Here is a 251,209-nt window from a genome sequence, read left to right as displayed (position 1 = left end):
TGGGTGGAGTGGAGGTGAGCTATAATGAACACAGTCGGGGCAGGAAGGAGCCCCACAAGCACAGAGCAAGCAAAGTCGGAGCAGATGAGATGAGGGAAGTGCCTGGGAGTGGGGAATCAGAGCTGGGATTTCATCCTGAGTGGTCAGGTTGCAGGGAGATGGACCATGATCTGATCTACTGTTTAAAGAGTCGCTCTGGAGATGATAAGAGCATAGAGAAAGTGCTGTGAAGTGTCAATGACATCTGGACTCATGACATATCTGGGATGTGTTTTGAAAATAGGGCCGGCAAGATATTGTAGGCTTAAGAAAAGGGTCTGGAATATAGTCAACATTAGCTGGAAGGACCCAGGGGAGGTACAGGTTTGAATTGAAAAACTGGGAGTTTAGTTTTGTACAGATAAGTCCAAGATGCTGGGGCATCTGTGGGAGTGATAGGTGGATATAAGACACCTGGGGGACAGCAACAGAGAGACAGTGGAGGTTGCCAGGGCCAAGTGAGGCCCCATAGGCACATAAATGGTTCTCAGTCTTTGAGTAGCACCTGCCAGTAAAGGGCTTTAATTGGGGGTACAGGAGCAGAGTCCTGTTTTAAGACACTCCTCATGAAACAGTATGAAGGATAAGACCATGATGAGAGGCCAGCTGAGAAGCTGTCCCAATAGTTCCAGAAAAAAAAGAGAAACAAGAAGAGTGATGAGGAAGTGGTGAAGGAGAAGATGGCAGAGTGGGGTCAGGTGGCAAATGCAGCACCTGCTGGGCCTGGAGGGAACTTAAGGGAGCTGCCAGAAAGCCAGCTTTGCCATATCTTCCAGTTTTTCCATAGAAACTGGATATTAATATTTGTTAGGACATTTCAATAAAAGCAACTAATTCGTCAAACATTGTGTGGACCAATCGAAACACATCAGATCTACAAATTCCTGATCTTGATCCCTAAAGGGAAGTTCTCCAATCTTTGTCTGGAAAGGCTGTTTTCCTTAATGCTGTTACCTGGGCTCATCCAGAGATTCAGTTGCTCTGGAGTGAGACCCAGAGCTTACACCCAGGTAGTCCATTTTCCATCTCCAGTGTCCCCTAGCCCAGTCAGGAAGGCCCAGCCTTGACAGTACTTGTGCTTGGACACCTTCTCCAATACAGTCAGCAACGGCTTCATTATAGCTCACCCCCGCCCCACCCAAAGATCTTGCATTTATCCTGCAAACATGTATTTAGGGCCTACTATTCGCCTGGCACTGATCTAGGAGCCGTGGATTTAGCTATGAACAAAACCAAGTTCCTGCCAAAGGCACTTAACGTTCCCTTATGTCCTGTGTTCCCTGGAACCAAAAGAAGCTAATTTTTTACTAAACGTAAGCAACATATGGCTCCAAAAAAGTCCAGTGCCCAGGTGCTTGGTGCCCTGCCAGAGAAGAAGTGATGTGTTCTACTTTGTTCTACCCCTAAGTGAAGGCACTTGAAGTGCCTCAGCACACTCTCCCTCCTTACTAACCCCTCTGCTGTGGACCTGGAGAGTTATGAAGCTTGCTGAGATCTTGCGGTGGATGGGGCTCTTCTCTCTCTTGCAGAACAGCCAGAGGTCACTGCTGAAAGGGAGGTAGCCCAGCTACTTTGCTTTCTTTCTACTTCCTCTTCTACACAAGCGGCAAAAGTGGACACAGCAGGCCTATGTTCTGGCCCTCTCCCTTCTCCCGTGGCTGTGCGGAGAGAAATGACATCTAGGTTTGGGCTCACCAGCATTTTAAGCACTAGAATTTGGAACCTAAGTTCATTTCACAATAAATTATTACATGCTTTGCTTTCTGGTTACCATAGAGGGGGGCATATCACCCTCTCAAACCTCAAAGGAAGAAGAAACTGTAGCACGAAGCAATATTCAGATATTCCTGGGGCTCCTGACCTTAGAACCACCAAAACCACCTTCTAATGTTTAAAACTCTATACTCAGTACCTTTACTATAGCCCTACCAGTCTTTATGCTATTTTAAAGTCTAAATTTATGATGTATTCTTTAATTAGATCACCATAAATCCAACTAGAAAGATTGGGAGTAAAAATAAGTCTTCCTAAGTCTTCCTAAGATTTTTTTGTAGTAAGGTTGTCATCATATTGTATAATATGTTTTATGTAATGAATTTCAGTCCGCAGAAAGCAGAGGTCTTACTCAGCTGGAGGATGAATAATGTACTCATTCAACAAATGTTTGAGTGCCTACTGTGTGCTGGATACCATTACGACAGAGATAAAACACAAAAATCTCTTAAACACTCTCTCAGTCCTGACAGTCGAGACTTGAAACACCATCATGTGATTATATAACTGATGTATAACATGCCAGAAGCTATGGCGGGTGGCCATATTCAGTAAGTAACATGTCACCCACCTGCAGCCCCTCTCCTTGGGTTTGCAAAGAAACCACAAATTTACCACCATGGAGGCTTCACCCTTCTCCATCCCTGGAACCTAGTCTTGGGAATAGAGCTGAGCTCTGCTAGTCACAGTCATTGGGACAGCAGCCCTCTGGTTAGTGCCAGTACTGTAACTACAATGCTTATTTTCCAAGATGGTGAATTCAAAAACTTACTAATGCTGAATCGAGGAAAGATAAAAAACATGTTCTCCAAATTGTCCCTGAGTACTTCAAGAAGTCTTAACTGCAGAAGAGCTCACAAGGGTAATCTCGAATCTAATATAACAAGTTCCCTTTTTAAATGTATAAAACTCACAGATATCTTTCAATTAAAAGAATTCTAATTACATTATATTGCCATGATTGACTTAGACCACTGATTCCCAAAGTGTGGTCCAGGAACCTCTGGGGATCCCCTGAGGCCTTTTGTGGGGTCAGCAAAGTCAAACTGTCTTCCTAATGTTACTAAGAGTTTTTTTGGCTGTTTCACTCACTTTCCTCATGAGTGTGCATGGAGTTTTCAGCAGCTAAATGACGTAGGATGATGTCATCACTCTGACAGCTGAGGAATGTGTGTTCTTTTTTTTTTTAATCACCGCCCCCTACAGATGTTGCCATCTCCCCTTAAGAACTGGATCTCTGAAGGCAGGGCATCTCCTCTCACATGCTTTCGGAGCACACTCTGGGCCTGGCACACCGAGTAAATATCAGTAGACACAAACCACTTACACAAAAGCTCTTAGGGCTCCTGGAGCCCTAAAGAGGTCCTAAGACCAAAAGACTTGTGAGCTGCTGGCTCAGGCTTATTGCTGCCAAGGGCTGTACAGCTGTGAAAGTAGCAGCATGGCACTGACCGAGTGCCAATTATGCCAAACTCCAGCCCCAATGAACATAAATACATTTTTTAGTTATGTATAATCTGTATTTAATACTTAAATAATAAGATTATAGCTGTAGAATCTGAATTCAGTCTTTCGTAGACAAACTCCATGGAAAATTCTCCCAAGATAACACAGTCATCAAGAGCATACACTCAGGGATCAACTCTGCCTTCACTAACTGTGACCTTGGGCAAGGTATTCACCACTCAGGGCCTCAGTTTCACCATCTGCAACGGGGCTAATGAGAGTACCTACCTGGTAGGACTTTTATGAAGATCAGCATCTCCAACGTGGTTAGAACTGTCTGTAGCATGTAGTAGACATGAGTGGTAACTATTATTGTACAACTAAGGAGATGCCTACACAGCGCTGTGGAGGGTTGTGAGGGTCGTAACATGGATAAGCGAGGAATCAGGGTGGACACGGTGCACCAGCAGTTCAGAGAGTATGGCTGCTGGCTGCCAGCAAGGGTTGGTGTCCTCAGGAAGGAGGTACAGAGTGCTGGGGTCTGGAATATTGAGTTGGGTGTCACCAGATGGAAAGATGGGGCACACAACAACTCAAGGAGGAAGAGAGTAGTTCGATTTAGTAGGATGGTAGGGAGTTTGGGGGAAATGGTAAAAGGCAGTGTGAGGAAATAGAGCACAACCAGGCCAGGCCTTAATGGCTTATGAGCTGGCAGATGGCCACTGGAGCTGTCACTATGTGTTACTTATGTTATTTATGCTGGTGAGAAACAGAGACCTTTGGTGATGCGTTTGCTGTGGGGGACAATGTGCCCTGGCCCAGGACCAGGCTGCAAGAACCTGGACATTGGAGGTCACTCAGCACTTTCTGGAGCAGGCAGCCTGAGAACCACTCACTCCTTTCTGCTTCACCTGGTTCCTGGTCTAGAGTGAGTGTTTTATGAGTGCACATACCTTTCATAACACAATAATATAATACTGATGACAGCAGAGGAGGTGCTCAGTATTATAGGAATTAATATATTTTGTCACTGAAACCCAGCTTTACTTTGCAACTTTAAAGTATCTAGAAAATAAAAGGATAGATTTAGCACAAGTTAAATATAAATGCTACTGGGCTGCTCCCACATTTTAGTGTTGAATACTGTAAATTGTCTTTCAGTATGACCTTCAGCACAGCACCCACGCTAGCCAGTGAACCCAGCTTCTCCGGGCCCGAGCAGAACTACCGCCATCCTCTAACCCCAGACCTCCAGGACGTGTGCTTAGACTTTTCCCTTCTGCAAGATGATTGTAAAGTCTATAGGATTTGCTTCATTTACTCTGTTTAAGAAACTGTAATCTCAGATAAGATTGCCCTAGGACTCAAGTAACAAATAAACTGTCAAGTGGAATAAATCCAAATTGTACACTTTGATTTGAGGCATATATAAAGCCCAAGTATCCTCCTGTCCCAAGTCATCTCCAGTTGAACCCAATTGGTTCTCCGGCCTCCCTCAACAAGGGCCGGCCATGAGTTCCAGAAACACAGGATACTCTGGGGAGAACTGTTGAGTGCACCACAGGTAGAGCCTGGTGCCTCGTTGCAATCCGCTGGTATGTATCTGTTTTTCCAACTATGTATAGGAGGAGCAGGGTTTAAGTGTGCCATGATTCAAATTCTGCATAGAAATGGCCACCTCTTTCTCTGTCAAATTAACCTTGTAAACACAGTGAAAAGGAGGTGATGCCTGAAACTGTTCCTCTGAGACCTGAGCCTAGCCAACTTGTCAAGGAGAGAGGCTTGTCTGTGTACTCATGCCCAGCTGCTCTTGCCTCCTTGGGGCAGTGGGTCCAGCAAACCAGCCAGCCACTGGGATAAACATGAAGTCACCCAGGTAAACACAAAGCCACCCAGGCTTTCTGTGCCTCCCGGAGACCAGCTCCTCTAACCCCTACCTTCTATCCTTCTAGGCCACATCTTTTCCTCAGGCTTTATTGCCACCTCCTCCTGGTCTCCCCCTCCCCACCTCTGGCCTCTCTATTCTCCACGAAGCAGCCAAAATGATGCTTTTAAAACAGACCAATGGTTCTTGCTCAAAATTCTCCACACCCTGCACCTCAAGCATAAAGGCAGGGTCCTGACAAAGGCAGCACAGCCCAGCACCACTGGGTGATCCAGCCCAGACCTGACCCCAGCCTTGCATACTCCTTCCTTCCCTCCCTCTGCCACACCTGACCCTTAGCCCAGCACACTCCCAACTGTCCTGGGCCTACCTCTTCCCTGCTCTCCTACTCTAAAGTCTCCTTTCCAAAATAGCAAATCGTATGTTATTTTACCACAACTTTCAAAAAGTCCCCTTCCCTGTGAAGCCTGCCCCTACTACCCCATCTTAAGCTTTGTCTCTGTGTCCACTTACAATCTTTTCACGTACGATGTGTTCTGTTGACTCGATTTACTTTTGTTTCTCTCCTGTCACTAGAAGAGAAACTCCTTGAGGACAGGCATAATTTTGTTCATTGCTCTGTCCCCAGCACCTAGGGCACAGCTACAAAGTAAATACCTGTTAAAGGCAATTGCATTTTATCCCACAAAAGTCTCATTTTTCTCAGGTTCCTTCATTCTCTGCAACTGCTTTGGAGGCCTCTTACCAGTCCCTCCAAAAAACTCGCCCCCTAAAATTCCACCCAACTGCCCCTTTCACTTCATCTCTTTCCATCATCTTTTCTTTGGGGCCATAACAGCTCTGGTGTGTCTTTTCTCTGTCCTTCTAAATCTCTTACCCTTTCTTTTGACGTATTTTTGTCCTTTCTCTTTTTGTTCTGCATTACAAAACATCCGAGAATGGACTAGCAATCTCTGAGGACAGGAAGTTAGAAATTCTGAGTGGACAAAAGCAAGGTTTTCTTTAGCAGACTGGCAGAAAAGGTAGGGATGTCTGTGAACACTCGCATGTCACTGCACCTTTTCCCTGTTATGTTGTGGCTGTCCAAATTCAACATGGTTCACGAGAACTTCTACAGAGACAGGTCCACTGCTGATTTGCTGAAAAACAATATTGACCATAGACCTCTAGGATCCAGGATCAGCCAGCTAGTGAAAAGGCACAAAGGCCTAGGACTGTTCTCCTTCAGGGAGATGGCACACTCTGTCCAACCTGTCAAAATAGAGGAGCTCTGCTAACATTTGCTGATTGTGAATTATACTATGGAGATACAGTCAATCAATCTGATCACTGGCTACATTCCAGAGACAAGCAAACAGAGGATCCTGTTGGCTACATGACACATTCAACTGAAAACTGTCAGGCAGACCATGTACAGACAAGCGAACTCTTCCTTGCTACAAATCTCTTATCAAGTAACAAGTAACCCCTAGGACAAGAGAAATATCTAGCTAATAACTTTTAGGAATAGGCTGTAAACTGGACATCCAGACATGATCCCTCTTTTCTGGTAGCGGAACCCAGATGAAGCTCCCAAATCCACACTGGGGAGTTGAGGAGAAACCCTAGGCCTCTGCCCAGTGATGACTCCCCAGTGGCTAATGGACCTGAATAGGCAAATTCCAACCTGAACAGAGGAAAACCCAATTTAAACTTGCATCATTAGAAAGGGTTGGGTCATAACATGGAAATAAAAGGGGGATCCCACCTTCAATGACTAGATCTAGGGATGCAAACAGGCTGTCCCGCGTCTTGCCTGTAGCCTTGGCTCCTTCACTCTGTGTGGGCCTCGTTCTCTCCAACCACAGCTGGTTTTTTCTGTAAGGTAGGAAAGGTGTCAGCAGCACTTTCGATTTATTTTTCTACTCCATGATCCCAAAAGTAAGGTTCCCTTCTCCATCTTCAAATAGAATTCCTAAAGAAGGACTTCTTGTGGTTGACTTTCCCATTCCTGAACCAATCATTGTGGTGATTAATGCTGCACACTGAAGGGCTGGAGTCACATGATCAGGGGAGTAAGAAACGAAGGGGTCGTCTTTTGCTGAGCAGCTCTGAACAACAACTATCTTCTATAGTCATCACTATGGTCAGCAGCCTCCAAGCTGGCCCTCAATGACTCCTGCCCCCTTGAGTTGTCCCTGCCACATGGTACCAGTCATGTGAGCAGCCCCATTGAGAGCCAATCTGGTGAGGAGCTGAGACCTCCCGCCAACAGCCAGGCAAGGGCATCACCTTGGAAGTCCATCCTCCAGTGCCAGGCAAGCATCAAATCACTGCAGCCCTGGCTGACAACTCAACTGCACCCTTGCCAGAACTAGCCAGTCAACCACTCCAAGATTCCTGACCATCAGAAACTGTATAAGATAAACATTAGTTGTTTTAATTTGCTAAGATTTTTGGTAATTTGTCGCATAGTAATATGCAACAATTACCAAATGTTGACACAATTAACAGAACAAGTGATTAATGAATTTGGTATGTGCTGTCCAGAGCTATGGAAGTTAATGTTATGAGGGGAGAGTACAGACCCTGCTCTTTAAAAGACCCTCCTAAATACCTGTCCAAAATGCCATACCTAACAGTCTGGAGAAATATTGAGGAACACATCACTATTTTGTCATGTGCAAATTCCGGTACAGGTTTTTTGCTGGTAAAATGGACTTTTCATCATTTCAAGAAGAACAAAATTTGTGATTATGAAATCTTGTTGCACATGTGATGAGTGAAACCTAGTTAACAAGTGATATAACAAGAAATTGTTTCTTAAGACAGATCTTTATTTTAACAACAAAATCTACCGAAATTCAAAGAGATAAATGAGTTTGAACATTCCACAAAGGAGTATATTTTATAGAAGACATAATATCAGCCAAATACCCTATTATAGACTAGGTCATTCAAAGCTGCATGACTTAGCCTTAGCAGGATGAGCTCGCTTTCATGATTACGCTGCAGCAATTATATTGTGCACAGTCAAACGGCTTCAAAGGCCAGGGTAAGTGTGGAAGCAACTGTGCTTTTAAAAAAAGTTTAGAAGTTTAGTTGCTGCCAAGTGCTTAATTTGGGAAGAAGCAAGTAATTATTTGCTCTGGTATTAATAAGGAAGCCTAGATTTTAAAACTAAGAATGACTCAATATATCAACTTCTGTCTCCAGACTGCTAAAGTATTATTCTTATTTTAGAGGCAAGGCAATTGACATTTGTTCCAAGAGCAGCTTGCCTAAAGTCCTTCAGCAGACAGTGAGCAGGGAGGGGCTCCCCTATGCTGAGGAAGAGGGTGGAGTTCTGCAGATGGGAGAGGGACAGGCACGCTCTCTGCTCCTCTGCCCTTCCTGCAGCCCAAGCTGAAAGGGCAGCCTTTCCACACCTCCTGTGGCTCACTTTGCTTACGGATCTAGAATGGATGGCATCTGGCATCGGGGTGGCAGTGCAGAGACTCAGGATGTGCCCTGATTCAAACTAGTTCAGCATGAGTTTGTCTCTTAGATGTTAAGGGAAGTCATGCTGAAATGTCCTGATGAACACAGAGTTCAGAGAGCTGAGGAAGTACAAATGAGTAAACATAAGTTGCGAAGTACCAAAAGAATCAAGATAACGGCGGAGGAAATGGCTGAGAGGAAAGTGAAGCTGATGTCCTGGTGGGTGATGAGGTGGGGGCTGAGAGCCAAGGAAGATTTGGTGAACCAGCTCTCCTACAGAGCCCTCTAGGTCCAGGGCATGGGGCACCTGAAGCCTTAAAACTATTGCCTGAAGCCACGGGAGCCCCTGTTCTGGGCCACTACTGGGACTGAAGCAGGTAGGGTCAGTCTTTATTCACCTTTCACCTGAGGTCTGGGACATAGTCAGCCTTCATTCATTTGTTAAAAAGAATGTTTGAATAAATGAACAATAGCCTTTCCCCAGAATCTCATTTCCCACGACATCCTAGGAATAACTCCTTCCTAGTTCACAGGTTGTTTTCACATACTTTAACTGCATTTTATCTTTACAACAACCCCGTGGGAAACTGAAAACTGATATTAGCTTCACTTTGCAGATAATTATTATCCCCATTTTACTGATGAGAAAATTGGTGCTTGGAAAAGTTAATAATAACTTGCTCAAGGTCATAAGCTGAGGACAGAAGCCAGCGTTTTTTCCCGAGGCTGGCCCCCTGCCATCATCTTGCACTGCTTACAAATGAATCACCAGGCAAAGAGGTTGGACCACAGTAAAAATTTTATTTCAAACAGCATTGATGGGTTTACATCTTATACTCTCTCCAAACACATTCACATTTGTTATTGGCTTTGAATCACAAATCCTCTGAACCAGGTGATGAGGAAACAGGCGTGTGGGTGGGGAGCTTGGTCACTTCCTGTCAGGGTGGCTTTGCACAAGCTTTGATAGGGCTCAAGAAACCACTCTGGGAAGTTTGGTTACAGTCACAGAACTGGTCTGGGGAGAGAGGAGGGCAGGACACAGAGCTGGAAGGCAGAAAGGGGTGGGATAATTTAATCAGAGAAAATAAAAGCAGTGGAGGAGGAAACTGAGGAGGATGGATTGACTGTGAAGGAAGATTGTAAGGACAGGAGAAAGAAAAGGAAAGGCAGTTCACTTGTGTAAATCAGTGGCAGCCATTGGCAGCCCTAGGCTTAGTGGCTGCTCGCTCCAACAACCAATCACAAATAAGAATCTCCAAAAGCAGTGCTGCAAGAGCTGAGAATCAATAATCAGGACATTTAATTTAAAAACTGTCCCCAAACTTTTCTAGTTTCGGGGGAAGGGAGAGGAGGGATAAGCTAATCATACATGTTACTTTGTAGTATTTATGGCATTATGGCAGAATGGCCCAGAAACCAGTCAGACCAGCTCTGAAACTGCCATCACTTCTTAGCTGTGACCTTGGACAGATTACTTTAAAATTTTCTGAGTCTTTCTCATCTGTAAAATAGATATTAAAAGTATTTCTCAGAGTTGTATTAAATGAGTGTTTGATATGGAGCCAGGCACTAGTTACCACTTAGGAAGACAGTTATTGCTATGTTTCGTCCTTAGAAATTCGGTAAGTACAGAAAAGCACAGAAACAAGTATGCCACCCTAACCCTACCTCTGTAATACATCCACCTTTAGCCTTTGCTTTTTCTTCTTAACAAGCTTTTTAGCTCTCAGCAATTTCAGAACCGAGCATTCACAGAGCTAAGGTGGGCTGGAAGAGGTGAGAAAGGTCAGGAAGAAGGCGGCCAGGGGCAAGACCCCCATGGTGCACTGCCTGGGCCTGGGATTAAACAAGACTCCAGGCTGCTCATTCCCCAGGAGCAGCGAGTGTTTTCTGGTGTCCAGGCCGCAATCCTGACCAATAGGGCAGGGAATAACTTTCAGAAACATGTCAGCGTGCCTCCAGAAGCTATCTAGTTGACATTGTCTACTCGAGATCTGTAGGACAAGATTACAGACTCGTGCCCGCGAGGATGCTCCGCGACCCTCCTCAAAGTCTTTCCTCTCAACTTAGGCATGTTCACGTGCAGAACCCTCTGCGTGCTCACGAAACCCCTTTGAGCCCAGACACGGTTGGGCCGGGATCCGACCTCCCTTGTCCGTACACGTTCTCCTGGGCTCTCCCGTTCCACTCGGTGATCCACGACCTGCTTCGTCCAAGCCCGTCCCACCAGCAGCCCAGCGCGGAGTATCGATACCCTCCTTCCCAGGCCCGCCAGGGTGCAGCTATACTCGCGGCCCTCAGCACCAGGCAGCACTTCAATCAACTGCTAGGAAATCCCAGTCGGATTGGCGGTGCCAATAGGCGGTTCAACCCCGTCAGCCAAGCGCAGGGAATCGTGCCTTGGATGTGCCGACAGCGCAGGCTACCCGAGGAAGCCCCGACCGCACAGGCGCCCCAAGGAGGCTTCGACCGCGCAGGCGCCCCGAGGAAGCTCCGACTGCGCCGGCGCCGCTCCTGGGCCAACATGGCGGCCGTATGGCTGCTGTTGCGCCTTCTCCGCCAAGGCCAGGGCCCGGGTCCCGACCGGCTGCGGGGCCCCTGCTGGAGCTGGGGCCCAGGCCTCTCCGCCGGGGCCGGGAGGACGTGGCCGTACTTAGTCCACAGGCCTCCGATTGGTGTCGCCAGGTCTGGAGGCCGAGCCCTGCAGGTAACCCTGGGCGCGCAGAGGCCGCTCTGGCCGGGCCCGGGAGGAGGCAGCGCGTCCGCACAGGTCCCGAATTGGGTGTTTCCAGCTTGTTCTTCGTCTGTCTGTATTTTCTGCCTGTCTTCCTGGCGTTTTAAAATCGAATCTAGTAAGACTTTCTAGCAGAGATTTTCTAGCAGAGAAGTATTTTACAATTGGCTCGCATAGATCGGAGCCCATCAGGACAAACAGCTGTCGGTAGTCCTCAGTGGCCGCCTGAGGGTTTTGTATACCATGTAGCTGTATTTTACTTTTGTTGTGTAGCTTCATACTTATCGACACAAATTTGTGGTGCACCCTCTATGTAAAGGCTGTTCTAGGCCCCGCTAAGATTGACACTTCATCCTGAAAACAAAGATGTAAGTTCTGGTGCGTTTTTGTCTGATTATTTTCCCCCAGTCCTCTTTTAGGAGTCCGACCCTCACAATTAAGATCGAAATGTATTGTTATTGTATTTTTCCATAATTTGAGGGCCATTTTGAATTATATTTCTCCTCTAGATTACTGGCCACCTTTCCTGAACCTGAGGGCAACTATAGATATATTATGCTCTCTTTTATTTACTTTTTTTGGCTTTTCTATTGAGAAGGAACATCATAATTTATTATCTTTAGGCTGACCCTATGCTTGTTCTATGAAAATAAGGGCTGAAGTAGAGAATTCACACATACTTGTGAAATTTAACAGATTATCTCACCAATGGCTATAATAGTAATAAGCTAAACTAACCTGTTTTAAATAGTCTTCAAGGCTGCCTTTGAAGAATGATGATTTTTTGGTGTGCTATATTTAAAACACTGATGTTACTCATTTATTGGGCCCAGTCCACGCTCTGTGGCCCTCCCTTATATGACTTCTGGTCGTCATTGAGCCAAGAATAGTAGTATTGATTAAATGGGACAGTAATTGTATAGACTGGGAATTTAAATTTTGTTACTAAAGGAAATTGCCTGTAATGTTTTACCAAAGAGCACTGAGTAAGGTGTTACTTTTCTCCATAGCAGCAGAGCAGGGTTGAGCTGAGGAAAAAATTAAAAATAAACATACAAATAAAACAAATGAAGAAATTGCCAACACAGACACAGAAAAAGTTAAATTGGACCATTGACCTTAAGAACATGAAATCCATTCAAGTGTGAGAATGCTTATCTTGAAAACAGAACTTTGGAGATATAGACTGGTAAACTGTAGTACCTGGGAGTGTTCTACAAGGAGTGGTCTGGAGACGTCAGAACCAAAAGGATCTGGGCAGTCATTGCGGCCTTTGGGAGCCCTTTGCTCTTTGCATTCTGCAGGAGAATTTTGAGCCTCGAGGCACCAAATGGTAGCCAGTGCTCTGTGCCTTTAGTTCAGCATCCGTTTGACTTGTTCATTCGCTTTTGATGTTTACTTTTTTTCCTTTCGCTGTTATGTCAAAACTTTGAAGTAATGCTAAGACTATTATTTCATATTTCAGGGCAATATAAACATTAGAAATAAATATTTGAGCTTTTTAGAAAAGATTTTTCATTAGGGAATTAGTCCACGTTGCTTTGGTGTGCTGTGATGTTGGTGTGACTGATCGTATCTTTTTTTTTTTTCAGAGTTCGCAGTTGCGACTGTTAACCCCTACCTTTGAAGGGATCCACGGATTGTTGTTGAAACAGCATCTAGTCCAGAACCCAGTCAGACTCTGGAAGCTTTTAGGTGTGTATCTGTTGAAAGACAAATGACTGGCAGAACCTGCACCATTTTTGAATAAATTAGAATAACGTTGCTGGTTTGACATTAACAGAAAAACAAAATCGCTAACAGGAGGTTTGACTTCTATTTATCATGAGCCCTTTGATGCTCTGAAATGAAGTTTACGAAAAGAAAGATTGTCTAAGGTCTGAACAGGCCAGTTTTGCTTATTTTGAGTTGTGTTTTTTTGAAGATCCTGGTGTATAGGAATAATCAGACTGCTTGAAAAAGCTTTGTCATATTCTCTAGCCAGCTCTGAGAACATCTGTAAGGATATACAGAGTGGCTTATGTATTTTATATCCAGAAGGTAACTAAAAGCCTGGATATAATTTGCTCTCACAATAGAGTCACACTGTTTAGTGAGACACTGTGACATCATTCTGTCATTTTTGACCTTAGGTCAGAGGACTTTAAAATCCTTTTACATTTGTATAATTATACATTTGTATAATTTTGCTCCCCCCTTTATCCACTTGGAACAGGGAAAAAGTAAAGTCTTCTAATTCTACTGTACATTAAACAGCCTGGTACCCACACATGGTCAGGGAGAGCTGTGACTTGGCGCCAATTTGTACATCTGCTGTCTGTGTTTTCTCATTTAAATCTACACATGCACCCAGTGGCACACATTTCACTCTCCAGATAGCCTGAACCATGTCAAGTGGTCATCAAGATAGTTTCACTCATGATTCTGTTAACATCTGTGAAGCTTTGTTATAGTTACGAGACTCTTCTCCACTCCCTACCCCCTTTTTAAACACTTGATTTGTTCAGACTTTGGACAAGACAGAGCCTTTTGTGTGAGGACTGTTACGTGGTCCTGTCTTGGTGATGATGGCAGCTGGGTTGCTGTCTTTCTGCATGTATCAAAGCCACTTGTGTTCATTTGTTTAAGTTCATTTAAAGTGACTGCGAGTATTGAAGGGATTGTTCTCCAACAAATTCATGACACTTTCTCAAATTTACGTTCATAACTAATTTTCATTCCCTCACATTGACTAAATTACAAAGATATTTCATAAGTTGAAGTAGTTTATTATTCTATAATTTGTAAATTCTGTACTAAGAATGATAGAAGAAAACACTTTATCTCAGACTTTTAAATCTCATGTTGGTTTCAGAGTTTCTGGTTTGATTTGATTATTTGAGAATATACTCTTCTGCTGTGTCCCCCTGTAGCTGCACATCTTGATTGTTAAACATTTTTCCTATTCCTTGTAGGTGGCACTTACTATTTTAACACCTCAAGGAGGAAGCAGAAGACTAAGGACCATGATAAATCCAAAGGGAGGACGCCTGGAGATGATGAAGGTAGATCTGTCTATTGGATGTTCTGGAATAACGGCTAGCTTGGTTGTATGCATGTTCTAGTCTAAGCAGCAGGAATCCTTTCTTAAAAGTTAAGGCAAGCCCAGGCACCTGTGCTTGCTTCACCCTGAGCACACCTGCCCCCAAACTCTATGTGATTATTGGATCCTTCCTGTCCTTTTAGAGATGCTTCTGTCAGCACCTATGTCCCTTGCCTTAAAGCAGGTGCCATTTCTGTGCATGGAAAGAGTGAATCTCGAATCTACCCTGAACTCGGCATTCTGGGTGGGCAGGAAGGCACCAGGACTCCTTGGCTGAACCCATCCCCATGCCTACCTAGTTAGTGTTGCCACTGTCTCCACGCTTGAGAAGCAGCCCCCAGAGGAGAGGAGGGGACAGCGTGTGGCCTTAAAGAAGGAGAATGAGAGATTACTGTCCTATAAGAGGACTACCGTGTGCCAATTAATTCCTGTCCCAGCCCCCATCCCTGGTTCACAGTGACCTCACTTGCAATCTTAAGTCTCATCTCTACTCTGGAATTGGGACTGGATGATCATGTAAAGGGTGAGGGAAATAAAAGGGTAAGTTTGAACTGAGTTGTCCTCTAAGGTGAAAGGTGGCTACCAGGAGCTGATGATAATGGGAACTGCTAACTCTTATGAATGTGCTAGGAGCACTGCTCCGTGTGAGAACACCAGGCTGGGTTTTATTTGAAAAGATTTTTTTTTTTTTTTTACGGTGATGTTGGTTAATAAGATCCAGTAAGTTTCAGGTGTGCAATTCAACAGTAAGGAATTGTACTTTTGTGAAGAAAACGGAAGTGGTGTTTATTGGAGTTCAAATCCAAGCTTTTTTTTTTTTTAGAAATTCTTGCTAAAGTACAAAGCTGTTTTATTTAACACCAAGCTGTATCTTTTAAAAATTGTAGACCTGCTTCACATTTTATGAACAAATGCTTGTGAGTCACAGAATTGCTTCAGACCCTTTACAAATGGGTTGTGGTGGGGCGTTATGTGCAGAACAGTAAGGAATGACACTTGATTTGTGCACTGCAGCCACCCAGCCAGGAACACAGGACTCACTCACAAGTTTGGTGTCTTAAATGTGTCAAAAATAGACATCATGATCATTGAAAGGCTCTGAAAGGCAGATGTTGGCTTAAGACTCATTCAGGTCAGTGCACTGTAGCTAGTGTGATGACTTTCAACATTGTTAATTAGAAAACAAGATTGAAAATTAAATATTGGACATAGATTGGTTCTAAAGAATTATTACTCACCTGAGAAAAAGGGAAGTGACTCTTGCATGCGCTCCTCGTCCCTCCCCAAAGGTTTCTCTCTCACTACCCGCTTCTGGGAGCATTCTTTTGTCCACTGCCTGCTGAGGTCAACTCACCTTGCCTGAGTCCTCATGTCTCAAGATCAGGGGCTGAGTCTTCTTTCCATTCCCAAGGACTGAGCCTGAAGCTGTCTATCTCCTAAGTAGGGTATAAATAACTGAATAATGTGATTTAGGGGGATTTATCTAATGGATCAGAGAAAGAATTGGTCTTTGAGAATATTCTAGAATATTCTAGAATTAAGTTGGTCCCCAATATATGTCTAAACTAAACTCACACTCTTTAAACGTACTGTTTTCAAATGTTATTGTGATGAATGGCATACAACTTATTTGAATGTTATTCTGATATATTAGTTCAGAATAGCGGTTGTGCAGTTGGGGGGCGGGCACACGGGATCTTCAAAGGGGTCGGGCTGTGTTATTTCATAAGGCAGGTGCTGGTAAAAGGTATTTTTTTTTTATTGTTGTTAATAACTTAAAAACATGTGCCATAAATACTCTGTTGATGATGTTTGGTATCTAATGAAACCTGGAGTGCCTGAATTCACTATAGCTTAGGTCAGATGTGCTTTCAGTGAAGGAGTTTACTGTATAGTTGCACTGCATGGTGGTTCTAGGAAAGTTTTTGACTTTAAAAATGGTTTCCTGTTATCTGAGCAGGTGAGACCTCTTTTGGTGACTTTGAATGGCTTGTGATTAGTGTTTATCTCGAATCACTTTATTGAAAAGTAGGCCAATATACAGGATCTTATGGAAGATGAGAGACTGCCATCTCAGTGCTGAGTCTTCCCGACAGGATGTAGGGCACAGAGGGCGGGCTTGGCCTGCTGCCTGCGTCTAACACTCCTTTGGTCCCTGCTCACAGAAGAGAGGAGGCGCAAGGAGAGGGAGGACCAGATGTACCGCGAGCGGCTACGCACCTTGTTTGTCATCGCCATTGTCATGAGCCTGCTGAATGCGCTCAGCACCAGTGGGGGCAACATCTCCTGGAACGACTTTGTCAACGAGATGCTGGCCAAGGGCGAGGTGCAGCGGGTCCAGGTGGTGCCCGAGAGCGACGTGGTGGAAGTGTACCTATACCCTGGAGCCGTGGTGTTCGGGCGGCCTGTGAGTGAGGGCGAGGGCACATGCTTGGAGAGACCTAGAGACACCCCTTTTCATTCAGTTCCTGCCTGCCCCTATTTGTTTGGTTGTCATGTCTTAGGTTTTCTTAAAACAAGATGTGAGTATCTTGATTTAAAGGAGAATTTGTTGAAGGTTTTTGAGCAGTGGCCACTAAGATAGAGCTTGAAATGGGGAGAGGCAGTATGGTCTGCAGACAGAAGCTAGTGGGATCCACAACTGCTGTGGTAGCTGAGTACAGAGAGGAGGAGATGGGAGTAGTGACAAAGTGGCCACAGTGGTGACTCCCTGGCACTAGGGACTAAGGAAAGAGGGGTTACCTGCAGCTTCGAGGTTTTGCTCCGTCGGTTTGGGCGAGTAGTGCGGTGCTGGCTGGAGGTCAGCAGACAGGGTAGCTTTGGCAGATGCAGGTGAGTCGAGGTGACTGGGATCGGCCAAGCAGAAATATCTCGGGGAAGTGGGGACAAGAAACTAAGAGCACTAGGAGAGGGTGGCTAAGAGACAAGAGTCAGGCAAGGACTGGCCTTGAGGAGCAGGAAAGAAAGGGAATGAGAGGGACCATGCTCATTTCCCAGGTCAGGTGCCACCACTACTCCCCCGGAGCGCATGTCAGCATGTTCAGAACTGGAGAGCTGTGAGCAGTGAGAGGAGGGATGGCAGACCCTGCAGAGCGGGCAGAGGGGTGAAGTGGGCTTTCGTACCACGTAGGTTGGGCATGAAAGATGGGGAGAAACGGACACACCCTAGTGACAGTGGCCTAGTCTTCTGGCACTGCTGGAAAGTGAGGTGGGGCGCATGGAAACTAGGCCCCAAAAGCTCAGCTATGTGAAAACCCTGGTGTGAAAATGAATCACTCTCCAATCTCTGATTCCCTCCTCCTTATTCTCCGGTAACCGCAGCACCATCGTTAGGCCCAAGAAAGGTAACACTGATACCAGAACATTTTCTAAAGCACTTTCCCTGTTCATGTTTCTCAGTTTCTTCTGTATTAGCCTTAAGAGCTGTTTTTTTTTTTTTTAGTATTTTGATCCAGGATCCAGTCAAGGATCATGACTTATATTTAATTTTCATGTTTCTTTAGTTTCTTTCCATTTTTTAAAATTTTTATTAGTTTTTTTAATTGAAGAAATTATTTAAATTATTTTCCCCCTGTCTACCTCCCCTGTACCTCCTCTTTCCATTTTTTTTGTTAAAAGTTTGGACGGTGGAAAAACTAGACCAGGTAAAATCATGCCCCTTTCTCCATGCTGGGAGACAGACATTCTGGCTTTGATTCACTCTGCTCACCCGGAACATGGGTTGACTCCTTTCCATGGAGTATAGAATCGCGTGGTATCCCAGAGCACACCCTGTGCACACTGCAGTCTCCGCTGTTTTTTTGAATAGGGTTGGGTTGGCAGTGGAGTGCTTGTCCTGCCTGAGCATGCTTGGCTGTGGGTGCAGCACAGTGTTTACAGCTGACTGTCAGTGTACAAGGGCTTGTAATTTAGATAGGGTGATAAGATCAACACATAGTCTGCTAAACAGTAAAAGTTAAATTCTAGCGCACTTCAGAAATGAGCAGTGCAGGGCCTTGTGTAAGTGAATGGATGATTCAGGCCCAGGTGCCCAGAGAAAACTTTACAGAGAATGTGGGAGTTGAGTTGGCTTCTGGAGATGTACATTGTGCTCTTGGATCTTGATTTAGAAAGAGAGTCATTTCTACGTTTTCTCCTTCTGTGCAAATTGGTGATTCTAGTTATACCACCAGGCCAGGTGTAAGTGATCGAAGCATTGAAGAAGTCTAGATCAAACATATGGAGTCCATTAGGTTAACCTGGCAACCAAGGCCACCGGATACTGTGGCACAGATCATGGTCACTGTTTTGTAACTGGTGGGTCCTCTTGTCCGTGTCTCCACCTGGCCTGTTACCCCACAAGGTGGATTCTGGCTGGCTGCTCTCTCCTAGTGACAGTCATTCTGCAAGAAGTCTGAGACTCTTAAGAGCCAGGTGGAAATCTGGTTGCTCAGTTTAAATTCTAAGTGTGTTTAGAATCTGAGCTTGGAACAGTTTAACTATGGACATTGTGTGGACCAGGCTCTTAGGAAAATGAGGTTGGCTTGGTGCGACGCAGTGCATGCCGGCGGGAAGGAGAAGGACTGCCCGCCCCACTTGTGCTTCTGCCTTTTGTAGGTTGCGTAGATGTTTGTTCTTTGGAGGCTTCACAGTAGCCCAGGAACAACCGATCCCTGTGACCAGATCAACTCATTGAGAAGGGACTTGGGGGATCCAGTGTGGACTCCTGGCCTGGTGTTGGGTCTCCTTCTCTGAAGCCTCTGTACCTGGGGGAGGTGGTTATTTCACTTCAGGAAACTTGTCCTGTCACTCTTCTTACTCTCTTCTCTATTCAGGAAAGGTTTACTGAGCAAAAAGACATCCCTTTAGTTGAATTTCAGATTCAGCCAGTGGTTAAACACAGCACTTGAATTTTTAGTTAAATGGACTGTGCATACCCAGTCCAGTACTGTGGGCTTGTCACTGTGTCTCTGTGCTCTGCACACATGGCTGAGTGAGGCAGGGTGCTGAGTTTAAAATGTACACACCTTCCGTTTTCTTAAAATGTTCCTATTAGTGAAAATAGAGAAAACATATCTATTGAAATTTTGTTGTAATTGTGTTTGAGAAAACTAAAGCTCTTTAGACTTGGAAGTGGTTTCTGAATGACATCTGTATATTTGAGGGATCTGCAGTCTGTCCTGTTCGTCACTCTCAGTTTCTTCTGCCTTCTGCCCCCAGAGGCTTGCCTTGATGTACCGAATGCAGGTGGCAAATATCGACAAATTTGAAGAGAAGCTTCGAGCTGCTGAAGATGAGCTGAATATCGAAGGCAAGGATAGGATCCCGGTTTCTTATAAACGTACAGGATTCTTTGGAAAGTATGTTGATCATTTTTGTTGGCTCCTGAACTAAACAAAGCTTGGTTTTGTAATGTGAGAAACAAACCACAAACGAAAACCTCAGTTAATTACAGTTACCTAGACCCCCTGTGGGAGTGTAAATAAACCTGAGGGTAGATGACATAAAGCTGGGAAAGGGAAGTGTGTGAGGCTGTTGGAATTCGTTTTAGTCACTTTCTTTAGTTGCTCTTCCATTTCTTAATTTAGCATATTGTGGGGTTGCTTTCTTCTACAAATAGGAAAATGGAATAGAAAAGGGAGAAACACAGATGTCCAGCAGAAATTCTCGGTTTCATGTTGCAGAGAGAAACAGAGACCACGTGGGGCCCACGGGCTCTGTGCCTGCAGACTCCTTAGTGGGAGCAGATCAGTCAGCACAGTTGGGGTTCTGACTTCACACTGGGACCAACAGTGGCTGAAAGCTGTGTGCAAAGAGGTTTACTGTTGACTCGTGGACATGCTTTGTAATTCTGATAAGACGCAGAATGCCAGTGACTGGCAAGCACACCTATGAAATGATGGGTTTATAAATTCTACAGCCCATTGGCTCCCGAAGGCTCAGGGCTCTGAAGCTGCACCTCTGGTTTGTTGTAGGAATGACAGGGGTACAGGGCAGGGGGCAACTTTTCTTCTTCATGTGGAGGGCTGACACCCTAGGGTGTATTCTTTATTCTAGGCTTATTCTGTTCTGCCTTACTAACCGAAATTAACAGTCTACTTTTGGAAACAAAATATATCAAATGTGAAAACCTACTCTTGTCGGCTTGTTAATTATCACAAGGCTCTAGATCAGGGGTCCTTAACCCCTGGGCCATGGACAGGTACCAGCCCATGGCTTGTTAGGAACCAAGCCACACAACAGGAGGTGAGCGGCTGGCAAGTGAGGAAATCTTCATCTGTACTTGCAGCTGCTCCCCAGTGCTGGCATCACTGCCTCAGCTCCACCTCAGATCATCAAGCATTAGATTCTCATAGGAGCACTGGTCCCTGGTGCCAAAAAAGTTGAGGACCACTGGTCTAGATAACGGGGTGAGTGTGCGATGTCAGCTATTCTGGCTTTATGCTGTCGTTAGATACTGTATCTCCAGTGTTTCCCCGCTCCAGACAGCTTGGGAAAACTTTGTGAAAGAGAATGATTGGTGAGAACTGGACATGACCATTTGTTCTACACATTACTCTTAAGGGAAGGGTTGCTTTTCTTATCTATGAAATGTCCCTGACTTTGTTAGACATGACTGCCAGCTTTCTGGTGGCCACTTTTGAGCCTGTAACTGCCTCTCTTTCTCCCACTAGTGCCCTATACGCCTTGGGGATGACAGCGGTGGGCCTGGCCATTCTGTGGTATGTTTTCCGTCTGGCTGGAATGACAGGACGGGAAGGAGGATTCAGTGCTTTTGTAAGTTGTACAAATTACATCTCACTGAACTTGTAGATTTAGAATTTTTCTCTATTTGTTCTGGCTGAATACTTTTCCTGTAAACAACAGAATAAGTATACCGTGAAAATTAACCTGTTGCAGAGGCCAGCTGGGAGTCATATTTTGGCAGCTCATCTTTCCTTCTGTTTGGTTGACTGGAGGGTATATAGTAACCAACTTTAACTGAGGGCCCCTCCCCCTGAATGGTGGGGTGGCTGAGCCAAGGGAGTTTATAGGGCAGCTTATTCTGCAGTTTTCAGCATCAGCTGGGCATTAGTAGCTAAGACACTGAGAAATTTTAAAAGTTATTTTTAAAAGGACATCCATAATACACTTTAAAACTATTATTCTATTGTTGTGTCATTCATCAGAACATGCAATTCCCCTTCCTTCAGGTTGTTTGTGGCCAGTTGGCCACATCAGCAGAAGGGTGGGGGAGGTGGGAGCAAGTCTGCAGAGAGTACCTCCTGCTCCCTCCTTGGGAACCGTAATAGGGCAGGAACACAGAGTGTCACCTCCTTGTTTCCACTTAGCCTGAGACTGTATTCCTCTGTAGCTCGAAACTTACATCCTTACTTTTAATAGCAGCATGGTGTCTCGTGGGGTTCTACCATATTTTACTCAATTTGATAACTCTTGCATATTTTGCATATTTTTGGCTGTTTATTTTATCATGTTTAAGTAATACTCTGATGAATTCCATGCACATGCACCTATCTTATTTGCCTATAGTGCCTTCCTAAAAGTAGACTGGCTGAAGTTTAACACATCTCACTAAGACCTTTATCTGTCTTGCTTGATTGTTCTCTGGAAATTTACCAATTAACATTCCTACCAAGACTCCCCAGAACTGAGTGTTATTCCGTTACTTTTATAATCAGACAAATAAATTACACAGTAATGGGGAAAATGATATAGAAATATATGATAGTTTATACAAAAGACATTGTTAAATTACCTAGTATATGTGGAGGAGTTTTAGGTTTTTTTTATTTTTAAGCAAATTGCTAGATGCTAGACAGTCTTTTTACTGTTAATGATATAAAACAAACATTTCTTTTTGTATGTCTGAAATGTGACCTTAGCTGTTTCCTGTCTTCATGAGTGGAGAGGGTGTGGGCTGCTTGCGGAGGGAAGGTGTGCATGCAGGGGCAGGATGGGGAGCCAGTACCGGGGTGCTCATCTTCTAGCTCTAAGAGTTCACAATGCTCTGCCCTTTGTTCTTTCTGCCCAGAATCAGCTTAAAATGGCTCGTTTCACAATTGTGGATGGCAAGATGGGGAAGGGAATCAGCTTCAAAGACGTGGCAGGAATGCACGAAGCCAAACTGGAAGTCAAAGAGTTTGTAGATTATCTGAAGGTGAGCTTACGCGCCCAGCAGAATATGGGCATGAATGCTCCCCCAGAGGGGAGAGCTACACTGATCAGATGTGTGCATTGCATGGGAACTCCCTCTGCTGAGGAGCGGACATGCATGTGGTCCACGTGCTGGTGCCTGTTAAACGGGCACCACAGGTCAAATGCACAGTTGTTGACCAGCAGAAGGGCTGGGAGTCCATCACTGATCACACTGGAGCCATCTGGGATACCAGCTTTTCCCAGAGTCGTGTATACCGTAGCTGATTCATGTCAGTACATGAGCTGACCTTCGTAGGTGTTATTTCTTGAAAATTCTCTCTGGAACACCTTTGGTCAGTGTCACGTTATCTGCTGCTTTTCTAGAGCCCAGAGCGCTTCCTTCAGCTTGGTGCAAAAGTTCCGAAGGGCGCACTGTTGCTCGGGCCCCCTGGCTGTGGGAAGACACTGCTGGCCAAGGCAGTGGCGACGGAGGCCCAGGTGCCTTTCTTGGCAATGGCTGGCCCAGAATTCGTGGAGGTCATTGGAGGTAGGCATTGCTTAGGAGGCTGCAGACAGGCTCACCTGATCATATGTTCAGGATAGGCCTTTCTCACGTCCTCCCTCGGGTGGCTGAATTGATGAGGAAATGGGGAGAATAGAGGAGGAAAAAAGTGAAACCCATATTACAGAAAATGCGTTTATGTAGAGAATTGGATGCTGATGTTCTTTGAAGCTGTGTCTACTTGTGGCCTTGGGAGTCCAGGAGGGTGAGCGTCCTCCAGGGTGACCTCTGCTGGGACAGGGCCTGGCTCTGTTTGCATGAGAGGACACTTGGCTGAGATTTCATCACCCATAGTCGACAGCTCTGGTCACTGGCCCAAGAGTAGTTCATCTTCCATCATCTATCTGCTCCCTGGTCCTCTCAGGCCTTGGTGCTGCCCGTGTGCGGAGCCTCTTCAAAGAAGCCCGCGCCCGGGCCCCCTGCATCGTCTACATTGACGAGATTGACGCTGTGGGCAAGAAGCGCTCCACCACCATGTCCGGCTTCTCCAACACAGAGGAGGAGCAGACCCTCAACCAGCTTCTGGTGGAAATGGATGGTGAGTGCTGGCCACTGGCCACCCCTGTATAAGGAGTAGGGCTTCCGACTCTTTCAGAACAGTCATTTTCTAGATGGATTGCACTGCTTATGTTTGTTATTCAGGAACCTTCCACTAATACTCATAGGCATTTTATTTTTCTCCAATCACTGGTCTGTACTGTTTCTCTGCCTTACCACCTGCCACAGGTGAGGGTGATAACAGCACATAAAGAACCATCGTCTAGCGGATAATAACTAGAAACAAGGTCAGTTTAAGAACTACTTATCATCTTACTGCACTCAAGAAGCGTTTTTTTAATTTTTAAAAAAGATAATAGTGAAAAAATAAAAAACAAAAAAGAAAAAGAAAAACAAGTAGGAATACAAGTGGCAGGTCAGGCTGTGATGATGTTCTTCAGTCTTGAATGAGTCTAGTTGATTGTGCTGTTGTGTGTGTGTCTCTATATGCTGCCTGGTTGAAAAGTGACCCAGCTGGAGGATGGAGCAGGACATTCATGGACACTGATGCATCTGTCACATTGAGGGAGGTTCTGGGTTTGCTACTTTAGAAAATGACCTCTGGACTGGCTTCCACACAATTCCTTTTTCTTTTTAATGGAAATGACCCAGTAAAGGTCATTGTTTTCTTTTGAACTACTTTTGTAAGATCCTCTTTTTATGTGTGTAGATCTATGTTTATTTTTATTGTGGTAAAATATATATAACAAAATTTACCATTTTTCAGTGTACAGTTCAGTGGCAGAGTACATTTTTATTGTTGTGCAACCATAACCACCATCCATATCCAGAACTTTCTCATTATCTCAAACTGAAACTCTGTCCCTATTACACACTAACTTCCCATTCCACTCCCCCAGCCCCTGGCTCCCATCCTTCTCCTTTGTCTCTGAATTTGACCACTTCAGGGACCTCATATAAGTGGAATTATACAGTATTCTGTTTTGAGTGGCTGATTTCCCTGAGCACGATGTCCTCAATATTCATCCATGTCGTTGCATGTGTCCGAATGTCCTTCCTTTTTAAGGCTGAATTATTCCATTGTATAAATAGACCACATTTTGTTTATTCATTCATGTGTCGGTGGATACTTTTGGCTATTGTGAATAATCCTGCTGTGAACATGGGCATACAAATATCTCTTTATGACCCAGCTGTGTAAGATCCATTTTTAGCTTTTCTTTAATCAGAATTCTAGATGTATTTTAGGTATTATAGATAAGGGAAGCACTTTTCTTTCAATGTATTTTTGGTTCTAAGAGAACCATTAATTTGTATACTATTTTCCCTTTTAAAATATTCTTACCGTATGAGATGTGTAACTGTTGGCTAGCATAGAGACAGTTGAGTTTGAGTGTATGTAACTAAGGGAGAATTTTTTAACCTCATTTTTAAATAATTCCAGAATAACAAAAACATTGCTGAAGCAGTCAAAGCGTTCCTTTATACCAAGGGTCCCCGATCCCCAGGCCGTGTACCAGTACTGGTCTGTGGCCTATTAGGAACCGGGCTGCACAGCAGGAAGGGAGCGATGAGCAAGCAGGCAAAGCTTCATCTGTATTTGTAGCTGCTTTCTAGTGCTAGCATCACTGCCTCAGCTCCACTTCAGATCATCAGGCATTAGATTCTCATAGAAACACCGGTTCCTGGTGCCAAAAAGTTTGGACACCGCTGCTTTATACCTACCCCCAAGGTTTCGAGGGCTGACCGGGATGTGGGCGTCTACAAGAGTTGCCTCTCAGCCCATAGGTGTACCTTTTCTGGTCCCATTCAGTCAACATGTTGCATTTAGTTGTCCTGTCTCCTTGATCTTCTTCAGCCTAGGACTGTTTCTGTGTCTTTGTGACCATGACAGTTTTACAGTCCACTCTTGTTAAAGGACATCCCCACTGTGATGTTGTGCTGTGTTCTCAGAGTTAGATGGAGTTGGGCATTTGGGGCAGGAATAACACAGCAGTCTCTTTGCCTGTCACTGCTTGCGGCATTACCACGCCTTGTCCCTGGTGCTGAGATTTAGACTGAGATGGCTGCAGGTGGGCAATGCAAGGCCTTTCCTTATATATTGTTGAGCGGTTCAGACGGACTGATTCATGTGGAAGCATTTTGTAAGCTCTGAAAGCTCTCTGGGTTTAAAATCAAAGTGTAATTTGTAACAAAGCTGAGGAGAAGGGGCTGCGTTGTTAAGCCACAAGAACGGTTCCCTCTAGAGCTGCCTTGCAGACCTCCTGTGTCCTGTCTCTGTCTTTCATCCAGCTGTCTATCAGCATTTGCTCACAAACTATTTATGGCCCAAACAATCAAGATCTGAAGAGCCACCTTCCACATGAAGAGCAGATTTTCCTGGGAAGAAATTTTCCAAAGACCTTGGTGTCTTAGAGATGTCGAGAGAGACACCCTCAGAGATGGGGGCCCTGCAAGAGCACTTTCCAGGCCAGGTTCCAGAGACCCCTCCCCTGGGGCTGGGTGTGCCAGACCCCTCCCCTGGGGGCGGGTATGCCAGACCCGTTCTGAATGTTTTTCCAGTGAGTGCCCCTCTGTGGAGAGTGAGACCTGCTTTTCAAACGAGGCACTCTTTTATAGTTGAAAAAGTTATCCTCTGGGTCTCCAACTTTTAAGAAACCATATTGAATTTCTTCTCTTTTGAACCACTTTCCATAATCTCTTAGTGGTGTGTCACCTTCAATGTGGCTTTGGTGATTGCTTCTATTGGTGATTTTGTAATCCTGAACGATTCTGAATGACCCCTGAGGTTTTGGCCATTGGTGGGTCAGGTGGGCAGATGGGCTGGGCCTGAAGGTACCGGAGCCTGAGGTCTGCTGTCAGCTGTGACCAGCCATGCTGGGACCCAGCATTGTGTACGTGATGACTCTGCTATCAGAAGTGCCACATCTCGATGGCTTCTCGTTGTCTCTTTTAAAGAATGAGTAACCTTTGTGATACTCAGTGGACAAAGGGGAGAGCAGTCTTTTAAAAGTCATCAGACAATTAGTTAGCCATCCAAACCTGATGCGTCGTAAGTTCCCACTGCCCTGCTGTGTGCAATGATGTCCACGTTTGTCCTTCGGCTCCTATAGACGCCCACCCAAGCCTTGGACCACAGGCGTGCTTGTGGACTGTGGAAGGACTCTGCAAGCATTCACGCTGGTCCCGTCTTCTCTAAGCCATGGTTTTCTGATGTCAAAATCAGGTTAAAGTGCATGCCCTCACCTGTGGTACTATGCCCTTCTGTGTGTGACAGAATGTCATTCCTGGTGTTTATGAAGAGGCTCAAATGCACAGCCTCTCACTGGCTGTTGCTGTGACTGAGCGCTCAGGACCATGGGAAGTACTGTACGTCTCTTTCTGCTTATATATTTTTTTGCACTGAAGACAGAGGCCACCTTTTCGGGCAGACTTGAGCCCACCAGGAAGCACTTACCAGATGGCATCTTCCTCTGAGCTGAACCTCTCTATGCTGCCATGAAAGGAGCTGCTTCCGCCTCAGGATTTGCTTGTGCCCAGAATCTCCGACTGAAGACCTCTTGTTGGTCTAGGCCAGTGGCAAACAAGTTCCTTTGTGCATAGACACAGCCGAGCATTCTCAGTCCTTCAGCTGTGTCTGAGGAGTCTTTGTTTCTTCTTGGGGAAGAGCAGTTTCTATTCATTGAAGTACAGAGCACGGAGCAGATGCTGTGCCGGCCGTGGGAAAAGCTCACCGAGGAAGAGAAGTCCCCACCTCATAGGTCAGGCAGGGCAGGCCCTGCAGGACTGCCAGACCACATGGGAAGGGCACCTGCATCTGAGAGAGCACTGGGCACAGTCAAAAAACCTATAGGCAGTCACCTCTTTACAGTTCGATTGGCAGGAACAGGGCTTTGCACTGAGTGCCACCCTGCAATCCGTCTAATGCCCTGTGCTGGAAAGCGTGAGAGGATGTGAACTCCGGTTCTGCATAGAGTCCTTAGAAAATAGGAAACCCCAGTTTCCATTCACATGGTCTTTTCCATTTTAATCTAGGATCTATTTTACGTTAATCCATGTATAAGGCGTGAGTTTTGGTCATGGTTGATTTTTCTGCCTATGGGCGTCCAGTTGTTCCAGCAACACTGCTCTTCCTCTACGGAATTGCTTTCGCACCTTTGTCGGAGCTCAGCTGGTGTATGTGAGCTCTGGTCTGCCTGTTGGTGTTCGAGTCCGTGCTGTACCACCCCACACAGCTGCCCAGAGAGTCTCAACAGAGGTGGAGCGAGTCTTCCCATTTCATTCTTCTCAACCAACAATGTTGAAACACTCTCCTTCCTTTGCCTTTTCATGTAATTTTCAGAATAAGCTTGTTCATATCTACCAAATAATTCTGCTGAAATATGGATACAAACACTCTTCTGGTAGGATAGCTAGAGTAAAAATTGAGGCAACACCACATGCCGGTGAGGATGTGAAGGAATTGGATCTCCTACACTGCCAGTGGGAATGTGAAATGTGTAGTCTCTCTAGGGAACAGTCTGGCAGTTTCTGAAAAAATTAAACATACACTTACCATATGACACGCTCCTGGGTGCTCATCCTGGAGAAATGTTTACACAAAACACCTGCGCAGCAACGTTCATTTATTTGTAATAGCTGACAACTTGAAACAACTTAGATGTCCTTCAGCGGGTACGTAGTTAAGCTCTGATATGTTCTTATCATGGTTCCCATGCAGCAATAAAAAGGAACTAGTGGTTCTTACACAAGTGCCTGGATAGATTTCAAAGGAATTATGCTGAGTGAAAAAAAGCCAACCTCATAAGGCTGTATATTGTGTGATTCGATTTATATAAGACTGTCAAAATGACAAAATTCTAGAGATGGAGAACAGATTAGTGGTTACCAGAGGCTAAAAAAGTGGGAGGGGAGGGGCGTGACTGTAGAGGGAGGTCTTCGTAGTGGTGGAATCTGCCTGGATCATGGTGGAGGTTACCGGAATCTCTTGCAGAGAATGAGGTACACACAGAGAAACAAGTGTGTGTTAAGACTGCTTACGTCAAATATGGCCAGCGGACTGGGCAGTGTGGGTTTCCTGGTTTTGACATTGCACTGTAGTTACTTAACGTGCCACCTGGGGAACAGGGCAGGGGACTTTTCTGCATTGTTTTTGCAACTTGCTGTGTATCTGTGACTATGTCAAAATACAAAGTTTCAAAACCAAAACCCCATGAGGTCTGCACCCTGTGGTCCGTAAGACCAGGTCCGGGAGTGAGGGGTGGGTTCTACAGGGATGTCTAGGTGACTTGTGGTAGCAGAGCTTTGAGTGTCACTGTTCTCCTTTCTGATTGGCGCTCACTAACATGGCGTCCACCCTTGCCCTGCTGTTGTTTTTCTTCTGCAACCACTGTTCCTACTATTTTTCAACGTTTTTTCACTGTATATATAACTTTAGGTTTCTGTGTTAACAGCTTTGACCTGTGGAAGGAAGGCATTTCAGAAATGTGAGCGTTGAGGCTTGACGGGCCTTCTCAACTAGCAGTCTGCAATGCCTGGTGTAGGGTCTCTCTCCGCCACCACCCCACACCGAGGAGCTCCTGGGGAGTGAAGCTGCCTCTGCCCAGGGCGCCTCCCTCCAGCCACCTCGTTTCCTATGTCAGAGTTTCACTTTTCCTGAAATGGAGTGCGAGCAAATAGAGCAGAGGGGCTGACATGTTGCAAGTGCCAGGTGGTACTTGCTCTTGTTTATGATTTTGTTTCAAAAGTCAGGGTGATTTTAAGACACTCTCCACTCTTGACACGCGAACAGGACGGGACTTGGCTGATCCCATTCCACAGTGCAGACCTGGAGGAGAGCGAGGCTGCCTCTTCCAGAGATGTTTCTTTGAAGTTCTGGAGTGATTTCCTTGGAAATGGGGTGTGGTTTGGTCTGTCCTGGTAGCTGCTTGTCAGTGACACATGTCAGTCCCTCAGTGAGGTGGGCATCCTCCCTGAGCTGGTGCATTTGACCAGGTCCCTTGTCACTGTCGTGGGATCCTAGAGTGGAATGAATGACAAGCTGCTATGAGGTAGCAGTGCCTAACACACTCTCAGGGTTTAATTTTGTAATATTTCTTTAAAATTTCACTTCTGTTAAGTCTTTGTACATGATTTAAAATTGTATTTGTCTATGTCAATTTATTAGGGATTTTTTAAGTTAGGAAAAGATAAATCATGGTATCTTTATTTTTAAAACTTCGTGTTATGGAACTTTTCAAACATACTCCCCAGCAGAAACGTACAGTGAGCCCCTGTGTCTCAGGTCAGCTTCAGGCTTGTCAGTACTTGGCCAGCCCTAGTCCATGCACACCTCTCTGTCTGTTCCTCCTCCCTAGTGGGTTATTTTAAAGCAAACCCAAAGTTCTGGATCTTACATGCTCTGAATCTTATATGCTTTGAATTTTTCTATATTCAGAGAAATATCACAATATATAACTTAAATTAAAAATAAGTTCTTCGTATCATCTAATAGCTAGTCAGGCTCAGATTTTGCTGGTTGCTTCACAAACGTGTTTTTGCAGTTGTAGGTCTGGGCCATTGGTATGGTTCCTGGACTTGCTTTTGAATTCTCGTGTGAGAAACCTGGGGCAGAAAACCCAGGCCCTCAGACCAAGTTGTAGAGGTAGAATGTCCTAGCTGTTCCGTGGCCGTCACTTTGGCCCAAGGAAGTGCAGCCCTTGCTCCCGGGTCGGCCCTGTTAGCGGTTCCCTCCAGGGATGCTGTGTGGGCTTAGAGGATGGCCTTGGGCAGCAGAGCCAGGTTCCCATCTGCAATTTTGCTTCTGAGGAAGTAAAACCAGCGAGTTCTTGCTCTTGTGATGATCTCAGTGGAAAGCTCCCAGGGAAGGACTGATTGTGGATTTTTCTCGTGTACCCTGGCGAGAAATCTCTCCTGTCCTATGTTCTGAAAGAGGACCCCGTGGAGAAGGCCACTGTGTTAGGGGCCCCCACCCTAAAGGCTGCTGTCTTTCCCTCAGGAATGGGCACCACTGACCATGTCATCGTCCTGGCATCCACCAACCGAGCTGACATTTTGGACAATGCTCTGCTAAGGCCAGGCCGACTGGACCGACACGTCTTCATTGACCTCCCCACTCTCCAGGTCAGCATGGCCAGTACGCTGTGTGTTCTCTGTGGTGCTTGTCTGTCCAGACTTTCTTCAGCTTACCACTTTTCCCATGGTTTTGCAACTTGTTTTTTGTTCGCCCACGTTTTTTTTCCCCTCTATCCTTGAGCATCTGGGGTTGAATAGACTGGTCTTGATTAAGTCTTATCCCATGTTTGGAGAGCCTCACAATTCTCATCCTGACCAGCTCAAGTCCTTGGTGCCACATGGTTTTGGAGCACGAGCTGTGCTGCTGCCCTGAAAGCAGGTGGAAGCCCTGGTGATCTCCCGGCTCCACTGGCCTCCTCTGTCTAAGGCCTCTTTTTGGGTATCCTCTGGGTGGCCGGGCCTTTGTGGTGGCCCCTGAGGGAGCAGGAACCCAGGGTGCATGTTGTGGACTAGCATGGGTAGGGACAGGGTTTGGAAGATGAACCCAACTGTTGGTTAGAGGCTGCCCTTGGACACTGCTTCTGGAAAGGTAGTTACGCATCTTCCTAACTGTAGGAAATGTTTACATTGGGGTCTAGAGATACAGGATGTGCACAAATCAGAAGTTCTACAGAACAACTTTGCTATGTGCGATATGCCTTTTTTTCTGTTGTTTCCTTCTTTTCCTTCTCATTTTGGAATGCTGCTTGCAGCTCTAAATTGGTTTCACAAACTATGGTCATGAGTGACAATGACTTATCTCTGGAGAATGCTTCCCGAGTGGGACAGGCACACCAGCCCCATGTGTGTGTCCTCCCTTATCTTTGGCAGGAAAGGCGGGAGATTTTCGAGCAGCACCTGAAGAGCCTGAAGCTGACCCAGGCCAGCAGTTTTTACTCGCAGCGCCTGGCGGAGCTCACGCCGGGTTTCAGCGGTACGGGGGCTGGTTCTTGTCAGTTCTGAGGGTGGAGGGCAGGAGGCCTTTCTGCATGCACAGGTGCAGGCCTCTCCCAGGTACTCTTCACCCCCTGCTCTAGGCCCTGAGGGCAGCATAGCCTAGGTGGGAGCGAGGTTGTGCACACAGCGGGCAGAAGAGAGAAGCGCTGTCTGACACTTTACTTTTCCACTTTGAGTGCTGGAAAACCCAGCAGTGGTTCTGGGAAGCATGCTGATTACAGTTGTACAGTAAAGCAGTGGAGAAGGCAGAAGGACGGAAAGAGGTGGGAGTGGATGTGAAGAGGTGGTTCTTTGAGTCTGATGTGTGAAATGGCTTCAGTCTAGGAGAACCTGAGCACCAGCACCTGGTCCTCACCACGCCTTCTCTGTCTGCACCGCGCCCCTTGACCACCCTTCACCTGCTGGTGTGCCTCTCCTTCCTTCCTTCCTCTCAAGCCCTGAGGAAGCAGAGCTGACACCTTGTCCTCCCCTGTTGTTCTGACAGGTGCTGACATCGCCAACATCTGTAACGAGGCTGCACTGCACGCAGCACGGGAAGGCCACACTTCCGTTCACACATTTAACTTTGAGTATGCTGTGGAGCGTGTCATTGCAGGTATGAGGCATGGTCCCTAGAAGTGCCCTTCGGGACGGTGGGGTGGAAGGAGCGGGTCAGACTTAAACGCGTGGACCTGATCCGCAAAGAATTACTGGATGAAAGGGAAATAGGTAAAGTATTTCTCTTTTTAGAAGTCAGAGCTTTACAATGTGACTGACTTTTCCATAGTTTAAAATACTGCAGATTTCTGTTTGAAGAATAGACACACTCTTCAAATAGATAAATAAAAGAATCTTGCAAACCAAAATGTGAGTAGTGCTCGGCCCATCAGCCATCTTACAGTGCCTGAGAACCAACTGCAGATGGATAGGCCACTGTGCATGTTGTCAGGGGTCCGTGCTGCCACTGCCCAAGAACAAAGAGTGTCTGCTGAGGGCTGTGTTCTGCTGGTCAGCTCCGTCTCTGCTGAAATTCATGCTGTGCTCGGGATAGGAATGGGAGAGGTGTTTGGGCAGTGGAGGGTTGGGAGTGCTTCTGGCAGTGCTTAACCATTGCTGCTCAAAATGGGGTCTGTGGACTTCTATGAGGAGAGCAGGACTGAAACTGAGAGAAGGCATCTAGAAGCTTCCATAGCTCCATGTGACAACATTCAGACATGGGCAGGGCATCTTGTCCTTTACAGGGTTCAGACCAGAAAGTATTAGTCCAAGACACTGGACTAATTTTTTTTTAAAGAGAAACTTCTCCTTTCCATAAATTTTTGAGAACCACAGTGCTGTGTATAGGTGGGTCTTGTGTGTAGGTAGTGAGCTTTCTGTCATGAGCCGTCTTTACAAGAAGTGTGTGCCTATCACCTTCAGTTTTGAGTTAAAATCTAGACGAATGCCACCAGGTTCCCAGCCTGCAGCTTGGGAAAGAAGTGAACTTGTGCAGGTAGAAGGGACTAAAGTTGCCATTTCTTACTATAACTTTGGTTTTTTGTAAGCCATTTATTTTTACATTGAAATTGATAAGTGTACAGTAAGAGTATCGAAGCAGGAGATTCTGAAGCGAATATTAACAATACTGCCCCCGGGTATTCAGTGTTTAGAACAAGGCTGAGCTCTCCTATCCTTATTCCAGGGTGGACTGTCTGAGCTGGGACATGTTTGTGTTCAGGTAAAGCCCATCTTGTGAGGCCGTGATCTCACGGTTAGTGTCCATATAATCAGCTCTGCTCAAATGATTCATCTGCCACAAGCAGTGCATCTTAGATTTTATAACTTTACGGTAAATAGCAGTAGATGGTCCTAGTAGTATGATATAGTAAATACCCCGAACCTAGAGCTTATTCAGGTTGCATTAAATGGGAACTTAAGGACAGGGGAAATGTAAGATAAAGTCACCAAAGTAAGAGGTGGTCAACTACAAAGGGTGAAAAAGAACTGTAGAGTCACAGGGGCTGCAGCTACCCCTGCCAACAAGAGACCTACAGTTTGGCGTGGGCCCCGTGCTAATCCTGTCAGCCCTACAGCCCCACCCGCAAAGCCTGCAGGAGCTGTTCGATTGTTGCACCATTTAAGGAAGTGGAAACAAACATGGCCCCCTCCAACACCTACCTAATGAGTTTCCCTTCAAATTGGAGAAATTGTAAGGAATAGTTGTGGGTGTCAGCATGGGCTGATATGCAGGAGGTGAACATCTAGTGACAACTTCACTTTGACAACGACACAAGGTAAAAATCAAGGCTCATCAAGAAGCGTTCTTACATACTTACGCAGGATTGTCAGTGTGCCTGAACTCAGAGTCCTGGGTGTTCTTACAGGGACAGCCAAGAAGAGCAAGATCCTCTCAAAGGAAGAACAGAAGGTGGTTGCATTTCATGAGTCAGGCCATGCTTTGGTTGGCTGGCTGCTGGAGCACACCGAGGCTGTGATGAAGGTAGGGTGTCAGATGAGGGTCTGGGTTTTGGAGGGTGTGCACCCAACTGGCCCTTGAACTAAGGTGACCTTGGAAGCACCATGTGTTTGTGCTTGGTGAAGAATAAGCACGGCCTGAAGTGGACCTGAGAGCAGGTGGGAGGTGACCGTGCAGGATCCCTCACCCGGGAAGCATAGGGTGGGAGGAGGTCTTAAATCTAAACCAGTGGGGTCCAGTTGTGGACATGACCATTGGAAAGCCACACGACCATTTGAGTCTCACTCCTCATCTACAGTCAGTCTTGGAATTAAGAATTTAGTACACATTTTAAAAAACATTACTCTTGTAGACATTTGTGAACTTGGTGAAGATTTATTTGTATCAAATGGTAGTATCATAGAGCTACTGGCAGTTCCCTAAGACCCAAACATGGGAACGGTCTAGCAGTTCTCTGCCTGGTATGTCAGTGTTTAATGTCTGTTAATCAGTGGGTGTTAAGTGTATGCACCTCTGATGGGTGCAGCAGTCACTGAGCTAATCAGGACTGGGTCCAGGGTGACGCAGTGGGAACAGCCACCTAGGGTGTGACACTAAAAAATTCAGTAATCAACATAAATATTTTAATGCAGTATCTCAAAAAAGTAATGGCAGAAAAATCCACGATGAAGTAAATATCATAATTAAAAGTTTCCTGTTCTTAAGGGGGGTTAGAGGAAATGAGTGAAAAAAGGGGAAGCGATTAGAAGTACAAACTGGTTCTTACAAAGTAGTCATGGGGATATAAAGTATAGCATAAGAAATGTAGTCAGTGTTATAATAACTACATGTGTCAAGTAGATAACTAGATTTATCAGGGTGATCACTGTGTAAGTTATATAAATGTCTACTCACTACATTGTACACTTGAAATGAATATAATAAATATTGTATGTCAATTGTAATCGAAAAATAAAATTATTAAGAAAATTAAATTTCCTGGTCTTAGAATTTTTGCTTCATTTGATGGCTGAAAGTCATAAACTAGTCATAATGAGAAAAGCTCCCTCTCAAAGCTTGTACTCTGCTAGTGAAAGATGTTGGAGTTCCCGTTGCTGTTTGGTCTTTATTTCCAGCCTTTTCTTTTTAGAGTTTTTTTTTTTTTTTTTTTTTAGGCAAGGCAACCCTTGGTTGACCTCACAGATTGCAAGAACCTTGTCAGTTTACAATCCTTTATTTTTTTGTTTTTTACCCCTACCGCACCTGGTCTTCCTAGGTGGTCTCCCATCCAAGTACTAACCAGGCCCGACCCTGCTTAGCTTCCAAGATCAGATGGGATCGGCCTTGTTCAGCATAGCGTGGCCGTAGACATATTTCCAGCCTTTTCAGTTGTAGTTTACTTTAGTGTTGGGTTTTAAATTTTCCCTTCTGATCCTTGGGGCACTGTGAGGTGGTCCTGCCGCCATGAACCTCAGAAACAGCGCCTGAGGCCCGAGTCTCCTTGTTGCCCAGGCATCAGGCCTAGTCCCACTGGAGCTGTGCCCACAGGTGGTGTTGGGCTTTGGGGGGAGGTGAAGACAAGGATAGTTTCCATGCCCCCTTTGAAGCCTCTCGGACAGGGTGCGTGAGGCCATGGTGGGGGGCTTGGTGGCGATGGTCCCTGCACCTCCTGGTTGGTTTACCTAAGAGGCCCTGTCTTTGTTCTTTTCGTAATATATTTGTAGTAACATTCAAGGAAGTCACTCTCACAGTGTATGAGCCGCTCTCCTTTAATGATAGGATCCTCTTGTTATAAAAATGGGGTTAGTGCAGATTTGCTCCACTGCTTTGAAACCCTCCAGTTAAAGATCTCCCATTGCCCCACCTTCATCTTTAAAGCCCACATCCTGCCTGCTAACTCGGGCCACCTAACGTTCTGCAGGTCTCCATCGCCCCTCGGACAAATGCTGCACTGGGCTTTGCTCAGATACTCCCAAGAGACCAGCACCTCTTCACCAAAGAGCAGCTGTTCGAGCGGATGTGCATGGCCCTGGGTGGCCGTGTGTCGGAGAGCATCTCCTTCAACAAAGTTACTTCTGGTGAGGCCCTGCAGGACCTGGCGTTCTCACAGTGCTTTTACGTCCATTATCCCTTCTGCATGTGGAGGAGGGCGGTGAATCTGATGGAAGGATCTGAATAATAGTAGGCTGCAAATATACTTTGAATTTCATTAAGTGATTTTTAAAAGATCTGTGGTCAAAGGAGATTTGGAACTAAGTAAGACTTTTTAAAGAAATTAATTACAAAAACATATGTAGACTATAAATGTATTTAATTGGTTAATTATTGGTAATTCAAACAACTTGACTGTTCTCAGCTGTTATTTCACTGGGACGTCCATAGAGCAGGTGGAAGACTGTTTCCTGCACGATCTCTGTGATATTGAGGTTCAGTGTTGACAGGTGTGTCTTGTGCACACCTGGACTTGTGCTGGAGAACTGGTGAAACGAGCGCAAATTATGCACTCTAAGTAGTTGTTTTTTAAACAAAGCATTTAAAAGTTTCCAGACTCTTAAGAAACAGTAACAGGATACAGTTGTCCCCTGAGGACTAAACATTTGCTGTCAGGCCCAGGTGTGTGCCAGTGGGGTCCCCAGGGTGCCCTGAACTCGGCATCGCCATCAGAGAAACCTTTTCTCGACATGCTCCAGGGGCACAGGATGACCTGAGGAAAGTCACTCGCATTGCCTACTCCATGGTGAAGCAGTTTGGGATGGCACCAACCATTGGGCCCATCTCCTTCCCTGAGGCTCAGGAGGGCCTTGCGGGCATTGGACGGCGCCCCTTCAGCCAGGGCCTCCAGCAGATGATGGACCACGTGAGTGCACAGCCCTCGCTGCCACACCTCCTGCTGGCCTCTGCTCCATCCTGCACCACAGTGGGGGTAGAGGACAGGTGTCCTGTGCTGGCGCTGCGCCCTCTGCCACGTGAGGACCAAAGCTCTGTTTAGAGGAGGTTCCCCACTGCACCGAGCTGAGCCCTGTTATGTGCCCCTACATCGTGGCTTTTTCTCCTGGCCTCTGTTGTCACTCTGACCTGTTGAGTGTGTGTTCTTGGATGAGGACCTGTGTGGCTCCTGATGAAACTGTAGATGATGGGAAACTGGGAAGAATATCAAATAAATACAACAAACGACAGAGCTAGTGGCCAGTGATCCCTGTGGCCAAAAGGGATGCACTGCATTGTCCTTGGGAGACTCAATCACGGCAGTGTTTGGCTCATCCTGGCGCAGCTCTAGTTGGCCTGGTACAGTAGCATATGAGGCAGCCGCGGGAATGGAGGACAGAAACAGGGTCCCTAGCCTCCAGGAGCTGGTGGGGTATCTGTGGGTGTGGAGGGCTGGTAGGCAGGCATCTGGAACTAGAGCATTTCCAGGGAAACTTGGCAGTTTACTTAGGTGATAGATGACGCTGTGAATAGTCGTCAGTTGTGCTCATTACAGACCTTTCATTTGCAGGAAGCTCGACTGCTGGTGGCTAAGGCCTACAGGCACACTGAGAAGGTGCTTCAGGACAATCTGGACAAGCTGCAGGCGGTGAGATTTGGTGTCTGACCTCCAGACACCTGCTTAACCATCCAGAAGTTGCGGGGAGGGTGCTGACCATCACTATGCTGTGCTGGCATAGCTGGTCACCCTTTCATGGAATACTTCAAATGTACACAGAACTTTAGAAAACAACGGAACCAATGTGTTCCACCCAACTGAAATCTAATATTTTCCATAAATTTTTTAGCATTTTATTATGAACATGCAAGTCAGTTCCTTCAATGTAGAAGAACATAATAAACCCTCCTGTACCCATTGTTTAGCATCAGCAGTTATTGTTTGGCCAGTTTTGTCTAATCTTTTCCAACTCAAACTTTTCCTGAAATTTAAAAATTAAATTTTAAAGTTTAGAATAGTTTTAAATCTACAAAAAAGTTGCAAATATAGTAGTTCCCTTAAACCCCACACCTGTTTTCTCTATTGTTAACATCTTCCATTAGTATGTTGCATTTTTAAAAACATAGTAAACCAATATTAATGTATTATTAACTAAGTCCACACTTATTCAGATTTCCTTAGCTTTTCTCTGTCCTATTCCTGTCTCCTCTCCCCCAATTACATTTAGTCATCACACCTCCTTAGGCTCTTCTTGGCTGGGACAGTTTCTCACTTTTTTTGTCACTGATGGCCAGCTGTGGCAGTGTTAGGACAGGTCCTATCTTCTTACAGTAAGACTAGGTGTTGGGATTGGGGTCACCTCTTGACCCCAGAGTCCTCTACTGTGTCCCTAGTAGAGGAGGGCAGCTCTTGGTTGATGGGCCATTGTTTCATTAATGTGAGGCTCTGCTAGCTTGGGAGTTGCATGTGTCGGGTCCTCCAAGTGTCGCCGTAGATCAGCAGCACCAGTTTCCCCAGGAGTTGTGGGCAGTGCAGAATCTCAGGCCCACCTGACCCACTGAACCAGAAACTGCCTTTAACAAAGTCCTTGGCATCACAAGTGCATTGTCACTGCTGCGCAACAGGACTCAGGCTCCTGGTGGGGGGCCAAGGATATCCTGCTTCAGTTTGCACTGGGTCGACTTACACTTCAGTAGGGTACAAGGCTTAGCAATATATTAGAGCAGCTACATAGAAGAAGCGGTCGCCCCAGTTTGGAGGTGACAGAAACCTGTCCAAGTGGCTTCAGCAGGGTTTCCTTGTAGTGGAGACTGAATGGTGATGGACTGCTAGTGCAGGACACTCAAGGTTCATTTAGCACATTTTCCACAACCTATCTAGAGAGGCAGAGGTTCTCTTCCGAAACTGTGAGGTCCTGTAGCTCTTAGCACCAGCATCTCTCTCCCTAAATTCCAGAGAGGAGTTTCTGCATTTTAGTCCCCCATCCTCATAGAGACACACATACCTTGTCTGGTGAAGGAAACCGAAGTTGCCCAAAATAAGCAGAGATTTGGAAGGGAAGCAGAAAATTAATGAGGCCGCAGCTGGGAAATCATCCCCCAAGGTTGAGACAGGGAATGATTCTTTGCTTGAGCTGGCTGCATGTGCTGCTTCCCTGGGAAAGTGGCCTGTTCAGGGGTGTCCCGCTCACAGATGCCCCTTCCTGGGAGACAGAGGGCCCCCTCCTTCTTAGTGCTCTGCTCTCAAAAGGCTCTTGTCTATGTCCTTGTCCTTCAGGACTCACACACTGCCCCTTGTTCCTCCTAGCTGGCGAATGCCCTACTGGAAAAGGAAGTGATAAACTATGAGGACATCGAGGCCCTCATCGGCCCACCGCCTCATGGACCCAAGAAGATGATCGCACCCCTGAGGTGGAGTGACGCTGAGAGGGAGAGGCAAGACACTGGAGAGGAGGAGGCGCCTCAGCAGCCACCTGTTCGAGGGGAGGAGCCGTCTTGGCCCAAATAGCTGAACCTTGTTAATGGTGCCCAGGAAGTGAACTCTACTTAGCTGTCCCCCAAGTTCCTTTTCACCTGAGACTTGGACCTCCTCTGGGCCCTTACTGGGCCCTGATGAAGGGCCTCTGAGATGTTGGTTTCTCTATCTGTGATTAGTAAAGTCTTTGCAGAGATGATTAGTTTTGCGTTTATATTGTTTTCCCCCAAGGGGCGGATTATCAGTGTTTCTTAAAGTTGTGAATGGAGGACTTCCCAGGTTTATGACACTGTCATTTTGTGGGTGCTGGGTGAATCAAGGGGCAGCGCAGCAGTCAGGCTCTGCACAACCTGTTCACGTTGGGGCTTGTGCACGGGCTCTTCCCAGCTCCTGTGACTTCATCAGCATGCTAACAGGATCCCGATGAAAGGACCCTCTGAGCCCATGTTCTCACTCATCAGTAGGGTTACAGAGATGGGGACAGGCACCAGTCTCTAGAGGATTAAAACACCGCCACCTACTGCCATTTGGATGGATATGCATGCGAACCTCTACTCAACTGGTCTGGTGGCACTGTGAGGAACACCTGACAACTATGGTGATACCTTAGGATGGAGAATCCATCTTTGTACCATGTGGCCAGTTCTGACCCAGAGGAGCTGTTGGGTTTGTCCTGGATCACAAGATTGTGTGCAGGTTATAATTTCAGCTATGAGATAACCAATCGAAGAGCCCCTTTTGTAGGAATGAATATAGGATAAAGGGCCCAGGACACCCCATCACTGCAAGACAGGCCAAGTGCATGTGGCTCCCTTCCCAGAGGATGTGCTACATGTACTCAGGTGTTCCCACCTGCGGCTTTCATCTCTTCTACCTTCCCTGTGTGGTGGCATTTGGAGCCATGGATTACGGATACTTCCTAACAGAATGGTTGTTTTTTCACTGCTCCCACACTCAAGTGTCCTAAGGAAACTCTTGCTGAGCTGATGGGTGGGTGGGTGCAGAGATGGTTACATACCTGAAGGTGGGCAGCTCTGGCATTTTGTGAAGACACTTTTGCCTTTGCCCCAGTTCCTTAAATTCATTTCCTTAGATAGGCATATAGGTAGGAGGGTTCTGATCTTTGCCCAAGGTCAGTATCCTTCGTAATCTCTAATGGTGGATATCGCCAAGTTCATCCCTTTTGTACTTTACCCATTAAAATGGCCCAGGTCTGTTTATCCTTTGGAAAATCATTTGCTGAGTGCCAGATGCTTAACCAGGAATGTAAATGGCATGAAAGGGGCTGCCTTGCTATAGTGGGGGAAGGTGCAGCTGGCTTCCCAGCACTCACTGGTGTGAGTGGGCTCACGGCCCCTCAGACGGGGGTTTTCTTTGTGTTGATTGACAGTTGTTTGCGGACTGGCTCCCTAATTGGTCATAAATTATGTCACCTCCCTGTCATGAGACACATGGCACTCGAGAAGAGTGCCAGGAGTTATACCTCCTCTGCTATTTCCTGCATGGATGAAGCTCACACCTCCTTTAAGAGGGTCCTAGAGGTGAAGAGGATTCAACAACAGCACGTGGTCCCTGCAGCAGCCACACCAAACCAGGCAACCTATGCACTTAACACTGGAACCAAAACCCTGACCCTCTGCCCTCTGATACAGTATGGCCTGATTGTAGCTTCTGGAACTGTCTTTGTCTGAGTTAGATGTGTGAAATCACCTCACTGATATAAACATGTTTCTTAAGTAAATATGTATATTTAACACAAAGAGCCTCAGAAGATCATTAAAGCATAAGAAAAAAACTTGTAGTTCTTAAATCATAATACAATTGTTCTTAATTCTGATTTATCCTCATAAATAAATTTTTTCATTTTGCTTTTTAAAAGTATTGAAGTGTAATTGACAAACATCAGGTTCATTATATTGTAATGATTCTGTATTACACAGTTAAAGAATTTTTTTTCTTGTGATTTTTAAGATATAATCTCTTAACTACTTTGAAACAAAACATGATTGATATTGTACTTCGTTATAAATTTCACTCATGTGTTTCTCATATTACAGAAATCTTTGAGTTAACCTATTTCTGATTTATGCATGAGCCATGATTTTGGAAAGCTGAGAGGCTGGATGGTTATGAGTTCTGTGATGAAGCACATTATCCTGTCCTTGTTACCAGGCTACTGCTTTTCCTAATTTAACCATCAGCCAATATTGACAAAATTAACATGCTAATTTTTGCAAAGTGCTATAGGGACGTGACTTTTTCCCCCTGAAAAAAAACCTATGAAATCAAGACTATGTGTCTGAAGGGATCCAGAAACTGCTGTTGACTGTCTTAGGCTGGATTTCTTTGAGGCTGACTCTCAAAGGACCAAATGGAGGAAGCCAGTCAGGTGCCGGTACGTAATGAGGCACAGCTATGAGTAACTGGGGCTCAGTCTAGGAAGGAAATTCTGAGAATGTGTGCAGAGCATAATATACACATCCAAAGGCCTCTTAGTTGAGTGTTGCTTCCGGGGGTATTAGCTAGCCCTTTCAGGCCTAAGCCCAGGACAAGAGCCCTTCAGCAGAGCTGTGACTGGAGTTTCTGTGCCAAGGGACAGAGACTATCCCTATACCTAAAGATTTTTAAAACCCTTGAGCCAAGAGCATTTGAGACCTTGCTCTCTGGCATTATGTCATCAGTTTGGCTCAAATAAACTCTTACGAAGAAAAAAGAAAAAAAAAACAAAACCTTGAGCCAGACAAGTCTTTTTATCGGGACTCCCTCACTTCAGTTCATAACAGTTCACTTTAAGCTTTCCCATTAGTCTTTCCCAACGGAAAAGCTAAGCATATTTTCAGCAAAATTTTCATACTGGAACTTTTTTTTTTTGCCTCACTAGTCTGCATAGTTTTCAAAGGAAGTAAGGTATTCAGTATTCAAGCATGAAAAGTTGGCTACGGCTTAGCTGTGTGCTGAAGAGCAAGGTCCTCAAATTACAACTGTACTTCTTACCACTAACTGGATACCGAGCAGTGTCTCTAATTTCAGACCTCCACCCAGTGACCCAGGACAGCATCTTAACCACCAGTAGCTGGAGCTCAAGTGGTGAGAGAGCAAATGAAGCTGCATGAGTCTATCTATGGGTCTATCCAGAAAGAGAAACTGGGAAAGGGGACAGGAATGTGTTTGAGATTAGAGCAAGATGTTGTGGTCCATGGTGGGATCACTGAAAGGGGTCTGAGAAACTTGTCAGAAAAGCAGGGCTGCTATTGCCCTCATTTCATAATTGAACACATATCTATTAAATGATAGAGTTTGAGCTTCCCCTGAAAGCTTAGTGCTTTCGTCCGAAAAGCTGTGTGTGTCTCATCTGTTACATATTTTCCTTCTCCCTGATCATAACCTTATAATTCTTCAGTGAGTCTCAACCTGATTTTTCTAACACCCATGGGTGTCTCAATAGTGCAGAAAACTTGATCAGTAACTTGTTTTCTCAGTGCAGGAAACAGTCCTCCAAATTTCTCGTTTTGTGTCATGAAATTCTTAAAATGTTGTTTTGCAGGGAGGAAGCTTGGTTAGTGTGAGGGTGGTAAAGAATTACTGGGATATAAAGGCTTACAGATAGTATGGTGTTGGCAAGTTCCCAAACTTGTCCTGGAGAACAGGAGACGCGCAGGGCACAAACTATGGATGTATGCCTCGTTACTTTATGTTTATGATGCTCATCTCAATGGAGGCAGTATGCACAGCGGGAAGTGTGACGTCTGCAGTCGGCCACGTGGATTCTCAGGGCCACCACTTACTACCGGCTTTTCCTACCTCGGAGAAGTTACCCGATTCGTCCCACAAGCAGAGGGGTTGTGCGATTCCATGTGAAAGTGCATGCGAAGTACCAGATGCCCGGAACCATTCAGAGTGGTCTAAAGAAAAAAACGTGTGTTCCGAATGGATGGGTGGGAACAAAAATTGGGACATGAAAGACGAGGCTTTAGGTGTTGGAGAAACGTAGGACCCGGCAACGCCAGGAATTCGCCCAAACCACCCTGCCACTGCTGTCCCCAGCCTGGGGCACTCCTCCTCAGTGTTCACGGAGCTCCACTGGCAACACCACGCCCTCCCAGGGGCCGCTAGGGCAACTGGGAGCGTAAGGCACGTCATTTCCGTGCTTCCCGGCTCTGATTGGTCACAACGCCCCGGTGCTTCTGATTGGCCGGGTCCACTGCCATCCCAGTGTGCTTTGCGGCCCCATTTCCTTTACGGTGGCCATTCTCCCACGGAGGAGGTGGGTATGCCGGAGTTCGGCGCGGGCTGAGGCAATCGAGTGCCATCGGGTTCCATCCGCCTCCACTGGCGTAGGGCTCACGCCGCAGTCGACGTTGGGCCGTAGCCGGGCTTGCTGGGCGGGCGTGGGACGCGGCATCCGGGCTGAGACCCGGCCCTGACCCGCTTTCCTCCTTAGGCCCGTAGGGAGCAGCCATGGCGCCCAGCCGAAATGGCATGATCCTGAAGCCCCACTTCCACAAGGACTGGCAGCGGCGTGTAGCCACGTGGTTTAACCAGCCGGCGCGGAAGATCCGCAGGTGAGGGGCGCGTGGAGAGCACGGCCAGGTGGTGACAGTGTCCGGAATGCAAATTCACTTAAACCCTTTTCCATGTGATAACCGTGCAGCACTTTCAGCTCCACGGAGCCGGTATTATAACGTGGTTGGGGGTGGGGGCCGCTGACCGCGGTCTCCGTGCCCTCGCTGTGGCATAAGGCAGTAGACGACGCGCCGGAGTGGTGGGGTCGGCCTTGGGGTGTGGTAACTACCACTTGGCTTCTGTTTGCTCAGACGCAAGGCCCGGCAAGCAAAAGCGCGCCGCATCGCCCCTCGCCCTGCATCTGGACCGATCCGGCCCATCGTGAGATGCCCCACCGTTAGGTACCATACCAAAGTACGAGCCGGCAGGGGCTTCAGTTTGGAGGAGTTAAGAGTGAGTATTCACAAAACCGCGTTATCAGACACGCATAAATTTTGCTTCCTGGGCTCATGGTCAAATGATGACATTCTCCGGAATCGCTGTACTTGCCTTGATGAAAGTACATTTGAACCCTTTTCCATCTGACGACTGAGCGCTTTCGTTAGGATATGGAGATTAGAGGCACCTTGGGGTTTCATTTGTGTCTCTCTTTGGGGCAGGTGGCCGGCATCCACAAGAAGGTAGCCCGGACTATTGGGATCTCGGTAGATCCGAGGAGGCGGAACAAGTCCACGGAGTCCCTGCAGGCTAATGTGCAGCGCCTGAAGGAGTACCGCTCCAAGCTAATCCTCTTCCCCAGGAAGCCCTCAGCCCCCAAGAAGGGAGACAGCTCTGTGAGTACAGTGCTCCCAGCTCCTGGGGGTGGAGGGATGGGAATGGTAAAGGTTGTGGCAGTCTCAGGCTGCCCAACCCCACCAGTGTGGCTTTTCTTGGTTTAGGTGTAAATAGTGTCTGTCTCTGTCCAGCTGGGGTGAGAGGGAAAATATTTACTTGCATTCTTTACCTCTCAAAACTTGGTCTTCATGTATAGGCAATAGAAAATTGATAACAAGAAAGTTCCTAAGAATACACAAATTGTCAAAACTGCCAAGATTTACTGTTATGCTCCTCAAACGTGTTCTTTTTCTTTCATGGTCATGGTAAAAAGCTGTTTGACAAGGAGCTAGCTTTTTTACGTTGAAAAATTTTGTTCCTCCAAATGCTTAATATACAAAACAATCTTTAGAACAACGTTGGCAGTGTCCATCAGTGCAGGGTTCTTGGGAGTTGGGTTGGGGCGTGGGTCTATGTTCTGGTTGACATTTTGCTCTACCTGCATCCCTGGTTCATACATAGGTGCTCTTTTCCATCTGTCTCTGTCTTTGTCAGCTAGAAAGAACAGGAATCTGGTGACATTCACATAGGCCAACCAAATACGTGCTTGCAGTTGCAAGCATCTGTCCCTTCCAAGCACACAGTCACCCAATGAGGGTGTGGGGCAGGCTTAGAGGGTTATAAGCTTGGAGCCCTTAGGGAAATGAGCTGAGCCCAGGTGACTTTTCCTTATTAACAAACAGGCTGAAGAACTCAAATTGGCTACCCAGCTGACAGGACCAGTCATGCCCATACGGAATGTAAGTAGAGGTGTTGGGAGGGTACACAAGTTAATGTATACTGGATTGGGGTTTGCCTCGAAGGGAGTAAAGGGTAGCAAGAACATCCTGCATTCTTAACATATGGACCCCTTCAGGGAAGGTCTTGTCCTCACTTTTGGGTTAGCTTTGGGGATCCTCCCTAGTCACTCCTCTCTGCTGAGTTTTTTCCTTTTCCTTGCTATTTGGGAAAGCCCAGGTCACAGGCATCCCTCAGGGTCTATTTGGTGATTCTGGAACCTGCCCATCAAGTGACTGGGCCCTTGAGGTTCCTCTGGGAGAGGGAAAGTAAGTCCCAAACCCCTCCCCACCTTTGTTCAGATTTTGCATTGTCCTCAAGAACAGGACCCCACCCACATTTCTCATGTCTAAGGCAGTTTTTTCTGTCTCTGCTCTAAGTTTGGAGCTGTTTCTAAATTGAGGGAGGATTTTATCAGCTCTCTTCCTTGGTATCCTCTGTGTAGCCTTTCAGCATTACTTGATCTCCCTGCAACGCTTCTCCGGATTCTGCTGACAGTTGGGTCTTGGGCCTCATCACAGGCCTCACTGCAGGCAAAGGTTTTGACCCCTTTTGCTTCTTCTAGGTCTACAAGAAGGAGAAAGCCAGGGTTATCACAGAGGAGGAGAAGAACTTCAAGGCATTTGCCAGTCTTCGTATGGCCCGTGCCAATGCCCGGCTCTTTGGCATCCGGGCAAAAAGGGCCAAGGAAGCAGCAGAACAGGATGTTGAAAAGAAAAAATAAAGTACTGTTGGCAGTTTGTGATAAAGTGCAGTCTCCGTGACATCCGTTTGTATAAGGAATGTGGTTGCGGGGCTGGGAGGGGATGGGGGTGTTCTGCATAGCAGCCTGAGACTGGATTACATCCTCCTTTCTGCATCTTAGGACTACTCGGTTAGTTGATTAACTTAACAGCATTCTGTGGAGAGGTTATAAATCCTAATTTACGAATAGAGCTGCATTTTTTAACCAGAATTGTTTTCCAGTTATTTTAGCATCTCTCGTCTTAGGACCTCAGCCTTGCTTTATTCACACCTAGATTCTTCCTGGCCTGTCTGTAGCCCTTCACCCAAACTTCTAAGGTGCAAGTGCTCTGGGGCAGAAGACTGGCTTCTGTCCCTTCAAGCCATTCTGCCTTCTTGGCCAGGAAGTTTCAACCAGGGCTCCTCCACTTCTGGCCTCAGCGAGGATGGACCCCAGCTAAATGGTCTCCTCATGTGTGAGCACTGTTTTGTCTGTGTCCCTGATGGAAGCATGGTGCCTGAGTTTCTTTGAATCGAGAGTCAGGTTCAAAGTTAGATGCTCAGATAAGGCAGTGTTGTCGCTTGAGAAGCAGCCTTAAAGATAGTCTTGTGTTGAATGTGTATATTTTGTGTGGACCCTCTCCCTGCAGGTGCAAATTTATGTCATGGCTGATGTGTATTCCTGTACTTAACAGCTGTTAGAATTTGGAGGGCTACTAAACATCTAAAATGAATAGTTTAAGGTACTGATTTTGGTGTAAATTGTGTCCTATATAAAGGTCAACTGAGGTGGAGGTGTGGGAATTTGAACCTAAGCTGTGTTCCTGGCAATCTGAAAGATGTGGAAGGGCTGCCTCTGGATGATGGCCTGATGATACTGGTTCCATTTGTTTTGTGCTTGGGCACCTGGTGAGTTAGAATAACTTACCCGGAGCAGGTGGCTCTGCCCTTCTACCAGAACCCTTGCTGTTGTCTTCACTGGTCAGGAGCACAGGGACCTCCAGATGTGTGTATAGGCAGAGGGCCCCACTGCACTAGCACCGAGTTCCTTCCTTCCCTTAGACATGACATCCACCTTTAGTCACCTCTGCACACACTCTGTCTACCTTCCATTGTTGTGCCACTGAGTTCTCAGGCCGTGGGTGAGGGACCCATGTTTTAGGACCCTGTTAACACTTGGCCCTTTGTCTACACTTCTGTGAAACAGCTCTCTGCCCATGCTTAGCAGTGGTAGTATTACAGTGTCATGCTGAGTAAGCTGCTTCTCCTGGCTCTTCTCCCTTTCCATCCTTCGTTCTGTGCAGCAAGTATTCAGGTAACAGGGACAGGCTCTGGCCCCCCCAACAGGTAAGCTAGATGAGCCATCTGGTGGAGCCATCCAGGATATAGGCCTGATCCTGCGTACTGCGTGGGAATGCTCTTGGTGCGTTTATAGGTTTATTTTAATGTCATCCAGGACTGGCCCAAGTTTGTTGTGTGAGCCTGTACAGGAAATGACAGGGATTGGGCAGGCAGCAGTGAGGTTGAGGAAGGCTGCATGAAGGCAGAGCTAGAGTCCTGGAGGGTAGATATTGCTGATCAGCCTCAGAATCCCCAAATTCATGCTCAGTCCCCTGGTTGAATCCCAAGGGTTGTGACCTTGCATCTGGGGAACAATGAAAAACAGATTAAGACAAAATGTGTGTACTTAGTAGAGATGTGATTCTTTCAAGGGAGTTGGGGGGCCTTCCCTATGGCTACCTGTATGTCTGACTGTCAGCCCGAAGGCAGCACTGCTAGGGCAATGGGGTCCTTTGTCCACTAATCATCCCCCCTGGCGCTGGGGTAGCAGGATTCTAGGATGATCCTGGGATTCTGCCCCTGGAGTATAGGCTGGGATTTCTCCATGAGTGTGGGCAAAACTGACGAGAAGAGCAGCCGTGGTTCCCTGAAGGCAGAGGTGCTGCAGGCTTTGAGGGAGCCACAAAGCAGCAAGGACGCAACTTCAATTCTTTCACTGCAAGGAACTGAATTCTGCCACCAACCAAGACCTCTGATGTGATGACCCCTGAGCAGAGAAGCCTGCATGCTGTGTCACATGCCTGCAGGTTTTAGCCAACTGTAATTAGTTATGTAGCATAGAAAACTAACCCAAGTACATGTAGTGATTCCTTATCCCTTTCTACAGCTGGATAGTATCCATCAGTGAGTGTGCATTCTTTAGCCATCTCCTCTAGATGCACTTGGCAGGGGTCTGATACATAGTAAAAGGATTATCTACCATGAACAGGTGGAATTCCCAGAGTACAAGGAAGTTTGAATGTGTGAAAGTTAAATAACAGATCACAGAAAAAGAAGGGAGAAAAAGCCACATCATTATCTTGATTCAGAAAAAACACTTGACAAAATTCAACACCTTTTCATGATAAAAACACAACAAACTAGGAATAGAAGGTAACTACCTCTAGATACTAAAGGTCATATGTGAAAGACCCACAGCTAACATCATACTCAATAGTGATAGACTGAAAGGTTTCCTCTAAGATTAGGACCAAATCAAGAATGCTTACTTTCACCATATCTCTTCAACATAGTACTGAAAGTCCTAGCCAGAGCCAGTAGGCAAGAAAAAGAAAAAGCATCTAAATTTAAAAGGAAGAAGTAGAGTTCTCTGCAAACAGCATGATCTTACATGTAGAAAGGCCTAAAGATTTCATTTAAAAACTAGCGCTAATAAATTCAGCAAAGTTGCAGGATACAAAGTCAACACACAAAAGTCAGTTTTAGTCGTATACATTAACTGTGAACAGCCCAGAAAGGAAATTCAGAAAATTCCATTCATATTAGCATGAAAAAGAATAAATATGTAGAAATAAACTAAAACTTGAAGGCAAGACTTGTACACCAAAAACTTCAAAATGTTGCTGAAAGAAGACAAATAGAAAGATAACCTGTATTTATGGATTGGAAGACCTAATATTGTTGAGATGACAATACTACCAAAAGCAATCTACAGATTCAACACAATCTCTGTCAAAATCTCAATGATGTTTTTTGAAGCAATGGAAAAATTTATTCTAAAATTATATGGAATCTCAAGGGACCCTGAATAGCCAAAATCTTGAAGAAAAGTTGGAGGTCTCACATTTCCTGATTTCAAAATTTACTACAGTTATAGTATTCGACAGTGTGGTACTGGTATGAAGATAAGACATATAGAACAATAGAATAAAATAGTACAGGAATAAACTCTCACATATATGGGCAGATTATTTTCAACAAGAGTGCCAAGGCCATTCAATGGGGAAAGAGGTAGAAATAAAGATAAAGTAATAAATTATGAAAGAATACTGATAAATTTGATTTCTTTTGGAAAAAAAAAATGGCTAGAAAATATCAAGAAAAACGAAACAATAACCCAAATAAACCAAGTCAACAGTCAATCCCTAAAAAAGCTACAACCCCATATACAGGTGTGATAGCCAAACATTTCTAAAATGTGAAACCCTGAAGGTAATGAATGGTTCTCTAGAAATTAAAATTATCTTGAGAAACAGAAAACTTGAACTGACTGATGACCCTAGAAAAATTTAAAAACTGTCAAAAGGATATATTTAAAAGAGAGGCCCAATCCAGATGGTTTCATGGAGAGTCCTTTAATTTCTGCTCTAAAATAGTCACACCTACGTAAAGAATTTATTGTAGTTTTGTGATTTATTGTTTAAACCTTTAAATGATCCATTGGGAGTATATTTTGATTTAAGGAATGACGTGAGAATACCTGTCTCTGCTGATTCTGTCTTACCATGATTCTTGTTCTTTCTCTTCATGAGTGAACCCAGGCACCAGGCCAGGTATGTCTGCATCCTCCTAACCCAAGGCTGCTGTTTGTGAGTGGAAGTCACGTGAGCCATCACACCACCCATTTCATGAACGGTCTAAACCGTGATACCCTGAATTAGGAGTCAAGACTCAAGAATTGAAAGAGATATTTATACACTAATATTCACAGCAGCATTATTAACAGCCTATAGTAGAAATATCCCAAGTGTCCATTTATAAACAAAATGTGGTATATGCATATGATGGAACATTTTTCAGCCTTAAAAAGGAAGGAAATTCTAACACATGCTGCAACATGAATGGACCTTGAGGACACTATGGTGAGATAGGCCAGTCACAAAAAGACAAATACTATATAATTCCACTTATGAGGAGTTGTTAGAGTAGTCAAATTCATAGAGCCAGAAATAGAATTGTGTTTCCAAGGATTTGGGGGAGTACAGAGTCTAGAGTCTCAGTTTCACTAGATAAAAAGAGTTCTAGAGAATATAACACTATTAAACCGTATATTAAAAATAGTTAAAATGGTAAAATTTATATTTTGCCAGAACTGAGAAAACAGCAGGTGTATAACCTGCATGATTAACAGGATTAGGGAGCTGCATATTCCACCAGCTCCCCCTCCACACACATGATTGCCCCTACTCCAAACACTCGAGCGTCCTGGCAGGGAGTTCAAGCAGCCACAGCTCCCCACCCTAACATCCTCCAACAGGCTCGTGGGGAAAGAGGTGTCCATAAGTTTACACTACACCCCACAGCCTCGGAGGAAAGGCCCGGTCTGTGTCCAAGTTTCACCCTCCAAGTGTGCTTTAATTTGCCTTCTTAATGGCCGGGTGACCATTAAGAAGTCTCTTCTATCTCCGCCTCCAGCACCCCTTTTACCCATTTTAAGTGTACAATTTAATTTTTTTTCAGCAAATGAGTTGTGCAAACCTCACCGCAATCCAGTTTTAGAATTTTCATCGCCCCCCCCTTAGCCTTCCCACGCCCCAGGATCCTCACCTATAAATGGAGATAACATGAGCCTAGCACATAACAGGCCACTAACAAATTCTACTTGTTATTATTACATTTTTTGATGATGGCCTCCTTCAAGATTTCTCTTCTCCCTCCCGCAAACTCGGAGTAGACCAGGTAGTGCCGGCAAGTGCAGAGCAACGATTAGTGGCGGGGAGGTGGGGCAGCGCTGGAGAAGGCTCCGCCCACCCGCTCTGCCCACCGTCCCGCCCCCACCCCCTGCGATCGCGGAATCGGGCCTCTTTCGGCGCCCTGACTGCGTCCGGCGGCGCGGCTCCGGGTTAGATTGGTGACGCCTGGCTGATACGGGCGCCTGCGCAGTGGGGAGGGCCGCGTTCGCGCCGCTGGGCAGCGGGAGGTAACTCGCTGTGTGGACCAGAGTGCGGTCGCGGTTGCTCAACTCGGACCCCGCAGCATGGCGGAGGAGGAGCTGGAGGCGCTGCGGAAGCAGAGGCTGGCAGAGTTGCAGGCGAAGCACGGGGTGAGCACGCCCGCCAGGCCCATCGCCTGCGGGGCGCCGCCCTCGCCCGGGGTGGAGGGCGCGGCTCCAGGAGGAGGCTGTAGGCGTCGCGGCCGGTGCTCAGGCCCCTGGCCGAGGACCCCCGCCGATGCTTCGGCCTCCGAGGCTGTCTTGGGCCTCTCTCCATCGGATGGGGGCTCAGGCAGCAAGCCGAACACGTGCTGCCCCGGCCGGGTCCGGCTCCCGGCCTCTCCGGGGTAGCAGGTCGGCTCTCCTCAGAAGTTGGCCTCGTCCGGTCCGGCATCGTCCAGAGCGGAATGTTCAGCTCCTCGGGTCTCCGTGCCTTTAGCTTTGGGATCTAGCCTGATTCGGCTGCTGTTCCAGCTGAATTATTTTCTAGAATTCAGTTGTTCTGCCTCAAGTAGTTGCCAAACATTTGTTGAGGGATTGTAGAGTGTCGGGTGCTGAGGATACAGCGGGGAATATCCAATCCCCTGTGACAGAGTTGACAGTCTCGGGAGGGGCCAACACTAAACACTAACCCCATAGGTGAAATACTCAAGTAATGACTATATTGTTAAGAATGGGAGAGGACCGTACAAGGATTGGAGCGTGACCGTCTCCAAGGAAGCGCCATTTAAATCATCAGCGTCCCCAATACAGCAGCACATTTTTTCCGCCCAGAAATTATTTTTACCTCGTAAAATACGGTTTCATTGTACAGAGACTCTCCTACCTAATGGTTGTTTGTATTCGAAAACATTCTATTAGATTATGACTTTAGAAGGTTATCAAAACATTGTAGTAAGTGGAAACTCCCATTGACTTCTGGGAGACCCAGCCTTTAATTATTTGATAATAATTTGATCTCTACCACTGCAGTAGCCGATTCGGTATCAGAAACAGAATAGTTCCAATTTTCTCTGTAAAGTTACTCAACTGAAAGATAAAATTTTTTTTCAGGATCCTGGCGATGCAGCACAACAGGAAGCAAAGCACAGGTATGGGCCGGAACTCTGAACTTGTTGAAGGATAATTTCACCAAATTTTTTTGTTTTACACTTTAGTTATTCGTTTGTGAATCGTAAAGTTTTTCTTGACATAGTGATTTTTTAAACTATCAGGGTATCTTTGTTATCAACTTGTTAAATGTGTGGAACCCTACAGCACTTATTACCTTGTTAATACAATTATTGGTTGATGTTTCTCTGATAAACTAGGATTACCTTAAAATGAGCATAACAATAGGTCTACCTCATAGAGATGTTGAGGGTTGCATGGATCCAGTGCCTCATAATTTAGTAAGTGCTAGGTAAATACTAACTTTATATTCTTTTAATTTTATCCCAGCACAAGGCAGAACACATCACACATGGCGTATTTATTGAATGAGTAGTTACCCCATCATGCTACCTTTTTTCCTAATTGTGAAAAAAATACATAACATAAAAGTTACTGTAATAACCGTTTTTAAGTGTATACTTCAGTCATGTTAACTACATACTTATTGTGCAATAGAACTTTTTCATCTTGCAAACAAACTATTTATTGAACAACTCCCCATTTTCTCCTCCCTCCATCATGCTGCCTTTTAATTTACACAGCAAATATTTATTGAGCACTTGATTTAGGTCAGACACCATGCTGGGTGTATAGAAATAGGTAAGGCAGAGAAGGTTTTTGTCCTTATGTGGCTTATTTTAGTGGCAGAAGACAGATGGTAAGCACTTGGGATAGTGCTATGAAGAAAATAAAACCACGAATTTCATTAATTCTGAAGTGTACATTTTTCCACGTATTAACATATCTGAAATTGGTATGGGTCTCATAATTGATCATTGTTGTCCTAGATTCTTTCAGAGAGGATTTATTTTTGCTTCTGCCTTCACTTGGGCACATTCTCAATCTGAGATGTCTTAAATTCTCTCGTCGAGGTTCTCCCCCTCCCTCCACCTTGGTAGTGTGAATTCAGACAGCAAACCTATAAGACTAAAGCTTGAAGTTCAAATTCTCAGAGGAATTTTTTTCTTCCTCCACTTAGGGCAAAGTCTGATGCATGCATCCTTACTTGCTGTCCCTTTCTGCATGGTAAACATTTCTTGTTTATCTTGTACTGTGGATGCTGCTCTTTGATGCCTCAGCTTTGAGTTGGGGATCTCTTATTAGAGTTCTCATGTACGGTGTTTTTTTGTTCTTAGAGGTACATAACACTATGGTTCATCTTACAATTAATAGCATTTTAAATTCAGTGAAATATAGTAACAGTAGTTTATGGCAGGGTTGAAGTACTCGGGCGCGATAAGGTATGGCTTTGCAAGTGTTCATGAACCATATGGGGACAGTTAGTGAGCACAGCCACCCCCAGGTTCCCCTCAGTTCAGCCAAAAATATCTCTGCTTTTGTCTGTGTTGTATATTAAGTTCCTTGAAGGACTTCACTTTAAAAACATTGCTGCTACTTAAAAGTTTGAAACCACTGTCCTTGGAATATGAACTAGTTCCTACTTATATAGGTAGGAAGATTCAAAGATAGTTGCAGAGTTATAATTTCACCCTCTCCCACCCAAAAAATAGAACTGAGAGTCTCAAAACATGGGATCTGGGTCTGGCTTGGCCACAAATACCTATGTTTCCGTAACATAGCTTATTTAGGTCTTGGTTTCTTCATCTCTTAAGATAATTGCATGGATTAATCATTTGGTCTTTCTCATTGCAAGAAATCTCTACAAATTTCTAGCACTCTCCCACACTAGATACCAAATAAATGTTGGTAATGGTGGTTGAACTGAAACTACCCTGAATTGTGAATATGTAAAGTTTTACCTTTCAACCTGGTAGGTTTACACCTATACAATATACAATATAAAGCTGGCTTTTGAAGACAAGAGTAGACTCTTCTATAACAATAGCTGCTACCATCCAGACAGCACCTACTATAGTGCAGTCTATGTATGCAGTGGGCTTCCATCCTGGGAAATGTATTGAGTGAGTTACATTTTTGTATATTCAATAGGAATGCTGACAGCTTAGTTCTAATTTTGCTTGACCTGTTTTTATTGTAGGGAAGCAGAAATGAGAAACAGCATCCTAGCCCAAGTTCTGGATCAGTCAGCCCGGGCCCGGTGTAAGCATCTTCAGTTACCTTTAAGTTATCTCCATAAGATTGGCTTGGGTTAATTGAATAAGGAGATATATATGAAATTAATACTCTCTCTAGAGTAAATATTTGTTTAACCTAAAACCACTTAAGATACAGATATTTGTGAGAAATGTGAAGTTTATAAACCTAAAGAAATATACTTAAATTATTAAAAGCAGCTCAGTCCTCACCTACCAGGGAGATGATCTCCAAGTGCTTATTAGGTAAAATTTTAGGAAACAACTCCTAAGTCAATCCAAAAATGTTGCTGGTAGTTGATGTGGGTGATGGAGGCATGGGGATGTATTGCATTCTGTTTTAGTTCATAATTTTTAATAAGAAAACCATGAAGAAAAAAAATGAGCCCATTGGAATGAACTAGTATCTTTTGTATTGTAACTTGAAGTCCAGCTTAGAAGAGGCAGCCTTGGATTTATCTCTACAATTATATGTGTAGTAATGTATAACTTGTTTTCCAGAGGGCAATTGTTCATTATTTTAAAAAGTCATGGGGCTTAGAACCTGAGGACCCAAGTTTAATCTTGGCTTTGCCACCCCTTCTGTGTGGCCTTGACTGAGATTGACATGGCTGAACTTTAGTTTCCCATTTTTAAGAGAGGTAACAATACCTTCAGCCATACCTTCTTTGCTAGTCTCCAGTCATAAATAAGTCCATGAAGTGCTTTGGAAATGTTGGTTCTTAGTTTTAAGGTATAATATAAGTACATTTAGTTTTTATGCCTTTTTGTATACTTACTTTTTTTTTTTTATTTTTAGTAAGTAACTTAGCACTTGTTAAGCCTGAAAAAACTAAAGCAGTAGAGAATTACCTCATACAGATGGCAAGATATGGACAACTAAGTGGGAAGGTAAGCTTGGACTGCCTTGAGGCAGTTTTACCTATTGCTACCTACTTTATCAAAACATATCTTCAAAAGGTCACTTTCATCTTCTGGTTGCAGAATTCTTGTTGACTATTTCAAAGAAGCAATTTTTAAAGGAGAAAATAGTTATATATCCCATAAATCCTAAAAGATAATTAATTGCCTTCGCTAAAATCCTGCTTCTTTCCTGACATTGCTGTGCAACCTTGGTGTCTGTGTGACTGTTAGGGTCAGCTGGCTTAAATTGCTCCTACACTGAAACAAGGTTTCTCAATAATACTAATTAAAATACTACCAATGTAGGTAGATGTTAAGCTTATTTTGCAAATGAGGCGGTGCTAAAATTCCTGGTCATTACGTGCATTGCTGTAATACCATGGGGTATATTCTGGCAAGCCTGACTTTCCTTCAAGATCCAGACGCGCCCCATCTGTACTGGGAAGCCCTCTGCTGCCACCACAGCCTGCAGGGATCAATTCTGCCCTAAACTCCTTACACTAAGAATGTGTGTGGAAGAGACAATGACTGGTTCATCTCTTTTGAGTGACTTATTTCCTGCATAAGCTTCTCAGGGGCAGAGGTGATATGTCTATCCCTGAACTTAACAGAGTGGTGTAGGTGGTTGTCTTTGCTACCGGTGATAAATGTGTTCTTAAATGCCTGTTAACTTTGGATTTTTCTGAGGAAGCTAATTGATGGATACCCCTCCCCTGCAATGAGGACTAGCAGAGCAAATTTTATTTGAAATTTAAACCACTATAGGCATACCTTGGAGATATTGTGGATTTGGTTCCAGACAGCTACAATAAAGTGAGTTGTAATCTTTTTGCTGGTGGAGGGTCTTCGATTTGCCCTCACTTAAAAAAAAGAAAAATGCAATACCTGTGGAGCATAGTAAAGTGAAGCACAGTGGAAGGAAGTATGCCTGCAGTTAGAACTGGTGGTTTCAACTTACTGCCCCACCTCTCCTTCCTTCTTGGCCTCTACCCCATACCCTAGAAAGATGAAAACGTTTCAATCTGCTGAGGTAAATTCTTTGTTTAAAAAAAGTACTGTTTTTCTTTCTGCTTATCCTAGGTAACAGAACAAGGTTTAATAGAAATCCTTGAAAAAGTAAGCCAACAAACAGAAAAGAAAACCACAGTTAAAGTAAGTTTCCCCAAGTGTACATGGCAAAAGAAAAAAGATTGATATTTTAAATGATGTGTTGAATATACATCTGTTGTATCAAAACCTGTTTTAGCCCATACACGTTTCCATTTTGTAACACACGGAAGTTTGGGGAGAAAGGTTGCATGTATTGAGGGTCTAATTTTTAAGGCTCTTCTGTTTTCGTTCCCCCTCCCCTTAGATGTAAAACACTAAGTTGTTTTGAAGACCGAAAAATGTCTTGCTGTAGTGGGTAGAAATATTTCTTCTCAGAAAATCTAAGTTATGCTTTATTAAACACATAATGACACTTGTTTAATTTCCCCCCTAGTTCAACAGAAGAAAAGTAATGGATTCTGATGAAGACGATGATTATTGAATTTAAGATGCTTAGACACTGGAACTTAATGGAACAGTTCTAGGACAGATAATACTTGGCAGAAGTTAAGATTTGATTGAATGTTTACTTTATTGTCTATATGCCTTTAGAAAAATAAACTTGTTACGTAAAATAAAACAATGTGGGGAAAGTGGTTTTAGTACTGCAGCTGAATGACAGAAGATCTGCATTTTGCATTTTTTCCTTTCCTGCCCAAAGCTTTTAAATGTGTAGCAGCATGAATATATCCTTTGTAATTATGACAGTGTTAGGTAGAAAAATGGCCTTAGCAGAAATAGAAGCTGCTTGAGCAGTCTTCAGTAAGAAGAAAATAGCATCCAGTAACATCATGGGAGTTAAAACCCACTGATTAAGCTGCACCAACTTTAATATCTAACATCTAATCTTTCCAAGGCATAGGTTCTGACAGCAGGTAAGCTCTTTTTCTTCCTGCAGATAGTACTTTCATTTAAGAAAATATGTAGCTTTGGTTTCATATATAATCTGCTTTTCAGTGGCATTGAGATACATTAAATTATCTAACAAATATTACCCCTATCCAAAAAACCTCTATAGAGCGATACTTCCATTGAAAAGAATTCCCAAAATAAGCAGGGCATACTAGTAACAATATTTCAAAAATGATAAACATGTTTGTAAGAGAAATGACTTCTCATGAGTAAAATCCAGTTGAGATGGTTTGACAAAATTAAAACATTTCGGTAGAAAATTCTGGGTTTTTCACTGATAAAGTTGCAGGTAACTTTAAAGCAAATGTCATCTCATATTGTGCTTTACTCCCACTAGGTTCTGAAACCTTTGCTCGTAAATTTAAATCATAAATTTAACTCTCAAGGGAGTTGTTCGGTATAATCTTTTAGATATTTTAGTCCTGTGAGACCCAGTCCAGGAGGAAGTTACAACATTTAATGAGTTGAGTAGGAACAGTAGCAGAAAAGTGATGGGAAATATTGTTTAAGTGCTTTAGCTAATATACTGCTGAGGTATGTTTAAACTATATTTGAGACTTTACTGTATTTGAGAGTTTGAGACTTGAAATTTGTAAATAGTGAATGAAAAAGTGTTGGAATTAAGTGTCTAGCATTCCTGAGTGAACAAATGAATAAGAACCATTAAGAACATCAAAATTTTTTTAAAGGAACAATTACATAGTCAAAATAAGTTTTGAACAAGGATTTTGAAAAAAATCGCAGTTACAGGTAAATTTTGCTTTAGGTCTCATTTACATAAAAATGCTGGAGGGAGACTAGACAATTTTCAGCAAATCTGGTTACTTGCTTTCTTGCCTAATGGCAACTATGGATGTGACTGTGTAAAGATTGTCACTCTCCTGTCCTTCAGAGATACTTCAGAATGGAAAGTGGTTCTGTATACGAGGATAGAAGTTCTTGAAGGCAACAGAGGTGGAGTACTTTCCGTCCAGGGAGTGGCGAGTGGTTATTCCAAACTTTTTAATTTAACCAACAATACTTCGAACCAATTTCTGAGTTGTCAAATTACGTTTAGTTTTAAGTGGGAAAGCATTGGAGAAGAAAACAAGTGTTTTTAAAACTACTTGAGATAAATCACTTCAGATGGCTAACCCTGCTGATTACCAGGGTAGCTTAAGAGAAAACTCCTCCGTTAAGATTGAAAGTCCCATTCAGGGTATTTATATCTCCAGATGAAGGGTACACCAAGCTGGAAACTGCCAGTTCAGATGACACCGCCAGTCACTGCCAATTGGGCCTCGACACCAGCTGTGATAGCATAAGCAAATTGGCCCCCTTCTCTGAACCTGTTTCGTCATGTGATGATTCTGTCAGCCAGGGCAATTGTTAAATTTAAATAGGGGAATACACAGAAGTATATAATTTCAAAATTGTGTTGCGCCGTCCAAAAAATTGGGTGGCATCACTGCATCATGGAAATGGCTGTGCCGATAAACTGCATAAGATATAGATTCTTAATTAGCAACTCAAGTTGTTTTGTTCAAAAGTGAAAAGGCTGATGAATAAATTGTCAAAGCATCAGTGCTCATTTCCTGTTTGGGCTAAGAACCTGTAGTATATTCATTTTGTTCTGATTTTAAAAGAAAACTTTGAGAGCCCTAGGCTAGGTGTCTGGTGTATTGTCAGCCCTGGTCAGGGGAGACTGGTAATAATCTCTGAATGATCTAGTTTGCATGTTTCAGTCACACACACATCGTTTCAGTCACGCACACACCTGCAACTGAAAAATAAAATGTATATCCGTCCAATGGAGGAAGATTATAGTAGAGTGGCTTAGAAACAAAGATCTCCATAGCAAAATGTTAACTAAAAAAGTAAACCATGACACTCTGAAGAATCATAAAGTTTACTGTTTCTTTTCCATCATTTGGCACATACCCAAGGCACATTAGAAAATTAGAAATCATAAATTACTTTGTAGAAAAATAATCAGCCCCTCCCTTCTATACATACACAGTATTTCTAAGAACATGCACAAAACTTTTCCCTATTACAAAGTTATTTCAAAATGTACTCAGGACAAACCCATGGTTGTGGCTTTAGACCAATTAATAACATAAAAAAATAAGGGTATAATCTATAGAAATTCATAAAAAGGAACAAATGGCAATAAATTCTAACTTAAAGTAACTTTGACCTGGTTTGTGCTGTAAGTTTTAAATCTGAATCAAAAGACTAAAAAAAGATGTGCCAAATCCACGCTCTAGTTTAGTTGCCATCCTTCAGGTGGGATATCTAAGGGACGATTTTTAACGGAAAGGGATGTTTCCAAAGACACCGCTACAGATGCCTGTGTGCGGTGACCAAATACCTGTACTTGCTTTGTTGTAAGGAAAGTACATGCAACTTTGCCCACATACATAGTGCAGTGCAGGCCATATGTGTCCTTTTCACTAAAGTGAATAAAACGGCATTTAGCATCTTTGGGTTAAAGTGTTGCTTTGCAAAAGGAACATTTCTCAGGTCCTATTTTCTTCATTCATATGTGACATTTCTGCCCGGGCTCCACAGTACTATGAAACCTAAATTCTCTTCAGCTCATCCCAGATGAAGGAATTCTTTTAGCTCATGGTTTGTAAATTTATACACATCACAGAGGTTTAGCACCTTTTAGGAGGAGGAGGTCAGAATCTGGTGATGAAACCTCTTACTGTAACTAAGGAACCCTAATGCTTAAGAAGAAACATACATCTGGGTCTTCAGGATCTGGACACCACTGGAATTTTCATCCATTCCTTTTCAAGTGTATTCATTAGCTTGAAGAAGAAAGAGATGGCAGTCATTTTCTTTGTTGCATTCTTCCAGCCACAGAAAAGCTTCAGGAACTTTCTGCTTTCCTCTCAAGCCAAATAGCACATTTAGTTCTACTCTGTACTCATGCTTGGCATCTTCTTGTTAAGGTCTCACTTCCTGGCAGCAAATTTAATTCCTTATTACTGTTAAGACTGGGAAATACTAGCCTCTTGGGGAGTGGTTAGGTTGCCAGCAGTCTCTGGGCCCCTAGGTACAACTGCCTCATCGACAGTGTGTCTACGCAGCATTCGCCTGTTTCCAGGAGCTGTCTGTTTCAGTCCAGGCCTCTTGGGCTGATCACCATCTCCTTTGTCAGCAGTCTGAGATCTGCTCTGGTCTGACTGGTCCTTCTGTTTCTGTATGATTCGTTGCCTCCCAGGCTAAACAGAAAGTTCAGTTCAAATAGTTGACATGTGCACACTGTCACAACAACCAGCACAACAGCTACCCTTGAGTACCATCTAATGTGCTCAGTACTTTCCAGGCATAATTTCAACTCTTTTCACATCCCTGTGGTGACAGTCTGACATGTACATGCTCCAGGTGTCAGACACAGCATAAATGCTTTGTGTTTTCACATTTAATCTTTACAACTTTAACAAGTGTGTACCATGATTATCTCATTGTCTCCATCCTACAGCTGAGGAAACTTGATCAGCAAAGTTAAGCAATCTGCCTAAAGACCCATAAGAAGGGAAAAGTTAGCACCTGATTGAACCTAGGCAGATTTTAAAGTTTGCAGGTTTCCCACCCAGCATCAGGGCTATTAGCAGAGTTGTGAAAGATTATGAAATCAAAATTAGGCATGTTAACAAAAATTACTTTAATTCTCTAAAACAAAGGTTGAGAACATCTGTATGTATATTTGTTCCAACAAGTCTATGCCACACATGCTATAAATGCAACTTTTCATCAATAGTCATATCAATAAGCAGAAATAAGAAAAGTCATGTTCCTGAGAAGAGTCACCTAATTGCACCACAAAATGTAAAGCAGGCTTCTTTTAATAATTGAGTGATTAAATAGGAAGACGGCCACATACAGAATTGTCTATGTGAGCGACTTCATGCCACATTTAGAGAATTTTACCCCTCTGTATACAAACTTGTTTTCTTCCTTACATTAGTGATTAACACATTAGTGAATTTGCTTAGATAGTGAAATTTGAGATATCTCACTAAGTGCACACCATGAACTAGTGTCTTCGCACGTGTATAACTATTTTCTAGTTTTTCCTCACTTCCCTTTCTCAGTTTAGAAATGTATTTTTAAATGTAACAATAAATGAAGTCTGTACTCTTGACTGTCCTAAAGAACTCGTTTTAATTGTTATCAACTCTTAGTGAAGAAAATAATGAAACGTGTTTACCATAGTTTTGAAAAAGCCAAGCTTTAAAAAATATGATTATAACTCAGTATTTAATAACTCACCTCACGTAAAGAATCTTCAGTAAAATTAGGAACACTTCTATCTCTTGCCATGATCTCCCTTGAAGTCCTTCCCCTGAAATCCAAAACAAACTAATACTTAGCGTTTGGGACAGTGATGCGAAACGCCGCGGTTGGCCACGAGGTGGCAGCATTTGATGAGTGCAGATTTGTCTATAATCCATTCAAGAGTCACACATATCCTGCTTCTGTTATAAGGATAGGGTCAAAAGCACAGAAATCAACTCAAATTTTATACTCACTTAAACTGACCAACTGAGTGGACAAAGTAAAACTGTCTTGTAAAAGGTTCACTTGGTAGATCATACATTTTTGAGTTCCCTGAAGATAAAAGAATAAACATCTGAAAACTTCTAAAATAGTTTAAGAATTGTTTTAAAGTTACAGTATAGATGCAACCTTTCAGTTTTCTTAGTTGAACAATATTTTGAAAATTAAAAACTGCATTTGCTTAAAGAAACATTAGTAAAGATTTATTATTATGTGGACCCCCTATGAAACAGATAAATCCTTAATATACTGATATTCCCCAGCCACAGCCAATTACAGTGAGATAGCCTCCAGATATATCAGTGGGTTTATTCACATTATTGCATTGCAAAATCATATCATAATAATAAAAAAAAAAAGACCCCATCTAAACTATAACAACAATAAAAGGAGAAAATACTTTAGCCCCACCCCTGTTTGGCAACTGCTTTTTTAATTACCATCAACCAAAATATTCTTTAAAGGTAGCATTTACCCTGATGTCCAGGAAATGCTTAGAAAAGGCTTGGCTGTGGAACATGAGGCGTGGAAGAAAAAAACAGAGGTAGCGCCTCTTCAGCTGGTGAGCGGAGGCCTAACCTTCAAGGTAATGCTGAGAGACACCATCACAACCAACCAGAAAATTAGTATCAAAAAACCCTGATAAATGAGGAGGTAACATCCGTTTCTTTGGTGCCTAATCCCACCCCCAGTCACAATTTAATTGCATTTTTAATTTATAATTAAATGAAAACCAGCAACTTCTCATGAACTTCCAAATAAACCCAAGTTGAGAATTACAAAGAATATAAGTTCTTACATTTTTTCCTGATCTTAACAGTAACATACTCCTTGTCTGTTTCGCCAACATCATCTAATGTGGCCACACAGCTTGGTACTACCTGAAGTAATTCCATTATTTTCGAATTCTACAATTTGAAAGAAAAGAGGTAACATTAATATATATTTTTTTTTCTCAGCAGATAATTACCTGTTTTTGATCTAAATGTCAATACTAGTGTAACTGAGCAGAAGCAACTACAGGCAAAACTTCAAGGCCATAAAGCCTAGAGGTTAAGAGCAGCCCTGAATTAGAAGCCTGGCTCTGCCCTCTGCCAGATACTCAAGGTCAGGTGCTTCACTGCTCTATGTGATTAGGTTGACAATCATAGGAGCTATTAGTTATCATGAGGTTACTGAGGACATCCAGCACACGGTAAGTATTCAAAATTGAAAGTTTAAAATATTTCAATACTGTTAAGAAATGTCACTGAAACTTAAATATTGACATAATTAGCCTGAGTAGCTTAGCTTTATGGTGACTTTAACATGTCAGTAGTGTCATATAACAGCATACTAGTTGTCTACCCTGAGCAGAAAACTAGATAAAGAGTTGACATGAAAACAGGAACAGTAAACTTTCTCCCCAGGAGAAAAATACTTTTTCCTCACCATTTCTCCATGGCAAACGCCCATGGCACCGGGAGAGGGGTAAATTGGTCTTCATAATTCTCCATACAGAATGCAAGGCATTTTAAAGCCAAGTGAACAAACTTTCTCCATCATGCTCCTACGAGCACAGGTATATTCCCAGTGCAGGGAGGGTGAAACCAGAACGTTCTCTCAACTTGCTACTTTCCTGCGAGGTCCTGACTGCTCGTTAGGAGCCCAGGCAGCTGCTGGGGGAGCGCCTCTACTCAGGCCCCTGGAAACTACCTGAAGGACCAACTCCTGGCTCCTGAGCAGCCCACTTCTGACCAGGTGACCAAGGGGCGGGTATTTAACCACGTGTTCAACCACACTGGCAGACTTCTGGCACGCCAACTCAGCCAGGAATAGCAATTAGAGGTCTGGCCACTGCCTGGATGTCCTCAGCTCTTCCGCTCACCCACTCACCTGCTCAGCACAATCTATAGCTGTGCACTGCCTCTTGTTCAAGACCTGAACTGAAGCTCCATGAAGCAGAAGCAGCTCCACGACAAAGACGTGCTTTTCTGTCACAGCCTCGTGCAGTGCTGTGTTGCCTTTATTGTTAGAAACATTAATGGAGGCCCCATGCTGGAAAGCGAAAAGGTACAATCAAAAGGAATGCTAAAAACTATTAATGCATAATCTAGGTGGTGTGTATATGGGTGTTCGCTATAAAGTTCTCTGAATTTTTCTGTATGTCTGAAATTTTGCTTAAAATGTTAGGGGTAAAATAACTGAGAAAAGTAATACTAAATATCTTTGTACATAAGTACAAAAAAGATATGGCAGAAAAAAAAACAGAAGTCACTTAAATGTATACTGCAGGAACAGTTAAACCAATAAATAAACTGGTACGTCCATACTTATGCAACCATTAAAAATTGAAGTTTTTAATAAACAACTTTCTACTTTAAGTGCAAACAAGCAAGATAGAATACAATACTGATCTAAACTATGTATATTTTTTTTAAAGTTCACCACCATTAGATGCCTTTGAGTAATGGGGTTGTAACAGGAAGGTTGTTTTTTCTCTGCTTCTTTAGATTCTTTGTTCTATAATCAACACATATAACCTTTATCACGAGAGGGGAAAAGTAGCAGTGACAAAGGACATTCAGCTCAACACTGAAGATAACAATTCGACCTACCCTGGTAAGCAAGGCAAGATCCACACCTTCAGCAAAAGCAGCGTCTACGTCCCTAATTCTGCATCCTTCATGCAGCACGGATGCTGAGACGCCATTTCCCATCAAAACACCACCACGTGGAAATTTGGTGCAAAGCTCCTCTCTCCAGTGGCAGCTTAAAGCAAAGGGCAAGAGGCCTGCCCGTCCCTGCCCATCTTTAGTGCACTGCCAGGAGCTTGCCACGAGACAAGATGCCCATCACTGACCAGTGTCAGCAGCTCCTGGGCTGTGGGAACCCGTACCTGTAGCAATAGCGCCGCGACTTCATGGTGGCCACTGGAACAGGCGTAAATGAGGGGTGTGTTACCACTTATATCCTTTTTATCGGGTTTAGCATTGGAATCTAATAGATACTTCACCACCTAACCCAGAGAAAAACAATTTACAACCTTAATTAAAGTCTGCAGAGAGAAATCCTCTAACTTGGTATTCTTTTGACTTTTTTCTAAGTTTACCCAGAAGCCCCTTTAGACCCGTGTCTGACCTCTGGAGAAAGCAGATCAACTGAAAGAGGGTCGACTGTGTGCCAGACGCTTGTTTTTTTTCATTTAATCATTAGATCTACTCTATGGAGAGCTGGAATTATTACTCGTTTTACAGATGAGGAAACTGATGCTAGATGTCATGAGAGAGAGGGGAGATGTGAAGCAGAGTTCCAGACTTTAAAAAGCTTATGATAGAACTAATGAGGGAAAATGAAAAATACAGGTAATTTTCAAAAAGAAAAATAAGACTTTAAAAAGTCAATCATTCCACAATATCTCTTGGCCCTACTCCATAAAGTGCTGAACTGTTTAGCACAGACCAGGGGCTGTGGACATGTCAGGGTGCTAAGACGGGGCTAGAGCCCTGGATGACCAACACCCAAGCACTGAGAGAGCTCCTGCTGGGGCTGGAATCAGAACAACAGTCCCTGTGCCACCCAAATGTGACTGGCAGTGGGAGGGGGTTAGCGCCACCTCCAGATGCACCAGAGTTCTGTGTTCTGTTGCTGAGTGGTCCTGCCACGTGCACCAAGAATCTCGGGGCTGGGGGGAAGGACAGGAGCCGGTCCCCTGGGCTAGCCCTTCTACAGCACTCCCAGCAGGTGAGGTTTCAAGCAAAAGCAAGTACCCTGACGTTCTGCCCAAGAGACAGAACCCGTACCTGAAAGTGGCCTTGCTGGCAGGCCAGGTGGAGCGGGACGGCTTGGTTTGCATTTCTGGCACCTACACTGGCACCATGCTTCAGGAGGAGGGGGATGAGGTCCGCCCGACCATGCAGGGCAGCGACGTGCAGTGGGGTGGAGCCATCCCGGTCGGTCACATTCACACCCAGCCCACTGGCGGGAATCTTTGCCAGCTTCTAGTAAGTGCAGAAGATGGAAATGGAAATGTCATTTATATTTAAGAAAACTGCGCTGAAGGAATGAAGCCATCTGTCCCCCACAGCCCCTTAGCAAAATTCAAGATCACAGTGGGATCCAGAATCAGGTTGTCCAGACGTGAATTCCTACCACATTAGAAAAGCATGCTACATCAAACGATTAATTTCCATTTTCAAGAAAGCAACCCCCTAAAATGATACCATATTATGCCAAAGCAATTCAATGGGGAAGAGAAAGTCTGTTTAACAGATGATGCGGGAACAACTGGATATTCATATGTGGAAAACCTGCACATCAACCCTTATCTCACGCCAAACGCAAATAGTAAAATGGATCATAGACCTCAGTGTAAAAGCTACAACTGTAAAACTTGAAGGGAACACAGAAGAAAATCTGCAACATGGGATAAGCAGAGATGTCTCAGGTCAGACACAAAAGCAAAAAACATAAAATTTTGAAAAACTAAATAAAATTTAAAAATCTTTGCTCTTTAAGAGAGATAGTTAAGAAAATGAAAAGGCAAGTCACAGAATGGGAGAAGACATTTGCAATGTGTGTATCTGACAAGGACTTATACCAACCAGAATTGAAAAAAAAAACCACAAACTCTTACCACTCAATAAGACAATCCAACTTTTTAAAAATAAATAGGCAAAAGATTTGAAAAGACTTTTCACAGGAGACAACAGGTGAATGGCTGGTAAATAAGCACATAAAATAACATCTTTAGTTATCAGGAAAATGCAAATCAACATCAGGAATGACAAAACCAGGGGTCAGAAAACAGATCAGTGACTGTCAGGATGGGGATATTTTGGGGACAGAATATTTTAGGGCAATGAGAGATTCTGTATCTTCACTGTGGTGCTGACAGTTATGTGACAATGCATTCGTTTGTCAAACCTTCTAAAACTGTGCTACTTACCTCCATAGTTCACCTTCATTTTTATCATGAAACTACCCTACTATTCAGTGGTTTTAATGTCAATCGTGCAGATATAAGAATAATCAGTAATTAATAGGGCAAACAAAAAAACTAATTTATAAACCATATAACTGAAAAGAAACTTAAATTGAGATACTGAATCATGTTTTGATAGTGGAATCAATACGTCAGAGTTTTCTGTGACTGATCGAGGACTAAAACTTTGGTTGTCTAGTATACTTTCCAATGATTAAAAATGTTATCTCAAAAAAACTATACTAAATTTAAAGGGTGAACTTTACTGTAGGTAAAATTTACCTCGAAAATAAAAACAAACGAAGAAGTAGTGGGGAAAAACACAATGAAATACCACTGCACACTTACCAGGATGATAGCTAAAACTTAAAAGCCAGAACACCAAGTGCTGACAAGGGTATGGGGGCAGCAAGAGTTCACACACACTGCTGGTTGGAATGGAAAATGCAGTTTCTTATAAAGTTCAACATAACACTTACTGTATAAGCCAGCAGTTATATACCTAGATATTTACCCAAATAAACATATTTATGCAAAGACATACACAAATATTCACGGTAGCTTTCTTCCAAAACCAAAAACAGAAAACTATTCAAATGTCCATCAATAGGTGATGAGATGCACAAATTATGGTATATTCAACAAAATACTACCCAGCAATAAAAAGAACTGCTGAGGCAACAGGAATCTCAAAAACATTCCTCTAAGGAAGCCAGAATCAAAAGAGTGTGTACTGTATGGTTCCATTCACACGAAATTCTAGAAAATGCCAATGTGTCTGTAAAGACAGAAAGCAGATCCGTGATTATGTTTGCAATATGTACATCTGATAAACTGTCCCTGCATGGGATAGGGGAGGAAAAAAAGAAGGGACAAGCTGCACAGCAGTACAAGGAAATTCTCAGAGGTGAGGGCAGTGCTCTATATTTTGATTGCAGTGAAGGCTTCATGGGTTTATACAGCTGTAGAAACTCACCAAATTGTATACTTTACATGGCTATACATTAAGTCTTCATTTAACTGTCGATAGGTTCTGTGACGTTAAACAAAATGATGTACAACAAATTTTACCATCAGCTAATTGATTTAAACAAGAGGTAAGTTCCTATAGAATCTCAAAGTTATATTGAAATGACATTATTGGGGGACCTGCTATACTTTATTATTGTATGTAAATTATACTTCAATGAAGATTATTAAACACACAGTGGGCAAGAAGAGGATGGGGTTGGGGGGAGTTTCAATCACAGACATGAAGCAATTAGTGTTGTGTCTTTTTGAGAAATTACAAAAAAAGGAAAAGAGGTTTTAAAAGAGCAGGGGAGCGGGGAAAATAGCTCATGCTAACAGAGGCTCTGTTCATCCCTTTGGCGACCAAATCAAAGTTGTGGTGAAACAAGAAGCAAACAGCAAGGAAAAGTTGTCTGGGATCTGGAAGAACAAGCCATACAACTAGAGAGAAATCTAAGAAAGCACCTGCAACGGCAAAAGGTAGGATGGGGCGAGGACATGCCACTGACCGGTCCCGAGCGGCTGAGTGAGACGGAGGCTGCGGCAGTGGCAGCTGCAGACGCCTCTTAAAGAGGCCACGTCTGCAAGTGGACTTTCGCGGTGACGGACCTGCTCGCTCTGAGCACCAGTGCTGGTTCGGCTGCGCACGGGGCACCAGGGTCTTACAGGGGGACACTCAGTTGTCAGAGTGAAGGCCGAGGTGAGACTCACTATAGAAGTCCCGGCGGTATCCACTGTTCCTCTGTTGAGCCCTCCCCCACCCAGTGCGCCAGACACAGCGCCACCATAGCTGAGACATCATCAAACTGGATAACAGAGGTCACTCTTCCCAGAGAATTCCCTGAAACTCTGCCTCCCGAACTTGCGGGCCCACCCTAGCCACATCCAGCTGTGTCCTTGGTGAGTCAGGTGCCCGTTGCTGAGTGGTGCCTAGACTCACGCTGGAGGCAGCGGGCCTTGGTTTCTGGTGTGGCCTCTTGAGGCAACTAGAAGCAGAGCACCTGTGGATTGCTTGCTGAATCTTAACAGGTGGCCCTGGTGGGGAACAAGCGGGGGCTAAATTAGGCCTGCAGCTGACCCATCTCAGGACTGTGCCACTGGACACCTACTACGCAAAGCCACACTAATAAGACTGGGAGACTTAAGAGCTTTGCTTAGTACATAGAAACAGACACGGAAAGGCAGCCAAAATGGGAGGACAAAGAAGCAGAAACCATATGAGAGACCAGAACAGAGATCCAGGAATAATGGAGTCGAGTAATCTAATAGATGCAGAGTTCAAAACACGGGTTATAAAGATGCTCAATAAACTTAGGGGAAGTGTAGATGAATTCAGTGAGAACTTTAACAAAGAGATAAAAAACATAAAAATGAAAATGGAAATTATAAAAGGAAACCAGTCTGAAATGAAGAACACATTATCTGAGATGAAGAGTATATTAGATGGAATCAATAGAGTGGATAAAGAAGAGGACTGAACCACTGATATAGAGGATGAGGAAGCCAAGGACACTCGATCAGAATGGCCAGAAAAAAACCGACTGTACTAATAATTTAAGGAGCCTATGAGCCACTATTAAATGTAAAAATATCCATATCATAGGGATACTGGAAGGAAAATAAGATGTTGAAGAGCCATTTGAAGAAATAATGTTGGAAAACTTCCCTCACTTGGTGAAGGAAATAGACATAACACTCCAGGAAGCTCAGAGAGTCCCAAGAAAGATGAACCCCAAGAGGCCCACACCAAGACACATCATAATTCAAATGCCAAAGGTTAAATACAAAGAGAGAATCTTAAAAGTAGCAAGAGAAAACCAGATAGTTACCTACAAGGGAGCACTCATAAGACTGGTAGCTGATTTCTAAAAAGAAACGATGTAGGACAGAAGGGCTTGGGACAAAATATTCGACGTGATGAAGACACAGGATCTACAACCAAGAATACTTTATCCAGCAAAGCTATCATTTAGAGTTGAAGGACAGATAAAGAGCTTCCCAGACAAAAATAAGCTAAAGGAATTTATCATCACCAAGCCAGTATTACAAGAAATGTTGGAAAGACTTCTTTAAGAAGAAAAAACATGTATCAAAAAACAGGAATAAAGAATGGTAACAACTACATTCCTATCAATAAGTATGTCAAATGGAAAAGAATTAAGTGCTCCAGCCAAAAGATAGAGTGGCTGAATGGATAAGAAAACAAGACCCCTACATGCCGCCTACAGGAGACTCAACTTCAGATTAAAAGACACACACAGACTAAAAGGAAGGGGAGGGAAAAACCTATTGCTTGGATGGACCTAGAAGGTATTTAAGTCAGACAGAAAGATAAACACTATGTGGTTTCACTTATATGCAGAATCTAAGGAATAAAAAGAACAAACTAATAAAAAACAGACACAAATATAGAGGATAATCTGGTGACAGACAGAGAAGAGGGGGCCAGGGGGCTGGGGGCTGGGAGAAAGGGGTGAAGGGTTAGAGAAGTACAAATTAGTAGCTGATGGACGGTCACAGGGATGGGGAGCATGGCAGAGGGAATGCAGTTGGCATTAATATGTTGGTTAGGTGGAGGACTAAGGGAGGGAGGAAGCAACTGAAATATATAGATGTCTAACCAATGTACTATATACTTGAAACTAATTAAAAAACAAAAAGAGCAGAGGACATAAGACTTCATCCAATAAATTCAACAGAAACTGTAATGTGTAATTCAGCTACTTGTTATGACTAATGAATTGAGGTGGAGAAGAATAGAGCACAGGAAAATGATGAAAGAACAACGGAGAGATACAGTAACCCCTCTCGCCATTCAGAGTCACTGATCGGCCTGGGGGCTTTGTTACATCACATCAGATCCTTTGAAACATCATCTGCCTTTTTAATCCTTATGTTTTTCATAGCTGCCCGTCTAGGGGAAATAAGTTTTTTGGACTGTACATATCTGACATGGGGACAGAATAAAAGCTGTACGTCCCAATGTACACATTACCCTGCAGCTGAAAAGCTACATGTCAATGAAAAATTTAGTCATTTAAATACTCTTAGGTTAGAGAAACCCATGAAGCCTTTAAAACAAGATAGTATTTTCTTGCAATACAAAGGATAACACCACTATTTCTGTTTTATAAAGTCAAATTAATTTTCTTAGTATGTGACATACAGGTAGCACACAAGTACGTACTATGTACAGGATGCTATTTATAACTGCTGAAAAGAAAATAAAACGCTTAGGTATACATTTAACAAAACATGGACAGGATCTGTATGCTAAAAATCACAAAATGTTCAAGAAATCAAAGGCCTAAATATTAGAGAGATATACCATGTTCATGAAGACTCAACATAGTAAAGGTGTTATTTCTCCTCAAATTGATCTACAGTTTTAATGCAATTCCTATCAAAATCCTAAGAAAGTTTTTTTTTTGTAGACATAAAAAAGCTTATTCTAAAATTTATATGGAAAGGTGCGGGCCCTAGAACAACTAAAATGATCCTGGCAAAGAAGAATAAATTAGCAGGAATCACTCTATCCAATATTAAGGCTTGATATATAGCTACAATAATCAAGACACTAACACCGGTGAAGGGACAGACACACAGGTCTACGGAACAGAACAGAGAGCGCAGAAACAGACCCAGCCCGCATATAGTCAACGGGGGTCCAAAAGCAAGTCAGTGGCCCTTCAACAAATGGTGCTGGAGCAAGTGGACATCCGTAGGCAGAAAAATGAACTACAACCTAAATCTCACACCCTGTGCGAAAATTAATTCAAACTGGATCAAAGACTTAACTGTAAAATGTACAATTACAATACTTTTAGAAAAAAAAAAAAAAGAAGAAAATATTTGGATTCAAAGGGTTCTTAGATTTAACACCAAAAGCACAATCCATAAAAGGAAAAACTGATAGACTGGACTTCTAAATTAAAAACTTGCTTTGTGAAGAAGCTATAGGCAAACTACAGACTGGAAGAAAATATTTGCAAACCACACATCTGACACAGAGTTTGAATCTAAAATGTATAAAGAACTCTTAAAACTTAACAGTAAAGAAAAAAATCAGTAAGAAAGTGGACAAAGGAAATGAACAGATGTTTCACTGAAGAACATATAAAATGACAAATAAGCACATGAAAACATGTTCAATGTCATCGCCCATAGCAAATGCAAATTATAACCACAATGAGATAGTGCTACACACCCATCGGAATGGCTAAAATAAAAAATAATGACAACGCCAAATGCTGGTGAGGATAGGGGGAAATTCGATCACTCAAACATTGCTGGTGGGAATGTAAAATGGTACAATCACTCTGGAAAACAGTTCATCAGTTTAATATAGAAAACTAACCATAGAATTACCAAGTAATGATCATATGATTCAGCAACTGCATTCTTGGGCATTTACCTTAGAGAAATGAAAACTATGTTTTCATAAAAACCTGTACATGAATGTACATAGCAGCTTTACTTGTAATATCCCCAGACGGGAAACAATCCACATGCTCTTCAACAGGTGAATGGTTAAACTGTGGCACATACGTACCATGGAATATTGCTCAACAATAAAGGAATAAACTGCCAACGACATGCGGCAACTTGAAATCATGTTAGTGAACAAAGCCAAGAGGTTATATGCTATATGATTACATTTATGTAACATTTTTGAAATGACAAAATCACAGAAATGGAGAACAGATTAGTTGTTGCCAGGGGTTAGGGATAGGGGGAGACAGCGACAGAGGTAGGTGTGGTTATAAAGGGGAACACGAGTGATTCTCTTTGTGGTGAGCCAACTCTTCTATACCTTGAATATGGTGGTGGATACACAAAGCTACATATGTGATAAAATTGCATAGAACTAAATACACACACATAGTCATATACACACATAAGCACATGAGCACATGTGAAACAGGATATCTGAATAAAATGGATGGACTGTAATCATGCCAACATCCTGGTTGTAATACTGTATTAAGGTTTTGCAAGCTCTTACCGTTAGGGGAAACTGAATCGTACAGGGGACTCTCTCTGCCACAGAGGGTATACCAATGTGAACACAGGCAGTGGCGATGGAACTCGAGTGCAGGTGACTGCAGTCATGCAGGCAGAGACACTTGGACATGTCTATTCGTAAACTCCTGGCTGTGACTCATGGGCTCAGAGAGCAGCCAAAACACGAAGCATGTGTGGCTGTCCCACCTCACTAACCTGTCTGCTCAGGAGGCAGGCAGTGCAAGCCAGATCCTGCACTAGCGTCGCTTCTCTCCACCCTGACCTACCTAATCCCCGCCACGTCTCAGGGAACACCCACTACCAGCTACTTGGAAATTAGCTGGCTGAGAAGCAACTTTCCCAAGGGGAAAAAGAAGAATCTGCCTTGCTACCCCCACCCCTATCAATAGAAGCCAAGCCAAACCTTTTGAGCTGGAGCGCATTTTGGGCACTGGCACAATGGGTGACAAAATTCAAGATCTGCTGCACTGACAGTATCCTCCTCTTCATCCACGTCCTCATCTGTCCACTCCAAAAGGTAACGCACCTGGTGTTGCACAGTAAAGAGAAACGGGAACTTAAAACTCATCCTTAGCTCCTTTATAAGCCACAGTCTGTCTGTCTGGTCTGTCTCTGTTCTTCTCTCTGTCCCTGTCTCTGTCTCTGTGTGTGTGTGTGTCTCTCTCTCTGTCACACTCACACACACACACACACACACACACACACACACACACACACACTTCCCGAAACAGGGCCTGCACTTCCTCAGCCACCAAATTTAAAAATGACTGCTGCTGCTCACGAAGATTCCAGGGTTCCCCTGTGCTCAAGCCTTTCTAGCTTCTTTTAATGGTGACGTAGAGAGGTTAAGCTACCATTTCTGCAGCTTGTGTTAAAGATTCTTTTATTCTGTCTTAAAAAGTGACAGAGTGCTGCTGCTTCAAAACTCTGGTCCCAGAGCATTTAGTAAGCACCTCCTTTAATATTAATTGTATGCTTTCAACAACCAGCCCCTCCCTTTTTATCTGGAAGAAAACTCACTCCAAGAGCTCAACAACTTGTTCAGGGCCACACACTAGTAAGTGGCGGTCAAAGCACCACGCCAGTGTCCTTCCCACTATAATGTACTGGGCCACCGGTCAGAGCTCCGAAAAGAGCCCTGAATAGGTCAAATACAGGTTCCCGTAAAGACTAGTTTCTAGGAGATTAAATTTGGGAAAAGAAACAATACACTTTCTGGTTCTAAGCATTGAGGAAGTCAATAGACGCCTGCAAGGATTGATGGGGTTCCAGGATGACCCCCTTTAACCCCAAACTTCTCTCCTCCAGGTCCCTTCCACGTGTCTGACAACAGATACTGTTCAGGGTGGAAACACCAAAGGCTCCAGAGGCTTCGCCCCCCAGGTAGCTGGGACAGACTGAGGGCAGGTCCCCTGGATGAGAAGAGGGGAACAAGAAAGGGAGTAGGGAGCTGAGGGGCAGGTGGTGCCAGGCAGGGCGTTGGAGGCTGTCGCAAGTGTAGATTACTTTGGATGGTGACCCCAGGGCACTGGACAGTTTCTGCTCACTTCCTTCCTGAGTGGCCTCAGTGCCCTCGCCCGCCCACAGAAGGAAGAAGAGCAGATGTGTAATGACACAGGGACAGTCACAATCATTATGCCACTGGCTCACGCTATGGCTCTTAGGGTACCTAAAGAGGGCCTCCTTTGCTTACCCCAAAGAACACTGGGTCTCCCTGGAGCTGGCCTCATGACAGGAACAATGTTATATTGGCCAGATACCGACACTGTGTCCCGCCCCTTGGATAACCCATGTGTCAGTCCGATGGATTAACAGTGGTTTCTGGGCAAAGGCTAATACACCAATAACTACGTTCAGATTCTTAATAACCCAGAGGCTGCTATAACCAGAGCCCAGGAATTTCTGTCCACCACCTCAAACTCATCATCAGTGAAGAGCACTCTGGAAACACACGTCAACAGTTCCGGGCGAGACGGGGAGTAGTTATGTTTCTGTGAAGGCTTTTAGTAACAAACTAAATATAATACTTTGTAGGAAGGAAGGGAGGGAGGAAGGAAGAAACACACATCATTGTAAAGTTCTCTTGTAATATGACTCATTCAGAATTCCTAATTTGCTAACTACCTAATTTACTCCTTTTGAAGTGGAAGACATAAATTCCTTTAAGGCAGCAAACAGCAAGCCAGGGGCACTGCCTGTGGGAATCTAACAAAGGCTGTCTCCACTCCCCAGTGATCTCATCATAGATATTGCCTGTCACCTGACAGTGAGGGTTGGACAGACACCCATAGCCAGGACATCCTCGCCAGGTGCCAACCCAGAGCAGTCAGCACCATCTCACCCAGACACCTGCGTGTGACTCCTCGGAGCCCCAAGCTTCAGACCCCAGCCTCCTGGCTTAGGAGTCACAGCCATCCACAACTTCTGCAGGGTCACACCAACACCCTCTGGGTTCTGCTCTCACCTCTGTCACCTCCCCCTTTCCCACAACCCTGACTGCTCACCTGGCTCCCAGCTAGCTGGTGGGCCTGGGCTCTGAGCCCACAGTGGACATGGGCTGGTCTTCTCGCCAACATCTCACCACCCTCCCGGAGTATGAATGTCTAAAAGGTGGGGCCACGCTCGCCATGCAGTTTTATGTCCACTTGCTCATTACTTGTGGTGGAAATGTGACATTGCCAATTAGTGAATATTCATTAAATGCATCACCCTCTATGTGAAAGTGAACAAGGAATCCACACGGCTCCTCACTGAATGCAGACAGGAGACAGGTATAGCTGTTTTAAACCGAGAGCAAGCTTTTCTAAATGCACTTCTAAAAACTCACCATTTCTAGATCTCCATCAGCAACTGCTCTTAAAAGTTTTTCTACCTTAATAAAAGGAAAAAGAATGTTAAAAAGATGATTTTAATAAATAGTAATAAAAATAAAGTAATAAAATACCACATTCTGAAAACCTAGTAGTTTTCATTTGTTTCTTGATTTGTGGAGTATCTTTCAAACATATCTGTAAAACTGCTCAGACAGGACATCCTAGGATGGTGCTGGTGTGCACGGAACCCATTACTACTTAAGGTCTATGCAATGACGCAGCTTATTTATGTGGCGAAGCGAGATGATGGTCACCCTGAAGCACAAGCACCTCCTAGGAGGCCAGCCACCCTTTAGGGCTACATATATTCAGCTCTCATTATCTGCTAATTGAGGGTGCATGAGGGGACACCCCTCCCGAGAACCATTTCAGGTCTCTGTTAGACTTTGGATCACGTCTCTTGGCTTCCATTGGTGTGCTTTTGTATCAAGCTAAGCTTACTGGGCCCTCTAAGAGCAGGTCCGGGATTGGGGGTAGCAGGGGAAGAAGGGTCTTAGGTGGAGTCAGTGAGGAATCCCCATCCACAAGGCAACAGGCAAAAACTTCGTGGCACATCCATGCAATGGTCTGCTCTGTGGGCTGACATTGGACAAGCTCTAAGACAGATTAAATGAGGGAAAAAACCAGGTTATAAATCAGCTTTGGGTGGGTGCATGTGAATGTCGACACAGATTCTATAAGAGTCAAGAAGAACCCGGACCGGGTTAACGGAGGCCCTTATGGTGTGGGGGGTTAAGGGCAGAGAAAATTTACTTTGTAAAATGATTTGAAATCAGTGGACCCACAGGTGACTTTACTTGTACTTGTCTCAGAATATTCTCTCTCTCACACACAGAGGCTATCCACAAAGCAAAGAGCTGCTTAGGGAGCAGACCATGGAGGGCAAGCGGGGTGAGAACCGTCTGGGCTCCCCTCCAGGGCACCAACCTCCGTTCCAGCAGACACGGCTGTCCCAGTCATGGTGAGCAGCCAACTGGGAGGCCCTCGTCAGGCCACGATGCTTTAATCGCACCATAATACAGGGCCACCCAGCCCTCCGGCCGCCCTCCCATCCGAGGGCCTCACCTCTCTGTAGTCCTTCTTGGGCTCTTCTTGCCTGGAGCTCACTGACACAGAGGAGAAGCTGGAGGTGGAGGACCCCTGGCTGATGGAATCCATGGAGCGTTGAGGGGGTGGCACAGGGGCCTGCAGCAGGGGAGCCGACAAGAGCAGCGATAGGTGAGGGCCAGAGTAGGCCCTAGTCATAAACAGAGCCAACGAGCACAGCCCTGTTCACTTACCTCTGAGGCCTGCTGCCTCCTTTCAAAGGACAGATGACGGGCTTCCATTATAGACAGAATCTAGGAGGACGAAGGGGAGGAGAAAAAATGAGATGAGTCACTAAAGCATGGTCACCCACAACATTCCACTGCCTGCCCATCTCCTCGGCAGGTCACGCAGCCCAGCCATACCCTTGGAAAGACAGAGGAACCAAGTCCCAGAGTGGGTGGGAACTGACTTCGGATCACGCTGGTTAAATCTGGGTTTCCCGCTGCCTGTCCCATGGGCTCAAGAACATGAGAAGCCCATCTACAGAAGGGGCCTCAAAGGCAGCCTTGTCCAGCCCCTGGGCTGTTTGTCCACTGGCACCCATGGGTCTCATGGAGGAACAGCTCAGAGCCGAACCAAGCAGACTTCCCTTGGGAAGGGGCCTTTGGTAGACGCAGCGGTGGCAGAGGAGCCCTCGGCTCCTTGAGGGCATCTCAGGCCAAGGGCAGCACTGCCCAGTCTTGTCAGTTCTGGCGACTACAAAGTTGAGACGCTGTGAATGCACAAGGAGTATGGCTCAGGCCCCCCTGGGGTCAAGGGCAGAGATTTAACCTTCTAAAACTGTGCTACTATAAATCTTACATTAAGTGTTCGCATCACGCCCAAAAATAATAATAAAAAAGAGGACAGGAGGTAACTTCCGAAGGTGATAGATATGTTTACGGCACAGATAGTAGTGATAGTCTCATGGGTGTGTACTTGTCTCCAAACTCATCAAGTTGTATACAGGCGTACCTAATTTATTGCACTTCATTTTATTGTGCTTCACAGATATGTTTTTTACAAATTGAAAGCAATACTCTCCACTGGCAAAAAGATTACGACTTGCTTTACTGCAATACTTGCTTTCTTGCAGCGGTCTAAAACCAGACCTACGATGCCTCTGAGGTATGTCTGTACGTTAAACGTGTACAGCTTTTGTATGTCAATCATATCTCAATAAAGCGTTTAAAAAAACTTTACTACTCCCAAAAGACCACATGAATAAACTGAAAGACCTCCCTAGAAGATTGGAAACTAGAAGGAAGCGAGGTAAATGTCAAGAGGCAGAAAGCACAGCCTGTGCAGAGGGAGACAAGTGGACAGCTGTATTAAAACAGAATCGCCCACGTGAGCCACAAGTTCTAGACACATCAGTCTGATGACCTGGAACTTCCACTGCACATGGTCCTGTGCTTCCTCTGGCTAGCTGGCCGAACGCGTTTCTCTGAAGGCATGCCCTCACCCAGAGCTGCTGCTGGAAATATTGGTACAATGGAGAACTAGTCTCTCTAAGCCCACTTAATCCCCACTCACTCATGAAGTGAGCACTTTTCACAGGGTGCCCAAAACTACACGTTTCCAGAAATTACTACCAGGGAAGGATGAGTAGTTCATTAACAAATCATTTATGAAAGAAACAATACCCAATAATGTTCAAAATTGGCCAAATTAGAATAAAGATTTTAGGAGTGGAAGATGAAGTGCCAGGACAATGGGGCTCTGTCCCTGGCTGCTTCCATGCCCCGTTCTCTTTCCTTCCTTTGGGTCAGAACCACTGTCTTGTTTTTACCCGCTCCATTTACTCATAAACCATCAGCACTCAGATGGGCAAACGCAGCTGGGAGTAGCTCTCAGAACAAAACAGAGAAAAACTGCTAATAAAACTAAAAATAATATAAATAAGTAAAACCTATTAACAGCCAGGTCCCAAATGCAGCAGAGAGGGTACAGGCCAAGTTCTGTCCTCAGGCACTAATGCAGTTTGTCCAGCATGGCCAAGACCTAACCTGATTTGATTTTTTTTTTTTTTTTAAGTCATATAGCTGCTTTGAAATTAAAAAAAAAAAAAAAAATCCACCTTTGAGTTCAATGCACACTTGCGGGGCGTTTCTTTCAGTCTGTTCTGGATCTCTGTAGACGCTCCATTTTGTAGCAACGTCTCTATGATGCCTTGGTAACCCCAACGTGCAGCTATGTGTAAGGGGGTGTCTCCTTTCTCGTTACCAATATCCAGTCTGCACGACTGCACATCATAGTAGACCAAGGCCTTCACACACTGCAAAGAAAACGGGAAATGCCACCATTAACTCCCAGGCCAAGCCTGGGGTAACATCTGTGCGCCCTGCAGCCTTGATCTATGTCCCAGTTCAATCAAGGCTCCACTCACCAAGCAAACGTGTGATAACAGAGTTAAAATTCAACGGCTCCAGGATACCTGACAGGGACACATCATTTGTTTCAAAAAAATCCAACGGCCCATAAATAAGATCTGGCCGAGTTAACTGTGATGTAGCCATGTGCAGAAAGGAGTCACCACAGCAGGCCTGAGACTACAATCCTTTGCAAGGCTGGCCCATGACTTGCAATGTTTCTTGGGAGCCTGGATTTCGGGAGGGTGCCCATAGCCCCCACTGATAAGAGGGGCTCACTGTGCCTAAACTGTTTGTACAGTAATGTGGTTTATGCCAAACACCTGCTCTCCTTCTGGGAGTCTAGAATTTTGGTACATTCTAGGCAGAGGGTGTTTATGTGACCAGCCTCCAATAAAACTCTTGAGCCCTGAGTCCCTAATGAATTGTGTTGTCACAACTCACTGAACCGGGGGTGGTCTTAGGGACACTGACACAGTACACTTAACTGATTATTGCGCAGCAATGAAAGAGTGGGCTAGATCTACAATTTATTGACCTAGAGAATTTCCGTAATGTATTAAGTTAGGAAAACAAGTTGCACAAAAATGTGTAGGGTATGATCTTGTTTTTGGACATCAACTACCTTATCTAGCCTCGACCCTATGTAGGTATAAATCTATCTGTATATTACTATGAAGAGAAGGGGGAGCGAGAGTGGTTAGGAAAAAATAACACACACAGTTAAATATTAAGTGAAAATGGAAATTATAAAATTCCCTGACAGTACTATAAACAAGGGTAAAAACTGAATATGAACAAAGCTAAGAACGTGATGGTGGCAGAAATGAAGGAAAAATGACTGAATTTTACAATAAGATAATGGGCAATCAAGTTTTAGATTCATTATTTCAACACAGCATCCGTAATAAACTTAAAATATTTTTAATGAAAAAAAAATCATGCACCAAATCTTCCAATAATTATCAACACATCTAGTACACTACAGTAATTAGGAATTCAGGTTTCTCTGTGAGTGAGAAAGGGCGAACAGCCAAGAGCAACAAGCACACTCACGTCTCCGTGGCCGTGGCTGCAGGCCAGGTGCAGGGGCGTGTTGCCGTTGTTGTCCTGCACGTCAGTGCTGGCTTTGTAGTGCAGCAGCAGCAGCTTCGGGAGGAGAGGGGAAAGCAGGTGAGCAACAGCACGGGGCAAGGCCAGGCCCACCCTCCTCCAGAAGCGCGGCCTAAAGTCCCATGAGGGGGTCACTTGTTTCCACTTCCGACCTTATTTACCTATACTACGATTAAAATTGTATCATGCTCTCATCCTTCCTTAAAAGAAAGTTTAGAGATTAAAAGAAAAAAAAAAGTCTACAGCCCTACCCTTCTTCTCCCAGATTATTGGGCTGTTTCACATCTAGATCTCAGAGTTTTGTCCAGTGGACCCCCAGGGAGAGGCCTCAGACTGGCAGCCCCTCCTGTGTGGCTGCAGCACAGCCAGCATGGGACAGAGGAGCGTGGCCTGCCCCACCGCGAAGTCAAGACGCGGAGCCCAGTTCATGGAGTGTGCACATGCAACGGCACCGTCACCCCCCTGCTCACCGTCACGCTCTGATAGCCCTTCTGGCATGCGAGGTGAAGCGGAGTGGAGCCGTGATAGTCGGTGGCGTTCACCACGGCGCCTCTGGAAACCAGGAGGTCGATGAGGGATGCCTGCCCTACGGAACACAAGGGCTTCTCAGGGAGAAGGAAAGTGAAGACACTTTCCAAACCCTGAGTGTGAAGCCACGACATTATTTTACCCTCTTCCTCCCTGGCATGAGACGTGCCCAGATGTATTTTTCTGCTCGAGAGGAACAAGAGCTAATGTCAAGTCAGACTCTGCAGGTTCAGGGCACTTCGGGGGTGGCTCTTGCAGGGGACATAGCTCTAGTCCACATCTTAGCAACAGAAGGTAGAAGAAAGGAGCCTAAGAAGATTCCAAGGGTTCATCAATTCATAGGAAGGAATACTGTGCAACCATTAAGAAATAGTGACAAGGAGCAATGTTCTTATATGTTGCCAAGTGAGAAAAGCACAGTACAGAACAGTATGATCCCTACGATACCATATGTTTTATATTCATAAACACAAGCGTGTGGAATTCCAGACACTCGCTAATCAAAACGGTCTCTGGGAGACAGAAGAATGGCAGGTAATAATGAAAAAGTTTGTGTTTTCTACTTTGTGTGCTTTAAAAGACAGTGAAGTTATTTTTTAAATGTGGGATATAAGAACCCCAATTCCGAGACCATTCTCACAGCTCAACTCGGGCCTTCTCTCCCTGGGCCACTGGCCCAGGGCAGCGTCCAGTGTCCACAGCGAGAGCACTGCTGTGCACTCTTCCAGCCTGGGAGCGGCCGAGCAAGGCCTGTGGAGCCTCTGCTTCTTCCCTTCCAGCAAAGCCCCCGGGGGTGGGCCTACGATGCAGCCCCTTCCACCTTTTCAACTCCACCGCACTCCTGCCAGCCAGGCCTCTGCTAGGCCACCCTTGGCTTCATCTTTTTGCCTTCAAACCCACAGAGGCCAACCCAAGACCACATACCACAGAGGGCAGCCACATGGAGTGGTGTATGACCCCTATCATCTCTGGAGAATGGAGTGACAACTGAGGGATCATTCAGCCTCCTAAAACAGAGAGAAGATACAGGGAAATACACACTAGGAATGGCATGGCAAAGCCTCTCCCTGACAAGGCTGGCCATGCCAGGGTCCTGGGACTGGGGGACAGAGCTCAGGGTCTGGTCCAAGCTGGGCCTCTCCTACAGTGTCCTAGAGATAATGCAGCCCCTGCTCAGTCTCCTGCAGGGTGAGGAGCTGAGCCATCTAGTTCCAGGATCCCTCACCCAGCCCCACTGACACCTAGCAAAACAGCCTGACAAGGTTAAGGGGAGACTGAAAGGTTACTGGGGGAAGTTGACATTCTAAACCCATCCTAAATCTACTTTTCGAAGTTGCCTACCTTGGTATCTAGCCCAGTGGCGGGCCAACTATTTTTATGACCTTTATTCCGAAGAGGTGGAGATTACTATCCCCACTTTACAGCAGGGGAAGCTGAGTGCAGCCAGGATAAGTTTCTCAATCGAAATTGCGTGGCAAAGAAGTGGAGAAGTTCTACCCAGGCCTGGTATCCCGCTTCCTGGACACTGAGCTCCACGAAGACCCTCTTACCCAGAGACGAGCTTCTCACAGTCATCACAGAAGCACAGAGGGTGGCACATCTTTTGGATGGCATCTTTATCTTGGTCCTCTTGGCTCAGGAGTCTTTCTACTTCCTTCTGGTTACCTGAAGCAATGTGCTGAAAAGTGACATCGAACAATACTATCAGTATTAAAAAATGATTTGCTTTTTAAGAGTCCTTGTAGAAACACGTAGGTATGGATGGATGAAATGATTTGCTCTCTGGGATTTGTTTCAAAATAATCTGGGCGGATGGGGAAAGTGGGTGGGGGTAGAGATGAAACAAGATTGGGAGATGGCTCTATGCTATGCAGGTTCATTCATTATATTACTCTATTTTTGTAAATTTCCATAATTAAAAAAACAACATGACAAAATCCTCAAAGCAACAGGAGTATGGGGGCAATGCATCCAGAACCTCGGTGTGGATTTTGACACCTCACTAGGACAAGCCCCAGTCCTGTCCTTGTGTATTCTGACAGCCCTCAGTTTGGGGAGAAAGGGAACAGCTTCAATTAGCAGGAGATCCCATCAATAAACACCCCTGTGATTCCTGGATGAGTTCCCTCAGGGAGTCAGACGTTCTGGGAAGCACGCTGCCCCAGGAGGCTTTCTGGGCCTCCATGGAATGCACTCTGGCTCTGGGTGGCCTCCGAGGAGGTCCGCCCTCTCCCAGCCTTTGCTGACTGCCCGGTAAGGCACCATGCCAGCCCCCAGCAGTCTATCAGATCTGCAGGCATGTGCTGCCGCATGATCAAACCATCACCATGGCACCAATACATAACAGTGGCCTCCCAGCCCAGCACATGCACGCACAGACACCTGCCACTTGGGGCTCCTGGAACCGAGAAGAGGCATCAGCGCTGCTGGGGCTACCGGTGAGGCGTCAGTGAGCTGGCCTTGAAGGACAAGGGTGCTTCACCGAACGGACAGAGGAGGACAGCCCAGGCAGAGGGTTCCACGTGTGGAGGCCCAACGCCCTCTGTGAGCCGTCGCACAGCTACAAAGAGCACGCGCTGGGGAGATGGGCACACAAGCTGATCCCACCCATAGAACCTCTGCCTTCCTACTATCCACTCTGAGCGCAAGACGAACTTAAGCATTTACCTACGCGGAGCACCCCGAGGATTCTGCAAAGACGCTAGACAAGCGCAAGACGGAGGGCTCCTCTTTACAGCTATGCCCACGAAGGCCTCTTGGTATCTCACCTTGAACAAGCAGTCAATGGGAGCTGAAGTCATCTGAGACAATAGGCTCATTCTCTGCTTAAGAAACAGTCTGTCACCAAATCCCTCAGACTCCTGCAGGAGAAACCCAACAATCCATTTTATCAGATGTCGGTACAGATCCGTCAAAAGAGAGGACGCCAGGAACGACCCCCTTGCCACTTCCCCCGGATAGGGTCAGCAGTGCCTCGCTCCTACTCTCACTGAGCCAGAGTCGACCCTCGTCGGGCTGGGAGAAGGGCTTCCCGACCGTCTTTCCAGGAGGCGGAAGCTCTGCCGACCGTTTCCCAGTGGGGACGTGGGAGAGTGGTGGCACACTGGCGTGTGCGTGTGTGGAATGTGTCATCTCTAAGTGTGCAACGTGGCAGCATACACCATCATCCTCCGGATGGAAACCTGGACTGTCTTGGCCTCCACCTCCTCCTCTCAAATTTCTGTCCTAGCCTGCAGAGCCCTATCCCCTGACATTTTATCTGCGGCCTACAGACAGGAAAACCAAACCATTTGACAGGCTGGTCTATATTTCCCAGTGTCAATCGGCAGGAGAGAGAAGGGTCTTCTCTTTGAACACACTTACTAAAATAGTAAACGACAAGGCCACTGGCCCAAAGTCCATAAGATATCAGGGTCTACCCAATTAAAAAAGTCAGGTCTTCATATTGTAGGTAATGTTCACCTAGACACAAAAATCTAAAAATGTATTCTTACTTTATGAAATGATTTCTAGCAAGACACTTTAATGCTCACGTGAGCACCTGCGATAACCTAATGACAAATTAACTTCTTTAAAAAGAGTCTTGGTGTGAGATAAAGAGAATTTTTTCCATCCAGCTGCTACCAGAAGAACTCACCAACTTTGACAAAACTGGAGGAGAAGGCTCTCTCTTTTCATGGCCCCCTAACTTCTGACTTAGCGGTCCAGCTAAAGATAGGCTGACTGCATCTCGGGGAATGGACCATTTCTGGGGTTGCTGTTAAGCAGGTTCCCTCACACTGACTGCCCTAGGAGGGTTAACCTGGAAAACCAACCCCTCAGAATCAGAGCCATTTTTGCTCCCAGCTGTTATATGCTATGTAAAGCTCTAACAACCTGTTTTATTCAGTGATTTATAACCGAGCAACTTAGGGTCAAAGAAACAGCAAAGACACTGTTCAGATAAATTCAGGATTCTTTCTTCCACTCTGGGTAACTCTCTGAAGGGCGGTGATGAAGAGAGGCCAGTCTTCTAGGAAGGAATTTTCAGAAAAGAATGAGCTACCAGAAGAAACAGCATATCAGCTAAGACCTATTTGGGAAATGGGGTCAATACAATTTATTAGAAAGTGGTAAAATGAGAAAGACCAGAAGCCTGCAAAGTTAAAGCAGAGAAAGGTACAGATTCTTTCAGGGTTCTCCTGCCGGAGGTGGGGGGCTGTGTGTGTGTGTGTGTGTGTGTGTGTGTGTGTGTGTGTGTGTGTGTGTGTGTGTGTGTGTGTGTGTTTGATCTACAAAGGTAAAACTAGAGTCATCTTGCTAATGTTTATTTTCAAAAAGCTGAAAGTCTTTATTTGTGAGATGATTTAAGCTTTTATGCTTAAAGAATATTTATGGTCATCTCAAGTATGATTCTAACTTGGGGAGAAACTACATTATATAAAGAATTGATAGTAAAACATAATTCCATTTATTAATATTTAGTCCTTAATGCTTTTCAGAAACCTCGCCTGCTGTATGGAGATACTCCTGGGCTCTTTCCCCAGGAAACGAATGGCACCAATATGTAATGGTGGCCTCAAAGATTCCTAGATGGAGCTACACTACTGAAAGAAACCAGTGGGCAGCTAAGGCAGAGACAATGCCACAGACGGAATTCCAATGCTGACATCACAAAAGACAAGGAAGCCACATCTGCTCTGTCAATAAAGTGAATAGCATCTCTCAGGCCTGACCTATTCAAGATCCAAGGGATGGGCTTCACAGCCCATTAGGATGACCTACACCTTGTCCCATCATGTGACAGGACCAACCACCTCCCAGCAGGGAAGGCAGGACCAGGGTCAGGCACCCCTGACAAGAGGGGCACCCCGGGCTGTGTCCCATACCCCTTGCCCACTCAAGCTAACAGACATCCTTGGGGCTATCCATGCAGAATGCACTCAAGAACCAGGAAACAGAGACACCCAGATGCAGGGGGATTAGAAAAGCAAGTACAGGCACCAGTATCACTTCACACTTCGAAAAGGCACTTCTGAATATCCCACTTGATTCTCACAACCACCTAGAAAGGGGTGACATATACAGCATTATCCCCAGTATACACAGGAAGATGGACAGAGGCTTAGAGAGACGAACAGACTTGCCTAACGGCAAACAGAAGTACTAGACTGAAACCAACACCAGAACAAGAGGGGCCACCCCTCAAACACTCCCCCAGTCCCACTTAGAATATTTTCTGAAGTAGACGTAGGTGTGGGAAGCCGACTGATACTGTTTGGTCGGCCACCTCCTTACACCCTGGCCAAGTGTTGACCTACATGCCACGGAAAATAAGAAAGCAGCACAGCCAGGGTATAGTACAGGGGCAGCAAGGAGCAAGGGGTCAGGAGCACCTTTGAGAGATGCACAACTCCTAGGTGCCAAGGGTACCCGTGGCCCCATCAAACAGCATCAGCTAATCCCTCTGCAAGCCAGTTGAGCCAGGAAGAAGTGGCCTCTCAGAACAATGAGAGGGAAAGAACCAGAAGGGCTGGGCCACCACTTCAGGCACTATGGGAACACACATTCCTAGACTCTCACAGAAGATTTTAAATGACGAAATCTTACTTCCCTATTAGGAAAGTGAGAGGCAACCGATTCTGCAGACACCTGTGCACTGAGTGCATGCATGTTCATCCTAGATTGTTAATGATTTCCCCCTAAATTAGAAAGAGCTTTTGCAAGAGTCACAGCCAGCCACATCTGAGATGAGCTGGACAGGCTCTAATTTCGCCTGCATACACGTGGGAGGTCAAATCAGGACCCAGACAAGAGCAGAGATCTCGTTCTTAGCTCTTAGTTCTTCAGTGAACACTGATACTATTGGGCTACGTGCCAACAAGTGCAGCACAATCTCAAATTTTGGTTAAAGATAGAATTGTACAAGCACAGAAAAAAGACATATATATGCCAAAATGTTAATGAAAGTCACCCCCAGCTGGTGAGTTTACAAGAGGCTTTTGTTGTCTTCACTGCAACTTTATATATTGTATTTATTGTTTATAGGCAAGTATTAGTCTTCTAATCAGAAAAAAATAAAACTCTTCTAGGGGAAAAAATAGTATACAGTGCTGTATACAATATAATTTCAATTATGTAATGTATATATGGCTAGGAAATACTGGAAGCTGCATAAACATGTTGATGATGAATAGATTCGGGGAAAATGCTTTACCCAAACGCACCTGTCTAGACAGGCCCTGTTCTTTTCCAGACGTTTTAAATGATTGTTACTTTGGGAGATTCTAACATCATTAGAAAATTAGGATCAAATGAGCATTCAATCCTCACACTCTTAGTTTGCAATACAGAAATCTCTTCACTTTATTAATTTCGACTTGTGATTTCTGTGAGTACTGTCATGTTTTGCTGGTTGGTATGCCGTGAAGTAGGCTAGCGATGTAATCTTGGCTCAAGATCCTAACAATCTACATAGAAACATAATCGCCTCCTCTAGCCAAAGGCCACCAACCAAGAAAATAATAATAAGGCCACTGAGTCCTAAGAATGCATATGTCAGTCTCATTTCTTGCTTATCGTGGTCAAAATATCCAAATGCACTATTTCTAGCTTTCCCTCTGCCCACGTACTTTTGAGGATGCTGAAGTAGGATTTTAACAACGTGACTCCCAATGAAAACCTACAAACTTTCACAGCCAACTAGGTGCTTAGTGTTCAGTGTGCTGGGTGGCTGTCAAGTCTCAGAGCCCAGCTGAGGTCCGTTCTTAGGAGACAATTTAAGAATCCCTTCCCCCATGCCAACCTTAGAACCCTATCGAACATGCCATGACACCCACAAAGAAAGGTCAGGGCAGGAGGGGATCTTACGGGTGGTTTAATGGAGAGGCTTCCTTGCCGAATATATTCGATTGCAGCCTCAATTGAGGTCAGGCAGTATCCCAACTCATCTTTTGCCGAGCTGCTAAATCTGAAGTTTTTGATATAACTCAAATTTGCCATCCTAACAAAAAGAAGAAAAAAGTTGTACTGTTTTATACACATTTAACACTTGCAGAAACAGAGCTATTGGCTTGGGTGACTGAAGTCAGTTAGCTCCAGGGAACGATGAATGCTACTCTTTGCCCTCCATTCAGAGTACGTGCAACTAGAGATATAAGTAAAACTACTGGTTATTTTCCTGGAACAGGCTAGTTTTTAGAAAGCCGATTACTGAAAGTGAGCTGTGGATTCCTATGGGAAGAGGATGGGCTCTGGGGCCACACAGAACTAGAGTCAGCTTCCTGCTCAGCCACTGACTAGCTGTGTGATCCACGATAAGAAAAGTAAGTGCTCTGGGCCTCAGTTTCCCCACCTATAAATGGAATAATAGCCATCCACTGCAGAATGAAGGTGGGGCAGGCACAGCACCTGACTCATAAGAGATATTCAATTTCCTAGAGTTACACTAAAACTACCACTGTCTAGTGCTGGTGCTGACATTTTGAAAAAGTATTTTAATGAAAAATATTACCAATTAGGGATCTCTGTTTTCACAAGCAAATATAACAGGACTGATAGCAGATCATCGGCACACATAGTCTCCAAGTTAACTGCAAGAGGAAACACATGTTCAAAGCCATCATGAGACTCAAAAAGACCAACAAGTGTATCTATGCTCCACTACCACCCAACCCACAAAACCACAACCAAGTAAGATTACACATCAAGGAGAAATTCAATTGCACAATTTCCTTACAGTGTCCTGAATAGATGTCAGGTTCAAGGGCGAAAACGAACACCTAGCATTCTTAGAACATGCGCATAAGACGGGAACTCCAAGCAGGCTACCCTTCGCTGCCTTCCTGGGTGGACAGAGTCCAGGGAAGTCAGCAACAGTGGACACAGAGCAAAGTTGTGCCTAGAGCCACTGCTGAGAGCCTTTTTCCTGCTGAGATCATTTGTTTCATGCATTGTGGAGTCTAATGCTTGACTTTATCATTTTTACTTTCTATTCACGTTTAAAAATCCAAACAGTACAAAAGCACAAACGGTGCCTGTCCCTCCCGTCCCTGCCACCCAGTCTTCTTTCCCAGAGGCGACTACAGTTGCTTCCTGCCTATCTTTCCAGAGACAGTCTATGAATCCACCATCGTACATACGGATGTACGGCTGTCCCCCTCTTTCTGCAATGCTGTCAGAAGTGTACTATACACATTCCTGTTTATTTCATTTAACATGCTTGGAAGGTCATCCCTTATCTGCACACACAGACCTGCTTTCTCCTTACTTTCTTCTTAGCTTATTTTGGTTTACTTTTCATGATAGAAAATTTTTAGGCATATACAAAATGAGGGAGAACGGTTAATGAACAGTTGAACCCCCACATACCCATCACCAGCCTGGCTCGTTTCAGAGGCTGCTGCTCCTCTGCCACCATTTCCTTACCCTAGTCATCCCCACCTCCATCAGCAGGCGCCCACTCAGCAGAACAGACCCTGGGGCGCTCACACTGGAACGCTGTGCTGCTCACCGGCCCGTCTGTATGGCCCTTTAAGACAGCACTGCTCCTTAACAGACTTCTGCGTCTGGGTCCCTTCCCCAGCACGAACCTCTCTGGCTGGGAGACTGTGTAATTAGCTGCACCACCTTTCGCAAACAAACCAGCTTCTGCTGTGGGGAGGTGCATTTGTTCAGCTGAGTCAGTTCTCTCTTTGCACGAGGTATGTTGAAGCTATAAAATAATTAGGCAAGTGACAACTTAAGACCACAGTGTGAGGGCCCTTCTTTGGTCTAATAACATATCGTCGATTTACATTTCTTACAACAAACCATAAGTAATAAAAAGAAAAATATAAATTTAGAAGTGGGGGGAGGGGGATAGGGAAGGTAGATGGGGTAAAAGAGGTCGGATATGTAAAACTGGAAGTTACGTAAATTATATCCAGTGAATTAAAAAAAAAATGGACATATAAAAAAAAGAAATTCAGAAGCCACCTGGCTCAAGTCAGCGGCAAAACACAACAAGTTTAATTGTCCCATTCAGGCTGCCCAATAATATAGCTGCACTGGAAAATTAGAAAAAACAAAAACCCTTAGCCCCAGAGTGAAGTAGCCCAAAAGAGGAGAAAAGTGTAAACATAAACACTTTAAGCATTTTTGTATCCTAAGGCAACTTTAATTCAAAAGGAGGTGTTTCTTTGGTAGGGTTCCCTCGGATGGGAAGGAGAGGAGGGATGTCTACAGGTAGAAGCCCCCTGGTTATGTGCCCACCTAGAGACCCACTGTGCAAAACCCCAGCCCCTTTAGCACCCACCGAGCTAGCATGCTGGCAGACAGGCACAGGAGGGTGACAGCTACAAAACGGTCATCTGCCAACGTAAGCCCTTTATCTTTGGTTACAAATAACTGCACTGCTCCTCAGTACGAACCAAGTCAAATCAGCGTGCTGCCAAGGGCCCTGCTTCTGGAGAAACAGCATCCCTGCCTCTGAGGATGCTGAGCTGCGGCAGCGCAAACCCTTACCTGAACTCAGGTTTCACACCGATATCTTTCTGCTGAAGGTCTTGAAGGCTTCTTGTGATTTTGTTAAAGGCGGCATCCTAACAACAGATTTTAACGAAGCTTTAAATTTCTTAGAAAGCAAAGAATAAGGCTTTCATCCTGGTTGATGAAGATTTAGAACTTACCTCGCTTGCCTCCATGGTCCCCACATATTTAAAGATCAGATCATAAATATCGTGCTGAACGTACATCTGTGAAATCAATGGATCACAGCTCAGGGTGTGTGCGGGGGGTGGGGAGGGGCAACAAGGAGAGCCCTGGGCACTGCCACCTTCTCTCCCCTCACTGCCCTGGCCTCTCACCTCTACTGCCTGCTTCATCAGGTTCATCTGGGCTTCCTGCCTGGCAAGCATTTTCTAGAAGACAAGAAAAGTACAGTTAAAGAGCTTAGATCTGAAGTGGGCAAACTGCAACTCTCTTTTGAAAGTCCTGCTGCTTACCAGGTGAGAGTCCCTCAGAAGCTGCTGGAGGCATTTGATGTAGAGAGCATTCACCGAGTCCTGTGCAACAGAGCAGACAGACACGTCACTCTCATAACGCGAAGCTGTAACACCAAACTCAGGACGCACAACGAGTCCTGGAGCGAGGAGAACACTCCACAAGATGTATTTCCTGGGTGACAAGTTTTAAGTGCTAATGCAAGCTGATCAAACTGATAATGTGATTTTTTTCAACTTCTTTTTTTTTGGTGTATATACATAAGGGTAGGAAGAAAATTCTTCTTGGGGTTAACATAGGTGGTAACAATATTCATTTATTCATTTTTTTTTCATTGTTTTCTTTCCCTTTCCCTAAATATGTCCCGATATTTAGTCATCGGAACATAAAAGGTAAACAGAAAGATCTCAGTTCTAACAGTTAAACAAAATAAAATGAAACAAAACAACTGTCAATATTCTAAACCAGGCACTATTTATACTATTTTTCATGTTATTCTGAATTCGATGTTTTAACCCATCATTTCCGATAGTCTTTCTTTATTCTTTTTTTTTTTGGTGAGGCAACCTTTGGTTGACCTCACAGACTGCAAGGACCTTGTCAGCTTACAATCCCTTATTATTATTATTTTTTTAATTTTTTTATGCCTATGGCACCTGGTCTTCCTAGGTGGTCTCCCATCCAAGTACTAACCAGGCCTGACCCCGCTTAGCTTCTGAGATCAGATGGGATCAGGCTTGTTCAGGGTGGCATGGCCATAGACTCCGACTCTTTCTTATCCCAATACTTAATCTTAATTCTAATAACTGTTACTACTAATAAAATTCATTTATTCATTTTTATACTTTTCTGTGATTTTCAAGTTTTCTACAGTGGCTTGTACTACTTGTAGAGTTAGAAATATTTCAATAAAATTTCCAATGGTGGAGGCGGCAAAGTTTCAGAGTGAACTGAGAGGGACCCCAGATCTCTAAACCGGCCTGAGACAGGGCATGCCCGGCAAAGCAAGACACGGCTACTGACTATGTGATGACGGAGGCTCTTTCTTTCACATTCCCTGAATGCTCGCTGGAAGGAGGCGATGTTCCTGTCAAACCTGTCCGAGTGTCTTCCCAAAAACTCTCTCACGTCTTCGATGGTTTTCAGAGAAAAGGAATCTGAGGGTGTTGATGGCTCTTCTGAAAAAGAGACAGAGGGTCAGGCTGGCTAAAGTCTTCGCTGTTTCCTAATGGGGGATGTGCTACATCCTTTGCCCTATTCCCCTGGGGTTTGGGACCCCCATCTTCCAGGGGAGCAGGGAGGTAACCTTATTTCAAGATATTGCCCAAGGACAGCCCAGTTACAGGAGAGCCCGAAGTCTAGACAGTCCGGTCCTCTTGAAGTCCTTTCCTGGGACAAAACCGGAACTATCAGGGAGCACAGGCATGACTCGTGAGGCTCTGGTGAAGAAACCCTGATTCCTGATAAGAAGAGCCTCAGAGTCCATTTGGCATACTGTTAGCTCAATTTCCTGGAGCAACTGAAGAATTATTATTCATTATAATGTGATGTCAAAGAAGCACAACAACAGGACAGGGTGGGTGAGGCCGGAAACAAAGCCAGGCTACTACTTTGCCCGATTACGGGGGACGACATCCACACTGAGGTCCATGTGAACACTGCCTCCTGGAATCACGTAATATCCAATCTGTGCAACTACACGCAGCACAGCCGCAACCCAGGTCTCCCTAGCTCAAGACAACTTTTCAATTAAGTCCTATGGGGAATTATAGAAACAGTTATGCAGGTTTCTAGTGGGCTCCTGAATATTTTACAGGATGTACGTAACAATTATGTCAGAAGGAAGTTCAACAAACACATTTCTCCAAATCAGAATGGGGTTTTCTCCCAGAATACCTGAACTCTCTCTCTTTTCCAAAGGATGGGCTATACACAGTAGGCTGAAACTTTCTTCTTTTTCATTGTAGAAAGTTTCTTCGAAAAGAATGGGCACTGAGAGAAGAGAGGCGAAACCAGCTCCTAATTTAATCCTGTTTCCTTGTATAAAGACATCCTGAAACGAGAGAACCGTCACTGTACCACCAGCCTTCCCCCTCCCAGCCTGGACCCCAAGAGGGCACCTCGTCCCACCTGCCCATTCGTTCCGGTGTGGGTTTGCAGAGGTAGAACCACTCTTTTATTTTACTTTTTGATACTAAGATGGTTTTCTTTCCTCTTTGTTGCCCTGGCAGCTGTGTCTACCTAGTATTCTGATCCTTTTTAAATGCTGCAACAGAAGGAACACTACTGTGTTCCTTACAGTATCAGGAAACCTGTGCCTTCCAGGAAAAGAAAAAGTGAGAAGGCTCCCATCTGAATAAGACACCAGAGTGACTGTTGCTGCAACGTGCACGGGGCTGGAGGACACACGCTACGGTCCTCTCCACGGCTCACCACTCTGGCCATGGCTGGGGGGCCCAGGGCAGACCCGCCACGATAAACCCGACTGCTCTGTTCTCTTTGTAGATTTGGGTACCCAAAAGAGAACAAATAAACTATCCAGGGTCTGGCAGCTGTGGTGAGCAGATGCCTGACAGGAAAACAGTGGGATGTCTCATGAGCCACATGGCTGCTGACCCTTGAGCTGGCATCCACGTCACCCTATGCCCCATCCCTCCTCAACCACACAGCACCCGTGAGCCCCGGCTGTCGGGTCCCATGGGGCCAATACTGGTGAGAAGGGTAGTGTGGGCCCCTCCCCTGGCCAGGGATAGGAGGGAGACTGTGGACAGTTCTGACTAGGAATGGAACCATCCACCTCTCGGAAACTACTTGTTTCCACTTAAAAAATAACAAAATGCATACCCCAAAGTTAACATCATGAGACAGATGACATCATGTGCTTCAGGATAGACTGAGAAAGACAAAACACCATGCAGGGGCATTCCCGCGAAAAAGGCGTAACTGCTCATCTAATCACGGGGAACATCAGAGAGCCCACACTGAGCGGGAGTCCGCAAAGCAAAACAAAAACGTCAGTGTCATGAGAGACAAAGACGGACTGAGGAATTCTTTGAATTAAAGGAAACTGAAAGACCAACTGAGCGTACTGTGTGATCCTGGACCTAAAAAAAAATTTTTTTTTTTTTCTATAAAAGGACATTATTTGTATAAGTAGCATATTTCGTATGAGGATGGCATGCTGGAGAACAGTATTCTATCAGTGTTAAATTTTCTGAGTCTGACCACTGCACTGCAGCCGTGTAGGAAATTCACACTGAATTGTTTGAGAGTAAAGGGACATGGTGTGTGCAACTCATCCTTCTGAAAAAGGTTCAGAAAAAACAATAATAATACATGTATTTCATATTCATATCTCTATCTCTTTATCTATTTAGCTTATCTATCATCTACCTATCTAGAAAATAAAATGTTAATAGGTGACCAATCTAGGGAAAAGTATATGAGAGTTCTTTGTACGTTACTGAAACTTTCTGTAGGGTTGAGATCATTTCAAAACAAAAAGTTTTTTAAAAATTAAATATTCATCCTTGCTGTCTAATTTGTGGCCAAGAAACCAAAGAGCTTTCAAGGTCACTGGAATAATAGCTTACTCTCTCGGGACTTTGTTGAAGAGGTGTTCCAGCGACTCCTCCCAACTCACAGGCAGGAACCCCGTGAGCTGAAGGAGAGATGCCGGCCTCTCCTCACCCTCCAAGGCCACTGTCAGGGCCCCGCTCACCCCTAACATCCCCTCTTTCCTTAAAGGTAGGGGCCCTCCACCCCCATCCCACAGGACTGCTATGTGTGTCAAAGCCATCATTAACATAGACATGAAAAGGTGAGAAGCAGGATTCTCTCCCCTCCAGCCACCCAAACACTGAGTGAGCAACCCTGGTTGACCCACGAAGAAATGAATACCTTTCCATTTAAGGTCTGAAAGTGTTCTTCCACTGGTATCAAAATATAGGATTCAAACTGACAAGTAGACTGAACGTTGCTTGTCAGGCTTCCTTTGCAGGGTACTAAGACCTGGAAAACACAATTAGGGTGAATGTTAGAGAGAGAGGTGTCATTTACAACTTCAGCAGGACAGGATGTATCTGAAAACTTTCCAGCTGGAATTGTTGTGGGGACTTGCTGGCAGAGAGAATGCCTGGGGTCACTTGCCAGAATGGCAGCAGTTGCTGCCAACTGACGATTTGTTGTCATGATGGAGCCCAGGCAGAGGAAGGCAGCATGCGCATTCTTCCATCTCAGACCTGCAGACTGGGGGACTCACTCCCACCCCGAAGGGTCCCTCCCACAGCTAACCCCTGGCGCCCGACTCGACCCTCAACAGGCTCAGGAATGATTCCAGATGACGAGAGATAGTTTGGGAAGTACAGAAAAGTGAAACTAAAAAGTCACACATAATCCCACCGCCTGAATGACAAACACTGTACATTAAGACAGTTTCCTTCTCATTTTTTTCTTTGCCTTTTTTTTTTTTTTTTTTTCTCTAAGACTAGTTGTGACACAAGCTGCAGAAACAGTTTCCTATCACAGGCCACCACCTCCACCAGAGATGTCTCGGGGTGCCAGACTCTCTGGAGAAGGCTCAGTCTGAAAGGTGAATTTTGGTCTGACTGTGGCCACTTCGCTGACCGGACACAAGCTTCTCATTTCAATGCAGCGAAGGGAAGGATCTCTACTCAACGCTGTTTCCTGCCCTGGAAACCAGACACGGACCATGCTTTGCACAGGGACTCACATTTAAGAAGACTCCCTCAGACTCAAGTGTACCTGGAAGGAAGGTGACCAAAGTGGCAAAGTCCCGCAGAGCCCCATCTCCTAAAGCAGCCCAGAACAAAGCAAACAGCTTCTGCACTGTCCTCTTTGTATATACAAGGAAACAAAGGCTCAAGGGAGTTGAGCAACTTGTCCAGGGTCACACAGCCAGTAGCAGAGCCATGATTCAAGCTACTGCCAGCTTCCTGACAACTGCCCTCCTGGAGCCAGGGCTAGGAGCACAGCCCAGTGCCTGCTAGAGTTTACTCGGCAGACAGCATGAAACTGGAGCCTGTGGACGCAGTTGTCGTCAGGCTCCCTCAGGCAGGTTAGAAAGAGCAGCGTGGCCTCTCTCTCCACAGAGAGACACACCAATTCCTCACAGCAGAAAGGGAGGCACTTGCTGATGGAAGAGTCCGTGAAGTGGCCTTGCTCCACCTCAAAAAATCATGACTGAATCAACCAAGATCTAGATTTAACTAACAATTGCAGAAAATAGAGAGGACAGAAGACCATGTTAAACACGCCCACGGATTACAACTGGCAAAAGCCACAATGCAGGAAACTCTACAAGATAAATGACCTGGATAAATGAATTGCAACCAAAGAAAGAGAATGAGGAAAGGGGAAGATATAATTAAAAAGAAACTTAAGACTGGTGATGGTTTCACAAGTTTATATACATGTCAAAATTGATCAAATTTAGTTGTCCTTCAGTTTAGCTCAATAAAGTTGAGGTAAAAAGAGACTTAAAGACCTGTCAGTCCAATCTAATGTATGGATCTCCTCTGATTCCTGATTTGAACAAACCAACTGTAAAACAAACAAAAAATTATGAGATGATTTGGGAAATTTGAAGAGTGACTAGATATTTGACAATACTGAAGAATTATTGAGGAAATTTTTCTGCTGTGATAATGGTATTGTGGTTGTTTTTTTTTTTTTTTAAATTTTTTTTTTATTATGGTAACATTGGTTAATGAAATCCAGAAAGTTTCAGATGTACGATTCAATAGTAAGGCATATATATATTGTATTATATGTTCACTGCCCATTGTTAGATTTCTTTCTGTCACTGCATATTTGACCCCTTTCACCCCATCAACCTCCCCTCGTAGTTATGTTTTTTTAAAGAGTCCTGTTCATTTAAAAGTACATTCCTAAATATTTACAGATGAAATCATATGACTACTTTATATAATTTTCTGTCTGAAGGTAGAGGGCAGGAAGGAGTAGAAATGTGGCCACTGAACTGATGACTACTGAAACTGGGTGATTGGTGCATGGGGCTCATTATATTATTCTTTCTACTTTTATATGTTTGAAATTAAACATAATAATTTTACATTTTAACAAAAGGAAAACTTAAAGAAAGAAAAGGGAGGCCCTTGGGTATGAGCCTGAATTGAGAAACAACTTCCAGGCTCCCTGGGGGCATCCCGGAAGCAGTGAACACCAAAAGAAGATTCTGGGGACCACAGGCAAGGGAATGTCATGAACCCGACCTAGAGGGTGCTTAGTGCCCAACCAAGAGAGGCCAAGAGATGGGCCCAGTCCAGCCCTATGGATGAAGGAGTCACACAAGAAAGGGCCCGAAGGACCAGGAACTTCTGAGGTGCTTGGGTGAACTCCACTCCAACTGTGATTGCATTCTATCCACCTGTTTATGAAAGCCTTCTCCACCTCCCTAACTTGCATACAGCATGACTGGCTTCGGCTGCACTGTGTCCCCATTATCCAACACATTGCTCAACGTGCGGTAGGTGCCCAATTAATGTTTGTTCGGTGAATAGAGGGCCCTCCAGTCTCGGGACCCCCTGTTTTCAGGCAGACAATGCTTCCTGGAGCATTTTATTGCACACAGAAGCCAGTGGCTGGTGCTCTGTGGCTTCATCCATCTCCATCGGAGTCCTGAGTCCTGCGGGGTGAGGGGTGAGGAAGCCAGCCACGGAAGACGGTAGAAGGGCAGCTACGAAGCTGCTCAGAGGAGGGCGGGGTCAGGTGCCTTGGGGACTCGCCTAAGATGAAGCTTCAGACTAGTTCTGGAGTAGATGTCGTGGAGTTTTTTTTGTTGTTGTTGTTGTTTTGCAGTAGAAAAGAAAAGTTTTATTAGAAGGGAAAGTACACTTCCAGACGTGGAAGCGGGCCTGAGCAAGAGAAGCGTGGCTCAAAAGGCCGACTGATTGTCATGGAGTTTTAATGGCCTATGTGGAGTTCATAAAGTTTAGAGTTACGGAGTAGGCCATAAGTTAGGGACCTACTCATTTCAAAGTTTAATGACAAAACTTTTTATTCTAGCCCTTTTATAAAGAATTTTAAAAATAGCAATTAAAGAAAAGACAAGTAGAATAAAGATAAGACGGCCTCAGTGACGCTCACTCCGAGGTACACTCCTGACTCCTGCCCAGGCTGAGTTACATACTCCATGGGAACCCGTGACAATGTCTGTGCTGACACTCACTCCTCTGTCCTACAGACAGCCTGTTGTTTCTAGAACTTCCTGAAGGCATGCCATGTTCTCCACTCATCCGTGTAATCTTGGAAACCTAGCCCGGTGCCTGGCACATAGTACTCAGTAAATGTTTGCGGGCTGGATCTATACTAAATGAATCCTGAGAAGTGGAATATGGCCATCAGTGCCCTTAGCTGGGCTGTCTAGGTATTTTACTTGAAAGTCAGTTCTCTGGAATTTATAAGACATGCTGCTAAGTTCCCAAGTTAGCTCTCAAAAGCCTACCTACTCCATAATTAAAGGACCACAGAAGGAACCACATTTAATCTCCTTTTGTAATTTCTGTTTTTCCTGTAGACAAATGGATCCCACCCCAGTCCACCTGGGAAACCTGGAGAATTCTCTCCCCGATGCCTCATGGACAAGAGCCCCAGGGGTGTGGCAGGCCCACCCAGCCTGCTCTGAAGAAGCCACAGAGCATAATTAGCTGGATGGCTATAAGAAAGGAGGTGACTACTAGAAGCAATGTGTGGGTACCACAGGCCTCTGCGATTCACCCCTGGGGAACATAGGAGAAAAGGCTTCTACTGTCCGGTCAGGGGACAGATGATGGCAGGAGGTGGCCACCTGGACGTGGAGGCGTCCCCACCAAAGGAAGCATTGGGAAAGAAGTCGGACTCCATGAGGGGCTGGGGCAGGTAGAGGAAGCAGTCAAGCTGCATCCTCAGCTGCCGCACGCACGGTCACATGAGGATTAGGTGGCCCGCAAGCTTGACTCGCAGGGAGAGGTCTGAGGGCCAGTTACTCCATAAGGGTAAATAAAGATGGCGATGTATGTTCATATTTTTTGCTGTGTTCTCAGCATCAGACATAGTGCCTTGCCTACAGTAGCATTTAATAACTAGTGTGAAAAGAATAAATGTCTTTGGAGAGCTTTTGTGAGATTTTTCTTTTCTTCTTTGGCAACAGCTGTATTCTCCAATTTTTAAAAACATGATGACCTTTATGACTTCTAAAATCCAAAGTGAAAAAATTCTAAGAAAAATGTATGAATCAAATGTATGAGGGCACAGGGACAGACTGGGCGGCGTCCAAGTCGGTTCCAGTTTTCCAGAGTGGCAGCTGAGAACCTGACATCAACTTGAGTTAAACCGACCTCTCCTTTGGTTCAAATCCGCAGCCGCCTGACATGCTTGTGTGAAGTCACACCCCGTGGCAAGTGGGGAACACGGAGAAGAGGACAACACACACAAGACTCCTCAAGCAGAGGCCAAAAACGGATGGCACAGAGGCACCCGCACTGTGTCCTGACATGATGTGTAAGATGCCGCCAATGCCACCAACTGGACGGAGCTGCGGTGTGGGGTGTGCCTTCTCGCCAGGCAGCAGAGGCTCCACGGACAGGTATGGTTTCTCTCACACACCCCCTGGCTGCCTGTGAAAGCTTTTGAGACTGTGGCCTCTATTATCAAAGTTCTTTCACCACAGTTCTTTCTCTTTAGCAAATGCCTTTGAAAGCGACATATGAATGTGTTCACACGTTCTATTATTCTACTGGAGTGAGCACCCACCTCACTCGTGAGGCTCTGGGGAGGAATATGATTTCTGCCCTCGAGAAGCTCTAACGGTCAATGTGAAAACAAGAGAAACAGAGGAAAATACCTTAAGATCTCTGTCAACATGGGCTGAGAGTTCAGAGAAAGGATTACATCTTGGGCTGGTGCAGTCCCAAGAGGCTTCCTGGAGGAAGCAGTAATTGGTGGTCTCTCTCTGCTTGTCCACATATCGAGCATGGTCTGGGACTCGTTACACTGAGCAGGTTTGTAGCTGACTCCCTCTCAACTTAACTGAAGTCTACCATATTTCTGACCTTGTCAGGACTGTTAGGTCCACATCTAATGCAAAAGGACAATCCTCAGGACTGACGCACTTACAATGCCATGGATTTGGGCCACCTTGTTGCACAAGTCTGGACGCCACTTCTGAAGAGCCAGATAGAAAGGATTTTTCAGAAGATCTTCATCATACAGAGCCATATGGACTTCGGATGGGGCAAAGTGAATCTCCTGGAACAAGGGGGGAAAAAGCAGTAAATGAGCACTTTCGAATTTGTATAACACATGAAGGTCTTGATCTGGCAATTTCTAAAAACCATCCCTAACATGTAGTATTCAACTCTACAGACTTAACACTCCATCAGGAAATATCAAAGATAACCCACCAATTCCAAGATGACTCTTTTTACTGGTTAAATGTATAAACTAAGTTCAGAAAATCTTAATAAACTCCAAATCATTGCAAATGTAAAAATGGCTATTTTAAAAATATCTTACATGATCAAAATTATGGCACTTTAAAGATATGCATGCATTTTTAATGAAATATTTTAGGCAGACAGAAAAGTACAAAGTAATATAAACCTACCACTCAGAATTACCAAACTTTAACACTTGGCCATATTTGCCTCAGATTTTCTTTGTAGACATCAAATATATCAGTAGACCAGAACCCCAGCTGTGTCCTGCCCTGATCCCATTCTCTCCACCTCTTTCACGATCCTAAAGTTGTGTATCCTTCTTACTCACGTTACTCGTCCTTTAATATTTGTGTATTCATAAATAATCTAGAATACTGTTTTAGGTGGTTCAAAATTTACATAAACAGTACCACACTATAAATATTCTGGAAAATAACCTTTACGATCAACATTACTTTTGCAAGTTCTGTCCATGCTGATCCTTACAGCTCTCATCCATTCATTGATTTCTATATGGTATCTTTAAGTAAATGTGACACATTTATCTCATATCCTATATTTAAGATGCTTCCACATTTCCAATATTGCAAACAATGCTTGAATGAGCTCTCTATACCCTTATGGGTTCCATAAGCACACATCTAGGAATGTCCTTAGGAGAGAGGCACTGCAGAGTACATCCACCTGTACTGTCACCAGATGCTGACAACGCTGGACCGCTTGCTTTCCGCCCCCGTGAAAAATGCACGAGCGTTCCCCTTCTTCACATTGCATTCCAGTCAACACTTTTAAGTAGCATCAGATTATCTCATTTCTGCCAGTCTATAAGTATAAAATAGTATTTTGCTGTTTTTAATTTTTCATTTCTCTAATGAAGTAGAACGTCATTTCCTTGTTTTATAAATTACCTTATCATGTCTTTTGCCCACTTTTCTAATGAGTTGTTGGCCTTTTCCTCATGATTTTTAGTTCTTTACATATCTGGATACTAAAACATGTTGTAAATATCTTCTCTCAATCTGTGACTTATCTTTTCCTTTTTTGAGATGGGTATTTATAGAAATTGAAGCGTTTGATTTTGATGTAGTTGAACCTGTCAATCTTTGCTTTAATAATGGTCAGTGCTTTTTGGATCTTAAGAAATCCTCTCATCCAGCATGTCCTTAGGTAAAGTGACTTCGCCATTTCCCCAATCAAAAGGTGGTGTTTACTTCTCCAGCCCTTGAATCTGAGCTAGCCCTGTGATTTGCTCTAACCAACCAACAGGCAGAATTGACGCTCTGTGATTGGTGTCAGCCTCAAGAGGCCTTGCAGATTCCACTCTCATTCTCTTGGTGCCCTGAGACCACCATGCTGTGAAGAAGCCCACGGGGAAGACCATCAAAATCTCTCCAGCTGAATACAACTATGTGAGTTTAGGTGAGACTAGCAGGAGAACCATGTGCCAGCCCAGCCCACACAGTAGAAGGTAATAAAATGTGGCAGTTTTAAGCCACTAAATTTTGGGCTGGTTTGTTATGCAGCAAAGGCTATACTTGAAACTACGTCCTTTCCAAAACCAAGGCCACAAAAATGGTCCCTATAATCTCTAAGAATCTTGAAGTTTTTCATTTTTAGGACTTCAATTCATCTTTATTTTTATATATGTTATAAGTTGGGTATCTAATTTAATTTTTTTCCATATGGTAAACTGTCTTAGTCTGTTTGGGCTGCTATGACAGAATACCATAGACTGGGTGGCTTAAACAACAAACATTTATTTCTCAGTTTTGGAGGCAAGGAAGTCCAAGATCAAAGTGCTAACAGACTTGGTTCTTGGTGAGGGAACACTTTCTGGATTGTTGATCTTCTTGCTGCATCCTCACATGATGGAGACAGAGATCTCCTGTCTCTTCCTCTTTTTATAAGGGCGTTAATACCATCATGAGGGCTCTACTCTCATGACCTAATCTAACCCCAATTAGATCCCAATGCCCCACCTCAAAATACCATCACATTAAGGATTAGGGCTTCAACATATGAATTTTGGGGGAACACCAAGCCAATTGTCCCCATCATTGTTTTTTGAGTAGTCCATCCCTTTCACACTGGCTGATAATGTTATTACCTTTGTCATACCCCAAGTTCCCATATATGTTTAGCCTGTTTCTGGGCTCTATTCTGTTTCAATGGTCTAGACAGACCAGTGCTGTCCAACAGATATATGTGAGAAATGTTAATAACATATAACATGATTACATATATAATTTAAAATTTTCTAGTAGCCACATAAAAAAGGAAAAATTCTAATAAATTTTATTTATCTTAATATGTCCAAAATATTACATTTTCAACATATGATCAATATTTTAAAATTATCAATGACATATTTTACATTTTTTTATTACTACCAAGTCTTCAAAATCTGGTACCTTAATAGGACTTCTCAATTCATAATAGCCATATTTCAAGGGCTTAATAGCCATATGTGACTAATGGCTATTAGACAGAGCAGACCCACATTATTTTATATGACTACAGCTTCATAATAAGCTTTGCTATCTCATAAAGAAAGGCTTCCCACCTTGTTCTCCAAAATTGCCTGGTTATTCTTAATTATTTACAAAATCATGTCAATTAGAATCAGCTTATCAATTCCATAAAAATCCTGTTGGGATTTTTACTGGAACTGTACTGAATTTATGGACTAGAGAGTCAACATCTTTATAATAATGACTTTTTTCCATGAACATGGTATATCTTTCCATGTACATCTTCTATGTCCTCCAATTAAATTTTCTCCTTAAAGATCATATACGACTTTTATTAGACATTATTTGTATATTCTATATAGATTTGCTGCTATTGTGAATGGGGCCGCCATTGCCCCAGTCTGCTCCTCTTACCACCCATCAGTGTAGTTTTAATGGGCTCTCAGAGAGGAATATAAAGAATGAGCATGGAAAAGGATTCAGAGTTCTAGTCATGTCATTGCACCTGAGCCTCCATCTCAGTCTGTTACCTGTCTTGTAGGAGTCTTATTTACATGCTGCCTTCACTACTTTTGCCAACTGCATACCAATGTACCACCACATGGTCCTTTTGTGAGAATTAGAAAAAGGCACCCCATTTTCCCAGGGGGTGCTGTGTTGCAGGGCACATGGCTTGGTAAGCAGCCCACAGGCTACATATCGGCCCCAGTTTGGGCAGGGCATCTGTGTGATGAATAACCTTCACAGTGCACAATGGCTCTATTGGTAATGTCTGGCATTTTCCTTTAAACACCCACTCCCTTTTCAAATGTATTTTTTAAAGAACCCTATTACTACTTAAATGGGAAAAACAAAACAAAACCCAGTATTGATTCCCATATAGTTTTAAAATTAAAAATTATAAAAACAATCGACTTTAAAACCTTGCTAGATACTATTGCCTGCCAAAGGTTCTGAGCTTAACCCTGAAGGCTCTTCATTAAAAAGAGATAATCAGCAACTATTAAAGATCATTGAGTAAACTTATCCTTGATAGAATCAGATGAAGGAAAATGAAAAACTGAATTACTTTCTATGTAAAAATATTCCAGTATGCCTCCTCGGGGAAACATAAGAACAATATGCCTAAGTATATTATGAATTCTATCCCTTATGGTTAATGATAAAAATAGCACAAGGTTCATGTGAGGGTATCCAGGCACTGTGGTAACTTCTATACATCCTCACCCAATTTCAATGCTCCTGATAACTATAGGTAACTAACTATAACTAATGCTCACAGTAACTATTGGTATCATTAGCTCCATGCCACAGATGAAGAAATGGAGGCCTAGTTGGCGAACTCAAGGTTACATAGAATGAAAAACCGAATTACTTTCTCACTATGTAAAAATATTCCCATGTCTCCTTGAGAAAACAGCAGAACAATATGCATAAATATATTATGGACTAGGGGTTATTTCATGAGCCACAGATGCACAGATTCCATACTTCATCCCCGCCCCCCAAAAAAGTCCTCCTGACAGACAGCCACACAGGAGCCATATGGAATCACCTTGGTCTGGTCCGGCCAGAGTTGTCTTGGCTGCAGCTCCTGGGGACTGCCTAAAGGAGGCCCCTGAGCTCCCTGCAAATCCGCTTAGGGAGAAGGGCCTAGCATGAAAACAGCTACAATATAATCCCTTCCTGGACTCCAGAAGACAGCTCTGCAACAATTCAGGTACCCGAATTGTTGAATTCAATTATTACCAGAGCCCAGATAATCCTTTTATGAGCCCCAAGCAGAACTGTATAATGTAATTTTGCTAGGACAGAGTCATAAGAAAACAAAATTCTTTCAGGTTCCTGACACAGTTGGTTCTACATGGCAGAGTGCAAAAGTACAGATGCCTTGGACAAAACCATAGGAGAAACGGGGTGTGATACGGTCAAACTAAAACTGGGGAGGGACGCTCCTGCTCTTCAGACTAGATGCTGGCAGAACACCAACACCTCCATCCCCGATATGAAGGTGACAAGGGCTGGCTTTGATGGAGAAACTTACAACTTAGCTGGGAGACAAGAAATGTGCACCAGAAGTGGACAACAAACCCAGATCAGTGCTGGAAGAGGTAAGGACCAGACAGAGACAGGAGCAGCAGGGAGGGGCATGGAGGTGGGAAGTGGGGAAGGCATCCTGGCAGAGACCTGAGCAGGGCCAGAGGTTTAGGCGGCAGGAAAAGGTTCCTGTGGGCACAGAAAACCCAAGAAAACTTTGACTAGATGAGAAGATGAGTCCAGGGAAATAAGAATCCAAACAGAGCAGGTCTGAGAGGGGCGGCAAGGTAAGAGAAAGCCCCTGAATGCTGATATCAGAACATACAGTTCATATGCATGAACTATGTAAACACATAGGGCTCTTAGCAAGTATTGCTGGTGAACGGGACGGAGCTTACTGTTTTTCAGTCCCAAGCCATCTGCTTTCTCTTGGACAGCAGTCTTCCTGGTTGCCAATGACTGAACCCTCTGTCCAGGAGGAGGGATTCAAAGAGCTCTGTCCAGTTCTGTTCTCAACCTTTCTGTCCCAGGGTTAAAAATATGTAATAATCACACACAGTCTGGTGCTTAATGCAGAACTGAATTCTTATATAGGGGTAAATACTTAAAAATAAAATAATACTTAATGCCCTGACAAGTTTACTTGCAAGAATTAGTTTTACATTTTATAGTATCATAAAAAGTAAACTGACTTTTCCTTGTAAAACTAAAAAGATGAGTGAATCCTCTTATAAAACTTCTTCAAAAAGATTCCACTCCTGCCTAAGCTCAAATGATGGGATCATTTACAGAAAATCCAGTGAAGTTAGTCAGAGATACCAAATACCCTGGAACATGAGTTATCTGAGGTTACTCTGTGATCAGGACGGCCAGGCAAGGACTCAAACTGGTACCAGGCATTTCAGGAGGTGGTAAGCACACTTGTGGTTTTGTGGTTTTCAACTGTACTGTCAGCCTGGATAACTCTCTGTGGTCAGGGACCATCTGGTGACAGCGTGCAGTCTGCCTCAGCAGAATCAGGAAAGTCTGCACCTCCCAGAGATGCACTCCCTGTCGAAATCCCACTGCTGTGGCTGCTCCCATCCTTTCAGGACCCTGACCAAAGACCCTGACCAGGCATATTTTCCAACTGATGAGCAATAACGCTCCAGCTGGTTTAATTTGTGATTCGGAAGGAAAAGGCACAAAGAAAATACTTTCTATTTATCTATGTTTAATCCCAAACAGAAGCAAGTCAATGATATAATGTTAGTCACTTGTGTCCTTCTGGCCTATAACATCTATGGATCCCATCCATATTTTTCTCAAAGCTCTTCTTCAAAGCACCCAGCCTGTGCCTAGCTGCCTGGCTCACCGCAGGCATTCAGTAATTATTCGCTCACTTGAACAAAATGATAGTGGTGTGTAAGGGAAAGCTCCCAGGGAGAGATCTTTTCTCACAGGAGCTAAAAATCCACTGCCCATAACTGGGGAGAGTGAGGGTCTGGCCTCAGGCAACCATGCTAGCGCTGGCAAAAAGCCAGAAACAAACAGTGTGCTCAGAGCTGGCTAAATACAGTGACAGGTGGACTGTGGAGGATCGCAGAGGGAGACAAGGCCTCAGAGCTGGAAGAGGGGCTGAAAAACAGGGCAGAAAAGTTTGGAGGAGCACAACTGCCCCACAGAATGCCACTGCATCACTCTGCTGCTGGAGCTACAGGTGGATCCACCAGCACCCTCTTCTCTGTCAGTATCTTGGGCAGAAATGTAGGAACTTCAAGGGCCACTTCTCAGTGTCTCTCAGACGTAGACATAATATCAAGACAAATCAGGTCTGGATTTTTCAGATGTGAATCCTTTCTAGGTTTGGTATCTAACATCACATGGTCACATTCCTCTGCTCCTCTAGGAGAAGATGAAGTTACTAAACACTGACCTAATCCTGACAATTCATAAACAGAGGAAGAACCCCAACAGTGCAGAGACATGTGAATAACAAAGACTCAGCAGCTACCCTCATGAGGGCAACACTGGTCCAAGAGCCACAAGGAGGCACAATGAAGACCTGACCCCAGGACCTATGCAGATTCTACGGTTCACTCCCCAGCAATGCTACCTGGCAGGATTACTTCAGGTGACAAGACAAGATGGAGAAACCTCACTCAAAGTGTCCATCCAACTTCAGAGCCCTGATTGCTTTCCTGCCACTAGGGCTAGTCAGAAGTATCTGTTCCTGCTCCCATCCTGCCCGTGCCCCTTGGAGGCCTACAGGGCCACTCAAACCTGTTCACCCAAAAGACCACGAAATGATTTTTCCAACACTGAGTGCTGTGCAGGATCCTTCAATGATTTCCCCTCCACTCCCTACTAGATAAAGTCTCAATTTCTCATTTCTGCCCCCTTGCTGACCTCTGCAGCCTCATCTTCCACTGCTGCCTCCACAGATCCCCAAAGAGATGGGTTCTTCTTTCTACCATTTCATCCTAAAAACTACTCTTCCCCTTTCAAGGCCCCCATTTAGCCGGCTGAAATCCTCCACAGCAGACAATGGCCAAGGCCTGGAAAGCCTGGGCCTTCACCACAAATAGCCAGTAGATTAAAAGACAGACTGCTGAGTGATAGCGAGCCCTGAGGCCATAGGTTCTGGATCCTCCAGGCTGCCTCAACACCAGGACTAGAGAGGAGGCCTAGAAATGCAAATATCCAACTAATATCCACTGCTCTTGCCTAGGGCTAGTGGTAGGGCATATTCCTTAATCAAAATAGAGGCCTCTCTCCAGGAAACCCATGAACTTGGAAAATTCCAGCTGGCATGTAAACTAGTAGTCCCAGTAGTTTCGCCTACCTCTCGTTCTCTGAATGTCCTAAATCCTCAATGAAGACTAGACACTTGCTTCCGAGTCCCATCAAGGGTCGAGGGTTCCCAAATTCCCAGCACCTCGAGGGGTGACCAAAGAGGCACCGTCTAGCTCACGGGCCTAGGGCAGTCCATTTTCTACGAAAAGAACTGAACAGACTCAGAATGCGGAATATCTATCTCTTAGTGCTCGAGAGTTTTCCTGTAGTAATCTTTACCTAGCAGGACAAGGAGACCCCGCCCCGCAAGAGGCAGGCAGGCAGGCAGGCAGGCAGGCAGGCAAGGATTCCCTCCTCCCTTGCCTGAGCCTTCAACATCCCCCTCGCCCGACCCGAAGCGCCGGACCGCGACCCACAGCCTCCTCTCCACCCCCCCAGGCTAGGCCACCCGCAAACCCACGAGGCCACTCAACCCAAGAGCGACGATCCAGCCAACCCCCAATTCTGAGCTCCGGGGGCCCCAGACCCACTGACCCGTCCTAGAGCCGCGGGGATCAGAGGGCACATTCTTCGCCACCCCACCCCACCCCGGAAAGGAGGAGCAGAACGACTCCGGTTGCGGACGGGATCAGGAGAGCGCGGGCTGGGCGATGCACCCGGCGAGGGGCCGGGGTTTTGGGGGAAGCCAGGGGAGCACCAGCCGCGCCTGGAGCGCCAGCGGTGGGGAGGAAAGAGCCCCTCCCCCTTCCCGCTTGCGGCCCCGCCCGGCCTCTGGGCCCCGAGGCGCAGCCGTCCGGAGGGAGGAGAGGCGCGGGAGCAGACAGGAGAGAGGAACTTACTTAAAGGCTACATAGTTTCACTCCCTACCCTTCCCCGAGCGGCGGCGACACCTCCCGGCCCTTGGGCTCGGACTTCTGTGCCCACCGCCCCAGCGCCGCAGCTTCACTCCACCGCCCACCCTTTTACTCCGCCGTTGGGCGGAGCCGCACCTCCAGGTTAGCCCAATGAGCGGCCGTGCTTATCCAGAGTGACGTACGAGCAGAGCAACCATTGAGTCCGTCCAGCCGGGGGAGGGGCTCCGGCAGAGCAAAGCACTTCCTACACCGGCTGGACAAGCCCAGAACCGCCGACTGCGCGTGCCCGGAACGGGAGGGGGCGGGGCCGAAAGCCCATTTGACACTAGGGAAAGGGTCCAAGCTCCGTCTCTGGAAAGCGGGCTTAATCGGGATGGGGAGACTTGGGAGCCATCCTACCCTGTGGATCGCCCTTTATTGCTAGCTTTGGAGAATGGAGGTGCCCAGGCCTACGAGGCACACCACTCCTGTTGCTGATAGGGTCTGGGAGTCCGGGTCCCTAGGTTCTAGTCCCTTCACTATCGAGTGACCTAGGTCCCCCCCTTTTTTTTTTTAACCCGGGCCTCGGTTTCCCAATCCGTGAAATAGAGAAGGGTTAGATCTGCCGAGCGTTAATATTCCAGAACTTCAATGGGGTGCGGAGGAGGGGGAGATGGGGGACCTACACGTGACCTCCCCGCGCGGGGCTCCGCCTATCCCTTGTCCAGAGATGGAAGCGCCCTGTAAGGACGGGCGGGGGTGGGTGGATCCTAAGAAACACGACCCGGCCGCCCTTGGCTGCGGCTAAGGCGGAGCGCGCAGCTCGGCAGCGGGCTAGCAGTGGAGACAGCACGAAAAGATGGGACCGCAACCCGGGCTTCGCAGGGGGCCACCGTGGAGACCAGGGCGGTGCAGAGACTAGACCTGTGACTCGGAGCGTATCTGGGGAGGATGGACAAGGGGACGGGAGGCAGCTAACTGGACTCTCCGCGCCCGCTACTCAGAGGCGCACGTCGCAGGTCCCAAGCGGGATCCATCGACAGCACGGCAGCACCGAGCTAGTCTTGGACCATGAGGAGCACGCCGGCGGTCCGGCCCGGGGCCGCCGGTAGGGCTGGCCGCGTCCTGCCGCGCTGAAGGCGTAAAACTGAAAGGGGCGCACGCGACCCAGCTGCGCGGGAGCGCACCGCCATGGCGAAGGAAGAGTGCAAGGCTCTGCTGGATGCGCTCAACAAGGCGACCGCATGCTACCACCACCTGGTGCTAACCGTCGGAGGCTCCGCGGACTCACAGAACCTGCGTGAGGAGCTGCAGAAAACGCGCCATAAGGCGCAGGAGCTGGCGGTGGCCACCGGCGCCCAGCTGACCACCGCTCTGCGAGACCGGGGCATGGGCACCGAGGAGCGCGCTGAGTTCGAGCGCCTCTGGGTGGCCTTCTCCGGCTGCCTGGACCTGCTAGAAGCCGACATGCGGCGCGCGCTGGCGCTTGGCACCGCGTTCCCACTGCACACGCCTCGACGGCCGCTCGTGCGCACAGGCGTAACTGGCGGTGCAGGGGGCGTAGCCGCGCGCGCCTTGAGCGCCCGCAGCTTGCGGCACGAGGCAGAATGCGACTTCGATGTAAACGACCTGCGAGAGCTGGAGCGGGAGATCCTTCAAGTGGGCAAGATGAGCCACGACATGGAGATGAAGGTCAACGTGCCCCGCTGGACAGTACAGGCCCGGCAGGCGGCGGGCGCCGAGCTCCCGTCCAGCGTTGGCGCCTCTTCAGCGGGCTTTGTGTCCATAGAAGAGCGGACAGCGCCCTGCGACCTGAGCAAGGCCATCGCCGCCACCCTTTTCAGCGCCGTGCTGCTGGCGGCTGTAGCCCTGGCGGTGTGCGTGGCAAAGCTCAGCTGACTGACGACACCCGATGGCCCCTAGGCACCACTGTTCCTTCCTCAGAGACATCCCTCCCAGAATGACTGCTACTGCCAGGACTCAGATGGGAGTGGGATCTGGCATGTATAAGGGGAGAGGTTCTAAAACCCCGTGTGTGTACACGCGCGTTTCAGGCAAACATCTGCCTAGGCGGAACGCGGTTTCCTCTTGCTGGCCTGGGAGGAGTTAATTTTGTGCGGGCCGCCAGGGCATTACCACTAATGTATGCAGGAGCTTTATCCTCTATTAATAGAAAACCGTCCACAGTGCCCCCAGATTCCTCTAAGTTAATGAGTTACCGCGTGTGCTGCTGGGGCGTGTTTACACTAGAGACTCCCATGGGGCAGTTTGAAAAAGGGGATGAGGTGAAATGAAATGTGGAGAGGGGGCCTGTTTTGTTGGGGTGGGGGGTTCTTCCTGGACAGGAGACAGATTGCAACAAGCTGTAAGCAGTTTTTATTACCTTAATCCTTTGGGGCCTAAGCTTAGAGTGCAAAAAGAAGTTCATGCAAAGTGCTTTCTCTACTGCGAACGATTGCACTTCTTGGCAGAGCTTATCCGTGAGTCAACAAAAGCAGCTAGAGAGGGTCTGACTTTGCTTGTAAAACCAGAGAAGCACGGTAGAAGCCGCCCTCCACTGCACACACTGCCTATTTAAAAAGACACTCCCCAGCCAACTTGGGAAGAGTATAAGCTTCAGGATAGGCCACATGCTGTTTAAATAAGGACTTTCTCCTTCGCTGGGGCTTATTTTTGTTCCAGAACTAGACCAGAGTTTTTGATCCTCCTTTAGGGGAGGGCTGGGGAATCCTCTTTGAAGCCCTTAATCCTATCTATCCCTTGGAATTTGCTTGCTGGCCAGTAGGAGAGCTGGCTTTGGAAGGAGATGCACATCTCTCTGACCCCAGCCTCCCCCCCCCTCTCCTGGGTATAGTGGCATCACTGGCACAGAGAGGTTTTGAGCCAATTAATCCTGAGACTGGGTTAGAATGTAGCAGCTTTAACTTGGAATTTAAGAAGCTTTTTAAAAATAACAATCATTTGAAAGTCACATAACCATATTGTGTACTATCAAAACTGTTTTCTTTATAAAGGGCATTTGGTCACGAATTTATACCTGACAATGAGTCAAACATAGCAGTCTTATTTGTAAATATACATCTGAATCTATTTTTAAAATCTATCTTCTTGAAGGCAGGAGGTCATAGCAAAAACTGCTGGAACCACAGGTGTAGATGACATAAGTTAAGTGGGTGCTGCTGCTTTCGGTTAATAAATAAGGAAATGTGGAAAACACTCCAGGTCTCAAGCTGGAATTTGCCTGAGGAGTGCTGCTACCTCCTACCTGTGGTCCAGAGAGAGCATCTGTTGAGAAACGAGATGCATTTAACTCTCTAAAGGCAATAATTTGGAATAAAACTCAAAGGCTTTGATTTGACTGAAAACAGAGATTTTTTTTTTTTAATTCCGGAAATGAGAAAGGGGACTAGGAGAAAAGCATTGGCAGTTTTTCAAAAGGCAACTTGGAGGGCAAAGGGGCAAAGGCAAATAGCAGGAGTGCTGTCTGGGCATCCACTCCTACAAGCCACCCTCCCAGCTCACTCTCACTCCTCAGCACACAGGTTCCAGCACCTCAGAATATGAGATGTTTGCATGTGTCTGCGATAATGGTTTTAAAAGACCCGCAGGTCTTAAGCCAATTAAAAGTTTTGTGACAATAACTAATTAAAAACTCTTTCTGCCTCTCCCAGTCAGGGGTGAAACTGAACAGGGGCCAATGTCAAATTCTTTTGCACCTGACTGTCCAAAGTACCTTCAGAGATGACACAGAAAGTTTTCTAAATTCTCCTCCTTTCTCCTCCCACACACAATAACACATGGAATCTCCACCACCTTCCCCAAAATGCCCCAGCCTCATCTCAGGCAAGAGGAGGCTGGGGCATTTTGTGACCCAATGTTGGAAAATATCCCTAAAAACCAAGCCCTGAATAGAATTTCCTCTTTTTAAGACTGACTCTCTGTTCTTATCAAGGTGTTTTGGTTCATGAAAAAATAAATTGTTCGGCAGAACCTGTTAAGGAAACAACCTATCAGAAATCATGTAATCCACAGAGAACAATTGGGACAAGCAAACTTAATTGTTGTCATTCCATCCTCTTGGCAGATCCTTGAGTATTATATGTGCAATCTGATTCTAAGAGTCCTCTGCTCACTGAAATTAGCGATAAAATGTTGCCAAAAAAAAAAAAACACAACTGAATTAGAATAAACATCCTGAGAACCTGTTAACCTAAACAACTCTGAGTTTGAAAATTTTAGACATTTGGAACATTCGGCATTATTTGGAGTTATTACTGCCTACTAGAACTTTTGCAATATGATGCAAGCAAAATTGCTTTCTGCTTGAGCAATAGGCTGTATGTAATTCAAGAGATCGCTTTTTGATAGAAGACTGGTTCAATTTAGGTGTTTGATATCAAAGTTATTAATTTTCTAAAAACATTTGGTATACTGTTATACCATGATACAAGTGATAGAAAAAAATCAAAATGTTTAATATAGGATATACATGAAGAAGTCAATGTCAAAGGCTATGGCAGAGAACATCTACTTTCCTAAATTAAAGGTACAAGTTAAAGGATAGATCTTTACTTCCAAAGTAAAACACTATCTTAAGTCTCTTGTGAAATTAAATACCTATGACATCCCTGGCTTCTCTTTTGGGAAAACAATATTGCTGTCTGACAAAACAAGAACTTGGAATGTTAAGGCACTTATCATGAGAACTTTGAACGATTGCTATTAAAAACAGTTAAAGCAAACAAACAAATACAAAAATCTAATCATGTTTGTAGGAGAAAAATGCCTACTGGAAAATTCTTTTTATGTGCTGTAAGAACTTCAAATGCCACAAGGGAAAATATTTTTTGGTAAATAAAATTAGAGCATAAGCTTCATGATTTACCTAAGGTTTACAGTAAGCTGCGTAAGAGATGTGTGATGTCGAATGACTAAAAAGTAGATTTGGTTGAAAAGAGTTCTAGTTTGCATGAAGTTCCTGATAATGCTGCATTTTCCTTTTCAATGTGCACATTGATATGTTTTTAGCTACTGGTTGCTTTTCAGAATGTAGTTCTCTGTTCTATATTGAATGCTTGTTAAGAGAGTGAGCCCCAGAGTGTGAGCCTATATGTCTGAGAAATAAAGTGTTGTAGGCCTGGCCTCTGCATTACTTTAGGGCGAGCCTCCTCTGGCAAGGCCTGACCAGCTACAATGTGTGGGGGCTCTGCCTCTCTCTCCAAGTACCTCAGACAAGTCATTGACCTCCCTGTGCCTCAATTCCCTCATTTGTGAAATGGGGGGAGGAGGTCCTGACTGATCAGCTCGAAGGTCCCTTTCAGAGCTTAAGACATTTAATAGAATGAAGTTAAACAAGAAAGTTATTTTGTTTGTGTGTGTGTGTGTGTGTGTGTGTGTGTGTGTGTGCATGTTGAAATGGAATCTTATAGTTTGGTGGTTATTGTCTAAAATCGGTTGGTAAAATTTCATATGAATTTTAAAAATCAGAATGAACCAAGCTTACTGTGATTTTAGTCTATATTAGAATTAGCAGATGGACTTGAAAGCAAATTTGTGTAAATGCTACTTATAGTATTTAAATTAGATTAGGAATTTAAATTCAGACTCTAAGTTCAAGAAAGCCTGGTATTTATTAAACAGTTTGTTGTACCCAGCAGTCAGACCACCTAAATTGATTCTGGGAAATTACAGATGTGAAAACCTGTTATTTGTCATGGAGGCTGGGAGAATCCTATTCTGCAAATAACCTGATGCCCTCAGAACTATAACTACACTGGCTGCCTGATATCAGGGAACCTGAGTGCAGTGTGGTTGTTTTGTATGGGGCATCAGATCCAGGGTAGAATTAAAGACTTTGTGTCTACTGTTTGAATGATGCCTCTAACTAAAATGTTTATTAATACATAAAAAATTAAAGATAACATACAGCGTTTATAACTTAGGTGGAAAGGCACGCATAAGTGATTCAACTAGCAACTATTGTGATTAAAAAAAAAAAAAATTCTTGGGAGCATTGTCAGTCTTGCTCCACGGCATATGTAATCCGTTTGGCTCAAATAAACTCTTATCAAAAAAATATTCTTAATCTTCTTCATATATACTTGAATTGAAGTGAAAGTCCTGATCAACACGATTACTCTTCACAGATTTAATTACATAAAGAGATGTACAGAAATACACCAGGACTATAAATCTCCAAGTGCTTTTCTACGACTATACTCTTTTAACGCAGGATAGAATCCGGGAAGAGTAGCAGGTCTCCACATGAATGATCATATTCAAATACCTTTTCTTTGGCTCTTAGGAACTGGGCAAAAGGGCAGGAACTGACCAAAAGGGCAGGAACTGACCACATGCTGCAACCCTGTATCCATGAGGGCTAGATGGATTTCTGGAAAAGCATTCCTCTCTTACTTATTTTCTTCTCATTCCACAGAGGATTCTAGGTGTTTTCATTGTAGTACTATAAAATCTTGGGCATCCTTGTTTAGTGTGTAAGTTATAACCTTAAGGCTTATATGTCAAATGTAAATAAACCAAATGAGACCTCCTTTTGGCAAAATGATTTGAGAGTCCTTTTAACATGCTGTTGCCAGAAGGCAAATTTGAGCATCCCCTGCTTGTATGTGTTAGGCATATAGAGATCTACAAGGAAATATACAGAAATGAAAATATTAAGGTGGTGGGATTATGAATGGTGTTTTTTCATTGTTTTTATTTAGTGTTATATTGTTTTTACAATAAAAATTTGAATGCACTTATCACCTAGAAAATTTTGTTATTAAAATATACATTTTAACAGTTAGTGTCTCAATTGTCATGAGAAACAACTTTGCTTTCCCCCAAAAGCAAAGCAAAATGCTTTTGGAATCTTACCCCAGGGAATCAGAAGCAAGTTTTGAAATATAGTGTCAAGACAGATTAGCATAGAGATTAAAAGCATTGCCAAATTCGAAGCAGTTCCTTAATCTCTCTGACCTCAACTGCCTTATCTTTACAATGGGAGTAATAATAAGGTAAACTTCATAGGGATGTTGAGATAAGACATTTTCCAGGCACAGCGCTCAATAAATGTCAGCTCCCACTGCTGTTATTATTTATCATACTACTTTAAAAGTCTGAAAAATGAGATGGTTGGCAAAAGAACCAATATATGTGAAAACATTTTATTTTCCATAACTTAGGTAAAATCTGCTAAAAAATCAATTTGAAGATGAAAACTAGAAAAACTTGTCAAATGAGAGAAGGTACATAATAAAAAGGTCAAGTTTACAAAGAGAAATTCAGGTTGACTTAGAAGTTGGAATTCGTACATTTGTGAAGTCAAATTTATTGAGTTATAATTTAAATACGGCAACATTCACCCTACTTAGGTATGCAGTTTTGATTTTTGACAAATGTATACAATCATGCAACCATCATCCAAGTCAAGATATAGATTGATTCCCTTACCCCCCAAAAGTTCCCCATATCCTTTCCTCCCACCTCAGGCTCTGGCAACCACTGATCTGATTTCTGTCTCTATACTTTTGCTTTTTCCAGAATGTCTCATAAATGGAATACATTTTTGAGAAATAATGTTGTGAACTTTTAAAAAACCTCAAAAACACTTTTTTTCAAGAAACATTTTGAGTAATAATTTTTTTGTGGTGATTTTTGGTACACAGGATGTTACTGGTCATTCACAGATGAATTTCATTTCATGGCAGTGATGGGCATTGGTTTCCAGGTGGGTGGAACAAACTCTCCTGTTACTGTTGTGTCTCCAAGCTGATGTCATCTCTCCATGGCTAGCCCTGCAGATTACGTTCTCTTCCTTTTTTCAACTGGAAAACCTGATAAACAATGGATAACATAAATGAATTTGGGCTTACTGAATGAGAGACTGAAACAAAAGCCCACTTGGAGCAGTAGATAAGAAGCCACAGGACATGTTTGCACCACTTTTTTCTTAGGATTATGCATGTGCTATAAACCAAATAAAGAAATTTGTTATTGTAAAGACAGCTGCGGACGACCAGCAGAACAAAATAATGAAGAGTCAACTGTCATTAGCCTTCCAGATATATTTGTTGTTTTAGAAGTCCTGTTCTAAGCAGGCCTCCATAGATTCCAGGATGGCCTGAAGATATGCATTTGAGGTCACTATGACTGAATTAACAGCTTCCCATGGCTCATAGCACTGGAACTGTCTGGAAAGTAGGAGATTGTTAAAAATACAGATTCCAGGGTGCCACCAAGACTCTACAGTAGATTCTGAACCAATTCGCAGAGAGCCACAGGGAAGCAGTTTAGGGAGGGGTCCCCAACTGTGGATTCTGTAGACTAAAGGTGGATGAAAGTTGGCAGACCCTCACAGTAAGGCATGTGTCCTTCTTTGACCTCCATGTGCACTTTTCCAAAGTGTGGCCTGGTTCTGTTTCTGGAATGTAGTCAGTACACAGAGATTTGCACCTTTGGAAAATACTGCTAAAAAAAATCAGGTTAAATACTGGTGGTGCCATTTGTGGATATTCACCCACAAAATAACACATTATAATGACAGCTTGTAAATGAAACTCAGCAAGAGTACATATAGTCTATATCTGACCTAAAAACATAATGTGGGATCAATTTTAATAGTAATTGTGGGAGAAACTATTGGCGACTGATAAGGAGTTGTAAGAGAGAAAACTCAGAGTTAAAAAGTCTCTAAGATGTAATATTTCTCTTGGAGGTAAGTCCTACAGCCACTAAAAATGTGGAACAGATGGAAATTTCCAGCTCTAGGCCTAGATTAAACATCTCCCATTGTTAAGGGTGGAAAATTTTCAAGTGAGCCTACTAGCTAAGTCAGCTACAGGGAAGAACTATCTTTAGATACCAGAAGTTGTCCTACTTGTTTGTGTGTGGCTTAGAAAGTGTGTTGCATAAGATATGAAGATGGCCAATATCTGCTTCTGTAACTCATTTATTTGTTAATTAAGGGTGTGGTTCCGGGCAAAGATATGCTAACAGCCAAATACCACTTCTGTACTCTGCTTGCTCGTTCAGGAGACCACCAGGATATGGTCTTAAGCTTTATCAGCTGCCTCCTCTGAAAGCGCGGGGCTGAACTCCTCTAGCCCTGCGTGGTAGAGAGTCGGTCGCCGGCCGGCTAATAAAGGCTCATAATTAATCTCAATTGGCTCCGTAGGTCTCAGAATCATTGGCGCCATAACACCATGAAAGTGTAAATCACCAAATGCCTTAAGAGGCTTAAGGTGGTCCCAGGTGCACTGACAATAAAAGGTTCCCACAACACCAGATTATTCTGGGGCTTAACGATTCAAGTAGGACCTTTCACACTCAGGCTGAGCAGTGGGAAATTTATGATTTTGGTATCTGGTTCATCCATCACTGGTGGGATTCATGTAAGCCTGCAAAGCTCAGACACCTGCCCCTAGGACACCACCCACTTCCTACAAAAGGAGATACGCCATGTGTCAACCCGGATTTTAAAGGGAGAAAGTCCTAGTTCTCAGGTTTTCGTTGGGTAGGTGTCACCAGGCTTGGGTTTGCATCGTGCTTTTATCATGGCAGGTAACATGCACACATAAGCATTCCTGCTCTTGGTCCGAAGACCTGGGTGAGGATATTGTGGTACTCCTTGTGATGGCCCTTGTTTCGTCACAACTACCTGACTGAGAACCAGGGCACTGAAGGCGGCGCTTGCTCAAGCGCGCGCCACGCCCCTCCTATAGAAAGGCGCTCGCGTCCACAGACCTTCAGGAGTTCGTCCTAGCAGACACGGGTCTCCGTCCTCCATCCTCCGTCCAAAAAGGCCACTGGGGTGGTAGGATCGGCGTGTATGAACTCCTGCCGTGTCAGAACTTGGAGACCAGAAGCCAAGCGCCGCCACTCGCAATGAGCGCACTCCTGCGATCCAGTTTAAGCAGGTGGCGGCGGGCAGCCACCTTGGTGTTAGCGGCGGGTTGGAAACACCCGGGCCTCGCCGCCCAGGCGCTGCCTCCACCGTCCGTCGAGGACTTCCGGGTGCTGCTACTGCAGCGCTCCGAGCAGCAACGTTTCCTACCCGGGGCTTACGTCTTTCCAGGCGGTGCACTGGACGCGGCAGATCGCTCGGCTGACTGGCTGCGCCTCTTCGCGCCCCATCACGGGCCGCCGTACTTCAACTTAGTCACCCGTCCGCGCCCACGCACTGACTTTCCAGTGCTGCCCGCAATGGAAACTGACGCCGCCGACGGGGACGACGCGGCGCTGCCGTATGACGTAGCCTTCCGCATCTGCGCCATCCGCGAGGCTTTCGAGGAGGCGGGCGTGTTGATTCTGCGGCCCCGGGCCTCACTGGCCGCCGCGCCGGAACTTGGCCGGGCCCTCCCACCGCCGCCCGACGTGACCGCCTGGCGCGCCCGCGTTCGCCGCGACCCACGCCACTTCCTGCACCTGTGTGAGCACCTCGACTGCACGCCCGACATCTGGGCGCTGCACGAGTGGAATATCTGGCTCACGCCGTTCTTCCGATATGGCAGCCACCGCTTCGACACGACCTTCTTCCTGTGCTGCGTGCGCGAGCCGCCGCCCGTCGAACCAGAGTTGGCCGAGGTGGTGGGCTTCCAGGTAGGGCGTCCTCACGGCGCGGCCGGCGTCCGAGGCCCACGCAGAACCTCCTGATAAGGGCCATACAGCCAATAAGTGACTGAACGGGCATGGGACCTAGGCGGTCGGGTCCCCAGCCCTGCAGGCCAAAGCCAGAACCTTGGCGAAGTATTTTCCCCGGCTTCACAATCTCAAGGCCTCGACTCTGTCTCCCCAGGCGGCTCCCCGAGCAGGGCTGCTGGGACGTCCCAGGATCCGAGCAGAACTCGGATTAGGCGCCAGGCCCCTTTCCAAGCACTTTAAGTCATTTCATCCGACAGTAGTTTGCTTTTTCAGAGAACATATTTTATGTGATTTCAGTGGGGTTTTTTTGTTTGTTTGTTTGTTTTTACATTTATTGAGGTATTTCGTGCCCACGGATATATTATAATTTGGTAACTGTACCCTTCGCACCCAAAAAGAATATTCTGTTTGGTGGAGTGTTTGTAAAAATGAAATGAGGTTAAATTCCTTGGTAGTATTTGTCAGGTCTTCTATTTTAGTTGTTCCATCAAATACTGTACTGAGAGGAATGCTTAAATCTTCAAATAATTGTGGATTTGTCTTTTTCTTTTCAATTCTATCAGGTTTTGCTTCATGTGTTTTGAAGCTCCTTTGTAAGGTGCTGTATAGACAGGACTGTTAAAGCTTTATGGATTGACCCTTTGATTATAATGAAATATCCTTCTTTATTCTAAAATTTGAAGTTTACTCATATTAATATAGTCACTCTACTTTTCATTTGATTTGCTGACACATAGTATATCCTCTTGCATCCTTTACTTTTAACCTTTTTGTCTTTATATTTAAAGTGTGTTTCTTATAGGCAGCGTATAGTCTTTATCTAAAATGACAATTTCTTCCTTTCATTTGGAGTGTTTAGATCATTTATATTTATGTCATTATCAATAAGATTAGATTAAAATCTACCATCTTACTGTTAGTTTTTTATTTGTTCCCGTCTGTTCTTTGCACTGTTTTTCTTTTCCTGACTTGGATTATTTGAGTATTTTTAGGACTCTGCTTTATCTCTATTATTGACTTATTAACTATACCTCTGTGGGTTTGCAGTATACATCTTTTGCTTCATGTATAGTGTTAGAACCTTATGACAGTATACTTAAGATTTCTCCTCTCCTGCCCTTTATGCTATTGTTGTCATACATTTGACTTTTATTGTTATTATACACTCTCTAATACACTGATTATTTTTTGCCTTAAATAGTCAGTCTGAGTCTATTGCCATGCTACCCTGAACAAGCCCAATCCCGTCTGATCTCGGAAGCTAAGCAGGGTCGGGCCTGGTTAGTACTTGGATGGGAGACCACATGAGAAGACCAGGTGCTGAGGGCATGAAAAATAAAAAAATAAGAGATTGTAAGCTGACAAGGTCCTTGCAATCTGTGAGGTCAACCAAGGGTTGTCTCACCTAAAAAATAAAATAAAAAAGTCAATCTGTTAAAGACTGAAAATGAGAGAAAAAATGTCTTTTATTTTACCTGCATATATGTCCTTTTCTGCTAATTACATCATTTCTGTGATTTTGTTTTTCTATTGACAGCTTTTTCTTCTAGGTATGGTTTACATTTTTCTGTTTTTGTTGTGGGTCTTGTGATTTTTGATTGGATGTTGGATATTGTGATTTTTAGTTGAGTACTAGATTTTGTCATATTCTTTTAAGACTTGTTGGACCTTTCCTGGCAGGAAGTTAAGTTGTTGCAAATGGATCCTTTTGAGGTTGATTTTTTAAGTGATTTTGGGGTGGGTCTATGGTAGCCTTTATTCTAAGGCTAATACCTGCACTTCTAATGTATGACCCTTCTGGGGTCTACAATGCCCCTTATATTCAGCAAGGTCTCTGCACCTGGGTTGGAGGGAATTTGAAAAGTTCTTGGCCTTAGATGAACTCCAGGACTATTAGTCTTAAGCTCCCAGGTAATTGTCCTTTTCTCAGGAATCATTGTTTTCCAGTGTCATGTGGTTTCACCTTATGCATGTGTAGATTAGTGTTTAGTGAAGACTCAAAGGCACCCTATGCAGATTTCTGGAGTTCTACTCTGTGTAGATTCCCTCCTTTCAGGTACATTGCCTTCCAAATTCTAGCTTGTATGGGTTTTCCTAAACTCTGGTCCTTGTCTCTTCAAGTCAGTGAGAATCTTACATTTTGATTAGGTTCTCCCTTCTTGTGCCTTTGTCTGGGAATTACCTTTTGGCAGAAAGCTGGAAATTCTTGGAACTGAGTTCACCTCATTTGTTTTTCTTTTTTCACATAGTACAATTCTACATTTTTCAATGTTCAAAAATGGTGGTTTTATAGGTTTTGTCACTTATCTGTTTTATGTTATGTTAGGGGAAGGTAATTATAGCACTTATGGTTGGAAGAGTAGGTTCCAAAAAGTAATTCTTAACCTGGTCTAGGTTAGCGGTTCTCAGCATGGGATTATTCACCCACCCCAACCCCTGGGTATATTTGGCAATGTCTGGAGACATTTTCGGTTGTCACAATTCGGGGACTTCTGGCTTCTACTAGAGCCCAGGTATGCTGTAAAACATCCTTTAGTACATAGGACAACTGCCCACAACAAAGAATTATCTGGCCTAAAGTGTCAATAGTGCTGAGGTTCTAAAACCTAGTGAAAACAGTGGGTTTTAAAAGCCAGTAGCCAGATTTTCTAGTTAGAATAGCTGCCTGAGTTTCTTCATCTGTAAAATGACAGTACGTGGAATTGTCCTAAGGATTGGAAATATTTTACATAAAGTAATTGAGCAATGCCTTATAGTAACAGGTAACCAATAAATAATAAGTTCGTTTAATCTATGGTTCAGACTAACCTGAACAGGTTGAATTAAGTGGGTGGATGGCTATTGTTTAACCCAGAACTCACAAAGAATTGACAAAGCAGAATGGCTAATAAATTACTTAAAGATTGGGTGGTCCTTTGAAGCCTGAGCTTTGTTTTCAAAATGCAGCCAACTTCAGAATAACCTGAGGTGCTTGTTAAACATTAGATTGCTGGCCACATAGGCTGAAGATTTAATAGGTTTCTTAGGGGATGTTTAAGCATATGCAGCTTGTAAACCTTTGGCCTGTAGCTATCCAAGGCAGAAATTGATTTCAACTCCTGGTTTAGGTGTGGGAATCAATTTTCCTCTAGTAAACCAGTTAAAGAAAAAGGCCTTTTGGGATTATTCCGTAATTATTGAATCAGTTCTTTTTATCTAAATGTACATGGAAGGAATGCTTGGCAAGGAGGGTATGCCACAGCAGTGAGGTGACTTAAGTTAAATGGGCAAACACTGGCTGATTGCTACCCTGCTATTATTACACTGCTGGGACTGTAGACTGAGCTGTGCCTCTTAACCTTCCTGAAAGCTCCTACTGCTCCTCTTTCCCCACATTACAACATGTGGGGCACATCACGTTGCATTTTGGTTGCTGAAGGCACCATAGGGCCTAAGAGCTTTGTCTTGTCCACAACCACATCTTCAGGGACTACCCAGGGCACCTATTTGTGGGAGGAACAAATGGGCACTAAATTCTCAATCCGCTGCCATGAGTTTATACTTCAGAGTCTTCTTACCGTGCCTTCTCAGCATCTCTTGCCTTTTATGCTGAACGACTCTCACAGGTCAACCCTTAGTGACCTATCCTGGTTTATTTATTAGTTCCCAGGATCAATATCCCAATAATCAACCTCTTAACTGGGATCAGCCGAGCTTTCTTCAGCAAACCTTTTCATGTTGTCTCAGTGGAATCTTAACAAGGTGCATCTATGAATTAATTTTACATCTTTAATTATATCTTAGGTACTGATCTAACGATCTCAAATGTTGCAGTGTCTATGGAAAAAAACCTTCAGGAACTCTACCTTTGTTTTCCACAGTGGTCATCTCCATCAGAGGCAATCAAAAGTTTCATGTCAGAAGAAATTTGGTTGATAGTCCCACAGTTCTATGAAATAAGAAGACTTGAAAACTTTGCCTCTCTCTCTGACTTGCACAGATTTTGTTTGGATCATGTGTTAGAAGAGGTGGAAAGATGGATGCCAATCACGTTATTAAGTGCTGATGGATGCCGCCTCCTGCTTTTACCAGGTAAGTCAGTGAAGCATCAATGCTTTTGTTGGTATTCACATTTAATTCATGATAATAGTATGGCAGTATTGGCCAACACAAAGACATGAATTACAGTCCATGTTTTAAATACTACAGTGGTTATTATTTAAATAAGATCAAAGTCTATAAAATATCCTTAGTATTTATTATAACCAGAAGTTCTGAATAAGTTACTTTATGTATACACATTTATGTGAACATATTTCCTAGACTGACAAAGTTTTGTCTCATATTATCTCACTTTTTTATATTTTAATTTTGAATTGTGAGAACTTGTAAATTGTCAGCTTATTTGAATTAGGGAGTTTGTTGATGGTCAGTTGTTTTTGGGCAAGTATAGGGTGGAGGTTTTGTGGCAGTTTAAAGTGGGGTTTTGTGACCTTTGTTACTTATGGCTACCTGTCTTAAGTCTCACAATAGTGATAATGTTTGTTACTCATCCTACAGTGGGATAATTTAGCAATTTTGGTGGATAAATGATGATTTCTCTAATTTAACCTTAAAATTATTAGAGCACCCCACATTGAAACACCAAAAATATATGGATATCAACGCCACTGTTAATACTGCCTAGGATAAAGAGAGTCATGAACTATATAAAAGTTATAGTTTATGATGAAAAATACCAGTCATAAATTTATGTGCCCAAAGAAAATTCTTGGCTGGGGAACAGAGAGCTAAGGAGTATGAGAATTAAAAACACAAGAAAGAAATAGAGGTAAACTCATAAAATTAGGGTTATTTAAAAACTTTCTCGGTTCCAAACACATGAAATAGATTTAAAAAAAAATACTAATTTATATGTCATTAAAATATTGGAATGTTTTATAAAATAACTATGGAATTAAAATATTATTTTTCAGGAGATGAGCTGTACTTAGAAGATTCATACTTTGTAGAAAATGTTATGTCCACTGAAAAAAGTTCTGAAGAACTCATGAAGGAAGGCAAGAAATTTCACCGAGTAGTGATACACAGTCGCCATGATTATAGTATCCATGTGACTGTTCAGTCAAAGTATAAACATGTTTATCCTAAGAACTGTGTAGTAAATAAGAGTCATTTGTAGCGTATTGCTTATTTATTTGTAAGCTGGCTACTTGAAATTGTCCTTATGAATAATGAGTGTTGACTAGACTTAACTTGGAACTTAAGGAACTTGGTGCCTATAAAAATTATAGTATAGTCTTTCATATTTCAAGCATATTATGGAGCTCTCTTATTGTATTCTTTAATCCTTACGGTGTTACACAAGTATAAAATATTAATGATCTTACCAAAAGGAGAAAAGAATGTCAGAAGGATTTCCACTTCTGGATTGTTCTGGTATCAAAAGTTTAAGCTGTTCTACTGCCATTATCTTTTAAATGTCCAGTATGCTTTAAATGTTCCTTGATGTGCTTAGAGCAGTCCATGAATTTTTTAGACTTTCTGCTGGTGTTAATTTAAGGGTGTTTGAGTACATGGTGAACAGTAGACTGAGACAATCTTTAAGTGATAGTGTCATTTTCTTGTTATATCTTTAGCTTGATGATTAAGATCCAATTCTGTTTAAAACCAGTGACATTAGTTATTAGGTTTGCCAAATTAGAAACATGTCTTAGTTAATATTTTAAAGGAATAAATGAAGCCATGACAAAAGCCAGAACTATTTTTCACTCTGGAACACTAGTTAATGAAACAGAGGTTAGAGAGATGTAGAATTATTCATCATTTAAAGGTGTTTAATAATGATGTTTGTTTCAGTATTTTTAATATGGGTAACTTTTTCACCTCTTAAAAGGAATAATGTTTATTGATTAAAGATGGGAAATGTTTAAGACACCAGTTGTATTTTAAATCTTTGATGATATAATGCATCGTATGATTGATTTCGTTTTTCATGACATGTCTTAGTTTTCCTACTTAAAAGATAGAGGTATATTGATGAATCAAGTTTATGTGTATTATTTGATCCTGATTAGAGGAATACATCTAGATCAGTGGTTCTCAACCTGGGACATGTTTGCCCTTCAGGAGACATTTGGCAATGTGTGGAAACATTTTTTGGTTGTTACAGCTGAGTGAGATGCTACTACCTAGTGGGGAGAGGCCAGGGATGCAGTTAAATATCCCACAATACATAGGACAGCTGCCTGCAACAATTATCTGGCTAGGGTTGAGAAACTCCGATCTAGAGTAAAATCTATTTTCTTCAGTAAATGATTCCAATATGTAAAATTTTAGAACCAGATACTGTTAGCATTCCATCTGGCTTCTGAATCTACAAAAGTTCTTATTGACTTTTGACCTTGGGCATAGTCCATAGTCTTTAATTCTTACAGAAAATGGAATGTTATGTAGCTGGAAGAGCTGCTGAGAAAACTAAGAAACAGATTCACATAGCTAGTTAGCACCACAGCCAGGAGTAGAATCCAGTTCTTCGTCAGTAAGTGACATCTGTTGCTTGTCACTAAAAGCAGATATCTGAATACTTCTGCTCACTGCATCTTGGTAGTATAGTCACCAGGGAAACCACAACAGAGACAAGCATTGGATAGAACAGTGCTTAACTCACATAGAGAAGAGACAGAGCAGGATCAACTTCAGCAGTGTACACTGGTCCACCATAGCCAGCAGGTCCCCTCCCTGTAGCCAACACAAGACAGTTGGCCTGCACGCATCCCTTTTGTGCTGCAGTAGGAGGATCCCATCTGTTCCCTGCTGGGGACAGTAGTGGGATTGGCCAGGTGCCATATGACACACATGCTTAAGCAGAAGAGCACAGGAGCACACAGAGTCTAAAACAGGGAAAGAGAGTTCCACACAAGGTGACAAGTCCAGCGCAGGCTGTGAGGGTTCTTATCTTTTGGTAAGGGAGTACTCCAGGCCCATAGCCCATTCTTACGTGGCCAAGGGAAAGTTGAAAGACTGCATGACACTGGATTTCCCAACACTGAGCCCTACGCCCTTTTCTTTGGAGTTACATGGCTAATTGGGTGATTTCAGGAGATGTAGTGAGAAAGTAATGTGACTGGTTTTTCTTCATAAAGATCTATTTTTGTTTGTTTTTAATGTGAATGAACCTTGTTTCCAAGAATTCCTTTCGGGAGACTGTCATAAGACTTCCTACGTGTGGTGATACCCTAACCCCCAGACCAAAATAATCAAGCTGCCCTCATGAGCTGAATAAGTGGGTTGTTTTAGAGCCCAGCTTGCTAGTGTTTGTAGCATTTTCATATGGTCTTTTTTTCTTCCTATATTCAAGCTACCTGAGTCAGTCTCAAAATGAATGAGTGAGTTTAGGAGCTCCTCAGTGGCAGAGACCTGAAATCCAGGCAGAATGCAGATCTGAAATTCCCAGCGCTGACGGTTGACTGCTTGTCTCCGGACTAAACACTGTTTGCTGGACCGGCCACTGGTCAAAAGGGGACAGTTGATGGCATCTGGGCAAATAGAATGCAGATGTGACCATGATTAGGGAGGCCAAGGAGGTCAATGTGTGTGTGGCAGTAGAGGCTGGCCTCCCAGCAGGCCAGCAGTTAATGACAACCCTGGCACAGGACAATGCAGGTGTCCTGAGCCTTGGTTCTCCTGGGGTCTCCAGGAGCACTAGGGCCTGTGGAGAGTGGACAGCCGGTCCTTCTGGTCCACCCTTTGCTGAGGCTGGGGAGGAGGGGGTACGATACATTGGTGTCAGCTCTGGGAGGGTTCTGCTATTGATAGAGACCCAACTGTACATGACAGTCCTGACCAGCCGTTTTCAGTTCAGGACACACAAATGCCACACTGGCAGTGAAATGAGGCCTCTGCCCATGGCCGGGTCAAGGTTATTACCAGTATGGCGGTAGGTATGAAGTAAGCAATTTTCATAGAAGGCCCAGGACAAGAGCTGGCCTTGTTATTTCGAACGTCCTGCGCACCAGGCCTGGAAAGGGCCTGGAATTCGGAGGTCTGGGAGTCACCTCCCTGGCCTCACCCTGAGAACTGGCACTTGTGTAAACTCTTAAAGGTCTGCGGGGCAGCAGGGAGGGGTGCTGTCAGTCGCACCCCTGTCCTGAGCTTCAGGGTCACCGATATTCATGCTCTTGCCCCAGGCCTCTTGACTGGTCTAGAAGTGAACAGGAGCCACTTTTTCCTCCTCTCTACTCCCCCCAGGAGCTTCCTCTCTGTCTGGCTCTGTCCTCCCTAGGCTCTTCTGTAAACTGGTCACCGCCAGGCCTAGGGCACTTGGAAACCCCAGTGGGGAGCTCTGGGCGGGAAGGGTCTACAGGACAGGGGTTCAGTTTCTCTGGGCCCCAGGACTGGCACAGGTGAGTTGCCCAATCAGTGCTCCTTGGAGGCAGGACTAGCTGGCAATCACAGCTGTTGTCCATCAGATTGATTAGGGCCAGGCCTGGGGCTCTTTCCTCCCTTCCTCCGCTGCCTCTTCCCATGACACGGCAGTGCTAGTCTCTTTCCAGACGCCCCTTCTATTTTCCTTCTAATTTCAGATTCCAAGTCCGCTCCCAGGACCCTTCATCCTTCTTCAGCCTCCAAGCAGCCCATTCTGTTCCCACTCCACGTTTCTGTACTCCCTCGCTGCCAATTCTACCGCCCTCCCTCCTACCATTTGACCATCTTCTTTACCCCCTCTACATACCCATGACCCTCACCTACCTATTCCAACGCAGGTGGCCCACCCTCACCCTGGACAGTCTGCCCACAGCAGGGCTTTGGACCACCAGCAAGCACCCTGCTCCTGGAACCTTGGCTGCTGTCAAGCCCACTGCCCAGCTAGGCTGGGGCATCCAGGGACTGGATCCTGGGGGAAGACGTTTGGGTCATATGTTACTAGGCCCAGCCATCACCTCAGAAAGCGATAAGCCACGTCCCCTCTGCCAGCCCTGCTGCCAGGCACGCTCCCTTTCCGCCTAAGGCCAGGAAGTCACAGGGCTGAGGAGACCAAGCTAGGCTAGGCCCAGGTATAAAGGGCGCCAAAGGGAAAGGCCTCTGGAGGCCTTAAGAGCCGGGCTGGGAGGTCTCCTTGACTTCTTGACTTTGGAGGTCTTCGTGTGACTGTATCAAAGAGGCACAGCCATGGCTTGCCTCACTTTTCTGGCCGGCTTTGGGTGTGGTGGACCTGTTCTATGTCCCTCACTCTAGAGAACTGAGCTCAAAGAGGTTTCTTGCTGGGAGTTTACAGTATACCTGTGTGCATGCGCATGCGCGTGTGTGTGTGTGCATGTGTGTGTATCTGTGTGTAAATGTGTGTGAGATAGAAATGTGGTTGTGTGATATCCAGGCAGGTAGAAATATGTGAGTGCCCTCATGTGTGTGCATACCTGAACATTTCTATGAGTTCTATGAAATTCAAGTGTGTTTAATGATGTGGGCGCGTGGTACATCCACTTTAGTGTGAGCAAGGAAAAGAAATACACCCGATAAGATCCCAACCCCCTACATACCCAAGCCCAGAATCATTAGATGGAGTTTTATGCACTGTCTTCCCACAACCATCGGGTTGCCTGCAGCCTGCTCAGGTCAGCAACCACGTCAGGACCAGAATCTCCTGTCCTCAGGAGGTGGCTGACACGCCTGCCATCGGGGTCTAAAGGAGGCACAATCCTCCTGAGGACACAGCTCTGTCCAGGGCCCAGATGGCTGAGGAGGGGACTTAAATAGGTATTTATTATCACAAAACTTCAGCTATTGATTCCCTCCTCTCATTTGTTTTCTCATTGCTCCCACAGCCACTTACTGTTTATAAAAACAAAATCTGGGATTACTGAACCAAATTATTTTTTTATGAAAAAGTGGCTTTTTTACAAAATATATTAAAATTTGAATTATTTTAACATTTGCAGTAATTTATAGCCATATTATTCACATTTACTTCCTGTTTAATTGAAGAAGACACAAATAGAAAGATACCCCATGTTCTTGGAATGGAGGAGTTAATATTGTTAAAATGTCCATACTACCCAAAGCCATCTATAGAGTCAATAAATCTGTATTGAGATTGGCACTTTTTTTTTTTTTTACAGAAGTAGAAAAAAACAATCCTAAAATTCCTATGGAGCCACAAAAGACCCTGAATAGCCAAAGCAATCCTGAGAAAGAACAAAGCTAGAGGTATCATACTTCCTGACTTCAAACTATATTAAGAAACTGTAAAAACAGTATGGTACTGGCATAAGAACAGCCATCTAGACCATAAATGGTCAACTAATATTTGATAAAGAACACTTAGTGTAGAAAAGACAGTCTCCACTAAATGGTGCTGGGAAAATTGGATATTCACATGCAAAAGAATGAAACTAGACCCCTATCTTACATCACTTACAAAAATTAACTCAAAATTGATTAAAGACTTGAATGTAAGATCTGAAACCGTTAAACTCCTAGAAGAAAACATAGGAACAAAGTTCCTTGATGTAGGTGTTGGCAATAATTTTTTGGATATGACACCTAACGCACAAGCAACCAAATAAAAAATAAACAAGTAGGACTACATAAAGCTAAAAAGCTGCACAGCAAAGGCAATTACCAACAAGATGGAAAGGCAACCTACAGAATGGGAGAAAATATTTGCAAACCACGTATCTGATAAAGGGTTAATATCCAAAATATATAAGGAACTCGTACAACTCAATAGCAAAACAAACAAACAAAAAAACAAATCCAATTTAAAAATGGACAAGGGACCTGAATAGACATTTTTCCAAAGAAGATATTCAGATGGTTAACAGGTAAGTGAAAAGGTGCTCAACATCACTAATTATTAGGAAAATGCAAATCAAAACCACAATGAGGTATCATCTCACACCTGTTAAAATGGTTATTAAAAAAAAAGAGATGTGTTATCAAAGATGTGGAGAAAAGGGGACCCCTGTGTACTCTTGGTAGGAATGTAAATTGGTACAGCCACTATGGAAAAACAGTATGAAGGTTCTGTAAAAAATTAAAACTAGAACTACCATATGATACAGCAATCCCACTTCTAGATATATATCCTAAGGAACCTAAAGCAGTATTCTGAAGAGATATCTGCATCCCCATATTTATTGCAGCATTATTTATAATAGCCAAGACATGGAAACAACCTAAGTGTCCATCGATGAGTGAATGGATACACACACACACATTGGAATACTCAGCCAAAAAAGAAGGAAATCCTGACATTTGTGCAAAAATTAGGCTAAGTGAAATAAGTTAAAGACAAATACCGTATGATCCTACTTATATGTAGAATCTAAAAAAAACAAACTCATAGAAATAGAGATTAAATTTGTAGTTGCCGGTGGTGGGTGATGGGTGGTGGGGGAATTGGGGCGGGGGAAGGTGGTCAAAAGGTACAGACTTCCAGTTATAAGATAGACCCGTTCTAGGGATGTAACGTACAACATGAGGACTATAGTTGACACTGCAGTCCTCAGACACGTATACGTATTTGAAAATTGCTAAAAGAGTAGATATTAAAAGTTCTCATCACAAGGAAAAAAATTGTAAGTATGAGGTGATGGATGTTAACTAAACTTACTGAGGTAATCCTTTCACAACGTATACATATATCAAATCATTATGTTATATACTTTAAACTTATACTATGTATATCAACTACATCTCAATAAAACCAGAAAAAATTAAACTTAATTATAAGTTGTTTAAAAACAATTCTGCAGGAGGGCTAAAAATAAAAAGAGGGAAACAAAGTGAGAAGAGCTTAGAGTATTAATCAGATGAAGAGAATTCAATATAGAAGGCAATAAGTAGGACAAAGTTTAATTTTAGTTTAATGGTGTCTGGTTCAAACTTTTAAAAAATCTTGCAGTGAATAACACAACAATGAGCTATGAAAAAATATGCTAGACACAAGGATAATCTGACAGATATACAAGTATTAGTGGGAACTATGAACAAGGCTTTCTCTGATGGACAGACCAAGTCCATAACAGATGACCAAGGTGTCTGGGAAAAACCCTAGGCAGGCACCAGGCTTCTACCTTTGGGTTTAATGCCATAATTGCTATGTTCACTCCTTCTCAGCTGATGCAAAATGTCTAAGAAATAAAACTAAATTCTCAAAAATCAGCTGACAAATGATGAAGCCAACTTTGGGGCTAAACTTGTTTTTCTTTTTTTTTTCCATAAAAACAGTGAGAATACTTTAAAACTGAGGAAGTACAGACTACCTTTTAGAACTGATGACTCCAAGGTAAGATGATTTGAACTACATTTGGGGAAGGAGAGAATCTGGGAGGGAGGGGATGGAGAATGTTCTTGGGCCCATTTTTAAGAATTATGCCAGTTCTGGAAAACTTAGATGAGCTTTTCCCTATTACTTCCCACATTCATCATGAGCACACTAACAGGAGAGACTGATCTGAGTGTGACTGGGGGTCCCGCTATTTTGGACTCCCCCTTCTGCCATTCCTAATGCTTTGTCTTCTCTCCCTTTCTCCCTTCTCTTGGGGGCTTAAAAGGTGCTTTGGCAGGGTAGCAAAAAGATAAAAGAACAGATCACTCTCCACCCAGGCCCTTTGCAGAACCAGAATATCATTCCTGTGATGAGAGAGCGACTTTAATTTCCCAACACTTAATATCACCCCATGGAGCCTGCAAGAGCCAGTCTGCTCATGACAGCTTTTGGTTGCTTGCTGTGCCGTGAGCTAGCCATATTTGTGACAGACCAGTATTAAAACCTCCTGCATTCCTGGTATAAACCTTACAGCCTACATGACCATGGCTTATCTTTTAGTTTTATTCGTCTTGGGTTTTATTTGGTAGCATATTTAGGGGGACTTCAGCACCTATATTAATAAATGAAATTAGTCTGTAGTTCTTTGTGTTTTCTTTGTCAGGTTTTACTACTAGGATTTAACTGTCTTATAAAAATGCATTGGGAATCTTTTCATCTTTTTATGTTGTGGAGGAATTTTTTTTTATCAAGGTATAATTGACATATAACATTAGTGTCAGATGTACAACATAATGACTCGATATTTGTATACATTTTGAAATGGTAATCACAATAAGTCTAGTTAATATCCATCATCATACAGTCACAAAAATATTTTTCTTGTTATGAGAACTTTTAAGATCTCAGCAACTTTCAAATATGCAATACAGTATTATTAACTCTAGTCACCATGATGTACAACTTATTTTGGAGTAATTAAAAAAACTGCTTCCCACTACTTGTTCGCTTTTGGGGGGGACAGATACTGACACCTTTTAGCCTCAAGGGGACAGGGTGGCTGGAGCCCCGGGGTAGTGAACACCCATGAAGAGTCTTGACTCTTCACCGCAGTGTGATGTATAAATATTTCCATCGTGAGCTGTTGTGGAAAAGTATGGGAAACACCATATTGGAGCATGGGTTCTAGTCAAAAGAAAAAAATGTTAACCCCACAGTAAGAGCTGGGAGAAGCCTCTATTCTGCAGCTTCTTTGGAGCTTGGGAACTATCTCCAGGACCTCTCATTTAAATAAGATTTGGTTCTTTCCCATCTCTTTTTGACAGGGTCCGGGGCTTTCAGGTGAGTTGGCCCTGCCAGGTGCCTCCCTTGTGGGTAAGGCCTGGTTAGCTGAATTCAGCAACAGGTGAACTTCATGTACTTTGCAGCGGTGTTTTCCTCCTGACTGGCTGTCAGCACACCTCTCTGTTCTAACTCTACCGCCTGAGACTTTAAGCACATGATGCTTGCTTGATCTTGTGAAATCAAACTTATCTTTAAAATTGGGTGGTTACATGAGCATTGTTTCTTAAATACGTAACCCCAGTTGCCATGGTCTCTCTAAAGTGGTGCAATCTGTTGCCTTCTTGCTACTTCCTATACTAACACATTTTGACACGGGCTTAGAAATTGTTTTTACAAAATTGAAATAGCAAAAAATTCACCTGTAAAACCGCTTAGGCCCAGCACCTATTTTAGCCGTAATTCCTTTGATTTTTAAGGCATATTCTTTCCCTTTCTTGTTTGTTGGCTTATTCAATGGCTGGAAAGAGATTCCTGAGCTAGTAATAAAAGCTAACTCTCCCTGAGCGCTTCTTGGGTGTTGTTTCATATAGTGTACCCTCATCTAATTGAGACTCACTCTCTGAGTCCCAATTTTCAGGTGAGAAAAGAGAGACTTCCAAGTGTTCAAAGTTCAGAGACCTCTGCGGTATCTTCACAATAGCAAAAATTACACGTCAAGGAGAGAACCTGGCCCACTAGGCGGCAGTTAGTGAACTTTGTTGGCGACAAAGATGCCCAAGACTGAGATTTGGGGAGCCCTGTCAGTCAAGGACCAGTTGGGAAGAAAACTGAGACGGTGAGCCCTTCCAGAAGATGCGGGTGGGGTGGGGAATGCTACCTGGAGGCCCCAAATGCTCAGGCATCAGTGGCTGGTCGTGACACTCTCAATCCAAGACCAGGAAGCGAAGGCTGGCCAAGAGGGAGTGGGGGCAAGGCCTCCTGGCAGTCAACCATGAATCGATTGGCCCTACGGCGGTTGCTCCACCCCTTGGGGACAAGTATGACGGTGGACCTGGGAGTCCCTGGTCCCTCAGAGGTCGTGCGGGCCAAAGACCAAAGCTGGCTCCTCGTGACCCCCTCAAACCCCGAGGTCCCCTGAAGCACGTGACGCTTGGCCCCAAGGCCTCGGCGCTTCTCCGCAACTCCTCCCCCTGCGCCCCGCCCCGCCGCACCCGGCGCTGAGCGGTTGTCCGTGCCGTTGGCGCAACACGTGCTTTCTGGAAGCCTCGAGGCCTGCGCGGGCGGGGGTCGGGCGGCGGGGGCACGGTGCCGGAGTCCGCTGCGCACCCGCGGCGTTGTCCAGGTTGGAGGGCGGAGCGCGTCACCTGTGGTGCGTGGCCGGCCGGGGCTGGGGGCCGCAGCCGGGCGCGCGGGGTTGGCGGAGGCGAACTGGGGAGGAGGTGCGGCCCCACCGAGGGCGGAGGCCGGCACTACGAAAGACTCTGCTTCCGCTCCCAAAATTCAGTCCGAGTGAGTAGCGACGAGAGGACCCAGAGAGGGGGTGCGGCCGCGCGGTGCGTGTCTTACCAGGGCGAGTCCGCCGTCCGCGGAGGCGCGGGGAAGATGCTCGAGGTCCTGGTGCTGAAGGTGAGCGAGCGCGAATTGCCCGGGCCGGGCCGTTGACCGGCCCCAGCCCTGCCCGTGCTGGTGGGCCTGGCGGGGGACGTCGGTCTTTGGACCGCGGGTTGGGGTGCCAGATAAGATTCCTGACTCAATTTCAACAAAACAACATGAAATTTTAGTTCAGCCGTGTCCCATGCACTGTTTGGGACCTAGAGTAAAAACTTACTGTTTCTCCGAAATTCAGATTTAACTGCGTGTCTGTATTTAATAACTCTAGAACCTTAGGGGAGAGGACGGACTATAACTCATCCTACGCACCCCGTGGCGGGTCTGCCCTGGTTGAGGGTGCCCATGCGCCCCAGGTTGGTGTATACGAGGACCCTGACCTGTTCCCTTCCCCGACAAGGCTCCACCCGCGTTGGACAGGAGCACGGATGACCTGTACCTCTCTTCCCCCACCCCTGCACACACGCGCGCGTTCCATCTTCACTCGTGGGGACTCCTGCCTGCTCGCCCCGGGACTCTGGCGGTCACTCCTTACCCGCGCGGGTGCCTCCGGCCTCAGATCCTTGGAGGAGGGGTCACAGCGGGGGCTCTTCCCGGGTGGGGCCTGCTGAGCACAGCTGCAGTTTTGTCTTTGAGTCAGGTGAGTGCTCCTTTGCTATTATGCAACAGACTGGGAAGGCGCGGTGTGTTCGCCACATTGCTTGGAGGAAGGAGTTTACAAACCAGAGTAAAGAAGAGTGTTTTGGTCACTGGAAAAAGGAAATATAAATCACTTAAAAACATTATACTTCAGTGGGCAGAGAAAAGGGCTATAGCAAATGATGGGATTAAAAAAAAATAACTTTCCCGCGCCTATTTTATGTTGTGTAATTTATATGAACAGAAATTCTCAAACGTTTGAAACAGCTGACTCTTTAGAGCTTTTCCTCAGGCTTATAAGGGTTTTAGAGCTTTTCCTCAGGCTTGTAAGATCCAGTTGGGGAGCTCCTCTCCACCATTAGTCTTAAATAGGCTAGTGCGATTTCTCCTTTAGAACGGCAGGGCTCAGGGATGCAGAACCTGCCGTGTGCCGGTTCATCAGGGCAGAGCATTGGCAGGAGGAGCTGGACTCTCACTGCCTCCGCCTTTGGAACCTCCTCTCTTTTAGTTGGACCCGGGAACCCTTTTATCTACCCGCCTCAGCTCTGGTCTGCCCCCACTTCCAGCCCTGATCACCCTGAGCAAATTTTCTCTCCAACTTAGTATTTTCTGGTAAAGTACCAGCTGTAGTTCTCCAGATTAGTTTAGCTTTTACACGTATAAAATATTTTCCCCAAGTGCTCGTCAGTGGATGAATGGAGAAGCAAAATTTGGTATATATGCACAATGGAATTTGCATATATACCAAATTTTTGGCATATTTTTGTATATTTTAAGTATATTTTTCCCCAATTAAAAATTTTTAATTTTAAAGTTTAAACAGTTATGTTTGTCGTCACATTTTATAAATAAAAACATATCTGGCATTACAAATCTATTAGGATGAGGCCAACAGAGAAAAAGGTGTCAATTTAAAATTAAGAAAGCAGCTTAGGTAACATGCAGTTGTATCAGAAACGAGTAAGGCAGGGTGTGAGACGTGAATATGGGCTTGTTTTCCCAGAGGGACCAAAAGAGAAAAGAATTAGTTAGCCAGGTTATCCTTGATCACAAAATTGATCAGCCCTGGGGGGAAACCCTTGAGCCATTGGTTCCTACAGTCAAACTGTTTTAGTGGACAGACCATTTACATTTCAGGACAGCTAGGCATGAACCCTTCAAGTGGACAAGCTCTTACAAACGTGGGTGAAAGTCTAATATCTGCAGGCTGTGACCTCACTAATGTGGTAAAATGTTTGTTTTTCTCTACTGCCAGTGAAATCCACAAACAATTTCAGGAGTAGTTTTCCTTCTGGAGCTGCTGCTCTGTCCATTGTAGGCTGAGTTGAGGTTGAAGCAGTAGCTATCCTAGGACCTCTCATAACAGCATGACGATAAGTGGTCCCAGTGTTATTTAGTCTGGAATGTTCATAATTTTTTAAATTAACATCTTAAGTTTTACAATTGATGTTGGAAAGTGTTAAGTTTGACTAAAATATCTGAAGTTATTATGGAAATACCATATACAAATGGGAATTGAACGTGAATTGAAGATTAGATGATAAATCCAGTCACTGATGTTATAAAATACACGTTACACACTCATATTACCGAATGTGGGAAAAGAGACTCATTACGTAGTTACTCAAATGAAGGTAAAGGGAAATAACATATAGGAAAGATGAGTTTCTATTCTTGAGAAATAATAAAGAACACACTAATTCAATGAAATTTTAGTATGTGAAATATTTAGTTCTCATACCAGATAGATGATTTAGCTTTTATTTGAGTAAAAGTATTCAAGTGTGAATGGTAGAAGTAAGGGAGAAGAGAGTGGACCAAAATTTAATATAGATAATATTCTTGGGGGGGGGGTTGGGGCATGGGGAGAGAAAGGGAAAGATTTTTATCATGTAGATTGTCTTGCCTCTTTTTGCTATAAGGGTTGGAGAGGGTTTACAGTGACAGATTACCTTATCAAAAAATTCCAGACTGGTTAAAGTTAATTAAATTACATTTCTGGAGGAGGTTAAAACTATAGTTAGATCAGGCATTAAGTCATGGGCTTTTGGCACGAGTGACACCATTTTGGGCCTGTACTGCGGTTTTCTCTCTAACAATGTATATAAAATTATTTTACTTTTTTTTGCTAAACTATTTGAGAGTTAGGTGAGAAAGCTGTATTTTCTAAGAACAAAGATTTTTTTCTATAGATAACAATATAATTATCACACTTGAGAACTTTAACATTGATACAATATTATTGTCTAATATACAGTCCATACTCAAATTTGTCCGATTGTCCCAGTAATGTCTTTTATAACTTGTTTTCTCTGATCCAGCATCCAACAGAAAATTACACATTGCATTTAGATGTGATAGCCTGTTAGTCTCCTTTAGGTCAGTTCCCTGGCCTTTTTCTATCTTTGGTGACATTGAAATTTGTGAAGAGTAAGGGCAGTTCATTTGCAAAATATCCCTCAATTTGAATTTGTTTCCTCATGATTGCTTGGGTTAAACATTTTTAGTAAAAATACTACATAGGTGATAATACATTAGAAGACAAGAAGCTTTTTAAAAGATCATTACTTTTGATTTTATAAATAATTTAAAAATCTAACTTTTTATTAGGAAATATTCTGGACATAGAAAAAAGTGTAGAAAATATGATTATAAACACCTAGACATCTGCCGTCTGGCTTTGTCAAATCTTAACATTTTGCCATATTTGCATCACATCTTTTTTTAACCCACAAACTGCTAAATTGAGGTATAATTTGTATGTGCTAAAATTCATTATTTTTAATGTAGAATTCTGTGTAATATTTTGAAAATATTTTGAAAAATGCATGCAGTCATGTAATCACCACAGTCACAATACAGAACAGTTATGTCATTCTCCCAAATTACCTTGTCCTCCTTTGTATTCAGTTCTTCCCACCTCTAGTCCTTTGAATCTGCCAGTCTATTTCCTGTTCCTGTTAGTTTTGCGTTTTCCAGAATGTCATAAAAATGGAGTTGTGCACATGGAATCATATAGTAGCCTGTAGCATTTGAGTCTGGCTTCTTTGACTTAGTATAATGCATTCGAGACTCATTTATGTTGTATTTATCAGTTTCTACTTTTGTGTTGCTGAGTAGTATTCCATCGTATGGATAAGTGACAATATATACAATTACCAGTTGCAGGTCATTTGAGTTTCTCATTTTTAGAAATTGGAGCTGCTGTAAACTTTGCATACAGGTTTTTGCGTACAAGTTTTTATTTCACGGGTAAATAACTAGTCTGAGATTACCTGTATGTTTAACTTCACGTGACACCGTTTTCCAAAGTAATTTCCATTTCCATTCCTATCGGAAATGTATGCGTTCTAGTTGCTCTACATCCTCATCAGCACTTGATGTTGTCAGTTTTATAAATTTTATCCATTCTCACAGGTGTTGATGGAAGACGTGTCCTTGAAGATTAAATTTCAAAAGATGGCTTTCAGGTCCCTGAGGAAGACTTCCTCCTGAGTAGTAGTAGGAGATACCTATACATGCTACTGAGCAAGGGTTCACTGCCCACTCTCATAGAAGCCAATACGATGACATCAGCTTTTGAGAAAAGAAAAGGCTTTTTTGCGAGGTGGACTGGCAAAGAGACAGGATTTGGCATGGAATTTTAAGAGTTTAGGGAAGGATGGGCTGGTATGCAGAAGCGCTGGTGGGGCAGGTTTCAATTGGAGGGCTTCGGCACCAGATCTTTTTGGACAACGGACCCTTCGCTTCTGAAAGGATTCCTGTGATCGAGTTCCAGTCAAGTCCCAGCTCTCTAGTTCCGTGGCGTGGCGGGGGAACTTTGGTTCCAGGTGTTATAGGTCGAAATTCTCTCCTCTGCACATACTTCAGCCACGTGACTTACGGTTATGCTTAATCATCCCTGAAAAACAACTCAGTATCTTATAAGAAACAGGAGAAGACTGGTTTGAGCTGGTTCTGCAGTTATACACATCTCAAAGGGACAGGAAGGACTCACAATCGTAAGCCCTTTAGTACATGCTATAATAAAGAGAGGTCAAGGGTCTGTGCCAGGGTTGGCTAGAAAAAACAGTAAGTTCTGGCACCTTGAGCTTCCTCCGGCAGCCATTTTAGAGGGGCTGGAGTCATCCCGGGGATACAGACTTACGCTGCTGGAAGTCATGCTTGGGTGGCCTCAGTGCAGAGGTTTGGACAAGTCATCATGTGCTGAGAGTTCTGCAGTTCTCATGGGCAGTGACTATTAAATAATTTTTCTCAGCCTTCCAGTGTCGCTTTTCTCTGGACTCCTTTGGAGTCTCACCTGTACAATTCAGGATCTGCTAAGAATTTGAGAGATTTTCTTATGCAGACTTTAGGGCTCTCCGATCTGTGATTCTCTTTCAGAATTTCTCCCCTTAATTTATAGCTGTTTTGGCAGCCTTATATTATGTTTTCTGATGTCTCCAGCCACATTCTGGCTCTCTGCTTGAGTTCTTAGCTGCTCCGCACCCCTGGGCTGGGGAGGGTTTTTGGGACAGCTGTATATAAACATGGATTTCACTCAGTGATGGGTCCTCCTTTGAAGGGTCAAATCCCCTCCAGTTTCTACCTGCTTTTGGTATCTCTTCAGTGCCTTACAATCATTATTTTGTGTTTTTTCCAGGATTTATAGTTGTTACCTGCAGGTGGGTTAGTCCATATAAACTACTCTGCCATTACTGGAACCAGAATGGGCAACTGTTCTTTTTTCCAATGATTTCTTATAAAAATGTTCCAACATTCAGAAAAATAGAATACTTTTGCAAACACCTTATTCCTGCTTCCTGGTACCTAGGATCCAAAATCTTGGGATGTCATTGCTTTTAGGTCCTTTTAGGCACAATTAGGAAATAAATACATGAGATAAATACACAAATGAGTTCTTATTGCTATTTTCAATTCAAATTTAACTTCATTTTACATATGTATCTTTTAACAATGAAAATCTTGGTTTCTAATAACATTAGTACATAACAAGATACATTCAGAGAAGTGTGACTTTCATCCCTGTCTCTTCTACCCCATTCCTGGCTTCCTTGTAGGTAATAATTAGTATTTGTTTCAGTTTATCTGCAATCATTGATTTCCTTTAACATGAGCAGAATGTACATATTTCCTTTTCTTTCTTACAAAAGATGTAGGATACCAAAAACATTGTTCTGAACCTTGCTTTAGTATTTTGTTATGAATATTTTCAAAATACAAGAGCTCGAGGACATTGATCTCTTTGCTTTTTGAGTCACAATGTGTAATTAAGAATCACATTACTGGTGCCATGTTTTAGAATTTGTGTCTTTAATCTTCCAGCTTTATTGAAATATAATTAACATCATGTAAGTTTAAGGTGTACAACATAATTATTTGATATACGTATATATTGAGTGTCTTTTATTTTTGGTCTGAACCATTTAAGACAGAAGTACTTCATCAAGAATTTGTTAGATCACTTAAAAACAGTTATTGTGATTCTAAGAGTTATTTTATGGTTCTGTTTTTAAATCATTCATTGTTTTGTTTGTCTTTTAAACATTTTACAGATTGAAGATCCAGGTTGCTTCTGGGTTATTATAAAAGGGTGCAATCCCTTTTTAGACCATGAAGTTGACTATCAAAAACTAAATAGTGCCATGAATGACTTCTATAATAGCATGTGTCAAGATATAGAAATAAAACCGTTAATGTTGGAAGAAGGGCAGGTATGTATGTATCTAAGTGTGCTTTAAACACCATGTCTTGAAAAACTAAAAATGTAGAATATTCTGGCAACTAATATGATAAAAACTTTGAGTATTTTAATTGCCTGTAATCATTGCCTTGTTTTAGGTTCTTTTGGTTGCACAAGATTTAGGCTAATGGAAAGTGGCAGTTGTATAAGGTTCATAAAGGGCAAGAAGAGACGGGGTATCATCTAAATTTAGGCATTGGGGCCATCCTTCTAGGACTGGGAGCCAGAAGATTATTCTAGATTCATCACAGGTGTAGGCGCCTCAGCAAAGAGGGCATGGGGGTTTTCAGTCTGGGGCCGATGCCTCCGTTGTGGTACCCATTAGCTTTTCATGTACTGGTTGTACCATCCAGTGACCACTACTGCCCAAATCCGTGCTTTCACTTAAGCTTGCAAAATGGTCATTTTCACATTCCTTCTGCATTTATGAGCTGGAATTTTGTAGAGAACTTTCTGTCATCTATTAGGACTTTGGCTATCCTGACATAATATAATTCATACCGGAAAGGTAGAAAACTTGCTTGTTTCTTTCCCTCATCAATTTTAAGCATAGTGGTTTATGCCTAGCTATCTACATTGGTGTTCAGAGGTCCCCGCCTCACCTCCTTTTCATTTTTTCAGTATCGAACTCATGGCTTTTTATGTATTCATCACTTGTAATCATTGTTCTGGATGCGTAAATTATCCCATTTTTGGCTAGTGGAAGCCCTAGTAGACCACCAATTCAAAATTGACTGGCTGTGCAAATTATTATCTGTTCATAACCATTCCTGCAAGTTACTTTGGCTTCAGCATTAAACAGAAATACCCTTCATCCTTTGGCAGAATTCCTCTTGAATTATTTTTTGCAGAATAGCTGCACTGTATTTTCCAACTTCTCTTCCCAAGGGCAGGAATCTCCATTGCCCCACTTCTTGCCTTTTGGGCACAGCTGTCTCCACTGGGCCATTTTATGTCTGGGGTCAGCTTATGGTTTGCCAGTCTGGATTGCTGTTGAGTTGGCTGTGGCCTGGCAGTCCTGTGGGGCAGTCTGGATGCCAAAGCCTGTGAACTCAGGAGGGTAGTTTCCCTAAAAGGGGCTGCAGACACTCATTCAGTCATTCAGCAAGTCATTTTTGAAGACTTAGTACGTGCCAAACACTGTTCTAGGTGCTGGGAATACGGCTGTCAACAAAACACAAAAATCCACATGATGGAGCTGTTAGTTGTGGCAGGTGGTAAACAAATGTCAGAGGGTGGAAGGGGATGGGGAGGATGAGCCTGGGGGTCAGGTTTCATATTGGTCTGCCACATGATTGACAATCATTCGTAAACTTTATTTTCTGATTTAAGGTGGTAAATCTGTGCATTTTCTTTAATTTTTAAAAATTGTTCTTAGTTAAGCAGTCGAAAGGATTATAGTAGGAAAAACAGTGAAATACAGTTTATATGCACTGTGTCCTTATTTGCTGGGGTTCTTTTACTGACAGGCAGGGTTTAGATTGGGCAAGGTCAGCCTCCTTGAATCCCTTTCCTCTTCGGAAGGTAAAATGTAGGCTGAGGTGATTTTGAGAGTTCCTTTTAGTTCTCATTATATAGCTAGAGATTTTAACACTGAAATTTTCTTTTTATTTTCTAGGTTTGTGTGGTTTACTGTCAGGAACTCAAGTGCTGGTGCAGGGCTGTTATTAAGTCAATTGTGTCTTCAGCAGACCATTACCTGGCAGAATGTTTCCTTGTGGATTTTGCCAAATACATTCCAGTGAAATCTAAAAAGTACGTACGAATTTATTTTGCCTTATGCTCCTTAAGGAGACATTTGTCAGTTTTAAAGGAAAGTGTTATTTTCAAAGTAAGGGGATAGAGGTCATAAACTGGAATTGTTTTTATAGCTTCGAGAAGGGAAGACTTGCAGGTTCCAGTTCTACATGCAGTGAATATAAGGGCGAGTGGTCAGAGGGAAGACTCAGCAGGCGGCTCCAGCCTCCTTCCATCTTCCTTCCTGGAGAGGGCAGGTGCTGCGCATCTCCTAGCTGCCCCTGGCCACATACTCGCCTCACCTGGCTTGGCCTCTTAGTTTGTTCATAAGAGAGAGTGGGTCCTTTAGGGAGGCTCGGCTGCAAGAAAGATGCTACCAGGTTGCAGACAGCAGAGCATGTATCCGAGTATGTATTTTTGCTTGTCTCGCGTAACAAAGTGAGGGTGTGATCGTCATCTCAGGTGGGAGACAGTTCAGAATGAGCTCTCACTGTTTCGAGGACCGCACATCATAGTTCATTAGAAAACACTGTCGACAAGTCAGTCTTGGTGTTTATGGTTATTTTTCTACTGGTTTCCTGTGCCAGAGTAAGAGGACCCTTCTTCCAAAGAGACTTCAGCTGCAATAAGAGGTTTGTCTCGGACAGAAGAATTTCATGGCAGAAAGGCTTATCAGACAGTCGGAATTTGCAAATATTTTAAAAAATGCATTTCTAGCTTGTGATTCTGCACCTTTATAACTATAACTGTAAAAATAATGTGTTAAATAATGTGCTCTTTTCTTTTAGTATTTGGAGTTTTAAGTTTAATTTGTTTTGGGCAAGAGAATCACGATTAAATAGAGCCCAGGGAGGCCATGAGGGGCAGTTAGTGCAGCCCTTTTTCTAAAATGAGTCAAAAGATGCCTAGGCTGCCCACACAGGGCATCCCCATAATCAGTTTATGTCAAAATGGTCTGTTAACAAGTGGTCTGTCGTTTGCCAGAATGGAAATAAAAATGTTGAACAACCTATCAAATCTCAGTCCTTCAAGTCTTTTTTTGCAAAGTTGGCAAACACTAATAATTAAAATATCTGCTCATTTACAGAAACTTTAAGGTAATTCCAGTTGTGTGTTGAAACTGATGCTTAAAAATCTTAAATAAAATTTTCTTCTGAGGTTTGTTCATTATTACCCAGAGTTTTCTCAGTCTAAGGATTCTCACTAGACATTATTTTTCCTATCCCTCCCCACCCCCATGCCATGAAATTTTAACATTAAAGATATACTGAATACCTGTGGATGTACTATTTGTGTATCTATTCTTTATATATAAAAAGAGTGAGATGTTTTTCACCCCCTAAGAACAAGTTTTCACCCCCTTAGGCAAATGTCTCCGAGTACTTCCTGCTGTTGGTGGCTACATTAAAGAGAAAGAATTGGTTTTTGTGTGTTCTATGTTAAATGTATTAATTATATTGGTGTGCTTTAAAGAATGTCTTATATATAATTTTTCTTTATAATGGAACTGTTCTGTTTTACTCTTAAGCATCCGAGTTGCGGTGGAAACCTTTATGCAGCTTCCCTACAGAGCGAAAAAATTCAGACTATATTGCACAAAACCTGTTACGTTACATATTGACTTCTGTGAAGACAGTGCTGAAATTGTGTACGTATAGTCTCTAATATGTTGAATCATTAGTGAAAGTATTAAATCAAGTATATGATATTTATATGAAATTAATTCCTCTTGAGAAGTTCTAAGTGATTTCAAAGATGTCTTTGTACTTCGGGAGGTGTCTTCTGGGTCCGCATGTGTCCAGCCCAGTTCTGAGCAGAATTCCCCAGGCAGCTCTGTTTCCAGAGGCTAGGTGTAATTGAGAGGGTTTAGAGTAGAGGCTGAGCCCTTTGCTTTTTGGGCTCTTCTTCTTCTTCTTTCTTTTAATTTACAAGAGGCAGTAAATAAACAGCAAAGGGGAATAATACGTAGGATAACGGAGCATTAAAAAACATCTATCGCATTCTTCTCCAGCCCCAGTTCCTCCTGATGGGCCTCTGTGACCTGTTCAGTCTCTGAACTTGCAGACAGTTTTTCAGTGCTTTTATAAGTATTCATATGCATGGAGCTTTTAATAAAAATTAGAACATACTGTCTTATTTGCAAATTTAACTGAAGAATGTATGTTGAAGCTTTTCATACTCCCTTCTGCTTTCAGTCTTTTTCACGGGTGAATATAATGGCATACTTGCTGTATTTATGAATTCTTCTCTTGATAGCCAGCTAGATTGTTTTCAAATTATTTTTGCAGTGTACGTTCCAGTTAGAATAGGTAAATCCATATAAAACGTAGAGACGCCTGCCCCATCTTTGTTACTTTTCCCAGTATTTGGACACATTGCCTGTGTTTGTACAGGACAGGTCCCTGCACTGGGCGGTACAGTATTGGGCTATGACTGTGATCGTTGCTGTTTTGAACAACCACTACCTGAAGTCCTGGGGACAGCCGCATCCTCCCACCTGGTACTCCTCTTCCCCTCCCCGTCTAGGACTGTGGCATTGTGGGAAGCAAAGCTGCAGGAAGCAGCACAGTTCTGACTCAGCTTGCTCAGCTTGTATCTTTGTGATGTTACATTGTGTTTTCTGAACTTGAAAGCTGCTTCTCTTGTGAATGCTGTTGTGGGATCTGGGGAGACCCTCCCATTCCCACTTCCCCAATCCCGAACCCCCTATAGGTCCCTTGAGATGGTCAATGCATCACTCTTGTGGTGGCCTTGGAATCTGCACTGAGAAGATAAGTAGCCAGATTGTCTCTGCCAAGGCCACGGTGCTTTGCCAGGCTGCCCAGCAACCCCTGCTTCCTCCCGGGTCCCTCTTTCAGATCAGCCAGCCACTTACCCTCCTGGCGTGACTTGGGTACCTGCCTGTCCACACCCAGCTCTCTCTCAGAGCAGTTTGCCTCCCCTTCTCTTTACCCCTTTCCCAGCACACGGAACTCCTCAGGGACCTTCCTAGCCTTGGCTATGCCCAGCCATGGGACACCCTTAATGTAGGCGAAGGACTTAAAGTGAGTCATCTTACTCGATTTTGATCATCTTCTTTGACATGTACCTTTGTGTCTGCACTTTATCCAGAATGTCTGTCTCAATATATATATTATAGTTTTTATAGATTTTGTCAAATTGCCCTCAAAAGATTAGTGGTTTATACTTCTGTCAGTGGGGTATAGAAAGTGCTGCTTTTTCCACACAACATTGAATATCATTAGGCTTTTAAGTTTTTGCTTGTTTGCTCGTTGGGTGAAAATAGTATTTATTTTTGTTTTAATTTGTATTTTTCTGACTTGTAAAGTTGGGTACCTCTTCATGTGGTTACACACACACACACACACCCCACACACACACCTCTCCCACACTCTCTCTCTCTCTGTCTCTCTCTCTCCTCTCTCTCACACACACACACACACACACACACACACACTCACACGACTAATTGATCTTTTTACCCATGAGAGAGACTGATGTATCTGTTACTAGCCTGGATTGATTTTTCTCTTGGGCCTTTTTCTTACTAGGATTCTACTAATTTTTTAAAAAGCATTTTTGGTAATTTTTGTGTGTAGCAAGGTTTTGGAATCATTTATTTTCTTTTTTGCCTCCTTTTAGAAACCCTTTATAATTCTCTTGAAGTAATGTACTTAAATCTCTTTCTTAGTAAAAATAAAAACATCTTAGTCAAGGCTCTGGTAAGTGCTCGATTACACTCCCTCATTTGATCTTTATAACACTTGGTGGACAGTGGTGGCATCTCCGATAAATAAAAAGGGTAGAGAAACAAAACATTGTACTCTAACCTTCTTTTTGTTCCTTGCTTCCAAATACTGGCTCCTCCTCATCTTCTACTGCCTATAGCTTTTCCTGTCATTCTCTTCCCAAAGCATAGGAGAGGATGAGATGATAGAAAACGGGTACCGGTGGGAGGGTGTCAGGACGGGGAGGAGGAGCCTGAGACGGCAATGGCTGGTGTTCCCACGGCCAGTCTCGGAAAGTTGGTCTGACCACCACGTCTGGAGCCCTTGCTCTGTGTCAGCCTGTACTGAACACTGTGCACTCTGGGTTCCTGCCACAGGGAGCTTGCGTTCTGTCCCATGTAACTGGGGATGATGGTGTTGGGACAGACGATGCCATGGTGGTGGGTAAGGGTCACTCAGGAAGTCTCTGCCCTGGTGGAGGCAGCAGTGGTGAGAGCAGCCCGTAGCAGGCTTCGGCTGAGATCATCACCCCAGAGCAGAGCCAGAACCACGCTCCCCCTTGACTGCATCATATGTTCAACATGCGATGTCAGAAACATCCAGTGTATGCTTTACAAAATGATGTTCGTGTGCTAGCCTCAGATTTTTGTTTGACGAAGTTGCATCTGTTCACTGTTTCAGACCCGCCAAGAAGTGGGACAGTGCAGCCATTCAGTATTTTCAGAACATTCTCAAAGGTAAGGCGAGTGTATGATCACTGCAGCCTGCTTTGAACCGACATCCAAGGCAGTTCAGCCTTCTGTTGGTGAGGGGGTTTGAGATGTGTGCTTAGCCGTTTGACCCTCCTCATATAGGTTCATAAGGTACCTGGAGCTTCTTTCACCTCAGTGTCACAGTGACTGTGTGTCCCTGGAATTTTGGGGGTGGATGTGGACGTTACTAATTAACAGGTGAAATTAGAAATGGGATGTTTGGTTAGGGACCCTTGCACAATAATAATGCCTGCCTCTTAGACTGCATAGGAGCTGCAGCACTGCAAAGTAAACTTAAGTCCATTTCATTGAACCAACAATTGATGAAAAGCCTAACTTGTGTGTAATCTTTATTATTGCTAATTTAAGATGTACAGAGCATCTCAGAGCCCTTATGTAGTGTGCTCTCTTTATATTATTGACTGTAACATCAGAGTCATTCATGGCATCTGTCCTAAGCCCTGGCAGTCAGGAGCCGCATAACTGTACCTCCCTCCTAGGGCTGTTCTGAGGAGTAGTGGGTGTGAAATGTCTGGGGTGCTGCCTGTACCTGTTGGGGTCCTGGCCCCTCTCCTCTGCTGCCCCACTGTCTGGGTACAGGAACAGACAGATGCTTTGTACCTGGGAGAAGAGGGAGGGTCACCGGTTTTAGAGCTTTGGTCCTCGAGAGCCCATCGGGGGTCCTGGGAGGCAGGTTGGCAGAGGCAGCACCCAGGTTTGAATACTGCCCTGTTGCTTCTGCATAACCTTCTCTGAGCCTAGTCTCTTCACCTGTACAGTAACTCTCAAAGGTTGTGTTAACAGTGATGTGAAGTACGTTTGTAAAAGATTTAGCATAGTGTCTCATAGGTACTCATACCTGGAGCTGCTGTTTGGATTATTAAGTCTCTGAGAGAGAATAGCTAAGAGCTCCTCCGGTCCATGGCCATTTGGAGAGATGGAGGGACTCGGATGAAGGACTGTGACTGGAAATAGTTTGTCACTGGAAGAGAAGAGAAGGCCAAGAACGGTGTTCAAAGCGGTGTTCTTTGTGGGGGCAGGAGGAAGATACTGTGGATGGGGACAGGATATGAGTCCGACTCCGTGTCAGGAGAGCGTTCCCCTTGACTCGCCAACCCCAGACCCCTTCTGCTTTAAGGCTCACCTGCAAGAGGAAGCCACCAGATATTGTAGTGCTAGGTAATCATGAGTAGTTAGCAGAGATTAATAGGTGGGAATTAGTTATACTTGTTTCAAGTATACTTTTAATATCAGCTAATTTATATTTTCATTTATGCTATTTAGCAACTACCCAGGTGGAAGCCAAATTATGTGCTGTAGAAGAAGATACTTTTGAGGTTTACCTTTATGTAACTATAAGAAATGAAAAAGTAAGTGAAAAACTGTATTTTAAAAATATTTTACCATTATTTAAAATTTTTATTTTAGTAAAACAAAGAATAAACACCAAGGGAAACCGTGTCATTCACATAACATAGAAATTTTCTTAATCTTTCAAGATCCGGCTTAGATCAGAAGTTAGCCGGGACTGTGTTATCTTATTTCAATTACTTTTAAAAAAATTACTGCCGTGTTTTATTTAGACAGCATTTTATTTAGTAATGGACAAGAAATTATTCCTGGAGTAATGAGTATGAAATGTTATTCTTATAAGAGGACATATTTTTATAAATACACGTTTGGTATGATTTTAGTTCACTGCTTTTTTTCCCCCCATAATTTTCTCATTATGTGTAATATGTGCTCATTGTAAAGGATTCAGATAATACAAGTAGAAAGAAAGTGGACATCACATGTGAGTACCCTCCGCCCCGTTATTAGCTGTTAACATTTGTCTGGCACCTTTATCAAAGGTGGCACAAGGGAGGTAGATGGGGATGTGGATCTAGGCTGCTCGGGGCCTACCGAGGGCATCTGAATCACAGATTTATTTAAAAATTTTACTTTGAAATAATTTTACACTTACAGAAGACATGTAAAAATAGTGCAGAGTATTGCGTATGCTTTTCCTGGGTTCCCCTAATGTTAACTGTACAAACCAATGGCACAGTGATTAAGACCATGAAATTAAATACCATTTTTAGAAAATGTACAGACTTTATTTGAATTTTGCCTGTTTTCCCACTAATGTTCTTTCTGTAGGCTAGGATCTGATCCAGGATCCCACATTGCATCTGATTTTCACCTCTCTTTAGTTTTCAGTCTGTGACAGCTCTTCACCCTTTCCTCATCTTTTAAGACCTTGGCACTTCTGAAGAGTACTGCCCAGTTATTTTGTAGAATGTTGCTCAATTTGGGTTCGTTCGATGTTTTCTCACAATTAGATTGAGGTTCTACCTTGTTAGCAAGAATGCTAGCAGCGGTCCCTTCTCAGAGCATCACAGGAGAAGGTTCGTGGTGTTGATACGTCTTTTTACTAATTATAACCTTGATCAGGTGGGTAAGTTGGTGTCTGCTATGTTTTTCCTTAAAAAGTTACTATTTTTTTCCTCTTGAAATGATTAAGTATTTTATAGGGAAATACTTTGAGACTGTGCAAATCTCTATCAATGATTCTTGCCTGCAAAACTTATTTCTGTGGTGTTTGCCCATTTCCATCATGCCTTTTACATTTTTAATGGGAATTATATAAGGAAGAACTATCTCTTCTCCCCCATTTATTAATTGATTCAGTAATTTATCTTATTCCTGGATAGTTATTCTACTCTGGGGGATATATTCCATTGCTATCATTATTTTCTTGTTCAAATTGTCCATTAGCATGGAACTTCTTCATAGTGGCATATGTGTTTTTTCAATGTGCCCCATCATTGTTGAAAACCCCCTACTTTTTGGTACTACAAGATAACTCCTGGCTAATTTGGCCATTTTCCAACCCCAGCCCTAGACTCAATCACTTCTCTAAGAATTGGTTCTTTGTATTGAAAAATAGTAGTTAGGTATCAAGATCAGGTCACGAGGTGTGGTTATTGCTACTGAGTGTCATTGATTGTAGGTCCTCTTAGCAGACAGGAAATGTATGTATGTATGCAAACCCATGCATGCATATATTACATTTGTGTCTAGATCTATCCATCTGTACTTACATTGACAGCCGTGGGACCCATCATTTCAATACAGCACCTCCCCTTTCCTCATTCTTGACATCTGTCTCCGACAGTGAGAAACCTGCTGTTGTTAGCTATCGTATACTTATTTGATCAATCCTAGTATTCACATGAAGTAATTTCAGAATTGCTAACCCACCTTCCTGTGAAAAAGAAATTTTTTAGCCTTACCGCATGCAGCCAAAACACTGTTTTTCAAAGTAACTTAGGTTCGTTCTTTTCTTCAGTGTGATTTATGTTTGTTCATTTGTTACTCTTTGTATAGTATTTTGGGTTTCCCTACATCTTTGTTGATTTTACCTATGACTTTTCATTACTTATTTTACAACTTAGTAAAAATGACAAAACATTGGCTGTTGGACCAGTCTTGTAAAAAAGCATCTTTTGAATAGGTTCTCTGCTGATGCTCCTTCTTGCTTTGCAAGAGGAGGTCTCTCTCTCTCTCTGCTTTATGGTTGTATGTGGATGATAACTTGCTCTTACTTCGAGGTGGTGAAGTGCAGAAGGCATGCTTAGCCGTGAGAACTTTTCATGGATGCATGAGGTCATACTTGCCAGAAAAAGAAACAGGGCCCACAATCCTTTCCAACTTTCAGGGGAAGCACAAGGATGTATCCCAGGGTGTTCTCCATTTTTGCCTGGCTTCTTTCATGCAACAAAATTATTTTCAGATACATCCACATTCCTTTGTCTGGATATACTACACTGTGTTTATCCATTCACTTGTTGATAGACATTTGAGTTGTGACCAGTTTGGGTAGTTACAAAGTAAACCGCAATGAATATTCATATACAAGTCTCCCTGTGGGACTCTGCTTTTATTTCTCTTGGGTTAATACCTGGGAGTCATGTTCTCCTCCATGTTCTCTTCAACACTTGCATTGGTCATTCTTAAAGGTGTGTAGTGGTATCTCATTGTGGTTTAAATTTGCATTTCGCTAATGATTAGTGATGTTTCGAGCATCTTCTCACATACCAGTTGGCCATCTGTATAACTCCTGTGGAAAATGCCTTTTTAGATCTTCTGCCTGTTTTTAAATTAGGTTGTTTGTTTTTTGCTATTGAGTGATATGAATTGTTTTTATATTTTGAATATTAACCCCTTATCAGATATACAATTTACAGATATTTTCTCCTATTCAGTATGTTGCCTTTTCATTTTGTTGATGATTTTTCTGTGCAGAAGCTTTTTAGTTTGATGTAGTTCCACTAGTTTATTTTTGCTTTTGTTTCCTTTATTTTTGGTGTCAAATTAAAAAAAAATCACCAAAGTCGATGTCAAGGAACTTAATGCCTAGGTTTTCTTCTAGCAGTTTTATGGTTTCAGGTCTTACATTCAAGTCTTAAATCTATTTCAAGTTAATTTTTGTATATGGTGTAATATAGTTGTCCAGTTTCATTCTCTTCATGTGATTGGCCAGTTTTCCCAACACTGTTTACTGAAAAGACTGTTCTTTTTCCACTGTATGTTCTTGGCTCTTTCGTCGTAAATTAATTGACTGTATGAGATGGGTTTATTTCTGGGCACTATGTTCCATTGATCTGTGTATCTATTTTTATGCGAGTACCATCCTGTTTTGATTACTGTCTTTTGCCCATTTTAAAATTGAGTTGTTTTCTTTTTATTGAGTTTTGAGATTTTTTTTTAATATATTCTAGATATATGGCCATCAAGATATGTTATTTAAAAATATTTTCTTCCTATCTTTGAACTGTCTTTAACAGTATCTTTTGAAGAGCAGAAATTTAAATTTTGATTAAGTCTGATTTATCACTTTTTCTTTTTATGATTTGTGTTTGTGTTTTGTCTTTGCCCTCCCCCAAGATCTTGGCCTGACAGTCATGTTAACTCTCCAGTGCTTTAAAGAAGATACTCTTATATTTCATACAGATTCTTACTTTTTTTTTCTTAGGAGGGTTGATCAGAAGTATCTAGTTCACCATGACCAGTGCAGAAGTCAAAAAAGCTATTTCTATCAAATTATGTTCTATAAAACAATTTTTCTGAAGATTGAAATTTATGGTTAAGTTTGGAATATTTTTTGAACAGTCATTTGTATTTGTCTTATTGTTCATGAAATCTTTAAAATTGTACAGGTTTGTGTTAATGATGATCTGGTTGCAAAGAACTTCGCTTGTTATGTATCACCCATGGAGAACAAAAACCTTGATTCTTTAGAGAAACCAAGATTGAATATAAAGCCAGCATCCTTTTCCAATAAACTCAAGCCAGCACTCACTCTTTGGCCAATGTTTTTGCAAGGACAAGATTCTCAAGGAATGGAGAGTGAGTAGCTTCTCACCCATCTATGTTTCCTTTAAACTGTCTTACGTATAGGAATCTTAGTATATTGATATCAGTTGTCATAAAGACTTTTCTCAATATGGAGACAGTGACTTGGACTCTGAATTTAATGCTTTAATTTTAATCCTAGTGAGTTTGTGACAAGTTTTGATGTCCTAAAGCTGCTACAGTTTTTTTTGACATGGAGTTAGAAGTCTGTATGTTCATAATTTAAAGATATTACCAAGACATCATTTTGTTTGTGGAGAGTTTTAGATACTTTTAAAAAGCTATTTATTCACATGAAAATATGAGGAGAGTCATTTGTGGACAGTGGAAGCAGTCTTCACATGTTTTTCTCTACGTTCAGCATTTTTTCGTCCCTTCAGATTGCTCCCCACTGAGGAGCAGTGTCTCCTAAAACCTTACACAAAAGCAAGAGCAGAAGTTTTATCAAAGAATTCACATTTGTATTTTGGGTTTTATTTCATGCTTTAATCCTGAAATGTGTTTTTTTCTGTCAGAATCTCATGGTTTAACTTTTCTGGCACAATCTCTCCAACATCCATGGCCCAAGCACGTTTTGGGTGACATAGGGCCAACTGCCATGATCCTGGGTAAGTTCTACTTGCTTGCTTCATTTTATAGGTTGCATAAAAGAATACTCTTAACTCTCTAAAGATTCTAATCGTTGTTCAGAAGAGCTATGGTAATTCTCTTTTTTCTTTCTTAATTTAATGGAAACAACATGATATCGATGCTGACAAAGATAATTTTGCCTTGTAGTCCATACTTACAGAGTTACAAGGAACATAACAGGCACTCGTTCATGTGTAGGACTGATTTATTCCAGCCCAGCTGTAGATCAGTGATGATTATTTGTTCTCAGAGTATACATATGGATTTATGGTTGATTTTTATTTTAAGTAATAGAATGCGTAAAAAGAAGAAACAGGCATTTATGAGAGCAGACATACCCAGTCTTTAATTCCGTACCTCAGATATTAAATGCATTGGAATGTTGGACGAGGGTGAAATGTGCCAGCCTCTCTGATGCTTGGCTCACCCTGTGGTAGTTCCTGCATGATTTCACTCCTGCATTGGGTGTACGTATATACCTGTGGGTGTACTGTTTCATGTATATCTGTAATAAGCTTCTACTAAATTGAAGCTTTAGTCAACCAAAATATTCCCTGCACTTAAAATTATTTTAAATTATTTTAGTTATCTCGTTCGTTATAGAAAAATACAGATAATCAAAATTTTAAACATTTGTCATTTTTAATACCTGCTTTAAAATTTTAGAGTCTTTTTTCCCCAAGTTTTCCAGGTGTGAGGGTATGTATACAATTTTTATTTTACAGAAATAGGATCCTACTGTACATACCTCTGGGTAGTGTTTTTCACTTAATATATGGCTGAACTTCTTTCTAGGTCGGATGTGTTCAGTATAATATGGGTGTAAAGATATGGGCTCTTATGCGAGACTCTCAGGATGTCAGTCCCACCGGTTCCACTGTCTCCTCTGCAACATGGGGAGGCATTATTCCTGTCCCACAGAGTTGTTCAGGTGGGCCATCCGTGTACAGTTCCATGGCACAGTAACTGGCCTGTGGCAGACTTTTGGCACATGTGGCCCCATCCCATATTCTGATGCGCCTCCTGTAAGGTCCCAGATGAGAATTCCTGCTAAAAGGAGTCCCTGGTGGGAATGTGTTATTTCCACTTGTATTTCTTTCATTTTCATGGGGGGCAGGAAAAATATCAGGCATTTATATTGTATTTAATCATTTCACAGCTTTCCATTGTATTAATATATCATTATTATTTTAAGTAGCCCCAGGTCGCTGGACAGTCATTGTTTCCTCCTTTTCCTTATTATAGTCAATGTTGGAATCAACCGTGCATATCTTTGAAAAGGAAAAGATTGTTAGTGGTAAACAAAAGAAGGGTAATGTGAGATGTGATTGGATTGTCATGTAAAAAATAAAACTTATCCAGCAAAGATTTCTCTCTCCTTGTAATCATTGTGAAATTTCCTATTTCAACTATATCTTAATTAATTTTTGGTATTTCTTTTTAAAATTGCCTTATATATTTTTAAAATCAAAGGGTAATACTTTTTAATACTTGGTTGAAAAGTCAAATGATACACAAAGGCTATAATGAAAAGTGATTTTCTCTTGTCCAACCTCTTCTCACTCTAGGCTATTCCCTAGTGGTAAACCTTTTATTTTTTTCTTCACTATTTATTTTGGCAGTTATCTCCAAATTTTACAATAATTATTTTAGTCTTTCTAGGCTTTTTAATTCTAGACATTGTCTTGACTTCTAGGACAATCCAAATATGTTCATTCATCAGATATTAGGAAGTGTCTACTATGTATCAGGTACTGTTTTAGGGATTGTCATGGTGTATAAATTTCTTTTTATATATCATTAGATTCAATTTGCTAACATTTTGTTGAGGATTTTTACATCTATGTTTATGAGAGATATTGGTCTGTCATTTCTTTTTCTTGTATTTTTCTTCTTTTGTTTTGATATAAGGGTAATGCTGGTCTCAAAGAATGAATTAGGAAGTGTTTCTTTTCCAGTCTAATGGAGGAGATTGTAGAGAATTGATATACTTCCTTAAATGTTTGGTAGAATTCACCAGCAGTCTTGGTGCTATTGTTTTGTAAGATTATTAATTATTGATTCAATCTCTTAATAGATACAGGCTTATTCAGATTGTCTATTTTTCTGTGAGTTTTGGCAGATTGTCTTTCAAGGCATTGGTCCATTTTATTTAAGTTACCAAGTGTGTGGACATAGAGTTGTTTATAGTATTCCTTTATTTTCCTTTTAATGCTCATGGGATCTGTAGTGATGTCCTTTTCATTTCTCATAATAATTTGTGTCATCTCTCTTTTTCTTAGTTAGCCTGGCTAAAGCCTTATTGATTTTATCGATCTTTTTAAAGACCAGCTTTTGGGTTCATTGTTTTTCTTCTCTATTGATTTTCCGTTTTCAATTTCATTGATTTATACTTTAATTTTTATTATTTTTCCTTCTTTTTACTTTGGATTTTATTTGCTCTTCTTTTACTATTTTACTACTGTGGAAGTTTAGATGATTAGTTTTAGATCTTTTTTAATATACACTTTTAATAATATAAATTGCCTTCTAAGCACTGCTTTTGCTCCATTTCACAAATTTTGATAAGTTGTATTTTTATTTTCATTTAGTTCAAAATATTTTAAAATTTTTCTTGAGATTTATTCTTGATCTAAGTATTATTTAGAAGTTTGTTGTTTAATCTCCAAGTTTTTTGAGATTTTCCAGCTATCATTTTGTTATTAGTAAAATTTAATTCCATTATGGTCTGAGAGTGTACATTGTACAATTTCTATTTTTTTAAATACATTGTGTTTTATGTCCCAGAATGTGGTCTACCTTGGTGTAGGTTCCGTTTGAGCTTGAGAAAGTATATTCTGCTGTTGGATGCAGTAGTTTGTAGATATCAGTTATATCCAGCTGATTGATGGTGCTGTTGTATTCACCTATATCCTTACTGATATTTTGCCTGCTATCTTTTTATTTCTGATAGTGGTGTTGAAGTCTCCAACTATAATAGTGGACTCATCTATTTCTCCTTGCAGTTCTATCAGTTTTTGCCTCGCATATTTTGTTGCTCTTGTTAAGCATATACACATTAGGAACTGTTTCGCCTTCCTGCAGAATTGACTCCTTTATCATCATGTGATGCCTCTATCCTTCATAATTTTTCTTGTTACGAAGTCCGAAGTCTGCTGTGTCTGAAATTAACATAGCTACTTCACCTTTCTTTGATTAGTGTTAGCATGGTACATCTTTAATCATTTACTTCTAATCTATATGTGTCTTTATATTTAAAGTGGGTTTCTTGTAGACAACACGTGGTTTGGTCTTTTTTTTTTTCTTTTTCTTTTTTTTTGATCCACTCTGACAATCTCTGCCTTTTATTTGCTGTATTTAGACCATTGCCATTTAAAGTGGCAGTGGTCTTTATTTTTTGTTCCTCTTTTTTATCTTTCACTCTTTGTTGCCATTTGTGGTTTTAATTGATCATTTTATATGATACCATTTTCTTTCTTATCAGTTATGCTTCTTTTTTCATTTTTAAATGATCACCTTAGAGTTTGCAATATTCTTTTATAACCAACCCTAGGCCACTTTCAAATAACACTATATCACTTCGCAGTAGTTTAAATTTACTTTTACTTATTCCTTTTCTAATGCACATATCCTCACGCTCAGAGATTCTTTCCACAGCTGAGTCCAGTCTACTAATAAGCCCACCAAAGACGTCCTTCATTTGTAACAACGTTTTTGATCTCTAGCATTTCATCTTGATTCTTTCTTAGAATTTACATCTCTCTGCTTATATTACCCATCTGTTCTTGCACATTGTTTACTTTTTCCATTAGAGCCCTTAGCTTATTAATCATAGTTGTTTTAAATTCCTGGTCTGATACTTGCAACATTCCTGCCATATCTGACTCTGGTTCTGATGCTTTTCCTATCTCTTCAGACTGTGGTTTTTGACTTTCAGTATGCCTTGGAATATTTTTTGTTTAAAGCCCGACATGATATACTGGATGAAAGGAACTCTTGTAAATAGGCCTTTAGCGATACGGTGGTAAGGTATCGGGGGAGAGGAGATACTCTGTGGTGCTGTGATTAGATAGCAGTCTTTTCCTGAGCCTGTGCCCCTGGGCTGTGACCTTCACATGTGCTTTTCAGTCCCCTACCCTTCCTGCCGCCTGCCGTAGGTGGGATGGGATGGCTGGAGAGAGTACATTTGGGTATTTCCCTTCCCCTATGGTACTTACTCTCTGATAAAACCCCAATAATTTAGGCTCTGGTTATTGTCTTCTGAGGCCAGGAGTTACCATGGACAGAATGCTCTGGCATATTTCAAAATGGTTATTTTCTTCCTCTTCCAACTGGAAACCCAAGGGGATTTTTTATATGATCTTCACTGTGAGAACCTGGTAGAGATCCAGGAGGTAAAATTTACAAAAGTGTTGTGTTAGAGGGTGGTTGGGGGAGGTGCCTAGAGTTAACTCACTTTTCCACACTTAGCCTTTAACAATTTGTCAATTACAGTTCAGATTTTCCTGTTCCTAGTACTGGTTCCATGGAGGTTTTTGCTCAGGTCAGTTGTGATTTTCGGTATCCACCTGTCTCTCTAATTTTGGGGCAAGCAGTTTGCCCAGTGACCTCATTTTTCTGTCAGATGAGAAGAGTCGTTGATTTTCATTTTGATTAGCTTTTTATTCTTACAATGGAGTGGTGAATACATGCTGAAACCAAAACTGGAGGTTATAATGAGTTTTAAAATGTAAGATTGGTAAATAGAAATCTTGGAGATTTCTATTGCTTTTCTTTTTTAATTCTTATAGCGTCTGTCTTTGCTGACTCCTTGTTACAGATTCTCATTTTGGTGTTATACATCTGTATGATGTGAATCTTTTAAAATTTATTGAGACCTACATTATGTCCTACATTGACCATAAAAATAAAACGGCCAGTTATTTTACTGGTAAAATGAGTTTACTCAGGAATAGCAGAGAATCGCAATTCTAGACAAACACTCTATAACAAAAGCTATGGACAAGTCCAGTAAACAAAGAAGAGGAATTTTACTTTATAGAGAAAAATGAGGAAGTTTGGAAGGGGATGCTTTGAATGAAAGTCTGTTGGCAGAGAGTGAGAGTTTAGGGTGGTAATGGTTTCTCATTTACTGAATTTGATGGTTCCCATTGGCTAGGCTTGTTGCTGGGCAAGGAGAAAATCTTCATTCCTCATGCTGGGGTAGTAAAATAGAGACACTTCCAGTTGGGACTGCAAGGTATGTTTCTTCCTTTTGGGATCTGTAATTGATGCTTCTTCCTGTTGAGGTGTATAATTGAGGTCAAGTGGTAGGGCATATGAGAGCTCCCCCTTCACGCCTCCCGATTACATTTTAAATGAGGTTTCCTTTATTTATTTTTACACCCAGAATATGGTCTCTCTTGGAAAATATTCTGTGTGTACTTGACAAGAATATGTATTCGGCTGTTGTTGGGTTGAGTGTTATATAAATGTCAATTAAGTCATATTGGTTGATAGTGTTTATATCTTCTCAGTCTTTATTGATACTCTGTCAGCTGTTCTATCAGCTGTTGAGAGAGTAGTGTTGAGATCTCTAGCTACATAATTGTTTTACTTATTTCTATCAGTTTAATCAGTTTTCACTTCATAGATTTTAAACCTCTGTTACTTAGGAACGTAAAGGTTTAGAATTTTTATGTCCTTTTAAAAAATTATTATTTAAAAATAATTTTTATTTTTCAATTACAGTTGACATACAGTATTATATTAGTTTCAGGTGTACAACATAGCGATTAGACATTTATATAACTTACGAAGTGATCACCCAAATTAATCTACTACCATCCGACACCAAACATAGTTATTACACGATTAATGACTATATTCCTTATACTCTACATCCCCATGACTAATTTATAACTACCATCCTACCAACCCTCTTCCCGTCTGGCAACCATTGACATGTTCTCTGTATCTATGAGTTTGTTCCTATTTTGTTTGTGTTATTTTGTTTTTTTAGATTCCACATATAAGTGAAATCATATGGTATATGTCTTTTTCTGTCAGACTTATTTCATGCAGCATAATACCCTCTAAGTCCATCCATGTTGTTGCAGATGGCAATACTTCATTCTTTTTCATGGCTGAGTAATACACCATTGTATATATGTACTACTTTTTTATCAGTTCATCTATTGATGGACACTTAGATTGCTTCCATATCTTGGCTATTATAAATAATGCTTCAGTGAACATAGGGATACATATGTCTTCTCAAATTAGTGTTTGGGTTTCTTTGGGAAAATACCCAGAGCTGAAATTAGTGTGTCCTTCTTTGTCTCTTGTTATAGTCTTTGTTTTAAAGTCCATTTTGTCTAGTATAAGTATTGCTACCCCAGCTTTTTTGTTTGTTTCAATTTTCATGAATTCTTTTTCATTTCTTTACGTTCAGTCTGTGTATCTTTCAGTCTAAAGTGGGTCTCTTGTAGGCACCACATGTAAGGGTCTTGTTATCTTATCCATTCAGCCACCCAGTGTCTTTTCATTGGAACAGTTACTCCATTTACATGTAAAGTAATTGATAGATCTGTAGTTATTGCCATTTTACTATTAATTTTTAAATCTTTTTTTTTTTTTTCTTCAAGAAGTCCCTTTAACATTTCCTGTAATACTGGTTTTGTGGTGATGAACTCTTTTGACTATCTCATGTCTCGGAAGCTCTTTATTCTCCTTAATTTTCGAATGATAGCTTTGCTGGGTAGAGTAGTCTTGGTTGGTCTGAATATTTATTCAGTTGTGTCTGGCAGTTGATGCTGGCTTTTGGCTAGGACCTCAACCTTGGCTGTCATCTGAAATACCTATAGTGGCCTTCCCATGTAGTTGCTTGGGCTACCCCATAACATGATGGCTGAGTTTCAGGAGTGGCCATCCAGAAGAGCAAGTCATAGTACATGGCATTTTTGCAGTCTAGCTTTAGAAGTCACATAACGCCACTTCTGTCCTTTTTTACAAGCTCACCCAGATTCACGGGAAAGGAATAAAGAGCCCAGCTCTCAATGGGAGAAGTGTCAGGTCACATTGTCACCATGTGTGTTGGGAGACCTGTTATGGCCCTCTTCGAAAATAGAGTATGTCGATTTGGGAAAGTAAATTATGTTTAATTCTTAGTAAGCCATTAAAGGAATTTTTAAAGCATTTTTTTATGATAAGTGTTGAAACAAGAATTTTAAATTTAATTCCCTCAAGTAAAGTTTAATACAAAACTCTATTCCATAATAATTTCATGTATTAACGTTTTATGATGGTACTTTTCTGTTGTCTCTTTTTTCTTATTTTCTATTTTTAATAACACTTTTTAAGATCACTTTTTTAATCACTATTTTTATTTTGCAGATAAAACTATAAAATGTGAAATGGATTCATTGAGAGGTTCACCTAAAAACATATCTGAAAAAAAACAACAGGGTGTCTCATTAAAAGATATAAATAAGGTTGTATTTTTAAATGTCCATTAAATATAAAGTTAATATAATGTTAATTTTTGGATATTCTCCTTTAAAATATACTGGGAACCAAAAACATATTTTCTGTCAAAAAATCATTGGTTAATTTGATTCATGAAAAAATATAGTTTGAATGTTTATTCTTTTTCAAAAAAATAAGATAACTCCAGCTCCCCTCTTGTCACACCCTTGTTCTTGGCCTTGCGGCCTCTCTACAAAATCAGGTATTCTCGTTTTAACAAGAGTGTGAAAATCTGGGATTATGAGACCCTAATAGTTAAGTTCAAGTCTGACCTATTCCTCCAGTCCCTTTGACAAGAGATGTGAGAGTCATTATAGGACATTTCAAATACTGATTATCTGAAATGCCATCTGCCTACTATTTGGACACTTCAATTTAGTGGTTATTGCAAAGGTATAATCACCCAGCTTTCCAGTTTTTTGTCTCTCTATAACTTTGTTGCCTGAAAAGTATCTGGATGATTGTTTTTGAGAATAATTTCTGTGGAATTTTGATTCCTCAAGAATATATATCTTGCTAGCATACATATTCTTTCTGGAAATTTTTTTTTACAGTGTGTTGAATCTTCAGTGTATTGGCCAACAAAAAGAGGCATAACCATATATGCTGATCCAGATATACCAGCAACCAGGTACGATTTGAAAATTCAGTGTAATTGACTAGAAACTTAAGTGTTATATTGTCTTATACAGTATTCTATAAGACCGATGATAGGAAAGAGTTCAATTTCCAAAAAGGGCTGGCCTCATAAATTTTGGTTAAACATATATTAATTTCTGGTAGTCAGTAGGAAAGAGGGGCTGTATTGTCTAATGAATTGTTGCTTTTGAGAAATTGTTCTTTTTTTATTGGGGTAATAGATGGTCTTCCTTTCAGCTTGGTAGTTTGGTAGTTTTTGATAAGCATATACAGCCAGGTTTTCACTCCCTCTCGGCAAGCACCAGAACTGTCAAAATGGTTTTTATACTTAAAGGGCTCAGCTTCAGTTCTCACATAGATTTGCTGATGTAGAACAACTTATTCCGTAATGGTACTTTTAAAATTTTCTTCCAGTGAATAAAGATATTTTCAAGATTGGGGTAAATAGGTTTAGAAATTTTAATAAATGTTTTTTCTATTTCTAGTGCTTTACGCCAGAAGTCAAATGAGAAACCACTTAGATTGGCTGAGAAGAAAGAATACAATGAAAAGAATGGCTGTGTGAAGTATGAATTTTTTCTTGAACTAAATTTTTTATTGCAATAATTGTAATAGAATTTACATATCATGTCATTAATTTTAAACATGCATCCCCATTAAAAAAAAAAAATATATATATATATACACACACAGTGTCTTCTGTAGGCTTTAAAGTTTTAGTTTTTTTCTTTTGCATTTACATAGAGTATATTTTTCTGTTTAAAGCTCTATTTTGCTCTAAATAGTCATTTTCTATCTCCCTTTTTTGATTTTCTTTGTGAAGTAAACAATTTTATGAAACAAATTAGATATAGTTGATCATTTGAAATTGTTGATTTTCTGTGGGTTGGTGTTTGCTTTCTTCCAAGTTTTCTGGTGTTAAATAGGTTTATCACCTGCTGGAGAAAATATTTGCAGTGTGGAACTTGGGGATTTTTTTTTTTTGTACTGCCAGATTCACAAAGTATGTACTTACGAGTTGTTAACGATGGAGTAATAACTTCATTTTATACTTGTTTAATCCTATTTTGAAGATTTCTTATCATGCCAGCCTAAAATCACTCTTGCATTCCAAATGCCTGTGGCCGCTCTGAAGCCACCACAGTGACAAAGAGTTTCAGACAGTTCACAAGTGGGTAGGTCGTGCTATATCTACTAATTGGCTCGGGCTGATTTAGGCTGCCCAGCTTCCCAGAGGCCACGCTGTGGCCCCGTAATGTCCTTTCACCTCACAGTGGTTCTCAAGGGTGGTGGTTCTGCAAATTAGTTGTAATTTTGATGTGGTCGTGGGAGGAGGTGAGCGCAGCATTTTCTACTTTGCCATCTTGACTGGAACTTCAGGAGCTCCTCACAGTGTTCTAGGGCCAGGGGTTTTCAGGGCTGCCATGGAGCCCACAGATACGGGGTGGCACCTGGATTGACATCCTTCTCCCAGGGTATCCCTCCACCTTACTACCTGAAAGCTGCGATGCTACAAGTGGTTCTCTTCCTTGGAACAAAAGACCTTGCATTATTCATGTAACTCATTTCTTTTCTTCTATTACATTAGAGTATCACTTAAATTCACCCTGAGATAACTTTTATTTTTATATTAGAAGTTTGTATCTTATTTCCTACTTGGTCAAATGCCCTTTACTTAGAACCAACCAATTAAACTACACTGTCAGCCCGTGGGTTCCAGTGAGCTTTGAAGTGTTCACGATTAAATAGCAAAGAATGGAGGAGGCAGTGGGTTTCTTAGAAACACGACGACCTGGTGATCATGCAGTCGTCCACCTTCTTCAGAGCAGGTGGTTCTAGGTTTGGCAGCGCTGTGTCCACATCCTGGAGCCTTGGCTGGGTGGGACAAGCATGTGACTGGCATGACCAATGTAGCCCTTGCATCATGGTAAAGCAAAAGAGAATGAGCAGTAATTTCATAGCTGTGACTTAGGATATGCAGTTCACTTTTCTTCTTTCAAGGAAGAATTAAAATAGTAGCTCAATTGAAGAACCGTGAACTGTTTCTTCCCTTCTTATTGTCCTTTTAACTATTTTACAGATTATTACAGTTTTTAAATCCTGATCCTTTGAGAGCTGATGGAATCTCTGATTTGCAGCAGGTATTACAACCCTAAAAAAAGAAAACTCTTTTAATTTACTCTTTAAATTCCTCTCCTTCCTCCCTTTAAATTTGAGATTAGAAGAGAAACCCCTTCACTTGGGGACTTCACCTGAAGACTCTCTTTTAGAAATTATCCAGTAAATTATTGCTTTAGAGAAATTGTTCTTTTTTTATTGGGGTAATAGGTGATTTTCCTTTCATTTGGTAGTTTGGGTGGTTTTTGATAATCATATACACCTAGGTTTTTACATTGAAATCAAACTCTTGTATTTCGTTCATTCCCATAAAGTTCTCGGTATTCTGTGCTGATGCGGGGTGGAGGTGTCTAACACATGTGTCCTCTAGTTGCAGAAGCTGCAGCCGGGCACACGGCAGCCCTTCGCACTGCTCCGGAACAGGATTGAGCCTTGCTTATCCATTGACACGTCGCCGCTCTCGGCAGACCTGAAAAAGGTAAATGTGCTCCTAAAACTGAACTCCAGAAAGAATACGGACCTGCCCCTAACGTAGAAGGATTTTTAATTAACACTTCTAAGGTTGCAATTGTATAATTTCTTTGCTTTTGAAGTTCTCTTTTCAGCTTTTAATATTAAATTTTTATTTATTCTTAAGTCCAAGTTAACTTCTCACTAAGCGAATAATTCTTTTGTGGAGAAACCATTGTATAACTTTAAGTGCTTTTCTGAAATAAGTTTTCAGATACACCTTTGGAAGGGTGCTTGGAAGGAACAAATTACCTGGGCAATTATACTTTCTAGCATCTTTTTCAAAAAATTGCTTTATTGACCTGAGTCAGTTGATCATACATGTTTATCTACTTCCTTCTTGATGTATGTTTAAAAAAACTACTTTAAAATATTTTTCTTAAAAAAGAAAGAACCACACGGATGACTAGAATAAGAGTAAAGTCTTTAGAGGACAAGAGCTTTCCACAGGCTTTTAGGAGATGGAAAACCGGCAGCACAGCATGGCTGACTTTCCAAGGAAGGAGTGAAGTGGGTGCGGGTCGTGAACTTCCCTACCCTGTTGCCTGAATATCCACAGCCAGTGTCTCAGGAAGGAGATTGGAGGCTCTTTTTGGAGAAACCGAACGGCCCTAGAGAACTTTAAATGATGCGGTTTGGAATTCTCCTAGTAAAAATGTCTGCTTGCTGCCCTGTCTTCGTGCAGTGATGTGACTCTCACCTGCCGATGACCTTTGCCCTACCCCCAGGTCTGCCAGTCAGCTTTTAGTGTCTTTCCTCAACGGGAACACAATGTCAGGGATTGTTAGACATCTGAGGAAAGCTCTCACCCATAAGAAAAAAAAAGAGCAAAAGATACTCCAAGGGAAACGATGTAGGGAGTAGAAGAAAACATTAGAAAATAAATCTCTTCAGAGAAGAGATATATATCGCATGTATTTAACAATAACAGTACTGTTGAAAAAGATAAAAAAAGGTTCTTGGAAATTTAAAATGTTCTAGAAATGAAAATCAATAGCAGATTTGAGACATGGAATAAAAGCTGTGAGACAGTGGAACAGAAAGACAAAGAGGTGGAAATAGAGGGTAAAGAAGAATTGGAGGTCCAATATCCGAAATGGGATTTCTAGAAGGAAAAGATGGAAGAGGGCAAAAAGTTCTGAGAAGAATAACACATGAATGATTTGTAGACTTAATGGCTATAACTCCAGATTAAGAGAGTTCACCTAACACAGGTCCAGCACAACTGAGGGCCGAGGTAGTAGATATGTTGGTGTGAAGCATCTAAGCCGGAGGGTTTCAGAGGTGATGAATGCTTCCAGAGAGAAGAGACTGGCCCCACGTGCTTGATCAGGAGTCAGAATGGCTTCAGACTTCTCCACAGGAACACCAGCGGAGCATGCATCGACTCCAAAATTCGAAGGAAAATTTATTTTTAACCTCGAAGTCTATATTCAAGCTATCAGTCAAGTGTGAGGGTAGAATGAAGACATTTTCAGACTTTCAGAGTCTCCGATTTACTCCCTCTGTACCTTTTGTCAAGAAGGTGCTGAAATATGTTCTTCACCAATATAAGAAGGTAAACAGGAAGAAGATGACGTGAGTTGCAGATGAAAGGACGGTGGTGCAGGAAGATCCCAGGATGACAGCTGCACGCCAGGTGCAGAGAGGAGTCAGTTTCGATGGCAGTGTGGTTCAGGGTATGGGGAGGAGGACTTCACTGAGATAATGGTGCTGATGAGGTTAGATTTTTGGAAGATAGTTACCAATGTGGCTGAAGAATTCCTCTCTGTTGGAACATCTGGGAGGTTTTAGTGACAGTCACATAGAAAAATAAGCAAATAAAGCCATGTTTTTAAAAAGCTGATATACCAGCAGATTATCAGAAGGAGAAGAAGTCACGTCCTTGCTCTGGTGAGCTTTAAGCACCTGATTGGTCAGTGGACCGCCTGTTGGATCCTTTTAATTTGGAGTCCAGAAAAGCAGGAGTTTGATGCCAGAAAAGATTCAGTGAAACTTATAAAGTTAGATCTTGGAAAATATCAGACTGAGTGATGGATACTTGTTGTTGGGGTAAATGAGCAATGAGATGGGTTTTTTATTAGTTTCCTATACTTTATTATGGTTTTTTGGTTGTTGATGTTTTGTAGGCTCTTCAAAGAAATAAGTTTCTGGGACCTAACCACACTGAATCTTACTCTTGGCCTCCCATAGCACGTGGCTGTGACGTGGTCGTCATTTCTCAGTGTGGAAATGACCCTTTGTTGTACCTTCCACCAGTGCTTACGATTTTGCAAACAGGGGGCTGCTACAAGTCATTACCAAGTAGAAACGGAGTAAGTTGAAGACAGTTTTGTTTTGCAACAAAATGGATTAAATGCTTATTTTTAAATTTTACACCTAACTTTTGGTAAAGGTTAGGTTACATTACTCACCTAGTTTCCAGACTGGTAGGACAGAAACCATCCTATTAGAAACTTTTAGCACAGTCATCAGTTCTCTTACACTGATTCTCACCTTGACCCCCAGTTGTGGGCCATCTGCTGAGTCAAGAGAGTCCTGGGTTTTAGAAATGAATATATAGTTTATAACAGTATATCACTGATTTATCTAATCGTCATAGTGACCCTGTGAGATGGTTGAGCCGTTTATTCTTTTCACCATTTTATAGATGAGAAAATTAAACTCATGAAAAGTTACTGGTTTAAATTTGTAAGAGCTGACAAGTGTGACGAGGTAGTGGGATTAGAATTTAGGTTTTCTGTCATCTTGTCCCATATTCTTTCACATATTTTCGTAGCACCTCACACTGTTTTATCATCCTACTTTAGTTTTCCCATGTGTAAGAGTCCGAAAATAGCTGAGAAAGATGATGGGAAGGAGAGAAATGGGGTGTGAAGACCAAATGATGATGGGGTAGTGACATCTGCTTTGCTGGGTTTTGACCGTTAGGTGAACTAATGTATATAAGGCCTCTGTCTCAGATCCTGTCCCAAAGGACACACTACAGATGGTTCTGCCACTCATTATAAGATGAAAAATAGCAGCACAAAGAGACACTTAGAACTGCATTTTAAAAAAGATACTAGTTTGTTTTCCTAATTATACTGTGTAGGTTAATGGTTTTCCTTTGGAAATCTGCATTGGCTAAGTTATTTATTGATTTAATAAAACTAAATGGATACATTTATATCCCTCAATTCGTTAGCAGCCGACCCCTGTTGATGAGATGCAGCCCGTGTTAAGATAGAACCCTGGCTGGGTCAGAAAAGGATGTCCAGGTCTTGCCTCTTGTGTCCACTCTACTTTCTCTCCATCTCCGTGGTCAGCCTGCTTTTAGGCCTGACGCCTAGAAGCTAGCGCTCACCTGGATCTGCATAAAGGAAAGAGGAGACTCATTCTTGTTTCCAGTTACTGATGGAGGTGTTTAGGAGGCTGTTTGGCAGGCAGCGTATCTTCAGGACATGTCTGTGGCAAGGGGAGGGCAGGGTTCAGGTGGCGCTATTGGAAACTTAGTCTCCTAAGGAAGAGATGTTACCTTTTTAAAGCCCCTGTTCAGGAAGCAGTTAGTTCATCCTTGGGCTTAGGAGCAGGAGATCTAGAGCCAGACTGCCTGGCTTCAAATCCTGTTGCTACCCTGTGTGAGCTGTGCAGCCTTGGGGAATTGACTTCACCTCTCTGTGCCTCAGATGCCTCATCTGTGCAATGAGGTAGTAATAGGTCCTATCCTGTAAGAGTGTTTTTAAGACGAAATGAATTCATATTTTTGAAGCGCTTAGTTTAAGCCCTAGGAAGCTCCGAGACAATGCGTCTAAATCCATGTTAATGAAATTATATTTTAGCTTTTCTGACCTATGTAATGGTGATGATAAAGATTTATGTAAAGCCCTCCTTGTGCTTACTCTGTACAGAAGATGTTCTGCAAGCTTCACCTATGCTATGTTCGATTCCTAACTTTTGTACAAAATTATGTGAATTTATTTGTCTTTACAGCCTCTTGCAGTCATCGTGTGTCCTGGGTGGAAAAAGGCCCAATTTATTTTTGAATTATTGGGAAACTATAGCACGTCCTCCAGGCCTCTTCATCCTGTGTTATTAACAATTGGACTCCACAAAGATGAAGCCAAAAATATGAAGCTTCCGAGGGGGTGTAAGCATCCTTCCGAGCTGTTTGGTTTTCCCTGCAGAACACAGTGGAACGCTGCCCAGACAGGCCTGGGAGCTGCAGATGGCATGGGCTGTGTAGGCGCCTCTGGTGGTCACTTGTCCACCTGTCCTTGTCAGTTACGGACGGGTATAGGTGATGAAGGTTTGATCTTGGCTTACATTTGCGAGAAATGAGAAAACTACATGATTTCATTCATTTATCAGCTATCTACTGAGCACCTACTGTTTTGTTAGATGTTGACTAAAACCCTCCCTGTCTTCTAGGAGTGCAAAACCTGGTGGGAGCCCAAGTGTTTAATCAGATAATGACAGGGGTTGTTAGCCCAGGCAGGCAAACCTCTTGCCTCACCCACCTGAGTAAGGAAAACAGCTTTTTGTTTTACTAGAAGGCATTTCTAGAAAGTATGTGGAATCTTAGCAAAGGAAATGTTAGAAAAACATAGGAAATCTAAAATGTTAATTGATTTTTTTTTTTCTTTTAAAATGTAGGTGATGTAATTGTTACAACACCACATAGCCTCGTGAGACTTCTCAAGTATCAAAGCTTGTTATTTCTTAGGCTCTGTCACCTCATTTTGGATGAGGTGGAAGTATTATTCTTCGAAGCTAATGAACAAGTAAGTATGGCATTTATTTAGATGTTATTCCTCCTCAGAAATGTATATAATAAAGTCTTCACTGCTTGTAGGAGTCAAGAAGCCGATAATCTAAAAAGTTTTCCCTTTAGCTTCTGTGATTAAGAAGAGAATGTTTTTCTGAAAATTTCTTCCCAGCGTTAAAGTCCTCTTTGAAGAACAAAACTTCTTTCCTAGGGAGGTTTTCTAAAATATTTAATTAATACTTTTCCGATTAAGAAAGCAATAATTTCTATTTTAGAAAATTTCAGAAATAGAGAAGAGTACTTTTTGAAAAACCCCAACATTCATAATCTTTCACTCAGAGGTAATCACTGTTTCTATTTGGGAGTGTTTCCTTCTTTTTTATAATTCCTGTGTCTCTTGACATATATTTAACAATATCAGGACCTTACTTTATGTACTAATTTGTAACTCGAATTTTTTAGTAAACAGCATTGTATCATTACTATTCTACATGATTACTACCAGCTTTACGGTATTGAACCCTGTGGACATAATATCATTTATTTTATAGTCGTCTCATTTTTAGATATTTAGCATCATTTGCGTGTGTGTCTAAAGCACATACATCTTTTTTGCACGTTTCCCTTAGAATAAGTTCCTGGAAAGGGGATCAAAGACTGTGAATTCTTATACGGCATTTGTTGGAAGCAGTGTAACAGGATGACCAAGAGCATTCATTTGGGAGCCACCGGTGATGGCCCCAGGTTCAAGTCTAACCTTTTTTACTTACTGACTGTATGGGCCTGAGCAGGGTTTCTGAACACCTCTAAAATCTCAGTTCTTATTTGCAAACTAACATCTGGAGTACTGCATTGCACAGTTGCCTTTCTGAAAGAGTGGACTAATTTACACTCCCATAGGCAGTGTGCCGCCACACCACACACCCTGCTCCCCCTGGCAGTAGGAGGCCTCAGTCCAGCTTTCTTTTCCAGTCTAATTATTCACCATGGCATCTGATTAGTTTAATCTGTATTTCCTTGATTACTTATTAAGTGGAGCATGAATTCATGCTGGCCATTTGTACCCATTCTTCTGTGAGCTGCTTGTTTATTCCTTTGTTTATTTTCTGTGGGTGGGATCATCATTTTCTAATCAATTTATAGAAATTTTTGTATAAGGATATTAATCCTTCGTTAGATGTTACTCATATTTACCCAGATGTTTATGTTTTAATTTTGCTTATTCTTAACCTTTTTTCCTTTGTAGCTTTTTCCTTTCCTTTTATGTTTATAAAGGCCTTCCCCACTCTGAAAGCAAACAATATATAATCCTTTACCTTTTATGTTCTATCAAACTAATTATTATTCTCTTTTGAGATGAAAATGAAGTTATTTATACTAATTTTTTAGATGTTTGCCATATTAGATAACTTTAAAAAAAATATCGAAGTTGAAGAAAGGGAATCTGCGCCACATCAGGTTGTTGCAGTTGGCGTCCGTTGGAACAGACAGATAGATCATTTAATCAGAGAGTTCATGAGTGACCCCTACATTGTGATCACAGCCATGGAGGAGGCCGCTCTCTATGGCAGTGTCCAACAGGTAATGAGTCATGCGTGTGTGCGTGGGGGGAACTGATGAACACAAGCAAGTAACCTTTGTTTCATGGCTTAATGTTAAAGGATTATAGTTTTAATTTCATACACAAACTTGTAATATGTATTTAAATTTATATTGGTTTCCTATACATTATTTTTTACTAAAATCATAACTGACCTCTGGAGCACCTTGAATGTTTTTAAAATCACATTGTTTCTGTATTTCATTATCAGGTGGTACACCTTTGCCTAGAAAGTGAAAAAACCTCTACTTTACTCCAAACTCTTGATTTCATTCCAAGTCAGGCACAAAAGACCTTGATCTTCACCTCTTCTGTAGCCGAAACCGAAATAGTATGGAAGGTGAGCCCTTCCACACATAAAACCTTTGTACTGTTTGTTTAAACTATGATTGAATCTTGAGAGTCATCAGATAATTACTGGTAGTAAAAAAAAAAATCTAACGGGAAATGAAATTTACAAGTTCATCGTCAGTCGGAATGGGCTCTACTGCAAAGTACTGGTGTCAGTAAAAAAGGAAAGCAGTAGGCCCGACGTTGAGGGCAGGGGCCAAGTAGATGGGACAAGCCTTTCATTGACTCGACTCGAATGTCCCCCGGGGGGAGCAGTGCTATGTATTTTGTTATTGCAGAGCTATGTATTTTGTTACTGCTATGTATTTTGTTATTCCGCTTCGTGCAGAAATGCCGCCACGTTCAGCACCCTCTATTTAAGAAAATAGAGACGATAACACTGAATATCATCATGTAGCCAGAAAAGCCAAATAAATTGACTGGAGATTTACTTAATCTAATTGTGTATAAATTAATGCTAAAATGTAGAAATGAGGCCAAATACAAAATCAAATATAAGAATCAGTAGCACATTCATATTCCAGCAGTAATGAACTAGCAGGTGTGGTGAAAGAGCCCCCATTGACAGCACCATAAACTTGATGTATATGTGTACATTTACAGTTGACCTTTGAACAACATGGGGTTGAACTGCGTAAGTCCACTTATACGTGAATTTTTTCCAATAAATACAGTTAGTACTCTAAGTGTATTTTCCTTATGACTTTCTTAATAACATGTTCTTTTATCTAGCTTACTTTATTGTAAGAACTGTATTCTGTATTCTGTATCCTGTGATATAATACGTATATACAAAATGTGTTAATTGACTGTATGTTTACTGCTAAGTCTTCCAGTCACCAGTAGACTACAAGGAGTTAAGTTTTTGGAGAGTCAAAAGTTATAGGAGAATTTTCGACTGCATGGAGAGGGAGATTAGCACCCCTAATCCCTGCGTTGCTCAAGAGTCAACTGTATGTACAGCTGTCTGTATATGTATGTGTACACACACACACACACACACACACACACACACACACATATATACATGCAAATGTATAAACACATATGTGCATGTATATGAAAAGGCAGGAAAATAGTTTTAGCAAAATAATGTTTGTTTCTCTTGAGCAAGTTTTTAGATATAAACTATAGAACTTTGGAAATATATTTATTTAAATTAATAATCATCTCGTTCTTAGAATTATTTGATCAGTGAGATAATAAACCTCACAGGTAATTTTAAATGGTTTATATTGATGATTATTGACAGAACAAGTTATGTTCTTGACTCTAAACTGGCCTCTTGGTTTCATCTTTAGGTAGTAGAAAGCAGTTCAGTATTTTGCTTGAAAATGCATAAAGAGATGGTTTTTAATTTAAAAAGTGTTTTAGAACAGTGGAAGAAGAAGTTAAGTTCTGGATCTCACATTGTATTAGGTAAGTGTTTTAATTGCTACTTATATTTAGAGAAGGCTGAGTTAATAGAAATCATGTCTTTAATTCATTTATATATTTCATCTCCAGATTTATCATTTCCCAGATTTATTAGTAATCTTAATTTCAAAATGAAAATTAACCTCCACTAAGATTTTGATGTTGAGGTGGATCTAGGTGCCCCCCAGGGTTCTCAGATCAGTAGGCAGCAACCCCTTGTCTAGACAGTCTCCCTGAAGTTCCAGCGTGGGGATCACTGTGGTAATGATAAAAGATGCCATACACGATTGTTAAATTTAATATTAGAAATGTAGAACTCTAAATGTAAACAATAAGTGTAAAATATGGACAGTCTAGATTTGTAATAAGAGAGGTCTTTTTGTTTGTTTGTTTTTTTATCGCCTGCTGCACCTGGTCTTCCTAGATGGTCTCCCATCCAAGTACTAACCAGGTCCGACCCTGCTTAGTTCCCAGATCAGACGAGATCGGGGCACGTTCAAGGTGTCATGGCCATAGCCTAAAAGAGGCGTTTTTTTTAAGCTAATAGGGAGACTGCTTTTCTCTGGAATTTAGTCACTGGGCTGTCAACAGTTTTGGGGAAAAAATGGGAAAGAAGTCTCTTTGCATCTAGAAAGTAAAATGAAATAAAGGAGTGTATTGAGGTGTGGTTGCTTGAATTACTTGGAAGAGTAAGTGCAGTAAAGCTCCAGCTTCATTTGAAATTGTCGGAATCCTTTTCCCCAGCTTTAACTGATGACTGCATACCACTCTTGGCCATCACTGATGCCACGTGTGTGATTCACTTCAGCTTTCCTTCCTCACCCAAAATTTTTGGTGGACGCTTATATTGCATGTCTGATCATTTTCAGAGTTTAAAGGAACAGGTTTGATTCATTTTTATTATCTTTTACTATTCCGCTGGCATTTTCCGTGTAATGACAAATTCGGAGTCCACAAAGTTTTTTCATTGAGACTGATATGGATGATCCACTTCCTTTATTCACCCCCAATTTTAAGGGTTCTCCTGCGGAACAGGGAGATAAAAAAACCAAATCTGTCTTGCTGCTGACGGAGAGAAACGCATGCCATGCGGTTGGGATCCTGCGCTACTTGGAGAGAGCAGATGCCAAGATTCCCTCCGAGCTGTATGAGTTCACTGCAGGGGTTCTGGAAGCCAAGGAAGACCAAAAAGCCAGAAGGCCTCTTTGTCCCTATCTTAAGGCTTTTGGGTTTTGCAAGTAAGCCAGTCACCTTTTTTTTTTTATAGTCGAGATATACAGTAAAGTGCATGGGTGAGCAGTTTAAAGCTTGATGAATTGTTACAGATGTGTGCATCCATGTGGACCACCACCCAACTCTTAGGGAGCACCCTAGAAATCCCCTCATGCTCCTTTCCAATTTGCCCTTCCTCCAGAAGTAACCACATTCCTGATACCTATTAATTTTGCTTGTTTTTGAACTTCATATTCAACCTAGTGTCTGTGACGTTCATCTACATTGTTGTGTGCATCAGTATTTTATTTATTTGTTTGTTTATTAGCGGCTCGGTATTCCACTGTGTGAATATATCACAGTGTATGTATCCATTCTTCTGTTGATGGGACCTGTTGGTTGTTTCCACTTTTAGCTATTATATATGAAGCTGCTCTGAACATTATTGTGCCTGTCTTTTTGTGGAAATATAAACCTATTTCTCTTGGGTATATACTTTGGAGTGGAATTTCTGGGTCACGAGATAAGCACATGTTTAACTTTTCCAAAGTGGTTGGCCATTTTGTGCTTTAATCAGTAGTGTATGAGAGCGTTTGAGTTGCTCCATATCCTTTGTATTCTGGGATGTGGCAGTAATCCATTGTGATTAATGATGTTGAATGTCTCTTTGTATGTTTCTAGGGCATTTGACCATCTTCTTTCTGTGAAGTGCTTGTTCAGATCTTTTGCCCATTTTTTAAATAGGGTGTTTATCTTTTTTTTTTTATTGGTTTGTAGGATTAATTTATTAATTCTAGATATAAGTGCTTTGTCACATAAATGCATTGAGAACATCTTCCAGTCTTGTGGCTTGCCTTTTCACTCTTTTAATAATCTTTTGATGAACAGACATTTTAAATTTTGATGAAATATTTTATGGCTACCGCTTTTTGTGTCCTTATGCAAGAAATACTTGTCTGTAGGTCACGAAGATATCTTCTGTATATTCTTCTAGAAGCTTTATAGTTTCAGCTTTCACATTTAGGCATATAATGCATATTGAATTAGTTTTCGTGTATACTGTGAGATACAGGGCACAGTTTACTTTCTTCCAAATGATAACACTTGCTTCAGCATCATTTATTTAAAACACTTTGTTCTCACTTCCTTTAATATAAACCAGATGATAGTGTATGTGGTCCATTTGTGGACTCTTTCTGTTACGTTGGTCTATTTCTCTGTCCCTACCAGTTCTGTACTTTTCTTAAGTACCATAGCGCATATTATAGCGAGTCTTGGAATCTGGTATGTAAGTCCTCCAACTTTGCTTTCCTTTAAGGTTGTTTCGGCTATTTGAAATCGATTACATCTCCCTATGCATTTTAGAACAGGCTTGTAAATTTTTTCAGCAACTCAGCTGGGATTTTGGTAGCAACTGCATTGATTCTGTAAATCAGTTTGGAGGACACATATATCTTAACAGTCCTGGGGACCCTGTTCCAGATGCAGACACAGTGCTAGTACCTGGCATTTGGATGGCTGAGACTGGGCAGTAGCTGTCTGCTGTGCATCTGTTGGATTGAATTTAATTTTAAGATAACTGTTGATGTTTACTTTTTAAAGTTATGTTACATTAAACAGATTATTATCAGCAGTTTCCATTATGCCTTTAAATAGAATGTCGACTTCTGTACCCGAAGCTCGAACTGTTTCTCAGTTTGGGTTAAGGAATGGCTTCTGGTTTGGAGGTTAATTGGCCTTTGTCGTGGGTTACGGTAATATTCTGATTCAGAGTCTTTATTCTGGAAGTACATTTTGTATTGCATTTGAGAATGTCTAGAGATAATGAAATAACTCCTTAAGTTTATTCAGCGTTAATTAAATTTTAGGATCCTTTTCCACTTATTTACGCATTGTTAATGTCATCTGAAATATTTAATATGGTAACTTTATAAAGTGATTCACAGAGAAGTTCTGTGATTTCAATTTCAGATTTTTTTCTGGTTTTAAAATCCAGTTACTTTTTTTCAGAGACAAAAGAATCTGTCCTGATAGACACCATATTAATCCAGAAATAGACATGCCAAGGAAATTATCCAACCAAGCTCTACCAGTGTTTGGATACATTAAAGTAAGTTCTGTTAAAGATCTTTTGGGACGTGGTTCCATAGTGTAGTGGTTAGCACGTCTGCTTTACACACAGAAGGTCCAGGGTTTGCACCCCAGTAGAGCCACTATCCACGATCTACAGCCATGCCACCCTGAACAAGCCTGATGTCTGATCTTGTGAAGCTAAGCAGGGTCGAGCCTGGTTAGTACCTGGGTGGGAGACCACCTAGAAAGACCAGATGCTATAGGCATAAATAAGAAGAAAAGAAAAAGATCTTTTGTCAAATGATAAATGCTCATTTTAGTGAACTTATTTTTTAAGCAGCAGAATTGTTGTTGTAGGATGTAATTATGACTTCCGGCGGTCAGTAATAATGTACCACCAATAATCCAACATCAGGCACTGATCCTTGTGAGGCCTCCAGTTTATTTAGAAAACAAAGATCAAATTGGGGAAGTGGATGAACCCCTTCAATGATTTGGGGATTCTTTGTTATATTTTCAGAAAGTTGTTTTTTTTTTGGGTGGGGGGACTATTAAAAATGATGCAGCAATTACATGAACCCTTTCAGAACATCCTTGATTATTTCTTTGAGGAGAATTCTGAGTAGCAGATAGAATTGCTGAGTTGAGTTTGTTACTTTCTTTTTTGACTCCTTTTTATTACTTTCTTCCTTCCTTTTTGAGTTCGATTGTTCTGCTTTTCACCTTCCCTTTCCCTGAAGGTAGATCTGTTGTATTCGTTCTTGCTTGTGCAACTTCTTGCGTGGCCGTGCTGTACTGGTTTCCTGGGACTGCTGTAACAAGTACTATAGACCGGGTGACTTAAAACAACACAGATTTATTCTCTCACAGTTCTGGAAGCCAGAAGTTCAAAATCAGGGTGTCTGCAGGGCTGTGGTCCATCGACTCTAGAGGACAGTCCCTTCCTTCCCCTGGGGTTGGCTCCAGGTGTTTGTTGGCACGTCTTAGCTTGTGGCCACATCACTCCAGTATCTGCCCCCGTCTTCACATCACCTTCTCCTCTTCTCTGTCTTACAAGGGACACTTCTCCCTGGATACAAAGCCCACCCAGGTGATTTATCTGGAGATACTTAATTACATCTGCAAAGACCTTTTTTCTAAATAAGGTCATAGTCACAGGTCCTGGGAGTAACACATGGACATGCCTTTTTGGAGGGCCACCTCCATTTCATTACTGAAATGATTTTTTTGCTTTCATTTCTAATCCTTTCCTGAGCTCCGTCACCTCATTTGTAAGTTTTTCTAGCTGTTGTTTTATATAATATATCATTTTCTTAATTAACAAACTAAAACAGCTTGTTTTTAAATTGAAGATTACAGTTTTTTGGTCCTTTTGGTGGATACCTCTTTGTAGTGGCTTTCGTTGCCTGTTGGGACCGATATTCTCCTTATTCTCTTTTTTATTATTATAATTTAATACGGGATTTGATCCTGGTACTTTGCTCTTGATCATATTTAGATAAAATTCATTTTCTTTACATTTTAGAAGGAAGTGCGGGTCAGGGTAACTTTGCTAATTTCACAGAGTTCCCATTTCTGTTGTTTTCATGTCTTGTTAAAAAAAATGGAGACACAGTTTCTGAGATTTTTGAGATTTCCTGTCTCTTCTCCCTTTATCTTGCCCTTCTCTTCATCTCTGATGTCCCTGGATAAACAGTGTTGGAATTTCACAGGCACAGCAGCCTTCACCCACCACTGGAGTAGATGGAAGCCTTCCTGCTGTCAGCTGCTCTTGTCACACTGGCCCACCATGCTTTCAGCGAATGCCTATTGCCTCATGGGGAGTTCTGCTCTTAGGTCCTGCCTCCCTCTGCTGCTTCCTGCACAGACAGTGATACCATGCAGGTCTTGTGATGTGGGTGGTTTTTGCTCATCTGTTTTTCTATCGTTGTTCAAATTAATAGGTTTTATTTTATTTACAGTTTTAGGTTTTTAGAAAAATTGAACAGAAGATAGAGAGTTCCCTTATACACCTCCATCTCCCCCACACACACACAATTCTATTATTAGCATCTTGCATTAGTGTGGTATATGTTTGGCGATTGATGAGCCAATATTAATACATTATTATTAACTAAAGTCCATAGTTTACATGAAGGTTCACTTCTTGTAGTGTACATTCTATGGGTTTTGCCAAATGCATAGACACATATCCACTATTACGCTATCACATAGAATGTGATAGCTTGACTGCCCTAAAAGTCCAGTGTTCCATATAGTTGGAATCATACAGTGTACGTAGGCTTTTTGAACTAACTTCTTTTTATTTAGCAGTATGCACTTAAGATTCCTCAGTGTCTTTTTGTGGCTCAGTAGATCATTTCTTTTTATCATTGAATGTACTAGAGTTTGTTTTGTTTATCCATTCACATATTGAAGGTTGCTTTCAAGCTTTGGCAATTATAAATAAAGCTACTGTGAATATAATGTGTAGTTTTTTGTGTAGACATAAGTTTTCAACTCATTTGGGTAAATACGGAAGAGTGCGATTGCCACACTATTTTTGGAAGGAGTGTAACATTTTGCATTCCCACGAGCAATGAATGAGTTTCTGCTGCTCTACATTCTCACCAGCAATTGATATTGTCAGCATTTTGGCTTTTAGCCCTCTTAATAGGTGTGGATTGGTATCCTGTTTTGATTTGCATTTCCCTGATGACATATGATGATGAGTATCTTTTCATATTCTTATTTGGAACCTGTATATATTTTTGGTGAGGTATAAGTTCAGGTTTTTACCCATTTTTAAAATCTGGTTGTATTTTTTTTTTTAATGTTTAAATATTTTTTAAAATAATTTTTTATCTTTAATTTATAGTTGGTGTACAATATTGTATTGGTTTCAGGTATATATCACAGTGATTAGACATTTATATAATTTCAGAAATAATCACCCTGGTTAGTACCCATCTGACACCATACATAGTTATTACAACATCATCGACTGTATTCCCTATGCTATATTTTACATCCCCATGATTATTTTATAACTACCAATTTATACCTCTTAATCCCTTCTCTCTTTCACTCGTATCCCCCCGCACAACCTCCCTCCTATCTGCAACCATCAAAACGTTCTCTATATCTGAGTTCGTTTCTGTTTGTGTTTATTCTTCAGATTCCACATGTAAATGAAATCATAGAGCATTTGTCTTTCTCTGACTTACATTCCGCTTGGCACAGTACCCTCTAGGTGCAACCCTGTTGTTGCAGATGGCAAGATTTCATTCTTCTTATGGCTCAGTAATATTCCATTGTGTATATGTATCACCTCTTGTTTATCCATTCATCCACTGATGGACACCCAGGTTGCCTCAATATTTTGGCTATTGTAAATAATGCTGCAGTGAACATACGGATTCACATGCCCCTCCGGAGTAGTGTTTTGGGTTTCTTTGGATAAATAGCTGGAAGTGAAATTACTGGTTCTTCTTTGTCTCTTGTTATAGCCTTTGTTTTAAAGTCCATTTTGTTGGGGCAAGTATTGCTACCCCAGCTTTTTTTGTTTGTTCCATTTTTATGAAATATCTTTTTCTATCCCTTTACTTTCAGTCTGTGTGCGTCTTTTAATCCGAAGTCAGTCTCTTGTAGGCAGCATATGTAAGAGTCTTGTTTTCTTATTCAGCCATCCTATTTTTTGATTGGAGCATTTAATCCATTTACATTTAAAGTAATTGTCGATAGGTATATAGTTATGGCCATTTATTATTCATATTTTTGATCTTTTTCTCCCCTTCTTAAAGAAGTCCCTCTTATGTCAATTTCTTTTAATACTGGCTTGGCGGTGATGAACTCTTTTAGCTTTTTCTTGCCTGGGAAGTTTTTTATCTATCCTTCAATTCTAAATGATAGCCTTACTGGTTAGAGTAATCTGGTTGTAGATCATTACTGTTCATCGCTCATTATATCCTGCCCATCCCTCTGGCCTGCAGAGTTTCTATTGAAAAGCCAGTTAACAGTCATATGGGAGCTCCCTTATAGGTAACTAATTACTTTTCTCTTGCTGCTTTTAAGATTCTTTGTCTTTAACCTTTGGCATTTTGATTATGATATGTCTTGGTGTGGGCCTCTATGGGTTCATCTTGTTTCGGACCATCCGCACTTTCTGGACTTATATGTGTGTTTCCTTTGCCAGTTTAGGGAAGATTTCTGTGATTATTTCTTCAAATAGGTTTTAATTTCTTTCTCTCTTCTTCTGGTACCCCTATGATGCAAATGTTGTCTTTGATATTGTCCCAGAGGCTTCTTAAACTGTCCTCATGTTTTGGATTCTTTTTTCTTGTTACTGTTCTGATTGAATGTCCTCTGCTGCCCCATCCTCTAAATCACTCCTTCAATCCTCTGCTTCATCTAATCTGTTGATTTTCTCCAAGATATTCTTTATTCCAGTTATTGTATTCCTTATTTCTGACTGCTTCTTTTTGATGTTTTCTATCTCCATTTTTATGTTTTCTATATCTTTGTTAAAGTTAGTCTACTCTTCCCCTAAGTTAATTGAACATCCTTGTAACCAGTGTTTTGAACTCTGCATCTGGTAGATTGCTTACTATCTCCATTTTGTTTAGTTCTTTTTCTGGAGCTTTGTTCTCTTCTTTCATTTGGGACAAGTTTCTTTGTCTTTCCATTTTGGCTGAGTCCGTGTTTGTTTCTATGTATTAGGTACGCCTGCTATCTCTCCCAGTCTTAGTAGAGTGGCTTTACAAAGTAGGTGTCTTGTGGGGCCCAGTGGCATGGTCTCTCTGGTCACCTAAGTAGGGTGCTCCAGGTGTGTCTTTTGTTTGGGTTGTGTATGCCCTCCTGTTGTAGTTGAGCTTTGGTTGATGTTTGCACGTCATTTATGAGAGATTGACCCTCGGGTTGATTGGTTGTGAGGGCTGCCATAACTATAGTAGAGCAGCTGTAGGGGCTGGCCCTATGTAGCAGGATTCACTTTATGAGGGCTCTGGTGCCTTCCCATTCTGCCCTTTGGGTGTGTGGTCCTCAGCTGTGGCCCCAGGTGGTGCTCCTGCTCTGTTGAAACTGGCCACCAGGCATGCTGGACCCTAGACCTTCTAGGAAGGGCCTTGCTACAGGCCAAATTCAGCCACAGCCTGTGCCCTGCCCTAGGCCACTTATGAGCCACCAAACAATTTGCAGATGGCCGTCACCAGAGGCCAAGAGAGGCCAAGCCAGGAACCGAGGCTGGCTGCCATTAGTGCCAGGCTTGAGACTACTCAACAAAAGGTACAGGGTACACCGAGGCCAGATGCAAGAGATCTGCAGCGTGAACCTCAAGACAGGCCATTTGTATGGAAAAGCCACTGGAAGGAGCTTGGCTGGGCCTTCAAATTGGGAGGGGCAGTTCTCAGGAAATCACTTGGGCTGGGCGAATGGTGTTAGCCAGGGTGATGGAGACTCAGACTTAGTGTCTGCCTGTGCCTGCAGGCTAGGTCGGGAAAAGACTCAGAAAAGGAATAATGGCTTCTGTCAGCACTTCTTTCTGGGAGAAAGCCTACCTTCTGGCCTTTGCTCTGAAGTCAGACAATTCACTTCCTCCCATAGGTTTCTGGCACCTTTCAAACTGCTGCCCCAGTGCTGGAGCTCAGAGTGAGTGAGTCTGTCACCGAATAGGTTCACACACAGGCCCTTCAAGAGGAATGCCCGGTATTCCAGCTGCCCTCCATCTCACTCAGCCACAAATTGCACTGTTTTTCACAGCCAGAGTTATGGAGACTTCTCTTCCTGGCACAGGAATCTTGGGTTAGGGAGCCTGGTGTGGGGCTGGGACCACTTGTTCCTCTGGAGAGACCTCCACAGCATAGATATCCCTCCCAATTTTTACTCGCTACAGGAAGATGTGAGGCTAGCCTGTTTTGCGTCTCCACCTCTCCTACCAGTCTTAGTGTGGCTTCTTCTGTATGTCCTTAGTTGTAGGACTTCTGGTTTAGCTTGATTTCAGGTGATTCTCGATGATAGTTGTTCTGTAGCTGTAGTTTTTGATGTGATCATGAGAGGAGGCAAGCACAGCGTTCATCTGCTCCACCATCTTGACCGGAAATCCTGATTGAATGTTCTCTTATTTTTTAATTTGAAATCTTTGTAAATTTTGGATATCAGTCCTTTATCAGATGTCTTTTGCAAAATGTTTCTCCTAGTCTGTGGCTTGTCTTTTTATTCCTTCTTTAGTGTCTTTTTTAGAGCAGAAATTCTTAACTTCAGTGAAGCCCAAATTTCCAATTTTTTCTTTCATGGATTGTGCTTTTGGTGTTGCATCCAGACTCATTGACAAACTCAAGGTCACCTAGGTTTTCCCCTATCTTTCTCATTTGCTTTTATTTTGGGGTCCATGAGGATACTTTGTCAGTTAGTTTTGTTGCAAATTGTGTCCCTGGTTTTTTGTTTTGCTGTCTCATTCATCTGTCTTTATGTGGGGATTCAGAGAGAATAAAAAAAATGACACTTTGCCACTACCACCTTCTCAGAACCCTTCTAACCAAGCCTCATTTTAAAGAATCTGCTATATTGAAGTATACTTTACAAATAATAAAAATCACTATTTTAAGTGTATAGTTCGTTGAGTTTTGATAAATATATATCATCAATCATGTGACCAATACCATAGTCAAGATATGAACATTTTCATTACCCCAGAAAGGTCTCCTTCCTCCTTGCAGTCAGTCAGCCCTCCATTTCCCCATCGCCTGTTAACCACTGATCTTCTGTTAGTATAGTTTTGTCTTTATTAAAATTTCATATTAATGGAATCGTACAGTTTTTAGTCTCTTGAGTCTGATCTCTATTACCCAGTATAATGCTATCGAGATTCATCTATGTTGCTCTGTTTTATTGCTGAATAGGATTCCATTATATGGATGTACTGTAGTTTATTTGTTCACAAATTGATGAGCATTTTGGTTATTTGTGGTTTTTAGCTGCCACGAACATTTGTGGTACAAGTCTTTTACAATACATTCTGATTTCTCTTGAGTAAGACTTAGGAGTGAAATTGCTGGGTCATAGACGTGTATATTTATTAAAAAGGTGCCAGTTTTTTCAAGCAGTCACTCCATTTTACATTCTCACCAGCACTGCATATGAGAATTCCACTTGGTACATTCTCATTAATACGTGGTATTCTCAGTGTTTAACTTTTGCCACTCTGTTGCATTTATACTAGTATCTTATTTACATTTCCCTGGTGATAGAGAATCTTGGACATCTTTTCACTGCTTGTTAGACATTTGTATCTCTTCTTTTATGAACTCTCTGTTGAGAATTTATGCCCATTTTTTAAATTTAAGGTATTTTGTTGTTGTGTTCTAAGAATTCTTTATATATTCTGGATATCCTTTGTCAGATACATTGCAAATATTTTCTCCCAGCTGAAAATCAAAAGTTTCAAATTTTAATGAAGTCGTTTATCACTTTTTAATTTTACGTTTTGTGCTTTTCATGCCATAAGTCGTTGCCGACTCTAAGGTTGCAAAGATTTCCCCTAGGATTTTATTCTAGAAGCTTTATAGTTTTTAATTTAGATCTCTGATCTATCTTGAATTAATTTTTGTGTGAGGTGTGGATAGGGGCTAGGGTTTTTTCTTAGGGATAATTTGTTGCTCCAGTATCATTTATTATAAAGACCTATGGCACATTTGACATAAATCAGAAAACTCTGTATGTGAATTCTGAATTCTTTATTCTGTTCCTTGGTCTTTTTCTCTATCCTTATATAGTAGCACACTGGCTTGATTATTATAGCTTTATGTATAATCTTGAAAACTGGTAGATAAATCTTCCAACTTCGCCCATCTTCTTCAGTATTCTTTTGACTAGTCTTTTTTATATTCATATAAAATTTTAGAATCAGCTTGCAAATTCAAAGCCTGCTGGAATTTTGATTGGCATTGGTTGAGCCTATAGATTAATATGGGAAGAATTGACATCTTAATGCTGAGTTTTCCGATTTATTAATGTGGTATATCACTCTGTTTATCTAGGTCACTTTTAGTTTCTTTAAGCAATATGTTATAGTTTTCAGTAGATAAGTCTTATACTTACTAGTATTTCATGTTCGTGGATACTATTGTTAATTATTTTTCTTTAAACTTAATCTAAGTGTTTTAGAAATGCAATTGATTTTTATATCCTTATCTTACATCATGCAACCATAATAAATAAACTGAGTTAGTTATGTGCACGGGTACTAGGGAGAGTGAAATTAAAACAGGTATGTGAAGGGGGTGAGGTGGCAGGAAAGGACCCTCCCAGTGTGCCCAGGAATGAGGGGTTTCCTGGCACGTGGTACTCTCAGTGCTGTAACTGAGACAGTGCCAGACAAACCAGGACCTCCAAACCCTATCTCTCCCCTTTATTCCTATAATCCTAAAACAATCACCATTATCATATATTTTCTCTGTTATTTTTCTTTGTGCATCTTCTTAAAAATTTTATCATTGGCGTATATATTATGCCTTGTGTATTTCTTGTAACGTCGTAGTGAGAATTTTTCTCATCCTCCATACCACCTTGTGTTCACTGACGGCCATCTATCACCAAGTGAGCTAAGGTCTGGAATGGCAGACTGGTGGAACCTCTAAACCACAGGGGAGAAGACTCCCTGGGAGAGGATCATCTGCCAGGTAGGAAAGAATATTGAACTCCTGCCTGAGGTGGAGGTGGGCTTGAGTAAGCATTCAGGGTTTCTTGAGGGTTTCCTCCGTGGTGCTGGAGAATGACTGGCTCAGGAACCATGACAGACATGTCACCTATCCTTTTTCTGCTGACATTCCAGTGGGAATGGTCAACAGTGGACAGGTGAGTAAGAAAAATGGTGACAGGTGCTGTGAAGAGGATGAAATGCTGTGAAATACGAGGAGGGTATGCTGGTGTCAGTGTGCAGGGGTGGGGACAAGGGGCCCTTTGAAAATTATAGGCAGGGAGGGACTCTCCTAGGAGGGGTCCCCTACACTGAAGGCCAGATAAGAAGGATCCAGCCATGGGAAGAATATTTCAGGCAGAGGAATGAGCAGCTACGCAGGCCCAGGGGGATGGGTTAGTGTGAAGTGTTTGTGGAGCAGGACAAGGCTCAGGGGCAATGAGAGTGGGAGAAGGGCAGGTAATGAGGTTGGAGGGGACCATAGAAGAGGGCCAGATGCTGTCAGCCCCGTGAGATCTGACACCCTTTTCGATCACAAGGGTGACCTCACCCCTGCCTGCCTTGCCTGCTTTACCTCCCAGTCAGAACTGCCGTCTCCACCATCCTACTAAGTAACCAGTTCTTGCTCCTGGCATCTGCTCTGGGCAGCCAGGGCTCCCTGCTCTATTTTATTTTTATTTTTATTTTTATTTTTATTTTTATTTATTTATTTTTATTTTTTAGGCGAGGCAACGCTTGGTTGACCTCACAGATTGCAAGGACCTTGTCAGCTTACAATCCCTTATTTTTAAAAAATTTTTACGCCTATAGCACCTGGTCTTCCTAGGTGGTCTCCCATCCAAGTACTAACCAGGCCCGACCCTGCTTAGCTTCCGAGATCAGATGGGATCTGGCTCGTTCAGAGTAGCATGGCTGTCGACTGGGCTCCCTGCTCTAATACAGATGTTGCTCCCTCTGACTGGAGTGCCTTCTCCATACTCTTGCTAATACATCTGCACACTCACATTCCCCCTCCCACACCAATAACCCTGCATATAGTTGCCTCGAAGAGTTGTCTTCTTGAGCACACGCTAGCTGAGGCATGTCTGTCCCTTCGTGGGTTGCTGAGCGTCCCTGTAGGACATAGCTTGTTTCCGGGGTGCCTCATACACAGTAGGCTCTTAATAAAATGCCTATTGTTATATGAACAAAGGTCAGAAAGGGATACTATTTTAAGAAAGATTTTTTTAAAGCGCAGTTAAAAAGTAAACAAGGGAACTCTTATAACTAATAATGCAGCTTTAAAACAATAAGATTTACCCAAAAGAACTTCCATTAGATTTACTAAATTTCTATTGAGAGTAATTATTTGTGAGTATGGTAAGGTTTTTGTTTTGTTTTTCGGCCAGTTTCCTAGGTTATTTTTAAACCCCTGTTCGTGTGCTTTGCGCTTGTAGGTCAGATACATCTTGGGTTAAGCTTGATTTCATTTTCCGGATATGTTTATATGTTTCAGATAATACCCTGTTATATTTCAAATGCAACAAATTACTTTGGTCGTATAGTTGATAAACATGTGGATCTTTATGCAACTCTTAATGCTGAAATGAAGGAGTATTTTGAGGATTCCAGTAATAAAACAACTGTTGAAAAGGTGGAGAATTTTGGATTATATGGATTAGCAGAAAAAACACTTTTTCACAGGTAGAATGCCTGTTTATTTCATCTTGAAAAGTTATGAAGCACAAAGTGACTTAAAATGATATTGAATCCCTATTTTCACCTCTGTCCATTGGACCCAGTGTTCACATGCTAGGCCTCCTGCCTCCCAGGAGGATGGTGGCAGGGTTGTGACCCCCAGACCCGAGACACAGTTCTATACCTGGGACTTGTACTGACCCCGGGCTCCTGAGCACAGAGCATGGATGATGGTGTCGCATTTTATACAGTTGTGGAGCTGTCACCCTGTGCCATATACGTGTGTGTATATATATATCTTTAAGTTACTTAATTTTTATAAATCTTAGAAAATGAGCATTATTCCCATTTTACAGATAAGCAGACTGAGCCTTGGTGAGGCTGCGTAATATGTCTAAGGTGAGCTCACTAAATGGCATGGTGGTCCAACCCTGGCAATCCGACTTACCTACCTGTTTGCATCCACTTTTCTTGAATGCTACACCTGACTCCACTTGTTTGAGAAACTTGAAAATATTAATTTACTATGTTAATTTTTATTGTGTTGTATGATATTCTATTCAAAAGTACTACACATTTTTTATACTTAGGTATACTTTAATAAACCTTTGCTAACTGCTCTCGACAGCTCTAGTTGTTTTATTTCTAGTATGGGGTAAAATCATGCAGTTAGGCTTCTTTTTATATGTTTTATATTTAATGGGTAAGTCGAGGCAAAGATTATTTTCATTTTAGAATCTGTGTTAAACTGATGTCACTATTCTCCAGGGTTCAGGTGTTGGAGATGAGCCAGAAAGAAGACACTTGGGCCCCGGATAATGTCCTTGTAAAGTTTATAGATGAAGGCAGGACTGGACTTGTTACAAAAGACCAACTCCTGCATCTCCCAGAAAATTTCCACAACCTGCCCCCGCAAGCTGTGGAGTTTATTGTTTGTAGAGTGAAACCCGCTGACAATGAAATCGAATGGAATCCAAAGGTGAATTTTTTTGGCTTTTTATAGTTTGTTGACTTTTAGAATAAATTTAACCTAGAATATACACAGAATTAAGGTTTATTTGGTTGAATATTCAGTTTGTGTGAAGTGCTTCATGTTCCCAAACAGTGAGAGCACAGTCCACGTGGATCCCTTCTGGTGCGGGGATGCACTTAGGGCCGCTCTGCACAGACCTAGCTCTGAACCCTCAGTGGGACCAGGCACCCTTGCTCGCCAGGTGTGGGTTGCCATCATTATCATTAGAACTCACGAACTTAGAATTGGTGTAAAATATGTGTTGTATTAAAATAAATTGGCTGTTAGGTTAAGAATAAATAGCGTAAGCACCTTTTTTGCAAAACTATATAGCATATGCAGAATGAGGTGTTTTCTTAAAGCTGCTGATAAATTACTTCAGTGTGTTTTTTAGGTTACTAGGTACATTCATCATAAAATTATCGGAAAACTGCATGATGCAAAAGTGATACTGACTTTAGGAAATACGGTTTGGATTGATCCAATGGTAAGTATGCAGTTTTCCTAAAATAAAACGTGTTTGAGGGGCCCCTAAAAATAATCCAAATTATTCTAACCTGTTGCTTGAATAACTGTTTTCTCACATAAATGGAGGCTCATTTGGGGCTCTGAGTTTTTTGTTATTTGGGTCACGAATTTGGCGGGGGTTTATTTTTTTAAGGGAATCTTTTACATTGTAACCCAGTGCTCACAGGTGCGTGTATGTGTAACCACATACATCTACACACATGATTGAGGCGGAAGCGCCACGAAAATGTCCTTCCTATGTGTGACAGTCCCTAATGTTTACAATTCTGTTCAGTTCCACATTTTCAAGTGTTGGTTGTGTACCGATTTCACGGTCTTCTGTCCACATAGGTGAGGAAGCCCCGGGCCATTGACTGTCCCTGCAACGGACAGCACAGGGCTTCATTCGTCTATTTGTAAATGAGCTTAAAGCCCCGGCATGTGATCGGTGATGTTGAGAGTTCTGGTCCTTGGGCTTTCAAAGATAGGTTTTATCATGTTCACGGTTTCTACCATATTCATTCACCAGATATTGAGCGAGCACCTACTGTGTGCTCAGACCTATACGAGACACTTGGATTCCCTTTGTGAACAGACTCCTGCCCTGTGGAGCTATTGGGGGTTGGGGGGGACAGTGCTGAGACGAGACAGGACCGTGTAACTAAGGGACCTCAGTGTGTCCCTTCTGGTGCTGGCGTCGTCCCCTCTCTGCTTGTGCCTCAAGAACTCTACTTTTCAATGGAAAGTTTTTTTTCTATTAGACTTAAATCTTAATTATCATGATCATTTGTAAGATTTAAAGGACTTGAGTTCATAAAAACTACATTGCTGGAAGTTATTTTCGTAAGATTGGAAAATCCTTAAAACTTTACAGGGAGTTTGGGTTGGCTATAACCTTTCAGAATAAGAGGAGAAAATGATTTTTAGAAGAGACAGCAGAGATTACCAGTGCAGGAAGAGATTTGGGGGGTCTAAGCTGATGCTGTAATAGCAAATATTGTAGTTCTTTATTGGAGGAAAAAAGGAAACTTTATTAAGCAGCAGTTTGAAAAACTATAGCTAAGAGAATGAAGCAAAATAAATAAATAAATAAAAAGAAAGAAAAAAAAAAAAAGTCAATTCTGTAGATATGCCTATCACAGCCCAAAGCATAGTGTGTCTACGGCATTGAGGGAGGTAGAGTCCTGGGTGGGGGCCTGCGTGTTGTCCTGCACCCAGACCAGCTTGTTCCAGAGTGGAGAAAGGCGCTTTCACCAGTTCCAGATGGGGGCACATTCCCAGGGCTCACTTAGGATGGCGCCCCAGCCAGTGCCAGCCTGGCCCACCCTCCCCCTGCCACGAAAAGGACACCCAGGCTGCGTGTGCATCTCCCGTTAACAGGATTCAGACTGTTGCAGATTTTCGTGACTTACTTAATTTTAGTGTAAATCAAAATGGGTGAGAATGTTTTGGTCGCAGAAAAGACAAGTGGAGGAAACTGTCCAGAGCACAGGATGTAGGACTCTGGTGGAGAGTCTTTCTGGGCGCCTGAAGACCTTCCTTGTAACGAAGAGGTAAAAAGTACTTAGGTAAAAATCAGAAAACTCTAGGACTCGTGTGTGGTTACAGCGTTATGGATTGGTCTTGTCTGGGGGCTTTATTCCAGGATTCAGTCTTGGCCCCAACCAAGACCTGATATTTCTGCAGTGTGGGACTGGATCTGGAAGATTCTGATGTAATCTTGGTTATGAAATGATCCAGATGCCACAGCAGGAGGCGCTTGCACATTGTGGCACGTGCCCAAGTGCATCAGACATCACAGAGCTAATTCATTTACAATTCAAAGTACGGTTCCTGAAATTGTTTTATTTTTTCTTTGATTCAAGGTACACATTACAAAACTCTCAAATCTGAAAACTTCCGTCATTGATTACAATGTTCGAGCTGAAATTTTGTCAATGGGAATGGGCATTGATAATTCAGAACATATAGAACAACTGAAACAGTTATACGAAGGAGCTAAAACGCCAGCTTTTGAAGAAAGCCTAAGCCAAGACCTGTAAGTGGATTTTTGTCACCCTTTTGGAAAAGGAAGAGCCGTTTTGTGGAAACATAACTCACAAATGTTACATTTTTTTTTTTTTTTGAAAGTAGAATAGGTTAATGAGTGTCCATGTTCCTATCCAGAGTCAATAATTGCCAAGATTTTGGGACTCCTTTTTTTTTATCCAGACCTCAACCCTCTCTTTTGTTTTTGGAGTGTCATGAGACAGATTCTTCTTACAGAATGAATTTTCGTTAGCTTTTTATTGACAGTTAGCACACATACAGAAAAGTACGTATATCATAAGAGTAGTTTGGTGGATTTTCTGAGCACAGAAACTAGCCCCAGATCAGAAACAGGGCACTGCTCCGAGCTGGCTCCTCCCTCCCAACGTGGAAAAGCATGGATGGCTCCTCCCTGGTTTGTCCTCTGAATGGAATCCTGCAGTGTGTCTCTTGTATCTGGCTTTTTTCGATCAGCATTATTTGTGAAATTCACCCATAGTGTGCATGTAGCCGTGGATCATAAATTCTCATTGCTGCATTATATTCCATTGTATGAATATACCATGATTTATCTGCTCATTCTCCTGTCAGTGGGAGAAAACATCCAATTCTGGGCTGCTTCAAGAGGTATTTCTGATGGACTAGAATTGCTGAGTCCTAGTTCAGAGCTACTGCCTAGCAGTTTTCCAGATTGGCTGTACCCATTCACACTTCCACGAGCAGTATGAGAGACTGTGAAAGCCACTCTGAAAACGTACACTGAGCAGGGGAAGGGTGACACAGCATGTGTATCCAGCAGAGAACTTGAATCAAGAATTCCTTCCAATTAGGACGAAATTGCAGACACCTAGTAGAAAACTGGGCAAAGGACTTGAATAGACACTTCATAGTGTCCAATTAATTAATTGCCCACTAATACATAAAAAAGTGCTTGAACTCATTAGTCAAATTAAAACCACAATGTTATAATACCACCACATACCTATCAGAAGTGAAAGAAAATGCCAAGTGTTGGGAAGGATGTGGAACAAATAAATGCATTTTAAAAACTTGACTAGCAGAGCTATTGCATCTAACAAAATTAATAGTAATTTCTTAAATTGCATGTGTTTTTTGTGTTAAAATATATATAACAAAATTTCTCATTTTCATTTGTTTTTTCCAAATTGTAGTAAAATACAGATAAAAATTGTCATTGTAGCTATTTTTAAGCATCACCCATGTTGTAGCATGTATCAGATAAATCAGGGCCAACTCACGTTTTAATGGAGTAGATAAACAGGTTACAAAAATACAGCGTGAGTCAGATGGTAATATGTGAGGGGAAGCAGATTAACAAAATAAGGTAAGGCAGCTTTGGGGCCAAGAGGTGAGTCGTGAGCAAAGACACAGGGGTGAGGCATGGCCCCGGTAGGTATCGGCGAGGACTCCTGTGGGCAGAGGAAAGACTTAGTTATTCCTTAATTCCAGGAACAGGGAGGAAGGTACCGTGACTAGAGCAGCAAAACGGGGGAGAACGCAGATGTAGAGGTGAGAGCAGTCCCGGGGTCAGGTCTTGTTGGCCCCTGTGGCCATTGCAGGGATTAGGCTCCTACTCTGAGGAGGCGGAAACAAGAGGGTTTTGAGCAGAGGAATAACTTAAAAGATTCTTAGCTACTGTGTTGAGAATAGCTGTAGTAGGGGATAAGGGCCGTGCCAAGAGTTCAGGACAGGATGACAGTGGCTTGGACGAGGGTGGTTTTGTGGGGCTGGTGAGGAGTAGCTGGTTTCCAAACAGATTTGTAGTGAGCGTGTGATCTTGCAGAGCCTTGTCAGCCATTCCTAGATGTCAAAAGCTGGGCTGCTGGACAGGAGCCCCAGAGGAGTGGGTGTAAGGTCCCCGGACTGAGCCCTGGGCCTCAAGTATTGAGAGGCGTAGGAGCTGTGGGGACATCGGCGAGGAGCCTGGGGGAGAGGACATCCAGGATGGCGGGCAAGGGAGACAGAGCAGGGAGCCATGAGTTGTGCCAGAGCTGCCGACACCAAAGAAGTGAGTGAGGACTGGAAACTGACAAGTGAATTTAGGGATGTGGACATTGGCGACCTTGAAAGGTTCCTAAATAACTGCTGGAAGTAGGTGAATTTCAAAAAAAAAAACATGGCAAAGATTAAAATAGTCTGTAGTCTGAAGTTTTTAGAGTTTTCTATCTTAATTAAATTGAGTATCTGTGGGATTAGGCTATGCGTTGGTTTCTGCAGACTTTCAGGAAACAAAAACTGCTCTTTTAAAAATGAAGATGTCAACTTCCGTGAACATAGTGCTGTGAGCAGTGCTGAGCGTGTGGCCGGGGTCTGTAGCCTGCCTTACTCCTCTGCTCCCGCCGCCCTGCCCACCGCCCTGCCCGCCGCGGCTCTGGGACCTGAGGGCAGGTGCCACTGGATGCTGTGCACCTGCCCCTTTCTGCTGTCAGTATGTAAATGCACAGAGAAACATGAATGGATAACAAAAGAGAATGGTATTGGAACAGTGGGAATCAGCCATTCTGCGCAGGAAGCTTTGGGAGATGTTTACTGTATTTGCCTGAAGTTGGGACAAAATCAAACAAACAAGATGAGTTTGGTACTTTGGAAAGTGTGCAAGGTCCGAGTGAACTCTGTTCTCTATCAGGAGAAGTAACTGAAATTAATGAAGCCTTTACAGAAAACCCAGGACTTGTCAACAAATCTTGCTATGAAGATGGTTGGCTGATCAAGATGACACTGAGTAACCCTTCAGAACTAGATGAAGTAATGAGTGAAGAAACACACGAGAAATACATAAAATCTATTAAGGATTGAAAATGGACCCCAAATAAAGTAGTATGAAACAACTTAATCTAGCATAGTTGTCTTAAATTAGTGGTGGATAGAAGATTTAAAATAGCAACTTTTAGCAATGCCAGTGAAAAAAGAAACTACAACAATGCTACCGGAACAAAATACCCTTTAACTTTCTAATGACTGCAGATAAACACAATATGCATCTTTTTCACAACACCCAAGATTTTTAGGCTAGACTACAGTTATTCAGAATTCCTGAAATTACTCATGGTAAAATCTGGTTATAAAAAATTATGTAACTCAAGATAACGTTGTTATAATATATAGCCTTATATAATATTGTAGCTTGCTTACATCCGCCTCTGGATTTGAGTCAAAATACTTAATGATCTTTCCATTGGAGATAACTGGCAGTGGAGAAAAGTTTTTGTTTGTTGTGACAGTCGGTGTCAGATGATGAACAATACTATCTTCATTTTGCAATGTACAAGTTTGCTGGTGCTATTTTTATACAGTGAAGCAACAGCGTTACAAGAAAACAAAGTTTAATAATAAAACATTCAACTTTATTTTTAAAAAACGAAGATGTCATTACAGCTTAGGAGAGTTAATAAAAATGAGGATTGATCACTTATGTAGAACACAACAACTGTTGAGCCCCCAGCTCTGTGCAGGGCACTCTGCTGGGTCCCTTTGCACACTCGATTTTGTGGTTGTGCAGGAGTATTGCACACCTGTGGTCGTAAACACAGGTAGAGAGAAGTGCAGAGATCTGCAAGAGCCTGCAGAGGGACCCTGCCTGGAAGAAGACACTCTGTTTCAGGAGCTGGATCAAGAAGCTGTGGCGACGATCTGGACAGAAGCAAGGAGAATGACCATTCTTGCAGCAGATCGGGAAAGAGGACAGATTCTGGGGACCTGAAAGGCCTGCAAGCCATAGTGCTTAGTGATTGACAAACATAGGGGAGTGTGATTCCATAATTCTGAACCCTGGTGACTAAGAGGTTATTGGCACGGTTGACAGTTTCAGGATGCGTTCCGGAGAGCAGCTAGCTGGTTGAGTTGGTTTTGGACATAGTAAATTTAAGGTTATTGAAAGTAGAAGCCTAGAATTCAAGAGAGCATTTGGGGGAGGGCTCCGGTTTCCTGGTGCTGGAGGAGAGTCAGCACTTGGTAAGTGTGTGAGGGGGAAAGAACAGAGCCCAGGAGATGAGTCTAGTGAAGGAGGTCAGAGCCGCGGGGGAGGAAGAGGACGAGTGGTGGAGGGCTGGTGCTGCGCCATGGCGGGGAGTGGGGCGGGGGGGGGCGCCTGAGGAGGGTCCCGGCTCGGGTGGTTGGACATGGGACACTGCTCTCCGCCATTGGAGTCGTGTGTCAATCAGAAGTCCCCTGGAGACATACTCACACCCCTGCCCGATAGGGGCGTGTGTGTGTGTGTGTGCGTGCGTGTGTGTGTGTGTGCACGCGCGCACAGATGTACACGCATTTGCATAGGTTTGTTCCTTTAGGCTTGACTTCTCTCTAAAAGGAGAGACTAATAACATGCACAAAAAATGAATTACATTGTCACCATGAGCAAGGCAACTGGGTGGCTGGGCACCAGGGGTGAGAGGGAGATTTTTACTGCGTAGACCTTTCTATTTATTGAACCACATGAATGTGGTTACCTGCTAAAAAAGCCAAAGGAAACCACCATTTTAGAAGAATGAGGCAGCCTTCTGTGTATGGCTAGAGAGAAAATCTCTGGTTATTAAATACGATAAAATAAGGGACAGAAATGTGAATTTAAATTTCCATGTATTTAAATGTACGTGCGTGTGTTTTAGATAGATACAGGTGGCAATAATTTGCTTTTTTTTTTTTTTATACAAAGACTGTTCTAGAAGCGGACCTAAATTGGTAAGGGGAGTGGGGTATCTCTGGGAAGAGGAGCTGCGAGATTAGGGCTTTTATCTTCATTGAAGTGAGTGGCAGTGTATGTTATTCTCAAAGTTAAATGGTTTGAAAGGACACTTACTTTGGTAAATGAGCTGATCCATCGATCTGATAACATGGATCACTCGTCTACTCTGTGCCTCAAGCAAGAGGCACAGAGCGAACAGAGCTGGCTGCCCTGCCAGTCTTATGTCAATGAACCGTCAGTTCTGGGTGGGTCCGGCTCATGGATGTGAGTGCGCCGCAGTCATTTAGAGCCCTCCTTCATTTTTTTGCTGGGAAGTCCCTATAGAGAGCCAGATTTTGCTGTCTCCTCATCTGGGAGTTGTTAACCTCTGCCTCTTCTGTCCAGGAGACCGTCTTCAGCAGAAGATGCTGCCTGTCTGCAGAGCACGCGGCAAGAGGACGGGGATTCGGGAAGAGGAGCTGACTCCAAGACAAGCTCAGAGAACCAAAAGGATGGTAAGTTATTTGAAAGATGGTTAACTTAAAATTATTAATGCTTGGAAATTTTCTTAATGGCTTTCCACTTTTAGATGAATTGCAGAGAAGGTGACATAAACTGAAATTACCTAACTTCCTATTTTTAACAATTCAGCTTACAGTGTTTTTTTTTTCCCCCTAACTTTTTTTCCTTTTTATTAGTTCAGGTATAATGTTCATTCAGTAAAGTGTACAGTTTTTCAGAATTTTTACACACACACACACACACACACACACACACACACACACACACACACACACATCCATTAACCGCACCTAAATCAAGCTACTGAATATTGCCAGAACCCAGCAGCTTCCTTCAGGCACCTGTCCCATCTGTAACCTTCCCCAGTAACACTGTCCTGACTTCTGTCACCATCACTTTTGCTGAACCGGAAGCATATAGTTTATATTCAACATTATGTGATTATTGCAAGTAGCAGTGGTAATTTTTTTATTGCTGAGTTGTAGTCTATGATATGAATATAACCCAATTTATCCGTTCACCTGTTGATAGATGTTGAGGTTGTTTTCAGGTTTTAATTATTGTTATTAAAGCTTCTGTGAACGTTCTCGTTTAAGTCTCTGGATAGAAGCTTCAAATATTTTAGATTGAGAAATTTAAGTTGCATCATTTCAGAAAATGTTATGTTCAGCATTGGTTCCTTGAATGTACTGGCTACTGTTGCGGAATCATCTTTAGGGGGGTCTTAGCAGGTGAAGATAGCAGAGGAGTCTGGACATTTGTACCCTACGGCCACCAACTGTAATGCGGTTCCTTTACTTTCCCAAGTGTTTAACTGTAATATTTGTCAAAGCCTGTTTTTATTAGTTTTACTAAGTGACGTGCACTTGAATTTTTTAAAATAATTTTTTGCAGCCGTATAGTTGGGTTGCTTATGAAATTTATACTCTTAGTACCGCTTCAGCTAAAAGTTGGCATAAAGTGCAAAAAAAAGTACATGCACATGCACATATTATCAAGTTTCATATGAATAACCTATCGGAAAATTTGCCTTTTTTGTACAGAAACTTTTCCTGAAAACGCTAAAGATGCTCCCATTGACAGAACCACAGAGCCTCTGAAAAGGTATGCGCGCCCATTGTTGGAGTCTGCTTTCCGTCCTTACCTGGTGAGCAGCAGTGATGAGCCCTTTGCTTCTCCTCTAGCTTCCACCCGCAAATAAAATGGTTCCAAAAAGAAGACGCGGTCATATTGAAGATAAGAATAAGGAACGTAAAAGATTACAAATGTAAATATTTTAGAGATAGAGTCATTTTCAGGTAGGTTTATGTATGTCTTATAAAGTAAAATAGAAATAATTTCTGACATTTTTTAGAAAGCTGATTTTATTTCTTTTCGTAAACCCAGTGCCTGGGTAGGAGAGAAGTTTTACTTGGCTGATATGGAGCTGCAGGCCAACATAATAAAAGATGATTGCAAATGCGTAATTAAGAACGACGAACCCATAATCACTCTTGCAAAAGAGAGAAGGGAGTCTTGGTGTCGCTTACTCAAACAGAGGGTGAGTAGGAATTACCTGTGGCCAGTCTTAACAGCCTGAGTGGGTTTTAGTCTCTCATTTAATGCACACTGTTCTATTGAACAGAATCCCAATGTGGCTTTCGATTTTGATCACTGGGAAGAATGTGAAGAGGAGAGCCACTTCTCCAAGGGTAAGGCGGGCGCACCCACTCCCAGGAGAATGGTGGGTCTTGGGTGCCGTGAGGGTGGATCCGCTGATTTGAGGAACGTAGCTTTTGTGGAAATGAGTCATCAGCGTAAAGCTCTTAGGAATTAGTTTTCTTCTGGTGATATCGGTGCTAAATGTTCTAGTTTGAGGAGGTGTCAGCTTTTAGTTATAAACATGCCTTCTTTATAACACTTTTACAGGTAATTTTTCCTACAAGAAAAATTTATCTATAAGCAGATAAATTTTACCTGCCCATTTCTTGCCCCAAACTGAAAATAGAAAATAAGCCACAATATAGATAGGTCTAGAACCCAAGGGACTTTTCCTGCATTGACCGAAATAATAGGAGGAAAAAAGATTCGCTAATTAGTCTATCGTTAACATATTTTTAAAAATAATATCTAACTCTTTTAGTTGTAAATTCTAAAAACCTGTCCTGCAAAGTGGCAGAGGTGGTTGAGAACAGTGACCAAACTTCGGAGGATGACGAAAGTGAGAGCGAATGAGAATGTTGGTTAAATCTTGAAGAGTGGCCGGAAGACAGTGAACAGAAATGGATTTTGCTGTGTGACTGAAAGTTAAGGAAACAAGCCGTCATGTTCCAACCGTCTTTCACCCCAAGGATAAATTATTGCTAAGTGTCATCTTTTGGCACTGGGATTGGTAATGGTGAGAAATTCTGACTTGATTTAAAAATGGGCTGAAGATGTGAGACTCTCTGAGGAGGGCGGGAGCAGAGACGGAAAGCTCCAGTCTAGCACAAGCCCAGCTCCCGCGGGCTGTCCTCATTGCCTCTGTGAAGCCCGTCCCGACACGCTCCAGTTGAGTGACCAAGAGCACACCGTGGCTTCGGGTAATGAACGGTACTATCTGGAGCTAGTCTCTTTGTTCCTTTCATTTAGACCTAAACGTTTGGGACTTTCCTAAAAACTTGGTCTTGTGCATATAAATTGAAGTTTTTGTCTTACAAATTCATACTCAGTGCTTAACAGACCCTTTCAACCATGAATTGGGGTTGAACATTACTGCCTGTGTACTAATACTTCTAGTATTCTTAAGATATTGATAGCTACTCCGAGTAAGTTTATTCTGTATGAAGAGATAGTGCAGGGATAGGAATGGGGTTGCCTCAGCAACACTAGCCAGACTCAAGACTGTCTTGGAGGTACACTTCCGCTTCTGAAGAACCCCCTGAACCTGCGGGGTCCTGAGTAAATGGAACAGAAGTTCCTCTTCAGTAGGACCTGTGGGGTGCCTGCAGGTAATTCTCAGAACCCCTAAAACACCCATGACCCCGTTCTGGGTGAGGCCGTGTCACCCAGGATCCCAAGAGTAGCAGGAGGAATGTGTATTGTCGTTACCCCGTCAATGTGAGAATGGCCAGAGCCTGACTTTTCACGTTAATTGGCAGTTAGAAAGGTGAGCTGCTGGCAGACTGCAGCCCTGCCCAGAAGCGGGAAAGCACGCTGATAGAACATGACTCTTGTGACTGCCCCTGAGGTCTTTATTCCTTTTGTATATCAGAAAGTACGGATGCTCAAGTTTGTGGATGTCCCGGGCATAAGCCACTGCTCGAATGAGAGTTAAACTCTGTCACCAGGCTGTCCTGTGAGCAGGTTTGGATCATACTCTGGCTCAGTTTCCTCATCTGTAAAATAAGACCTGCTCACGCGCAGCCTTGCCTCAGGAGGTGGCTGCAGAGGGCTGGGGTCGCGGCCTCCGTTCCACGCAGGGGCTCTGGGACGGCCAGACCGCTGTCCTTTGGTGGGAACATGTGACGTCCAGCCTGGACAGCTGCCAGGAGCACATCCTTGCCGTGGCACGTGTCAAATTGTCACATGAAGCAGAGTGATGATTTTCCTTTTTCTTGGCTAAATCGGCTCTTCAGGAAGTAGGAAGTTCCGGTGTCTCTGCTGGCAAAGGTTTTGACTCCACGGAGCTCTTTTGATGTCTTCGTCTGATGTCGGTCTCTGTGGATACGGCTTTTGCTCCCGCTGGGGAGGCCTTCCAGTAGGTGGCCAAGCCTGAGCTGCACTGGCTCTCCTGGTGGTTGTCGGCCACCTGCCGTTTATGCTCGATTGTATCGTCTCTTTTGTAAAATATAGCAAATAATAATAGCAAGTAATAGAGCTGCACAAATGTGTTTCCCATGTACAAATGGTGGGAGGTCCTGCTCTCAAAGAAGATGTAATGTCATTACCCCTTAAATGTGGAGGGAAAGGCTCCCCGCTTTGTGTAGTTCCCAAAGAGCTAGATGTGGGGGTGGAAGGCTGTACCGTAAACTAATCTTTGTTTCTTTTTTCAGATGGTTGTATTTACTCTTTGAAGTTCTGAATAACATTTTGTAGGATGTAAGACAGTGACTTGTGAAATGTAAACGATTACTAATTGGTTTTTCGTTCTATTAATATGTACTGATTTCATGTTTTGGGAAAATTTCTGAAATGCAAGGTAAAAGAACTTTTGTCTATGCTTCTAAAATTGCTCACATAATTAGCTGTGTGATGTCTTTTGCAGCATATCAATAAAATTACAATGTTTTCACAGACATGTTACTTTTTACCTTTTTTAGAGAGTATTTTCTCTTAGTTCTCAATGCAGAATAGACTTATTCATCATGCTTTCTGGTTTGACCGAAATGCCAGTGAAGGCTGTTGGGGAGCCTGCGATGCTGACCACTGATCACAGTGTCCCTCGTGGACACACGGGCCGAGTGGTTCCCAACAGTCAGCTCTGCCGCGGGGGCCTCGACGTTCAACCTGGATAGACCTGCCACGCGCGTCCCAGGTTAAATATGGGGGAGGCAGTACTTTTGGGAGGAGGGTGGGTAAGTAGTAAAAGATTTGTAGTTCAATATTTTAAAAACCTATTTCAATCAAAGCAAAAGTTTCACCAGTTTCATATAAGAAATACGTGTGCCTCGTTGGTCACTGAGTTAAGGAATACCCTTTATTTGAGTAGGCGCGGTGTGCCCCTTGGTAAAGAGTCGCCGCCGTGACGGTGGCAGTTTTGATTCTGGCCTCCCCTGCCATCAGCCCTCTGTTAGATTACATCTTCACCTGCTAACTTCGCAAGCACCATCACTTCTCCCATCTAGAACCCCCACCCCACACCTCAGAGAATTAAGGATATCTTAAAAAGTATCGGTATTACAAACATCTGAATACACTTTTTTATTAAGAAAAACATCAGGAAGAAATAACCACAAATATCGCTTACAAAAATAAATTTGTCACAGCTTGGACTTGGCTCCAGGAGATAGCTTGTTACTCTGGAGCTTCCTCAGGCGGGACGACTTCCATAAGCATCTGAAGGTACATGGTGATCGGCTCTGGGGTAAAAATCAAAACGTGCAGTTAGGAAACTGTAACTAAATTAGTTCGCCTTGCTTACAGGTGAGCAGTAATGTTGTTATTACTCCATGGTGGTGTGTTCCCTGTTAGAGCCTGTGCTGGGGACTCAGTGGTGGGAGGCGGTCAGAACCATCTTGGCAGCTACAGTGGTTCTTGGGCATAAGTTATTTCCCAGGAAAGCACTAGGAACCTATTTATGGCCGCCAAACAATTTATAGGAAAAATATGAATGATTCAATTACATGTATATATTCACCACTGACCAAGAGTTGAATATTTAGTCTGAAGTCACTGAAATACAGATTGTTCATTTTTTCACCTGCTTAATTCCAGCTTATTGGTTTTTGTAGGGAGCAGCTTGGCTAAATATTCTAAAGCTGAGAAATGAGACAAATTTTGTACCAATTTTCTGTCAGTATGATCAGATCCAGGTTTATTTTCAGAGGCCTGGAGGAAAATGGCTGCTTTCTTAGTAATAAATGATCTTTCCTTTCTATGGCATGGTCAGGAAGCAGGCTGTGGACCTCTGGGGGCCTGGTGAGGGTGCTCGGGGCTCGCAAGGCTTTTATGGGTGGAGTTCCATGCGGTGGACTCTGCCGTGTAGGCTCACACCTTGTGACTGTCGTACATACACAGGTGTGCTGCAGAGTCCCTTCGATGTCCTCTGGCACCACTGCTTTTTCTCAGTGAAAGTGGCTATGTACCTAAACTTTTTTTCAATTATAGTTGACCTTTAATATTATTTTATATTAGTTTCAGGTGTACCGCATAGTGGTTAGATATTTATATAACTTATGAAGTGATCACCCCAATAAATCTAGTACCTACCTGGCACTATACATAGTTATTATAATACTATCGACTGTATTCCCTATGCTGCACTTTACATCCCCGTGACCATTTTGTAACTACCAGTTTTTACTCCTTAATCCCTTCACCTTTTTCATTCAGCCCCACAAAGCCCCTCCCGTCTGGCAACCATCAGTTTGCTTTCTGTATCTATGAGTCTGTTTCTGTTTCTTTACTTATTTTGTTCTTTAGATTCTACATATAAGTGAGATCATATGGTATTTGTCTTTCTCCAACTTATTTCACTCAGCATACTGCCCTCTAGGTCCATCCATGTCGCAGATGGGTACCTGAACTTTTAAACAATTGTCTTAAGGTAGATGAGGAGCCAGAATTGCTGAGTGGAAAGCAAGAGCAGTGACCTTGACATTAGAAGGCTTGGGTCCTCATCTCAACTTGTACTTTCTGGGTGTATCTGGGATGCTGCTGAGCATCTCAGATGATGTCTGTGCATCAGGCAAAAAGAAGGTGGTGTTCTAGAGGTCAGATGCACAACAGTGAGAACATACTCATCTCTACCGAACTGTATTCTTAAAAAAGGTTAAGATAGTAAGTTTTATGTTATGTGTATTTTACAATTGAAAAAAAAAATAGTGCTCTTCCTCTTGTTACAGCAATTGATAGGAACAAAAGAGGAAGCCACAGGTGGACCCCAGAGGTGTTACACTGAGGGTAAGGGGTCATGTGTCCTTGCAGAGGAGGTGAAATTTGCTAGCTGCCTGAGATCCTGTGATAAAGTCTTGATATAATCAAGACAGATGTGGTTGCAGGATGCCGGGCCCACCTGTGCTTCACTGACAGCAGAACCATCCCTCTGTTACTTACTTGAGATTTTCTGAGCCCATCCAAACTTATAGTGGACAAAAAGGAAGTAAAATATAATGCCGCTCAGCATAAATAGCACACAGTAGAGATACTCCCATGCGGGTTGGGTGATGATTGGGGCCAAAACCAGATACATGGATACGAATGTCACCAAGATGGGGATGAAAATGGGCACCTGTAAGCAAAACAACGGTGTCATAATTTAGCCACGTGTGTGAGTTTTCTTCTTGACATTTTTCATTCAAGACCAAAACATTGATATAAAAAGAATATAATGAACTCAATGTTCCCTTCTTCCAGTTTCAATAATATTTTGGCCAATCTTACTTCATCTACTCTTTTTTTTTTTTTCCTTTTCTCTACTATATAAAGAAAATGCCAGACTTTGTGTCGTTTTACCTGTAACTTTTCAGTATATATCTCTAAATGGCTTTATGTTTTTGACATGTTTATTCCCTCCCCTTTTTTATCTTGTCATGGATGCGTTGTAGGAATTGGATGATTTAACCTATACAGTGTCTTAATTCTAGCTTTGCCTGGTAACTTGATCCTTTATCCCTCATATTTTCCGTAAGCTGGTGGTTAGATCCGGAGGCAAGAACCCTTCCTGGTTAGAGTTTGTACCACATCAGGAAGAACTTAATGTCTGACTGCCCCACCTTTGAATCTCTGAGGTCAGTCAGTTTCAGGGGTAGGAGAGGAACTCAGTTCCACCAGATCTGGATTCATCAAGCCACGCAGGGAGGTGGGAGGCAGCCCAAACGGATTGCAAATGTGACCGTTAGTGGTTGCACAGGAATGGGGTTGGGGCCAGAATTCAGAAGTCGCCATCAGTTTATGAAGAGTAAGTATTTGCTTTAGAGATAGTAGAACTGTCATAACTAGATATCTTGCTCTGGTTAGACAGGTCACAGGTATTCTTGGTAATAAGTAATTAGACGGCTAATTGGGTCATAAACTATAATATGAAATGAATTAAAGAGCAAACTCCACTCTAAAATATGATAGTCAAGAGGAAAATACAGTCAGGTTGGAAATAGTATTCCCCTAGAATTTACGTGATCTCTAATTCATTTCAAGAAATCAAAGGCACTTGTGACATTGGGGGCACTACACCTACCTTGATAGGCCTTTCCAGTTCTTTCCTTGTGAACCTCATCACAATCAGTCCTAGAATCGTCATGCCATAAAATAGCCATGCAGCAAAACTGAAGTAGTTGACTAATGAGTTTATATCACCAGGGATGATATAAATTATTGTTATGATACCCTAGGAGAAAGAATGAATTCTTAGGTCATTGGTACATAAAAACATCATTCTTATCACTTATCACTTTACAGGAGACTGATGAAGTAGTTTTTCCTGTGGATAAACAGTTGAGCATGAAAGAAACCTCCCGTGTATATTTGGGTTTAACTAAATATATGGCACTGGTAAGTGTTCTCTTTGAGGCCTAATGGAAAGGACTTGAAAAATTTGCGACTCTCCGCAGCTGTGATTTTAAGAAGGGGAAAAAACCAATTATGTGTGTATATTGCACCAGCCTCTCAATTATGAATTTCCCTCCCAGAGAGTTTTCATCATGGGAAGGGCCCTGGTCTTGACCTGCATTAGCTGCACCTTATAATTCCTTGTAATTCTGGGTCAGTTTCCTCATCTTCAGAGGGAGTAGATGGACAGAGAGAGCAGTGGTCCTCTGAGGGTGGGAGGTGGAGTCTGGCCTTGAGTCTAGTGTGGACGATCTGAGGTACCCAAGACAGTTGCACACAGCCGAGGAATATCCCTCACCGAGAAACTCCAATTAGAAGATGTCAAAGGGCCATTACTGCACAAGGGCCTCCTGACTTCTAAATTATTGGACCCTAAATGAGAAGCTGTTGTCAGTATCCACCTTGTGAAATGCCTTATTCTTCTTCCCTGTAAATTGGTGGGGTTTTGTAGTTTGTTACTGGGGACCCAGGACATAGAAATATATATGTAAGAAGTGTAGAGAGTACAGGCTTGGAAGATTCAAACAGAGTGTCTCATGGATAAATTCAGAACAAGGAGCAGAAGTTGGGTAAACTGTTTGAATTGTCTCGGGCCTTTTTATATGCCTGTTTCATGTTGAGGACTAAGGGAACCTGGGTCATTTGAAAACCACTGGGCTTAGCAATATAGGTTTACTTTACCATCCAAACTGAGGGACCCTCTGCCTTTAAGGGGGTGTTTCCACGGCGGAATTCATACTTACGTAAAAGATAATGGCAGGGGCTGGAGTCAGGCGCTTGACGCTGATGTAAGAGAGCACTTTAAGCATGTGGCCTTCCCGGCCTGCAACATAAACGAGTCTGAAAAAGCAGTAATACAGAAGTCAGGTGATGAGAGTGCAGGCTGCTGAACCAGCACTGAGCAACTGATTTCTCAGCTTCACTGCTGGACATCTTGCTCTGGTTAGATAGGTCACAGATATTCTTGATAAAGAGAAAGACTGAGCTGTGACCCTGGTGTCTTCGGGTAAGAGTCTGGCCTCTGGAGGTGGGTGAGTTTTGAGTTTTGGAGAAGTGAGCTGGTTGGATGCACCTGAGAAAAATGCATCTTTGAGCAATGGAGTCATCTAAGGGTGGGAGGGGGAAGGTGGGGATGGTTTGAGGAGGCCCTTTCAAGGGGGAGATACCTGATCTGAGTCCTGGAAGATATGCAAGAAACGTGTAAAAAAAAAAAAAAGTGTAAAAAGTAGTCCAGAGTCAATGGCCCCCAGTGCTTGGAGCACCTGACAGAAACAAACACAGAAGTGCTGTGCACATCCTAAATCCAAGCTGTACAAAATTCACATATTTTTAAAAACACAAATTAAGGGAGAGTCAGCAGATGCAAACAAGTGGCCTAGTTATCCCTAAGAACTGGTGATTCAGTAATCTGAATATGTTTAAAACGTTAGAGAAAAAGGAAAGAGCTAAAGAATTTTCAAAAAATTAAAAAGTTACTGTAATTAAAAATTTAATGGTTAATTAGATGCAAGTGGAAAAATATATCAGAAGCTGGACCTGAGTATAAAGCATAGAAAAATGAAAAATATGGACAGGAAATTAATAGGAGAAACAGGAAAAAGCTCAAATCCATTGGAAGGACAAATTTAAAGAACAGCAGAGAGCTTTCACAGAATTGAGAAGCAGTGAGCCTTCAAATTGAACCCAGTTCTAGAAGAATAAAAACATACCCAGATATAAACCTAGTGGAAGCAAAAAAGAAAAATTAGAACTACTGAGTTTAAAAGATTATAACATTTGGACAATCAGAACAGCAGCAGACATGAGAAGTCATTTTTTCAGTGATGAGGGAAATGTATTTCTGGATTAGAATTCTGAGTAAACTGTCAAGACTACTGGCAAAATAAACACATTTTTAGATAAGTAATAGCTATAAGACATTGGCTGTTTTCTAATCTTCATTGGAAACTATTAAAAAGTCTACAACAGAAAAATTGAACTCAGAAGTTGTTGATTGAAGAAGCAACCTTAAGGAAACAGCTGTAAAACTTGCTGGTATGTATATAAGTATTGGATTTAAAATTTTTGTCACGATAAACTTTTATATTTTTAAATTTTATTTTATTTTTTTTAGGCGAGGCAACCCTTGGTTGACCTCACAGATTGTGAGGACCTCATTAGCTTACAATCTCTTATTTATTGTTTACTTTTTACACCTACAGCACCTGTTCTTCCTTGGTGGTCTCCCATCCAAGTACTAACCAGGCCCAACCCTGCTTAGCTTCCAAGATCAGGCTTGTTCAGGGTAGCATGGCCAGAGGCTCTTTTTTTAAGAAGAGTGGGTTTTTAAACAAGATGTAGCTGATACACTAGACAGTGTGAAGAGCCCATGTAAGAGGGGGAAGATTGAGATACTGATGCACTATTAAATATTCATGTGAAAATTTAAGGGTAATTACTGAAAGAATAGAAGTAGAACTTCCACATCAACAGAAGAAAATAAAGAATAAAGGTAATTTGATGGGTAATAAGTCAGAATAAGATTTTTTAAAAGCCAGGAAAACACAAAGGAATGTGTTAGAAATTAATCCGGCTATAGCAGTAACCACATTAAACGTGATCAGATTCAGCTTGCTCGGCTAGAGACTCATGGGTGGGAATTGTTGAAAAAGGCACAAGCCACAGTCCAATAACACAGAGTTTGAAGATGAAAGGGATGAGACATGTTACCAAAAATAGCCTAAGGACAGCTGATTGAGCAATTATCAATATCAGAAAAAAGAGCATTTCGGCAAAAAGAGGGAGAGTTCCTACTGAAAAAGGGAATGGTCTACCAAGATACAAAAATGGGAAAATTCACTATGAGAGTGGAAGATTTGAATAGTCAAGGTACCAGCTTACTGTTAAAAAAAAAAAAAATCTAGAAGTTAATAGGATACATGTTATTTTCAAGACCACATGAAACATTTATAAAAATAGCAGTAAACCCTAAGAGAAGTCTTAAAATTTCCAAAGAAGTGATAGCATAAGGATCACACATTCTGACTACAATAAAATTCAAAGTCAGGACTACAAAGGCCAAAAAGGCCCATTCATATTTGAACTTCGTAAAGATATGAACACGATGCTTACTTAATTCCCAGAACAAGTCAGTAAAAATGAGAGGAAAGAGGTTTCTAGATGGAGAGGGGAGACTCGGACTCAAGATGATGCTGTAATTCACTCTTTAAATCCCATCAGTTCTCCACAAATCAGTATATAAACTCCATGCATTCAAATGCAAGCAGGACTTTTGGAACTGGACAAGATTATTGTGAGTGCATTTGGAATGCTAAACAGGCAAGAAGTATGACATGGGAGCATCAGTCCTGTCAGATTTTATGTTTCTGAAGCTGTGAAATGTATAATAAGTGTGATAGAAGCAGAGAAAAAGACCTATGAGTGAAACAAAGTGAATCAAGTACATTGGGAATGATAATGGTGGCATTTCAAACCAGTAGGGTAAAGGGTGGACTACTCAATAAGAAATACTGGGACAACAGGTAAAGGTTTTGGGAAAAAAATTGAGATTTATATCTCACATCAAAATACATGCCTGATTGATTGAAGAGCTAAAGTAAAACACTAGAAGAAAACATAGGAGGGTATTCATGAAAAGAGAGAGGAAAGATTGTGTAATATAGAAAACTCAGAAGCCAGTAAGCAAAGATCTTAGACCCTGTAAAAATTGTATCCAACATAATTTAATATAGCACAAGTCCCTGTCCAACCCCTAAGCTGCACAGGTACAGAACTATACAAAAGTGATGCAAAATGGATCATATGTCTAAATAAATGCAAAAGATAAACCTATAAAACTTCTAGGATAACACAGAAGAGAAAATCTTTGTGCCTTTGGGTTGAGCAAAGGTTCTTAGATATGACAGCAAAAGCATGACACGTGAAAAAATTTGATAAACGACTTTGTCAAACATTGGTATTTCAAAAACACCATTAAGAAAGTGAGACGACAAGCCACAGACTGAGAGAAAACATATGCAAATCAGATACCTGATAAAGGACTTGTATCCAGAATATATGAAGAACTTTTACAACTCAATAACAAGATGACAAACAACCCAATTTTAAAGATGGACAAAAGATTTGAGTAGATATTTCACCAGAAGATATATGATTAGCTAATAAACACATGAAAAGAAGCTTGGTATCATTAGTCATTAGAGAAATGCAAACTAAAATTACAATGACATACTTATACCCACTAGAATGACTAATAATCAAAAAGATAATACCAAGTGTTGGTGAGGGTGTGGAGAAACGAACTCACATGCACTGCTTACAGAAATTAAAGGGGAACAGTCACGCAGTTTCTTGAAAAATTAGTCAAAATTACAATATGACCTAGCAGTTCTATTCCAAGGAGTTTGCTCAAGGGAAATGAAAACATATGTCTACACAAAGACATATACGTGAATGTTCATAGCAGAGTTGTTCATGAAAGCCCAAACTGGAAACAATGCAAACATTTGTTAACTGGTGAATGGAAAAACAGAATGTAGTATAGCCATCTAATGGAATCAATTAAAAGGACTGAACTGATACATGCTACTGCATAGATGAAACTCAGAAATAATATGCTAAGTGAAAGCCAGATACAAATAACACGTATCATTCCATTTAGATGAAATGTCTAGAAAAAGCAAATTATTGACACAGACGCAGATCTGTGGTTGCCTAGAACTGGAGGTGAGAGTGGGAATTAACTACAGTTAGGCATGAGGGGACTTTCTGGAACGATGGAAATGTTTTAGAATTGGATTGTGGTGATGATTGCAGAGCTTTACAAATTTACTAAAATCATTGAAATGGGGAATTACAAAGTGAGTTTTATGGTATTTATACCTCAATAGAGATGTTAAAATTGTGTTTCTATGTGCTAGTAACAAACTCTTAGAAACACATTTTTTTACATTTTAAAAAATACCACTTACAATAGCATCAAAAATATGAATTGTTTTGGGATAAATCTGCAAAATGTGTACAAGAACTATATACTGAAAAGTAAATTTTCTTTTTAAAGAAAGACCCAAATAAATAGCCCATGCCCATAGATTGGAAGAGCCAATACTTTCAAGGTGGCAGTCCTCTTCAAATTGATTTATAGGTTCAATGCAGTCCTGATCCAAGTCCTCAAAGACTTTTTTTTAGAAATTGACAAGATGATTCTAAAGTTCATGTTGAATCTAGTACAGCTAAAATGCTTTTGAAGAAGTAAAATTGCAGGACTAGTACTGCCTGTACTCTGATACAGCTTTAGAAGAATGATTTTGCGATTCGTATTTTATTTTTTTAAAGTGTGTAAGTGGCAATTTCACTCTCAGAAATATGTCTACTTAGAATATTGGACAACTAGTCAAAAACATGTGTTTGAGAATGTTCTCTGCATCAGTGTTTATGAAAACCACTCTCACCTAGCCTGTGAGTGGAGGTTGTGTTAAATTATGCCACTTCGTGAGGTAGAATGTGACATGGCTGTTAACTGTCTCTGGCTAATAGGATCTAGAGAGTTGGCAGGGCTGGCAAATTATGCCCATTCATGTAAATAAAGTGTTAGTGGAACATAACCAGAGCTGTTTGCTTTTGGGCTACAAAGACAGAGTTGAGTAATTGTGACCGACTTACATGGCCTTAAATACTCACTATCTGGCCCTTTAAGGAAAAGTTTGCCAATCCCCGGTTAGATTAGGTGAAAAAACGTATGAAGTGGAAAGTACTACACGTAAACCAATGCCTCTCCCACCTTGTGTCACCAGACTCTGCCTAGTGCTGGAGTTGGCAGCATCGTTCTACTCGATGAGAAACCGAGGCCCTCACTTTGGTGGGGCCAGCAATGTTCAGGGCCAGTGCACAAACTTGTCCACGCTTTCTCCTCCCTTCCCTGGACTTCAGGTTTCCTGCTTGAGCCATGAGGGATTTGGCCTGGCAGAGCCCATAGGATTTTAGCTCTGAGGCTTGTCTTCCTCAAGTGTGAAATGGACTCTGGTGCCCCCTGCCCCCAAGGGTGAGTGCTGGAGGGGGGGGGTCCCCTACCTGCCCGCTGTAAAGCAGCACCCGTTAGCAGCACCGATGGTTGAAAATGCCACAAAGACTGGAATGACCCAGGAGGCTGGATAGAGAACACGGTCACCAAACGTCTAGTGAGAGAAGTGAGATGAGTCCTGAGGGTCTTGCACAGCCCCCAAAAACCACGGGTCCCAAGAAAGCCACTGTGCTGTCCCAGAGGGCCTAGGTCCCCCACCACCAACCCCTCGCTCTTAGTTGGGCACAGAATCTGACTCCTCGTGGAGAGGAAAAGTAGAGAACCACTCGGGAGGGAAATATGGGGCCTTTTCTCCTCTTCGAGTATCTCAGTAGCTTCTGATGGTAACAGATCTCTCATCCACCTCTCCCTGTCATAATCCTCAGCCATCTCAATGTCACGTGACACCCTGGCCTCTCACTTCTTCGGCTCCCTCACTCAGAAAGACCTTGTTCTCTCTCCCATCTCGGCCCCATGACCTCATCATAACCAGGACTGCCTCTCCCCATGCTCCCCATCCTCGTCACCTGTCTGTTTCTACTTTGTTTCCTGTCCGACCCCAACGCTCAAGGCCCCCAGCACATGGACCCGCCCACCTTGTCCACTCTCCCTCACACCCACCCCGCTCGCTCCCGCTCTCGCTCCCGCTCCCCTCCTTACACGGCTTGAATTCCGCAACCCATTGTAACGCCCTCCTTCAGTGATTCCCTTGCACTTTCTCTCGCTGATACTTGTCTGTCAAAACCCCAGCCCCGGTCCGACTCCACTCTGTGCCTGCGCCCAGGCTGGGGCGTGCTGGGAAAGCGGAAACGTCCACCTTGCTGCTGGTGGCTTTGGTGCGGCCCTAACCTGGTCACACTCCCCCCCCTGTCTCCTAGACAGTTACTGCCCTCCTCTCCTGTGAGTGTGCTTCAGCTCGAGCATTAATAACTGGCCTGTCCCTTTCCCACAGAACACAGCAGAGCCCCTCCCGCAGAGCCCCGGGCACTCACCACAGCCACCGCCTGTGACTGCAGGAGCTCGGTCGCAGACATTACAGTGAAGTAGGACACGTTCATGAGGATGTAGCACACTGTTACCAGCGGGATCCCGATGATGATGGCCAGGGGCAGGTTTCTGGGAGGGGCAGGAACCCGGGGACCCACGGGCAGACCAAAGAATCCCTTGAGATAGACTCACAACATCGTTTTTCTTTAGTCTTTTCTCCCCATCGACCCTGGCTGGCCCTCCATGGTAGGCTGGGGGGACAGCTGTCCTTCCTGAGGCCCACCCACGCAGGGGACCTCTGAAACAGCAGAGTCTCCCTGGGGACATATGGCATTTTTTCAGATGAACTCTCCCTCTCTCAGACTCCAGCACAGTAAAATTGAATTGCTTATGAAGCAAAATAAGCCAGAGATAGTCAGAGTTCTTCCTCTCAGAAACCATTCCACTCTCCAGAAGCAAACCTAACTCTAACGGGTGGAAATGAGCTTATAGGAAACCATCCGGTGTCTGGAAGGGGTCTGAAATAATGGGAGGAAGCGGAATAATGGGAGAAGAGAAATATGTTTGCCTGTCTATTGTCTCCTGCCTTGACTCAGTTTTCTTACCTGAAAGGGTTTCTAAGTTCTTCCGTGATATAATTGAGTTGATTCCTAGAGAAAGAAAAGTCACATGAATCATATAATTTGCTAAGATTGTGAAACACAAAATAATAAATGTTGGCCTTGTTTAAGATTCTCCACCATAGAGAAAATTCTCCCACAGACCTCCGGGGCGATTTCTTTCAGAGAATGCCCTGGCGATGGTGGACCTACAAAGACCTGTGCATCTGCTTGCTGGTAATCATGTGAATTTTTAAGAATTATTGGGAGTAATGAGTCCCCAAAGGACTTTGAAAAACTGGAAAATTCTTTGTCTGAAAAGAGAGTGAAACCTGCAGATGCTTTACGGGTCGTGGATGGCCACACATTTTCCTTAAAGGACATAAACAGAATTGCATTGACGAAACCCAGCATTTTCAAGGTGGAAATGCAACTGCTGCTGAATGTTCTTGCCTTGTGAAGTGTCTGGGCAGCCAGCCCTGACCGCCTGCAGAGCGGCGGAGTCTGTATGTGTCTGCTGAAGCTTCTGGTACAGCACCTGCTCACAGGCTACTCTGTCAAGGGCCGGTGCCACATGAGGGACTGAGAAAGGGGCAGGTGTCTCTGTGTCTCTGGGTCTGAGAACAGAAGGGTGGGGGGTGGGGTGCTAAATGAGAGAGAGAGGAGAAGGTGAATTTTAGGGTCCCACCAAACTCTAGAAAGAAGAAGTCATTGCTTTCCACACGGTTTCGGTTGAGATAGCCTGAATAACCCACAAGCAGATGTGTGCCGTCTAAGACGTGCCTTACCATCCGTCGTATGCCCAGAGTCCATTATAAAATGCCAGACTGATGGCTCCCACAGACAGTTTTGCGCCATCAAAAGAATTTTCAAAATTCCTTGTATTTCCTGTAATTAAGCCAGACAGTGAATAGTGGGTGTCAGCTGACCAGAGTGGGACTTTGTGTCATCTCCATGTGAAAGAAGATTTATGACCTCAGGTTATTAAGCAAATTCTGAGAAGTTGGAAAAACCAAGGATTCTTTCTGTTGAGTTCCTGCCTTAGAGATACGCTTAGTAGCAAAATCTCCAGATCCTGTGACATGCAGCGCCCACCCCCATCCCGCTGAAGGTCACCTTGGGCCAGGAGGACAAGTCCGCTGATTATGATGATGGCCACGATCACCAGCTTGGACGCTGTGAACACATTCTGGACGTAGCTGCCCAGCCGCACGCTCATCGCATTCACCGTGGTGATGAGCACTGGGAAGGGGGACAGCATGCTGTGTCTGGGGGCTCCACATCTCCAGTCTTAAGGCCCTGGAGGGAGGCTCTTTTCTATCCCCCCAGCCTCCCCTCTCTGCCACCGTGTTCATCAAATGCACCTGATGATGACCTTTGAGCTCTAGAGTGATGGCGAAGCAGCCAGGCCCCAGCCAAGCACTGCCCTGCAGACAGTCTGCAGCCACACCTCCCTGACAGCTCCCACACCCACAGAGCAGAGACAGCAAAGGGCGACAGGCTTTGGGCCTCTGCCAGACCCTGCCCTGCGTCTCACCTCCCTGCAGGCCCACTCGGCCACTATCTGGATGTGCAGGAGTTGAGGCTAGAGTGTCCCCACCCCATCTGCGCCAAGTCTTTTCTGACCCCTGCCCAAGGTTTCGGATTTGGGTACTCACAGATGGCAGCAGCAGCCAGGCATTTAACCACAATTTCAGGAGGCTCACAGCCTGCGTAGAAGGGCGCAGATGCGTACTCAGAAAAGCTGAGACAAATGATGGCGAAGGATGAGGGCTTCATGACGAACAAGCTGGTCCAGGAAAAGAGATAGGCAGGGATGGGGCCGAAGGCCTCCATCAGGTAAGGGTATTCGCCCCCCGACTTGGTGATCATCGTACCAAGCTCTGCAAAGCATAGAGCACCTGGAACACAGAGAAGAGGGGATCCCGGGCCCCTGGTGAGGTGTCGCCCTAGGAGAGAGAGCCTTCCGTCTGGGGGCCATGCTCCTCAACTCTAGGGGCCTCCTTCCCTCTGGGGGTCCCACCACAGTGCTCTCTCATTGGACTGTCCTGAGTTCTGGCCATTGGACATTTCGGCACAGCCCAATTTACATCTATTTGGACATTAGCGTTGGAAGGGACCCCAGCAGCAGAAAGGCCAGGGACAGTGCTCAGATAGCCCGCCCTCACATTCAACAGGAGACTTGGCCAGGGTGCGGCATCTTTGTTACCCAGTGTCGCAAGTATCCCACAGGCCGCCCAGATGATGAGACAGGGCCCCACGGCTTCCGTGTAGCTGATCACAGACTTCGGGGAAATGAAGATTCCTGAGCCGATGATGGTGCCCACGATGATGCAGATGCCGCTGAGCAGGCCCACCTCGGATGTGGAGGAAGGAAGGAGGGTTAACGCCGCACTGGATCCAGCTCAGACGGCCAGCTGCAGCCTTGTCCAGCTGCTGCCCTGTCCCTCCCTCCCTCCCTCCCTCGGGTGTGGCCAGCGCAGCCCCAAGCAAACCCCTCTCATCTCAGGCGCTTTCACCCGGTGCTGTTGCAAGAGTAACACCAGGATTGTAACCCAGGGCTGTTGCTGGGGCTTTGCTCATACGAAGTCCACAGCCTCAGGAGTCGGGTATGCCACTCGTACCCATTTCACAGATGAGAAAAGGAAGGCAAAGAAAGCTTAAGTCCCTGTCCATGGTTATACAGCCAGTGCGGGTAGACCTGGCTCAGGTCCCGCATACCAACACTGCCCTTACCACCCTGGACAAAGGGGCTCAGGTGGCAAAGCCTGATTTAGCAAGCCATCTCCAATGAGAAAGGCTCTAGAAACATGTTTCTTAGTTTGGCAGAGCAGGATGGAGCTTCTACCCCAGAGCTAAGAGCGAAATCAGGGATTGGGGTGCCGGCCGGGGGTGTCACAGGGTGGGGTGGGAAGTGAGCAATGGAGGCCTCCAGGGACAAACACTCAGGGGCTGTGAACTTTCTCTGATGCCATTTTCAAGGGTATGAGCTTTCTCAGACACACACTGTCTGATTCCTTTCCTGTGAGGGTCCAGAATGGGCAAAACTAAGCTGCAGGGAAAGAGCTCAGGGTGGGGGCCCGACTGGGAAGAGCAAGAAGAAACTTTCTGGGGTGATCAGTTTGTTGAAATTCATCTAACTGAACACTGAAGAGCTGCGCGCTTCACTGTATGTAAATTATGCATGAATCAAGAAAGAAAACCACTTTTTTAAAGGAAGAAAATGTCTGATCCAAGCCCCTCAGAAGCCACCAGCCTGATTTCTGGAGCATGAGGTGAATGCGCTTCTGTTCACCTGTCTGGGTAGAGGCTGTGGTCAGGGTTAGAGCCCAAAGAACAGGGCTTGCCACGGCAGAGACACACGCACTTGAAGGAGGGGTCCCAGGGAGCAGCAGCATCAGCTTCCATTCTGGCCTCAGGGCCAAGGCGAGCTCCCAGGGCGGTCAGCCTGCCTCCTCTAGTGGCTGGGGCTGGCTCACGGATGCCTCCTTCTTCCTGCTGAGGTCTGCATTCACCCCAAGCTTCCCCGAGTTTAGGACTCGCCTGGGATTAGCTCAATTGTACTTTTTTCATGGCCTAAAGGGAGGGTGTTGCTGCCTATCAGCCAACTCCTGGGGACCCAAGGTCCCAGGCCGACCCACAGTCAAGCCATGCCACCCCCCTTGTCAATCCCCAGATCCTCCCTCCATCCACTCCCCGTGCTGCCAGGCTTGGAAGCACCTGGAGGCTCCACCCGGAGCTCGGCCCCCTGGTCTTGCTCTGGGGCCCTCACCCCTCACCCTCTGGGCTTGAAGCTCGTCCCTCCACGCTCACCCCTGTAGTTACCGTCCACACCTGGGACTAGCATTGCTCAGTGTGAGCAGCCGTTGAGTTCCTTTTTGCCTCCCCCCACCCACCAGCCAGTGCCAGTCCATCTTCCAGAAGCTCTGCCCCCACACGGCTGCAGCCCTTACCACATTCCAATTCAGAGGGATCACACCCATGTCAGACTCACCACCCCAGCTAGACTCACTAAGCAGGAATGGGAGTTTTTCATCACTAGAGGCATCCAGACATAAGAGGGACAGATATTTGGTGTAGATGCTATAGCAGGATGCGAACATCACAAGGTCCTCTCTGACTGTCCCTGAGGAGACCACCGGGCTGAGCCAACACCGGTCCCCTCAGGCCTGCCCAGTGCACAGAAGCACACTTGTATTAACTTCACGAGAATATGCTGAGCTCACTAGTGAGACAGAAAGAAGTGCAAAACATTGTTTATTCAGAGATGTACCGTACAAATCAGAGGTCCGGGGGACTTCACCACTCTGCTTCTCATTAATGCACCCCACCTGGAAGGACCTGCCCGGAAGGACGGCCTTACCTCCTTTTGGAGACTTGTGGTATTGGGTTGATTACTCTGGATCGACTTCTCATCCTCTCTCCTTTTTCTCAGGCTTGTCCCCTCCATCTTTCCTTCCTGCCAGTTCTAGGAAGCTGCGAGGAGGGCCAGGGCCTCGATCCAGCAGACGCTCTAGCAGACGAGACGCAAACGAGAGCTCAGCGAGGTCTCCCGTGGGCTGACGCACCTGGGTTGTGGAAACTGACTCCAAAAGCAGATTATTCGTGACTGTGTTAGGAAAGCACAGCTGCTGACCCCTTGGGGATAATTTGCTCAGTCCCAGGATCGGCAGCTTTTCACGACTGCTGTGCAGGCCTCAGGAATGGTGCTCCCGTGCTCTCCTGCAAACCTTTCCGGTCAGACGCCCGTTCCTAAGCCTCTGGGCTCCTAAGCCTCTGCAATGATGGGCTTGAAAATCACTCTACCTCCTTGGTCCAACTTCATTTTTTCCAAAGGAAAAAGAAGTATTTTACTTAGCAGTGAGCATTGCTGGAGTGGACCTCGTAGAAGCAAGTCCAGAGAAGGAATACTTTTCTCACAACTTCCCAAGATTAAAGCACCTCGCGCATATGATAGATCCACCATGTAGATGTTCTTCATGGAGCGATGCAAGGAATGAAAAAAATTGCTGAGGAAAATCAGTTCGAGGCTTCACTAGTTGATGGGCATGTCCTGTGCCCTTTCTCTAAATAAAGTCCCTCTCCAGTCCCTGGCCAGGGAAGCGGCAAGCCTACCCATCACCCATCACCCATTGTGAACTGCCCATCACCCATCGGCCTTACCTTCTTCTTGACCTTGCAGAGTCCAGATGCGTGCGTGCGTCTGCACGGTCGTGCCTAGGAATGGCCATGTCTTGTGCCCAGGACTAGAGGAAGCCAGCAGGTACAGAGGTCAACAAGGTAATAATTAAACTTTTTTTTTTTAAAGCAATGAAACTTGGATACACCACACAAAAAGGGAAGGATCAGGCAACCCAGTTTTTCTCCAGAAATGTTTTTGTTTTGTTCATTTGTCTAGATCAATTTTTTTTTCTTAACCAGGTTCCCCCAAATCAGCTACGGCCCATAAGGAGAAATCTCTCTAAAGACTAGAACCAGAGGAGATAAACGTTGGAACCAACTCTTTTATTACCTTAATAGGCTATATTTACGATTCCAGCCCGTCAGCACAAACAGGGATCATCACGCTTGTAACTCGCTTGTCAGGGCAGACTTTTTCTTCCCCACCCAGGAATTTCCTCCCAAGGTCCTTGGTCTGACCAAGCTGATGGGAGGGTGGCGAGTCCCTCCCATTCACCTTTGCCAGGGATGAGTTGGTGCCACCTGGAACCACAAGGGAGTTTGACAAATGCGGACACAGCAGTGTGGCCTCCTCCCTCAGGTCCCTGCTCCACCTGCCCCACCTGTGCCCGCGCCTCTGGCCACACGTCTGTTCGATTTGATGGTGTGGCTGTTAAAGTGGCCCAGTCCCACATTCACCATTGTAGAGTGGAAAAGAGGCACAAAACATCACCAGCTCCACACTCTCACTTACTTGATGGGGAAACTGAGGCCCCAAGAGGGAAAGAAGCACGTCAAGGCCACGACGCTCTGCTCCTACCCCCAGAGGTCTGGCTTTCTCAGGGAGGAGCAGAGGTGCTCCAGCTATGCCCGGAGGGGCTGGGGGCAGACCACTCCTTCCCATCAGAGGTGATTCAGGGAGCAGCTCTAATTCCGTATCTCAGATAAGGCCTTCCTCTGGGATTGGAAGAGCCGGGGACCAGAAGCACTGTCGCTGTTATCCCTGCCGGTTCCTCCACAGTTTTGCATTGGGGTAAATTTAACAGCATCTTAGAAATCCGGATGAGACCCGAGGTCACAGGATAGAGCTAAGTGAGTCATTGCGGATCATTTAGGGAGCCATTTGGGACAGGCTGACCTGAGAGAAGGGCAGACTTCTCAGGGTCTTCTCTTAAGCCACAGGACTACGTGGGGACCCTTGCTGTCCCAGAGTGAGAGTCCTGATGTGGACATTTTTGCCTGTCCCCTTAGTAAAGCTATGCCTGTTCATGGGGCACCTGCTCCTCTAACGCCATGGCCAGAGCCCCCGGCAGAGTGCTCCCTCAGGGACTCCTCCACCAGGAGCATGGAGGCCAGCGGCCGGGGTGGGACCTGCGGCCCTAGACAGGACCTGCCCACAAGCCTGTTTGAACCACTTGTAAAGTATTTGCTAACACTGCAGCTGCACTCAAATATAGCGCCTGGCCTTATTTACAAAACACTACAGACTACTCCCTGGGTCAAGGTTGGCCCCAGAGGGCGGATATTCTAACAGAAACCAAGTGGGGAGGGCAGGATGGGGTGGTGGATAGGAGTCCCCAAGTCACCTCCCACCTGCTCTGCCGCATCAACCACGTGGCCTCAGGGGTACTTAACCTCTGTGCAAGCATCAAGTTCCGATTCTGAAAGATGGGGCTGGTACGGGCACACCTGACATGGAGCGGTGAGGACTGTAGGTGATGCGTTCGATTCCAGCCTTCTGTGAGCCCAGAGGCCCCCCTGTCTCCTTGGGCCTCTGCCAAGGGCTGAGCTGGGGACGTCTGGGGATGAAGATCCTTTGTCGAAGGTCAGAAATCTATTTCAGTTCATTTTTGGTCCATGGTGAACATTTCTTTTCTTCTTTTTTTGTTTTTCCCCAGTAGAGTGAATATTCAACCAATTAGCATAAGTCTCCTCCACCCCGGAAAAATAATCTGGATTTGTTTAAAAAACACACTTTTCCCCAAATTCTTTAAAACCTCTGGCTCATTATGTGTCTAGCTCTTCTACTCCATGGCTGAAGTTTTACTCCATCCCATTCAATTTCCTCTTACAGTTAATTTCCTAAAAAATTTCACATTTTTTTCCCATAAATTTTGTTATTTAGTTTTCTGCTCAAGCTTTGATCTTCACTTTCATACTGTGCTTCTTTCCAGTTGCAAAGATGCTGGCCGTTTGAAGATATCAATGCCATCTGCATTTTATTTTATCATCTTTTTCTGGGGCACGTTTGGTTCCCTTCTCCTGTAATGGTTGTTAAAGACATGTCTAGCCTGACAGTGCAAAATCCACAGCCTCTTGGCATCTCGTCCTCTGAGTCATCTTCCTCTGTGACAGAGGCAGCGTCAAACCTTCAGACAGGTGCTGGATCTGCCTTTACCACTTAAAATTTGTTCCAGGCCTGCCTCCGAGTTTTCAAACTTTTTTTCTGTTCCTAAGTTCACTGTCTTATTTTCCTTCCCACTGGTGTTGACGGTAGTTCAGAGCTTTGGCGGGTCGGGTCGAGGGGTGGTGGTCCCAGAAGACCACATACCTACCTGAATTCCAACCCGCAGAACTCGTGAAAAGTCAGTGGAATCAACAGTCTTTAAATGTGAAGGACTTACAGGCTAACCATAAAACAATTAACCATTTAAAAACGCTTATCTGGGAGACAGTCTAAATCTATATATATCTGAGAAACATTGGAAGAGTGCAATATTACCTTTGAACTTTGTTCATTTATTTTTGGAGATATAATTAATGTAAAACATTAATTTCAGGTGTATGACATAATGATATTTGTATGTATTGCAAAAGGATCACCATGGTAGGTCTACTTGACATCTGTCACTTCACATAGTTACAAAAATTTTTTAGATTGTGATGAGAACTTTTACGATCTATTCTCTCAGCAGCTCTCAAATATATAATACAGTATTATTAACTATCAGCATTGTGCCGTGCATTACGCCTCCAGCACTTATTTATTTTATAACTAGAAGTTGTACCTCGTGAAACTCTTCACCTATTTTTTCCACCCCCGCCACCCGCCTTTTTGGCAACTACCAATCTGTTCTCTATATCTATGAGTTTGGTTTGTGTGTGTGTGTGTGTGTGTGTGTGTGTGTGTGTGTGTGTGTGTGTAAAGTCTCCATTTAAGGGACTATATATACATTCATTTTTCTCTGACTTATTTCACTTAGTATAATACCATTAAGTTCCATCCACGTTGTCAAGAATGGAAGGATTTCCTTTTTATGGCTGAATGGTATTCTATTGTATATTACAGTGTGTGTGTGTGTGTGTGTGTGTGTGTGTGTGTGTATAAATACACACATATATACAGTCGGCCCTCCACATCCACAGATTCTGTGTCCATGGAATCAATCAACCAAGAATCGAAATATTTGAAAAAAATGTTATGTTATTGCCTACAATGGTACTTTTTTTCTTGTCATTATTCCCTAAATAATACAGTATAACAACTGTATACATAGCATTTACATTGCGTTAGATATTACAAGTGATATAGAGATCAATTTAAAGTATATGGGAGGATGTGTATAGATTATATGCAAATAGTACATCATTTTATATAAGGGCCTTGAGCATTCACGGATCTTGGTATCCGCAGGGTATCAATCTCCCATGGACACAGAGAGACAACTATAACACACTTTCTTTATTCATTCATCCACTGATGGAAACTTAAGTTGTTTTCATGTCTTAGCTATTGTAAATAATGCCGAAGTAAATACGGATGTGCATATATCTTTTTGAGTTAGTGTTTTCATTTTCTTCAGGTAAGTACCCAGAAGTGGAATTGCTGTATCATTTGATAGTTCTATTTTTAACTTTTTGAGGAACCTCCATACTGTTTTCCATAGTAGCGGCACCAATTTACATTCCCACCAATTGTGCACAGGGGTCCCTTGTCTCCATACCCTTGCCAACACTTGTTATTTCGTGTCTTTTTGATGACAGCCATTCTAAGAGGTGCCAAATGATATCTCATTGTAGTTTTGATTTGCATTTTTCAGGTGATTAGTGATGTTGAGCAACTTTTCATGTATCTGTTGGCTGTCTGTACGTCTTCTTTAGAAAAATGTCTATTTAATTCCTCTGCCCATTTTTTTAATTTTTTTTTTTTTTTTTTTTTTTTTAGGCAAGGCAACACTTGGTCGACCTCACAGATTGCAAGGACCTTGTCAGTTTACAATCCTTTGTTTTTTTATTTTTTATTTTTTACGCCTACAGCACCTGGTCTTCCTAGGTGGTCTCCCATCCAAATACTAACCAGGCTCAACCCTGCTTAGCTTCTGAGATCAGACAGGATTGAGCTTGTTCAGGGTAGCATGGCCATAGACAATCAGATTTTTTCTTTTTTCTTTTTCTATTGAGTTGTACGGGTTTTAAAATATATTTTGGATATTAACTCCTTATCAGATATATGATTTGCAAATATTTTCTCCCACTCTGTAGGCTGGTTTTCACTTTGCTGATGATTTCCTTTGCTGTGAAGAAGCCTTTTAATCTGATATAGTTTCATCGTTTACTTTTTACTTTTGTTGCTTTTGCTATTGGTGCATCCATCATTTTCGTGTGTTTTCATGTGTCCAAAAATAACGTAGTTTTTTACGGGTAACCTCCTTGAGGAAACCAGTACTCTACTTGAGAGTTTTATCTATTTTTTTCCCCCTAAAACGTGACTCCCCATCCTGCTCCCTAATCCCATAACTTATCACTGTTCATTATCATTGTCCCTCTTTCAAACACATTGTTAACACATGATGAAAAGGTGTATTAGCTGGCAAGGTCAGGGGAAGAGGGTTCTGAGTAATCATATGTCTTTAGTAATGAGTTATCATTTTTGGTAATCTTGTTTCTATTTGCCCTAGATCCACCTCTTAGGGGAACTGACCCTGCCTATGGGATTCTGGTGGTCTATCACCCAAAGAACCTACTTCTCCAGACACAGGGATGGCTTGTGACCCCAGCTCATCCTAGAGGTCACCCTTTCATAGGATTTTGTATCCTGAGGGAAGAAGCATGGGAAAGGTTCAAGAGTTTATTTGAGCCAAACTGACAATGTGCTAGGAAAAAAACGATCTCAAATGCTCCGAGCAATGACAGTATTGCGGCTTTTTACATACATTTAGAATTAAGAAGGCAAAGTAAGGAAGATTATTACATGCAGGTGGGAGGAAGAAAGACAGGGAAATCTCTATGATTGGCTTACAAAATATTTAACAAGATTATATGCTCCCTTAAGGGTGATTATGCCTCCAGAGGTCTGAATTACTCCTGGCATTTCAAAGGTATGTTAACCTAGATACATAAGAACAATGGACAGGACAAAGGTAAACCTTTAACAGGCCTAGGGTAAGACCTGTCCTACCATGACCTGTCCTGATAAGAATTTACTACCAGGTCGCCTTGTGAGATTACTTTTGGTCACTGAGTTTGTCAGGTTTATTACAGAGCCCTATTTCATTCACAGATTGACGGAGTCCAACTACTGAACTCCCAGGGCTGTCCTGATTTCTGTCATTCTCAAAGCATGTGTGAACCACAGTGTACATTTCCAAAACATTTCCTTATTTACCTTAAATTTAGGCAGTTAGTTTCTGTTGCTTGCAAACCAACGCTGGTATTGTGGAAGAAAAATAGGGATTCTACAGAAAGTAACCGCACAGGGCGATCTGAATATAAATTCCTATGGTGAATAGTCCCGCCACAGGCCTAAAACTTCTTTACTGAAAGGTTTAAGCCAGCCACATCCATTGTTCTTGTGCATCTAGGTTAATACACCGTTGAAATGCCAGAAGTGATACCCCTCAAAGCGGGTATTAAGCCTCAAGATAACTTCAGCCTCAACATAACTGTCCTGTAAACCAAATTAAGCCTCAATGTAACTGTCCTGTAAACCAAACCCCACCTTGCTTCTCCCACCTCCATGTAATCTTCCTTAGGACCTTCCTTAATTTCAAATGCACAAAAGAAGCTGCAAACTGTTATTTTCCGGAGATTCAATTCAGTTTTGCTAAAATAAACTCTTAAAAAATTTTCCTACAGTTTTGGATGTTCTTATATTGTCGACAGTATGCTACATATACGGCACATGGTCTGGACCCTTTGTTTTCAAAGAATTACTTTTTAATAAACACCCAGGATCCTCTTGAACACAGTGAAACATGGATGATATTCCAGAGCAGTGGCACCCTGGTGACCTTGCGCTGGTCGGAAAATTACTGCTTGGCTATCGCCCATGGGAACATAACGCTCTAACAATAAGCTTTCTGCTTCTGTACCCCCCGCTTGCACAACCAACCTGTGGGTTGACAGTTAGTCAAAAGAAGAAAAATAGACTTGTGTGTTCAAACAGGATGAAGAATAGGGGTTTAGGGTTTAAAAACCCTGTACCTCTACATTTCGGGGCTGCTTAATTTGGGGTCTGCGTACCCCTGGCAGACCCAGCTGGCTGAATAAAGAATGTGTTTCCTAACTCACTGATTTCTGGTGGTCCATGTGTCTGTCGGGGGCTGGCAGCTACAACAACCTCAAGGTGGCACTTGCACCTCAGTGGCAGGAGTTAGTTGAAAGGCAGGGCCATCTGCACTTCCACTCGCTGCTCTCTTTAAGGAGTGTTACCTCACAGGTGGATTGAAAACAAAGGACTGAGGGGCAAGAAAGCCCCAAGCACCCAGCAGGAAGACAGGGAGTCAGCCCCGCCCCAAGCCCTTGGCCAGGTGTCTTGATGAGTTCAAGGAAACTGCCTCATGGATTCCTCCCATTTGAAACTCACTTTTGTAACCAGCCACTATCTTTGTCCTGCTTTTTAGGGACACTCAGTCAGTAAAAGCAGCCTGGCAGGCTCCTGCAAGCCTCCCAACACCACTACCACCACCCACCCCACCCCACTCAAAAATGAGGAAAAGTCAAGCCTGCGAGGACAGAAAGATCAGGTACCACGGGACTCCACACTTGGGGCTCACTAACTCTAGGAAAACTGATGAGGTGCAGACCAGCCACGTCCCCTCTCCCACCTCTGAACTGCCAGCTACTCTAACTGCTGACACCAGCCCAGCCGGAACAGAGCCATGTGACCTAGTCACACTGAGCCCTCCATGTGCTGCCCAGGCCTGCTCTGCAGTATTTTGAGTGTATGACATTTCCAGTCTTAAAAGAGGATTCAGAATTCAGCACCTAGGAGACTCAGCCTTTGGGTGTGGGATCTGCATGCCAGCCCAGCCCAACCTGTGCTGCCCCAGGCCTGGAGAGGGCACCCCTTAGCCGCCCAGGCTGGTGACTGCCACTGTCTACTCCTGCGCACAGCACCCAGGATGAGGGGCCCAGGCCCAATGCCAGCTGAGCACCAGGGGCCAAACGCCAAGATCCACTTTTCCTTAAATCTCTTTCCCACAGTGACTGATACCACCCAGTGTCGGTGAGGGTATGCAATAACCAGAACTGTCACACAGCGCTGGCTGGTGGGAATGGAAAATGGTACAAGAAAATAGGTCTGGCAATTTACATATTTATCATTTTCACCATGTTAAAATATACGGTTCAGTGGCATTAAATATATTCACATTGTGGTGCAACCATGGCCACCATCCAGCTCCAGAACTTTGTTATCTTCCCAGACCGAAACTTCATACTCATTAAACACTGACTTCTCATTCCCTCCTTTCCCTCAGATCTTGGCGGCCATCATTCTACTTTCTGCCTCTATGAATCTGGCTATTCTAAGTACCTGAGATAAGTGGAATCATATAGTATTTGTCCTTATGTACTGGAGGGGTTCTTATACAGTTAAACCTGCATGTACTCCCACAATGTGGCAAATCCAGCCCTAGGTATTTACCCCAAAGAAATTAGAACATATGTCCACATAAAAATTTGTGTCCCAATGTTCATAGCAGCTTGATTTATAACGGCCTCGAATTGGAAACAACCTAAATGTCCATTAACAAGCGAATTGATAAATCGTATATTTGTAAATGGATTCTATTCAGCAATGAAAAGTATCTATGGATACTTGTCTCAACTTGGATACATCTCAAAACAATTACGTCAAGCCAAAGGACCAGACACAGAATGCATTCTGGATACACAATCTCCACTCATTTCCCTGGGACGAGAGCCAGCCCCCGAGGATGAGAGCCAGCCCCTGGGGATGAGAGATGAGAAGGCCCCTGAGGATGAGAGCCAGCCCCCGAGGATGAGAGCCAGCCCCTGAGGACTTCTCATCTTGTCTTTTTCCTCTCCTGTCGCATGGAGTTCCTAGGTGGGGAGGGGTGCTGGCCAGGCAGTGGGTGTGCATGTGCCTGCAGATGCTTTCCCACACTGAGGCGGTGGGCCCATTTGGCCTCCTGCCCCTGAAACCTGGGGGTGGGTCCCGCACAGGTGATACTTCTGGAAAGAGAGCCATGACTGGTCGACATTTTAAGAATAAAAATACAAATTCGCAAAGAACAACTCCGTTCAAACATTTGAGGGCCTCCAAAGGTAAACATGATCCCTTGAAAGTAAGTAATAATAATAAATATGGCAGAGTTCAGGATTAGAAAGTCACAGGGCTATGATAATATAAAATAAAAAATTAAATAAAATTAATGAAATTGTCTACTTCTGTGCAATTTTATAAAGCAGCTTCCTCCGAGGGGACATAGTGCTGTGGATTCATGGCTTGTGGAGGGACAGGTAGGACAAGATGCACCTTCCTCCAGGGCACATGACTTGGCGAGTGTAGTCTGGGCTAGATTCCAGCTCCACTCACCCCTTGGTTGGGTGCCTTTGTGCAGTGCGTGTATCATAACTGCCCAGGGAGGCCCTGCAAAGATCTGCCCTCTGTAGAGTGAGTGGTCTATTCAGACCACTATTATGAGCTGCTTATACCTTTATGAGCCTGTCTCTGTGTCTACAGAACAAGTTCTAACTTTGATTAAATGACCTGTATGTGCCCCTTGCACAGTGGTAGGAGGAAGGCCACTGGTCTGAAGGCCAGTGGCCCCACAACTGAAGCTCACTGAGACTGTGAAGGGAACTATGGACATGCAAGTCTCAGGCAGACTCATCCAAAAGGAGCATGGGACAAGAAGAGACAGGCCCAGGACCTGGCATTTAAGGAGCAGACAGAGCCAGGCGAACACAGCAGGGGTGGGGACTGTGCAGACATTAGAGATGCTGGGTGTGGGCAGCACCAGAGCACTAGGGACTGGGCTCTCTGTAGAGACTGGGAAATATGGGGCCAGGAGAAGTTTCTCTTTCAGGTGTTGGACACCTGAGGAATCTTTAGAGCTGATGGGAAGCCCATGCAGAGACCCAGAGGTTGCCCAGGGCGACCTAGACTTCAGGTCTAGGAGTATCTAGGAGTGTGGAAGTATCTCTCTGGATAGAGGTAACCCCATCCCACTGAGCCTAGCTGCTCAGGAGTCAAGGAGGTGACAGTCACTCAGTCATCTCCGGACTGAGGAGGACAAGTGGGTCCACGCTGACATTTCGCAAGCCCTGGCTGGTGAGAACAGGGTTGGGAGACTTTGAGGCCTGGGGAGCCCACTCTGAGGCTCTCCCCTGTTCTTCTGTCTTCCCTTACTCCCTCTCTCTACGTTTCTTTCTCTTTCTCAATGTCTTTCTCTCATTCTCTCTCAATCTCTCTCTCTCCTCTCTCTTATCCTCTCTCTCCCTCTTTCTCATTCTCTCTCCCACCCCCTTCTCCTCTCCCTCTTCCTTTTTCCATGCAGGCTTGGCTGCTGGGCCCTGGCACTGGCTCATCTCAGGGTCCGGTCTTTTAAATCTCTGGAATCCACCTAATTCTCTCTCTGCTTCAGCTCCTGCCCTCTTCCACTCATTTCTGCTGATTCCACTTTGAAAACCCTACATGTCTCGGCACCACAGGGCCCTGGCTGAGCAGGCATAGATGGCTGTTTGAGGCAGGGCATGAGCCAGAGAGCCATGAGGTCTGCAAGGAAGGATTTGACCTCCCTTGCCTCGTGTTCCCTCAAACTCTTCCCTCCCTGCCCCCTCACCCGGGAGCCTTTGTACATGTTCCTTCACCTAAAACATTCTCTCACTCTCTTTTTTTAACTTTAAAGATCAGATTTATTTAGAGAAAATAAAAAACCCCACACCCCAAAGGATGGGATTCACATCTCAAGACATCTCTCAGATATTAACTCTACAGATTACAAATCATTCAATAGAAGATATTTTTGTACAAATTTTATATGTATTGAGGAGCAGGACATAGATCCCATTTCTGTTTTCATAGAGGATGGTAGAGGAGCAGGGAAAAAACACTTTTTTTGGATACAACCGCTTGGAAAGAGTAGACATGAAGAGGGCAGACTACCTTTTCATCATCTACAACAAATAGTTTGGAAAAAAAAAAACCTTTCAACCTAGGTATCTCTCTAAAAGCCCCTTCCTAGCTACTAGCTATCGAAACCAATGATCAAAGTTACTTCACTTTGTATGTCTTTTATATCCCCTGGGTAAATGATTCATTATGCCCACTGCTGCAGCACTCAGAAACCAACACCCCTGCATAGTTGGACAGAGTCTAACCTAGGACTGATGGGAGAAGGGCTTGCAAACAAGAGACCAAGTTGTCATCTCTCTACAGGTACCAATATTGCCCATAAGAATACCATCTACCAAGCCAACAGTACAAAGGTGCACATAAAAGCAGGCAAGTTAAGCTATTCTGGCGCAAGAGAAACCAGGACCTTGTTAAATAGTTCTCTCCATTGTCATTCTCTCAAGGAAGGGTAAAAAAACAAAACCACACATTGGTCTAGGTCACATTATAATACAGACATTGGTGTGGGATTTCAGTGGATGTAACTGTGCTAAAACTTCACTTCTTTAAAATGACTTTTTCTCTTTTTTTCTGCTTGATTTAAATGGCCTTGTCTTGTCTAATAGCACCATGACTCACTTGCTTCTTTTCTTTCCATATCCTTCTGCTTTTGACTATAATGCACGACTACTCCCTTAATTATTAAGCCCTCAGGACACTAGACTCTGGTCAGCATCTAACAGTCTTAGAAAGATAGCCTCCGGTCTGTTGACCACAGAAACAGTTTCAGTCAAACTAAAGATAACATCTTGACCTATCCATGAAGGTGAGACAACTCCACCGGCTACATTCCCTTGAAACCAGACAGAACATGCCATGACTAACATCAGGCCCTGAGGCAATATCACCTGCCTCCTACCCTAGCCCAGACCAATCAGTAGAGTCCACAAACTCAACTACCGTAAGTACCATGACTAATGGGTTTTCCCCTGTATAACCTATCCCCTAGAGGCCATCGGGGAACCAGGTCTTTGAGCACTAGCTCACCTGTGTCTCCAGGCTTGGCACCATTTCCTTAAATAATAAACCTTTACTTTCTTTGCTGTAAACGTCTCGTGTCTCATTTGGTTTTCATGCGCAAAGGCAAATGAACCCCTTCTAGTTTGGTAACATGGAGAGAAAACTTTGTAAAAACAAAACAAAACGATATAAAAAGTCCCGAACAAAAACCCCGGTTGAGGTCATAAGAAAGGCTCCCGATTTAAGTGTCACATTTTATTCATCCATACTCACCACCGAAGACCATTAATTCTAGAGTTTTCTGAGATTAAAAGGGGGTCAAAGAAGCAGGAGCAAGAATGAATAGTAGAGTCTTGGGGCATAGATGATAAAGGCTTTGTTCATCCCTCTTAAAACCAAATCAAAGTTGTGACAGAAATACGGAGCAAACAGCAAGGAAAGTCATCTGGGATCTAGATGAATAGAAGCACTACAACTAGGGAGAGAAATAAGACATCAACCTGCAACAGTAGAAGGTAGGAGAGGGTGAAGATGTGAGGTTGCCCCGTCCCCGAGTGACTGAGTGAGATGGAGGCTGTGGCAGTGGCAGCTGCAGACACTTCTTAAAGGGGCCATGTCCGCGAGCGGACTTCGTGATGACAGACTCGCTCGCTCTGAGCACCAAAGCCAGGTTGGCTGCTCAAGGGGGTGCAGAGGGGACTAGGGACTTACAGAGGGACACTGAGTTGTTCGACTGAGGGCCAGAGGTGAGGCTTTTTCCCTGGCAGAAGTGCCGGTGGTATCCATTGTTCCTCTGTTGAGCCTTTCCCCTCTCAGTGTGCTGATCCAGCGCTGCTATAGCTAAGATATCATCAAACTGGATAACAGAGGTCGCTCCGCCCAGAGGATTCCTTGAAACTCCTCCTCCCCCAACTCGCAGCCCCACCCACGCCACATCCAGGTATATCCTGAGCGAGTCAGGTGCTCCTTGCTGAGCAGCACCTAGACTCAGACTGGTGGCAGCTGGCCTTGGTTTCTGGTGTGGCCTCCTGAGGCAACTAGAAGCAGAGCACCTGTGGATTGCTTGCTGAATCTTAACAGGTGGCCCTGGTGGGGAACAAGCGGGGGCTAAATTAGGCCTGCAGCTGACCCATCTCAGGACTGTGCCACTGGACACCTACTACGCAAAGCCACACTAATAAGACTGGGAGACTTAAGAGCTTTGCTTAGTACATAGAAACAGACACGGAAAGGCAGCCAAAATGGGAGGACAAAGAAGCAGAAACCATATGAGAGACCAGAACAGAGATCCAGGAATAATGGAGTCGAGTAATCTAATAGATGCAGAGTTCAAAACACGGGTTATAAAGATGCTCAATAAACTTAGGGGAAGTGTAGATGAATTCAGTGAGAACTTTAACAAAGAGATAAAAAATATAAAAATGAAAATGGAAATTATAAAAGGAAACCAGTCTGAAATGAAGAACACATTATCTGAGATGAAGAGTATATTAGATGGAATCAACAGAGTGGATAAAGAAGAGACTGAACCACTGATATAGAGGATGAGGAAGCCAAGGACACTCAATCAGAATGGCAAGAAAAAAGAAGCCAAGACCGTACTAATAATTTAAGGAGCCTATGGGACACTATTAAATGTAAAATTATCCATATCATAGGGGTACTGGAAGGAAAACAAGACGTTGAAGAGCTATTTGAAGAAATAATGTTGGAAAACTTCCCTCACTTGGTGAAGGAAATAGACATAACACTCCAGGAAGCTCAGAGAGTCCCAAGAAAGATGAACCCCAAGAGGCCCACACCAAGACACATCATAATTCAAATGCCAAAGGTTAAATACAAAGGGAGAATCTTAAAAGTAGCAAGAGAAAAGCAGATAGTTACCTACAAGGGAGCACTCATAAGACTGGTAGCTGATTTCTCAAAAGAAACCATGAAGGACAGAAGGACTTGGCACAAAATATTCGACGTGATGAAGACCCAGGAGCTACAAACAAGAATACTTTATCCAGCAAAGCTATCGTTTAGAGTCAAAAGACAGATAAAGAGCTTCCCAGACAAAAATAAGCTAAAGGAATTTATCAGCACCAAGCTAGTATTATAGGAAATGTTGGAGGGACTTCTTTTTTAAACTATTTTATTGTTTTTAATTTTTATTTTATTTATTTGTAATTTATTTTTTTATTTTTTAATCATCCCCCCGCCTTCTACCTCTGACCTACAGATGTTGCCGTTTTCCCCTTAAGAACTGGATCTCTCAAGGCGGGACATCTCCTCACACACACTCACGGCACACACCTGGGGCCTGGCACACCCAGGGGGCCTGGCGCGCTCGGGATATGGGCCGTGGCTCTGCTGGGACTTGAACCCAAGACCTTCTGCGTGTAAAGTAGACGTGTTAACCACTACTCTATGGAACCACCCCTGGAGGGACTTCTTTAAGAAGAAAAAAACATGTATCAAAAACAGGAATAAAGAATAATAAAAACTACATTCATATCAACAAGTACCTCAAATGAAAAGAATGAAATGCTCCAACCAAAAGACAGTGGCTGAATGGATAAGAAAACAAGACCTACCATATGTGCTGCCTCAAGAGACTGCCTACATATGCTGCCTACAAGAGACTCACTTCAGATTAAAAGACACACACAGACTAAAAGGAAGGGGATAGAAAAAAGATATTGTTCTGATGAACCTGGGGTGTATTGCACTGAATGAAATGGGTCAGATAGAGAAAGACAAATAGCACATGATTTCACATACATGCGGAATCTAAAGAACAAAATAAACAACAATGACAAAAGCGGAAGTAAACTCATAGATACAGAGAATATTTTGAAGGCTACTAGTTGGGAAGGGGGTTTGGGGATGGCAAAAAAAAGGGCAAAGAAATTAAGAGGTACAAATGGATAGTTGCAGAATAGACATGGAAATGTAGAGTGTGGCATGGGGAAGATGGTTAATGATGTCGTAATAAATATGTCAAGGGAAAGAGGAGTACTAGATTTAGTGGGATGATCACTGCGAGTTTTGTGGATCTGATCCCTATGCTGTACAATTGAGACTGGTATATTATTGTATGCCAACTATAAATGAAAAAAAAACTCATTGAATTGTACAATGTAAATATGAGCAACTAATTGTCTATTATGTTTTAATAAAGCCAGAAAAAAAATATTGTTAAGAATGAATAGCAGAGAGTCAAAAGACACAAAGGAGCCAAGAGTTGCTCAAGAAAAGCAGTGAGTCCTCATTTGACAGCTTCTAGGGGCTGGTATAGAACGCCTAGGAGATCAGGTTGTGGCTTAAACAGAAGCCACTTTTGGGGAGGTAGCAGGAAGGAGGACCATGAGGAACATGACAACGAGAGTCTAAATTTTTAAAGATTTTGACAGAACGTGGATCTATTTGAACTTTTGGGAAGGATAGTGTTTAAGAAAGGGTGAAACCAGGACACATAAGCGACTTGGGAATTCCTACAACCCCTAAGTGCTTCCTGTTCCAAGAAGTAACCAACCATTCATGGGTTACACCATTTTTCGCTATTACTGTTGCAAAGTCATTCATCACCTCCACAAAGCTGTTTTTCAAATCACTCTTTTCCCACTTCTTTTGGTCACCAAATAGTCCTATACTTTAGCAGCCTGTAGACTGCTCCCCAGCTACCCCCTGGGGGTAAAAATAAAGGAAATCCGCCCCCCACACCCCTCCCCCGCCCCCGTCTTGGTCTGGCTCCAGTAACTCAGAAGTAATAAGAGGAGGGGCCGGCAGCCTCCTGGAGACAAATACAGTTTCAGAGACTAAACCTACCTCTCCAAGGATGGAGATTTCATTCAGATGTTCGAGAATTCACATATACCACATTAGAATAACAAGAATTAAAGGTAGAAACCTCATACTTCCCCTCATACCTGCCCTGCTGCCCGATCAGATTCCAGACATCGCATCACTGCCATTACCATTTTGCTAAATAGAGGCCCATAGTCACTAATCACACTGGCAACTGCACGTGTCATAAAAGCGCACCACGACTTTTCTGTTAAAATACGTCTCTTTTTCTCTGGCTACATTTCTCCAGTTAGTTCAATAGTTTAAAGGCTGCAATATCATGCAAATAATTTTATTTCACGTAGTTTTTATTTTTTTAAGTTATAAAAGCTCTCCAGGAGATGGTGAGTTTTATTTTGTCTTGTCTGGATAGAGGTTTGATTTGTTCTTGAATGTTCCAGAGTGGAGAGAGACTCAGAGAAAGCACAGGATGTAGAGGTCTATTCGATATACGTTCTCCCTCCTTTTCATCTTCAGCATCAGTGATGAGAGCAGCATACTTGCTTGCAGAACTGAACTTGGAGGCTGGATTTTTTCCAAGTTTCTTTGGCTCAGGTGCAGATCAGTAGTCTTGATCCTTTTTGCCTTCTTTACTAGCCGACTCTTTCCAGTGACCTGTGTTCCCCTCATCTCTTGGACCATGGCTTTCTTTTCGTCCACTTTATTTTCATCTGTTTTCCTTGCTGGCGGGGCCGGAACTGCTTTCTCCCCGCATTTGTAGGGGATTGCTGCTCTGTCTTAGCTCTGAGGTGAAGCAGGAAAGTTAGAACTTTGCTTCACCCAAGCATTCTCCTTGGGTGGAGGGGCTGGCATTACATTCAGAAACTGTTCAAGTTTGGGAGGTTTAGACGTTGGAAAGTGAGTCTTTCCCCTTATTGAATGTTTCATTTTCTAGAGATGCCTTACTCTTTCTCCTGCGAGCATTTCTGCCAGATGTGGCTGAGGTCCCAGTCTGTGATAACTCACTTCCTGTCTTTGGCTGCTTCTGTTCCTGAGTTTCTTCGCTTAACCGGCTTGAGTGTCTCTCCCGAGACTGTTGTTCTGGCTTTGGCTTATCCAGCTGACACTGCGATTTCTCCTGTTCCTTTGTAGCTGCTCCTATACTTTCCCTTCTCTAGCAGCTGTGGCAGCGGGCTTTGCACCTCCAAAGGTAGAGGCTGCTTGACTGGACTGGGAGGTGCTGGCAGAAGAATCCTTGGAGTGATCTGAGGCTTTAGATTCAGTTTGCGTCTTTGGTGGGGGACCTCTCTCATCATGCCTATAATCATCCCAAGAGTAATCACTCTGGAGCTCCTGATCAATTATCGCATCTGTCATATCTGTCTTCAAAGCAGTCTCTGCCTCCTCTGTAGTCATAATCCCTATGTTCTCCTGCCGCTGCTTATCTTGGAGTCAAAGCCTCTATTGTAGTCTCTGCTGCCTCTGTCATCATAGCGATCCTGGCCCCCGTATTGATTCATATCACAGCTCAGGGCATCACGATAACAGTCGGTATACTCATCACTGTCCCGATACCCATCATGGTATCAGTCTGAATCACGATGATCTTGATACTTGTCTCCAAAGCTATCATCACCTCTTCTAGGTGGGTATTCGTCAAAGCTGTCTATGGTAGGACTGGCTCTCTAGTCTGTATTTGTTTTGTCAGAATTCCAATTTCTATCTCAGTCAAAAGAATGATCAACCCTGTCTGTATCCTGTGCTTGATCAGCAATGTCCACTTGAATTCTCCTCTTACCCGGAGACTCTTCACTGAGGCTCAGGGCACCGAACAAAGAATCCAGGTCCTTAAACTCAGCGTATCCAGCACCTTTCAACTTCTCCATATTTCAAGGTTCACATGGTAAATGCACTGCACTGATATTTAATCTTCTAAAGAATTTCTTAATGGAGTCTGTCACATCACAGAGCAGGTTCCTTAGAAAGGCATAGTAAGGTGGCAATTTGGGAAGATGTCTCCTGTCAATATTGGGTTTTTGAGCAGCCTGTGAAGAAGTGGGCAAGATGAAACAGTCAACTGGAGGTGCCCTGTACATATCATCATCATTATTGTGTCAGATGGTTGGAACATCTCCTTCCAGGTCATCTGTTTCATCAGCCCGGCTGACTGGTTTGGAGAGGTGCTTCCTCCACCAGTCCTTCTATCCTCAGCCCCAAAGTCTGTTAGAAAGATAGTCTTCCCCTTCTTTTTCTTTCCTTTTTTTTTTTTCGCTGAGGCCACCATCTTGGGAGAGGGAGAGAGGACCTAAAACATTTTTGCTTGAATTGACAGAAGGGTTTTCTGTGGTTCTTATCACCTTATGCCTACTAACGCACTTATTTCTCACGATAAGCTTCTTGCCTTTCTCCTCCCAGCACTTGTTCTAACATGATCAGTGGATTCTTCGTGTCAGCCTTCCCTGCCGAATGTGTGCTCTCCAGGGCCCCCACCAGGGACGTCTTCTTGTTGTCCAACAGATGTCTACACCCAGGAGTGAGGCTGGGTTCATCCCTGTGACACAGGAGCACACACACCAGAAGGTGTGACTCCCTCCACGGAAGACTGGCCTCCAGTGGGCTGTCCTGCTGACCTGGGGTGAACATGTGTCTCCTCGCCACACCCCTGGAAGGCCCACTGAACAGTGGTCCTGTGCATAGTGAGAAATGTCCACCCACTTTTCAGGGTGGACAGGAGATGGAGAAGGATGGTTGTCTTGGCCAGGCTGTGGGTCCACGGAGTGGGCAGAGTCTCTTGCAGAACTATTGGTGCCCCAGCCCTTGAAGAGGAGTGGGGCAGGGTAAAAATGGGGCTGGATCACAGTCCTGTCTCTGCCCTGACACCGCGGAGCAGGGCACTAGCCCTGAACTCTTTTCTTCTGCAGACAGCCAGTTTTTTCTCCTGAAAATCTATCCCAGTGTCCCCAGGCTCCATGGAAGGCCTGAGAGAGGCAAGAACGAAAACAGAGCCCCGTACTCCATCTTGCCCCCAGAATTTGGGCAGCTGGGGTTCCTGGAATGGTCCAGGGCTTGATGGAAGGCTGAGGGGACTAAATGGACAAGCTTATTTTAAGTAGAAGTAATTCCAGAAGCAATAGCTAGAAGAAGGGGGAAGGCAGAGAAATTCTAGGGGCAACGGTTTCATGCCTGTCTCCACTTCCGCCTGTAGCTTTTGTTAGTCACATCCTTGCCCGATCCCCACCACTCCCACACTGTACCTGTCTGCAAAGCCCCACCTCGCGCACTTTCACTGGAGAGCAGCACAGCTGGACTGAGTAGGGAGGGCAGTCCTGTGTCCTCAGTGAAGTGCTTTTGCGGTCCTCACACCTTTTACAGCCTTCCGCCTTCCTCCCATACCTGATTGGCAGGCAGCTTTATATGAGCAGAGAATGTGGAAAACACGGCCTTCATCTATTCACCTGGAAGCATCCACCCTCTCTCCTGGGCCCACAGTCCGCCCCAAGGTCTGCTTTACTCCTGTCTTCCCAGGAGTTCTATTCCTGCCATCGCCCATGCTGCTCTTTCATTTTTATTCATAAACATGAATCTCCCACAAGCCTCCCCTGACCACACAGACTCCTCAGTGATGGCCCACTTCTCCCCAACGCCAGACAGCAACACTTCAAAATTTGCCTTTGCTTTGCAATCTCATGTGCCATTTCCTTTTTCAAAAATTTACTGGAATTTTTATTATGCAAATTTCAACTTATTCTTTTAAGTGTACAAAAGTCATCTGATGTCTATGAATGTTTTAAAAACACTAAATGCCAACGCACTGACCGCTGAGCTCAAAGAGGCAGCCGCTCGCATGCCTTCTGAGTAACCAGGAGCTGCATTTCCAGTTTGTGATGAACTTGCTTTTCTCTGCGGTTTCACCACACGCATCTACATCCCTGGAGAACATATTTATTGCTGATGTTTGCATGGTTTTGAACATTATATAGTTGGGATCATACTGTGTTCTGTTGAGACCCACCGTGTTGGTTGAAACGGGAACGATTCCTGTTGATTGGTGTGGTTCATTCTACATATGCTACCCTTCCTGCCTCGAGGACATTTGGTCGGTTGCCTGGTTGCCTCTTTGTTTTGTTGATGGTTTCTTTTGCTGTGCTTTTTAGTTTGATGTAGTTCCATTCATTTATTTTTGCTTATACTTCCCTTGACTTTGAGGTCCAATTCATAAAATCCTCTCCAAGACCAAGGCCCATAAGTTTAGTACCTTTGTTTTGTTTTAGAAGAGTTCTTCATTTTAATGTAGTCAAATGTATTATTTTCTTCTGTGGTTAGGGCTTTTTGTGTCTTATTTAAGAAAGCCTTCCCTGATCCAAAGTTATAAATTATCTTCCAGAATCTTAGTTTTGTTTTTTACATTTAGGTCTATACAGCGCCGTCCAAGAGAAATATAATGCGAGCTAGATTTTGCTTATCATGGTTGTCATCAATTCGAATGCAGCCAAGAAATTGAGAAGGCTGAGATTCGGAAGGGCAGCAATAGAAGACGTAGGAACAATCACTAGGAGCAGACATGTGTCATTAGAGACCAAGGACAAGATCACCCGCAGCCTCGTGTTCCCAATTACCATGTATGGATGTGAAAGTTGGACAGCGAAGAAGGCCGATAGGAAAAAAGTTGATTCATTTGAAATATGGAGAGCTCTATGAGTACCCCTTGGGTTGCCAGAAAGATGAATGAGTGGGTCCTAGAGCAAATTAAGCCCAAACGTCGCTGGAGGCAAAAATGATAAAACTGAAACCGTCCTGCTTAGGGCAGGCACATCACGAGAAGGCAGCGTTCTCAGGAAAAGACAATTCTGGGACAAAAAGAAGGCAGCGGGCCAAGAGGAAGACTAAGTGCAAGATGGACTCACTGTAAAATAAGCCACTGGCATGAGTCTACAGGAGCCGAACGGAGCTGCTGAGGATGAAACACTGTGGACATCATCCATTCATAGGTTGTCAGGCGTCAGAGCCAACTCAATGGTAACGTAACATACACGTACATGTGTAATTTAAATTTACCTGGCGGCCGGGTAAAAGTAAAAAAACCAAACCAGGTGAAATCAATTTTCTATTATTTCTTTAACCCATTAGACACAAAATGTTGTCTCAACACATAACCGCCATAAAAATTATTAGGGATATATTTTACATTCTTTATTTTCATAGCAAGTCTTCAAAATCTGGCATGTATATCTCGATTCGGGTGCTAGATTTTCATCAGAAATGATCAGTATCTAGATTTCATGAACTTTATAGTTGAAATGGTAGGTTCACGTACCCACAGGCTCTTAATACACACACAGCTTTCCGGTAACTGCACCGAGGCCTGCTTGCTCTGGAAACGCACGGCCCTGGGGTCCTGTCCCAGCTATTTCCTTCTGAGCACTCACGGGCTGCCGTTGCGCCTGCCTTCTCACCACTACTGCTCTCAACAGTTCCAGAGAGAAGTATCTAACATATATCTGAATAAATAACAATCAGTAGAATTCAGACTTTTCTCCTTGGATAACCCCACTGCTCTCTATAGAATGAAGCCGTTGGAAAAGGGTGGTGTCCCCCATTCTTCTCAGAGGTCGAGAGGCAAAGGATTCACTTCTGATCCCACCTCCCCTCTGCGCAAGTCAAATGGAAACCTGAGGACGGCTTCTCGCCGGCTATCACGCCAATCTCACACTCACTCTTGCGCTCACCCGGCTCTCTCCGCTCAGTCCTGACTTCCCCAGGGCTGCTTTTTAGTTATGCCAAAGGCGGCTGGGCTCACTTGAGTTCCTGGGTCATATAATTGTTTGCTTTGGGTTACTTTCAACCTGACGAGGACCTTTCTAGAACCATAGAAAGCCTCACCAGGACCAAGAAAGAATGGAACTGGCTCCTGCTGATTGGAAACCTGCAGGCTGAAGAGGAACAGGTGCCCCCTTCCCCGCGGTCTAGCCTCACTGCTCACCCCAACTTCCAGGCCCAAAGCCCCTCCTCTGCTCCTGTCCACTCTGCAAGGCCGAGGGCATTCCAGTTCCTCCATGAAGCATACCAACAGTCTGGTCTCTGCCTCTTGGCTGCCTTGTTCCACAGCCTTATATGCTTTGCTCTCCTTTGCTACTGGACTCTGAGCTCATTTGCCAACCAGCAGGAGGCTGGCAGAGCACAAGTGCTACACGACTCCCACCCCTGCCTGGCTGTGCAGGCCAGGGTTCACTAAGTTGCAAAGTACCTTTGTAATGTGTGATAAACTTAAAGCAGAAATGTAAAAATGTTCATGCCTCAAGGAGTAAAATGTTCTCATAGAAAGCAGGAAAAAGACACAGATGACAAAAGTGGTTCTCTAGGTAGTGTGATAATGGCAGTGTTCCCACAGACGAGCCAGCCGCTGAGCACAGGTCTGGAAGGTGAGAGGCTATGGGCTGCCGCCACTTTTCAGCCTATCTACGGATGACCTATCTATTGAACAGTTGGCATAAATTCCCTCAAAATAACATCAAAATTATTTGCTAAGTCATTTCCCAGTGAGATGATATATAGTTTTAAATCCTGGTGAGTTTTTCTACCCCTGGTAAAATGATAATGATTTAAGTGAACAAGTTTAATAAAATGTAAAAGAACTATGACTTTCTATCTCCACTTCACATCTAGCAATCAGAGTATGTGCATCACTTTTAGCCATGACCAAGGACCAACATTAGGGCTTATGTGCTCACCTGATACAATGTAGGCCTTAGCTAGGAGGGGTGTTGTAAAAGGATGTGTTCAGGATTCTACTCTTTTGTACCACTGGCTAGAGACCTTTATAGCCTGATGTCCCTGGGTTCTTCCAGCATGTCAGGGAAAAGCAGCCCTGGATAGCTGGCATAACCATCAGAAAGTCTCACTGAATGGTCCTGAGAGGCTGGCACAGAGTGGAGCAGACCCACGGCCCCCACTTTGGTGCTCAAAGTGAAGGCTCTCAAAGCGGGTGGAGGGCTTGTGGCCCTAGAAAAATTTGGCCCTAGACAAAGAAGGGCTGGGCAGGGGGCAGAACAGGTTTTGTAAACTTACCAGTGCATGAGTACCAGCACTTTGTTTTCTACTGAACTATACAATACCACCCAGATATGATCACTGGTGCCTCCATTGATGGGCTCATCCAATTAAACTCATCTAACACACAGGGTGAGAGCTCGGCCCTGCCTGGCCATTCCCTCGGGTGCTTTCTAGGATCCCAGAGACGGGGCGGGTCATCAGGTCTCCTGCTCACCTGAGCAATAGATCTCACAGAGCCCGTCTCAGTGGCAATGTGGCCAGAAGCCATGCAATGGGTAAAATACAGTCGAGTAGCACATTATTAAAATAAAGCGAAATGTAAAAATACGGATTAAATTTCCGAGACAGTTTTATTTCTTCCTTGCCCTGAGGAGAAAAAACACTGCAGTGTTAGGTGGGAGCCTGCCCCTTCCCATCCTGGTGAAGGCGGGCCTTTAAGGCTGAGGGGCCCTAGCCAGGGGGCTCCCGCAGACTCTGGCAGGTGGCGGGAGGGGGCTTCATGTCACAGTAGCTGAAGATGCAGCCATCCAGCACATCTCCCTGAGAGACGCCATCGAGGCAGGGATCCTTGAAAGTTCTGGTGTTGTCCCACATGCCTTTCTTCTCCAGTGTAGCTTGGAGAAGTTCTCGAATTCTTTGGTTTTCCTTGGAGGTAGACTCCCAAACAACTTCAAGCTCACTTTCCACCTCTCTGAGAGAAATAAAATAACAAAAGTTTAAAATAGCATAATTAAAAAAGATTTATAGACCCCTTATCAATCCTAAAGTAGAAAGAACTCAAATGGAAGGGTGCTTAACATCAGCGAACAGAGCCTTCTGTGCTTAGGTTCTGAGGTGAAGATTCCCAGTGATGAATGAAGCACCAAGGTGCCTTGGAAATGGAAAAAAATACTAGGGCACAGGTAGAAACAATTTCTTACCTTTTCTCTCTAAGTTCTGCCTTTTCATTTATTTTGGCATCAATGCACATATCCTTTTGTTTCTCTATAGAATTAACATGTATAAGAATAAAATACAATAACTGCAGTGGTTGACCTATACACAATGGCCTGGCCATGGGCACCCACTTGGCATGGGCCCTGCAGGCCTCTCCTGTGACCCTTCTGCTTGCCCGCACTGCTCAATGCTCAGGCACTTTTCCCAGGCACCTATCCATAAAGCCACTGATGGGCCCAGACATGAAGAGTTAGTAAGGGGGTACGGAGATCGTCGGGGAGTGGGACTCATATCCGAGGACACAGAGAAGACTGGCCTAGACCATGTGCCAGGAGGGTGAGTTCATGTTCTCAGAGGGAACCAAGGCTAATGAGGGAAGGAAAAGACAGCAAAGCAGTTCTTTTTGAGTAACGACTCTGTGACAGGCATCATATGGGGTGATAAGGAAACAGACAAAAGTATCCATGTCCTCACGGGGCTACTGGGGGAACAGACCAGGATGATGAGCCTCATGGAGGAGTGTGAGGGAGAGAACAGCAAGCCTCATTGTGGGAGGAGGAGCAGGCCTTGTGCAGGGTTGGGGAGGTGAGCTCCTTCAAAGACACTGCCAGATGTTTATGAAAATGTTAGAAATTGAATTACCAGGTGGACTTAGCACTACTGTTTAAAGAGAACACAGATTCAGGGAGGCCAGTGACATGCTCACATGTCCAGTATTCACTTTTCTCGTGAACTGTTGCTTCCTTCCAAGGCCCATGATGCCGAGTGTTGGGCACTATTTAGTTAAACTATGTCTAAACAAATTTCTAGCACAAAAACACCTAGGTATTTGACAAATTACAGCAATTATGATAAATGTATGGCTAAACTCAAAATAAAGAATAAGGAATCTCTAAGGACAGAAAAAAATGAAGATTGAACTGAAACCACAGAGTTAGATAAACAAAATGTTGGTATTGTTTTGAAGACAAAATCTCATAACAGAAACCCAAATTTTTGTAAAATGGAGATTAGGTTTTGGGCCCATATAAACTAGGTGTGTCAGAAAACCCCAAACTCTCTCATATCCCTATTTCTTCTCTTCTTCCTAGATACACTCTGAACTATGTATTCCAGAATTAGGCAGAGAAGTGGAGGCACATAAAGAACGCTCACAGAAAGAATGGTTGAGTGGAAAATCTGCCAGTCTTCAAAAGAAAACTGCTCTGAGAGGCTAGGAGTTGCCTGTTCTCAAAATCATCTGGAGTTGAAATCTACATTGTTCTATATGATTGGGCATCCCCAGATGCTGACTAGAATGAACCAAGAGTACAAAGCCATTTTTGAAACAATCAGGTAAAAATACAATAGATGGGTTAAACAGTACATTGAACCCAGCTGAAGAGAGGATTAGTAAACTGGAATATTGAGCAGAGAAAGTCAGCCAGAATGCAGTTCGGAAATATATATGATATTAATAAGATATATATTAGAAATGTAACAATGGCATTATTTTAAATGTCCTTTTTTATTTTTAAAGAAAGTATTACTATAGTCTATTTTTAAAAATTATTAATAAAATTAAAGTGGCTCCAGGTTAGAAATATTCTCTGGAACCAAAGAGAAGCAAATGCATATCTCTGAGATCGAGATCCCCAATCTGGACCCTAAGGATTCCACAGAATAAATTGAACCATATGTGATTTCATCATTTAGTCATACATAGAATATAAAATAAGTATGAATGAAATGATAAAAGAATTTTAATTATTATTAAAAATAAGCAAAGAACAAGAATTTATTTTAAAAATGATTAGGGAGAGTTTAAAAAGAACTAAACAGAAGTTCTTAAAATGAAATATACAGTTATTAAAAAAAAATCTTAGTGGCTGGTTAAATAGTACATTAACATAACTGAAGAGAGAATTAGTAAACAGGAATATTGAACAGAAGAAATTATATAGAATGTAGACCAGAAAAACAAGGAGATGGAAGATTTAAAAAGTAAGGCACACGAAGGATTTAATAAGAAGGTCTAACATACATTTAATCTGTATTCCAGAAGAGAATTTAGAAAGAATAGGAAATGACTTATTTTAAGAGATGACTGAGATTTTTTTAGATGAATGAAAGACACAAAACCAGAGATATAACTTATACAAAGTAGATAAGTAAAAAATTCATAGTTAAACACATAACAATGAAACTGTAGAATACTAGATATAGATCTTAAGAGGCAAGGGAAAAGACAGATGAAGACATCTAACACCAACAGTGAAACAGAGAAGACAATGGAATATGCTGAGAGAAAAAGCCTGTCAAGGTAGAATTCTGTACCCAGCAAAAACATCTTACAAGAATGAGGACAAAATGCAGATGTTTTCAGATACACAAAAACTAGGAAAGCTTACTCTCACTAAAGAAATTTCTAAAGAATGTATTTTAGGAAGAAGGAAACTAATCTGAGAAATAATGTCTGAGATGCAAGAAAGAATATGTTAAAAGATAAGCAGGAATATTAAATTTTTGAGTTTTTTTGAGCAAAAATCAATTTGAATCTGGCAGCATCCAATCTAGCAGATAAAAAGTTGCTCCAAGAAGCTGTATAAAACGAAAGGCTTTTATGGGCAAAGGAAGTAGGAACAAGAAAGTTATATGAGGCAAAAATAGTAGGCTGGTTATCACCAGGTTACTCTTTTAGGGGATGGCAGGGGTCTATCAGATAGATTACCAAACTAGTGCAGATCAGGTGAGTCCTGATTGACTGGTTTAAGATTCCATTTCTGGGAGAGTCAAAATTGTAAATTAAGTCTCAGTCTGATTAGCATAAATACTCCATTTTGGGCCTGTTGTCTTGTTTTTAACAACTAGTAAAAAAAGAAATTGGCAAACTGCGGGTAAATCAAAATAAACAACTATACAAAACTAGTAACATTTAATTTGGGGGTGTTAAAAATAATGACATAAAATAGATCTTTGTTTTTCACTTTCATATACTTCTATATCTAATGATACTAGACAATAACAACACATAATCTGAGGGAGGAATAATTAGATTAAAGCATTAGATCATACATTTGGGGCAGCAATATAGAGATGCTGATTAAATTTATATTTTTAATATTAAATATCCATGGTGAAATTTCAAGGGTAACCACTAAAAAAAAAAAACAGAAATAGAACATATAACTTTCAAACCAAGGGCAAAAGGTGGAATGGGGAGAAATCTAAAAAAAAAGTTCCATTCTATTAATGCAATTCTAAACTTCCTATCTGGCAAGAAACTTAGTATTAGCCCAACTTTTTACAAAATGACTCTTCACAGTGGTAAGAACTTCTGTGACTACAGAAACCATGTTAGATCTGACTTCATTTTGCCTGGCATTAAGAAGCACCTGGTTGATGAAAAACAAAACAGATGACTGCATTCCATATGGCATCGAATACATGGATCCTACTATAACTTGAAAATCACATCCGAGCTGGGATGTTATGTACAGTATGGTGACTATGGGTAACAATACTGTATTGTGTACTAGAAGGTGGCTAAGAGAATAGATCTTAAATGTTCTCACCATAAGTGCTTGGGGAAAAATTTAAAAAGAAAATGATTGAGAAAATAAAAATTAAGACCAATGCTAAATACAGATAAAACTACAATACAAAAGCAAAAATAAGCAATCGAACAAAGAAAACAGATCCAGAAAATCCTAGCAAACATTCAAAACACAAAGAGACGATATGATGCTGGGGCAGCTCTACCTTTTCTGCTGCAGTGCCTCGTCCAGGACATCCTGCTTGTCCTGCAGCATCTGATGGAGGTGCCTCATCTCCTGCTGGTACTGAGCTGTCTTGTTAGCAAAGTCCTCCTGCTGCTCTGCCAGACGGTGACTAATGTTACCCAGCTTCAGTGCTGACTGCTTCTTGTACCCCTGGAGGAGGAGAAGGTACTGTGTGAGTGAGGGGATGCTGCTTCTTGCCTAGGTCAATGGCTTCCTTCAGTGCATTCCCTACCCAATTCCTTGGGCTGTCAGAGTTATCCCTGGATAGGTCTGATCTGGGAAGGCATGTCTGGATTATAAAAGTCACATAAAGTAATAAAAGAATTTCAAGTACAATAAAACCAAATTTAATTTGTATCATGTCTCGTTTTTTATATATTATAAATAAAATTAAAATAGAAGGACCTGGCAAGATCTGTCCTACTCTTCTGTTGGTAAAGAAGTGACTGACATAGAAGACTAATTCATTCATTTTCCTATGTACATTTTTATTGTATAGTGTTTAAGGTTATGAATTTCCCTCTGAGCCTTTCTAAAACTGTTGTCACATAGATTCTGATTTATAGTTCATACAGATTCAATTCTCTTGAGAAATTATGATATTCTTGAAGTGGATCTAAGATGGCAGCACAAAACTCTGAGCTCGCCCCCTCTGAAGAACACACTGAATTTACATCTATATTTAAAGCAATTCTTCCTGAGAGAAAACTGAGAGCCAGTTGGGCAGCTTCTGCACAACAAACAAGAAGGACTGTCGAAAGAAGGCTGGGGAACTGTGAGGGCTCCTTCGGAGCTAAGACAATTCTCCAGGACCAAAGGAACTGGTGAGCGCCATTACTTATATTTCCTCTGCACCTGAACAGCAGGCAGGAGCTCCTATCCAGGATCTCTGGATGAACTGTAGGGCCACTGTAGCATGTACCCAGCCATCCCTCTTGGAACTAGATCCAGCAAGAACAGGAGAACACCGCAGTGTGCACAAATGGGGTCCCTCCACATGGACATTGATCTAGCGGGTGCATCAGGATGCTGCTGCTGCTGCATGCACCTACAGGGCTTCATGTGCATGTGAGACCTCTGATCAGAGAGAGTGAAGAACTAGCAAAATGCTATAGTAATCCGCATGCCAGGCTATCCCATCCAGAAAGGGTGCAGAGATAGTGGGGTACTCCTGCACGTGCATGTGGGGCTGCCCTATCCAGACTTGGTTCAGGCAACAGAAGATTAAAACAACAGGGTGCTCTGGATGCATACAGGGCAGCCCTGCTGGAGCAAAAGGGCAAGGAAGCACATACGAACCAGGCTGGCCTGCCTAGAACCCACTCCTTCTGGCCAAGCAGCTTATCAGGTATACCATGTGCCTTCCTGACTACAACTGGCCTACCAAAAACGTCTGGCACACAGACTGGGAGACATATCTGTTTCGGTTAAACCATAGGAACAAACAGAGAAAGCCAAACAAAATGGTGAGACAGAAGAATATGCCCCAAATGAAGGAATAAGAAAAAATCCCAGAGAAAAACTCTAATGAAATGGAGAGAACTCATTTGCCTGATAAAGAATTCAAAGAAACAGTTGAATGGATGCTCAACAAACTTGAGAGTAGAATAAAGGAACTCAGAGAGCACTTCATTTAGAAAATGTAATAAAGAATCAACCACAGATGAAAACAATAACTGAAATGAATAAAAATTAGAAAGAACTGAAAATAGATTAGTTAATATAGAAGAATAGATTAGCAACCTGGAAGACAGAATAGTGGAAATCGCTCAATCAGAACAGCAGAATGAAAAAAGACTTAAAAAATGAGGATAGTATAAGGGACCTCTGGGATAATATTAAGTGCTGTAACATCTGCATCATAGGGATTTCAGAGAGAGAAGAGTGAGTAAAAAGGGCAGAAAGTACATTTGAATAAATAATGGCTGAAAACTTTCTTAATCTGGAGAAGGAAACAGACATCCAGGCCAGAAAGCACAAAGTTCCAAAAAAAATGAACCCAAAGAGACTCACACCAAGACATATTGTAATTGAAACAGCAAAAGTTAAGGATAAAGGCAAGACAACAACAAGGAAACAAGTCACAATAAGGGAAACCCCATGAGGTTATCTACTGATTTCTCAGAAGCAACTTTATAGGCCAGAAGGGAGAGGCAGGAAATATTTACAATGCTAAAAGAAAAAAAAAAACCTATATTCTAGAATATTATATCTGGCAAGGTTATCATTCAGAATTGAAGGATAAAGAGTTTTTCAGAAAAGCAAAAATTAGAGGAGTTCACCACCACTAATCTAACTTTACAAAAAGTGTTAAAGGATCTTCTTGAGGCACAAAAGAAAAGGCTCTAACCAGAAATGAGAAAATACTAGAAGGAAAAAAAATCTCACCAATAAAGGCAAATATATAATAATCACAGTGAATCAAGAAAAGCTAATATGAAGGTTGAAAGACAAAAGTAGCAAAATTAACTATAACTGCAATAAATAGGGGGTACATAAAATAGAAAGATAAAAAACATAATGTTCAAAATATAAAGAGTATAGTGTTTTTAGAATGTATTTGAATTTTCACACATATCAGCTTAAAATAGAGTGCTATAGATATAGATGGATATATACGAGCCTCACAGTAACCAAAACCCAAAAACCTACAAAAAATACACAAAAATAAAGAGAAAGGAACCCAATCAAAACACAAATGAAAACCAGCAAATCAAAAGAAAAGAGATCAAGAGAAGAAAGGAATAGAGAAGAACAAAGCAACCAAAACCAACAAAATGGCAATAACTACATACCTATCAATAATTACTTTAAATGTAAATGGACAATATGCTTCAACCAAAAGACACGGAATGGCAGAATAGATAAAAAAGCAAGACTCATTTATATGCTTTCTACAAGATACTCACTTCGGTTTGAAAGACACATACAGACTAAAAGTGAAGGGATGAAAAAATACATTTCTATGCAAATAAAAACAAAAAGAAAGTTGGGGTAGCAATATTCATATCAGAAAAAACAGACCTTAAACACAGTGTAAAGAGACAAAGAAGGACACTACTTAATGTTAAAGGGATTAATCCAGAAGAGAATATAACAATTGTAAATGTCTATGCAACCAACACAGGAGCACCCAAGGATATGAAGCAAATATTAATGGATATAGTCAGAAATTAATAGTAATAAAATACTCCTCTTCAATGGACAGATCATAGAGATAGAAAATTAATAAAGAAATAATGGCTTTAAATGCCACATTAGATCAAATTGACCTAATAGGCATGTATAGAGCGTTTCTTCAAAGAACTGCTAATTGCATATTTTTGTCAAGTGCACATGGAACATTTACCAGGATAGATCACATAGTATGCCACAAAATGAGCCCCAATAAATTCCAAAAGATCAAAATTATAACAAGCATGTTTTCTGACCACAATGGCATGAAACTAGAAATCAACTTCAGAGAGAAAAGTGTAAAAAACACAAATATGTGGAGATTAAACAATATGCTACTAAATACTAAACAACCAATGGATCAAAAAGGAAATCAAGTAGAAGGTACCTTCAGACAAATGAAAATGAAAATATAACTTTACAAAATTTATGGGATTCAGCAAAAGCTGTTCTACAAAGAAAGTTCATAGCTATACAGGTCTATCTAAAGAAGTAGGTAAAATCCAAAGTAAACAACATAACTTTATTCCTAAAGGAACTAGAAAAAGAAGAACAAACAAAATCCAAAGTAAGTAGAAGGAAGGAAATAATTAAGATCAGAGCAGAAATAAACAAAATATAGACTAAAAAAAAAAGTAGAAAAGATCAATGAAACTAAGAATTGGGTCTTTCAAAGGATAAATAAAATTGACAAACCTCTAGCAAGACTCATCAAGAGAAAAAGAGAGCCCAAATAAATAAAATCAGAAATGAAAGAGAAAAGATCACTACCAACACAACAGAAATACAAAGGATCATTGAAGAAAGTATGAACAATTATATGTCAATGAACTGGACAATCTAGAAGAAATAGGTAAATTTCTAGAAACATACAACTTTCCAAGACTAAATAAGGAAGAAACAGAATCTGAATAAACTGATTACTAGCAATAAAATTAAAGAAACAATCAAAAATTTCCCAGCAAATGAAAACTCAGGACCAGATGGCTTCCCAGGTAAATTCTACCACACATTTAAAGAAGAATTAATGCCACCCTGAACAAGCCCAATCCCGTCTGATCTGGGAAGCTAAGCAGGGTTGGGCCTGGTTAGTATTTGGATGGGAGACCACCTAGGAAGACCAGGTGCTGTAGGCGTAAAAAAATAAAAAAATAAAAATTAATATCTATCCTCAAAATATTCCAAAAATTTGAAGAGGAAGGAATGCTTCCAAATTCATTTTACAGGGCCAGCATTACTCTGATACTAAAACCAGACAAAGACATTACAAAAAAAGAGACTTAAAGGCCAATATCCCTGATGAACGAACGTAAATGCAAAGAATTTCAACAAAATACTAGCAAACCAAATTCAACAAAACATTAAAAGGATTATACACCATGATCAAGTGGGATTTATACTAGGGATATAAGGGTGGTTCAACATTTGCAAAGCAACATGATTCATCACATCAACAAAAACCAAAGATAAAAATCATGTGATCATCTCAACAGATGCAGTGAAATCATTTGACAAAATTCAACATCCATTTATGATAAAAAATAAAGTGATTATAGAAGGAACTTAACCTCAAATTGATAAAGGCTGTGTACATGACAAGCCCATAGCTAATATACTAAATGGTGAAAAGCTGAACACTTTTCCTGTAAGATCAGGAACAAAACAAGTATACCCACTCCTACCACTATTATTCAATATAGTATTGGAAATCCTAGTCATAGCAATCAGACAAGAAAAAGAAATAAAAGGCATCTAAATTGGAAAGGAAGAAGTAAAACTGTCACTATTTGCAGATGACATGATACTATACATAGAAAACCCTAAAGAATCCACCAAAAAATTAATAGAATAAGTGAATTCAGTGAAGTAACAGGATACAAAATTAATATACAGAAATCTGCCACATTTCTATACATTAATAACAATCAGAAGGAGAAATTAAGAAAACAATCCCATTTACAAATACATCAAAAAGAAAAAAATACCTAGGAATAAACATAACCAAGGAATGGAAAGACTTGTACTCTGAAAACTATAGGACATTGAAGAAATAAATTGCAGAGGACACAAATAAATAGAATGTAACATGCTTATAAACTGGAAGAATTAATATCGTTAAAATGAACATACTACCCACAGCAATCTACAGATTCAATGCAATCCTTATCAAAATGCCAATAGCATTCTTCTCAGACCTAGAACAAATAATCCTAACATTTATATGGAACCACGAGAGACCTCGAATAGCCATAGCAACCTTGAGAAAGAAGAACAAAGTTGGAGGTATCATGATATCTGATATTAATCTATACTACAAAGCTATAATAATCAAACAGTATGGTAATGGCACAAAAACAGACACAAAAATCAATGGAACAGAATAAAGAGTCCAGAAATAAACCCTTTCATATATGGTCAATTAATCTACAAAAGATGGCAAGAATGTACAATGGAGAAATGTACAAGTGATGTTGGAAATACTGGGCAAAAAAAAAAAAGAGAGAGAGAGAGAGAAGAAACTGGACTGGTCTCTTACACCACATACAAAAACAAACTCAAAATGGATTAAAGACTTAAATGTAATTCCTGAGACCATAAAGCTCCTGGAAGAAAATACAGGTAGTTAACTATCTGATATCAGTCTTGGTAATATCTTTTTTGGATATGGTCCTTTGAGCAAGGGAATCAACAGCGAAATTGAACAAATGGGACTTCATCAAACTAAAAAGCTTCTGTAGAGTGACAGAAACCATTAACAAAACAGAATCTACTGAATGGGAGAATATACTAAAAAATGATATACCTGATAAAGTGCCGATATCCAAAATACATGAGGAACTCATATATTTCAAAAACAAAAATAAACGATCTGTTCAAAAAATGGGCAGAGGACTTGAAGAGGCATTTCTTCAAAGAAGACATATAGATGGTCAAAAGACATATGAAAAGATGCTCAAGTCACTAATCATCAGGGAAATACAAATCAAAACCACAATGAGGTACCACTTAACACCAGTGAGAACGGCTGTTATCAAAAAGTCAACAAATAACATGTGTTGGCGAGTATGTAGAGAAAAGGAAACCCTTGTGCACTGTTGGTGGGACTTCAAATTGGAGCAGCCACTATGGAAAACAGTATGGAGATTCCTCAAGAAAACTAAAAATAGATCTACCATACTACCCAAGAATTCTACTTCTGTGTTATCTGAAAGAAACAAAATCACTAATTTGAAAAGATATATACACTCAAATGTTCACTGCAGCATTACTAGTAGGAGCCAAGATATGGAAGCAACCTAAGTGTCCATGGATAGATGAATGGATAAAGATTTGGTATATATACAATGAAATATTATGTAGCAACCCCCTACCCCCCAAAAAACTCACCATTTGTGACAACATGGATGGCCCTAGAGAGTATTATGCTATGTGAAGTTAAGTCAGACAGAGAAAGACAAATTATCATATGGTTTCACTTACATGTAGAATCTAAAAAAAACAAAAATAAACAAGACTCCTAGAAACAGAGACCAAAGAGATGGTTGCCAGAGGGGAGGGGAGTGAGGAGATGGGTGAAAAAGGGAAAGGGAATATGGTCAATACCGTGATAAGTCTGCATGGTGACAGATATTACTAGATGAGTGTGGTGATCATATTGTAAGGTATATAAATGTTGAATCACTACATTGTACACCAGAAACTAATACACTTTGCCAACTACACTTAAGTTTAAAAATTAAAAATTGAAAGAAAAGAAATCATGACATTCAATTTATATAGCCTCAATTTATATAGATTCAAAAATTGGCTTACTGTATAGTTTTTGCATTTCCATATGAAAAAGTATTTTCTGCTTTGATTTTATTAATTTCTGGTTTTCATATTTTTGATCAACAAATATCTGCCTTATTTCTATGTTACAGGTTTATTAAGGATTTTCTTTTTGCACTCAATCTAAGATCAATTTCTGTGACTGTTGTGTACATATATAAATAAAACTTACAGATTATGTTGCTAAATCTTCTATATCCTTAGTTACTTTTCTTTAATCTCTGAATCTGTCTTGGACAGATTAATATTCTTGTTATTTTTTAAGTTTCCATTTTCCTTTGTACCTCCTGTATTTTATACTTTATAAATTCACTGTTGTGTTATTTAGTACATATTCATAACTACTATATATTATTAATTATAGTGTTTAGCATTATGGAGGCCTCTCCTTTTGTCTCATTTAGTGCTTTTGGCCTGAATTCTACGTTGGCAGTTGTAGGTATTACAACCTTGTTTTCTTTTTGTTTGCATACATCTGGATTATCTTCATTCATCTTTTAATTTTTATTCTTTGTAGAACACTTTGTTTCAGATTGTCTCTTGGCTCTAGCATAGAACTGTTTTTGCTTTATAAGTGAATCTAAAAAACTGTTCTTTTAATGGGTAAATTAAGCTCATTTACATTTATGACAAGACTTGTTTGATCTCGATTTTATTTTATGCTTTATTGTTTGATCTACATACACTTTTAAAGATTCTACTGTAGTCTGTTTTCTATGCTTTTTTGGTGTTATAATTCTGTTTAGGATTGAATTTCTTTTGATTCCTGTGGTTACTTTTATTCATATATTTTTATGCCTTTACATTACATGTCCTTAGTCCCTGTATTTTTGATACTCTCCATTGGTTTGCTATCAAAAGTAACATAATGTTGGCTCATACTGTTGGCTCATAATGTTGGGTTTCATTCTTCTCCTACTTAAATATGCTTAATTTCCTCCTACTTGATTTTTCAGCTTTATTTTTTTCACTTAATAATTTACTTTCCCTTTTTAAAAATAATTTTTAATTATAGCTGACATACAATATTATTTTTGTTTCAACATAGTGACTAGACTTATATAACTTATGAAGCGATCACCCTGATAAGTCTAGTACCCATCTGACACCATGTTACTAAATGTTATTGACTATATTAAAATGTTTTCACTATATTCTCTATGTTAGTACTTTACATCCCTGTTTTTATAAATGGCAATCTGTACCTCTTAATCCCTTCCCCTTTTTACCCATCCCTCCCAAACCCATCCCATTTGGTAACCATCAAAATGTTCTCTGTATCTACGAGTTTGATTTTTAGATTCCAAATATAAGAAAAATCATATGGTATTTGTCTTCCTCTGACTTATTTCACTTAGCATAATACCTTCTAGGTCCTCCATCCATGTTGCTGTAGATGGCAAGATTTCATTCTTTTTTTTATCGCTCAGTAATATTCCATTATATATATGTACCAGCTTTTCTTTATCCATTCATCTACTGATGGACACTTAGGTTGCTTCCATATCTTGGCTATTGTAAATAATGCTGCAGTGAGCATAGGGATGCATATGTCTTTCAAATTTGTGTTTTGGGTTTCTTTCGATAAATAGTCACAGGTGAAAGTACTGGGTCCTTCTTTGTTTCTTATTACAGCCTTTGCTTTTTAAAGTATATTTTGTCTTAAGTATTGCTATCCCAGCTTTCTTTTTCATTTTCATTTGCATGAAATATCTTTCCATCCCTCTACTTTGTGTGTTTTGATCTGAAGTTGGTCTCTTATAGGCAGCATGTGTATGGGTCTTGTTTTCTTATCTGTTCAGCCACCCTATATTTTGATTGGAGCATTTAATATATTTACATTTAAAATAATTATTGATAGGTATGTAGTTATTGCCATTTTATTATTCACATTTATGTACACCCTCTTCTTCTTCTTAAAGAAAGAAATCCCTTTAACATTGCTTGTAATATTGGTTTGTTAGTGACTAACTCCTTTAGGTTTTGTTTTTTGTT

General features: G+C 42.8%; 9 protein-coding genes, 1 long non-coding RNA gene, 2 other non-coding genes and 6 pseudogenes across 20 annotated transcripts in view; 9 read left to right on the top strand and 9 right to left on the bottom strand.

Annotated features, from left to right (window-relative positions):
* The first annotated feature begins 10,930 nt into the window (after window positions 1–10,930).
* SPG7 (SPG7 matrix AAA peptidase subunit, paraplegin) lies at window positions 10,931–39,616 on the top strand. Its single transcript, XM_039888626.1, has 17 exons — window positions 10,931–11,312; window positions 12,932–13,034; window positions 14,294–14,383; window positions 16,587–16,828; window positions 19,621–19,760; window positions 21,075–21,177; window positions 22,433–22,558; window positions 22,921–23,083; window positions 23,463–23,636; window positions 30,594–30,718; window positions 31,481–31,583; window positions 32,091–32,201; window positions 33,949–34,064; window positions 35,941–36,097; window positions 36,710–36,876; window positions 37,516–37,593; window positions 39,250–39,616. The coding sequence occupies exons 1-17, from the start codon at window positions 11,010–11,012 to the stop codon at window positions 39,448–39,450; spliced, it is 2,502 nt and encodes an 833-aa protein (XP_039744560.1). The 5' UTR covers window positions 10,931–11,009; the 3' UTR covers window positions 39,451–39,616.
* On the bottom strand, window positions 35,271–35,389 carry LOC120581016 (uncharacterized; annotated as a pseudogene).
* Window positions 39,617–43,562: 3,946 nt separating the features above from the next.
* On the top strand, window positions 43,563–46,319 carry RPL13 (ribosomal protein L13). Its single transcript, XM_039888623.1, has 6 exons — window positions 43,563–43,681; window positions 43,859–43,979; window positions 44,232–44,373; window positions 44,580–44,753; window positions 45,477–45,533; window positions 46,136–46,319. The coding sequence occupies exons 2-6, from the start codon at window positions 43,876–43,878 to the stop codon at window positions 46,292–46,294; spliced, it is 636 nt and encodes a 211-aa protein (XP_039744557.1). The 5' UTR covers window positions 43,563–43,681; window positions 43,859–43,875; the 3' UTR covers window positions 46,295–46,319.
* On the top strand, window positions 44,439–44,523 carry LOC120581102 (small nucleolar RNA MBII-202). Its single transcript, XR_005647153.1, has one exon. It is a non-coding gene; the product is annotated as a small nucleolar RNA MBII-202 (small nucleolar RNA).
* Window positions 46,320–51,437: 5,118 nt separating the features above from the next.
* Window positions 51,438–57,920, top strand: PDCD5 (programmed cell death 5). Its single transcript, XM_039888625.1, has 6 exons — window positions 51,438–51,616; window positions 52,559–52,596; window positions 54,657–54,718; window positions 55,511–55,602; window positions 56,695–56,766; window positions 57,098–57,920. Exons 1-6 carry the CDS (start codon window positions 51,551–51,553, stop codon window positions 57,143–57,145), a joined length of 378 nt encoding a protein of 125 aa, XP_039744559.1. The 5' UTR covers window positions 51,438–51,550; the 3' UTR covers window positions 57,146–57,920.
* A 1,564-nt stretch (window positions 57,921–59,484) lies between these two features.
* Window positions 59,485–108,800, bottom strand: ANKRD27 (ankyrin repeat domain 27). Of its 4 annotated transcripts, none has more exons than XM_039888616.1 (30): window positions 108,663–108,783; window positions 107,873–108,022; window positions 100,218–100,349; window positions 94,983–95,093; window positions 92,979–93,135; window positions 92,106–92,260; window positions 91,085–91,144; window positions 90,947–91,000; window positions 90,770–90,835; window positions 90,606–90,682; window positions 89,693–89,814; window positions 88,615–88,693; window positions 87,972–88,104; window positions 83,891–83,983; window positions 82,673–82,800; window positions 82,047–82,129; window positions 81,065–81,180; window positions 80,538–80,630; window positions 79,190–79,387; window positions 77,322–77,381; window positions 77,107–77,226; window positions 75,996–76,040; window positions 73,572–73,694; window positions 65,952–66,149; window positions 65,048–65,167; window positions 64,045–64,206; window positions 62,969–63,077; window positions 62,142–62,220; window positions 61,882–61,954; window positions 59,485–60,830 (listed from the first exon to the last, which is right to left on the bottom strand). In XM_039888616.1, the coding sequence occupies exons 3-30, from the start codon at window positions 100,317–100,319 to the stop codon at window positions 60,597–60,599; spliced, it is 3,150 nt and encodes a 1,049-aa protein (XP_039744550.1). In that variant the 5' UTR covers window positions 100,320–100,349; window positions 107,873–108,022; window positions 108,663–108,783; the 3' UTR covers window positions 59,485–60,596. The 4 variants fall into 4 exon arrangements, with proteins under 4 accessions (XP_039744550.1, XP_039744547.1, XP_039744548.1 ...); XM_039888613.1 differs by lacking the exon at window positions 107,873–108,022 and adding an exon at window positions 101,225–101,362 and having other exon boundaries at window positions 108,663–108,782; XM_039888614.1 differs by lacking the exon at window positions 107,873–108,022 and having other exon boundaries at window positions 108,663–108,800.
* Window positions 91,727–91,845, bottom strand: LOC120623135 (5S ribosomal RNA). Its single transcript, XR_005658690.1, has one exon. It is a non-coding gene; the product is annotated as a 5S ribosomal RNA (ribosomal RNA).
* A 175-nt stretch (window positions 108,801–108,975) lies between the features above and the next one.
* RGS9BP (regulator of G protein signaling 9 binding protein) lies at window positions 108,976–112,831 on the top strand. Its single transcript, XM_039888622.1, has one exon. It carries the CDS (start codon window positions 109,848–109,850, stop codon window positions 110,553–110,555), a length of 708 nt encoding a protein of 235 aa, XP_039744556.1. The 5' UTR covers window positions 108,976–109,847; the 3' UTR covers window positions 110,556–112,831.
* A 2,977-nt stretch (window positions 112,832–115,808) lies between these two features.
* LOC120622874 (uncharacterized) lies at window positions 115,809–118,624 on the bottom strand. The gene is made up of 2 exons (XR_005658579.1): window positions 118,401–118,624; window positions 115,809–116,491 (listed from the first exon to the last, which is right to left on the bottom strand). It is a non-coding gene; the product is annotated as an uncharacterized LOC120622874 (long non-coding RNA).
* On the top strand, window positions 118,505–125,320 carry NUDT19 (nudix hydrolase 19). Of its 2 annotated transcripts, XM_039888620.1 has the most exons (3): window positions 118,505–119,255; window positions 123,158–123,368; window positions 124,253–125,320. In XM_039888620.1, the coding sequence occupies exons 1-3, from the start codon at window positions 118,542–118,544 to the stop codon at window positions 124,456–124,458; spliced, it is 1,131 nt and encodes a 376-aa protein (XP_039744554.1). In that variant the 5' UTR covers window positions 118,505–118,541; the 3' UTR covers window positions 124,459–125,320. The 2 variants fall into 2 exon arrangements, with proteins under 2 accessions (XP_039744554.1, XP_039744555.1); XM_039888621.1 differs by lacking the exon at window positions 124,253–125,320 and having other exon boundaries at window positions 123,277–123,368.
* LOC120623170 (uncharacterized) lies at window positions 120,508–120,626 on the top strand (annotated as a pseudogene).
* Window positions 125,321–131,507: 6,187 nt separating the features above from the next.
* Window positions 131,508–198,594, top strand: TDRD12 (tudor domain containing 12). Of its 3 annotated transcripts, none has more exons than XM_039888610.1 (35): window positions 131,508–131,565; window positions 132,873–132,888; window positions 133,469–134,457; window positions 134,840–135,079; window positions 140,634–140,792; window positions 142,440–142,576; window positions 144,087–144,206; window positions 146,968–147,023; window positions 148,323–148,408; window positions 152,243–152,432; window positions 152,954–153,046; window positions 160,443–160,540; window positions 161,129–161,205; window positions 161,699–161,779; window positions 163,294–163,354; window positions 163,702–163,809; window positions 167,814–168,129; window positions 168,252–168,344; window positions 168,477–168,604; window positions 169,978–170,169; window positions 170,400–170,528; window positions 171,841–171,958; window positions 172,700–172,839; window positions 172,973–173,193; window positions 175,178–175,277; window positions 185,407–185,594; window positions 186,357–186,567; window positions 186,995–187,087; window positions 188,973–189,145; window positions 194,222–194,331; window positions 195,382–195,442; window positions 195,523–195,636; window positions 195,725–195,878; window positions 195,963–196,029; window positions 196,461–198,594. In XM_039888610.1, the coding sequence occupies exons 3-35, from the start codon at window positions 134,434–134,436 to the stop codon at window positions 196,550–196,552; spliced, it is 4,230 nt and encodes a 1,409-aa protein (XP_039744544.1). In that variant the 5' UTR covers window positions 131,508–131,565; window positions 132,873–132,888; window positions 133,469–134,433; the 3' UTR covers window positions 196,553–198,594. The 3 variants fall into 3 exon arrangements, with proteins under 3 accessions (XP_039744544.1, XP_039744545.1, XP_039744546.1); XM_039888611.1 differs by lacking the exon at window positions 168,252–168,344 and adding an exon at window positions 165,971–166,156 and having other exon boundaries at window positions 167,814–167,970; XM_039888612.1 differs by lacking the exons at window positions 134,840–135,079; window positions 168,252–168,344 and adding an exon at window positions 165,971–166,156 and having other exon boundaries at window positions 167,814–167,970.
* LOC120623129 (uncharacterized) lies at window positions 184,713–184,831 on the bottom strand (annotated as a pseudogene).
* Window positions 198,595–199,195: 601 nt separating the features above from the next.
* SLC7A9 (solute carrier family 7 member 9) lies at window positions 199,196–215,467 on the bottom strand. 2 transcript variants are annotated; one of them, XM_039888618.1, is made up of 13 exons: window positions 215,372–215,467; window positions 214,572–214,721; window positions 212,418–212,565; window positions 211,867–212,109; window positions 211,325–211,450; window positions 210,997–211,096; window positions 210,215–210,259; window positions 209,615–209,738; window positions 208,634–208,737; window positions 203,308–203,404; window positions 202,194–202,343; window positions 201,074–201,248; window positions 199,196–199,377 (listed from the first exon to the last, which is right to left on the bottom strand). In XM_039888618.1, the coding sequence occupies exons 2-13, from the start codon at window positions 214,656–214,658 to the stop codon at window positions 199,313–199,315; spliced, it is 1,464 nt and encodes a 487-aa protein (XP_039744552.1). In that variant the 5' UTR covers window positions 214,659–214,721; window positions 215,372–215,467; the 3' UTR covers window positions 199,196–199,312. The 2 variants fall into 2 exon arrangements, with proteins under 2 accessions (XP_039744552.1, XP_039744553.1); XM_039888619.1 differs by having other exon boundaries at window positions 214,572–215,183; window positions 215,372–215,430.
* Window positions 215,468–219,616: 4,149 nt separating this feature from the next.
* On the bottom strand, window positions 219,617–219,735 carry LOC120581031 (uncharacterized; annotated as a pseudogene).
* Window positions 219,736–230,838: 11,103 nt separating this feature from the next.
* LOC120622788 (eukaryotic translation initiation factor 4B-like) lies at window positions 230,839–232,810 on the bottom strand (annotated as a pseudogene).
* Window positions 232,811–237,843: 5,033 nt separating this feature from the next.
* Window positions 237,844–251,209, bottom strand: part of CEP89 (centrosomal protein 89) — a 65,423-nt gene continuing 52,057 nt past the window's right edge. Inside the window, exons 18-19 of one of the 2 annotated variants that reach the window (XM_039888599.1) lie at window positions 242,190–242,359; window positions 237,844–238,203 (exon numbers count right to left, since the gene is read on the bottom strand). In XM_039888599.1, the coding sequence (XP_039744533.1) occupies window positions 237,963–238,203; window positions 242,190–242,359 (411 nt within the window). In that variant the 3' untranslated portion in view covers window positions 237,844–237,962. The remainder of the gene's footprint in view (window positions 238,204–242,189; window positions 242,360–251,209) is intronic. The other variant, XM_039888600.1, reaches the window with a different exon arrangement.
* Window positions 246,411–246,509, top strand: LOC120581085 (uncharacterized; annotated as a pseudogene).

The sequence above is a fragment of the Pteropus medius genome, unplaced genomic scaffold, assembly GCF_902729225.1.
Source record: "Pteropus medius unplaced genomic scaffold, Ma_sr-lr_union100, whole genome shotgun sequence".
NCBI classification, from domain to species: Eukaryota; Metazoa; Chordata; class Mammalia; order Chiroptera; family Pteropodidae; genus Pteropus; species Pteropus medius.
The sequence above is the reverse complement of the archived record's forward strand: the minus strand, read 5'-3'. Positions and strand labels throughout refer to the sequence as shown.

Excerpts from the sequence above, each read along its gene's own strand:
- SPG7 (XM_039888626.1), top strand. The coding sequence starts at position 11,010 with ATGTGCCGACAGCGCAGGCTACCCGAGGAAGCCCCGACCGCACAGGCG. Across the intron at positions 23,084-23,462 it reads ATTCGTGGAGGTCATTGGAG|GCCTTGGTGCTGCCCGTGTG; the intron begins GTAGGCATTGCT and ends TGGTCCTCTCAG. Across the intron at positions 30,719-31,480 it reads TTGACCTCCCCACTCTCCAG|GAAAGGCGGGAGATTTTCGA; the intron begins GTCAGCATGGCC and ends TATCTTTGGCAG.
- RPL13 (XM_039888623.1), top strand. The coding sequence starts at position 43,876 with ATGGCGCCCAGCCGAAATGGCATGATCCTGAAGCCCCACTTCCACAAG. Across the intron at positions 43,980-44,231 it reads CCGGCGCGGAAGATCCGCAG|ACGCAAGGCCCGGCAAGCAA; the intron begins GTGAGGGGCGCG and ends CTGTTTGCTCAG. Across the intron at positions 44,374-44,579 it reads TCAGTTTGGAGGAGTTAAGA|GTGGCCGGCATCCACAAGAA; the intron begins GTGAGTATTCAC and ends TCTTTGGGGCAG.
- PDCD5 (XM_039888625.1), top strand. The coding sequence starts at position 51,551 with ATGGCGGAGGAGGAGCTGGAGGCGCTGCGGAAGCAGAGGCTGGCAGAG. Across the intron at positions 51,617-52,558 it reads AGTTGCAGGCGAAGCACGGG|GATCCTGGCGATGCAGCACA; the intron begins GTGAGCACGCCC and ends ATTTTTTTTCAG. Across the intron at positions 54,719-55,510 it reads TCAGTCAGCCCGGGCCCGGT|TAAGTAACTTAGCACTTGTT; the intron begins GTAAGCATCTTC and ends TTTTATTTTTAG.
- ANKRD27 (XM_039888613.1), bottom strand. The coding sequence starts at position 101,314 with ATGCAATGTGAAGAAGGGGAACGCTCGTGCATTTTTCACGGGGGCGGA. Across the intron at positions 76,041-77,106 it reads CCAAGAAGGACTACAGAGAG|GTAGAAAAACTTTTAAGAGC; the intron begins GTGAGGCCCTCG and ends CCTTTTATTAAG. Across the intron at positions 61,955-62,141 it reads CACTCAGTTGGTCAGTTTAA|GGGAAGGACTTCAAGGGAGA; the intron begins GTGAGTATAAAA and ends TTTGGATTTCAG.
- RGS9BP (XM_039888622.1), top strand. The coding sequence starts at position 109,848 with ATGGCGAAGGAAGAGTGCAAGGCTCTGCTGGATGCGCTCAACAAGGCG.
- NUDT19 (XM_039888620.1), top strand. The coding sequence starts at position 118,542 with ATGAGCGCACTCCTGCGATCCAGTTTAAGCAGGTGGCGGCGGGCAGCC. Across the intron at positions 119,256-123,157 it reads CCGAGGTGGTGGGCTTCCAG|TGGTCATCTCCATCAGAGGC; the intron begins GTAGGGCGTCCT and ends TGTTTTCCACAG. Across the intron at positions 123,369-124,252 it reads CCGCCTCCTGCTTTTACCAG|GAGATGAGCTGTACTTAGAA; the intron begins GTAAGTCAGTGA and ends ATTATTTTTCAG.
- TDRD12 (XM_039888610.1), top strand. The coding sequence starts at position 134,434 with ATGCTCGAGGTCCTGGTGCTGAAG. Across the intron at positions 134,458-134,839 it reads TCGAGGTCCTGGTGCTGAAG|GCTCCACCCGCGTTGGACAG; the intron begins GTGAGCGAGCGC and ends TTCCCCGACAAG. Across the intron at positions 161,780-163,293 it reads GAAAAGAATGGCTGTGTGAA|ATTATTACAGTTTTTAAATC; the intron begins GTATGAATTTTT and ends ACTATTTTACAG.
- SLC7A9 (XM_039888618.1), bottom strand. The coding sequence starts at position 214,658 with ATGGAGGGGACAAGCCTGAGAAAAAGGAGAGAGGATGAGAAGTCGATC. Across the intron at positions 202,344-203,307 it reads CCCCTGCCATTATCTTTTAC|GGTATCATAACAATAATTTA; the intron begins GTAAGTATGAAT and ends TCTTTCTCCTAG. Across the intron at positions 199,378-201,073 it reads ATGGGCTCAGAAAATCTCAA|AGCCGATCACCATGTACCTT; the intron begins GTAAGTAACAGA and ends TTTTTACCCCAG.